The 288358-nt window shown below is 40.9% G+C and overlaps 3 protein-coding genes, 3 long non-coding RNA genes and 2 pseudogenes across 19 annotated transcripts; 3 read left to right on the forward strand and 5 right to left on the reverse strand.

Moving 5' to 3' along the window:
* Positions 1 to 4547: 4547 nt before the first annotated feature.
* Positions 4548 to 28369, reverse strand: ZNF681 (zinc finger protein 681). Of its 4 annotated transcripts, none has more exons than XM_063720017.1 (4): positions 28184 to 28369; positions 20863 to 20989; positions 20261 to 20356; positions 4548 to 10656 (listed from the first exon to the last, which is right to left on the reverse strand). In XM_063720017.1, exons 2-4 carry the CDS (start codon positions 20894 to 20896, stop codon positions 8945 to 8947), a joined length of 1842 nt encoding a protein of 613 aa, XP_063576087.1. In that variant the 5' UTR covers positions 20897 to 20989; positions 28184 to 28369; the 3' UTR covers positions 4548 to 8944. The 4 variants fall into 4 exon arrangements, with proteins under 4 accessions (XP_063576087.1, XP_024093062.2, XP_063576088.1 ...); XM_024237294.3 differs by lacking the exon at positions 28184 to 28369 and adding an exon at positions 24151 to 24309; XM_063720018.1 differs by lacking the exon at positions 28184 to 28369 and adding an exon at positions 24202 to 24300.
* On the reverse strand, positions 4949 to 5288 carry PONPYGV1R-PS1908 (vomeronasal 1 receptor ponPygV1R-ps1908 pseudogene; annotated as a pseudogene).
* Positions 28337 to 171425, forward strand: LOC100455373 (zinc finger protein 254-like). 7 transcript variants are annotated; one of them, XM_063720036.1, is made up of 6 exons: positions 28337 to 28489; positions 71647 to 71742; positions 97552 to 99484; positions 132592 to 132731; positions 168632 to 168732; positions 170906 to 171425. In XM_063720036.1, the coding sequence occupies exon 3, from the start codon at positions 97868 to 97870 to the stop codon at positions 99173 to 99175; it is 1308 nt and encodes a 435-aa protein (XP_063576106.1). In that variant the 5' UTR covers positions 28337 to 28489; positions 71647 to 71742; positions 97552 to 97867; the 3' UTR covers positions 99176 to 99484; positions 132592 to 132731; positions 168632 to 168732; positions 170906 to 171425. The 7 variants fall into 7 exon arrangements, with proteins under 7 accessions (XP_063576106.1, XP_063576107.1, XP_054396044.2 ...); XM_063720038.1 differs by lacking the exons at positions 168632 to 168732; positions 170906 to 171425 and adding exons at positions 40153 to 40259; positions 136768 to 137913 and having other exon boundaries at positions 28340 to 28489; positions 97552 to 99076; XM_063720037.1 differs by lacking the exons at positions 168632 to 168732; positions 170906 to 171425 and adding an exon at positions 136850 to 137913.
* On the reverse strand, positions 58049 to 60571 carry LOC100454647 (RNA-binding protein 7-like; annotated as a pseudogene).
* Positions 171426 to 179103: 7678 nt separating the features above from the next.
* On the reverse strand, positions 179104 to 188535 carry LOC134760706 (uncharacterized). Its single transcript, XR_010138598.1, has 2 exons — positions 188321 to 188535; positions 179104 to 179531 (listed from the first exon to the last, which is right to left on the reverse strand). It is a non-coding gene; the product is annotated as an uncharacterized LOC134760706 (long non-coding RNA).
* LOC100455737 (zinc finger protein 726) lies at positions 184586 to 213190 on the forward strand. Its single transcript, XM_009253096.4, is given in 10 exon segments — positions 184586 to 184830; positions 189739 to 189865; positions 190353 to 190448; positions 202673 to 204306; positions 204308 to 204503; positions 204506 to 204601; positions 204604 to 204666; positions 204669 to 204771; positions 204773 to 204825; positions 204828 to 213190. Coding segments are annotated over 10 exon segments (2682 nt in total). The 5' UTR covers positions 184586 to 184827; the 3' UTR covers positions 205139 to 213190.
* Positions 213191 to 219264: 6074 nt separating this feature from the next.
* Positions 219265 to 229358, reverse strand: LOC103893094 (uncharacterized). The gene is made up of 3 exons (XR_008516493.2): positions 228907 to 229358; positions 227352 to 227583; positions 219265 to 219822 (listed from the first exon to the last, which is right to left on the reverse strand). It is a non-coding gene; the product is annotated as an uncharacterized LOC103893094 (long non-coding RNA).
* Positions 229359 to 253746: 24388 nt separating this feature from the next.
* On the forward strand, positions 253747 to 269273 carry LOC129051923 (uncharacterized). Of its 5 annotated transcripts, XR_008516483.2 has the most exons (5): positions 253747 to 254838; positions 254958 to 255100; positions 256307 to 256355; positions 258018 to 258104; positions 265119 to 269273. It is a non-coding gene; the product is annotated as an uncharacterized LOC129051923 (long non-coding RNA). The 5 variants fall into 5 exon arrangements; XR_008516484.2 differs by lacking the exon at positions 254958 to 255100 and having other exon boundaries at positions 253765 to 254838; positions 265119 to 269272; XR_008516482.2 differs by lacking the exons at positions 253747 to 254838; positions 254958 to 255100; positions 256307 to 256355 and adding an exon at positions 257476 to 257659 and having other exon boundaries at positions 265119 to 266096; positions 266397 to 269269.
* The last annotated feature ends 19085 nt before the right edge of the window (positions 269274 to 288358 follow it).

Below are 288358 nucleotides of genomic sequence, written 5' to 3' on the forward strand. Positions count from 1 at the left end.
TAATGTTCATCAGGAATATTGACCTATTTTTTTGTTGTTGTTGTTCTGTCTTCACTAAATCATGGTAACAAGATGACAATGGTGGTTTTTTTTGTTTTTGTTTGTTTGTTTTTGAGACAGAGTTTCACTCTTGTTGCCCAGGCTGGAGTGCAACGGTGTGATTTCAGCTCACTGCAACCTCTGCCTCCGAGGTTCAAGTGATTCTCCTGCCTCAGCCTCCCGAGTAGCTGGGATTACAAGCATGTGCCCTCACGCCCAGATAATTTTGTATTTTTAGTAGAGATGGGGTTTCTTCATGTTGGTCAGGCTGGTCTCAAACTCCCGACCTCAGGTGATCTGCCTGCCTCAGCCTCCCAAAGTGCTGGAATTACAAGCGAGCCACCAGGCCTGGCTGACAATGGTTTTATATAAGTTAGGGAGGAATCACACCTTGATTTTTTAAAATATATTCAGTAGGATTAGTACCAGCTCATCTTTTTGTAATATATGTGGTAAAACTCAGCTGAGAATTCATCTGATTTAGGGCTATTTCGGTTGATAAGTTTTTTATTACTAATTCAATTCAATTTTATTACACACTTCAGACATTTCTGTTTTGTTCAAGATTTTTGTTTCTTTCTGGTTAAATCTTGGGAGGTCGTGTGAATCCAGTAGTTTATTTATTTTTTCTGAAGTTTCTATTTTGCAAGCGTAGAGGTGTTCATAGACATATCTGAGGATGTTTGTATTTGTGTGGTATTAACTGTGGTTTTACAACTGTAACGTTTAAATTGATGCTGGATAAAAGTTCTAGAAAAGTCACATTCCCTCACAATAAATCTCTGAAAAGCATAAGTATAAAAAAATGCACTGCAAGCCAATAAATGCCACATATAACTTAAAAAAATTCACAGCTAACAACATACTATATGAGGTAATGTTGTAAGCTTTTACTCTAAGAGCTAGAATAATACAAAAATGCCCACTTTCTCCAGTCTTACTAAACATAGTACTAAATGTTCAAGACAAACAAATTAGAAAATAAATCAAAGTGTATTATTCTGTTCTCTTACAGCTAATAAAAACATACCCCAAACTGGAAAATTTATAAAGGAAAGAGGTTTAAAGAACTCACAATTCAACATGGCTGGGGATGGCCTCCCAATCATTATGGAAGGTGAAGGAGGAGAAAAGTCACGTCTTACATGGTGATAATGTAGAGCATGTGCAAGTAAATTGCCCTTTATAAGACCATCAGATCTCATGAGGCTTATTCACTATCATGAGAACAGCATGGGAAAACCCACTGCCATGATTCAATTACCTTCCACTGGGTCTTTTCTATGACCTGTGGGGAGTATGGGAGCTACAATTCAAGATGAGATTTGGGTGGAGACACAGCCAAATATCATAAAAGCATCCAGATGGAAAAGAAAAAGTGAAATTATTCCTGTTTGCAGATGACATAATTTTAGGTATAGAAAAGCCTAAGAATTTACTAAGAACTACTAGAACTAATAAACAAATTTGTTAAACTTGCAGAATAAAAAATCAATGTACAAAAGTCAACAGCAGTTTTATACACTAACAATTAACTATCTCAAATTGAAATGAAAAAAGAAATTCCATCTACAATAGCTGTAGTAACTATACTTCGAAATAAATTTAGCCAAAAAGTTTCAACACCTTACAATCTAAAAAACATTTAAGTAAAAACTAAATAATACACAAATAAAAATACATTACTCACTCATGAATTGGCATATATATATATACATATATATGTATGTGTATATATGCATATATATATTTTATATATATATACATATATATGTATGTGTATATATGCATATATATATTTTATATATATATATGTATTTGAGACGGTGTAGCACTCTGTCACCCAGGCTGGAGTGCAATGGCCTGATCTCGGCTCACTGCAACCACTGCCTCCTGGGTTCAAGAGATTCTCCTGCATCAGCCTCCTGAATAGCTGGGATTACAAGTGTGTGCCACCACACCTGGCTAACTTTTGTATTTTTAGTAGCGACAGGGTTTCACCATATTGGCCAGGCTGGTCTCAAACTCCTGACCTTGTGATCTGCTCCCCTCAGCCTCCCAAAGTGCTCAGATGACAGGCGTGAGCCACTGTGCCTGGCCAGCATTAATATTCTTAAACAGCTGTATTATACAAAATGATCTACAGATATAATGCAACCTCCATCAAAATGCCAGTTGTTGGGAGCAAGCCCCCCAAAGTCTGGCCATAAACTGGCCCCAAAGCTGGCCATAAATAAAATCTCTGCAGCAATGTAACATGTCCATAATTGCCGTAACGCCCAAGCTGGAAGGTTATGGGTTTATGGGAATGAGGGCAAGGAACACCTAGCCTGCCCGGGGTGGAAAACCACTTAAAGGTATTCTTAAGCCACAAACAGAAGCCTGAGCCATCTGTCTTTAGGGAGTGTTCCTGCTGCAGTTAACTAGCCCAATCTATTCAATTAATTCAGCCTATCCCTTCGTTTCCCATAAGTGATACTTTTAGTTAATTTAATATCTATAGAAACAATGCTAATGACTGGTTTGCTGTTAATAAATATGTGGGTAAATCTCTGTTTATGGCTCTCAGTTCTGAAGGCTGTGAGACCCGATTCCTCACTTCACACCTCTGTATTCTGTGTGTGTGTCTTTAATTCCTCTAGCGCCGCTGGGTTAGGGTCTCCCCAACTGAGCTGGTCTCAGTAGCCAGTGACATACTTAATATAAATTTTGTAAAATATATGTAAAATTCATATAGTACCACAAAAGACCCAGAATAGCCAAAGCAATAAAAAAGTAAAAAAGGCTGAAAGTATCACCCTACCAGACTTTGCAACATACTGAAAAACTATAGTAACCTAAACAGTGTGGTACTTCAATAAAACTGGATACATACGGCAATGTAGCTGAGGAGTGTGGAAATATATCCATGTATTTACAGCGAATTGATTTTAGATATAGGTGACATTTTCTTAGAGAAAAGACAGTATCTTCAATAAATGGTATTGAGAAAACTTCTTTTTTTCCTTTCCTTTTTTTTTTTTGAGGGGGAGTTTTGCTCTTGTTGCCCAGGCTGGAATCAATGGCATGCTCTCAGTTCACTGCAACCTCCGCCTCCACATTGTTCAAGCTTGCCTCAGCCTCCCGAGTAGCTGGGATTACAGGCATGCACCACCACCCCCGGCTAATTTTTGTATTATTAGTAGAGATGGGATTTCTCCATATTGATCAGGCTGGTCTCAAACTTCCAACCTCAGGTGATTTGCCTGCCTCGGCCTCCCAGTGTTGGGATTACAGACGTGAGGCAACACGCCCACTGAGAAAACTTTCTAGCCACATGCAGAGCAATAAAATGAGACCCTCATCTGATACCATATATAAAAATTAACTCAAAATAAATTAGATATTACAATGTAAGGTTTGAAACTCTGAAACCACTACAAAAAAAAAATAACAGTGAAAGACCCGTAACATTAGTTTGGGCAGTGACTTTTTTGATATAACCTCAAAATCCCAGGGAACCAAAAGAAAAATAGATTAATCAGATTACTTCAAATCAAAAAATTGCTGCAAAGAATCTGAGACAATCAACAGGATCAGACAACTAAAAAATGGAAAAAATGTGCAAATCATACATGTGACGTGTTAATATCAAAAAATATAAGAATCTCAAATGACAATACAACAAAAAAAGTACTATTAAAAATGAGCAAAAGGCTTATTTTCAAGAATAGACATACATAGTCAAAAGATATATTTAAAAATGCTCAATATCAATTATTATCAGGGAAAGGAAAGCAAAAAAAAAAAACGATATCAACTCACTCCTGTTAGAATGACTCCTATTAAAAAGAAAAAGAAAATGAGTATTAGTAAAGGTGTGAAGAAAACAGAATGCTTGCACACTGTTGGTTTGAATGTAAATGAAGGCAGCCATCATGAAAAACAAAATAAAGATTTCTTTAAAAATTTAAAATCAGGCTGGGTGTGGTGGCTCATGCCTGTAATCCCAGGACTTTGGGAGGCCGAGGCGGGTGGATCACGAGGTCAGGAGATGGAGACTATCCTGGCTAACACAGTGAAACCCTGTCTCTACTAAAAATACAAAAAATTAGCTGGGTGTGGTGGTGGGCGCCTGTAGTCCCAGCTGCTCAGGAGGCTGAGGCAGGAGAATGGCATGAATCTGGGAGGCGGAGGTTGCAGTGAGCCAAGATTGTGCCACTGCACTCCAGCCTGGGTGACAGAGCAGGACTCCGTCTCAAAAAAAAAAAAAAAAAAAAAAAAATTTAAAATCAAACTATCATATAATATAGCAATTTCAATAATGGATACATATCTCAAAATAATTAAATCAGAATGAAGAAATATCTGCAGAAATATCTGCAGAAATAATCTGCAAGAAATATTTGCAGAATGAAGAAATATTTGTAACATTCTTCACAATTGCCAAAATACAGAATTAACACTTCAACATCTAATGAGTACATAAAGACAATGTGGTATATATACACAATGGAATACTATTCATCTTTAAAATAAAAAAATTTATTATTTTCAATTACATAGATTAACCAAATTATTTCACTTACATGATTCCAGAAAAATTAATCTAACTGAAGTAGAGAATAAAATGGTGACCACCAGATGCCAACGTATTTGGAAAAAAGAGGGGTTTAGAAAGATGTCTGTCAAATACATAATTACAGTTGAATGGGAGAAATAAGTTCAAAAAAGCTTTTGTACTGCATGGTGCCTATAGTTCATAACAATGTATTTGTATTTCTGAAAAATGCTAAAACATTGTCATGTGCTGTTACCACAAAAATGTTAACTATGTGAGGTAAAGCATTAATTCCCTAGAATGAAGCATTTGACAATGTGTATATACTTCAAAATGTCATGCTTCAGAGAATAAATGCACAACTTATATATTACAGATGGTAATGGTATGAAAGACACTAAAAGGGCAGCTGTTTCTTATGGTCTCATGACTGGCCACTCTGTGAACACAGTACACAAGTTTGCAAGCAAAATAATAGAAAATGTTTTTATCCAAAAGCTGCCATGATCTTCGAATGTTTTCCAGAGAATATGACCAACAAGTTGGCTAGAGTTAGGTGACTAAATGTAAAAACTGTAGACTGAACTTCACCCACTAAAAAAATCATACGAGACTGAGAAAATTTCTTCAAATTGTAATATGAATATGGAAAAGAAATATTACTCCAGGTTTCAAATTCACAGAGGTCATTTTTACTATTTTGCAATGTTTAATGTTCACACTTATAAACAGAAGATTTTGCATGGAAATGTACATTATGGTGTAAGTATACTGTAGAAAATTAAATTAAAAGTTTAATTTCTAGGATATATTTTCAAGCAAATGTTATATTTGCCACACTTTGTGTAAGAATTTAATAAGATTATTCTTTAACAGAGAAAAACAATGCTAAATGATTTAATCCTTTCATCTGTGGACACTGTATGCTTTTTGTCTGATCAGCAAGTTTTTTAACTGATCAGAAAGTTATATTGATAAGCAAAATCTCCAGTTAAAACCAATCTTGCAGTGCATTAAAAATACCGGTTTCTCATCAAAACCTACAATATACCATGTGAAATGACATGGTGTGAAGAGAACAGTGAGAAAACTGTAGCCACAGCACAGCAAAAAGGAGGGCTGTGATGCATACACAGCTGAAATACACATAATAAGACAAACAAAACTAAGACAGTTAGGAAATAAAAGAAGCGCAATTTTTAATTCAGCAAAATTGAGCTTTGCAGCCTGAAAATAAATGTCCTCTCCACATAAAAAAATCAATGTTATTTCTCACCATTGATATGTTCCACCTCTGTCTTGAAGTTACAAACTAACTCCAACAGGAATATTTATGGCTTATTATAAAGCATCTGTGACACAGAAAGCACTGTCATGTTTGTTTGCTACATTTATATATAAAAACATCCTCATGATTTAGGAAGCCCCCCTAGTACTTACCTAAACAAATGGGCTCAATCAATATTTACTTATTTTCATTATAAAAAGTGAAAGGAACAAAAACTAAAAAAAAGTAGGCTTATATAGGGTTCTCCAATTAAAAGAACAAAATAAAATATTCTAACAACATAAAATATAATACACTAATTTTGAAATTAAATCTAAATTTTTTTGCACTAATTTTATAAAAATTATTTTTATAATCTCTGACCAGCTCACACAGCATCTTATATAAGAGAAAAAAATGTAAGACACAAGAAAATTATGGGTCTAGCCTAAGAATCAGGCAAGTAAAAACAAAAATTTGCATAGGGAGATTCTGAATTATAAGCCATACAATTTTACAGTAATCAATTCAATACAAAGCAGAGTATGGATTTGTTTTCAGCATTTTTAAGTTTTTTTAGTTTTGTAGTCATTATCTAATTAAAATAATTTGATTTGTTTCAATATTGCTCTTCTGAAACTAGGTAGAAACTCATACTCACAAAGAAGGCATTTATTTACTCCATAATTTTTTTCAAACCCAAGCTTTATCTTTAAAGTAATATATGTATGTATTTAACTCTGTGTAAATCAAAACTAATAGTCTGTATGTGCTTGCAGGCAGAGAGGCAACATGTTTGAAGAAAAATATATAACAATTTTTTAATGTTAATTCAGGTCTCAGAAATGTATGCATTTTGTTTATATTGTTTTCTTATGACCATAAAAGAGACCCTGTAGCCAACAACAATTTAATGTACATTTAAAAACAACTAAAAGTGGCTGGGCGTGGTGACTCACACCTGTAATCCCAGCACTTTGGGAGGCCGAGGGGGCTAATCATGGGGTCAGGAGTTTAAGACAAACCTGGCCAACGTAGTGAAACTCTGTCTCTACTAAAAACACAAAAATTAGCTGAGTGTGGCGGCATGCGCCTGTAGTCCCAATTACTCAGGAGGCTGAGGCAGGAGAATCACTTGAACCTGGTAGGCGGAGGTTGCAGTGAGCCGAGACCACGCCAATGCACTCCAGCCTGGGTGACATAGTGAGACTCGTCTCAAAAAAAAAAAAAAAAAACCGAAAAGTGCAGAATTAGTTTATAATACAAACAATAAATGCTGCAGGTAATGAATATTTCATTTACCCATATGTAATTATTACATATTATATACCTGTATCAAAATTTGCCATATATGCCATATTTACACATACTATGTAACCACAAAAATTAAGAAAAATAAGTTTAAGAAAAAAAGAGTAATAATTCAACCTACAGGAATAATATTCTCTGACTTATTTGCAATTTAAAGCCACTGGCAAAATAGATTACTAGAAATGTTAGTCCATTATCTTATTAAATAGTGTATTGTTACCATCATTTACCTATACCCTTGAGTAAGATGGGATAAGTTAAATTTAATGGCATAAGAATGCTTCATTGAATGAACAACGGTCTTAACATGTTTTTTAAAAAGCCTGATTAATAAGTTCACACATTATCTAAAAATTTTAAAATGTATTACATTTTATTACATAAAAGTACAATTGGCCAGGCATGGTGACTCGCGCCTGTAATCCCAGCACTTTGGGAGGCCGAGATGGGTGGATCACCCGAGGTCGGGAGTTCGAGAGCAGCCTGACCAACATAGAGAAACCCCATCTCTACTAAAAATACAAAATTAGCCGGGTATGGTGGCACATGCCTGTAATCCCAGCTACTCGGGAGGCTGAGGCAGGAGAATCCCTTGAACCTGGGAGGTGGAGGTTTCGGTGAGCCAAGATCACACCATTTCACTCCAGCCCGGGCAACAAGAGCAAAACTCTGTCTCAAAAAGAAAAAAGTACAATTAGTAAAATGATATACCAAAAAATTTTTTTTCTCAATATAACACAGGATATTTATCTGAACTCCTACCTCATGTATCAGTTAATATTATAAATTAACCAGAAAGAGCCTCTCCACTTACATTTTCATCTTGTATTTTAATGTCCTTACTCTTTCACTAAAAAAGGTCGTAAATAATGCACACCTAATAACAAAGAATCTCTCATCTTTGATGCAGCAACAATTAGTCACATGCTTTCACATGTGAATACAATAGGAATGAAGAGCATAATTTGAGTTAAATGACATCATTATTCATTTTATAAAACAATTTTTTTCAAAGAAAAAAGTATACTTTGAATGTAATTACAACTCTGCAAAAATTTTCTACTTCTTATAATGTTATATACAAATAATTCATTTACCAACTTTAGTTTTAGATTCCTTTCTATACTCAGCAATCTGATTTAGTGTAATGCCTGAAGTGTCAGTGCCTTAAATATTTCTACTGTGAATTATCTGATATTTACATAGAATTTTGGATTAAATATTTTTTCATATTTATCGCACCTGCAAAAATATTTTAGTATGAACCCTCTAGTGTTTTCTAAAGCTGTCGTTTTTGAAAAAAAAGTTTTCCCAAATTTATTACATTTGCAGGATTTTTCTCCAATATAAATTTCCTTATGTTGCACAAAGTTTAAGCAACTGCTCCAGGGTTTTCCTCTAGTACAAAATGTGTACAATGAGATCTGTGATACAAGTAAAGGTATTACAACCTTCCTTATGTTCATAATGTGTGTCTTCAAAATGAATACTCTTCACTTTAGAGGCTTATATTTTCTGAAAGATTTTTGACAGTAATTGCATGTATAATGCTTTTATTAAGTATGAAATCTCTGATGTTGAGTAAGATGTGAACAGATATTAATGGCTTTTTCACATTCTGTATATTTGAAACTTTTTTTCTAGTACAAATGCTTTCCTGTGCAATAAGGTGTAAGCATTGGTTAAAACTTTTGCCACATTCTTCACACTTGTAGGTTTAGTATGAATTATCTTATGCACAATCAAGTGTGACAACTTTTAAAGGTTTTGTTACATTCTTCACATTTCTAAGATTTTTCACCAACATAATTTCTTTTATGTTTAGAAAACTTTGAAGTGTTTTCAAAATCACTGTTACATCTTTTAGGTTTGTAGAGTTTCTCACCAGTATGAATTTTCTTATGTCCAGTAAGGTTTGAGGACTGGTTAAAAGCTTTGCCACATTTTTCACATTGGTAGGGTTTCTCTCCAGTATGAATTCTCTTATGTCTAGTAAGGTGTGAGGACTGGTTAAAGGCTTTACCACATTGTTCACATTGGTAGGGTTTCTCTCCAGTATGAATTATCTTATGTGTAGTAAGGTGTGAGGAATGGTTAAAGGCTTTGCCACATTCTTCACATGTGTAGGGTTTCTCTCCAGTATGAACTTTCTTATGTTCAGCAAGTTTTGAGGATCGATAGAAAGCTTTGCCACATTCTTCACATTTGTAGGATTTCTCTCCAGTATGAATTCTCTTATGTGTAGTAAGGATTGAGGACTGGTTAAAAGCTTTGCCACATTCTTCACATTTGTAGGGTTTCTCTCCAGTATGAATTCTTTTATGTGTAGTAAGGTTTGAGAACTGGTTAAAGGCTTTGCCACATTCTTCACATTTGTATGGTTTCTCTTCAGTATGAATATTCTTATGTTCAGTAAGGTTTGAGGATTGGTTAGAAGCTTTGCCACATTTTTCACACTGGTAGGGTTTTTCTCCAGTATGAATGCTCTTATGTCTAGTAAGGTGTGAGGACTTGTTAAAAGCTTTGCCACATTCTTCACATTTGTAGGGTTTCTCTCCAGTATGAATTATCTTATGTGTAGTAAGGTGTGAGGACTGCCTAAAGGCTTTGCCACATTCTTCACATTTGTAGGGCTTCTCTCCAGTATGAATTATCTTATGTCTGGTAAGGTGTGAGGACTGGTTAAAGGCTTTGCCACATTCTTCACATTTGTAGGGTTTCTCTCCAGTATGAATTATCTTATGTCTGGTAAGGTGTGAGGACTGGTTGAAAGCTTTGCCACATTCCTTATATTCATTGAGTTTCTCTCTGGTATGAATTATCTTATGTGTAGTAAGGGTTGAGGACTGATTAAAGGCTTTGCCACATTCTTCACGTTTGTAGGGATTCTCTCCAGTATGAATTATTGTATGTGTTGTAATGTGTGACGACAGGTTAAAGGCTTTGCTACATTCTTCACGTTTGTAGAGTTTCTCTCTAGTATAAATTATCTTATGTGTAGTAAGGTTTGTGAACTGGTTACAGGCTTTGCCACATTCTTCACATATGTACAGTTTCTCTCCAATATGAATTCTTTTATGTTTAGTAAAGATTAAGGATCCATTAAAGGCTTTTCCACAGTCTTTACATTTGTAGAAATTTACTCTAGTACAAATTATTTTATGTTGAGTTAGGTTTGAAAACATGCACAATGATTTGCCAAATTCTTTACATTTAAAAGGTTTTTTTTCGGTGTGTCTTACCTTATGTCCATTTAAATTTGAAAATTTATGAAAGACTTTCATATATTTATCACATTGAAATATTTTACTCTGGGTAGTTGGCAAACATTGGTTAAGTCCATTATAACCTCCTTTTTGCACCTTGCACTCATCCACACTTTTACTTAACTGTAAATTCTCATGTTCACATTTTCCATATCTTCTTAGTGTCACTTTTTGGAAAGAATCTTTTATGTTCTGCTCTGGTGAAAAGTCTTGGGCAAAATGAGAACAAATAACTGAAAGAAATAAAAATAACAAATGACTCCACTTGATAGACTCTAAATATACTTTACAAATCCAACCTACACAATTATACAAATTACATAAGCAAGATGGTATAGCAAAATACCAAAGGCCCTAATTTCTTTTTTTTTTTTTTTTTTCCTGAGACGGAGTTTCAGTCTGTCACCTGGGCTGGACTGAAGTAGTGTGATCTCAGCTCACTGCAACCGCTACCTCCCAGGTTAAAGCAACTCTTCTGCCTCAGCCTCCTGAGTAGCTAGGATTACAGGCATGTGCCATCATGCCCAGCTAATACTTGTATTTTTAGTAGAAACGGGGTTTCACCATGTTGGCCAGGCTGGTCTCAAATTCCTGACCTCGTGATCTGCCCACCTCAGCCTCCCAAAATGCTGGGATTACAGGCATGAGCCACCGTGCTCGGCCCAAAGGCCCTAATTTCTTAATAGAAATATAAATGTAACAAAAACATATTGACCAAAATACATTTGTGGAAAATTTATAAATTAGTTAAGTGTGTGCAATGACCCAGGTGAGCAGAATGCAAAGAGCCACACAGAAAGAAAATAAAAGTCTGCTATATTTACCCAACATAGATCTTTCTGCTCCCCAATATAACATAATACCTTTAAAAGTAAATTGCCAACTTCAATTACTTTGCATATAGAGGCATACCTGAGAGTGGATAATTTATAAAGAAAAAAGGCTGGCAGGGTGCGGTGGCTCATGCCTGTAATCACAGCACTTTGGGAGGCCAAGGCAGGCAAATCAACTGAGGTCAGGAGTTTGAGACCAGCCTGACCAACATGGTGAAACCCTGTCTCTACTTAAAATACAAAATTAGCCAGGCATGGTGGTGCATGCCTGTAATCCCAGGTACTCGGGAGGCTGAGGCAGGAGAATCACTTGAACCTGGGAGGCGGAGGTTGCAGTGAGCCAAGATTGTGCCACTGCAGTCCAGCCTAGGTGACAGAGTGAGACTATGTCTCAAAAACAAACAAAAACAAAACAAAAAAAAGTTTATTTGGCACACGGTTTGGCAGACTGTACAAGAAGTGCGTGCCAGCATCGACTTCTGGTGAGCGTCTCACAAAACTTACAATCATGGTGAAACACAAAGAGTAACTGAACATATCACATGGTAAGGGACAGAGCAAGTGTGAAATAAAGAAGCCAGGTAATTTTAATGAACCAGCTCTCATTTAAATTAACAGAGGGTAAAGTTTTTGATTACCAAGAGGGTGATGCCAAGCCATTCATGAGAATTTGCCCCCATGACTCGAACACCTCCCACCAGGTTCTGCATCCAACACTGAGGACTGCATTGCAGCATAATGTTTGGTGAACGTGAACATTCGGTTATACCATAGATAAACTAGGCTTAACAGACATGTAAACAACTTTCCAGTTAAAAGCAAGAAAACACACATTATTCTTATTTGCACCTGGTGTATTCTGTTAGGATACACAACAAGTCTTATTAAATTTAGGAATACCAGGTGGGTGCTGTGGCTCATGCCTATAATTTCAACACTTTGGGAGACCAAGATGGGAGGATCTCTTGGGGCCAGAAGTTTGAGACGAGCCTAGGCAACACAGTAAGACTCCGTCCCTACAAATAATCAAAAAATTAGCCAGACATGGTAGTGCATCTCTGTAGTTCCAGCTACTCAGGAGGCTGAGGTGAAAGGAGCACTTGAGCCCCAAAGGTTGAAGCTACAGTCACTGCACTCCAGCCTGGGTAACAGAAAAAGATCCTGTTTCAAAACAACAACAACAAATAAATGTAAGAAAATAAAAATTGTACACTGAATGTTTTCTGACTAAGACTGAATGCAACTGGAAATTGAGAGCACTAGTGAAACTGGCACATCCAAATATATATGAAAATAACACATACTCTTCAACATAGTTTTACTCAAGGGTCAAAAAATTTAATTTTTCAAAGATGTCTATACAACTTACAGTGATGAATACATTCAATATAATTTCTATAAAAATCCCCAAAGCATAAGTTTTACAAGAATATTGTTTAAAATTTTTAAATTTGATTATAAACTATAGCCAAACACTCATGAAAAAGAACAGAGGTGTTATACTTCTGGATTTTAAAAAATATTAATAGCTACAAAAACAAGGTGGTACTGACACAAAGACAGATAAACAGATTAAAAAACAGAATAGAGAGCCCAGAAATAAACTTTTCAGTATATGATTAAATAATCTTTTACAACGTTGCCATGAGCACACAATAGAGAAAAGACAATCTCTTCAAAAAATCATGTTGAAAACTGGGCACCAACACTGATAAAGCAGGATTCTTTGAATCATATACAAAAAATATTTTAAATAAAATACTTAAACATATAAAAATAACTAACAAATCTCTTAGAAAAAAAGAGAAATGAGATGACGTTGGTCTTGGCACCATTTTTTTTTTATATTAAATGCATGATATTTAATTCATGATATTAAATGCATGAGCATCAAAGAAAAAAGTAACTACACTACACTTCAAAATTTCCACACATCCAAAAAACATTAGAGTGACAATGCCTTGTAGAAAATAAGTAAAAATATTTGCAAATTATATGTGATAAGAGTTAACTGTAGGGAGCTACAGGCCCGAGGGTCGTGACCAACTCAGCATTCCACTGAAGGCTATATGATCAAACAGCAAACTGTTTATCATGAATGCAGGATGTGGGCAAACTCACATCTGTGCCTCCCACCAGAAGGTTTGCTGAGGGCAGTCACTCCCTGGTGCCATGCTCCTTGAGGTTATCTACTGGAACATCTGGAGACTACTGTTCAAAGAATGCAGTTGTGCAAGCCTGCACTAAGTAAAGCAGCTGACTGACAACCACCCCCTTCTCCCTATCTCCTTTACTCAATAAATACAAAGGGCTATAGAAGTTCAGGGCCCTTGTTCACTAGAAGCAAGGAGCCCCCTGACCTCTTCTTCCAAATATACTCTTTTGTCTTTGTCTTTATTCCCACGTTCATCCTCCTTTGTTCAGTCCAGCAAGGTCCATGGCAGTTAATATTGAGAATACATAAACAAGTCTTAAATGGACTAATAATTGAAATAAATTTTCATCAAAAAAAATACAAAAATCGGAAAAAGCATTTGAAAAGACACAGGAAATTACATTTGTAGAGAAATGCATAAAAATCACATAAAAAAATCAACTCAAACCAATTAGAATGGCCACTATCAATTTTTTTAAAACATTAAATCTGTTGATGATGAACTGAAAACCCGTTATTTGTTGGTGTAAAACAAGGATGCAGCCACTGTTTTAAAATGTTATGTTACCCAAATAATTAAAAATGGAATCATTAAATACAATAATTCAATTTGTAAATCTGTGTGCAAACTCTGCAATGCAGGAGCTAGAAAGGCATATTTGAACATTGATGTTTACTGTACCAGTATTCACAAAAACCAAAAGACTGAAGCAACCCTTTCTTGACTTATAAATACATCAAAAAATGTAATATATAAATACAATGGAATATTATACAGCCTTAAAAAACATTGTCAAGCTTTAAGACAAACTTCAAGAATTATTATGTCACCTGAAATAAGCCATTAACAAAATGATGGATACTATATGATCCCATTTACAGGAGATATCTTAAGTAGTCACGCTCATAAAAACAGAAAGTAGAAGGATATTTGTCAAGGGCTGGAGAGAGGGTAAATGTTCAGCTGTTACTTAATGGATATTGAGTTTTAATTTTATTAGATGTAAAATTTTTAAAAGTCTTTTGCATAACAATGTGAATATACTTAACATGTCTGAAAAGTACAGCTTTTTTTTTGAGACAGGGTCTCATTCTATCACGCAAGGTGGAGTGCAGTGGCACAATTATGGCTAAGTGTAGCCTCAAATTCCCAGATTCAAGTAATCCTCCTCCCTCAATCTTTCAAAGAGCTGGGACCACAGGTGCACACAACCAGCCTGGGTTAAAAAAAAAAAAAAAAAAAAAAAAAAAAATTGTAGAGTGGGAATCTCCATATGTTGCCCAGGCTGGTCTCAAACTTTTGGGATCAAGCAATCCTCCTGCCTTAAGATCCCCAAATTCTGGGATTACACATGTAAGCCACAACCATGCCTGGCCCTGAAATGTACACTTCAATAGATTTAAGATGGTAAATTTTATGTTATGTGTTTTTACAATTAATTTTTCTCAAAAAAAAAATCTGAAAAAATTCAGAATCATAAATCTTTTCATAAATTACCTTCAAATCACAAAAGTGTTTCTCTCACACAGAGCAAATACATATTCATCATTAAACACATGGTGAAAATAAAACTATTTCCATGACTACTCAATTAGACAAGATAAAACAATCACTGAAAATCAACTAAGAAAAAAAAAAAAAGGGCCTGGGCACGGTGGCTCACGCCTGTAATCTCAGCACTTTGGGAGGCCGAGGTGAGCGGATCACCTGAGGTCGGAAGTTCGAGACCAGCCTGGCCAACATTGTGAAACCCCATCTCTACTAAAAATACAAAAATTATCTGGGTGTGGTGACATGAGCTTGTAATCCCAGCTACTCGGTGGCTGAGGCTGGAGAACTGCTTGAACCCGGGAGGCAGGTTGCAGTTAGCCAAGATCACGCCATTGCACTCCAGCCTGGGTGACAGAGTGAGACTCCAATTAAAAAAAAAAAAAAAATCAACTAAGAAAGAATATATACAAGATAAGTCATAACCAAAGTTGTGGTTATATTTCTAGATAAACACACAAACATATATACTCTCATTGCTATAGACATATGGCTCATGTATCTCTTAAGTAAACCCCACATTGACTTAAAGTGTACAAACAGAATTGCAAATTGTCTAAAATTATAATACATATCTAAAACTAAAAAGCACAAGAAACTAATATTAAGAAACCTACACTAAAAAAAGCACACTAGTAGGCCAGGCGCGGTGGCTCATGCCTGTAATCCCAGCACTTTGGGAGGCCAAGGTGGGCAGATCACAAGGTCAGAAGATTGAGACCATCCTGGCTAAAACGGTGAAACCCCGTCTCTACTAAAAATAAAAAAAATTAGCTGGGTGTGGTGGTGGATGCTTGTAGTCCCAGCTACTCGGGTGGCTGAGGCAGGAGAATGGTGTGAACCCGGAAGGCGGAGCTTGCAGTGAGCCGAGATCGTGCCACTGCACTCCAGCCTGGGCAACAGAGCGAGACTCCATCTCAAAAAAAAAAACAAAACAAAAAACCACACTAGTATGAACTAGAAAACAATAATGAGAGAAATGTTTACTCAAAATATGGTTTGCAGCCAGGTGTGGTGGCTCACACCTATAATCCCAGCACTTAGGGAGACTAAGGTGGACAAACCACCTAAGGTCAGAAGTACGAGACCAGCCTGGCCAACATGGGGAAACCCTGTCTCTACTAAAAATACAAAAATTAGCCAGGCCTGGTGGCATGTGCCTGTAGTCCCAGCTACTCGGGAGGCTGAAGTGGTAGGATCCCTTGAACATGGGAGCCGAAATTAGCCCACTGCACTTCAGCCTAGGCAACAGAGTGAGACTGCATCTCTAAAAAAAAAACCCAGGCGCAGTGGCTCACACCTGTAATCCCAGCACAGCACTTTGGGAGGCTGAGGTAGGTGGATCATCTGAGGTTGGGGGGGGTTCGAGACCAGCCTGACCAAAATGGAGAAACCCTATCTCTTCTAAAAACAAAAGTACAAAATTAGCCAGGCATGGTGGCACATGCCTGTAATCTCTGCTACTCGGGAGGCTGAGGCAGGAGAATTGCTTGAACCTGGGAGGTGGAGGTTGCAGTGAGCCGAGACTGTGCCATTGCACTCCAGCCTGTGCAGTAAGAGCAAAACTCCATGTCAAAAAAAAAAAAAAAAAAAAGACCTGGTTTGCAAAACGATGTACCATTAAGAATTTATCTAAATATGCCGGGTGCGGTGGCTCACACATGTAATCCCAGTACTTTGGGTGGCTGAGGCAGGCAGATCACCTGAAGTTGGGAGTTCAAGGCCAGCCTGACCAACATGGTGAAACCCTGTCTCTACTAAAAATACAAAATTAGCCGGGCGTTTTGGCACATGGCTGTAATCCCAGCTACTCGGGAGGCTGAGGCAGCAGAATTGCTTGAACTCAGGAGGTGAAGATTGCAGTGAGCCGAGATTGCACCATTATACTTTAGCCTGGCGACAGAGTGAGACTCCATCCCAAAAAAAAAAAAAAAAAAAAAGAGAAAAAAAAATTCTATTCTCTAAATAACTATAATATGTGACTGTGTACTCACAGAAGGCAAGTATTTTGAATAATTGGCATGTGCTCCATGGCAGTAAAATTTCAAAGAAAATGGAGTGTAATCATAAACAGAAGATTCTAATGAGAAACTTTTAATAAATAAGGATTTAAAAGAAACTAGAGACAATTTTATTTATTTATTTATTTTTTTGAGATGGAATCTTGCTCTGTCACCTAGGCTGAAGTGCAGTGGCACAATCTCGGCTCACTGCAACCTCTGCCTCCCAGGTTTACACCATTCTCTTGCCTCAGTCTCCTGAATAGCTGGGACTACAGGCACCCGCCAACATGCCCGGCTAATTTTTTTTTGTATTTTTAGTAGAGACGGGGTTCCACCATGTTAGCCAGGATGGTCTTGATCTCCTGACCTTGTGATCCGCCCACCTCAGCCTCCCAAAGTGCTGGGATTACAGGCGTGAGCCACCGCGCCCGGCCTGAGGTTGGAAAATCGCTTCAGGCCAGGATTTCAAAACCAGCCTGGGTTATGTAGCAAGACCCAATCTCCAAATTAAGTGCCTTTAGGAGAGCTTTGAGATCCAGGGAGGGAGTTGTGAAACTACTAATGCCCAATTCTGAGGAGTGCTATTTTTCAGAAGGCAGGTGGCAAACTACAGAACTCCTATTTTTCAGTATAGACCAGTAAATGGCCTACCCAACTTGGTCTTACTGAGAATTCTGAAGTTACTCTGTAATCATCTCAGACTTTTCCCAGACACAGTCTGTAAGAGGTCACATACCCTTTCAGAGGCCTTCAGAAAGACACCCACTTATAGCCATGCAGCAGGCCTGCAGACCTTGGCCTTTACTGTGGTCCCTAAAGCAGTTCAATGACTCAGTTTCACATCCCTGAGCCACACACAGTTCACAGCCAGTTCTGCCTATGTTAAAGCCCACTCAGTGACCTGGAAAAATCCTCTCTGATACACAGTGAATGCCATACTCATCCACATTCTTAAATAAGACTTACCATATACAGACCAGACTACAGAAACCTGCCCTAGTGTCTGCCCTACAGGTCAAAGTCTTGAGAGAAATTCAGTCTGTCCAAAAAAATAAAATGTGAATTACAACTACCCAAGCCCCTTGTAACAAGCCAACTGAAGGTGGACCCTAGTGCAGACCCAGCAGCCTTGTGACCAAGCTGCATGCCCTCTCCACTACAAACCCAGAGGGCATCTCATTACCCTGGGGGCCCAACAAAAGACCTTTACCTTCTGAAAACAGGTTATAAAAACTTGAAGAGGCTTCTGCTTTTTCAAGTTTAAAGACACTGATACAAAACTATATTTTGCCTATTGTCAATGCTTCTCTTTTAACAAAGAACTGTAAGTATGTGGCAAAAGAATTAGTCAAAAAAATGAAAAAGAGCCATTGAAATTGCAGACAAGTAAGTAAAAAGTTGCTGGCTGTAGATCATATGATCATATATATATATATATAGTACATTAAATCCTGTCTAAACTAATAAATACACTCAGTAAATTAACAAAATGTTAAATTAACATAAAAGTTATGGTTCCATACACTTAAGCTATTGGATAAAAATATTTTAAAAATCTTATTTACAGCCAGGCATGGTGGCTCACGCCTGTAATCCCAGCACTTTGGAAGGCTGAGGCAGATGGATCATCTGAGGTCAAAAGTTCAAGACCAGCCTGGCCAACATACTGAAACCCCATCTAAACTAAAAATACAAAAATTAGCCAGGCATGGTGGTGTGTGCCTATAGTCCCAGCTACTTGGGAGGCTGAGGCAGGATAATCGCTTGAACCCGGGAGGCAGAGGTTGCAGTGAGCCAAGACTGCACCACTGCACTCCAGCCTAGGCAACAGAGCAAGCCTCTGTCTCAAAAAAAAATCTTATTTATGATACCATTAAAATAAATTTCTGAGAAGAAATTTAATTAAAGAAGTAGAAAATCTTTACAATGAAAGATATATTAATGAGAGAAATTAGAAAAGACACAAATAAATTTAAAAATATTTCATGTCTATAGATTGAAAGAATAAATACTGTTAAAGTGCCATGTTGGCCAGGCATGGTGGCTCACACCTGTAATCCCAGCACTTTGGGAGGCTGAGGCAGGCAGATCACGAGGTCAAGAGATGGAGACCATCCTGGCCAACATGGTGAAACTCTGTCTCTACTAAAAATACAAAAATTAGCTGGGCCTGGTGGTGAGCACCTGTAGTTCCAGCTACTCAGGGAGTGGGGGGCGGCAGGGCTGAGGCAGGATAATAGCTTGAACCTGGAAGGGAGAGGTTGCAGTGAGCCGAGATTGTGCCACTGCACTCCAGCCTGGAGAAAGAGCGAGACTTTGTCTCAAAAAAAAAAAAAAAAAAAAAGTGCCATGTTATTCAAAATGACCTACAGATTCAATAAACTCCCTATCAAAATTCCAGGGGCGTTTTACAGTAATGAAAAATACAAGTCTAAAATTTATATATGAAACTACAATAAACTTTGAAAAGTGAAAGCAATCTTAAGAAAAAAAAGCTGAATGACATCATACTTTATAATTTCAAACTATATTTGAAGACTATAGTAATACAAACAGGATGGAATGTGCAGAAAAATGAACAGAAACCTACTACTCTCACACATTTCAGAGATGATGCAAAAAAAGAACTTAAAAAATAGTTTAACAGAGTTTCTCAAAATTATGCAGATATTTGTGTGTCCCTTAAAACAATGGAAAAGCAGTCAGATTGTGCAGTCTCTTACATGCCATTAAGGAGACTTTGGCTCTCACTCTAAACTAGAAGGCAGATCATTGAAGGGAAAGCAGAGTCCTGAGAGAACTTAAAAGCGTAAGACAGAAGACTCCCTTATGTGAGAGCAAAATAGAAAAACTCGGCAGGGTGGTGTGGCTCATGCCTGTAATCCCAGCACTTTCAGAGGCCAAGGTGGGCAGATCACCTGAGGTTAGGAGGTCGAGACCAGCCTGGCCAACACATAGTGAAACTCTGTCTCTACTAAAAAAATACAAAAATTAGCTGGGCGTGGTGGCACACACCTGTAGTCCCAGCTACTTGGGAAGCTGAGACAGGAGAATCGCTTGAACCTGGAGGTGGAGGTTGCAGTGAGCCCAAACTGTGCCACTGCACTCCAGCTTGGCTGACAGAGCGAAACTCCATCTCTCAAAAGAAAAAGAAAAGAAAAGAAAAACTCTGGCTTTCCAGAAACTATTTCCTTTGGAATACAGCTTCCCAAATCACATTATAAGCACTAGCTTTTTCTTTGACCTTTGAACTGCTCATCTATGTTATCTGTTGTATTCACTTTCACTCTCACCTACCTGGGGGTTCGGCCACCATCCTATGTCTCTTTCTAGTCCAAGGCTCTTTTTCTTGTTCCAGACAGGTGATTAGGTCTGGCTTAGAGACAGCAATACCTGTTTTATTGAAAATAAATAACATAAATCTCGCTTATATTCTCTAATCACCAACATGGCAATGTAGTCAGGAAAGAGGGTGAAATAGAATATTCTTGTAAATCAATCCCAAAATAATGATTTATAAAAGAAATTTCTAAATATTTAGAAAGTATTTTAAATTTGTTAGTTCTTAATTTCACTGTCCAGTACAACAAATCAAAAATTAGTGTTGGCAATTAGATTTTAAAGTGTGAGCAATAATATTTTATGCCACTAAACTTCTGGAATTACCACTCTAATCTAGAGTGAAGAATACAGATTAGCTCAGGAATGCAGAAAGTTCAGGTCAAGACAAAATATCTTCAAGAAATTCTTCTCTACAGAGATGAATCCCTAAGATTTTTATAAAAACAGGGATCTGAAACTCACTTATGCAAAGCATAAATTACCTAAAAACATTATACAAAAAAGAAAAATGAAACCTTTAGGGTATAATAGGAATTGTATATTGAAGTTATCCTCACCCAAGAAGACCAGGTTTCTGTAGTTCTCTAACATCACATTCCTATATAAATTCTGCTGTATAGTGTCCAGGCATTGCCACTCCTCCAGAGAGAATTCTATGGCCACATCCCTAAATTTCAATGGTTCCTGAAAAACACACACACACACACACACACACACATTTACAAAGTGGCCATGGAAAGAATTTATAATTTGATTCAAGGTAAAATAAGAAAGTGAAGAGAACTGGTTCTGACTTATAGAAATGACTGAAATTATCCAATAAAATAATTTTTTTACACAGGAACATTCTCTAATCTGTTCTCCAACCATGAGAAAAGAAAGTGGCATTAGATCTATAACACCAGACCTAAATAAATCGCCAGTCAGAATGGCGATTATCAAAAATTCAAGAAACAATATATGCTGGTGAGGCTGTGGAGAAATATGAATGCTTTTACACTGTTGGTGGGAATGTAAATTAGTTCAACCATTGTGGAAGACAGTGTGGTGATTCCCAAGGATCTAGGACCAGAAATACCATTTGACCCAGTGATACCATTTCTGAGTATATACTCACAAGAATATAAATCATTCTACTATAAAGACACATATGCGGCCGGGCGCGGTGGCTCAGCCTGTAATCCCAGCACTTTGGGAGGCTGAGGCGGGTGGATCATGAGGTCAGGAGATCGAGATCATCCTGGCTGAACTGGTGAAACCCCGTATCTACTAAAAATACAAAAAATTAGCTGGGCATAGTGGTGGGCGCCTGTAGTCCCAGCTACTCGGGAGGCTGAGGCAGGAGAATGGCGTGAACCCAGGGGGCGGAGCTTGCAGTGAGCTGAGATGCCACTGCACTCCAGCCTGGGCGACAGAGCAAGACTCTGTCCCCCCCCCCCCAAAAAAACACACATATGTTATTGAATCACTATTTACAATAACAAAGATATGGAACCAACCTAAATGCCCATCAATGACAGAATGGATAAAGAAAATGTGGTACATATACAACCATGGAATACTATGCAGCCATAAAAAGGAATGAGATCATGTATTTTGCAGGGACCATGGATGCAGCTGAAAGCTATTATCCTCAGAAAACTAACACAGGAACAGAAAACCAAACACTGCGTGTTGTCACTCATTAGTAAGAGTTGAACAACGAGCACACATAAACACAAGGAGACAAACCATACAAACCAGGGCCAGTCGGGGGGTGGGGGGACGAGGAGAGAAAGAGCATTAGGATAAATAGCTAATGCATGCCAGGTTTAAAATCTAGTGATGGGTTGATAGGTGCAGCAAACCACCATGACACATGTATACCTATGTAACAAACCTACACGTTCTGCACTTGTATCCCGAAACTTAAAAATAGAAAAAAAAAAAATTATAAAAGACTATACTTAGAAATAAATGATAATAAAAATTATACAAAAATTTTTCTTTTTTTTGAGTTGGAGTCTCGCTCTGTCACCCAAGCTGGAGTGCCATGGCGTGATCTCAGGTCACTGCAACCTCTGTCTCGTGGGTTCAAGCAATTCTCCGACCTCAGCCTCCATAGTAGCTGGGATTACAGATGTCCACCACCACGCCTGGCTAATGTTTGTATTTTTAGTAGAGATGGGCTTTCACCATGTTGGCCAGGCTGGTCTCTTTGCCAGGCTGGTCTCAAACTCCTCACCTCGTGATCCACTTACCTCGGTCTCCCAAAATGCTGGGATTACAGGTGTGAGCCACCTCACCCAGCTTATAAAAGTTATACAAGCTAAAAGTGCTGAGATACAACAAAAATAAAAAGAAAAAAGATTATGTTACAGGCCACTGTGCCTGGGATAACACATTATGTTATTTAATTTTTATAACACCCTGGGAGCTGGTACTGTTTAATAATTCCCAGGATTTAGATTAAAAGCCCGGCATTTTTATTTCTTCTGTTTCTCTGTCATTGATTTTTTTTAAAAAAAAATACAATAAATGCTAAATATAGACAGGAATGCAGAAAGAATTTAATGAATTTTAGAGAAATTTATATTGTGTCTATGTTTACTTTTTTGTGACTTGTGGAGCAACTACTAGATCTGTACGAATAGAAAATAAGTTGCTAGATAGAATGCAAGCACTAGTTTTAATAAAAAATTATAACCATAAAATATATACTTTATTTTTTAAATTTATCTGCTTTTGTGTTTCAGGAATTCTAAGCACCAGCTCTAGCAGCAGAATTCACCAGCCAAAACTCCGATCTCCACTAATCAGTTCTATGAGGCAACACTTCAGGGTAGGGCCAGACCTAAATAAGGCCTCCAAAAAGGTGAACCTGAGCAAAACTGGGCAGGGAGTGGATTCCATGTAGAATTCTGTTCTCTATGCCACTGGGGTATTTCCAGTTCTGTTTTTCCTAAACTTACCTTAAAAAAAACCCTTAAATCTCAGAATTTGTATAATTTTAATCTTTCTTAGACCCTGCCCTATCAATTACATAACATATACTAATAAGCAATTTGAACAAATTTATAAAGGTTTTCTAGGGTAATTTTATTAAAAGATAAATATGTATTAACAAGGTAAAAGAAATAGAAATAGAAATAATAATTCTTCTGTCTATAAATATCCCTTCAGGTGATGACATTACAAGTCACAATTATATAAAGTGGCACAAATAGAGCCCAAGTTTTCTGCACACATCTATTTATTGTACCAATTATATGATGCTTAATTTAACCATTTATCCAGTTGCTAGACTAAAAGCTCCTGGATTGTAGGGACCATGACTGCTTCATCTGTTTTTCTAACGGCCATATGAAAAGAAAACAATTTAGCCGGGCGTGGTGGCAAATGTCTGTAATTACACCTACTCGGGAGGCTGTCTCGGCCTCCCAAAGTGCTGGAATTACACGCGCGAGCCACTGCGCCAGGTCTTTTGACTCTCATAAATTTTTAACGAAAGGAAAGAGAAACTGGGAACGCCACGGACCATTCCCATTCATGAACCCGGCACCCGTCAGGTTTCTCCTCTGACGAACCTCCCGTGGTCCCTGCACAATCTGGGAGAGACCCGGCGCTGCGGGTGCAGAGCCACCCAGAGAGGGCTGCAGGCCAGGACACAAGTCATTGAGCAGGGAACAGAAAGGACGCCCGGGGGGATGGCTGTCAGCGCAGCCGCCATCTTATGGTCGAAGTGGACTGAGGCCGACCTGGGAGAGGAGAACTCAGGGCGCAAATTATGGAGCTGACTGCGGCGAGGTCTGAGTCCCGCCACAGCCCCTTCCCCTCTCTCGGGATGTCGGACCCGGCATTCTCACCATTTCTAGGTTTCCGTGGGACCTGGCGTCTTAGCTATGTATCGCCAATACCTGCAGGTCACAGGGCCACAGAGACTGGGCCTCTAGAAGCAGAGGACACAGAGCAGTGAAGACGAGACCTGGAGCTCGGGCTGGAGGGAGAGACAAAGGCCCCGCCAATCCCGGAAGCCGCCCTGTCTGCTCCAGCTGCATGCCTGATTGGACAGTTCCCAGCCCAGCGTCCCTGACTGGATAATGATTAAAACCCCACCCCTCAGGTCCTGAGTGACGGAAGATGTGATCAGATGCTCTACTGAATGAAGACTAACCTAAGTTGCAGCCTTTTCAGACATGAGCTAAGCCAGGCCCACCCAACAGGGTATTTGCCTTTAACCTTCTGTGTAAGGTAACGTGCATTTCAAATAATATACCAGATAGCTATTCAAAAGTAAAAAAATAATAAAAATTATTTTAATATTTCAGCTTTTATGACCGTCCTGGTTTCTGGCAGCCATAGTCCCTACCCCGACAGCCCCCAGCCCAGATGACATTCAAATCTTCCTGGATGGGCTTGATGCCCGTCACTCACCGGCTCTTTAGCACTGCCTTGTGCTGGTTACTTAGGCCTGGGAGAGGTGGTGGGGATTGTAGATCCAGGGTAGGAACCACCTCACACCCAGAGTTCACCTGGCCACATGCCAGCAAGGAACCCCATGAAGCACAGCCCTAGACACTGAGCCTCGGCACCTCAGGTTGCACTTTCTATTTATATATCAGGTGTTTTTTTTTTTTTTTTGAGACGGAGTCTCGCTCTGTTTCCCAGGCTGGAGTGCAGTGGCGCAATCTCAGATCACCACAACCTCTGCCTCCTGGGTTCAAGTGATTCTCCTGCCTCAGCGTCCTGAGGAGCTGGGACTACAGGTGCGTGCCACCATGCCCGGCTAATTTTTGTATTTTTAGTAGAGACGGGGTTTCACTATGTTGGCTAGGCTGCTCTTGAACTCATGACCTCGTGATCGGCCCCCAAAGTGTTGGGGTTACAGGTGTGAGCCACCACGCCCGACCTATATATCAGGTTTTTAAAACCATAAATAAACAGACACAAAAGCAGCCACTTTGATTGAGGAGAAAGTGGGAGCCTAAAGCAGCTGGCCCTCAAACAGCTTCGCCAAGCCCCAGGCCAGGCCAGGCCATCTGAACACTCCAAGGCCACATGATAGTTACAGAGGATGACAGTTCCCACAGGTATTTGTCAAGCACTGTGCTAGCTTCTCAGTCACAGAGTCTCAGAATTCTCCTTGCCAATACCCTGTGAGGGGAGGCCCTGACTCACTAGAGCACACGAAATTCCTAAGCTCTTCCCAGGAAATGGTTAACAAAGTGTGGAGCTGGGGGAAAGCCCAGTCAGAACAAGTGACTTCCCAGGGTCTCCCTAGACTCCATCCCCACCTCCACATAGGGCCAGGAGGTGAAGCATGCAGCCTCCTAACCCCCTCCATTCCATTCTCTCCTCAAAGTGGCTGTTTTTGTGTTTGCTTATTTATGGGATTTCAAAAGCCTGATTTTTTTATTTTGAGTAGTTTCAGGCTTGTATGTGTGTATTTGTATAGGCTTTATTAGAAGGAAGAGGGCTTAAGACAATAACATTTTTAAAATGTCTCAGTGGGGAACAGACTTCCATGTCATGAACGATGATGTTCACCTCCTTCTGTTGTCTTTGTGCAAAGTATAAATAGTGTGAGAATTGGCATGTGCTGGGTTGTGGTTTCAGTGTGGGAGGGCAGTTCCTTAAGATGGAAACCAAATCTCACCGAGCTGTAGGAGCCACACTCACCTTTTATCACATTCCCCACCATAGTCTTTCACTTTTCTTCTGTGCTTAAATTTCTTTCAACATACTTTTTTTTTTTTTTAAGACAGAGTTGTGCTGTGCTGCCCAGGCTGGAGTGCAATGGTGCAATCTTGGCTCACTGCAACCTCCACGTCCCGGGTTCAAGCAATCTCCTGCCTCAGCCTCCCGAATAGCTGGGATTACAGAGGCGTGCCACCACGCCGGGCTAATTTTTGTATGTTTAGTAGAGTTGGGGTTTTACCATGTTGGGCAGGCTGGTCTCGAACTCGTGATCTCAGGTGATGTGCCCACCTCGGCCTCCCAAAATGCAGGGATTACAGGTGTAAGCCACCACGCCCGGCAAACATACATATTATTTTGATTATATATATAGGGTGTATAAATATATATATACATATAGAGTATATATATGTGTATATATATGTTTGTGTGTGTGTATATATATGTGTGTGTGTGTTTTTTGTGTGTGTGTACACATAGAGGTCTCATTCTGTCACCCAGGCTGAAGTGTAGTGGCTGAATGATAGGTCACTGCAGCCTCAACCTCCAGTGACCCTTCTACCTCAGCCTCTTGAGTAGGTGAGACTATAGGCATGCAACACCACACAAGGCCAATTTTCTAAATTTTTGTAGAGACTGAGTCTCACTACATTGCCCAGACTGGTCTTGAACCCCTGGGCTTAAGCAATTATTTCACCATGGCTTTCCAAAGTGTTTGAGTTACAGGTGTTAGCCATCAAACCCAGCCAACAATATTTTTTAAAGAACTGTTAAAACCAAATTATGAGCTATGGTTGTGCCACTGCATTCCAGCCAGAGCACCAGAGTGAGACCTTGTCTCCAAAAACAAAACAAAACAAAAACACTTATGACCAAATTAAAATTCTAAGGTTGTGTCCTCTGTGTCCCCTTCTTGCCCTGTAAGCTATCACTGTTAAATATAATGGGTATTGAGAAAACTGTTAGATATTATTAAGAAACTCCTATATATCTTCTAAGTGAGATAAGGTATTCTGATGTGGCCCAATATTTCCTCACCCCTACCTCCAGGGTCTAAACTAGCAAATCAAGTCAGGACATCCACAAAGGACAGCTGGCCATGTTCAATTAGAAAATTAAATATCCCCGTTAGTGAGAGTAATCCAGTGATTTTAAAAAAGAGAAGTCAAACTGAAATGCAGCGTAGTCAGGGCACAATTACCCTGGAATAGCCACTTCACACGGAATGACTGAGGAGCCTTTCTAAGATGAACAAATTTGGGTAACATAATTATTTCTTTCTTTTTTTTTTTTTTTTGAGACGTAGTCTCACTCTATCGCCGAGGCTGGAGTGCAGTGGCATAATTTGGGCTCACTGCAACCTCCGCCTCCTGGGTGCAAGCATTTCTCCTGCTTCAGCCTCCCGAGTAGCTGGGATTACAGGTGTGTGCCACCATGCCTGGTTAATTTTTGTATTTTTAGTAGAGATGGGGTTTCACCATGTTGGTCAGGCTGGTCTCGAACTCCTGACCTCGTGATCAGCCCGCCTCAGCCTCCCAAAGTGCTGGGATTACAGGCGTGAGCCACCGTGCCCGGCCCGGTAACATAATTCTTTCTAAACCATTCTCAGCCTGGGCTGCCCCCCCACCCCCGCCTTATTTCTAATGGCCATCCCACGATGTGGTCAGCAGTGTGTGTGGTACCGCATGGTGAGAGAGGGGCTCAGGGATGGGAGTGAGGGTCTTTCCCGCATTATGAAAATGATTAAACAATGATTTAAAAATGTCCAAATGGGCAGGGCACGGTGGCTCATGCCTGTAATCCCAGCACTTTGGGAGGCTGAGGCGGACGGAACACCCAGGATCTGGAGTTCGAGAGCAGCCTGGCCAACATGGTGAAACCTCATCTCTACTAAAAATACAAAAAGTACCCGGGCCTGGTGGCATGCGCCTGTAATTCCAGCTACTCGGAAGGCTGAGGCAAGAAAATCATTTGAACCTGGGAGAAGGAGATTGCAGTGAGCCAAGATCGCACCACTGCACTTGAGCCGGGGCAGCGAGACGGAAACTCGGCCTCAAAAAAAAAAAGTCCAAATGTTCTTTCTTACCCTTAAGTAGCAAATAAGATGCATTATACAAGACCCAGGTAAGGAAAAGAGCAAGTGCATTTCATGTCTCAGCTTACTTCTTAATTAGCTGTAATTCCCTGTGCATGTTACCTTACCTTTCCTGTCCGTAAAACACCCTAATGCCGAGCGGGGCGGGTGGTGGTATGGGGAGAATGCTGTTGCTTTATCCAATCAGTGGCGCTGGTGCGGGAACCACCCAATCAGGGGCGCAGCCGGAGAGGAGGGCGTGGCTTCCGACTTTCGGCGGGGTCTTTACCTCTTGCTCCCGCCAGAGTTTGGGATCCGTCTCTAGTGTTCCGCGTCCTCCACCTCGGGAGCCCCTGGTGACTCTGTCACAGCCTCTGTTGACCTATGATCTGCAGGGAGACGCACAGCCAGGACATCCTGGAACCTGGGAAAGGGTGAGTGTGCGGGGTTGGGCAACCCGAGAGGGGAGACCAGGCTGTGAAACCAGCAGGACCGGCCTTTCCACAGTCGCTCCCGGGTCGCCGACTTGAGTCCCCGCTGGCGCAGCTCTGTCCCAGGCCCCTCTGGCCGCAAGATGGCGGCTGGGCCCACAGCCGGGACCCCAGCGTCCAGCCCCGTCCGTGTGGGGCCATGTCTGGAGCTCCCTGAGCAGCTCTTCACGCAGCCCCGAGTATTTCCCAGATTGTTCAGGGATGCCAGGCGGGTCATCAGAGCAGAATCCCGACCCAGTGTTTGCGTGGGAAGAACTGCAGCCTGTGGGGCTCCCAGTGTCTTTTGTTAAACATTTTGTTTGAGACGGAGTCTTGCTCTGTCGCCCAGGCTGAAGTGCAGTGCGTGATCACGGCAACCTCCGCCTCTCAGGCTCAGGTAATTCTCGTGCCTCAGAGAAGCTGGGATTACAGACCTGCGCCACCACGCCTGGCTAATTTTTGTATTTCTAGTAGAGAAGTGGTTTCGCCATGGCGGAAGGTGGTCTGGAACTCCTGGCCTCAAGTGATCCGCCAGCCTTGGCCTCCCAAAGTGCTAATATTAGGAGCATGAGGCACTGCGCCAAGCCTCTTCTGTTAAAAATTAAAGGGAGTCAATGTTAAAACGTTAAAGAGGTTATTTGAGTAGTGATTGGTGAAATAGAAAGAAAGCACCTCAGCCACAGTATGTGGCCCACCTGAGAGACATAAAGGAAAGGGTTTTATAAAGAGCATGTGAGAAGGCAAACCAAATTCAAGAATTGGTTACAGTTATGTAGTCACCTTATTTGTACGATTCAGATGGAAATTTCCTGGTTATGTAATCAGAGGTTAATTGCAAATTTATGATTGGTTAAGCCTGAATTTTGTTTCTGCCTAAAATAGTAATTTATAAGATATAAACTCCAGTTAGGTTTTACATTTTTTACCTATGAACACAGGGCACTAGAGCCACGTCAGTCTAATTTCTTGCTTTTTAATTACTTTAACACTCCACAGGAGGACTGGTTTTCCTCTGTGACTTCCTAATGTATGGCAAGCAGGACTTCTAATCCACTACCCTCTTCCCCTAGCTTAACTAAGGCTTGCAGTAAAATTATAAATTTCCACTTTCTTTCCTACATTCTCAAATGCAGGAAATGAGGACAAACAACTGCCTGTCTCCAATTTACAACACTATCAACTATTTGTCCTTTATTGTGCATTTCAGACACAGTGTTTTAATTGTTAATCATGTTTTTACACTGCAGTCGTTGGCAGGTTTTTAAAGATTTGTTTTCTGTTTGTAAACACTTTTTTTTTGGAGACAGAGTTTCATTCTTGTTGCCCATGCTGGAGTGCAATGGCATGATCTCAGCTCACTGCAGCCTCTGCCTCCCAGGTTCAAGTGATTCTCCTGCCTCAGCCTCCCAAGTAGCTGGGATTATAGGCTCCCACCACCGTGCCCTGCTAATTTTTATATTTTTAGTAGAGAGCGGGTTTTGTCTTGTTGGCCAGGCTGGTCTCGAACTCCTGACCTCAGATGATTCATCCGCCTCAGCCTCCCAAGTCTGTAAACATTTTACGTGAGAAAAAAAGTAGAAAATAATCCTCTGGAACTCCACTGTAAAAAAAAAAAAAGTCTGCGCCTCTCCTTCTTTTATCTTCCCTAGGCACACACACCCTACTAGTACGTCTTTGGGTTGAAGTTTTGCTTTGGAGAAATTACAGGGCCCTTTACAGCAGCCCTTTAGTCTATTCTTGGTAATGAGTTTCAGAACTGTCTGGGATAACCCAACATACCCACAGTGGCCGTGTATCTTGGAGTGTCTAATGAATATCATCCCCTGAGTCGTCTCTTAGAGGACAGGCTGAGGAGTAAGAGTGTAGCCTCTCAGTAGAGCAGCTGGATGGCCTAGGCCTGAGGAAAATTTCCTTGTATGCTATTTGTCTAAAAAGCTAACCTCTTAGATAATTAAAATTATTTTTTCACAAAGGAGTGCTTATACACTGTTGGTGGGAGTGTAAATTAGTTCAACCGTTATGGAAGACATGGTGGGAACTCCCTGAAGACCTAAAGACAGGAATACCATTTGACCCAGCAATCCATTATTGGGTATTTACCCAAAGCAATATGAATTATTCTATTATAAAGACACATGCATGTGTGTGTGCATTGCAGCACAATTCACAATAGCAGACATGGAATCAACCTAAATGCCTATCAGTGATAGACTGGATAAAGAAAATGTACATATAAAACATGGAACACTGTGCATCCATAAAAAAAAAAAAATGAGATTATGTCCATTGCAGGAATGTGGATGGAACTGTGAGCCATTATTCTTAGCAAACTAACACAGGAATAGAAAACTAAATACCACATGTTCTCATTGTAAGTGGTAGTTAAATAATGGGAACACATAGATCTGTAGAGGGAACAACACGTACTAGAGCCTATTGGAGGAGGGAGAGGATCCGGAAAAATAACTTAATGGGTAGTAGGCTTAATACTTGGGCGATGAAATAATCTGCACAACAAACCCCCATGACACACATTTACTTATGTAAAAAATTTGCAATGTACCCTTGAACTTAAAAGTTAAAAAAAAATTTGTTAGCTTTTCCAATAATTCCCTGATAGCGTTTTGATTTTATGTGTGTATGACACCTATTATGTATCAACATGGTTTCGCCATGTTGCCCAGGCTGTTCTCGAACTCCTGACCTCAGATTATCCACCTGCCTCGCCCTCCCAAAAATTCGGGATTACAGGGGTAAGCCATGGCGCCAGGCCTAATTTTTTGTATTTTTAGTACATACGGGGTTTCATTATGTTTGCCAGGCTGGTCTCTAACTCATGACCTCAGGTGGTCCATCCTCTTGGGGCTCCCAAAGTGCAGGGATTACAGGTGTGAGCCACCATGCCCGGCCTCTGAACCTGATTTTTATTTTTAGTAGACACATTGGTAATGAGAAAATCAGATGTTCACACTGATAAGAAAAGGCAGAAATGATTTTTGTTCTCTGGATTCTTGAAATAAAATTTTTTCCAAAGGACAAGAAGATCCCATCCCAGTAAGGCAAGAACCTGCAAGCAAAATGTACCTGAGACTCACAGTGGGGTACAGTACAGTGTCTCCTGGGAAGGTGGTCACTGAGTAATTTAATGGGCAGGATGGGGATGACAGAATATTTTGAGTGATATTATGGTCTGACTTGACAGTGGAGTCAGACATGTTTGTGTCGCAGTCAGCACTGCCACTTCCTGAGTTTGTCACCTTGGAAAGATTTTTTCACTTATTTCAATTTCAGTTTTTTTTTTTTTTTTTTTGAGACGGAGTCTAGCTGTGTCACCCAGGCTGGAGTGCAGTGGCATAATCTTGGCTCACCACAACCTCCGCCTCCCGGGTTCAAGCTATTTTCCTGCCTCAGCCTCCCGAGTAGCTGGGATTACAGGCGCCCACCACCATGCCGGGCTAATTTTTCTATTTTTAGTAGAGACGGGGTTTCACTGTGTTGGCCAGGCTGGTCTGGAACTCCTGACCTTATGATCTGCCCACCTCAGCCTCCCAAAGTGCTGGGATTACAAGTGTGAGCCACCATTCCCGGCCCAATTTCAGTTTTTTAATAACTGTAAATTACATTTCATCAGAAGAGCTTAAAAGATGTTTAAAAAGTCAAAGACTATGAAAGGTATATTTCAGAAAAATCTAGTCATATGTTTTATTTGTTAAATTTATGTTTTTTTCTGGTTGTGTAATTTTAAATAGAACCCCAGGGGTTTGCTTTGGGAATGCTACCAGAGAAGAGAAATAGGAAAAATCTTTTTTCCATTATGGCTATACAAAGTGAATACATTTCCACAAGCAAATATGATAGATTAATTGGTGCATTGTATATATTTGTCAAACCATCAGCTCCTCTTTTTTTCAGGGTCTAGAATTTGTAATGGTGGATATCTCTGTTCTGTATTCTGTTGTCTAGATGTCCAAGTTTAATGCAAAATTTTATGACATGGAACTTGACACTTTCTAGAAATGTTCACATATGGTTTATTAAATTATCTCTCATGGAAATATTTAAATGACATGTTTATTGTCTGAAAAGGACAGATATTTAAGCTTTTTTTTTTTTTTTGAGAAAGAGTCTCGTTCTTTTGCCCAGGCTGGAGTGCAGTGGTACAATCTCGGCTCACTACAACCTTCACCTCGCAGGTTCAAGCGATTCTCCTGCCTCAGCCTCTCTAGTAGCTGGGATTACAGGTGCACACCACCAGGCCCATCTAATTTTTCTATTTTTAGTAGAGACAGCGTTTCACCATGTTGGCCAGGCTGGTCTCAAACTCCTGACCTTAGCCAATCCACCTGCCTCAACCTCTTAAAGTGATGGGATTATAGGTGTGAGCCATTGTGCTTGGCCCCCATTAACTATTTTATATGACTCTTCTCTCTTACCTGAACGTTGCCCAAAAAGAGATTGTGACATATATTTGGGCCCAGCACCAAGGTGATGTGACTCTCCTCTTCGGCCGGGCCTTGCCGACAGAAGAGAGAGTGACTTATTGCTGAGTTTAGCATACAGGTGATTTGATTCTTCTGCTGACTCCCAGAAGTCACTGTAACATATATCTGGGTCCATCGCTGAGACTCTGTGACTCTCTTCTCCCTGGGACCTGTCCACAGTGGGTATTGTGACATATTGCTTGGCCAAGCACCTATGTGATATGACTCTTTTCTTAGGCCTGGGCCCTGCCTACTGGAGTGATTTTGACACATTGCTGGACCTAGCTCAAAGGTTATATGTGACTTCACACTTCTTCCTGAGTCCTACCCATGAGGGGCACTGTGTCTTAACTCTGAGACACTTAATTAGGTGATGTGACTCTCTTTTTTCGAGATGGAGTCTGGCTCTGTCACCCACGCTGGAGTGCAGTGGCACAATCTTGGCTCACTGCAACCTCCACCTCCTGGGTTCAAGTGATTCACCTGCCTCAGCCTCATGAGTAGCTGGGATTATAGGCATGCACCACCACAGTCGGCTACTTTTTGTATTTTTAGTAGAGATGAAGTTTCACCATGTTGGCCAGGCTGGTCTCAAATTCCTGACCTCAAGTGATCCACCTGCCTTGACCTCCCAAAGTGCTGGGATTACAGGCATGAGCCACCATGCCCGGCCGATGTGTCTCTTTTGTTTGGACCCTCTTCTTGGGATATTGCGACATATTGCTGGGCCCAAAATCTAGGTAATGTGACTCTACTCTTTGGTCTCTGCCCAAAAAGGGATTGTAGCATATCACTGGGTCAAGAACCTAGATGAGGTGACTCTCCTCTCCAGCCTGGGACCTGCACACATTGTGTGTTGAGACATATCACTGGGTCTAACACCTAGGTAATGCCAAGGGCCCCGCCCACAGAAGTATTATGAAATATCTTTCTTTTAATCACCTAGGTGATGTGACACTCCTCTTCTGCCTGGAGACTGCAAAAAGAGTATTATTACACATCACTGGGCCCAGCATCTAGGTGATGTGATTCTTTGCTCATGCATGCGCTCAGTGAACTGGGGTGTTTGTTACATATAGTTGGGCCTAAACCCTAGGTCATGTGATTCTTTCATTTTCCTGAGCCGTACTCATAGCATTTTGACATATTTTTGGGCCTATAATTTAGATGATGTGACTCTCTTGCATGGGCCCTTCCCATAAAGGGTAGTGTGACATATTGTTGAGCCCAGTACATAGGTGATGTGACTCATAGTTCTCTATGGATTGGGCTTTGCCCAAGCAGGGATTGTGATGTGTTGCTGGACTTACCACCTATGTGTTATGACTCTCCTCTTCTGCCTAAGCCCTGCATGCATTGTGTGTTGTGACATATGCCTGGATTCAGCACTTAGGTGATACAACTTTATGACATGGGAACTGCCCACAGAAGTATTATGACATATCTCCTTTCCATCACCTAGGTGATGTGACCCTTTTATTTTTCTTGTTTCTGGCATATTTTGGGTATAGTGACGTATCATTGAGTTCAACACCCATGAAATGGGAGGCTTCAGCCTGAGCCCAGCACATAAGTGGCCTTGTGACATATCTTTGCATTCATTATCTAGGAGATTTAACCCCCCTTTTCTGCCTGCACCCTCACCACTGGGAAGATTGTGACGAATCACTGGTCTCAGCAATCAGGTGATCTGTTTTTCCTGCCTGGTCCTTGCCCACAGATCATTGTAACATATCACTGGGCCTAGCATCTGGGTGATGTGACTCTGCTGACTGTATTCTGCTTTCAGGAGGAGATTTTAACATAACCCTAATCAAGCACCCATGTGTGGGTGTGGCACTTCTGCCTTATCCCTGCCCTCAGAGAAGATTGTGACATATCACTGCCCCAAAATGCGGTGATGTGAGTCTACTCGTCAATACCTGTTTACTGGTGGGATTGTGATGCATATCTTATCCAAACTTACAGGTGCAATAATGACTCTCATACCTCTAAACAACCAGTAGCAGATGTAGTTTTTGTCATAGCCAGGGTCAGGAAAATGAGTAATATCCTGGGCCTCCTGTTTGTATGAAGGCCATAAAGAATTAACACTCTCTCACATACCGTGTAAAGTTGTCAGGAGGTACAGAGAATGTCCTCACAGAACTCAGCACACAGGGCAGGTTGTGACACTCATATGCATAGCCTGCCAACAGTAAAGACTGTCATCCTTCCACATAAACACAGCTCAATGTTGAGGTTCTGAATCTCATAACCAGCTGCAGTCAAAAGTTGGAAAATTGAATGTCATATGTTAATTCAGTCCATAGAGAGGTTAGTGTCTCTGAGACCCAGATTCAGCACACCTGTGAGTTGTTGACTTCAATAAATGACACAATTTGCAGGAGGGATTGAGGTTTTCATACACAAATCTAGACCGTCATTGAGACTCATTCATGTACTTATACCCAACATACAGAGGGTGTTATGTCTCATACCTAGAACTAAAAAATGTGTGAAATTCTTAATCTCATACCTCCACCTTCATCCAGATGTGATTGTGACATATAATTCTGCCCAGCAACTGAGTGATTTGACTCTCCTGCCTGGGCCCAGTGTACAGATGGGATTGTGCTATATTGCTGGACCCAGCATTTAGGTGATGTGAATCTATTCTTTGGCCTTTGTGCGTTTCACAGAGGGCATTGACATATCACTGTGAGTAATGTCCAGGTGATGTGACTTTTCTCTACTTCCTGGGCTTTTCCCAAGAAGGGATTGTAATATATTTCTGGGTCCAGAACCTAGATGATGTGACTCTCCTCTCCTGCCTGGTTTCTCTTGTACATTGTGTATTGACATGTGGCTGGTTCTAATACCTTGGTGATGTAAATCTCCTGTATGGGCCCTGCCCACAGAGGTGTTATATCTTTTCATTCATCACCTAAGTGATGTAATTCTCTTTTTCTGCCTGGGCCCTGCCGGAAGGGAGGATTGTGGCATATCACTAGGCCCAGCACCTAGGTGATGTGATTTACCCGTTTTTTTCTGCACCTCACAGATTTTTGAGCACTGTAAAATATTACTAGACCTACCACCTATGGGATTGCATGCTCCTGCCTGGGCTCTGCCCACAGGGACCTGGTGACGTATATCTGCATCCATGACGTAAAAGATGTGACATTTCTTGTCTGCACCCTGCCCTGCACAGGAAAGATTGTGACATATCCCTGGAACCAGACACTAGGTGATTTGGCTCTTCTGCCTCTGTCTTGCCCCCAGGGAGCATTGTGACGAGAGAATTGTAACATATCCCTGGCTGAGCACCTAGGTGATGTGACACTCCTGCTTGGTTCCTTCCCTCAGGGAAGATATCCTTGGCTGAAATCCCAGGTGATGTGACTTTCCTGCTAACTCCCTACCTACAGGTTAAATGGTGACATATACTATAGTCAGCTTATAAGTGCGATGATTACTCTCATAACTCAAGTCAGCTATTAGAAGAAATAGTGTCTCTCATAGCTTGCCTTAGATGAGTCACTTCCTTGGTCTTCTCTTTTTATGAAGGTCATAAAGAATTGCCACACTCCCACATATCATATAATGCCCTTGAGTGTTACAAAGAGTGTTATCCCAGGGCACAGCACAAAAGTGAGCTTGTTTCTAATATGCACACCTCACCAACCATTAGGATTATCACCTTCACACATGGAAACAGCCCATTGCTGAGGTCTTGAATCTCAAATGCAAACACTGTCCAGAGTTGGAATTGTGACTGTCATATATGAGCCTCCAGCCACAGTTGAGATGGTGACACATTTCTAAACTCAGAACATAGCAGATGAGGACTCTACTATCCAAACTCAACCAACTGGAGAGATGTTTACCCCAATACCTGGACTTATGGCCAGAAGTATGGTCATGGGTGCTTATAAACATGATTTTAGGGTAAATTGTGACTCTTATTTATACTGGATAAAGCCTTTGAGTAGTACAGAGAGTGTACTAGCCGGGTTGCATTGAGTTGAGATTGTGCCACTGCACCCCAGCCCAGGTGACAGTTTGAGACTCCATCTCAAAAAAAGAGTGTACTAATAAGACCCAGATATATATATATATATATATATATTTTTTTTTTTTTTTGGACGGAATATCTCTCTGTCACCCAGGCTGGAGTGCAGTGGCACGATCTCAGCTCACTGCAAGCTCTGCCTCCCAGGCTCATGCCATTCTTCTGCCTCAGCCTCTCCAGTAGCTGGGACTACAGGTGCCCGCCACCACGCCTAGCTAATTTGATATATATATATATATGATATATATGATATATATATGATATATATGATATATATGATGTATATATGATTATGATTATATATGATATATATGATATATATGATATATATGATATATATGATATATATGATATATATGATATATATGATATATATATGATATATATATGATATATATGATATATATGATATATATATGATATATATGATATATATATGATATATATATGATATATATATGATATATATGATATATATATCATATATATGATATATATATATGATATATATATATGATATATATATCAACCTCCACCTCCTGGGTTCAAGTGATTCTCCTGCCTCAGCCTCCTGAGTAGCTGGGATTACAGGCACACACCACCATGCCCAGATAACTTTTGTATTTTTAGTAGAGACGGAGTTTCACCACGTTAACCAGGATGGTCTCGATCTCCTGACCTCCTGATCTGACCACCTGAGTCTCCCAAAGTGCTGGGATTACAGGCGTGAGCCACCGCAGCCGCCCTGGAGATTTTTACTGTTGTATGAACACACATCAAATAGCATACATCATCATTTTCTCACATAAACATAGCCTACTCTTGAAGTTCTGAATCTCACACATAGAGGTAGTCAGAGGTGGAAAAATTGACTCATATGTGGATCCAGTTTGCAGGTGAGTTGATGACACTCAGAGCAAGATTCAGCACACCTATGAGTCTGTGACTTCACTAATTAGATAAAGTCCACAGGAGGAGTATAGGCTGTCAGGTACAAATTTAGTTCATCGTTGAAATTGTAACTCCTGTTCTTAGACACAACATATAGGAAGGGTTAACTTCCTATTCCTAAAACCAGAATGTGTGGGATTGTTAATTTCATCCCTGCACCTTCCTGCAGGTTTAATTGTAATGTTTTCAGCACCTGAGTGATCTGACTGTCTTGCCTAAGACCAGCCCACAGATGGAATAGTGACATATTGCTGAACTCTGAACTGAAAGGATGTGACTCTATTTTTCTGTATTGGTGCTGCTCACAGGGGACATTGTGACATATTGCTGGGCCTTGCACTTAGGTGATGTGAGTCTCCTCCTTTGCCTTGGCACTGTCCACAGAATGCATTGTCACATATCTCTGGGCCCCACACCCAGGTTATGTGACTCTCCTGACTGTCCCCTGACCACATAAGCAATTATGACATATTGCTGGGTCCGACTCTCTGGTATAACTCTACTGCCAACAAGGAGCATTGTGACATATATTTCCATTCATCATCAAAGTGATGTGACTCTCTTCTCCTGCCTGGTCCCTGCTCACAGGGGGAGTTGTGACATATCACTTGACTCTGTACCAAACAAGTGTGATTCTTCTTCCATCATAAGTTCTGCTGGCAAGGGAGATTGAGACATATTATGGAGCTCTACACCAATGTGACATTACTGTTTTGCCTTGGCCTGGACCTCAAAAGGCATTGTGACATATTACTGGGCCCAACAACAAGGTAACATGAGTCTCCTGTATGGACCCTGACAACAGAGCATTGTGACATATCTTTAAGAGCATCAACTATTTGATGTGACTCTCCTTTTATATGAGGCTTCCCTCATATGAGAGATTGTGACATACCTTCTGGCCCAGAAATCAGGTGACGTGTTTCTTCTGCCTGAGCTTTGCTTACAGGGAGCATTGTGACATATCACTGGTCTCAGCACCCATGTGATGTGACTCTACTGTCTGTGCCCTGATTTCAGGAGGAAATTTAACATATCCCTGACTGAGCACCCAGGTTTTAACTCTTCTGCCTGGTGTCTGCTCTCAGAGAAGATTGTGACATATCCCTGGCCTGTTACCCAGGTGATGTAACTCTCCTGCTCACTCCCTATCCACAGGAGAGATTGTGACATATATCTTTGTTCAGATCATAGGTGTGATGTTTACTCTCATATCTAAAATCAGCCAATGAGACACATACTATCTCTCATATGTGGGCTTGGGAAAATGGGTAAGATTCTGGCCCTCCCCTTTGTAGGAAGGTCAGAGAGAATTACACTCTCACATATTGTATAAAGCCCTCGGGTGGTACAGAGAGTGTCCTAACAGGGTCCACAAAACAGATGAGATTGTTTTTATGTATGCACAATTTGCCAGTTGTTAAGATTGTCACCTTCATCCATGGACAGAGCCTACTGGTGAGGTCTTAAATCTTACAGGTGGATGCAGTGCAGAGTTGAAATTGTGACTGTTGTAAGTGAACATCAGGCAACAGCTGAGGTAGTGACTTATTAATAAGCCTAGCTTATAGGTAGGTGACAACTCTCATATCTGGACCCAGCCATTACGGAGGTGTTAACTCTCATATCTGGGCATAGAGCCACAGGTACGATCATGGGTCCATAGCAGCACAGATGTCTCCCAGTCACAAAAGATTGCGACTCTCATGCGTACCTTATAAATTCCTCAGGTGGTACAGAGAGCGTTCTAACTAGGCTCAGCGTACAGTTGAGGTTTTCACACTCATGAACACCCAGCCAACAGTAAAGATTTTCATCTTTTCACATGAACACAGTCCACTGGAGGTTCTGAATCTCATATGCAGAGATAGTCGCAAGTTGGAAAATTTGCTCTCATAAGTGAATTCAGTCCAAAGGTAAGTTGGTGACTTTCAGACCAAGATTGAACACACCTGTTAGTCTGTGATTCCACTAAGGTGACACAGCCAGTAAGAGGGATTGAGTCTCTCATTCAGTGATTCAATTCATTTTAAAAATTGTGACTTGTGTACTTAGATCCAACATACAGGAAGTGTTGACTTTCATACCACGAATTGGGGTATATACAGGATTGTTAATGTCATCCCTGGTCTTTCCTGCAGGTGTGATTTTGGCATACACTTCTGCCCAGCACCTTAGTAATGTGATTCTTCAGAATTGACCCAGCCTACAAATAGGATTGTGCGACACTGCTGGACCCAGCACCTAGGTGATGTAACTCTGTTCTGCCTTGGTGCTACTTGAAAAAGACATTGTAACACATCTCAGAGCCTTGCACCCAAGTAATGTGAGTCTCCTCTCATGACTTGGTGCTGCACACAGAAGCAGGATATGTACAGGATTATTAATCTCATCTTGGACCTTCCTGCACGTGTGACTGTGACACATGCCTCTGTGTAGAACCTGAGTGAGTTTACTCTCCTGTCTGGATTTAGCCCACAGTTGAATCGTGACATATCGCTGGATCAGAAACTAGGTGATGTGACTCCATTGTCTTGCCTCTGTGCTTTCCACATGGGGCATTTGGACATATCACTGTGCCTTGCCCCCAGGGGATGGGAGTTTTCTCTCCTGCTTTGGTGCCGTCCACAGTGAACATTGTGAAATATTACTGCCCTCCCCCCTAGGTTATGTTACTCTCCTGCCTCTGCTTTGCCCCCACGGGTCGTTGTGACAGTGTGACATACTGCTGGGTCTAAAACTCAGGTAGTGTAACTCTCTTGTTTGGGCTCTGCCTGCAGGAGCCATTGTCACATATCTCTGTGCTCATCACCCAGGTGATGTGACTCCCTTTTACTGCCTAGTTCCTTCTCACAAAACATCTTGTGACATATTGCTAGGCCCCATACCTAGCTGGTGTGACTCTTCTTTTAAGTTCCAACTGCTGCAGAGATTGTAACAAACTGCTGGGCCCAGCAGCATAATGATGTTACTCTTTTGCCTTGGGCCTGCCCTCAGAAGGCACTGTCACATTCATGGGCCCAATGCCAAGGTGATGTGTGTCTTCAGCCTGGACCCTGCCCACAGGGGGCATTGTGACATACCACTTGGCTCATCAGATGTTTGATGTTATCCCCTCCCCTCTCCTACCCTGTGTTTGCCTATAAGAGACAGAGTCACAAGTTTCTGGGCCCAGCACCTACGTGATATCTTCCTGGGACCTGCCATATGGGGATTGTGATATATCGCATGGCCCAGTACTTATTTGATGTGACTCTCCTCTCATGCCTAGGCCCTGCTCACAGGTGTGATTGTGACACATAGCTTGGCCTAGCCCCTAGGTTATGTTACTCTCCTCTTATCCTTCAGTTATTTTCACAAGAGGCATTGTGACATATTGCTGGACTGGGAACCCAGGTGATGTGACTCTCCTCTACTGCCTGAAGTATACCCAAAAAGAGAGTTTGATATATTGCTTGGCCAGGATCCTAGGTGACGTTATTCTTTTCTCCTGCCTAAACCCTGCATACATTATGTATTTTGACACATCGTTGGGCCCAACGCCTAGGTGATGTAACTCTCCTGGATGGTCTTGCCTACAGGGGTATGATGATGTATCTTTTCATTCATCACCCAGGTGGTATGACTCTCCACTTATGCCTGGGCCTTGATGAAAGAGAAATTGTGACATATCCCTGGACTTAGCACTTAGGTGATGTAACTCACCTTTATTGCCAGGGCATGGCATATTATAAGTATTGTGACAAATCTCTTGGCCTGACACCTAGGGGATGAGAGGCTCCTGCCTGGGCCCTGCCCACAGGACACTTTGTGGCCTGTCTTCTGGTTTTATTACCTAGAAAGATGTGACTCTCCTCTTCTGCCTGCATTCTTCCCACAGAGAAGATTGTGACATCACTGGATCCAGCAATTAGAAAATGTTTCTCTCCTGCCTGAGCCTTGCCCACAGGAACATTGTGACATATCCTTGGGCTCAGCACCCAGGTGATGGAACTCTGCCACCTGTGCCCTGTCTACTTAGGCTATTGTGAAGTATAGCTGGTTTCAATACCCAGGTGATGTAACTCTCCTGCCAGGCCACTGCCTTCCAGGGATATTGTGACATGTCTTTGTGCCAATCACCCAGGTGATGTGAATCTTTTCATCTGCCTGGTCCTTGTTCACTAGGGGATAATGATACATATTGCTGGTTTCAGCACCGAGCTGATGTGACTTGTCTCTTCTTCGTAGATTCTACCCCCCAAAAAACTGACATATCACTAGGCCCATCAGCAAAGTTATTTTGCCTGGTCCTGCCCTTAAAAGATATTGTGATGTATTGCAGTGACAAGAACCAATGTAATTTGTCTCTTGTCTAAACCCTGCCTACTGGGGGAATTGTGATAGATCTCTTGGCCAATCAACTATTTGATGTGACTTTCCTTTGTGGGTTTTTTATTTTGTTTTTGATGGAGTTTCACTCTTGTTTCCCAGGCTGGAATGCAATGGCGCAATCTCAGCTAACTGCAACCTCCGCCTCCCAGGTTCAAGCGATTCTCCTGCCTCAGCCTCCCAAGTAGCTGAGATTACAGGCATGCACCACCACGCCCGGCTAATTTTTTTGTATTTTTAGTAGAGACAGGGTTTCTCCATGTTGGTCAGGCTGGTCTCGAATTCCTGACCTCAGGTGATCTGCCCACTTCGGCCCCCCCAGAGTACTGGGATTACAGGTGTGAGCCACTGTGCCTGGTGACTCCTTTTTCACCTGGGCTTTGCCAATAGTAGAGATCGTGACCTATCTCTGGGCCCAGCATCTAGATGTTATGACTTTCCTCTCCTGCCTGGTCCATGCCCATAGAAAAGAGAGTGACTTATTGCTAGGCTCAACACACAAGTGATTCGATTCTTCTGCATGATCCCAGCCCACACTGCTTATTGTGACATCTCTAGGCCCATCACCTAGATGATGTGACTCTTCTTTTAGGGAACTGTCCATAATGAGGATTGTGACACATCACTTGGCCCAGCACTTAAGTGATAAGACTCACTTTGTTTGCCTGGGTCTATCAATTTGGGCAACTGTGTCATATAGCTTTACTCAGCCCCTAGGTTATGTGACTCTCCTGTTTTTCCTGAGTCCTGTGCACAGAGGTCATTGCAACATATTTCTGAGCCCCTAATTTAGGTAATTTGACTGACTCTCCTGCCTAGGCCTTCTGCTCGTTGATTTTTGTGACACATTTTTTGACTCAGCACCTAGGTAGTAAGACTCTTCTCCATTGCTTGGACTCTGTCACAGAAGGTATTGTGATGTATCACTGGGCCTAACACCTAGGTGAAGATACTGTCTTCTCCTGCCTGGACACTGCATAAATTGTATATTTTGATATGTTGCTGGGGTTAACACATGGGTGATTCAGCTCTCTCACATGGATCATGAGCATGGGGTTATTAGGACATTTATTTTGTTAATCACCTAAGTGATATGACTCCTCTCCTCCCTGAACCCTGTCAAAGGGAAAGATTGTGGCATATCACCAGAACTTAGGTGATGCAACTCTTCTGTCTAGCAACCACATATTTTGGGTATTGGGACATTTCACATGGCCAAACACTTAGAAGAATGGGAGACTTTGGCCTTGTCCTGTCCACAGGGTTTCTTGTGACATATATCTGTATCCATTATATAAAAGATGTGATGCCTTTTCTATCTGCACCCTGCCCACAGGAAAGATTGTGACATACGTCAGGCCCCAGCCACCAAGTGATGTGTCTCTCCTGAATGTGCATAACTTCCAGGAGAAAATTGTAACACGTCACTGGTTGAGAACCCAGATGATGTGACTCTCCTGCCTTGTCACAGTCCTCAGGGAAAAAAAATTACATATCAGTGGCCAAGCATCCAGGTGACGTTGCTCTCCTCAGTGATTCTGTCAGGAAGTTCATTGGAAACATACATCTCGGCCCAGCTCACAGGTTGATGATAACTAATACCTCTTACCAGTCAATAGAAGAGATACTGTCTCTCACAGCTAGGCTTACAAAAAGGAGTAAAATCCCGGGTCTCCTCTCTGTATGAAGGTTATAGAGAATTACCACTCTCTTGTATATTGTATAAAGCACTCGGATGGTACAGAACATGTCATCATAGGACCCAGCAAACAGATCATGTTTCATGTAAACACACCTTGCCAATTTTTAGAATTGTCATCCTCACACATGGAAAAGCCCACTGATGAGATCATAATTCTCATGCACAGATGCAGGCCACAGTTAAAACTGTGACTATCGGCCGGGCGCAGTGGCTCACGCCTGTAATCCCAGCACTTTGGGAGGCCGAGGTGGGCGGATCACGAGGTCAGGAGATCGAGACCATCCTGGCTAATGTGGTGAAACCCCGTCTCTACTAAAAATACAAAAAATTAGCTGGGCGAGGTGGCGGGCACCTGTAGTCCCAGCTACTTAGGAGGCTGAGGCAGGAGAATGGCATGAACCTGGGGGTGGAGCCTGCAGTGAGCCGAGATTGTGCCACTGTACTCCAGCCTGGGCAACAGCGAGACTCCATCTCAAAAAACAAAACAAAACAAAACTGACTATCATTTGTGAACATGTGGCCACATTTGAGATGGTAACTCATTTCTAAACCCAGCTTAGAGGTGGGTGAGGATGCTTCTCTCTGGACCCATCCAGTTGGAGAGATGTTGACCATATAAGATCATGGGTCCAGAGTAGCACAGCGTTCTCAGAGCAGATTGCAACTCTCATGCACACCATATACAGTCCTCAAGAGAGTGCCCTTACAGGGCCAAGCACACAGGTGAGATTGTGAAACTTATATTCACACCCAGTCAATAGCAAAGATTGTCATCCACTTAAATACAGCCTACTTTTGAGGTTCTGAACCTCACTTTTGGGGGTAGTTGATTTGGAAAATTGACTCTCATTTGTGCATTTTGTCCACAGTTGGGTTAGTGACTTTTTTCTTTGAGACGGAGTCTTGCTCTGTCACCCAGGCTGGAGTGCAGTGGCACGATCTTGGCTCACTGCAACCTCCACCTACCAGGTTCAAGCGATTCTTTCACCTCAGCCTTTAGAGTAGCTGGGACTAGAGGTGCATGCCACAATGCCTGGCTAATTTTTGTATTTTTATTAGAGTCAGGGTTTCACCATGTTGGCCAGACTGGTCTCGAACTCCTGACCTTGTGAACTGCCCACCTCGGCCTCCCAAAGTGTTGGGATTACAGGTGTGACCACCACGCCTGGCCTTGGGTTAGTGACTCTGTAACCAAAATTCAACACACCTTTGTGACTGTGACCTCACTAAGGAGAATAATTTATTTATTTATTTTGAAATGGAGTTTCTCTCTTCTTACCCAGGCTAGAGTGCAGTGGCGTGATCTTGGCTCACTGCAACTTCTGCCTCCTGGGTTTAGGTGATTCTCCTGCCTCAGCCTCCCGAGTAGCTGGGATTACAGATGCCCACCACCACGCAGGCTAATTTTTTGTATTTTTAGTAGAGATGGGGTTTCACCATGTTGGTCAGGCTGGTCTGGAACTCCTGACCTCAAGTGATCTGCTCACCTCGGCCTCCCAAGGTGGTGGGATTACAGGTGTGAGCCACCTTGCCCAGCCTAAGGCACATAATTTGCAAAGGAAATTGAGGCTGTCATGCACAAATCCAGTCCACCATTGAGATTGTAACCCCTGTACTTAGACCCAGCATACAGGAGGTGTTGATTCTCATCCCTTGACTCAGGACATGTGTGTAATTGTTAATGTCATCACAAGACCTTTCTACAAATGTCTTGTGACATACGCCTTCGCCCAGCATCTGAGTTATTTGTCTCTTTTTCCTGGGCCCAGTTCACAGTGCTGTATCAGTGGACCTAGACCCTTGGTAATGTGATTCTATTCTGCCTTGATACAGCCTACAAGGGTCATTGTGACATATCGCAGAGTGTTGCACCCAGGTGATTTGAGTCTCCTCTTCTGCCTTGGTGCTACCCACAGGTGTATTGTGACATATTGCTGGGTCTGTGTTATGTGAATCTTTTGCTTTTGCCCTAAACACATAGGCCATTGTAACATTGCTGAGTCCAACACCCAGGTGATGTAACGCTTCATCCTGGACCTGTCTACAGAGGGGATTGTACTGTATGTCTTCACCAATCACCCTGGAAATGTGATTTACTTTTCCTGCCTGTGCCCTAATCACAGGGGGTATTGGGACATACTATTGGGTCCAGCACCTAGCTGATGTGACACTTTTCTTTTTTTAAGGTTCTGCTTAGAAAAGAGATTATGACATGACTGTCCCTAACACTAAGGTGATGTAACTTCTTTTGTTTTGGCTCTGCCCTTAGAAGGCATTAAGACATACTGCTGGGCCTAGCACTAAGATGATGTGAGTCCTCTGCCTGAATCCTGACTACAGGGAGCATTGTGACATATTTCTTGACCCATTACAATCTCTGCTATAGACCAAGCTCAGGTAAATGCCCTTTATACCTATGTGATGTGACATTCCTCTTCTGCCTGGGCCATGCCCACAGAATAGAGAGTGACTTATTGCTGGGGCAAGCAAAACAGTGATATAATTATTTTGCCTGGTCCCTGCACACAGGAGTCACTGTGATATATGTTTGGGCCTCCCACCAAGATGATGTGACTCTTTTCTTCTGGGGTTTGTCCACAGTGGGAGTTGTGATATGCCACGTGACATAGTTCCTATGTGATATGACTCCTCTTCATTCTTGGCTTCTTCCAACTGGGGTGATTGGAACATAAAGCTGAGCCCAGCACCTAGGCTATGTCTCTCCTCTTGTCTATGAGCCCTACCCACAAGAGACATTGTGACATGTCTCTAGGCTTCTCACCTAGGTAATGTGACTTGTTTGCCTAAGCCATCCCCTCAGGGGTATTGTGAAATACTGCTGGACCAAGAACCTAGGTGATGTGACTCTCGTACTGCTTGGGGTGTGCTTAAGGAGAAATTGTGATGTGCATTTAGGTGCATTCATCACCTACATGGTGTTACTCTCCTCTCCTGCCTGAGACCTGCATGCATCACGTATTTCTTTTAATTAATTAATTAATTAATTGTTTTGAGATAGAGTTTTGCTCTTGTTGCCTAGGCTGGAGTGCAATGGCACCATCTCAGCTCACCACAACCTTCACCTCTCGGGTTCAAGCAATTCTCTTGGCTCAGCCCCCCGAGTAGCTGGAATTACAGGCATGCACCACCACTCTCACCTAATTTTGTATTTTGATAGAGACAGGGCTTCTCCATGTTGGTCAGGCTGTTCTCGAACTCCTGACTTCAGGCGATTTGACTGTCTTAGCCTCTCACAGTGCTGAGATTATAGGCAGGTGCCACCACACCTGGCTGGAATCATTTATTTCAAATTATCTCTGGGTCCAACAACATGGTGATGTGACTTTCCTGCATGGGCCCTCCCACAGAAATATTCTAATATATCTTTTTGTTCATTATTTTGGTGATGTGACTTTTCTATTCTGCTTGAGCACTACCAAAAAAAAAAAGAAAAGATTGTGACAGATTTCTGGACCAAGCACCTAGATGATGTGACTTTCCTCACTTGCCTGAAACCTGCATATTTTGGTTATTGTGACATATCACTGAAACAAACACCTAGGGGTTGGAAAGTTTCTGCCTGAGCCCTTCCCACAGAGAGCCTTGGGATGTATATTTTTTTTAATCCATCACCTGGGAGATGAAACCCTCTACTTCTGCCTGCATTCTGCCCATAGAGAAGATTGTGACATATTGCTGGGTCAAGCAACCAGGTGTTTTGTCTGTCCTTCTGGACTTTGCCTACAGTGAGTCTTGTGACATATATCTGAGCCCAGCATGCAGGTGATCTTACTCTTCTTCCTGTGCCCTGCTTTCAGGAGAGGATTGTAACATCTCTGGTTGAGAACCCTGTGATGTGACTCTTCTGCCTCGTGCATGCTCTCAGGGAAGATTGTGACATAACCCTGGCCCAGCACACAGTTGATGTGACTCTCGTGCTTGTTCTCTACCCACAGGTGGAATTGTGACATATAACTTGACGAAGCACACAGATGTAATGATGACTCTCATACCTCAAAGAAGCCAGTAGGAGAGATAATGTTGCTCATAGCTATGCTTAGGAAAACAAAGAAGATCCTGGCTCTTCTTTCTGTACAAACATCATAGAGAATTACCACTCTCTCACATCTGTAAAGCCCTAGTGTGTTACAGAGAATGTCATAACAGGATCCACCATGCAGATGAGATTGCATTTGTCCTATGCACAGCCCACCAACCTTTAGAATTGTCACCCTCACACATGGACAGAGCTCACTGGGTGAGGTCCTGAATCTCACATGAATGCACTCCACAGCTGGAACTTTGACTGTCATATGTGAACATCTGGCCTCAGTTGAGATGGTGACTCATTTCTAAACCTAGCTCATAGGAAGGTGAGGACTCTATTATCTGGACTCAGCCAATTAGATGTTGACTCTGGGCTTAGAACCACAGAAAAGGTTCTGGATTTCCTTCTTGTATGAAGGTCACAGAGGATCACCACTGTTGCCTATTGTATGAAGCCCTCAGGTGACACAAAGAATATCATAGGAGTACACAGCACACAGGTGGATAGTGTCTCTTGCATGCACACTCAGACAACAGTAAAGACTGTCATTCTCCCACACAAACATATCCCACTGTTGAGGTTCTGAATCTCAAATATGGAGTCTTGATAGTTGCAGAATTGTGTCTCATATATGGGCCTGGTCAACAGGTGGACTGGTGACTCAGACCAAATTTCAGCACACATATGAGGCTGTGACTGCACTGACAGAACACAGTCTGCAGAAGATATTGTGGCTCTCTTGCAAAAATTCTGTCAGCTATTGAGATTGTTACTCATGTACTTAGACCCAACATACAGGAGATGTTGACTCCCATGTCTAGAACGTGGACACGTATGGAATTTCTAATCTCATTCCTGGACTTTCTTTCAGGTGTGATTGAATGTGTCTGCTAAGCGTTTTAGTGATTTGACTTTTCTGCCTTAGCCCAGCCCATAGGTGAGATTGCGACATATCTCTTGACTCTGCACCTCAAAGAAGTGACTCTTTTTCCAGCCTTGGTGTTGCCCTCAGGTGGCATTGTGACATATGGCTGGGCCTTCCACTTAGGTGATAGGAGTCTTTTTTTCTTGCCTTGGTGCTGTGTACAAGTTGCATTGTGACATATTGCTAAGATCTGCACTCAGGTTATGTGAATTTGTGTTTTTTTCCTAAGCCCTGAATATTTTGCAAGTTAGGACATATTACTAGTCCCAACACCTATAAAAGGGGAGGATTCTGCTTGGGCCCTTTCTACAGAGGGCCTTGTGACATATCTGCATCAATCACCTAGGAGATGTGACTCTCCATTTTTGCCTACACTCTGCCCACAGAAAAATTATCACTACGCCCAGGTACCAGACAATGTGTCTTTCCTGCATGGCCCTTTACCATAGAAAGCATTGTTACCTATTGCTGGGCTCAGCACCTAGATGATGTCACTGCTGCCTGTCCTGCTTTCAGGAGAAGGTTGTAACATATCCCTGGCTGAGTATTAAAGTGATGTGACACTCCTGTCTGGTCCCTGCCCTCAGTAAAAATTGTGATGTGTTCTTGGCCAAAAACCCAGGTGATGTGACTCTCCTCCTCTCTGCCTGTTCACAGGTGGGATTGTAAAATATATTTTGGTCTAGCACACAGGTGCAATGGTGACTCTCATACCTCAAACCATCTAATAGGAGAGGTGCTGTCTTTTATAGCTAGGCCTAGGGTAATGATTAAGATCCTTGGTCTCCTTTTTTGTACAAAGTCATAGGAAATTACCACTTTCATCTATATACATCTTCAAGAGATGTATATAGATGTATACTATATACATCTTCAAGAGATGTATATAGATGTATACTATATACATCTTCAAGAGATGTATATAGATGTATACTATATACATCTTCAAGAGATGTATATAGATGTATACTATATACATCTCTTGTGGTACAGTGAGTGTCATTCCAGGGTTCAGCACACAGGTGAGATTGTGGTTCTCATATGCACACCCCACCAATTGTTAGAATTGTCACCATAATACAATCCACAGTTAAAATTGTGACTGTCATATGTGAACATCCAGCCAGAGTTGGAATGATGACTTATTTCTAAATCCAGTTCTTTAGCAGGTGAAAATTCTATCTGGACCCATGAAAAATTTACCTGGGCTTAGGGCCAGAGTAAACACAGTTTACAGGAGGAATGAAGGCTCTCATGCACCAATCCAGTTCATTGGTGAGATTGTCAGTACTGTACTTAGACCCAACATAGAAAATGTGGTGATTCTCATACCTAGAACTGGGACCTGTGCAGGATTGTTAATTTATTACTGGACCTTCCTGCGGGAGTGATTGTTACATATGCCTATGTTCAGCACCTGAGTGATTTGATTTTGCTGCCTGGTCCCAGTCTGAAGGTAAGATTGTGATTTATCACTGGATCCAGCACCTCGGTGATTTGACTCTCTTCTTTTTTCTGGGACCCCAAAAATTTTAAGTATTGTCAGTTTTGGCTGAATCCTGCACCCATGTTATGTGACTCTCCCAAATGTGTCTTACATGTTGTGCCATGTTGGGGCTCAGTATATTACATTAGACATTGTTACATATTGCTGGGTTCAACACCCAGGTGATGTAACTTTTTTTTTTCTGGGACTGCCTGCAGGGGACCTTGTGACATAACTCAATGTCCATCACCATACTGAAGTTACTCTCTTCTCCTGCCTGGTCTCTGCTCACAGAGAAATTGTGACAGATCACTGGCCCAGCATCTAGGTGATGTGACTCTCCTCTTTTTTTCAGGCTCTGCATATTTGGGTATTGTGACATATTGCTGAACTCAACACCTAAGGGATGAGAGTCTCCTACCTGTGCCCTTCCTACAGGGGGCATTGTGACATGTCTCTGCATTCCTCACCTAGGAGATGTGACTCATCTTCTGCTTGCACCCTGCCTACATGGAAAGCTGTGGCATATTGCTGTGGTCAGCAACCAGATGATGTGTTTCTCCTGCCTGGGTCTTTATTACAGGAAAGATGGTTGACATAATACTGGGCCCAGCATCCAGGTGATGTGAGTCTCATCTTCTGCCTGGTCCCTGCTTACAGAGAAATTGTAGCATATTGCTACACCCAGCACCTAGCTTATGTGACTCTTCTCTTCTTTTAGGTTTTGGCTTCAGGGGACATTGTGACATCGCTGGGCCCTGCATTGATGATTTGTGACTCTTCTGCCTGTGATTTGCACACTTGGGCCATTGTGACATATTACTGGGTTCGACACTCAGGGGATGTAATTTTTATGCCTGGGCCTTGCCTATAGGCGGCATTTTGAAATGTCTTTGTGGTGGGGTGTGGTGACTCATGCCTGTAATCCCAGCACTTTGGGAGGCTGAGGGAAGCGGATCACAAGGTCAGGAGTACAAGACCAGCCTGCTTAATATTGTGAAACCCTGTCTCTACTAAAAAAACAAAGTACAAAAAGCAGCCATCCATGGTGACCGGTGCCTGTAGTCCCAGCTACTTGAGAGGCTGAGGCAGGAGAATTGGTTGAATTCAGGAGGTGGAGGTTGCAATGAGCCAAAATCGTGCCACTGCATTCCAGCCTGGGTGATAGAGTGAGATTCCATCTCAAAAAAAAAAAAAAAAAAAAAAAGAATGAATGGATGAATGTCTTTGCACCAATCCCAAAGGTGATGTGACTCTCTTGTGTTACCTGGTCTCTGCTCACAGGAAGAATCGTGACCTTTCACAGCATATGGTTGATTTTTTTCTTTTATTTCTTACTTTTTCCTGCAGGAAAGGTGGTGAAATATTAATGAACTAAGTACCAAAGTGATATTACTTTTTTTCTTGGACCTGCCTACATAATACATTGTGACATATTGCTACGCCCTGCCCCTAGATGTTACGAGTTTTCTGCCCATCAACTATTTTATGTGACTCTCCTCTTTTATCTTTGCTTTGTCCGTAGGTTAGATTGCAATATATCTTTGGGCCTCGGTCAGGCTAACAGAAGCAACAGTGACTTATTACTGGGCACAGCCCACAGGGTTGTGATACTCCTGCTTGATTCCTGCCCAAGTGGTCATTTTGACATATCTCTTGGCCAGTCGCCTAAATGATAGGTCTCTCCTTATCTTTCTGGACCTGTCTTCAGTAGGAAATGGGACATATCTCTGGGCCCAGCACCTATGGGATGTGACTCTCCTCTCATGCCAAGGCCTTGCTTACTGTAGTGATTGTGCCATATAGCTGGGCCCAGCTCCTACGTTATCTGACTCTCGTTTTCTTCCTGAGCCCTATAAAAAGATAGCATTGTAACATCTTTCTCAGCGTTTTACCAAGGTGATGTGACTTTTCTTCCTGGGTTGTCCTCTGAGGGCATTGTGACATGTTGCTGGATGCAGCATTTAGGTGATGTGACTTCCTCTACTGCTTGGACTCTGACCAAAAAGGGATTGTGATGTATCACTTGGCCCAGCACCTATGTGATGGGACTCTTTTCTCTTGTCTCGGCCCTACAAACATTTTGCATTGTGACATATAGCTGGGTCTGCCACCCAAGTGATGTGAGTCTTCTACATAAGCCCTGACCACAAGAGTATTATGAAATATCTTTTCATTCATCACCTAGGTAGTGATGTGACTCTTCGTCAGCCTCTACCCTGCCATAAGGGAATTGTGATGTATCACTGGACCCAGCACCTAGATGATGTAACTCATATTTTGACTGGACCTTGCATATTTTGCATATTGTTACATATCATTGGGTCTGACATTACGGGATGGGAAGCTCCTCCCTGGGCCCTGCCCAGAGGTGGCCTTGTGAAATATTTTGGATCCATATCCTATGAAATGTGACTGTCCTCGCCTACATGCTTCATGCACAAAGAAAAGATTGTAACATATCACTGGGATCAGCCACCAGATGTGTGTCTCACCTCTCAGGGTGTTGCTCACTGAGAGCTTTGTAACATATCATTGGGCCCAGCACCCTGATGTGACTTGTGGCCTGTGCTCATCTTTTCTTTTCTTTCTTTTTTTTTTTTTTTTTGACAGCCAGGTTGGAGTGCAGTGATGTGATCTTGGCTCACTGCAACCTCCGCCTCCTGGGTTCTAGTGGTTCTCCTGCCTTAGCCTCCCAAGTAGCTGGGATTACAGGCATGCATCACCACACTGGGCTTATTTTTGTATTTTTAGTAGAGGTGGGGCTTCACCATGCTGGCCAGTGTGGTCTTGAACTCCTGACCTCAGTTGATCCACTTGCCTTGGTCTCCCAAAGTGCTAGGATTACTGGCATGAGCCACTGCACCCAGTCTGCCTGCCACCTGCAGCCATCTTACAGAAATAGATTTTAATGCATCCCTGACCACCAAGTACCTAGGTGATGTGATATGACTCTCCTGTCTGGTTCTTTCTTCCAAAAAGACTGTAACATCTTTAGACAAGCCCCAGGTGATGTGACTCTTCTGTTCACTCTCTACTCACTGACGTAATTGTGACATATATCTTGCCCCAGCTTGTAGTTGCTATGATGATTCTCACACCTTGAACCAGGCAATAAAAGAGTTACTCTCTCTCCTAGCTAGGCTTAGGAAAACAAACACGATCCTTAGTCTCCTCTTTTTGCCAAGGTCATAGAGAATTACCACTCTCTCGCATATTGTATAAAGCCCTCGGGTGGCACAGACAGTGTCATCAAGGAACAAAATCACAGATGATATTGTGTTACTTTTTTTTTTTTTTTTGAGACAGAGTCTCGCTCTGTCACCCAGGCTGGACTGCAGTGGCACACTCTCGGCTAACTGCAGTCTCAGTCTCCTGAGTTGCTGGGACTCCAGGCATGTACCAGGAAGCCCAACTATTTTTTGTATTTTTAGTACAGATGGGGTTTAACTATGTTGGCCAGGCTGGTCTAGAACTCCTGACCTCAGGTGATCTGCTGGCCTTAGGCTCGGAAAGTGCTGGTATTACAGGCATGAGCCACTGCGCCTGGCCCCCAGCTTTTTTTTGGTATGTATATATTTATTTATTTTTTGAGATGAAGTATTGCTGTGTTGCCCAGGCTGGAGTGCAGTGGCATGATCTGGGCCCACTGCAACCTCTACCTCCCGGGTTGAAGCAATTCTCTGTCTCAATCTCCTGAGTAGCTGGGATTACAGGCGCCCGCCACTGTGCCCGGCTACTTTTTGTATTTTTAGTGCAGACGGTGTTTCACCACCTTTGTCAGGCTGGCTTGGAACTTCTGACCTCGTGTCTGCCCGCCTAGGCCTCCCAAAGTGGTGGGATTACAGACGTGAGCCACCGGACCCGGCCTGATTTTCTCTTGAACAATAATTTTATGTATTGTTAATATACATAAAATATTTTGGTTCACATTTTGAATACATTGAAAAAAAGAGAAAGAAAAAAGAATTTTCCCATGTTCTGGGGTGGGCCTGGCTCAGTTCAGGGAGGAAATCCTCCCTGAAAAGGCTGCAACTTAGGCTGTCTCTTGTTTTAGGCTGATCACATCTTGTGTCACTTAGGGCCTGAGAAGGTGGGGTCTTGAACGATATCCAGTCAGCGACGTTGGACTGGAAACTGTCCAATCACACACAACTGGAGCAGACAGGGCGACTTCCGGGATGTAGGGGGGGACTGTGTCTCTAGCTGCAGATGGAGCTCCAGGTCTCGTCTGCACTGCTCTGTGTCCTCTGACTTAGAGCCCCAGCCTGTGTGACCCTGTGACCTGCAGGTACTGGAGATCCACAGCAAAGACGCCAGGACCCGCTGAAAGCCTAGAAATGGTGAGATTGCCGGGTCCGACATCCGGAGAGGGGCAAGGGCTGGTTGGAACCGGTGGGAAGCGGCTATGGCGGGACTCAGGCCTCCCCGCAGTCAGCTCCATAATCTGCGCCCTGAGTTCTCCTTGCCCAGGTCGGCGTCCATCCCCTGCAGCCATAAGATGGCAGCTAGGCTGACAGCCGGGCCCCCGGGCGTCCTGTCTTCCCAGTGCAGTGGCTGTGCCATGTCCTGGAGCCCTCTCTGGGCAGCTCTGCACCAGGAGCGCCACATCTCTCCCAGATTGTGCAGGGACCACGGGAGAATCGTCAGGGCAGAATCCTGACTCAGGGTTATTAAAAATATATGGGTGTCACAGTGAAAGTATTAAGTAATTTAATCAAAGGGTGATTCAAAAATTGTAGAGCACCCAGCTATGGTTTTAATTTGTGGTCTATGGAAGGGGCTTCTCGAACTCCTGACCTCAGGTGATCCACCCATCTCGGCCCCGCAAGTGCTGGTATTACAGGCGTGAGCCACCGCACCTGCCCTAGTTTCTTAATTTTTACAATCAAAGTGGAAATATGTTGGTTATGTAATCAGAATTTAATTGGCAGTTTATAGTTGGTTAAGCCTGAAGCTTGTTTCTGGCAATGTAGTAATTTACCAAAAAATGCTCTTGAGTTTAGATTATTTTTTAGAAGTAGAAATCCGGGGACTAGAGCCACCTCAGTCTAATTGCCTGCCACTTAATTATTTTCACACTCCAATGGTGACTGATTTTTCCCTGAATTTTTCACATGTGTCCCAAGCAGGACCTCAAGTCCACCCCTCATCGCCTATTCCTCCTGCCTAACTCTGGCTTGCAGGAAAATACTAAATTTCCAGTTTCGTCTGATATTCCCAAATGCCAATTTCCCCTCCCTAATTCACTTTATCAACTATTTGTCTTTGAGTGTACATTTTTATATTATTTTAATCTTTTCTTTTTTTTTTTTTTCTTATTGAGTTGGAGGGAGCCTTGCTCTATCTCTGAGACTGGAATGCAGTGGCGTGATCTTGGCTCACTGCAACCTCCGCCTCCTGGGTTCAAGCAATTATCCTGCCTCAGTCTCCTGAGTAGCTGAGATTATAGGTGCCCGCCACCACACCTGGCTAATTTTTGTATTTTTATTTGAGACGGGGTTTCACCATGTTTGTCAGGCTGGTCTCGAACTCCTGACCTCAGATGATCCACCCACCTTGGCCTTCCAAAATGCTGGGATTACAGGCATGAGCCACCGCGCCCTGCCAACTAATTGTTTACTACATGATTTTTGATACAGATAATAAAATAATACATTTATTGTCTGAAAGGAATAAATGATTTTGCTTTTCTTACTGAGATATAAAATGTAAGCACCTTGAAAGTTTCTTCCCTTATGTGAACACTGTGTTTGAGTAATATTGCTGAATTTTTCTAACACTTAGTTTTAGTTTCACAAACCAAGTTAATAACTCTGACATGGAAATTAAAGCTTAAGCCCAGTGACTCCAAGCTGAGGCTAATATTGAGCCTGCAAAAGGAGGTTATTAAGGCCCAGTTTGTTCCTTTTGGGGAACCTCCCCTGCAAATTTCCCAGCCTGATTATCCAAGCCATGGAAGAAGCCTCTATACTGAGAGAAGCTACAGAGCCTTGGAATGCTGGGGATCCACAGGCAGATGCAGATAAGGTTAATATAAAGGAGATTGGGAGGGTCTTACTGAAGATGGAGTTGTTATTGTTTTGAGGCAGTTTCTAGACTTTAAAAAATAAAACAGATATATGTAAAAAATTGAATTTCAAAGGAGTATTGCAACAGGAGAAAGTAGCAACTATAAGTTTTTTTGTTTTTGTTTTTGTTTTTTTGTGACAGAGTCTAGCTCTGTCGCCCAGGCAGCCTCCTGAGTAGCTGGAATTACAGGCGCGCACCACCAAACCTGCCTAATTTTTGTATTTTTAGTAGAGACGGGCTTTCACCATGTTGATCAGGCTGGTCTCAAACTCCTGACCTCGTGATCTGCCTGCCTCAGCCTCCCAAAGTGCTGGAATTACAGGCGTGAGCCACCGCGCCAGGCCAAGAGTTTTAAAGATTGCAAAGATTAGGCAGAAAAGGGCTTTGCTTTCCAGAGAAAAGCAAACAAGATTAGAAAGGAGGTTGGAGGGGAATGTTTAAATGGAGTGTAATAAAATCAGATTTTAGATGAGAGAACGTTTTACCCAGACGTCAGTATGTTCTTAGGAGGGACATAAAATGGGGTTGTATGGTGGCTCAGACTGAGGGTGAGCTCAAAGTTCATGATCCTGTGGGAAGAAAATAAACCTAAGTTTGATTAAGAAGTATTTTATGTTGACCACTGAAGACAAAGCTTGTTTTTCAGTGAGTAAAAAGAAAATGTACAAAGCGTTTTTCTGGCTGTGTAATAGGTAAGAAAAGAGAGCACCATTTCAGTCATAATGGAAAGAGGTTTTTTTTTTGTTTGTTTGTTTTTTTTTTCCTTAAAGTCTTCCTGGAGAACACAAAGGATGAGAATTTTATTGATCACAGCTGTTTTATCATTGTGCTTCATCTTTTCCCACCTTTTTTCTTGGTTCTATACATTTATTTCACTTTTTTGGGGGTTGTATCTTTTTTTTTTTTGAGACTGAGTTTTGTTCTTGTTTTATTTGTATTTTATTGTATTTGTATTTTATTCTCTTTGTATTTTATATTATGTTATGTTATGTATTTTTTTTTGGAGACAGGGTCTCAGTCTGTTGCCTAGGCTGAAGTGCAGTGGCATGATCTTGGCTCACTGCAGCCTCAACCTTCCGGGCTCAAGCAATCTTTTTTTTTTTTCTTTTGAGACAGTCTCGCTTTTGTTGCCCAGACTGGAGTGCAATGGCGTGATCTTGGTTCAGTGCAATTTCCACCTCCAGAGCTCAGGTGATTCTTCTGTCTCAGCTTCCTGAATAGCTGGGATTACAGGTGCCCACCACCACCATGCCCAGCTAATTTTTGTATTTTTAGTAGGGTTGGGATTTCACCATGTTGGCCAGGATGGTCTTGAACTCCTGACCTGGTGATCTGCCTGCCTTGGCCTCCCAAATTGCTGGGGTTACAGGTGTGAGCCATCCCGCCAGGCAAGCAATCCTCTTGTACCTCAGACTTCCAAGTAGCTGGGACTACAGGCATGCACCACTACACCTAGCCAATTTTTCTTTTTGTATTTTTTTGGAGATAGGATTTTTCCATATTGCTCAGGGTAGTCTTAAACTCCTGAGCTCAGGCAATCCACCTGCCTTGGCCTCTCAAAGTGCTGGGATTACAGGCATGAGCCATTGTGCCCGATCATACCATATTTTCTTTATCCAGTCTACCATTCATAGACATTAAAGTTGATTCCATGTCTTTGTTATTGTGACTAGTGCTGCAGTGAACGCGCTTGTGCATGCGTCTTTATGATAGAATAATTTATATTTCTTTGGGTATATACCCAATTATGAGGTTGCTTGGTGAAATGGTAATTCTGTTTTTAGTTCTGTGAGGAATTGCCACACTGCTTTTTACAATGGTTGAATTAATGTACACTCTTAACAGCAGTGTATAAGTATTCCCTTTTCTCTGCAACCTTGACAGCGTCTATTTTTTGACTTTTTAATAGCCCTTCTCACTGGTGTGAGATGGCATCTCGTGGTTTTTCTTTGCATTTCTCTAATGATTATTGATGAGCATTTTATTACATGCTTGTTAGCCACATGTTTGTCTTCTTTTGAAAAGCATCTTTTTCATGTTTTTTTGTCTACTTTTTAGTGAGGTCTTTTTTTTCTTGTAAACTTGTTTAAGTTTGTTATAGATTCTGGATTTTTTTTTTGGTATTAAAAAGGATCCTTATTTTTCAACAAATGAACTTTTATAAACAATTCTGTAATGAAATGAAAACAGTATCTTAATACAAGTTTTTGTTAAACAAGATTTTAAAATTTTAAAATTAGAAAACATTAAGATTAAATTCTTTCAAAGGTTCAAACAAAAAAAAACCTGTACAATCTCCATTACATGTGTCTTTGTACACATTCTGGGCACTTTGAAAATGTTAAAGTTTTTAACGTTTGACTGACAGAAGCAGCACTTAAAGGCTTCATGAATCTTTTTTCCAAAAAAGTATGCTTTCAGTAAAACATTTTACCATTTTATCTAACTATGCACTGACATTTTTGTTCTTCCTGAAAAGGGGATTTATGCTAACACTGTATTTTTAATGTAAAAATATACGTGTAGAGATATTTTAACTTCCTGAGTGACTTATACCTCAAATGTGATTTAATGAACCATTTCTAAATTTTAGAATGAAACAGTATGTGTAGATCTACACATGTATGTTCAATTAGGGTAAAGCTCAAGAGCATGCCACAGAATTTATACCTAAATTATATAAGAAGTTAAGCAATGCCTTTATCCCCAAACTTTACCAATAAGCCTTCTCAAATAGAATGTTAGTAAAGTGAATCACTGAAAAGTTTCATTTTTGAATTAACTAAAATACCAGTAGCCAATTTAGACTGTCAACCTGGATGTTTTCCTGCACTAGCAAGAAATTTCTTGCAATACAAAAAGATAACAAATAATTAAAATATCTGCTTTATCATACAACTTCACCCCCTCCTAAAGCGTCTAAAATGATTAGGAATTGTAGCATTTTCTTTTGCATAAAACCCTTTCCTCTTCATAAAACCCTGAGGTGAAAGGTTATTAATGTAATAAAACCACAATTCATTTTGTATTAAACTGTAGCTTTAAAAAAATGTATAAAGAAATGTGACAACTTGTAAAGCTGCTCTGTACAGTTTTTCAACAAAATATTTCCATATCAACTTAGTCAAAGGGCCTAAAATGACCCTATAAAAACAATGTCCTTTTAACATGTTAGTGTCGAGATGAGCGCCATTTTCCATCTCTACTACTGTCTGTTCTGTTATCATAGTCATGGCTCCAGCCATCGCGATTCCTATCTTCATAGAAGAAATCATCTCTCTTTCCTCTGTACTGATGGTCAGACCCATGATCAGTGTAACGCTGTTCCTGGCTATAATGTCTATCTGCTAGGTAGGGAAGAATTCATTCTGACTTTACGCTGTGATGATGGTGTACCTTGGTGCCACTGGGAGCTTGAAGACTGGTTAAAACTATGACTGTGTGATTGAACTGATGGTGAAAATCCTAATTGATCCAGAGGTGAAGAACCAAATTTTCCACCATATGACATTTGTCTCAAAGCACTGTTCATCACTGCTTGTCTCTGAAAATTTTCTGGAGAAGAGAAAGATCTCTGAATTATATGTGCTGATGAAGTCATGTTATCCATAGTCCTTTCATACCTGCTGCTAGGAAATGTAGAGGTAGGGCTTGAATTTCCAACATGATGCTGGGGATATGACAAACTGACATCTTGTGAGGCATGACTACTTCCTGATCTAAATGGAATTTTGATAGGCCTTCCATAAAGTTTGATTCCATTAAGTAGATTCATTGCATAAGGAACAGATACTTCATGTTTGAAATTCACAAACGCAAACTGCTTTGGTTTACCATCCTTATCTTTTGGAATTTTCACCTTTATTACTGGCCCAGCCTGGTGGAAAAGCTCGAAAAAGAGCTCCTCGGTCACTTTCGTTTCAAGGTTGCCCACAAAGAGAGTTCAATCCGCTTCCGCCGCCCCCATCTCCAGATTCTGGATAATACACGTTTGTCAGAAGCATCGTTTGCAAATATTTCCTATTATTCTGTTGGTTGTCTGTTTACTGTGTTGATAGTTTCCTTTGCTGTGAAGAAGCTCTTTAGTTTAATTAGGTCCAGTTTGTCAATTTTTGCTTTTGTTGCAATGGCTTTTGGTATCTTCATCATGAAATCTCTGCCAGTTTCTATGTCTAGAATGGTATTTCCTAAGATATCTTCCAGGGTTTTTTATAATTTTCAAATAAATATTTCAGCCTTTAATTAATGTTGAGTTGATTTTTGTATATGGTGTAATAAAATTTCAGTCTTCTACATACTGCTAGCTAGTTATTCCACCACCATTTATTAAATAGGGAATTCTTTCCACATTTCTGTTGTCACCTTTGTTGAAGATCAGATGGTAGTAGGTATGTGGCATTATTTCTGGGCTCCCTATTCTGTTGCATTGGTCTATGAGTTTGTTTCTGAACCAGTTCCATGTTGCTTTGTTTACTGTAGCTCTGTAGTATAATTTGAAGTTAGGTAATCTGATGCCTTCAGCTTTGTTGTTTTTGCTTATGATTACCTTGGCTATTTGGACTCTTTTGGTTTTATATGAATTTTACAATAGTTTTTTTTTTAGTTCTGTTAAAGATATTTTGGTCGTTTGATTAGAATAGCATTAAATCTGTAAATTTTGGGGTTAGTATGACCATTTTTAGGATATTGATATTTTCTACTTATGAGTGTAAAGTTGTTTTCCATTTGTTTGTGCCATTTCTTCTTTAAGCGTTGTTTTGTAATTCTTATCATAGAGATCTTTCACCTTCCTGGTTAGCTGTATTCCTAGATATTTTGTTCTTTTTGCAGCAATTGTTAATGGCATTGTGTTTATAATTTGTATTTGGCATGGATGTAGCTGATTTACAGGGATGATACTAATTTTTGTACATTTATTTTGTATCCTGTAATGATACTGAAGTTGTTTGTAAGTTTAAAGAGTTTTTCCACCAAGACTATACAGTTTTCCAGACATAGAGTTATGTTATCTGCAAAAAGGGATAGCTTGACTTCCTCTCTGTTTAAGTTCCTTTTATTGTCATCTTTTGCCTGATTGCTCTGACCAGGAATTCCAATTTTATGTTGAATGGAAGTGTTGAGAGAAGGCATCTTTGCCTTGTGCCAATTTTTGAGGAGGAATGCTTCAAGCTTTTTTTTTCCTTTATTTTTGAGATAGAGTCTCCCTTTGTCTCCCAGGCTGGATTGCAGTGGCACAATCTTGGCTCACTGCAGCCTCTGCCTTCTGGTTTATGCAATTCTCTTTCCACAGCCTGTCAATTAATTGGGATTACAGGCACCCCTGGCTAATTTTTGTATTTTTAGTAGAGATTGGGTTTTGCCATGTCAGCCAGGTTGATCTCAAACTCCTGACCTTGGGTGATCCACCTGCCTTGGCCTCCCAAAATGCTGGAATTACAGGTGTGAGCCACTGCACCCATCTGCTTCCAGGTTTTGTCCATTCAGTATGTTGGCTGAGAGTTTGTCATAAATAACTTATTATTATAAAGTATGTACTTTTAATGCCTTAGTTTTTGAGTTTTTAACATAAAAGATACTTTATCAAAAGCCTTTTCAGCATCTATTGAGGTAATCTTGCAGTTTCTGTCTTTAGTTCTGTTTATGTGATGAATCACATTTATTGATTTGATTTGTGTATGTTGAACCAACCTTGCATTCCCAAAATAAATTCTACTTGATCGTAGTGGGTTAGCTTTTTTGATATGCTGCTAAATTTGGTTTGTCAGTATTTTGTTGAGGATTTTTGCATGAATGTTGAAAGATATTGGCCTGAATTTTTTTTTTTTTTTAATCTCAGCCAGGTTTTGGTATCAGAATAATGCTGTTCTTCTATAATAAGTTAGAGAAAAGTTACTTTTTCTTAATTTCTTAAAACAGTTTCAGTAGAAATAATACCAGCATTTTTTTGTACACAGCCGTGAATCCTTCTGGTCCTTGGCTTTATTTGGTTGGTTGGCTCTTTATTACTAATTCAATTTTTGAGCTTCTTACTCATCTATTTAGGGCTTTGATTTCTTTTTTGTTCATTCTTGGAAGGATGTATTTGTTCAATAATATTTTCATTTTTTCTAGATTTTCTTGTTTGTGTGCACACAGGTATTCATAGTAGACAAATATATTTTTGGGGGTCAATAGTAATGTCTCTTGTTATTTCTAATTGTGTTTATTTGGATCATCCCTTCTTCCTTCATTAATCTAGCTAGTGGTTTATCTTATTGTTTTTTTTCATAGACTTAATTCCTGGATTTTTTGATACTGATTTTGGTTATTTGTGTCTGCTGCTAGCTTAGGGATTGATTTGCTCTTGCTTCTTTCATTCTTTTATTTATGATGTCAGGTTGTCAAATGAAGATCTTTCAAACTTTTTGAGCATTAAATGCTATAAATTTCCCTTTTAACACCACTTTAGCAGTATTGCAGATATTCTGATGTGTTGGTTTTTTATTTTTATTTTTATTTGTTTATTTTTTTTTTGAGATGGATTTTCACTCTTGCTGCCCAGGCCAAGTGCAATGGCACGATCTCAGCTCACTGCAACCACCGCCTTCCGGGTTCAAGCGACTCTCTGGCCTCAGCCTCCCAAGTAGCTAGGATTATAGGCGTGTGCCACCATGACGGGCTAATTTTTGTATTTTTAGTAGAGATGGGGTTTCACCATCTTGGCCAGGCTGGTCTCAAACTCTTGACCTCATGATCCGCCTGCCTCGGCCTCCCAAAGTGCTGGGATTACAGGAATGAGCCACCATGCCCAGCCCTGGCCTGTTTTTTTTGTTCTTATTCGTTTAAAAGAACTTCTTGGTTTTTGCCTTAATTTCATTATTTATCAAGAAGTTATTCAAGTGCAGGTTGTTTAATTTTTATATAATTGTATGGTTTCAAGTTGTTTTCTTTTTGTTGAATTATGTTTTTGTCAAGCTGAAGAGTTCTGCAGATGTCTATTAAGACTATTTGGTCACGTGTTGAGTTTAGGTCCTAATGTTTTGTTAATTTTCTTTTTCAGTTAACTGTCTATTAGTGCCTGTGGGATGTTATAGTCTCCCACTATTATTGTGTCAGAATCTAAATCTCTTCATAGGTCTCTAAGAACTTGCTTTATTCATATGAACCCATGAATTTTATATAACACCTTTCTCTTTTCTGCTTTTTCTTCCGTAAACATTCTTTCCTGTGTCCACAATGTGCAAAATTTAGATGTCCACGAGTTCAAGAACATGTTTAGAGACCTGGCTGTTGTAAAAGAAAATATAAATTAGAAATAAGAGGCTTAATTAGTTCACATAAAAATAAGAGAAAATATCTTACTAAAATCTCTTTTCTTAAAACAGATTATGTGTAGATTTTTATCTCCTTTTTTTGCAATATATGTAAATCATATTAACAGCTAAATAAATCTTTGTTATATATTTATTTTTTTTTTACTCATGATTGTCTTTATCTGGGACCTGAGATTAATTGCTTTGTTTTTGCTTTTGGCAAAAGGTTATTCTTATTATTTTTAGTCTTTTAAGGTTGACACAGATTTGTTCACAGTAAAACTCATTTCAAGAGCACACAAAAGTTTAGCATAAAAATAGGATTAAATTTAGCAAAACAGAATTATAAGGACTAAAAGATATTGAGTAATTTGATTGACAGAAACCTGTTTCTCCAATGTGATTATTTACAGGCTGAAGTACTTACACTACAAAAGCAAAGATAGTTCAGTTTATAGACTGAACAGTGGAGTATGTTGTCATACCTTGGTTTCTATTTATTACTTCAGTACAATTAGCATAGTTATGTGTGGTGTTGTTAGACTACCTGCATTCATATACATTTAATAGTATTTTTTACAATAGTGTGAATATAAAGCCACAATGTCTACTTTGAATGAATTCCTTAATTATTTTAATATTGTGATTCATACTTTTGAAATGTAAAGTTTTTCAATTGAAATATAGTTAAAGAAATTTTTAAAAAAATCCTACATACATTATGACTAGTATGTTAAAATTATTCCTACTTACATATTTATATCTAATATCCAAAGAAATTTTACTACCAAATTGTTACAGTAGATATTAGTCTGCTATGCTTATTAATTTAACCAATAGAAATATTTATAAGTAAGCATAATTTCAGTGTCTTTCATTTCACAAATTGGAATGCTGCTATTACAGGACAAATAAAGGCAGATAATGTGGCCACCCAAAAACTGTAGTAGCTCTCCAGTTAGCTACCTTGCAGGTTCACATATATTCCACTATATTAACACAGTCAGATTTTAATTTTTTATCAAAAAGTGCTGGTGGAAGTTGTCAGATATATTTGAATATAGATTCTGCATTCAATGGCTAGAAAATTAGAGAGCAGCAGAGATAGAAAAAAATATTTTATGATTCTGCTGATAATATACCTCTTCATAATACTCATGTTTCTCATGCTGAGAGTAGCTATGCACTTTGGGTATTTAGAGAGAAATAGTTTTTGGAGGAATATTTTCTGGCTGACTTGATCAATCTTATATCTAATTTCAGTTTTTTCTTAAGATGCTTTTAACTTCTTTTTTTTCTCTCAATATAATCTTTCTCAGAGTGAGAGCTGTTTTTCTGTAGAATGCTTTGTGTACCTGTTTTAGAAGCCCTATTAGTATCCCATAATGTCTGTGAAAGACCTGGCTGTCACAGTGAGAACTCTTGGAGCTGTCTCTCTGGATGCATGCTGGAAATCCAGCAGTATATTTTCCATGTCACCATTATAAATAGAAACTGTGGCTTCAATAATGCTCTCATTTCCATTATTGTGAAGGTGCAGTTCTACCCAGGGAGGCTCTCTGAAGCTCAGGCTTCACTCTTTGATGTGACACTAAAGTGCTGCTGTGGCAATTGGCGTTCACCTATGATGTGAGCTGCCAGCTGTGAGCCCTGTGCTGTGGGCTGTACCGCAGTGGCAGATGGTAGGAAACAAAAGAGGACACTGGCCACTAGAAGAAGGGAAGCTGGAGTACTGTAACCCCATCCTCAGGGAGGAGAGAGGTACTGCTTTAAAATGCAAGTAGCCAAAAAGATAGCACCCTATTCAACCACTTTTGTAGAAGAGTGAAAGTCTACCTTCAGCAGGCAGCTGGCTTCAAGTTGCAGAACTATCTTCTGTCATGAAGATGTGAAAAACTTATTTTGTCATTGAATATAACCAATTAGCATACATGGATGACCTCCCAAATGACCAGGTGAATTTAGGATGAACTATGTATGACATGGTGCTGTGAATTCTTCTACTTGTGAACTATTTATGGTAACCATCTTTATGTCTTTTCAATCTCTTAAGCAGACTGACTGTAATACATGTGATATTCAGATTTAATTGTGTAATGAGTTTTTTTTCTTTTTTTTTTTTTTTTTTGAGACAGAGTCTTGCTGTGTTGCCCAGGCTGGAGTGCAGTGGTGTGATCTCAGCTCTTTGCAACCTCTGCCTGTCAGGTTCAAGTGATTCTCCTGCCTCAACCTCCCAAGTAGCTGGGATTACAGGCATGCCACTACGCCTGGCTTTTTTCTTTTTTTATCTTTTTTTTATTTTAGTAGAGGCAGAGTTTCACCGTGTTAGCCAGGATGGTCTCTATCTCCTGATTTCATGATCGACCTGCCTTGGCCTCCCAAAGCTGCGATTACTGGTGTAAGCCACCATGCCCAACCTCTGTCTTTTCTATTATTGTGGTTTCTCTGGGGCTGAAGAGAATTTTTTTTAAATTGTATTTCCTAGAATTACCAGACATAATATAAACAAATAAGGTGCCAACCAAGCTTTACTCTAGAGGGGACTTTCCCTCTCAGGCTTCCAGCCAACTCACAATTATGCTGTAAAGTGCATGCTCTTATCTAAATATGCAGGCAGAATTGTGTCTCTGCCTATTTGGTATCTATAGTCCTCCACAGTCACTTCTAGAGAGGCTAGAGCAGATTTCTACAAACTTTTTTTTTTTCTTAGATGGAATTTCGCTCTTGTTACCCAGGCTGAAGTGCAGTGGCACAATCTCAGCTCACTGCAGCCTCCACCTCCTGGGTTTAAGTAATTCTCCTGCCTCAGCCTCCCGAGTAGCTGGGATTACAGGCATGCATCACCAAGCCTGGCTAATTTTGTATTTTTAGTAGAGACAGGGTTTTTCCATATTGGTCAGGCTGGTCTTGAACTCCTGACCTCAGGTGATCCGCCCACCTTAGCCCCCCAAAGTGCTGGGATTACAGGTGTGAGGCACCTCGCCTGGCCTAGATTTCTACAAACTTTATAGGGCAGATATTAACCATTTTACTTCTTTCAATGACTTGTATCTTCAGACCTGAAACTAATTCAGAGACCATGGAGCCCAGAAACCCAATCAGTGTAACAAATGTGCATTGAGTAGACATGGAGACATGAGAATCTCCACTTCTCTTTCTCTCCTCTTGGTAAAATGCTCACAATTGCAGGTAACACCTGCTGCTACTCCACCCATCCAGGACCTAAATCTGCAGTTCCAAATTCTAAATCTAGGTCTATAAATTAAAAAACAAAACAAAAGTTTCGTTTGAGAAATGCAAGTCTTTTTTTTTTTAGGGGGGGTTGGGGGGGATGGAGTCTTGCTCTGTCACCAGGCTGGAGTGCAGTGGCATGATCTCGGCTCACTGCAACCTCCTCCTCCCAGGTTCAAGCTATTCTCCTGCCTCAGCCACCCGAGTAGCTGGGATTACAGGCATGTGCCATCACACCTGGCTAATTTTGTATTACTTTTTTCAGTAGACACGGGGCTTCACCATGTTGGCCAGTATGGTCTCGATCTCTTGACTTCGTGATCCACTTGCGTTGGCCTCCCAAAATGTTGGGATTACAGGCGTGAGCCACTGTGCCTGTCTGCCAGTCTTTTTACTTATAAAACTCAGACATTAAAATAAGAGCACAATTGTGTCTTTCTCCCTACTTTCAACTATATATTAATCTCTCGAAGCTGTTCACTATTGCCAAAAGTAGGTATAAGTTAAACCAATAATAAGTTATTTATTTAAACAAATAAGAATTTCTCACAAACTAGTTTGTATCACTCCACTCTCTGTCTGTCTTCTTTTTTTCCCTTCACAAATCCACTTGTAATTGCTGCTAATCAGTGTAGATTCCAGGCATCTTGAATATTTCTTCTCAAGTTACAGTGCTTAAGCTCGGCCCCATTAAACTGTCTACTTATATTCATGTTGTGTCAGCTTTTTTTTAGGTAAAATATTATTTAGAATTTTCTAGAGCAGCCTCTGTGAGTAGATTTCTCCTTTGATTGTACTCGCTGTAACAGCCAAAAATGCAAAGTGATGTTGATTTTATCTAGAATCTGCACATAAGTTCTGGTCTGTGCCTGGAATTTACAAAACAGGACCAGACTTTAGTTTGAGAATGTACAGAAAACCAACAGGAGGCATTTTCTGCATTGTGAGATGTCAACATAGACACTTCAGATCCCTCCTTTGAGAGTGTGGCTCTTTGACCTTTTCACATCGCTACCTTTATGTGAGAGGCTACAGGTTTAAATAGAATCTGATGGCAGAATCTCTAAGTGTAAACAAGCCTCTTAGGAGTGAGAGATCAAGGCCACAAAGTAGCCAGAGCCTTGAGCACAACTATAGCTACCTGGAAAATGTGATAATAGAGTGTTATTGTCCTTCTACATACCCAAAAGCTGGCTAATCAGGACAGGTGATCCAGGTTCTGGAGCTCCACCAGGATAGTTTCATTTTCTTTTTAGAATCAGCCTGAGTCTCTCCTGCTGGCTTATTATTGGTCCATCAGCCCAGGGTCACTGGAAATGCTCTCACAATCACCTAGGTAGGCATCTGAGACATTTGAGAATCTCCAGAACAGAATTGTGTCAGGCTGACAAGAGTGGTTAATTTTGCTTCTGTCTTAGTGTAAAAGAAATGAATCATCTGGTGTGTGTTCCTCCCATCGTACAAGAGATGTCTTTGGTTGGTACCCAGATGAGAGTTTCTCTGGTTCCCTGGTACTTGCGTGAAAAACAAGGAGGAGGTCTGGAGACTCAAACAGATAAACAAATTGATTCCATTTCATATAGTCATTAGAAAAATAGATGAAGCAGTCATGGTCCCTACCATGCAAGAACTTTTAGTCTTGACTATCAACTGCATAAGTGGTTTAATTATGCATCATATGGTGGGTACAATAAATAGACATGTGCAAAAATATGGGATATATTTGCACCATTTTCTTTATATTGTTGAGACTTCTGATGTCTACACCTGAACATGTATTTATAAACAAAAGAGTTATTATTTGTATTTTTTTAGCTTGCTAAGAATACTTATTTATCTTCTAAAAAACTACTTTAGAAAACCTTAAGAGATTTGTTTAAATTGCTTATTAGTATGTGATATAACCTTGAGAGAGCAGTGGGGTTTAAAAAGATTAAAAATTATACAAACTCTGAGATTTAAGTTTTTGTTTATTTTTTTGGTACACTTAAAAAATGAAACAGAACTGAAAATACTCCCCAGTGGCATAAAAAACAGAATTTTACATTAGCTCTACACCCAGCCCCAGCCCTGATCAGATTCACCCTTTTTGAAGACCTTATTTAGGTGTTGCCATACTCTGAAGTCTTGTCTCACAGAACTAACTAGAAGAGATCAGAGTTTTGGGTGATGAATCCTGTTGCTTTTTTAGGGTTGGTGCTCATGATTTTCTGAAACCCAAAAGCAGATAAATGGAAAATATAAATATGATTTATAGGGTCTTAATTTTTAAATTTTTTATTAAAACCATTGTTTGCAGAGACATTACATTTAGCAACTTGTTTTCTGTCCTTGCAGATATAGTAGTTGATTCACAAATCACAAAATAGTAAATATAAACACAACAAAAATTCATCTAAATTGTATGAAACTCTATCTGTATCCCTCTCATCTGTCTATATTCTATACATTTTTAAAAAAAATCAGTGACAGATAAACGGAAGAAGAAATAAAAATGCTGAGTTCTTATTCTAAATCCTTGGAATTATTGAACACTTAGTATAAACTCACAGGGTTTTATCAGAATTAAATAATGGATCATCACAGTGCTCTGTAACATCTTGTTGAGCACACAGTACCTGCTTAATAAACATTGCATTAGTACATGTGTACATGTTGTTTTCTAAATGCAGACTTACTCAGAAATTGCTGCTTTCTGTTTTCTCTGTAAATTTTAAAGAGCCAGCAAATAATATGATACTTAAAGAATGGTTGTCTTCATTTGTATCAAAAGTATTTGTGTTGTGACAAGACTGCTGAATATAAGGGACTCTGTGCTGTGCCTCATTTTTCTTTTCTTTTTTTTCTTTTTGGAGACGGAGTCTTGCTCTGTGCCCAGGCTGGAGTGCAGTGGCGCCATTTCGGCTCACTGCAAGCTCCGCCTCCTGGGTTCACGCCGTTCTCCTGCCTCAGCCTCCTGAGTAGCTGGGACTACAGGCGCCCGCCACCACACCCAGCTAACTTTTTGTATTTTTAGTAGAGATGGGGTTTCACTGTCTTAGCCAGGATGGTCTCGATCTCTTGACCTTGTGATCCGCCCGTCTGGGATCACAAGCGGACCTTGTGATCCGCTGGTGTCTGCAGCAGAGGAGAGAACCTGAGGACCAAAAAAATAAAAAACATACACACATACACACACACACACACATACATTTTTTCTTTTTTTTTTTTTTTTAAAAGATGGAGTTTCATTCTTATTGCCCAGGCTGGAGTGCAATGGTGCAATCTCAGCTCACTGCAACCTCCACCTCCCACGTACCAGCGATTCTCTTCTCCCAGCCTCCTGAGTAGCTGGGATTACAGGCATGCGCCACGTGCCACCACATCCTGCTAATTTTCTATTTTTAATAGAGATGGGGTTTCTTCATGTTGGTCAGGCTGGTCTCGAACTCCTGACCTCAAGTGATCCACCTACCTCGGCCTCCCAAAGTGCGGGATTACAGGCATGAGCCACCTTGCCCAGCTGCAGAGAAACTTATAGTTCCTAAATCCTTTCTGTTATAAAGGACAGAAATGGGTAGAGTTTTTTGTCTTGGGCTTTCTGCCTTTGGGTGTGGTGGTAAGAGATGAACATGTGGTGCTCAAATTTTTAAAGGCATATTCTAAAGATGCAGATATAATTAGTCCAGAAAATGTCATCTGAGAAATAATTCTAGAGGAGGAGGAGGAGAGAGAGAAAAAAATGACCTTTTTTCAGCTAAACATTTCTGACATCAAGAGCTGTGTCCACTGTGCCTCCTGGATTGCCATGTGCTTGTACTTGCAAATCTTTACTTCTATACTTGTGTTTTTTCTCCCTAATGAGTTTTTTTAACTACTTTTATAAACGCTTATGATAGTCAAGGGTCTCTGAAAAATATTTCGTTTCTATATATCACAGCCTTCTCTACATCACGGCTTCTTATATGCCATGCAGAATTCTCACCATGAATTCGTGATCTGCAATATTAAAAATGTTATCTTTGGCTGTTGAACATGGATAGGTGTGGATACTCAGTCAATCTATCTATCTATGTGTCTATTTTTTTTTTTTTTGAGACGGAACCTCACTCTGTCATCCCGGCTGGAGCGCAGTGGCATGATCTCAGCTCACTGCAGCCTCCACATCCCGGGTTCAAGCAATTCTCCTGCCTCAGCTTCCTGAGTAGCTGGGATTACAAGCACGCATCATCACATTCAGCTAATTTTTGTATTTTTAGTAGAGACGGGTTTTCACCATCTTGGGCAGGCTGGTCTCGAACTCCTGACCTCGTGATCCCGGCCTCCCAAATTGCTGGGTTTACGGGCGTGAGCCACCGCGCCCAACCAATAAAAGTATTTTCTAAATATTTAAACATTTCTGTTATAAATTAGTATATTGGGATAAATTTATTAGAATATTCTATTATATCCTCTTTACTGAGCACATTACTAAGTTGGTAATTGGAGAATATGAGCAAGATTCATATTAGTTATTTTTAATAAAACAGGTATTGCTGTCTCTAAGCCAGACCTGATCACCTATCTGGAGCAAGAAAAAGAGCCCTGGAATATGAAGTGACATGAGATGGTAGATGAACCCCCAGGTAGGTGAGAGTGAATACAGCAGATGACATGGTTGAGAGGTCCAAATCAAGAAGAAAGCAAGTCTTTAAAGTGATATGGGAAGCTGTGTTCAAAAGGAAATAGTTTCTGGAAAGCCTGAAATTTTTTAAAAATTATACTCTCACATAGGGGCATCTTCTGTCTTATGTTTATAAAATTTCTAAGAATTCTAATTTCCCTTCAGTGTTCTTCCTTCAAATTTACAGTGACAGCTAAAGTACTATTCATGACATACAAAAAGAGTGCACAATCTGACTTCTTTTTTCTTGTTTTTGTGGACAGAGAGATATCTCCATAATTTTGAGATACTCTATGTTAAACTATTTTTTAAGTTCTCTTTTTACATCACGTCTGAAATGCACAAGAGTGGTGGTTTCTGTTTCATTGGTTTTCTTGTTCATTTTTTCTGCACATTTCATCCTGTTTTCATTACCATAGTTTTGAAATATAGTTTGAAGTTATAAAGTATGATGTCCTTCTACTTTCTTCTTTTTTCTTAAGATTGCTTTGGCTATTCAAAGTTTATTGTAGTTTCATGTATATTTTAGGGTTGTGTTTTTCATTACTGTGGAAAAAAAACACTGGAATTTTGACAGGGAGTTTATTGAATCTAGAGATCACTTTGGATATATGGCAGTTTCACAATACTTATTCTTTCAGTAGAAATAAAATATTTTTAAATTTATTTGTGTCTTCTAATTTTTTTCATTGATATATCTTTCACTTAAAAGATTTACAAGCTCCTTGTTTAAATTTTGTTCTAAAATTAATTATTTCATTGCTATTGTAAATAAGATTTTTTTTCTCTTTTATCAGACCGTTTGTTTTAAGTATATGGAACCATAACTTATACTTGTATGTTAATTTTATATTTTTAGTTTAAACAAGTTTTAATGTACTGTTTATGTTTTTTTAATATATATAAGATTACATGATCTACCAACAGCAACGTTTTACTTTTGGTCTTCAATTTCAATGACTAAATTTTTCTTTTGACTATTTCTTCATCCACATACTTTCAGTGCTATGTTAAAATAGAAGCATTGACAATAAGAAAAAATTGTTTTGCAGTGGGGTCTGTAAATTTAAAGCAGCAAACATCTCTTCAAGATTTTATAAACTGGTTTCAGAAAGTAAAAATAAATTTTTGTTTGGCCCCCAATGTGATAGAATGCCCTCTGGGTTTGTGGTGAAGAGGGGTTGTAGCTTGGTCTTAAGGCTGCTGGGTTTGCACAAGGGTCCACCTTTAGTTGTCTTGTTAAAAGGGGCTTGGATAGGCCGGGTGCGGTGGCTCACGCCTGTAATCCCAGCACTTTGGGAGGCCGAGGCGGGTGGATCACGAGGTCAGGAGATCGAGACCATCCTGGCTAACATGGTGAAACCCCGTCTCTACTAAAAATACAAAAAAATTAGCTGGTCGTGGTGGTGGGCGCCTGTAGTCCCAGCTACTCGGGAGGCTGAGGCAAGAGAATGGCGTGAACCCGGGAGGCGGAGCTTGCAGTGAACCGAGATCGTGCCACTGCACTCCAGCCTGGGCCACAGAGCGAGACTCCCTCTCCAAAAAAAAAAAAAAAAAAAAAAAGGGCTTGGATAGTTGTAGTTCTCATTTAATTTTTGGACAGAGTGAATATCTTTCATGACTTTGGTGTGCATTGCAGACCCAGGGGCAGGTTTCTGTAGTCGGGTCTGCATATGGTGTTCTTTATATCAGGATGTGATGAGCATGGCTTTCACTGAGTACAAGAGAGAATTTTCCCAGGTCACTTTGGGTTTCTACGTAGGCAGAACCGGCCATGAACTGTGGCTCAGGGAGCTGGAAATGAGTCATGGAACTGCCTCAGCAACCACAGTAAAGGCCAAGGTCTGCAGGCCTCTCAGCATAGCTATAAATGGGGGTCTTCCTCTAGGCCTCTGGAAGGACAGGACCTCCCCCAGACTGTGACTGGGAAGAGTTTGGGATGGTTACAGAGTAAGTTCAAAATTCTCACTGGAACCAAGTTAGGTGGAACATTTTCTTGTCTGTAGCCAACAACAGTAGTCCTGTAGTTGCCACCTGAATGAGGGCCTGCCTTCTAAACAGAATTACCTTCAATCTTGGGCTTTAGCAGAGTTTCACAACTCCCTTCCTGGATCTCAGAACTCTCTTAAAGGCACTTTTTTTTTTTTTTTTTTTTGAGACGGAGTCTTGCTCTGTCACACAGACCGGAGTGCAGTGATGAATGCAGTGGCGCGATCTTGACTCACTGCAACCTCCGGCTCCCGAGTTCAAGCGATTCTCCTGCCTCGGCCTCTGGAGTAGCTGGGATTACAGGTGCCCACCACCACCCAGCTAAATTTTGTGTTTTTAGTAGTGACTGGGTTTCACCAGGTTGGCCAGGCTGGTCTTGAACTTTTGACCTCAGGTGATCCACCCACCTCAGCCTCCTAAAGTGTTGGGATTACAGGTGTAAGCCAATGTGCCTGGCCAAAGGCACTTATTTTTGAGATGGGGTCTTGTTACATAACCCAGGCAAGTCTTAATATTTTGACTGCAAGCAATTCTTTAATGTATCATGTAGCCGTCATTACCGGTGTAAACCATGATGTGTGATTCTCTTAAAAAGGCATTTTCGTCAGGAATGGCTGACAAATTTTCTTGCTGTCAGGGGATAAGCAAATAGGGTGCCTTTTTTTTTTTTTTTGTCTTGTTAATGTCACTCTCCATGTAAACTTTTACTATTTTCTACTTTAAATTTGTCTGCAATTTTAGATTCAGACATTTAGGGCAATATTCTAGAATTTACATGTTGTACCTGAATTAAATTAGGCAATTAGTATGCAGGCAGGCAAAAAGGAATTATAAAATTTTCAACCACTTTTGTCAGCCTATATCTAAATAGTAACAGTTTATTTGTTTTATATATGAGACTCTAACCATATTCTGCTAAATATATGTATAATTTAGCAATGTAAGGTATTATTTGCTTCTAAATTTGGATTACAGTAGTTTTATTTTGTGTAAAAATAGCAAACATTTAAAACAAAAATTGACACTAGTTTCTTTTAAATGCTTATCTATTAAAAATTTCTCATTAGCATCTCCTGTTTATGATTGTATTTCCTTTTCTCTGAAATTTTATTGCCATACCATAGATACCAGTAATTTAAAATGCCTGCCTTCTGGGAATGCACAGTTACAGTCAAACATTGCAGTTATCTAGACAAATTATTTGTTAATGTACATTGATGTTGCCAACTAGATTTTATGAGTAAACATTTATTATTGTCTTGTAGTTCTATATTGTGGTTTTTTACTGTAAATTTCTTAATATCAATTTATTATGTTTTTGGTTTTACTTATGTATTATAATTTTAGATAATTGGCAATTCTGTTTCTATACTTTAAGTTAATGTGGGGTTTAATTAAAAGATAAATGGGCCATATGTCTATCACAATCAGATATGTGTGTGTTTATATCTGCAAATGTGATCCCAATTTTTGTTGTAGCTTATCTTGTATATATTCTTTCTTAGCTCATTCTCTTTTTCTCTTCTTTTTTTTTTTTTTCTGTTTTTGAGACGAGGTTTTGCTCTTGTTGCTGAGGCTGGAGTGCAATGTACTATCTCAGCTCACTGCAACCTCCGCCTCCAGGGTTCAAGCAATTCTCCTGCCTCAGCCTCCCAAGTAGCTGGGATTACAGGCATGTGCCACCACGCCTGGCAAATTTTGTATTTTCCTTTATTAGATACGGGGTTTCTCCATGTTGGTCAGGCTGGTCTCGGATTCCTGACCTCAGGTGATCTGCCCACCTCAGCCTCTCAAAGTGCTGGGATTGCAGGCATTAGCCACTGTGCCCTACCTCTTAGCTCATTTTCTATGTTGGTTTTATCTTGTCTAAGTGAGTAGCCTTGGAAATAGTCTCATTTTCGTCATGTGTTTAATGATGAATATGTATTTCCTTTGTGTGAGACAAACACTTTGTGATTTGGAGGTAATTTTTAAAAAGATTTATAATTTGGTATTTTTTTCAGTTTTTTTAAAAAGTAATTGTTGTAAAAACACATAACATATAATTTACTTTCTTAAATCTATTTAAATGTACATGTCACGGCCAGGCATGGTGGTGGCTCACATCTGTAAAACCAGGATTTTGAGAGGCCAGGACAGGAGGATTGCTTGAGCCCAAAAGATTCAGACCAGCCTGGGCAAAATGTGGAGACACCCTCTCTACAAACATTTTTTTTTCTAAGAAATAGCCAGGCAGGGTTGTGTACCTGTGGTCCCAGCTACTTGAGAGAATGAGGGGCAGGGTTACTTGAGCCTGGGACTGTGAGGCTGCAGTGAGCCATAATTGTGCCATGCACTCAAGCTTAGGTGACAGATTGAGACCCTGTCTCAAAAAAAAAAAAAAAAGAAGTTGTGTATTTCAGGTATGTTAACTATATTCACATTGTTATGCAAAAGACTTCTAGAAATTTTATATCTTGTAAAACTAAGACTCAATATCCATCAAGTAACATCTACTCATTTTATGCTCTCTCCATCCCTTAACAAACACCCTCCCACTTCCTGTTTTTATGAGTGTGACTATTTTATATATCTTACATAATTGAAATAATAATATCTATGATTTCATTACTGGCTGATTTCAGTTGACATAATATTTTCAAAGTGTATCTTTAAATGTGACAAGATTTTTAAGATTTTTTTTAAGGCTGAATAATATTCCATTGTATCAAATATGTCTTGAAGGTCCTATGTTGCATATTTTAGATATAGATTCATAAATGGAATTGCTGTATTTGATAATAATTTTATTTTTAGTTATAAGAAGTACATTTATAACATAAAATAATGGATGCCTGCTTGTTTTCTACCGACAATCAACATGGGTTTCTCTTTTTTTTTTGAGACAGAGTCTCACTCTGTTGCCCAGGCTGGAGTGCAGTGGCATGATCTCAGCTCACTGCAACCTCTGCCTCCCAGGTTCAAGCGATTCTCCTGCCTCAGCCTCCTGAGTAGCTGGGATTACAGGCACATGCCACCACACCCGGCTAATTTTTGTATTTTTAGTAGAGATGGGGTTTCACCATGTTAGTTGGTCTGGTCTGGAACTCCTGACCTTGTGATCTGCTCACCTCGGCCTCCCAACGTGCTGGGCTTACAGGCGTGAGCCACTGCGCCAGCCTGTCCAACATGATGAAACCCCATCTCTACTAAAAATATAAAAACTGGCCAGGCATGGTGGCGGGCGCCTGTAATCCCAGCTTCTTGGGAAGATGAGGCAGGAGAATTGGTTGAACCTGGAAGGCGGAGGTTGCAGCAAGCTGAGACCGTGCCACTGCATTCCAGCCTGGGCAACAGAGCAAGACTCCATTTCAAAATAAAAACGAAAAAAAAAAAGAAGTTATCTTCTATGTCTAATTAAAAGATTTTTCACTTATGGTTTCAGGAAATAATCGAACTTAATTTTATCAGCATTGATATTCAGTATGGATAATTCAGTATGGATATTCAGTATGGATAATTCAGTATGGATATTCAGTTTTAAAATTATCTTTTTTCTATTGTGTGCTCATGTCAATTTTGTGGGAGATTATTTGGCCATATTCAGGAGGGTTATTTCTGGGCTCTCTGTTCTTTCATCTGTTTATCTGTCTTTTTGTCAGTACCACATTGTGTTTGTTATTGCTGCTTTTAATATGTTTCAAAATCAGAAATTATAATGCACCTTTGTTCTTTTTCATGGGTGTTTGGCTAGAGGTCATAATAAAATTTTAACATTTTAAACAATATTTCTTTAAAAAACTGCTATTGGGATTTTTATGAAGATTATATTGAATTTGTCTAGCACTGTAAGTTGTATTGACATCTTTGAAAAATTATTATTTTTTGATTCCTGAGCAAACATATGTTGAAGAGTGTGTTTTATTTTCATATATTTTTGGTTTTTTTTTAGTTTTACTTTTAATTTCTAGCTTAATTCAGTTTTGGTCAGAAAACACAAAGTATATAATTTTGGTCCTCTTAAATTTATTTGTTGTTGTTGTTGTGTTTGTTGTTTTTGTTTGGAGACAGGATCTTACTCTGTCAACCAGGCTGGAGTGTACTGCCATGATTTTGGCTCACTGCAGCCTCAACCTACCAGGTTCAAGTGATCTTTCCTCCTCAGTGTCTCATGTAGTTGGGACTACAAACATAAAGTACCATGTCTGAATAATTCTTTGATTATTTGTAGGGATAGAGTCTCACTGTGTTGCCCAGGCTGGCCTCAAACTTTTAACTCCAAGTGATCCTCCCACCTTGATCTCTAAGTGTTGGGATTATAGGCATGAGCTACACCACCCAGCTGGCATTCTTAAATTTGATAAAACTTAGTATGTGTCCTAACAGAATATACCAGATGCAAATAAGAATATTGTGTATTCTCTTGCTTTTGACTGGAAAGTTTTGTGCTCATCTGTTAAACCTAGTTGGTCTGTAACATAGTTTTGATGTTCATGTTCTCCAAACCTTATTCTGCAGTGTAATCCTTAATGTTAGATGTGGGACCTGGTGGGAGGTGTTTGGGTCATGGGAGCAAAGTCTTCATAAATAGCTTGGCACCATCCTCTTGGTAATCAAAATGTTTACACTCCATTAATTCAAATGAAAGCAGGTTTATTAGAAGAACCTGGCTCCTTCACCTCATACTTGCTCTGTCTGTTATTATGTGACATGTACAGTTACTCTTCGCCTTCAACCATGATTGTAAGCTTGCTGAGACACTCACCAGAAGCAGATGCTGGCACACACTTTTTGTACAGTCTGCTGGATTGTGAACCATACAATCTTTATTTCTTTATAAATTATCCACTCAGGTATTCCTCTATATGCAAAATGATTAATATGTTCTACAATGTCGTCTAGGTTTTGTTTTCTTGTTGATTTTTTAATCTGAATTTTCTATTATTAAAAATGGGGTCTTGATGTCTACAATTATATTCTATGTATTTCTTGCTTTACTTTTGTCAATATTTTCTTTGTATATTTTGGAGACCTTATGTTATATATACATATACATACAGATAGGTAGATATAATCATTATAGATTTGTGGTAAATCAACCTATTTTATGAGTATGTAATATCAGTGTTTGTCTCATGTTAGCACTTAAAACATATCTAATACACAATTGTAGTTACTATTTTCATAAAATATAGTTTTTTTTTTTTTTTTTTTCACTCTGTGGTTTTCAGCCTATTTGACTTAGTGCTGAGATGATTCCCTTGTAGGCAACATACTGTTTGCTTTCTTCTTAAGCCAGTAAAGCATTTTATTTTTTCTTTTTATAATTTCATTTATTTACTTGTTTATTCATTTATTTTTGAGATAGGGTCTCACTCTGTCAACAGGCTAGTTTGCAGTGTCGTGATCATGGCTCACTGCAGCCTCAACTTACAAACTCAGAAGATTCTCTCATTTCAGCCTCTTAGGTAGCTGGGTTACAAGTGTGTAGCATCACGCCTAGCCAGTTTTTTGTGTATTTTTGGTTGAGACAGAGTTTTGCCACATTGTCAAGGCTGTTTCTCAATCTTCTGAGATCCAGTGATCAGCCTGCCTTAACCTCCCAAAGTCCTGAGATTACATTTCTTTTTATTAAGTAATTTAATTAATTTATATTTAAAACTGCTTCTTAAAAATGAAGTTACTGGTTTTATTGTTACTGTTTTATGTGTTCCTGTGTGGTATGTTTTTTCTTATTTACTGTTTTATTGCCTTAAATTTTATTTTAATTGTGTAGTGATGTGCTTCAATTATTTTTCTAATTTTGTTTTGCATAGTTTCTTTAATTATTATCTTTATAATCATGTTGTCTATTCATGTGTTTTCATGCTGCTGATAAAGACGTACCTTACCCTGGGCAAATTACAAAAGAAAGAAGTTTATTGGACTTACAGTTTCATGTGATTGAAGAGACCTCACAATCATGGTGGAAGGTGAAAGGCATGTCTCACATTGTGGCAGATAGAGAGCCTGTGCAGAAAAACTCTGCCTTATAAAGCCATCAGATTTCATGAGACTTATTCACTATCATGAGACCAGTACAGAAAAGACCTGCCCCCATGATTCAATTACCTTCCACCACATCCCTCCCACAACATGTGGGAATTAAAGATGAGACTTCGGTTGGGACACAGCCAAACCATATTATCTTAAAAAATGGAGTTTACATTAAATATCTTAAAATTCAAACAATATACTTTAATTTCATGACAACTTCAATTGAATATAAAATTATACCTCTATATTTTTCAGTTTGTTATTAACATTAAAAATTTTTAGGCTGGGTGCAGTGGCTCACGCCTGTAATCCCAACACTTTGGGAGGCTGAGGTGGGCGGATAACCTGAGGTCAGGAGTTTGAAACCAGCCTGACCAACATGGAGAAACCCTGTCTCTACTAAAGAATACAAAATTAGCCAGGCATGGTGGTGCATGCCTGTAATCCCAGCTACTTGGGAGGCTGAGGCAGGAGAATTGCCTGAACTCAGGGGGGAGAGGTTGCAGTGAGCCAAGATTGTGCCATTGCACTCCAGCCTGGGCAACAAGTGCAATACTCCATCTCAAAATAAAATAAATAAATAAAAATTATTTTGTGTATTTATTAACATATTTATGCAGATTGTATTCTGTTTTAAATATTCTACAGAGGAGCTTTAAGGGTTTTATGCATCATTATTATGATAGTAAAGATTTCTATATTTGTATATTTACATTTAATATAGACTTTTATTTTATATGTGGTTTTGTTACAGAAAATAGGAGGCAGGAGACACCCAGTAGGTGAAACTGGAGGATTTTATTAAGGTGCACCCTGGCACAATGGATTCACATCCAAAAAGCTGAGCCCTGGACTAAGACAGGGCTTGTCTTTTATACATGCATGGGCCATCTAGTGGCGCAAAGCTCGTGGTGCAAGCAAGCAGGCTCACAGAAGCAGAACAGAGGCAGTTAATCAAACAGTGACAGGTTATGCTGACCTTGCAGCTTCATTGGAAGGGAAACATGAATTTATCAAACTAAAGCAGGCCTTGCAGCTGGTACATGTCTTACTCAAGCTCGTCTTGTGACCTTGTCATGTTATCCAGAACAGAGAAACTGGAGTTGTTGTGAAGTAACCTCGAGTTTCACTAAGGAAGGATTACTAAGGGGAGGAGGAAACTAGGAGAGGAGGAAAAATTGTTTTTCTCATCATTGCTCTATGGGAGGAGAGGGGATAAGGACTAGTTTTCTTTACATCCTCTACTTCATTTCCCCCTTTGACACTTTTTATAAATGACTTTTAATAGAAAGCATCACTAAGACTTAATTTTTCATGAAAAGGCAAGATTTCTTCATTTGGCAAAGGCTGATATTTAGTTAGAGCCATTAGTTGTGTAGTAGTTTGCCTGGTTACAAGAGCCTCTGTGGCCGTTTAGATGTTTTTGACAAGGAGAGGTAAGAGACAAGGGAGTATGAGGCAGACTCCTAATATGGCTAGAACTATGCTTACTAAGGTTTTAAATTCTCCAAGGGATGAGAACTAACCTCTGAAGAGGGAATCTGGAGACCATCCTTTCCAAGTCTGGACTGAAACGTGGGCTAATTTTTGAATTCTTGTAGCTTTTTGTTTGACCACCTTTCCATTGTCATCGATTTTTAGACAGCAATTAGTTAGGTTGAACTTTCTACATACTCCTCCGTCTTGGGCTAGGAGGTAGTCTAAAGCCAGTCTATTTTGATAAACGGCATTTCTCATTTCTGTAGATTTCCAAGCCAGCAAATTTAAGGCTCTTGCAGTATCATTTGTAATGATCTGCAGTACTGCCTGCAACCATATGATGTGATTTAGCATGTAAATAGGGTTGCGGTATCTCCATGATCCATCTGCCCATGTGGCTGGGCAATAGTATTGCATTATTCTTTCAGGGGGCCATTCATTATCTTTAATTCTTTATGGTTATTCCCCTTTTATTTCTTTTGACCTGACATGAACCTCAAACTAGGCTCTAGGTAAGGACTTTGGGTCATAACATATATAAGGCTGGCCACTTCCTGGGTTGCAGATTGAGTAGGTTATCTGGTCGTGTGTGCAAGTTCCTCAATGGGTCCCTGCATACCTATAATAAGTGTGGTACAACAGGGTTCTAGTCATGGTGTTTCCTGTCTACGTATTGTCAGTGCAGTGGGGGTATCCTTCTAAGGATTCTCCCTTCAACATGGTTAAGGGGAATAGCAAAAGTAATGAATAACATATTTATACCTAGCATGGAGAGAAGAGGTCCTTTCCTAGAGGAGGAGGTTGAGCAAAGCAACAGGACAATAGTAAAACAATTAATATTACAAGGGAAGTTTCCAGACCTGAGATTTCTAACCACTTTTACTTTCCTGATGATGCCTCGAGCTTTGGCCGTACATAGACGAGTCAGCTTCTGGAGTGACTAGAGCAGGGCTGTTGTTTCCTCAAGCTTCCGCCGTGTGTAGACTGGTCAGCTTCCGAAGTGACCAGAGCAGGGCTGTTGTGGTCTTCACTGGCACCTTGGTCCCATCATAGGATCAGCTGGGTTGGATGGTCTGGGTCCTGCTGGCTGGTCCACTTGTCTTGGGCTACCAGTTTCAGCCAACTGTGGTGAATCCAAGGCATGATTCCTGCAACTTTAGCATCAGTGAGAGTAGACAAGATTACAATATGGGGCCCATCCCATATGGGTCCCAGTGTTGTTGGATTCCATTTTTTAAACTAAACAGAGTCCCCGAGTCTAAAGGGATAAATTGGGTCTGCGAGGCTTATGGGCATTCTTTCCCATACCCAGCCATGATTTTTTTGCATGGCTATTCTTAAAGCCTGCATCTGTCTCCTTAAGGCTAATTCGTCTAGTTCACAGATATCACCTTTAAATTGACCGAACAAGATCTCATAGGGCGAATACCCAGTTTGTTTGGTGGGGGTGTACCTCACTCGGAGGAGGACCATGGACAGGACCTGATCCCACATTAGATGAGTTTCTTGGCAAAATTTTTTTAGCAGCTGTTTGAGTGTCTGGTTCATGTGTTCCACTTTTTCTGAGCTCTGTGGCCAGTAGGCTGTGTGTAACTTCCACTTTATTTTCAATAGCTGTGTTAGTTCTTGAACTATCTTGGCTATGAATGCTGGTCCATTGTCTGACGCTAGAGTCAGGGGCAGTCCAAATCCGGGGATAATGTCTCCTAACAGTACTTTAGTTACTTCTCGTGCTTTCTCAGTCCAGATGGGGAAAGCCTTGACCCATCCTGAAAAGGTGCAGACAAGTACTAACATGTTTCAATATCCTCCTGCTTGGGGCAACTCCATAAGCAGATTTTCACAAGGTGCAGCCCCTATTTCCTGCATTTCCAGGGGCCTGGTGGGCCCCTGTAATGGGTTGTTCTGGGCACAAGTTAGGCATTGTTCACAAATGGCTCATGTGATGGCAGTGAGCCATGGCACATAGAAGTGGTGTCCTAATAGCGTCTCTAGTGCCGTTTTTCCCATGTGAGTTCCTTGGTGGAATTGCCTCACAAATTTGGAGGCTACCATTTCAGGGATGGCTAGTCTCACATTAGATAATTTCCACCATCCTCCTTCAATATATTCTCCAGATTCTTGGGCAAACCAGGCCCTGTCACTTGGAGAGTAACTTCGGGTCTCCTGGAGGGGAGATTCCAGGAGGAGAGGCATGGTCAGGGCTTCTTTTCTAGAGTGTGGAGCAGTCATTGCTGTCCATCTTGCTTCTCTGTCTGCTTTTCCATTTCCCTTGGCTTCTGGTGTCCCTGACTTCTGGTGTCCTTTATAGTGCATAACAGCTACCTTCTCTGGGGCTCATACAGCATCTAAGAGCTGTAGAATTTCTTCTTTGTATTTTATTTCTTTGCCCCTGGCAGTTAAAACTCCTATCTCATTATATATAGCTCCATGGACATGCAATGTGGCAAAAGCATATTTGGAATCAGTATAAATATTGATCTTTTTGTCCTTTGCTAGCAAAAGGGCTCTTGTTAGAGCTATCAGCTCTGCTTTTTGGGCTGAAGTTTCTGTGGGCAGAGACTGAGCTTCCACCACTGAGTGCAATATTACCACTGCATACCCAGCCCACTGGACTCCTTCCAGTACAAAACTGCTTCCATCTGTAAAGTACTCAATATCTGGGTCCCTGAGGGGTTGGTCTGTAAGATCTCTCCAGCTTGAGAATACCTCATCGACTGTGTCTGTACAGCAATGAAGAGGGCCTCCTGGTTCTGATTCAATTGGGAGCAAAGTAGCTGGGTTTAGAGTGTTCACAGTCTCTAGAGTTATGTGAGGATTTTTGCATAGAAGCCTTTGATACCAAGTCATTATCGGATTTGATAACCAATGGTGCCCTCTCTGATCGATTAATGTTATAACTCAGTGCGATACTCAGATGGTTAGTTGCTGTCCTAGAGTTAGTTTGTCAGCTTCCCATGCCAGTAGGGCTAATGCTTTGAAGCTTGGGGGCCATCCCAGTGCCATGGAGTCCAACTGCCTGGATAAGTATGCCACCGGGCGATGCCGTGATCCCATGACCTGAGTTAGGACTCCTATAGCCATTCCCTTCCACTCATGGGCCTATAGAAAGAAAGGCTTAGTTAGACCTGGCAGTCCTAAGGCTGGAGCCCTAGTTAAGGCTTCTTTGATTTTTTTAAATGCCTTCTCCTGGCCTGCCTCCCAGAGGAGGGCCTCCTTCCCCACCTCCCCCACTTAGAAGTGACCATGGGATCCTGGGGAACTAGGGAGAAGGAGCCTGGTTGGTCCTAGTCCTCATATTCTTAATTCTCTGCCAGCCCGATCAGGTCAGCATCTGGCTCCCTCAGGGTGTGGCAGCCCTTGGCTGGGGGCCTCTGTTTCATAGCCTTTGCCATTCTCTTCATTGCCCTCTGGACATTCATTTTTCTAGTGTCCCTTCTTTTTGCACTGCACACATTGACCTCCCTTTAGCCTCAGCCATCTCTTGACTCCCTGTTCAACTTGGCCTCTTCCACGCCCACAGCCATGTGAACATTCGCGTACCTTTACAATGTTAATTTTTCTTTTTGTGAAGGCTGCTGCTAACAGGTTGGCCTTTTTCCTAAGCCTCTGCTCTGTTTCCTTTTTTGCCTCTTGGTCACAGTTAATGTACACCTTGGTGGCCACTTCTATAAGCTGGGTGGCATTCATTCCTGCAAAACCCTCTAGCTTTTGCAGCTTCTGTCTGATGTCACCCTGGGCTTGTCTTACTAATGCTGCATTCACCATGCACTGATTTTCAGCAGCCTCAGGGTCAAATGGAGTGTAAAACTGGAATGCCTCACAGAGTCTCTCATAAAACTGGCTACGGCTCCCATCAATTCACTGGAGTACTTCAGAGACCTTCCTTATATTGATTGCCTTTTTTCCACCTTCCGTCAATCCTTGCAGCTGTGCTTCTTAGTACCTTTGCAGGCGCTGAAGCTGGGTTGCATCATTTGGGTCCCAGTTGGGATCTGTTTCTGGGAATTGGCCCTGAGCATATGCCTGGACATTAAGGGTGCCTTCAGGCACACTGGCGTCTAGCCAGCAGAGAGCTGCCTGGGCTATCCTTTGACACTCCTTGGTGTTAAACAGCGTTAGGAGGAGATTCCTGCAATCTGGCCAGGTTGCATTGTGCATTAGGAAGATAGACTGCATCAGATCTATGAGGTCCTGGGGGTTCTCCATGTAGGAGGGGGTATGATGTTTCCAGTTTGGAAGATCAGTGGTAGAAAAAGGCTGGTAAATAAAAGTCTGTTGCCCCCCTTGGACCTGGCCCTGTTCATCATAATAAATAGGTCTCTGTGTTTTCTGGAGGGGCATCTGCAAAGCTCTGGTGTGGGCAAATCGAAGGTGGCCTGCTTGATCATCTTGACTTCCTTCTTGGCCTCCTGGGACAGGGGCTCAGATTTGCCCCTTTAGGATGTAGCCTGGGGCATGATACCATCTGAGTTGGGCTGCTCAGCGGCCGGCCTTGGTAAAGGTGAGTAGATTGGTGCATAGGGAGGAGGGGTTTCTATCTCCTCCGGTGGTTCCTCCAAAACTGTTTTTCCTATCTTTCCTGTGGCTTTCGCTTTGTCTCTGTAGCTTCTAGCAAAGCTGATTTTTTTTTGGTGGCTTAGGCTCAGCTTGAGCAAAAAGCTTCCAGGCAAGGCTGCAACCATGCAGGTCAAGTCTGTACTATATTTAACCATGAGTCAATATAAAGGAACTGGTCTGGGTGCCCTGGCTGTCCTCTGACCCCAGTTACCACCTTAAATACACAGCCAATTGTTTCCTTATCTACATTTCCTTCATCTGGCCATCCAACATCAAAAGAGGGCCATTGTATTGCACAGAGAGTTCTCAGCCTCTGGGGGTCAACTTAATTCCATAGTCCGCCGAATAACCTTTCTTAAAGTTCCTTAACATACATTCTAATGGGGTGGGTTTTGTTGACTTCCCTCCCATTTCCTCCCCATTACAGCACAACACATTCATTCTTCCTTTCGATTCAGACCAATTAAACCATCCCCCCTGCAGGCATTTTCAGATGCTGCTTAGCTTTGGAGTTTGTTAATCCCCTCACAATTACTAAATTGTGGGGCACCTCCATAAGCCATATGTGGATCGCCACTAGTCCCGGTTGGTCCCACAATTCGCTCAGAGCGCAGTCTATACTAAGAGACCTGCAGCCCCCACATGTCACTGTCTGCATTGGTTCCTCCCAAAACCATCTTTTTCACACACAGTCACACACCGTCCCACTCCCCGTTTTCTTTCCTAACTGACTTCGTGAGCCACTCTTATGCCCTAGTCACTTGGGGTGTAAGTTTCCCTGACTTTGCAAACCACTCTTGCATCCTGTGTCAGTCTACTAATTACACCTTGGAAGGTGATCGGGCTCCCCTTCCATCCTTATGGGATAGTTCCTGCCTTGGGCCCCAAAACCTTACCATGGTCCTGTAGCGCACTGTTCCTGGAATCGTCCTGTAGCCCCTTAGATTCTGTTGTGCTGTCTGGGAGGGGCACTGGGTTGTGGGAGAGCTGATCCCTTCTTCAGGTTTAAGTTCTCCTGATGGCACCTGAAGTCATGGGTCTCTCCTGGCTTGGGGCCTCACACCTAAAGGCAACGTAGACAGCAAACCTGTTGTCTCCATCTCCTGGCTGGCTCACCAAAGTGTTGTGGAAAACAGGAGGCAGGAGAGGCCAGTGGGTGAAACTGGAGGATTTTATTAAGGTGCGCACTGGCTCAGTGGATTCTCACCCAAAAAGCTGAGCCCTGGACAAGGATGGGGCTTGTGTTTTATATGTGCATGGTGGCCATCTAGTGGCACAAGGCTCCTGGTGCAAGCAAGCAGGCTCACAGAAGCAGAACAAAGGCAGTTAATTAAACAGTGACAGGTTATGCTGACCTTGCAGCTGCATTGGGAGGAAAACAGGAACTTAACAAACTAAAGCAGGCCTTGCAGCTGGTACACGTCTTACTCAAGCTCGTCTTGTGACCTTGTCATGTTGCCCAGAACAGAGAAACTGGAGTTGTTGTGAAGTAACCTTGAGTTTCACTAAGAAAAAATTACTAAAGGGACGGGGAAGCTGGGAGAGGAGGAAAACTTGTTTTTCCCATCATTGCTCTATGGGAGGAGAGGGGCTAAGGACTAGTTTTCTCTACATCCTCTACTTCAGTTTTATGATGGTGTTCATTATTACTTTATTTTTAAGCAAAATTGACTCATTTTAGCTTTTTTTTTTTTTTTCCAGAGTCTCAGTGTGATCTTAAGCTCTTAATCTCTAGTGATCTGACAGCCTTGACCTCCTAAAACTAAGATTACAGGCATGAGCCATGGTGCCTGGCCACCATGTACCATTTTTTTGTAGAACTGTGCTAGTGGTGATGAACATCTTCACCTTTTATTTTGGAAATTCTTTATTTTCATCTTTTTAAAGTGAAGTAAATTTAAGTATTATTGGTTAGAAAATTTTTTTTTATTACATCAAAATTTGGGAAGTTTTCACCCTTTTTTATCTTCAAATAACCTCTATTTTTTTCTTCATTTTCTTCTTCTAAGATTTCCTAAATCTAGTTGATGATTAATAAGTTGTTTGTTTTGTTTTGTTTCTGTTTTTGTTTTTTTTGAGATGGAGTCTCGCTCTGTTGCCCAGGCTGGAGTGCAGTGGCGCAATCTCAGCTCATGGCAAACTCTGCCTCCCGGGTTCATGCCATTTTCCTGCCTCAGCATCCTGAGTAGCTGGGAGTACAGGCGCCCGCCACCACGCCCAGCTATTTTTTTGTATTTTTAGTAGAGACTGGGTTTCACCATGTTAGCCAGGATGGTCTTGATCTCCTGACCTCATGATCTGCCTGCCTTGGCCTCCCAAGTTATCTAATAAGTTTTACATTCTATGTTTTAACTTTGTTTTGCAATTATAGATTTTTGTGTTATATGTTTTAGGGTATGCCACCACACATCCATTAATTGTGTTTTGATTTTTTAGTATTATAATTATGCATGCTAATTTTTAACATCGTACAATTTAAGACAGTGTGGAACAAAGTCAAATATGAATGAGCTATATGTCTTTTTCCAATAGAATTATCTCTATGTTTGTTTTCCTGTATACAAAAATAAATGTTATCCTTGTATTTTTTTTCTAACTTGTATATTTGTTGTGTAGGTTTGTTGTGAATGGTTTTCTAATTCTGTGTAGATGAGTCGTCATAAAATTCTCTCTTTTTTTTTTTTTTTTTTTTTTTGAGATGGAGTCTTGCTCTTCTTGCCCAGGCTGGAGTGCAATGGCGCGATCTCGGCTCACCGCAACTTCTGCCTCCTGGGTTGAAATGATTCTAGTGCCTCAGCCTCCTATGTAGCTGGGATTACAGGCATGTGCCAACATGCCTGGCTAATATTTTTGTATTTTTAGTAGAGACAGGGTTTCTTCATGTTGGTCAGGCTGGTCTTGAACTCCCGACCTCAGGTGATCTGCCCGCCTCAGCCTCCCAATGTACTGAGATTACAGGTGTGAGGCACCGTGCTCAGCCCATAAAATTTTTATAATTTCAACAGCTTGTTTATTTGTAAATCTATATGATTTCTGTGTGGGAGAAACACTTTTGGATTTGAATATAATTTAAAACTATCATAACTCTGTATCTCTTTTAGTTATTATTGTTTATGTTTTCTTGTTCAAAAAAAATTTACCACAAAATATTTTTAAATATTTAGTCATATCAATTATCTTGACATCGTCATGCAACATATTGCTAAAATGTTTTCATCTTGCAAAGCTAAATCTTAACATATTAAACAACAAGTACTAATTTTTAATTTTTTCCTTCTTTTTTTTTTTTTTTTTTTTTTTTTTTTTTTTTTTTTGAGCTGGGGTCTTGCTCTGCTACTCAGGCTGGAGTGCTGTGGCATGATTTCAGCTCACTGCAACTTCCACCTCCCAGGGTCAGGCAATTCTCATGCCTTAGCCTCCTGAATAGCTGGAATTACAGGTGCCCACCACCATGACTGGCTAATTTTTGCATTTTTAGTAAAGATGGAGTTTCACCATGTTGGCCAGCCTGGTTTCAAACTCCTGACCTTAGGTGATCGATCTGCCTCAGCCTTTCAAAGTGCTGGGCTTACAAGTATGGGCCACCATGCCTGGCCACAATTTTTTCTGTTTTATAGCATTTTGCAAACACCACTCTGTTTTTTGTTTTTAACAATATAACCGCTTCATGTATGTCATAAAATCTCTGTCTTTTTGTGATTGGCTCATTTCATTTTGCATAATGCCATCAAGATTTATATTTATAGTTGGTAGAATATTTCCTGCTTTTGAATATTGAGTATATTACAGAATTTTTTTTTTTTAGACAAAGTCTTGCGCTGTCACCTAGGCTGGAGTGCAGTGGCGCAATCTTGTCTCACTGCAACCTCCGCCTCCTGGGTTCAAGCAATTCTTTTGGCTTAGCCTCCCGAGTAGCTGGGATTACAGGCACATGCCAGCATGTCTGGCTAATTTTTGTGTTTTTTTTTTTTTAGTAAAGACGGGGTTCACCATGTTGGCCTGGCTGGTCTTGAACTCCTTACCTTGTGATCTGCCTGCCTTGGCCTCCCAAAGTGTTGGGATTACAGGTGTGGACCACCGTGCCTGGGAAGAATTTTTATATTTCAAATTATATCTACTGAATGACTTATTGAAAGATATTTGCATCGCTTTTATCTATTGGCTTATAGTAACAATGCTGCAATAATTATGAGTCTATAAATGACTACTTATATGACCATATCTGTGAAAGTTTATATATGTGCTGCATTCTATTTTATTAGTCTACTTTTTCACCTTTATACTCATATCAAATTGTTTAATTTGGTAGCTTTGTAATGTGTTTTGAATCAGGCACTTTAATGCCTGCAGCATTCTTTCTTTTTTTTTTTTTTTAATATTGTTGGGTAGTTTGTTTTTCTTTTGAGACTGTATACTTTTGAGGTTGCTGTTTCTATTTCTTCAAAAATGCAATGAGAAATTTGAAAAATATTGCATTAAATCTGTAGATTGCATTGAGCAGGATGGACTCTGCAATATTAAGTATTTCAACCTTTCTATAAGAGCACACTCAAGAGTGTGTTGTTTAATTTCTATATATTTGCAAATTTTTCAGTTTTTTTTCTCATCGTTGTATACTCATTCCATTTTGGTCATAGAATGTAGTTCATAGAATTTTACTTTTAAAAAATTTGATAAGACTTCCTTTTTGTCCTAAGATGTGGTCTATCAAGGGAAATGTTGTATGAGCTATTGAGAAGCATGTGTATTCTGATGTTGTTGGGGAGTGTTCTCCATAACTGTTTGGAATAATTGTTTTATACTGCCTTTAAGTAGTCTGTTCTCTTATTAACATTCTTTCTTGTTTTATTTTTATTAGAAAAAGTATGGCATTAAAATATCTTATTCTAACTATATTGCTTTCTGTGTGTTTCTTCCATTCTGTCAATATTGGCTTTATATACTTGGAACCCTAATGTGAGACACACACACACACCCACACACACAAATTTGTCATAGATTCCCAGTGAATGAATCTATTATTTTTTGACGTCCTTCTTTGTTTCTTTGGAGTTTCAATTTCTTTTTTTCTTCTTTCCTTTTTTTTTAAATTAGTATTATACTTTAAGTTTTAGGGTACATGTGCACAATGTGCACAATTTGCAGGTTAGTTACATGTATACATGTGTCATGCTGGTGTGCTGCACCCATTAACTCGTCATTTAGCATTAGGTATATCTCCTAATGCTATCCGTCCCCCCCTCCCCCCATCCCACAACAGTCCCCAGAGTGTGATGTTCCCCTTCCTGTGTCCATGTGTTCTCATCGTTCAATTCCCATCTATGAGTGAGAACATGTGGTGTTTGGTTTTTTGTCCTTGCCATAGTTTACTGAGAATGATGATTTCCAATTTCATCTATGTCCCTACAAAGGAATGAACTCATCATTTTTTATGGCTGCATAGTATTCCATGGTGTATATATGCCACATTTTCTTAATCCAGTCTATCACTGTTGGACATTTGGGTTGGTTCCAAGTCTTTGCTATTGTGAATAGTGCCGCAATAAACATATGTGTGCATGTGTCTTTATAGCAGCATGATTTATAGTCCTTTGGGTATATACCCAGTAATGGGATGGCTGGGTCAAATGGTATTTCTAGTTCTAGATCCCTGAGGAATTGCCACACTGACTTCCACAAGGGTTGAACTAGTTTACAGTCCCACCAACAGTGTAAAAGTGTTCCTATTTCTCCACATCCTCTCCAGCACCTGTTGTTTCCTGACTTTTTAATGATTGCCATTCTAACTGGTGTGAGATGGTATCTCATTGTGGTTTTGATTTGCATTTCTCTAATGGCCAGTGATGATGAGCAGTTTTTCATGTGTCTTTTGGCTGCATAAATGTCTTCTTTTGAGAAGTGTCTGTTCATGTCCTTCGCCCACTTTTTGATGGGGTTGTTTGTTTTTTTCTTGTAAATTAGTTTGAGTTCATTGTAGATTCTGGATATTATCCCTTTGTCAGATGAGTAGGTTGTGAAAATTTTCTCCCATTGTGTAGGTTGCCTGTTCACTCTGATGGTAGTTTCTTTTGCTGTGCAGAAGCTCTTGAGTTTAATTAGATCCCATTTGTCAATTTTGGCTTTTGTTGCCATTGCTTTTGGTGTTTTAGACATGAAGTCCTTGGACATGCCTATGTCCTGAATGGTAATGCCTAGGTTTTCTTCTAGGGTTTTTATGGTTTTAGGTCTAACGTTTAAGTCTTTAATCCATCTTGAATTAATTTTTGTATAAGGTGTAAGGAAGGGATCCAGTTTCAGCTTTCTACATATGGCTAGCCAGTTTTCCCAGCACCATTTATTAAATAGGGAATCCTTTCCCCATTTCTTGTTTTTCTCAGGTTTGTCAAAGATCATATAGTTGTAGATATGCGGTGTTATTTCTGAGGGCTCAGTTCTGTTCCATTGATCTATATCTCTGTTTTGGTACCAGTACCATGCTGTTTTGGTTACTGTAGCCTTGTAGTATAGTTTGAAGTCAGGTAGCGTGATGCCTCCAGCTTTGTTCTTTTGGCTTAGGATTGACTTGGCAATGAGGGCTCTTTTTTGGTTCCATATGAACTTTAAAGTAGTTTTTTCCAATTCTGTGAAGAAAGTCATTGGTAGCTTGATGGGGATGGCATTGAATCTATAAATTACCTTGGGCAGTATGGCCATTTTCACAATATTGATTCTTCCTACCCATGAGCATGGAATGTTCTTCCATTTGTTTGTATCCTCTTTTATTTCCTTGAGCAGTGGTTTATAGTTCTCCTTGAAGAGGTCCTTCACGTCCCTTGTAAGTTGGATTCCTAAGTATTTTATTCTCTTTGAAGCAATTGTGAATGGGAGTTCACTGATGATTTGGCTCTCTGTTTGTCTGTTTTTGGTGTATAAGAATGCTTGTGATTTTTGTACATTGATTTTGTATCCTGAGACTTTGCTGAAGTTGCTTATCAGTTTAAGGAGATTTTGGGCTGAGACATTGGGGCTTTCTAGATATACAATCATGTCATCTGCAAACAGGGACAATTTGACTTCCTCTTTTCCTACTTGAATACCCTTGATTTCCTTCTCCTGCCTAATTGCCCTGGCCAGAACTTCCAACACTATGTTGAATAGGAGTAGTGAGAGAGGGCATCCCTGTCTTGTGCCAGTTTTCAAAGGGAATGCTTCCAGTTTTTGCCCATTCAGTATGATATTGGCTGTGGGTTTGTTATAAATAGCTCTTATTATTTTGAGATACGTCCCATCAATACCTAACTTATTGAGAGTTTTTAGCATGAAGCGTTGTTGAATTTTGTCAAAGGCCTTTTCTGCATCTATTGAGATAATCATGTGGTTTTTGTCTTTGGTTCTGTTTATATGCTGAATTACATTTATTGATTTGTGTATATTGAACCAGCCTTGCATCTCAGGGATGAAGCCCACTTGATCATGGTGGATAAGCTTTTTGATGTGCTGCTGGATTTGGTTTGCCGTATTTTATTGAGGATTTTTGCATCAATGTTCATCAAGGATATTGGCCTAAAATTCTCCTTTTTTGTTGTGTCTCTGCCAGACTTTGGTATCAGGATGAGGCTGGCCTCATAAAATGAGTTAGGGAGGATTCCCTCTTTTTCTATTGATTGGAATAGTTGCAGGAGGAATGGCTTTGTTCGTTTCTTTTTATTCTTTTTTCTCTAAACTTCCCTTCTCGCTTCATTTCATTCATTTCATCTTCCATCACTGATACCCTTTCTTCCAGTTGCTCACATTGACTCCTGAGGCTTCTGCATTCTTCACGTAGTTCTCGAGCCTTGGCTTTCAGCTCCATCAGCTCCTTTAAGCACTTCTCTGTATTGGTTATTCTAATTATACATTCGTCTAAAGTTTTTTCAAAGTTTTCAATTTATTTGCCTTTGGTTTGAATTTCCTCCTGTAGCTCAGAGTAGTTTGATCATCTGAAGCCTTCTTCTCTCAACTCGTCAAAGTCATTCTCCATCCAGCTTTGTTCCATTGCTGGTGAGGAACTGCATTCCTTTGGTGGAGGAGAGGCGCTCTGCTTTTTAGAGTTTCCAGTTTTTCTGCTCTGTTTTTGCCCCATCTTTGTGGTTTTATCTACTTTTGGTCTTTGATGACGGTGATGTACAGATGGGTTTTTGGTGTGGATATCCTTTCTGTTTGTTAGTTTTCCTTCTAACAGACAGGACCCTCAGCTGCAGGTCTGTTGGAGTTTGCTAGAGGTCCACTCCAGACCCTGTTTGCCTGGGTATCAGCAGCAGTGTCTGCAGAACCGCGGATTTTCGTGATCTGCAAATGCTGCTGTCTGATCGTTCCTCTGGAAGTTTTGTCTCAGAGGAGTACCCGGCCGTGTGAGGTGTCAGTCTGCCCCTACTGGGGGGTGCCTCCCAGTTAGGCTGCTCGGGGTCAGGGGTCAAGGACCCACTTGAGGAGGCAGTCTGCCCATTCTCAGATCTCCAGCTGCGTGCTGGGAGAACCACTGCTCTCCTCAAAGCTGTCAGACAGGGACATTTGAGTCTGCAGAGGTTACTGCTGTCTTTTTGTTTGTCTGTGCCCTGCCCCCAGAGGTGGAGCCTACAGAGGCAGGCAGGCCTCCTTGAGCTGTGGTGGGCTCCACCCAGTTCGAGCTTCCCAGCTCCTTTGTTTACCTAAGCAAGCCTGGGCAATGGCGCGTGCCCCTCCCCCAGCCTCGTTGCGGCCTTGCAGTTTGATTTCAGACTGCTGTGCTAGCAATCAGTGAGACTCTGTGGGCATAAGACCCTCTGAGCCAGGTGTGGGATATAATCTCCTGGTGCACGGTTTCGTAAGCCCGTCGGAAAAGCGCAGTATTCGGGTGGGAGTGGCCTGATTTTCCAGGTGCCGTCTGTCACCCCTTTCCTTGACCAGGAAAGGGAACTCCCTGACCCCTTGCACTTCCCGAGTGAGGCATTGCCTCGCCCTGCTTCGGCCTGCTGCGCCCACTGTCTGGCACTCCCTAGTGAGATGAAGCCAGTACCTCAGATGGAAATCCAGAAATCACCCTCCTTCTGCATCGCTCACGCTGGGAGCTGTAGACCGGAGCTGTTCCTATTCGGCCATCTTGGCTCCTCCTGGAGTTTCAATTTCAAGCACATTTTATAAAATATACTTTCTGACTTAAGATGTAGCCTGTGTGATATTATTTTGACTGTTTCTGCTCTCACTTGATTAATGTTTGCATGGAATGTCAACTTCCATCCTGCCACTTACAGTCTTTTTTAATTATTAGAAAGACTTTGTTATTTTATTATGTATTTTGATTATTGCATCTTTGTCTCTTATTCTCTTTCCATCTTTGTGTCCTTTTGATGTTTGTATTGATATGCTTTCACTTATTTATGTATTTATTTTTTTGAGACTGAGTTTTACTTTTGTTGTCCATGCTGGAGTGCAATGGCATTGATCTTGGCTCACCACAATCTCCGCCACCTGGGTTCAAGCAATTCGCCTGCCTCAACCCCCTGAGTAGCTGAGATTACAGGCAGGTGCCACCATGCCTGGCTAATTTTGTATTTTTAGTACATATGAAGTTTCTCCATGTTGGTCAGGCTAGTCTTGAACTGCTAACTTCAGGTGATCCACCTGCCTCGTCCTCCCAAAGTGCTGGAATTACAGGCATAAGCCACCATGCCCAACCTCTTTTGTGTATTTATACAAATATTTTTGTGGTACCTTGGGGACTACATATAATGTCTAAAAGATACAACAATACATTTTAATCTGGTAGAAAAACAGGTTGCATACAAAAATTCTTCTTTATTACATCTTCCATCAAATTTGTCATTGATGTTGCTAATTATATCTTCTTATGTTGTGTATTCATTGACCGATATTTATAATGATTTCTATTCTTTTATTGTTCTAATTTCAAAGAATAATTAAAAATGTTTTCTGCATCACTAGGATAATGCTAAGAAATTCTACTTTTGTGTATTTGCATATTTTTTCCAGAAAATAATATATTTTATATAATTATGTGTAGCTTTTTGGATCATGTTATTTTCAGTAAAAGGAACTGTTGTTAGCACCTTTTATACGTAGGGCATATGCAGTTCCAATATACTTTCTTAGAATTTCATTACTTTGGAAGTTTTTTTTTTTTGTTTTGTTTTGTTTTTGTCAGGATAGATTCACTGATGGTATAATTCTCACTTAATAAGTTTTTTTTTTTTTAAACAACTTTTTCATGACTCCATAACATAGTTTTTTTTTTTTTTTTTTTTTTTTTTTTTTTTTTTTTTTTTTTTTTTTGAGACTAAACCTCTCTCTATCCCCCAGCCAGGCTGGAGCATAGTAGTGTGACTTAAACTCGCTGCATCCTCCACTTCCCAGGTTCAAGCAGTTCTCCAGCCTCACCCTCCTGAGTAGCTGGGATTACAGGCATGTGCCACCACACCTGGCTAATTTTTGTCATTTTGGTAGAGACAGGGTTTCACCATCTTGGCCAGGCTGGCCTTGAACTCCTGACCTCAGGTGGTCCGTCCACCTCTGCCTCCCAAAGTGCCTGGATTACAGGCAGGAGCCACCATGCCTGGCCTGGCACATCACTTTTATCTTGCAGCTTCAAAGATAGTCTTTTTGTCTTTGACTAGAAATTGTGGTTATATATATGTTTGTTATAAATATCTTTCTGTGATCCTAGTTTGTTGTACTTCTTTATTTTTACATCATGTTTTCTTATTTAGGATCTATTAGTGTTTTAAATTTTTTTTACCTCCACAATTTTTGTTTTTTTGAAATCTTAAATATTTTTGTTCTTGTCCTCATTTTTCTGAATTTCCATAGTTGTCTCTGTTCCTATTTTAATCAATGAGAACTATTCAATTTATTACCAATTATTAAAATTAATTTATACCTCTGATTTTTTTAATGGTTTCTTTCAGAAAATTTTGATATTTTTGGTGGGATCATATTGCCCTATTTTGTATATATTATAATCTTTGTGATTTGGACATTAAAAAAAGCTACCTGTCAAAATCTTTATAATGTAATTCTGTCCTGGCATAGTCTGAAAACAATTGTCTTGGCTGGTGATTATGGGAGTTTCTCACACATATTCTTAAGATATGTGCTGTCTGAAATTTTGTGTTTATTTTTTAATTAACAGAGTTTACTCTTGTTATTTTGTAGGAATCAGAAATCACTTGCTACACCTGTTCCTTTTCTGTGGCACTGCAGTCTCTCTGCTGCTCTAACACTTTTATTTTGGTCTCAGCTGACTCAGTCTCATTTCAAAATATGCCACCATTTGTTTCAGCACTTTATGTCATGAGAGACTGAAATAAGTGTCAGAAAAGGTCCCTAAAAGTCAGAAATAACAATGAATGTGCCAGTATTTTAGCTTTCTTTTAAAACAGAAACCAAGAGTTAGGAATTAAGACACTACATTATAGTGGAAAGCAGGAAAAGATGTGTTGAGTGAATTTAACACTTTCTTTTTTTCTTTGTGTGTTTTTTTTGTGCTCACCTGAAACACTGCACACACTTAACTCATTTATAAATTTTTTACAGGTATATTTGGGTCTGTATATTTTAGTTACATTTATACATCTATAAATGAATTAGAGCTTGTGATATTTTGCAAAGCCCTCTTGTTTATGTATTTGGTATAATTTTAAAGGTAAGATTTTCAAACTATATCCATGTGAGTCTAGTAGGTGGAGTAATTTATTATTTTTAATTTTTTTTTCAGTTATATGCCCTCATTTTGCTTAAGACCTCTGGCCAGAGCAGGGCATGGAAGATTCCTTTTAAAAAGTAATACTGAGAAGATATGAAAAATGTGGACATGGTAATTTACTGTTGAGAAATGGCTGTAAAAGTGTGCATGAGTGTCACGTGCACAAAGAAGGTTATAATGGACTTAACAAGTGTTTCACAACTACTCAGAGCAAAGTATTTCAATGTGGTAAATGTTTGAAAGTCTTTTATAAATTTTTAAATTCAAACAAAAAAGATATACTAGAAGAAAACCTTTCAAATGTAAAAACTGTGTCAAATCATTTTGCATGCTTTCACACAAAACCCAACATAAAAGCATTTATACTAGAGAGAAGTCCTACAAATATAAAAAATGTGGAAAAACCTTAAATTGGTCCTCAATCCTTACTAATAATAAGAAAATTCATACTGAACAGAAACCTTACAAATGTGAAGAATGTGGCAAAACTTTTAAGCAACACTCAACCCTTACTACAGATAAAATAATTTATGCTGAAGAAAAACTTTACAAATGTGAAGAATGTGGCAAAGCGTTTTGCCAGTCCTCAACACTAACTAGATATAAGAGGATGCACAGAAGAGAGAAACTCTACAAATGTGAAGAATGTGGCAAAGCGTTTACCCAGTTTTCAACCCTTACTAAACATAAGAGAATTCATACTAGAGGGAAGCATTACAAGTGTGAAGAAAGTGGCAAAGCATTTATCTGGTCCTCAGGAGTTACTGAACATAGGAGAGTTCATACTAGACAGAAACCCTGCAAATGTGAAGACTGTGGCAAAGCATTCATTCAATTCTCAATCCTAACTAGACATAAGAGGATACACACTGGAGAGAAACCCAACAAATGTGAAGTATGTGGCAATCATTTTAGCCAAAACTCAAACCTTACTATACATAAGATAATTCATACTGAAAAGAAACCCTACAAATGTCAAGAATGTGGCAATGTTTTTAGCCAGTCCCCACACCTTACATACGAATTACATAAGGTAATTCATACTGGAGAGAGACCCTACAAATGTGAAGAAGGTGGCAAAGCATTTCTATGGTTCACTACCTTAACTGGTCATAAGAGGATGCACACTGGAGAGAAACCCTACAAATGTGAGGAATATGACAAAGCTTTTAGCCAATCATCAATCCTTACTAGACATAAGAAAATTCGTACTGGAGAGAAACCCTACAAATGTGAAGAATGTGGCAAAGCTTTCAGCCAATCCTCAACCCTTACTACACATAAGAGAATTCATACTGGAGAGAAACCCTACAAATGTGAGGAAGGTGGCAAATCTTTTAACCTGTCTTCAAGCTTTACTAAATATAAAGTAATTCATAGTGGAGTAAAACCCTACAAGTTTGAAGAATGCGGCAAAGCCTTTAGGCAGTCTTCAATTTTTGCTAACCATAAGAGAATTCATACTGGAAGGAAACCCTACAAATGTGAAGAATGTGGCAAATCTTTTAACTTGTCTTCAAGCTTTACTAAACATAAGGTAATTCTTACCGGTTTAAAACCCTACAAATGTGAAGAATGTGCCAATGCCTTTTCCTGGTCCTCAGCCCTAACTAAACATAAGAAAATTTATACTTGAAAGCATCCCTACAAATGGGAAAAATTTGGCAAAGCCTTTAGTCCTTACAACTTAATACACATAAGATAACATATTGAAGAGAAATATTACAAGTGTGAATAATGTGTCAAAGCCTATAAAAAGTCCTCAATTCTTAACAGACATAAGGTTATTTATACTGGAGAGAAACTTTACAAACCTGAAAGATGTGCCAATGCTTTTGACAACAACTTAAGCTTTTCTAAACATAAAGAAAATCATGCTGCTGAGAATCCTAGAAGTGTGAAGAATGTGACAAAGCCTTTAAATGATTATCACACTTAATTGTAGGTAAGGCAATTCATACTGGAGATAACTATCAGTGTGTACAATGTGGCCAAGCTTCTAACTAATGCTCACACGTTATTGCACAGGAAAGCATTTATAAGCATTTATACTTGAGAACAAATGTGCAAATATAAAGTAAAAAAAGCCATTAATACCGGCTCACATCTTACTCAAAATCAGATAGTTCATATGAAATAAAAGCATAAAAGTGTAATTACTGTCAAAAGATCTATTAGAAAGTATGTCTTTAAAGTGCAGAAGAGTATTTACTTTAAAAAAGCATTACAAATATAAATAGGGTTGTAATACCTTTACTTGTATCAGAAATCTTATTGTACACATTTTGTGCTAGAGGAAAACCCTGAGGCAGTTGTTAAAATTTTGTCCAACATCAGCGAGTTTATATTGAAGAAAACCTTGCAAATATAATAAATTTGGAAAAACATTTTTTCAAAAACTACAAATTATAAAACAGAGTTTATACTAAAATATATTTTTGCAGGTGCAGTAAATATGAAAGATATTTAATCCAAAATTGTCTATGTAAATATCAGAATAATCCACAGTAGAAATATCTAGGGCCACTCAATGTTTAGACACTACAGTAAATCAGAGTGCTGTGTATAAAAAATAATACAAAACTAAAGATAGTGTAAACATTATTTGTATATAACTTTAAAAGAAGTAGAATATTTTTTGGAGAATTATAATTACATTTAAATTATACTTTTTATGAAAATACAGGGTTTTTTTTCAAAGTGAATACTAATGAAGTTAAACTCCTAATTAATTCATGCTGTTCCATCACTCCTGGTTTATTCAAATGTGAAAGCATGTGAATAATTGTTGCTGGACAAAATATATGAGAGATTCTTGTTTATTAGGTAAGCATTACTTATGACCTTTTCTATGGAAAAGTAAGGACATTAAAATGTAAGATGCATAATGAAAATTTAAGTAGAGAGGCTCTTTGTGGTTAACTTGTAATATTGTGTGATACATGAGGTAGGTGTTCAGAGTAATACTCTTCTGCATTATTATGAAAGAAAAATATTCTTAATTTTAGTTAAAATTAGGTTAGTAATGTTATTCTATTAATTGTACTTTTATGGAATACTATACAGTATATTTTTAAATTATAAATTAAGTGTGAAATTAACTTTTCAATTCCACATTTTTAACATGTTAAATACTATCATGAATCCATTGAAATGTTATTGTGCCACTAACTTTAACCTATTACATCTTACACAAGGGTGTAGGTAACAATACACTGTTTGGTAAGATAATGGACTGACATCGCTAGTAATTTTTTTTGCCAGTAATTTTAAATGGCCAATAAGTTAAAAAATATTCTTCCTATAAGTTATATTTTTATTCTTATTTTCACATTTAAATGTATTTTTCTTAATTTCTGTGGATATATGTGTATATGTTTATGCCATATATGACATTTTAATACAGGAATACAAAATATGATAATCACAATAGAGGAAATGAGGTGTCCATTACCTCTAGCATTTATTCTTTGTATTACAAGCAATTCAATTCTACAGTTTTCATTATTTTTAATGTACAATTAAATTGTTATTGACTACAGGGTAGTTTTTATCATCATAGTACAAATTATATACAAACATATGTAAAATCCATACATTTCTGAGTCCTGAATAAATATGTTTATAAATTTTAATATATTTTTCTTTGAACATGTGGCCTTTGCCTGTAAGTGCATATGGACTGTTAGTATTGATTTACATAGAGTTAAATATTCACATCTATTAGTCTAAAGATAAACCTTAGGTATAAATAAATTATGGAGTAAGTCTGTTTGTGTGAGTATAAATTTGAAACTATTTTTAGCAGAAAAAAATATTGGAACAAAATAAATCATTTTAATCAGGTGCCTAATTTACTAGAAAACAAAAATTCTAAAAAATGGTGAAAGCAAATCAATGCTCTCTGCTTTGTATTGAATTTATTACTGTGCAATGTTTTGGCTCAGGGTTGCAAATCTCCCCATGCAGATTCTCTGTTTTAATTTGACTGGTACTCATGCTAGTCCCGTAATATTCTTTTTTTGTTTGTCTGATAGTTTTCTTTTTTTTGTTGTTGTTCTTGTTTTTTTCTTTTGAGATAGAGTCTTGCTCTGTCTCCCAGGCTGGAGTGCGGTGGTGAGATCTTGGCTTACTGCAACCTCTGCCTTTCAGGTTCAAGCAGTTCTCCTGCCTCAGTCTGCCAAGTAGCTGGGATTACATGTGCCCACCACCATGCCCAGCTAATTTTTGTATTTTCAATACAGACAGTGTTTCACCATGTTGGTCATGCTGGTCTCAAACTCCTGACCTCAGGTGATCCATCCACCTCAGCCTCCCAAAGTGCTGGGATTACAGGTGTGAGCCACTGCACCCAGCCTGTGTAATAGTTTATGAAGTATTCATTATGTGAACTGGTCTGTAATTATAAGAATATATATTTTTTAAATTTTATTGTTCCATAAGTTATTGGGATATAGGTGGTATTTGGTTAGATGAGTAAGTTCTTTAGTGGTGATTTGTGAGATCCTGGTGCACCCATCACCCGAGCAGTATACACTGCATCATATATGTTGTCTTTTATTCCTCTCCCTTCCCAGTCTTCTCCCCATGTCCCCAAAGTCCATTGTATTATTCTTATGCCTTTCCATTCTCATAGCTTACCTCCCACATATCAGTGAGAACATATGATGGTTGGTTTTCCATTCCTGAATTACTTCACGTAGAATAATAGTCTCCAGTCTCATCCAGGTTATTGCAAATGCTTTTAATTAATTACTTGTTATGGCTGAGTAGCATTCCAACACACACACACACACACACACACACACACACACACACCACAGTTTCTTTATCCACTCGTTGATTGATGGGCATTTTGGTTGGTTCCACAATTTTGCAATTGTGAATTGTGCTGCTAGAGACATGCATGTGCAAGTATCTCTTTCAAATAATGACTTATTTTTCTCTGGGTAGATACCCAGTACTGGGATTGCTGGATCAAATGATAATTCTGCTTTTAGTTCTTTAAGGAATCTCCACAGTTTCCTTTAGTGACTGTACTAGTTCACATTCCCACCAGTGGTGTGGAAGTGTTCTTTGATCGCTGCATCCATGCCAACATCTACAGTTTTTTGATCTTTTGATTACGGCCATTCCTGCAGGAATAGAGTGGTATCGCATTGTGGTTTGATTTGCATTTCCCTGATCATTAGTGATGTTGAGCATTTTTTTTTATATGTTTGTTGGCCATTTACATATCTTTTGAGATTTGTCTATTTTTTGATATTTTTCTTACTGATTTGAGTTCATTACAGATTCTGTATATTAGTCCTTTGTCAGATGTATAGATTGTAAAGATTTTCTCCCACTCTGTGAGTTATCTGTTTATTCTGTTGACTGTTTCTTTTGCCATGCCAAAGCTTTTTAGTTTAATTAGGTCCCAGCTGTTTATCTTGTTTTTACTGCATTTGCTTTTAGGTTTTTGGTCATGAAATTTTGGCCAACCAATGCCTAGAAGAGTTTTTTCAATGTTAGCTTCCAGAGTTTTTATAGTTTCAGGTCTTAGGTTTCAGTCCTTAATCCATCTTGTGTTGATTTTTTTTAATAAGGTAGGAGATGAGGATCCAGTTTTATTCTCCTACATGTGGCTAGCCTATTATCCCAGTACCATTTGTTGAAAAGGGTGTCCTTTCCCCACTTTATGTTTTTGTTTGCTTCTTTGAAGATCAGTTGGCTGTAAGTATTTGGGTTTATTTCTGGGTTCTCTTCCATTGGTGTATGTGCCTATTTTTATACCAGGACTATGCTGTTTTGGTGACTAAAACCTTATAGTATACTTTGAAATCAGATAATGTGTTGCCTCCAGATTTGTTCTTTTTTTCTTCATCTTACTTTGGCTATGTGGGCTTCGTATGATTTTTTGAATTGTTTTTTTCTAACTCTGTGAGGAATGATGGTGGTATTTTGATGGGGATTGTGTAGAATTTGCTGATTGCTTTTGGCAGTATGGTCATTTTCACAATATTGATTCTACCCATCCATGAGCATGGTATGTGTTTCCATTTGTTTGTGTCATCTATGATTTCTTTCAGCAGTGTTTTGTAGTTTTCCTTCTTTTGACTCCTTCATTAGGTATATTTCCTAAGTGTTTTATTTTTTTCAGCTATTGTAAAAGGGGTTGAGTTCTTGATTTAATTCTCCATTTGGTTGCTGTTGGTGAATAGAAGAGCTACTGATTTGTGTATGTTAATCTTGTATCCAGAAACTTTTCTGAATTTTGTCAGTTCTAGGAGCTTTCTGGAGGAGTCCTTAGGGTTTTCAAGGTAAATGATCATGCCGTCAGCAAACAGGGACAGTTTGACTTCCTGTTTACTGATTTGGATGCCTTTATTTCTTGTCTTATTGCTCTGGCTGTGATTTCCAGGACTATGTTGAAGAGGAGTGGTGAGAGTGGGTACCCTTGTCTTGTTCTCATTTTCAGAGGGAACGCTCTTAATTTTTCCCCATTCACTATTATGTTGGTTGTGGGTTTGTCATAGATAGCTTTTATTACATTAAGCTGTGTCTTTTTTATGCCAACTTTGCTGAGAGTTTTAATTATAAAGCGATGTTGGATTTTGTTGAATGCTTTTTCTGCATCTATTGAGATGATCATGTGATTTTTTTTTTTTCAATTCTGTTTATGTGGTGTATCATTTGTTGACCTGTGTGTGTTAAACCATCCCTGCATCCCTGGTGTGAAACCACTTGATCATGGTGGATTATCTTTTTGACATGTTGGATTTGGTTATCTAATATTTTGTTAAGGATTTTAGCATTAATGTTTATCAAGGATATGGGTCTGTAGTTTTCTTTTTGGTTGTGTCTTTAGCTGGTTTTAGTATTAGGGTGATGCTGGCTTCATAGAATGAAGTAGGGAGAGTTCTTTCTCTAGTGTCAAAAGGATTGGTACCAATTCTTTGAATATCTGGTAGAATTCTGCTGTTAATCCATTGGATTTTTTTTGTTGGTGGTAATTTTTAAATTACCATTTTAATCTCACTGCTTGTTATTGATCTGTTCAGGGTATCTAATTCTTCCTGTTTTAAGCTAGTAGAGTTGTATTTTTCCAGGAATTTATCCATCTCTTCTACGTTTTCCAGGAATTTATCCATCTCTTCTACGTTTTCTAGCTTACGTGTGTAAAGGTGATCATAGTAGCCTTGAATGATTTTTTGTATTTCAGTGGTGTCAGTTATAATATTCTCTACTTTCATTTCTCGGTGAGGTTATTTGGATTTTCTCTCTTCTTGGTCAATTTTGCTAATGATGTATCAATTTTATTTATCTTTCCTGAGAAGCAGCTCTTTGTTTCATTTACCTTCTCTATTTTTTGTTTGTTTGTTTCAATTTCATTTAGTTCTGCTCTGATCTTGATTATTTCCTTTTTTTCTGCTGGGTTTGGGTTTCATTTGTTCTTGTTTCTCTAGTTCCTTGTCTGTTTGTGTTCTTTAAAACTTTTTGATGTAGGCATTTAGGGCTATGAAGTTTCCTGTTAGTACCACCTTAGCTGTATCCCAGAGGTTTTGTTAGGTTGTATCATTATTGTCATTAAGTTGAAGAATTTTTTAATTTCCATATTGATTTTGTTTTTAATGCAATGCTCATTAAGGGGCAGGTTATTTAATTTTCATGTATTTGCATGGTTTTGAAGGCTCCTTTGGGAGTTGATTTCCAGTTTTTTTCCACTGTGGTCTGAGAGAGTTCTTGATATAATGTCAATTTTCTTAAATTTATTGAGGCTCTTTGTGATTATCTCTGCTGATTCAGGCAGGGTGTCACGGACATGGGGGAAAGCTGGCAGTCGCAGGCCTCACTCAGCTCCCATGGAAACCAAAAGGCTGGTCTTACACCCTCTGCATCCCTCACAACAGCCCCAAGTCTGTTTCCATGTGGAGGGTGAGTTGGGCTTGAAAATTACCCCAGGCTTTCTGTTTCTCAGTGTGGTAAAATAAAAAGGCTTTAGTTCTTTCCCACCTGTGAAGTGTTCAAGCCAGATTCACGCCTTCCCCGGGTTCTTGCCAGGAGGCTTCTTGCCCTCTTCAAATTGTTATGAAGTTCAGCTAGGGAAGTCCTTCTCCCCTTGGAGTTTTACCCCTTGTTGCTCTGTCCTCCCCTGCCTCCCATGGATCCCTGTGGTGCTAGGCAGGAATGGGCTCCTTGGGGATTCAGCGAGCTCCCAGGGCCTCCCTGTTGCCTCCTGAACCCCTGTATTTCACTCAGCTTGGCTCTCTAACTTGGCTCAGCTCCAGGTAGTAAGGAGCTTCTCCCACAAACAGACTTTCAGTTTCTCCAGTGGGGTCATTGTGTTCAGGAGAAGAGGGTCTCCCTTTCCCACTTCTGCAGTGGTGGCACTCACTGTATTTGGGGTGTCTGTCAGGTCCTGCAGGAGCAGTCTGCTTCCTTCAAAGGGTTGTCCTGATGCCTTTAAAGACATGCTCTGAAGACGAAGGTGGTGATTTGTTCAGATACTCTTTCCTGAGAAGGAATCAGAGAAGAAAGAAAAAATGGTTTATTCTCAGATGAATGTGTCCCAGGTCAAAACTGTGTCCACATTTTCTTCTAGAATGTCATGTATTTACAGTTGCAATCATTTACATTTCTACTTCTGATGCTTTTGCCTAACAAGATTATTCGAAGTACCTTTTTTCTTCTCATGACAGTGAAATGACCTCATTAAAATAATTCTCCCCTATGTTTCAGAGCCTTATCTTTATTCTCTCCATCCAGGCTTCTTACATATCACAAATAATACTCACCTTGAATTTATACCATGAAATATTGAAAGTATTCCCTTTGTTGACAGATCAGCCTAGGCAGGTGAAGATATAAAACATTCTTATTGGGGATGGTGCTGGGTCCTCAGATATCAGTGAGGGAGAAAACTGCACCATTTAGGTTCCATCTGAATGCTCCATCAGTTCTATGAATAACATAATTTTTAAATGCACACTTAAAAAAGATGGAATTAATGGCCTGGAATAATTTAGAAAGATATGTAAAGAAATGAATTCAAAGAAATGTGCCTTCTAGAATGCTAAAGAGAGAGTATCTAGATACACTATTAGAAATTACAAAACATGGGCTGGGCACAATGGCTGACACCTGTAATCCCAGCAGTCTGGGAAGCCGAGGCAGGCAGGTCAGCTGAGGTCAGGAGTTCGAGACCAGCCTAACCAACATGGTGAAACCCCACCTCTACTAAAAATACGAAAAAATAATTAGCTGGGCATTGTGGCACATGCCTGTATTCCCAGCTACTCGGGAGGCTGAGGCAGGAGAATCTCTTGAACCCAGGAGGCAGAGGTTGCGGTGAGCCAAGATTGCACCATTGCACTCCATCCAGCCTGGGTGACAACAGCGAAACTCTGTCTCAAAAAAAAAAAAAAAAAAAAAACAAAACAAAACATGGACAACATACGTGACTTGAACTTTACATAAAACATGTTTTTTATGATTAGATTCAGATTATGATTTATGTTTTTTTGGCCAGTAATCTCACAGAAGTCATGTTGCATCCTCCTATATGTGATACCAATCTGTCTCATTAATTTTATTTACTTGGTTAACGTGTTTTCTTAAGGATTTCTTCCCTATGATGTTTCTTTTAAAAAACTGTATTATTTGGGAGGCCGAGGCAGGCAGATCACGAGGGCAGGAGATCGAGACCATCCTGGCTGACATGGTGAAACCCCGTCTCTACTAAAATTACAAAAAATTAGCTGGGCGTGGTGGCAGGCGCCTGTAGTCCCAGCTACTTGGGAGGCTAAGGAGAATGGCGTGAACCCAGGGGGCGGAGCTTGCAGTGAGCCGAGATCGCGCCACTGCACTCCAGCCTGGGCGACAGAGCCAGACTCCGTCTCAAAACAAAACAAAAAAACCCTGTATTATTAACAGGTACTTTGGAGAGACTTTCTGACTAATGCGCATAAACAATCACATTTAATCTGAAAGTTCCCCTGTCACGCCAAGTGTCAGGTTCCAGCCTAATCTGAGGTCTGACAGGAGTGGGTGGGTGATTGGTGGGTTACGGGAAAAACACTCATGGAATTGTGGGCAGTTTTGAGATGGCTTTATTCTCTAGGCACAATCCTGGGCATGAGCCCTGTGTACAGGGTGAGCAGCTTACTCTCCTCCTCCTGTCCACCTGTCTATGTACTCCTTACACTCAGTAGCAGCTGAGAGCTAAGTAAGAGCTTATACAACCAGGTTACATATTAGCAGAATTGAGCATTTGTACTCCAAACTCACTGAGTCAGGCTGAACCAGATGTTTACCACGGCCTATTCTTGACCACTGCACATCCATTTATCTTACACCCTTTTTCTGAATAGTTTCTCTTTGTTTATACTTTGCTTTGGAAAATGAAGGCTGCCATTTTTATTTACTGGTCATATACACTGGGGTAAAACCAAGGTTCTATCACTTACTAGATGTTTTACAAAGTATTTTCCTTAAGCTAGAATGATTGACATCATTGGTGAGTTTGTTTGCAATATAGTAACTCAGGTCTCATCCCACATCTCTTGAATTAGAATACGTATTTTAAAAAAATCTCCAGGTAATTGATGTATGCATTAAAATTTGAGAGGTACCTCCTAACTTACTGTGACTTCTCCGTAAGAGAACTGTACACAACTTACTCTGTATAATGTAAATATGGCATTCAGAACTGCATATACTTGTGTTTATGCCATAAGTTCTATGCCGTGTCATTCGGAAAACTATAGTAATTACACTGGTGTTTTGGATCTTATTTCATCCTCTTTGTTCAGAATGAAGGAATACATTAGAGAATCTTTCTCTGTTAAACAATATTTTATTGGATAATTCCAGTCTCTTATGTAAAACGGAGCCAACTCTCTTAACTCTCAAACACCTAGAGTAAAATTAACAATTCTGCCCGTGACCACTTGCTAAATATGTGTGAGTGTTTGTTTTTTTATTTTTTTATTTTTTTAGGAAATGTTAACTTTCAAGGCTGTGGCCATAGAATTTTCTCAGGAGGAGTAGGAATGTCTGAATCCTGCTCAGTGAAATTTGAATAGAGATGCAATGTTAGAGAAAACTGGTCTCTCCATGAGAAAAAATTTTCACCAGATTTCCTAATATACCCTAAGGCTTTTATTTTCTCCCTTTGTAGAATGATTTTGGGAGTTTTTGTTCCACATAAATTATTTTTAGATCAACCCTTTTAAGGAAAACTTGATGGTTTATTGAAATAGGAAAGAAAATCTTCAAGATGTTTTATCTTAACAGGAACTATCCCCTTTTTTTGAGGTAATCTGTATCCTTCACTCTAGATTAATGATAATTTTAGACATTCAGTGGCATTAAATATTGTTGCCCAAATAATAAAATCCAATATCCAGCACCAATTTTAAATTCAATAGTATTGGATAGTTAGAGCTAAGGACCCAGAAATGTAAAATATGTTCTAAGTATTCTAAAGGTTCTGTCAGAAAACAGTATTTTGGAATTAAATTTCTAGAATCTTTCATAATATTCTCTCCTCTGTACTAAACATGGTAGTAGGATGGTAACTGGAGAATCCCAACAAATCATGTTAACTTTTTTCTAACAAAACAGGCCTTGGTGTCTCTGTACCTGATCTGATCTCCTGTCTTGAGCAAATAAAAGAACCCTGGTATGTAAAGAGACATGAGACAGTGGTCAAATACTCTGGCACGTAAGCATGAATGAAGCAGATAACACAGACAAGAGGAACAAAGGTCAAAAAGAATTCCAGACCGTAAAATGTGGTATGGGATGCTCTGCTTCAATGGAAAGATTTCCTAAAAAGCCATTTTGTTTTTTTTCCCTAGCTCTTATATAGGAGCATCTTTTGTCCCATACCGTTAAATTCTTTATGGACTCTACTTCCTATTTAGTGATTTTCCTTTGAGGGTACCGTGAGAGCTAAAGTCCTCTTTATGGCTTATAAGGTACTGCATGATATGCCTGCTCTTCCATTGCTTTGGGGGAATATAAGAATATCTCTGACTATTTTTGAAAAACTGCATGTTAGATCATTTGTTAGGTTTTCTTTTCCCATCATGTCTGAAATGTGTGAGAACAGTGGTGATATTAAGATTTGTTTCAGAAATCTCAGGAACATCAATGACATGTTACTTGTTATTTCTCTGTCTTGTCTTGTCTTTTCTCTTTTGTTTTCTTTTTTTTTGAGATGAAGTTTCACTCTTGTTGCCCAGGCTGGAGTGCAATGGCATGGTCTCAGCTTACCGCAATCTTTGCCTCCTGGGTTCAAGCGATTCTCCTGCCGCAGCCTTCTGAGTAGCTGGGATTACAGGCATGCACCACCACGCCTGGCTAATTTTGTGTTTTTAGTAGAGATGGGGTTTCTTCATGTTGGCCAGCCTGGTCTCCAACTCCTGACTTCAGGTGATCTGCCTGCCTTGGCCTCCCAAAGTGCTGGAATTACAGGTGTGAGCCACCGCACCTGGCCTCTATTTATTCTTTTTGATATTAGGAATCTTAACAGATTTGAAGTGATAGCTCATCACTGTTTTCATTCGTAATTGCCTGTTTGTAGGGACTATTTAGCACTTTTTTATATATCTATTGGTCATTTGTATATAATTCATTGGCAAAATATTTCGTCAGTGTTTTGACTATTTTTCAGTTGGTTTATCATTGTTATTATACTTGTCTTTGCTTTGAATTTTCTATATATTTTGAATTTTCAACTTTTCTTGTATGTATGGTTTGCTATTGTGAGCATGCTGTGATAAACATGCAAGTATAGATGTCATTATCATATACTAAACTATTTTTTTGGGTAGATACCCAATGATGGAATTTCTGAATCAAATGGTAGTTCTATTTTTAGTTATCTGAGATTAAGCATACGCATGTTGGCTATTTGTATGTCTTTATTGAAAAGTGCTTAGTAATGTTATTGGTCCATTTTTTCAATGGGATTTCTTAACTATGCTTTTAGTTTTGAGTTATTTGTAAATTCCAAATATAAGTTTCATGTTGGCACATAGTTTGCAAATATGTTCTTTTATTCTGTGGGCTGCCTATTTACCCTGTTATTTTATTTGCTGTACAAAAACTTTTTAGTTTGAATCTAATTTGTCTATTTTTTATAATGATAATATAATAATAATATAATGACAATTTTCTTTGTTGTGTTCATGGCTAGTTGTGGTAGCAGGGTGGTACTGACCTGAGAGTGACTTAGGAAGAATTTTATTATCAATTTTTTGGAAGAGTTTCAGGAGGATTTGGTAGAATTTTTATACATTTGGTAGAATTTAGCTGTGCATTTATCTAGTTCTGAGCTTTTCTTTTTCAAGACTTTTTTTTATTACTGACTCAATCATGCTACTCATTATTGGTTTGTTCAGGTACTCAGTTTCTGCCTGGCTCTATCTTGGGAGGTTGTATGTTTACATGAATTTATTCATTCTTTGTAGGTTTTCAGGTTTATGAGTGTCTAGTTGTTTATAATCGTTGCTAGTAATTTTTTGTATTGCTGTTGTATCCATTGTAATGTCTACTCTTTCATTTCTGATTTTGTTTGTTTAGATTTCTATTCTGTTTGTGTTTAATCTAGGTAGCAATTTATAAATTTTGTCTTTTTGAAAAAGCAACTTTTTATTCTATTGGTCACTTTTATTGTTTTTGGTTTGTATTTCATTTGGTTCTGTTCTGATTTATTTATTTTTTTTCTTCTTCTAACTTGGAATTTGGTTTGTTATTAATTTTCTAGTTCCTTGAAGTATGATGTCAGGTCCTTAACATGTAAGATTTCTACTTTTTTGATGCAGACATTTAGGCTATAAACTGCCCTCTTAGTACTATATTTGATGTATCTCACAGGTTTGATTATATTGTGTTTCTATTTCCATCTTTTTTCCCCACACATTTTTAATTTTCTTCTTAATTTTCTTTTTGAGATGGGTTTTACTCGGTCACCCGGGCTGGAGTGCAGTGGAACAATCTTGGCTCACTACAACCTCTGCCTTCCAGGCTCAGGTGATCTTTTTATCTCAGCCTCCTGAGTAGCTAGGACCATAGGTGCGCAGCACCACACCTAGCTATTTTTTTATTTTTATTTTTTGTAGCGCTGGGGTTTTTGCATGTTGCTCAGGCTGTCTCAAACTGCTGATCTCAGGTGATCCACCTGCCTCAGCCTCCCAAAGTGCTGGGATTACAGGTGTGAGCCACCACCCCTGGCTGGTCATCCTAATTACTTCATTTACAGTGACTGTTTGGGATCATGTTGTTTTAATTCTTTGTAAATTTATAGTTTCTGAAATTTCTCTTGATATCGATGCATAGTTTTATTCTACTATGGTCTAAGTAGGTAGTTGATATAATTTTGATTTTTGGGAGTACTTTGTTGATTTGCCAACTTTCCTATCTCAAAGGTCTCTCTAATGCTGTGAGTAGAATGCTGAATTTCTCCACTATTTTTGTGTTACTGTCCATCTCTTTTTATAGGTTTAATAATATTTCTTTTTAAAGTCTGTTTTGTTTGATATAAGTATAGATACTGCTGTCTGTTTTTGGTTTCTGTTTGTGTTAATGTCTACCCCCTTTACTTTTAGTTTATATGTATCTTACAAGTAAGGTGAGATTCTTGTAGGCAACACAGAGTTGGATCATTTTTTCTTATTCATTTCATAAATCTATACATTTCAATGGAGGTTTTAATTGATTTATATTCAAGATTATATTAATATGTAAGACTTTGTTACTGTCATAATGTTAATTATTTTCTTTTTTTATTTTTTCTTTTTATCTATTTATATTTGTGGTTTAACAAAATTATGTCCTGTTGTGATTTATTTATTTTTCTCTTTTGTTTTATAAGGCCCATTTTATACTTTTATATGTTTTAATGATGGTGAATATCAATCTTTTGTTTTTATATTGGAAATCCCTGGAACATCTTTTGTAGGCCCAGTCTATTGGTAGTTAGTTTCCCCAGTCTTTATTTGTCAGGATAAGATTTTATTTCTTCTTCACTTGTGAAGGTTAATCTAGCTTGATGTAAAATTTTTGGCTGGCATTTTTCTTTCAACACTCTAAAAGTACCATTCTCTTCTGGCCAGTAGAGTTTCTGCTGAGAAGCCTGCTTTTAGTCTGATGTGATTCTATTTATAAATGACTAGATGCTTTTCTTTGGCTGATTTTAGAATTACTTCTTTCACTTTGAGTTTAGATATTCTGATTATTATGTGCCATATTGAGGTCTGTTTTGCATTGTATTCTGGTGGTGATTGCTGAGCTTCCTGTATGTGTATGTCTAATTCTATTGCTAGAGTTGGGAAGTTTTCATCAATTATTTTCTTAAATAGGTTTTCTAAACTTTTTGATGTTTTTCCTTCCTCAGAAACACTGATAATTTTTGTTTAGTCACTTTATGTAGTTGCAAATATCTCAAAATCTTTGTTCATTCTTTTTCATTTTTCTTATTTTTGTCTCAATAAATTATTTTAAAAGACCTGTTTAAAGGTCTGAAAATTCTTTTTATGCCTGTTTCAGTCTATTATTGAATTTTTGAATGTATTTTCTTTTTCCTTCATTAAATCTTTAAGTTCTACAATTTTTGTTTCTGTTTTTTTTTTTTTTTTTTTTTTTAAGATGTCTATCTCCTTGGCACATTTCTTACTCATACTCTAAATTTATTTATTTATTTTTATATCGGTTTTCAGATTTCTCTTGCATCTCTTTGTATTGGGGAAACCCACCCCCAATATTTCAACATAGGTTCTTTCTATTTTCCATAAGTGTCAGCCAGTCTGAGAAATAAAAAGAAAGAGTACAAAGAGAGGAATTTTACAGCTGGGCTTCTGGGGGTGACATCACATATTGGTAGGACCATGATGCCCACCTGAGCCACAAAACCAGCAGGTTTTTATTAAGGATTTCAAAAGGGGAGGGGATGTAAGAACAGGCAGTAGGTCACAAAGATCACATGCTTCAAAGGGCAATATCAGAAACTCCTGATAAGAGCCTATGTTCAGTGGTGCATGTATTGTACTGCAGGAGACCAGGGCGTATCTCAGTATTTATCTCAAACACATAGGACAGAAATTCCCAGAGCGGCCATTTATAGACCTCCTCCCAGGAATGCAATTCTTTTCGCAGAGTATTAATATCAATATTCCTTACTAGGAAAAGAATTTAGTGATATCTTCCCTACTTGCACATCCATTTATAGGCTCTCTGCAAGAAGGAAAATATGGCTCTTTTTGCCCAACCCTACAGGCAGTCACACCTTATGGTTGTCTTCCCTTGTTCCTAAAATCACTGCTATTCTGTTCTTTTTGAAGGTGCGCTGATTTCATATTGTTCAAACACTCATGTTTTACAATCAATCTGTACAGTTAACACAATTATCACAAGGTCCTGAGGTGATGTACATCCTCAGCTTACAAAGATAACAGGATTAAGAGATTAAAGTAAGATAGGCATAAGAAATTATGAGTATTATTTGGGAAGTGATAAATGTCCATGAAATCTTCATGATTTATGTTTTTCTGCCAGGGCACCAGCCGGTCCCTCCATTTGGGGTTCCTGACTTCCCACAACATCTCTTCCTTTCTTTTTATATAAATGTGCCATGGCGATGAAGACTTGTTTGTTCTCTCAATTTTTACGCACGATTCTTTGACCGGTCCAGCACACTAAAAACAAGCCGATTAAACATTGAATCATAATTCCAAACATTACCACAGTGGAGCCCCCAATAGACTTAATCCAAGTCATGGGGTTTAGTCCAGAAAGACTTTCTGCCACGTGATCTAATGCCTCAGCTCCAGGCACAACGTATAAATGAACTTGAGAGGCTTCAAAAATTTGTTTCTTTAATTTAGTTATGTCCAAGGATAAATTATCTTCCCTACCGAGGTGTCCTTTGACCATTTCCCATGAATGATCAGTCTTGTTGTAGGAATATGGTGTGATACAGAAATCAGAAGTATTCCAATTGCGCTGCATTTGCATGCGATGATCGAGACTCATTAGCTGATCCCCAAGCCAAATAACAAACTGTCTTAAATCATTCATTTGATTAGCTAATTTTTGGTCGATGCCTTGTTGAGAATTTCACATTTGGGTGGCATTGGCTTGCCAATCATTGACAAAATGAGCTGTTTGAATAGACTGGTGTAATGTCACTCCAGCAGTGGTGACCACTGCAGTGACTGTAATTACACCCATGTTCGCAGCAATTAAAGTGAAAACAAATCTCTTAGCTCTTTTGAGAATTCATTGTAACATTCATTAATTAAATGTACTGAAGGGGAAGATTCCCAAGGTCTGGGTAAAGTCACCAATATCCAGATTCCTTCTCGAGCTCGAACCAACATTACACTTTTCCTGGAGTCAAACTGGGAGGCTTAAATGGCAATTAATACATTGGGCAGTTTGATTGTCCAAATTTTGATATTTCCCACTAACAGCATATAAGGAGGCTTAACACAACTCTGTATAGGAATAGTCAGATTGGAGGTAAACAAAGCAGAATGCTTGAATCTACCTTGATACTGAGGGAGGGGAGCAGCGGTGGCAAAGCCCAATGTTCTCCACCATAATGAAGCAATCTGAGGTGCCCGGGGATGCAAAGAGATAGAGGGGCATACCTGGATTGAGATGAATTATCATAATGCCAATTAGAATCCCATAAAGAGGACTGGCATGAAAAAGAGGAAAAGGGTTCAAAGGGGATTTATCATGGGGTTCAGAATCACGGATGCGAGGGGTGGCAGTGGTGACAACAGACAGAAAAGTTTCCGCTTTCCATACTCACAACCTGGACATGGCAATAGACAATTTCCAAAGTTCTGGGTGTTCTGGGCACAGAATGGGGAATATCATACGAGGCCTCAGGTGGGTAATGCCCTTATCTTCCCATTTTAAGGGAAAGAACGAGCTGAACCTCCTATGCAAAGTAGAATGATGATCCTCTTCCTTCCAATAAGAAATAAAATAAGTAGCCTCCAGGCATTCCCTCCTGCCAGAGGAGCAATTATTTTTTTAAATAGCCCTTTGGTGCCCAGTCTATTACTAAACCATATGAGTCACTTTTTTTAATACTACTGCATGTGAGTTAACACAGTCTTCCCAAATTAAAGTTTTAGATGGGCCCTCAACATTTTTAGGACATAGTTTTCCTACAGGTTTATATTGAAAGTGTGGGGTATCTTCTATTGCTCCCCTTTTCATTTACCTTAAAGGAGAAAGGGAGAGGCCGGAGACCAAATGTTCCTGTTCTCTTGTAGCTAATCTCTCTGGAAGATAAGCAGCCCAGAATTGAGTTTGTAGATGGATACAACCAAGTGCATGTCTGAGGCACAGAGGAGGGTATTTATAACCCCTAGTAACATTAAATGCAGTGCCGCCTTCTCCTGGTTGAGCGGGGCAATGGTCATCTGTAGCTCCAGGCATCCACACACTATTGTTAGTATAGATTTCTGCAGGAGCATCCGTCCAGGTGAGAGGTCAAAGAAGTGGAGGAAAAGGCACATAAGCCCAATAAGAATAAGTTTGTGTAGCAGGTAAGTCAGTGTGAGGGGAAATTGGTGAGACAGAAAGTATAAATAAAAACTATTGTAAGCGAGATCCAATGCTGAAGGAGGAAGAGAACAGAGGGATGTTATTTTTAGGCTAATAGAAATGGTGAGATTTTTCGGTTTAGGAGAAGTGGGATTAGTTAGAGGGGTCTCCATTGCCATTCGGGAGGATTGAACCAGACCCATTTTGATTTGTGTGCCAGTTTCTGAGGAGTCGGCACAGATCTCACCAGGTGTGAGGGCGGTCTCTGACACAGACCTCTTTTCCCTGTGGTTTTCATTGTCAGTATTCACATGAAGTGGGCACCCAGACAGGGGATTGATGATCTCCTGGTGAAACACAAGCATACCCTCTTCCCCACATTATAATTGTTCCAGGTTCCCAGGTATTGGTCTGGGAATCTTTCCATAACACTGGCATGCCTTCATTTAGGGAGAACTTTTTTTGCCTGTATAATGGCTTTCAGCTGCAGTCAGAGTATTGTCTTTAGGAACATTTAGAAAGTTTAAAGTAAACAATGCTAAATGTAATTGGGAGTGGGGAGTGGTTAAATTATGCTTTTGTTGTTTAGACTGTTTGGACAATTGAGTTTTTAAGGCATGATTGGCCCGTTCCACAACAGCCTGTCCCTGAGGATTGTAAGGGATTCTGGTAATATGGGAAATTTCCCATTGTTGCATAAATAAATCAAAAGCCTTACTAACATATCCAGGGGCATTGTCTGTTTTTATCTGATATGGAAGCCCCATAACTGCAAAGCAAGAATACTTATGTCTTTTAACATGGGCCATGCCTTCTCTTGTTTGGCAAGTAGCCCAAATAAAGCCTGAAAAGGTGTCTACAGAAACATGTACATATGAAAGTCTGCCAAAGGAGCTAACATCAGTCACATCCATTTGCCATAAATCATTAGGAGTTAGGCCTCTGGGATTAATGCCAGGTTCCTGATTTGGAAGTACAAAAACTTGGCACTGAGAGCAGCAGTGGACAATAAGCTTAGCCTCTTTCCAGGTGAGAGCAAATTTATCTTTTAATCCAGCAGCATTGACATGAGTGAGATTATGGAACTTCTGAGCTTCTTGGGTTGCAAAAGAGACCAAACAATCTACCTTTTTTTCATGCATGTCCATGTGAAGAGACCACCAAACAGGCTTTGTGTGAGCAACATGGCTGTTTATTTCACCTGGGTGCAGGTGGGCTGAGTCCGAAAAGAGAGTCAGCGAAGGGATATGGGGTGGGGCCGTTTTATAGGATTTGGGAAGGTAATGGAAAATTACAGTCAAAGGGGGTTGTTCTCTGGTGGGCAGGGGTGGATCTCACAAAGTACATTCTCAAGGGTGGGGAGAATTACAAAGAACCTTCTTAAGGGTGGGGGAGACTACAAAGTACATTGATCAGTTAGGGTGGGGCAGGAACAAATCACAATGGTGGAATGTCATCAGTTAAGGCTATTTTTACTTCTTTTGTGGATCTTCAGTTACTTTAGGCCATCTGGATGTATATATGCAAGTCACAGGAGATGCGATGGCCTGGCCCGGGCTCAGAGGCCTGACACTTTTGTTTACCAGCAGACATGGGTCCTGGTAAAGTGGTATGAGATCTAATATGTGTAATATAGAAAGGGTGTCTACGTTGGTGAACCACCTGTTGTAAACTTGAAGATGAAGCCAATTCAGAATTATCAATATGTTTAATAGTAGTGGTTTCTATATTTTTAGTGGCATGTATAACATAGGCAGAATCAGAGACAATATTTAAAGGTTGGGGGAAATCCTGTAAGGCAGTAATTACAGCAATTAACTCTGCCTTTTGAGCAGATGTATAAGGGGTAGAAATAAGCTTCTCTGTAGGACCCACATAACCAGCATTTCCGTTACTAGAGCCATCAGTGAACGCCGTAACGGCTTCAGGAATGGGCTGATGTTTGGTCAGTCGAGGGACCACCCAATAAGTCATTTTTATAAATTCAAACAATTTGTTTTTTGGATAATGATTGTCAATAATGCCGATAAAATCAGCCAAGTGAATTTGCTACAGTATGGAATGTTGAAAAGCGGCCTGAACTTCGAGCCCATTTAAATGAACCACAATTAAATTTGGATCAAATCCAGAAATTTTAGCTATTCTACACCGAGCTTGTCCAATTAGGGTGGCTATTTGGTCCAGATAAACAGACAAAGGTTTTGACACAGAATGAGGGAGAAAACACCACTCTACTAAATCATTATGTTGAACTATTAGCTCAGTAGGGGAGTGCAATGAAACGAAAACTAGAAGCTGAAAAGGCTGAGACAGCTGTACCATAGACAACTGGGCAGTTTGGATTCTTCTATGAATTGCAGTTCCAATGAAGCCTCAGGGGTCAAAGTTCTGGGACTGTGGAGATTGGAATCTCCATGCAGCATAGAAAACAAGTTGGCTGGCACATATGTTGGAATGCCTAAAGTAGGTCTTAAATAATTAATGTTACCTGCCGAGACCAGTTCAGTCGGGGAGACCCTAACCCAGTGGCGCTAGAGGAATTAAAGACACACACAGAAATATAGAGCTGTGAAGTGGGAAATCAAGGGTCTTACAGCCTTCAGAGCTGAGAGCCCTGAACAGACATTTACTCACGTATTTATTAACAGCAAACCAGTCATTAACATTGTTTCTATAGATGTTAAATTAACTAAAAGTATCCCTTAAGGGAAACGAAGGGATGGGCCTAATTAATTGAATAGGTTGGGCTAGTTAACTGCAGCAGGAACACGCCTTTAAGAGACAGATTGCTCAGGCTTTTGTTTGTGGCTTAAGAATGCTTTAAGCAGTTTTCCACCCTGGGTGGGCCAGGTGATCCTTGCCCTCATTCCTGTAAATCGACAACATTGCAGCTTGGGCGTTAGGGCCATTATGGACATGTTACAGTGCTGCAGAGATTTTATTTATGGCCAGTCTTGGGGCCAGTTTATGGCCAGATTTTGGGAGGCTTGCTCCCCACATGTCTCCCTTTGATTAGCAAAGAGATAAAAGCAAGGGCAGTTTTGTCACGGTGAGCTACTTCTCGCAGGAGCCAGGATCCGCATCTGCAGACTATACAAAGACAACACAGATTAAAAGCACAATCATCATTGAAATCACAGAGCTTCCAAGTGTTTTTATCCATTTAAATGGGTTACTATCTGCTAATTTCTCTGCAGCTCCTTTAAGCACTTCAGTTCCTGGCATTAAGGTCAGGTGTGCCTGGGATGCTTTAAATATTTGTTTGTTTTTTTTTTTAATTTTGCTATATCTAAAAACAAGTTTGTAGAGTGTACTTCTAGATGCTTTTTTATTCTTTCCCAAATTTTGATCATATTAAGAGCATTTAATAGCTTCCACAAATCCTTATGTTTAGCTCCTAGAGTGGGCCATATCATTTGAGGTTGAGGTGCCACTATACTGACATGGTTCCAGATGACCATTTCTACCATCTGACCATTTTGTCCAGATCATCTGAACATAGTGTGACCGTGGCACATAGACTGAGAGGTGCAATTTAAGCTAAACATCCCCTTAGGGGACCAATTAATAATGATTCCATAGGAATCATTGTGCAGCACCTCTGCCTGTTCTGCAAAACAATCTTTCTAAACAAGTATGTTCACTTTTTTCTAACTGGATCCAATCCTGTTTACAAATAGGTTTTTGAGGGCAGTATGCCTCAATTATAGGAGCAGGTTATTTTGGTAAATACTGAGATCAGAAAGCATGTGTAACTGTGTCAGAGTGATTGCATCCAGGCATTATTACCAGCCCTCATTGAAGGAATACTCACTGCAGTGGTGATAACCGCTATCGTAGCTACCATTAAATTATTATTTGTGACTGGTTGTCCCGTTTTCCTCATCCCACTTTCCTCAGGTTTTCTTCTGCCATCTGTGACATCTTCTTGATCTGTCCCCAGGTGGATGGCTGTGTTTGACGGGTGTTGCTCATGACAGCTGGGGTCCTCCTCAGCGTCAGTCTCAACATGGCTGCAACAGAAGGGTCCTCGGGATCCTCCCAGAATCTCTTCCTTGGCATCTGGCTCATGATAAGGTTTCAGGTGTCTTGATGGTATCCAAATTGGCTGTTGATTTTTGCCTGGAGAAATACAAGCATAACCACCTCTATCCCAAGTTATTGTTTTACCTATTTCCCAACTTTTTGTAATCAGATCTCTTCACCAAATAATGCTAGATTCAATTTTTTGTGGGCTGTCCTGTAATCCCTATTTTGCCTCCTTTTTTGTTTTTGTCATCAGTTGTTCTTCTGTATGAAATTGTAACTGAGCATTTTCAATTAACTGTGTGGAATGAAGCACTTATGAAGAATCAGAAATCACATTAATAGGCATATCAAAAACAGTCAATACCTCAATTACAGCTACAAGCTCTGCCTTTTGAGCTGAAGTATACGGCATCTGGAAAACTTTACTTTTTGAGCCAGAATAAGAAGCTTTACCATTACTAGACCCATCTCTAAAACAATGAAAATGCTTAGCAGGCTGCAGGTTGTTTACTGCAGGAATTGTAAATGCAAACCATTCACAGTCTTGCTCAGCTAAAGGGATAGTAAAGAAACAGTCTTTTAAATCTATGACTATTAAAGGACAATTTTTTGGAATTATAGCAAGAGAAGGCAATCCTGGCTTTAATGCTCCCATAGGTTGTGTAACTGAATTGATGGCTCTTAAGTCAGTTAACATTCTCCACTTTCTTGATTTTTTCCTAGTTAGGAAAACTGGAGAATTCCAAGGAGAAAATGTTGGAGCTATGTGCCCATTTTCTAACTGTTCAGCAACTAATTTCTCTAAAGCCTCCAGTTTTTCTTTACTTAGCGGCCATTGTTCCATCCAAATTGGCTCATCTGTTAACCATTTTAAAGATATAGGTTCTGGAGGCCTAACAATGGCCGCCATCAAAAATTATTTCCTGATTTTTGGTGGGAACTTTGTTTTTCCACTTGAAGCGGTTCTTTCACACCTTGCAAATTTTTTTCTAGTCCCATACCAAGGACATACCTCATTTCATGCATTGTATGTTGATTTTGAGGGCTATATAATTGTTCTGGAATTAGAAATTGTGCTCCCCATTGTTGTAATAAATCTCTCCCCCATAAATTTATAGGTACAGAAGTTATAATTGGTTGAATAGTCCCAGGTTGTCCATCGGGCCCTTCACGATGCAAAATGTAAATACTTTGATATACTTCAGGGGCCTTACCAACTCCAACTATGTTAAATTGAGTGGGTTGAATTGGCCACATGGATGGCCAGTGCTATAGAGAAATGATTGAAATGTCCGCTCCTGTATCTACCAAACCTTTAAATTTCTTTCCTTGAATAGTTATTTCACAGGTAGGATGTTTATCAGTAATTTGATTTACCCATTAAGCTACTTTGCCTTGTTTATTTGTGCTTCCAAATCCTCCTGTTCATTTAATTTCACTTTTTCCCATTGCCACATATGGCACAATCAGAAGCTGTGCTATGAGCTCTTCTGGCTCTGCTTTCCAGGGAACAGAAGTAATTACAACAATTTGAATTTCCCCATTGTAATCTGAATCAATGACTCCTGTATGTATTTGTATTCCTTTTAAACTTAAACTAGACCTTCCTAAAAGTAATCCTATAGTCCCTGCTGTCAAGGGTCCACAAACTCCTGTTGGGACCTTTTGGGGGGGTTCCCCAGGCAGAAGGCTCACAGCTTTTGTGCAGCATAAATCTACTGCAGCACTACCGGCTGTGGAGGGGGACAGACATTGTACAGGGGTGAGGGAACGGCCTGAGCTGGAAATGCCCCAATTTAGAAGGGGGCCCGGGATGGGCCCCTCATGGCATTTCTCGAAATCAGTTTCCCTTCTTTATCAAACTTAGAGTGACACTGACTAGCCCAGTGTTTTCCTTTTTTACATTTTGGACACAGTTCAGGCTCAACAGTTTTCTTTTTCCCCTATCTGGTGACCTGACTCGCTGATTTTTTCTACATTCTTTTTTAGTATGACCATGCTTCCCATAGTTAAAACAAGCTCCAGAAAATGGAGTATTTCCTTTGTCCAGTCTCAGTCCTGCCATTGACTGTGCCAACAAGGTAGCTTTAGACAGATTACCTCCGATCTCATCACAAGCCTTGATATAATCAAATAAATGTGCTTTCCCTCTGATAGATTGCAGAGCAGCCTGGCAATTGGGATTAGCATTGTCAAAAGCTAATAACTGCAACACTATATCCTGAGCAGCTGAATCTGAAATCATCTTTTTAAGAGACTCATGTAACCGAGCTATAAAATCAACATGTTTTTCCCTTGGTCCCTGTTTTATAGCACTAAAGGAAGGGTAATGTTCCCCACCTGAAGTGATTTTTTCCCAAGCTCTAATGCACACTTCTCTAAGCTGTTCTATGGCATCATCCTGCATGATCAGTTGTGCATCTAAACCAGCCCAGCCGCCAACCCCGAAAAGTGGTCCTGCAGCTATATTAATTTGAGGTTGGGACTGGGCATTGCGAGCAGCCTGAATGGAATCTTCATCTGCCCACCAAGTTTTAAATTGTAAGAACCAAGCAGGAGTTAGACAAGCTCGAGTAAGAGCATCCTAGTCAGTAAGAATCTTTCTACTGGAAACAGTAACATAAAACAGTCCGATTACAAAAGGAGAACTTATTGCTTGTTTTAATTCTTTGAGTAATTTAGAAGGAAAAGGCTCAAATGTAGCTATCATATTTCCCTGTTGATCTGGGGGGGTGTATTCTAACAGGGAACTGCCAAGCCTCTAAGTCACCCTCTCTTCTAGCTTGCTGAATTCCTGCCTGAGTAGAACTAAGAGCTGTCGCTCAAGGCGCTGCTCGAACAGTCACTGGGGCAACTACTTTTTGCCCAGTGTCCTCTGGAAAATAAAGATCTGGGGGTCATTTTCTTCAAAATAATAAGGAGGGGGTGCAGAAGTGTAGGGATGAACCTCTCCTTTGCTACTTTAGCTTTAGCTGGCAAATAAACGTGCTCTGTAACCTCTTCTGTTACTTCGCTATACTCTTGTTCCTCCTTGTCATCAGTGTGAAAAAGTTCCAAGGTGGAATGAACCAGACCCCATACCTGTCCCATTGTTACCCTGATGCTTCTTAGCTCCCCTTCTTACTCACACCGTGGGGATTGCTTTAAGAGTACTTGGGTGTCCTCCAGCTAGTTTTCCATTCCAACCATTGCTCTGGCGACCCTTCGACCTGGATTGGAGCCCCCACGAATGGACGCCACTTGCTGAGACCAGCTCGGTCAGGGAGACCCTAACCCAGTGGCGCTAGAGGAATTAAAGACACACACACACAGAAATATAGAGGTGTGAAGTGGGAAATCAGGGGTCTCACAGCCTTCAGAGCTGAGAGCACTGGACAGAGATTTACCTATGTATTTATTAACAGCAAACCAGTCATTAACATTGTTTCTATAGACGTTAAATTAACTAAAGGTATCCCTTAAGGAAAACGAAGGGATGGGCCAAATTAATTGCAGCAGGAAGATGCCCTTAAGACACAGATCGCTCATGCTTTGGTTTGTGGCTTAAAAATGCCTTTAAGCGGTTTTCCGCCCTGGGTGGGCCAGGTGTTCCTTGCCCTCATTCCCGTAAACCCACAACTTTTCAGCTTGGGTGTTAGGGCCATTATGGACATGTTATATTGCTGCAGAGATTTTGTTTATGGCCAGTCTTGGGGCCAGTTTATGGCCAGATTTTGGGGGGCTTGCTCCCAACACTTACCCAAAAGTTTTTGGAAATCATTTAAGGTTTTCAAAGAATCTCTCCTAATCTGAACATTTTGAGGTTGAATACATTCTTTATCAACTGCCATTCCTAAATATCGAACAGGAGGTGTCTGTTGAATTTTATCCTGAGCAATGTGTAATCCAGCTTCTGTAACTCAGCGGCTCAAAAATTGATAACAGTCAATTAATTCTTTGTCAGTCGGGGCAGCAATTAATATCAATATAATGAAGAATATAGGCCTGGGGAAATTGAGCTCGAACTGGTGAAAGCATCTGTCCAACATAAAGCTTGCAGATGGTAGGGCTATTCAGCATTCCCTGAGGAAGTACTTTCCATTGATAATGAGCTGCAGGCTCCTGATTATTGATAGGTGGTACAGTAAAGGCAAATTTTTCACAGTACGATTTATGTAAAGCAGTAGGAAAGAAACAGTCTTTAAGATCAATAACTATGTGTGGCCAATTCTTAGGTATTAAAGCAGGGGCAGGTATGCCATGTTGGATGGCTCCCATAGGTTTAATTACAACATTAATGGCCCTTAAATCAGTTACCATCTGCCACTTGCCTGATTTCTTTTTTACTAGAAACACAGGAGAATTCCAGGGGGAAAGAGAAGGTTCCACATGTCCCAGTTGATTCTTGCTGATTGTAAAGCACTGGTGAATTTTAGAACTGGAATCATATTATATCCATCTTTGCAGTTCTAGGGCCTGGTACCAGGTGTAGGTGTCAAGAAATGGTTCCCAATGCAAGCTTGCTGATAGTGATCTTCAACAGATGAGACAAGAAAGGAGCCAGAATACTGGTCTAGTAATCCATATTGCTTTCCACTATTATTTTGCTGAAACTCTCCCAATGTCATAAGAAAAATAACAATGAAAATAGTAATAATAGTAGTAAATACAGAAGATAAGTCAGTTAAAATTGAGCTGGTAGCATGCGTGACTTCAATTCTCTATTTATTACTAGTTTCAAAATAGTCCTTATCCACAAATAGAAGAAAACAGACCCTTAAGTGTTTACCACAATGCGAGACCTGCCAATTTCATAACTTGCTCAGGCACACTTATAAAAGAAACTAGACACACTGGTGACCCTATCTCAAACACACTCAAAGGAGACAGAAGGTCTTCCTCTCACTGTCCTCCAGTACATGTGGCTCCTCCTGCTTAAAAAGCAAAACAACAAAGAAATAATACCTTCCAGAAGCTATCACATTTGATCTTGGACAAATTTTTAGGTTAGTAATCAAGTAAATTCAATTGTTGCCCTTACTTCACTCATATCACATGTTATGAACCACTTAGGATCACTTAGGATCACCCCAGTGCAAATTCTGAGGCAAAACCTTGATTTTCTATGATATGTAAAATAACAATAGACCTGTTCTCAAGGCACTAGCCCTACCCAAAGCAAAACTAAACTTCCTAAACACTTATGAGTTTACAGTTTCAAATCTCTTCAAAAGTAGGTTTCATATGAGTCCTTGAACAGGGTTCGGCACTTTCAGTGAGATTAAAGTAGGTGTCCACAAGAAAGGTTTCAAGAGATAAGAGACCCCCACTACCCACCACACAGAGGACCAACAGAATTGTAGAATCCATGCCCACCATTTTTCACTTCCAGCCTATCTCCCCCCATGTGGAAGACCACCTCCCTTCCACATGCTATCCCTTCCAATGAGAACATGTTAAAAATTTCATCCTTGGCAGGATTTTTTCAGGTTTCCACCGTACTTTTCCACTGGGCCTCAGTCTGCCAGCGTTCTGCTTTAGTGTCTTGTTGAACTCCCCCTTTTTAAGGGCAAACAAATCCTCGTCAGTCAGTTCACGTACTAACACGACCTCTGCAAGCCCCTTACTCCACAAAACACCAATCTCCATTCCTGACCATCACAGAAGGGAAGGTCTAACTTTTGTGGTCAAATATTAGCTAAAATGAGCTGTTGAATAGGTAAGCTGTAATTTATTTCTGGAAACCAGAAACCTGAACTGACACACTTATACTTTTCCCTTGGTTTGACCATCTTTTCCCTTGATGTGCCTAATAGGGAGAACTCTGCACACAGGAGGTTTTCAGTTAGTGTTTGTTTGGTGAGCGGATCACGTCTCTATGGTAGGGAGTCTGGCAGGGGTAAGAAACACAGTCCTGGAGACAAACCTAACAGTTTGAGTTCTAATAGCTGGCCGCCTCTCTGGGTCTCTATTCCCTCATCTTAATCTTCAGGATAATAATTACATCTACATCTCTTTTTCTTTCTTTCTTTTTTCATTTTTTGTTTTTTTGAGATGGAGTTTTGCTCCGTTGTCAGGCTGGAGTGCAATGGCACGAACTTGTTTCACTGCAACCTCCACCTCCCGATGAATAAAAAAGATAATGTGTAAAAAAAATTAGGATCCTGGTAGCTAGTGCTCAATAACTGTCAGATCTTAAGGCTTCTGCTCCTACTGCTATCATGATGAGTGTGTTTGGATTAATAGGTCTAGCGCAGGTAGAAGAGAAATAGAAACACTTAACCCCTGGTTTATCTGATTCAGTGCAAATACAAGCAAACCTGGCTAAGAAATGCTTTTCACCAAAGTTTGTCTGCAATTTGAATGCTTTAGATTAAACTTAAAAGATTATTTAAAAGTATTCTAGACAGGCCAACAGCAGTGGCACACACCTGTAATCTCAGCACACTGGGAGGCTAAGGTGGGTGGATCACCTAAGGTCAAGAGTTCAAGACCAGCCTGGCCAACATGGTGAAACCGCATCTCTCCTACAAATACAACAATTAGCCAGGCATGGTGATGGGCACCTGTAATTCCAGCTAGTGGGGAGGCTGAGGCAAGACAATTGCTCGAACTCAGGAGGTGGATGTTGCAGTGAGCCGAGATCACACCACTGTACTCCAGTCTGGGTGACAAGAGTGAGATTCCAACTCAAAAAAAAAAAAAAAGTACTCTAGACAGATTCATTTGTAATATAAGCGTGTCATAGTTTCTGGTGTTTAGGACTTGATTTCTGTTTATTTAGTTTTCTGAAGAAACACAAGAGACAGCCCCTAGCTACTACCAAACTTCCTAGAGACAAGCTGGAGAAATGAGCTCTTATGAAATTCCATTTACTGTAAAGATAATAATGAAATAATCTCTAAACATAAGAATTTGACCAGTGTTAACCACTCCACTTCCCCAATACACTGACACTTATTTCCTTTTCTTATCTTAATACAAAACACATGACCACACACCATCTGCTTTCCAGTGCAGAACAGAATAACAGAGGCACAAAGCAAGCTTCAGAACACACAGACCACCGTGTTCACCACATCTACATCTAGGGCTGCTTAAAAAAAGGAGCAAAATCAATGAGAAACTGAGAAGATGAGTGACTACCCTGTTTTCAGCACTTATTGTCACAAGAAGACCGAACATGCACACACACTCTCTCATTCCAAGGCAGAGCATCCACTTTCCTGTCGAAAAAGTAATTTGACAGCATATATCCCTATCTCACATTCTGAACAAGATGACACTGGCTTTGGGAATGCAAAGAATGGGCATATTACAGACACCCTTAAGACACAACGCATGGCCTGCCTTACCTGATACAATTTTTAATTTCTCTGAAGTAAACTCAAATTACTTCTTAAGTAAACTCAAATTTCAAACATGTATTTCTTTATTAACATTTCATTAATTTCCTCATGGACTTCACAGGAAATATATTCAACTTTCCTTCACTTAATCTCACCACAATAGATGGTCTAAAATATCCAGAAGACAGCCATATGTAAGACATGCCCATAACCCAAAGCATAGAAAATGTAACACACCAAGGCCTTGAGGAAGCAACACTATAACAGTGCAAATACACAAATATTTAAGGAAGAATACATCACCCAACAGACAGCATACATGGTCACCACTATCCAGCACTCTCCAAAATCAGTAGCTATGAATTGCTTATTCAAAAGTTGGCTTATATATATTCATCACCACAAATTAGTTCTGAACATACTGATTTTAATTTTGGATATTCACAAGGTAATCATCTGGTAAGATATATTTATAACTAACTCGTAATTAGACTACTAAATGCACACATATGCTTAGGTCACAGTGAGGCAAAAAAGTCTGAGTTATTTGTAGAGTAATTTAAGATTTAAATTTTCAAAGAAAATACTTAACCATATAGTTTTAGAAGTATTCTTCCCAGCATCTCATCACCAAGCTATTTCAAGATTAAAAAGTGAGGAGTAGAGAGGGCTTTTTAAAGGTTTATTCCTTCTATTCAGTTTATATTATCCCATACAGAACTGGAATAAATTGTAGTGTCTGCCCTAGTGATATTTATGGTTCTGGTGGTGCAGAAATATCCATTCTCCTTAAAATGAAGAAACCAAGCTATCTGGGACCTAAAGAGATGTTCTGGTTACATCTGTCAGGATTGATACCATAAAAGCGAACCATCTCTGGAACACAGTGGGACTCACCTGAGATTTTGGTGAGTCATGTGGGTGACATCAGAGACAAGCATTACACAAAATGAGAGTCCCAATAAGACTTTCATGTGAGATGGTCTTATAAGATGGTGCCTCAACTCATACAGAAGAGGATGGTTGTGCAACCAAATTTTTTCTCAGGAGCAGAAATTTTAATGTAGGAGACGGCCACTCAGTGAGTATTCGAAGGGTGCCCTGATGGAACTCTCTGGGGGCCAGATTGCACACTGTCTCCCTGAGTTGCATAAATCACAGAACAGCATGCCTGCATTCCAGCTTCTAGTGTGTACCAACACAGCAGGAAACACATCACTGTCTATTTTGTTTCAAAAATACTTCATTTTCCATTTAAAAAAACATGAATTAATACAGTAGAAACCCAAGGACTGCTTAGGGATAGGTAGCAAGTCTGTCATCACCAGAAATATTTAAATGCTGGCTAGACAAACACTCTGTGGAAATTAGTTTTATTCTTCGTGAGAAAGGTAAAATAAGTGTTTTTCTTTGGCACTGACAGATCTAGTAAAGATTATAGCATATACTAAACAACAACTTTTGTTTACTAAATAAACTTTATTTTCACAGATTACTGGTGAAGCAAAATATTGATATAACTCTAAGACATTAAGGGTAATACAAGACCACTTTTGTTTTTATGGGGCTTCAATTAAGAAATAAGTTGAAAAATCAGGCCATAACTGCTCTGATGGGCTTCAGCCATCACAGAGTGCTCTCTTGGTTTCTACTCAAAGTCTCTTCTCATGAATTCTATGCTTACAAGTCAAATGAATAAAGCATTATTAAATCAACACAAACTCCAATACTCTTAACATTTAGGTGTACATCTCATCTGAACATCATTCAAAAGCTCAGGCCATCTGCAAGAAATCTTTCCATTGCATTTTAGTATCAATAAATTGGAAGAAGGAAAAGAATAGTAGAAAGCCATTTAATTATTTTCATAGGTAAGAACATAACATTGGTTTCTCAGTTAAATAAGTACTTTTTTTAAATTTTATTATTATTATACTTTAAGTTTTAGGGTACATGTGCACAATGTGCAGGCTTGTTACATATGTATACGTGTGCCATGTTGGTGTGCTGCACCTAGTAACTCACATAAGTACTTTTCATGCTTCATCCATGCTAGGTACATAATTTTTAACCAACTAAAACACAAGTAGAGAAATAGCTAAAATCATGGAATACATATACATAAATCTTGGTCAGGAACATGCCCTGTTCATATACATTGCTTAATCCAGCATTCCAATCTCAGGCACACCACCCACCCAGCTATAAAATCCAAGATCAGGAAGTCACCTATCTCTTCCCCGCACCATCTCATCAGCCAGCCTCTCCTGCCTCTTAATCCTCTATCAAATTCATCTGAGCTCCCATCTCTACTACCACTATGCTTCAGGCCACCACTGCTTTTCAGTTTTCATAAACTAGCTTCTAACTGATCTTCCAAACAGAAGGCCAATCATTATTGCCTTCTACCAGGTCTATTTACTACTATGGATAAAAATAGTGCTTAACAAGCAAATCTCATCACACTACTTTTTGGCCCAACTCTTTTCACCGCTTTCCAGAGTTCTTACAAGCCTGCTCTAGCCACTGCCTACTTTATCGCTCCTTCACCTCATTCATTGTCTTTTCTTCCAAACACACTGTACTTCTCCCACTTCCCTGGACATATCCACGTTTTCCACCTCAGGGCTTTTATACCAGCTGTTCTCTGAAGCATTCTTTTTCTTCCTGTCACCCGTCCTTCAGATATTAGCTAAAATGTCACTTCCACAGGATGCCTTCCTTGACCTGCATCCCGGCACCCTCCAATCCTCTCCCATACACAAAGCCAAACTTTACCTCATAGGTTCATGTTATCTTTCAATGTGATCTATCCTCTATGAGATTAGAGAGTGTCTGTCTTTGCGATACCAGTAGGCTTAGTGGTAAAGATAGAATCTTCACAAGCAGATATTTAAATATTTATGGAATAAATAAAAATCTGTAAATGTAAAAAAACAAAACAAAAAAGCATCACTGGAATGATAAATTTGGTAGTGAAAAACTCTCTTTTCTAAGAGGAGACTTAATCTGATATGGAATTGTGCTTAGGAAAATTAAGTTGTCATACCTTAATAAGCTTTTGAACACAAAATATTCTTAGAAAACATATTTTTATAATTTAAATACAAATCAAATTCAGAAAAGCAGAAGTTAAGCCTCCTTTAAGTTACTATTGGTTAAAACTTTTAAGTAGAATATTTTAACCAAATACATATAGATTTAACTAACCAAATTATAGAAAACCTGTTTGAGATATTAAACCGTTGTAAACAATCCACTGAATGAACAATTTAAAGCTCTAAAGTAAAAAATAAAATGGCTTGAAAAATCTATTTTTGTGTATCATAGAGGAAAGTATACAAGCCTCCTCAGAAATCAAATGAAGTTAGAATATTATATCTAAATGCATCTGCCAGGTAGGAGTCTGCATTCTAGATAGCATGTAAGCACTTATTAAAAGACATTTAAAGTTAGTAATACATCTGTAATCAATCAGGATTTCATCTTGTATAAAAGATACTCAGAATTTTTCACCCACAATGCAGACATTTTCTTTGTTAAAAATTTATTGTTTGAAAATAAAACCCATTCAAGTGGTTCACCTTGTGCTTCAGAACACCTACCTTATCTTCTGGGTGTCTCTCCTATTTCTGAAGATATATGTACCTCTTTTAAAAAAAGTTAAAATTTTGATTTTGTGTATTTAGAGAAGTGCTTTGTTGTTGTTTTTAATCATAAAGTATCAGCGTAAAGTAAGTTTCCATAAAGCAGTAAAAATAATTCTTTTATAAATATGATGTATAATCAATTATTATCAAGTATATACATTGCACATACACACATCAAGCAAGATTTGTATTCTGTAGGTTTCTGGTTTCACATTCAATTTTAAAACCAAAAAGTAATGGAATAAAGGGAAGTCAAATTATATTCAACCAATACTCCTACTAACTCATACCACTAATGAACAAAACTCTAAGTAGAGAAAATGGGTTCACACATTGAAGCTCTGAAATGACCTGTGTCTTTTATCTGTGCATTTATTTTTCCTATTGAATTTAATGTTCAAACTAGAATCCATTAAAAATGTTTATAATTATTAAAGGCCACAGTGTAACAGATTTTAGCGCAACAAGGCATTAACAAGCATTTTTTTCTCTTTAAGCTGAGCCAATTCTTCTTTTAGAATTTTTGTAATTCAACATTCTTTGCCACCAAAGCACCTAAATCTTTTCCACCTAGCAGCAAACTACTGCATGACAGATGTGCTGAAGTTCGTAGTTTATGTCCACTTCCTTTGCCTAATATGTAGTGATAGTTAGGCCTTAGCTTGCAATTTACATGTGTCTCTTCTCCAAAATCTTCAAAAATCTCATTTTTATATTAGAAATCAACATGCAAGTCTGAGCACAGTGGCTTATGCCTGTAATTCCACCACTTTGGGAGGCCAAGGCAGGTAGAGCACCTGAGATCAGGAGTTCAAGACCAGCCTGACCAACATGATGAAACTTCATCTCAAATAAAAATACAAAAATTAGCCAGGCCTGATGGTGGATGCCTGTAATCCCTGCTACTCAAGAGACTGAGGCAAGAGAATTGCTTGAACCCGGGAGGTGGAAGTTGCTGTGAGCTGAGATTGCACCACTGCACTCCACCCTGGGTGACAGAGGACGACTCCGTTTCACACACACACACACACACACAAAGAAAGAAAGAGAGAAAGGAAAGAAGGAAGGAAGGAAGGATGAAATGTTGGATGCTAAAAGCCTGAGGGTCATGACCAACCCAGCATTCCACTGGAGGCTATATGATCAAAGAGCAAACTGTTTTTCAAGAATGCAGAATGTGGGCAAACTCGCATCTGTGCCTGCCACCAGAAGGTACACTGAGGGCAGTTACTCCCTGGTGCTGTGCTCCTTGAAGTTATCTACTGGGACATCTGGAGCCTACCGTTCAAAGAATGCTGTCATGCAGGCCTGCATTAAGTCAAGCAGATGACTGACAACCATCCTTTTCTCCCTATCTCCTTTACTCAATAAATGTGAAGGTTTCTAGAAGCTCAGGCCCTTCTTCACTAGAAGCAAGGAGCCCCCTGACCTCTTCTTCCAAACATACTCTTTTGTCTTTGTCTTTATTCCCACATTCATTCTCCTTTGTTCAGTCCACCAGGGTCAGTGGCAAAGTGGTATCATGAACAGGGACTTCAAGGAAGTGAATGAAGAAGATCTGCTGGAACAGAGGAAGTGAAATAGACAAGATGAATGGGGACACCAGGACAAATCCGCTGGCAGTGAATATAAGGTCAGTGCTCTAAGAAAGTACTGGGAATGGGAAGTTTCTGAATCAAGGTACCATGGGGCAGCATTTGTCTGTTGAAGAAAAACATTATGTGCAGATGCCTAAAGTTCTGTTGAAACAGTCTGGATGTCAAGATAATTCACAGACATTAACTAAACTTGTACAGGAGGTTATTACACATAACCCATGGTTTTCACAGGCAGGCACTCTTGATGTGGAAAATCTGGACAGAGTAGGAGAGGGATTGAAATGGGCTCATCAAAGAGTCTCAAAGTAGACCCTTCTGTTTTTTCTGCTTGGGGTTTGGTTCGCATGGTCCTACTGCTGCTGTGTCTTTATTCTGCCAGACGACAGAAGTCAGTTTCTGAGTCTCAAGAGTTAAAAAAGTCATTTGTTCCCCTAACAGTGCATATTGAAAATAATGAGCAGGAGAAAGGGGAGGAGAATTGGCCATTTGCTAAGCAGGAAAAAAGAGAGGAGAATTGGTCTCTGCCACCCCCTCCAATAACAGAAGTAGAGACCCCATACAAGAAATTTTGCATGCTGCTGCTATGGCAGGGGAACTTTTGGGACCTTATGCTTTTCCTGTTACCATAAGGCCTGATCTGAATGATCCACCACATTTTTGACATGAACACACTCTTGTGGAGTTTAAATTACTAAAAGAACTAAAAACTGGTGTGGTTAAGAATGGAGTGCAAATCCCATTCACTATAGGGCTGTTAGAATCGGTATTCAGAGCCATGTGCCATCCACCTTTTGATAAAAAACCTTTGGCTTGCGCTTGCTTATCCACCAGTGCATATCTGACATGGAGTTTAAATTGGCAAGACATGTGTGCAGAACAGGCTAGGCAGAATCACACCACTCTTCAAGGAAACACTACAGAGGAAATGTTGATGAGCTGTGGCCCCTTTTCAGATCTGGTACAACAATTAACACTCCCATCATAGAGGCCACTTACCACCAGTCTGCCTTAGCCACCAAGAATGCTTGGAGCACAGTTCCTGAAGAGGGAGTTCCAGTGCAGTATTTTCTGTGATCCTGTATCACACAAAGATCACAGGAGCCTTATGCACAATTTATCGCATGGCTGAAAGATGCAGTGCAGCGTCAGATCGCTCATGCCTCTGCTGCAGAAACGCTTACCATAACTCTAGCCTATGAAAATGCAAATGCAGATTACAAGCATGCAATGGCTCCTATGAGATCCACAAAGAGCTTGGGAAATTACCTTGAAGCCTGTCAGGAAGTAAGAACTGAATTTTATCATTCTACGATGTTAGCTCAAGCAATGGCTAGTTTAGTAGTTGACAAATCGAAAAGGAGCCAAGGATCAAACCCTAAAGTGGGAAAATGTTATCATTATGGAAAAACTGGACATTTTAAAAAGGAATGCCACCAGACCTCAGGACAAAAAGGATCTTACAATGAGCTGCCCCCCCACCCCACCTCCAGTGGAAAAAATGCCAGGACTCTGTCCTCTCTGTAACAAAGGAAATCGTTGGGCTCATCGATGCCACTCAAAATTTCATCAGAATAGCACCCCCTGTCAGGAAATGAGAAGGTGGCCTGGACCGAGGTCCCTCAAACCATGAGGGCATTCCCAGTTCAGACCACAGCCCCACTTCAGGGGTGGATCTCAGGAGGAACATTGATTGATTCCCTCTCCCCAGGAACACCAGGAAGTTCAGGATTAGATATCCCCACCAGAGATAGAATTACATTAGTTGGTGAAGACAAACCTTCCAAAGTTCCCACTGGCATTTGGGGACATTTGCCAGCAGAATACATGGGACTAATTTTGGGCAAAAGTCGCCTTAACTTGCAAGGCATCACTGTAGTCCCCAGAGTAGTTGACTCTGATTAAGGAGAAATTCAAGTAGTTTCAATGTCACAAGATCTTTGTGTTTTTGAACCAGGGGAATATATAGCACAATTATTGCTTATCCCTTGCAAGTTACACCCTTCTGCACGAAAGGAGAAATGAGGAAATAAAGGCTTTGGGAGCACAACTACATGCAAAATCTATCTATTCCAACCCTGAGCCTCTAATAGACCCACCTCTGTGGTACAAATTAAAAGAAAAAACTTTATGGGCTTATGGACACAGGAGCTGATGTGTCAGTAATATCCAGTAAAGATTGGCCCCCATCCTGGCCCCTCAGACTAACCTCCACATCCCTAGTCGGAGTAGGAGCAGCTCAGAGTGTTCCACAGAGTGCTGAGATTTTACCTTGTCTTGGTCCGGATAACCCCTATAACCTGGGGGACACTCAAGAAAACCACGCAGGAAGCTGAGAAACTACTGGAGCATCAAGGCCAGACAAAAACCCCTGATTCCATGTTGTTGGCCATGTTAGCCATAATGCCCTGTGTGGTATGTTTTCCCTTTGCAGAGTCAAAAACATATTGGGCATAGGTTCCCAATCCCCCAGTAGTACAACCTGTACTTTGGAGTGACACTCCTCCTGAGATCTATCGTGATCAGGAATCATGGGCTCCAGGACCCCTAACTCCCCCTGACATAGAACAGTTAGACTCTCAGAACAATGTCATCAATTATACTACCCCACTGGAACGACTCCCCTTGTGTATCACTGCAAAGATGTGGCCCAACCATAGCTGTCTTACCATTGAAGCCCAAGCATGGTTGAGTCACCATGGAAAAGTTATGTACTTATTAGGTCTTGGTTCTATTTATGTAACTGGTGTGCTAACCAACCATTCCCGGCCCAATCGCCCCAATTGTGCTGACTATATGGAATGGATTCCCTGCAATAGTTCTGACCCCTCTCCATTGACCCAGTGTCTTGGCCCACTGAGTAGAAAACAATCTATGTTAACTGGAGACATTGTGGATTGGGGAACTAAAGGTCAGCTAGATGGAAAAGATGAAAATCAGAAATCATGGCACAAATTTCACTGCCATTGGTGGCAAGCTTTGAATACTCCTTCTTTATACCACACGGGGATCCAATCCCAGTCTGCCACCTGGATTGCTTGGCATGGAGCAGGCTTTAGCACACCTCTTCCTCAGTGGCATTATCTAGGGAGGAAAGGTCCAATTCAAGAAACAATATGGAAAGCAGCACTGCTGTTCACAAATGGTAGTATCTGGGTAGGAACACTCTCTAATACCAGTACTGCTACTCAACACAGTCTTAATGTTACATTTGTAAAGAATATCACCACTCAATTTATGGTTTGTGGTTTTAATCCTTATGTCTTTTTGGCAGCTAAGAGGGACCAGCTCCAGGTAAACAATACCCAATTGACCTTAAATCTTGCCGGTTATATCACTGCGTTAATCATAGCACATTGCAAACACGTAATATCTCTACTTTGATACTTGGGTCACATTCCTGGGCTATGGATTCTCATTAATCTGTCTGAGCCTTGGGATGCCACCCCTGTTTGGCACTTTGTGAAACTTCTTCTAACTAAACTTACTCATCGTGCCTGTAGAGCCTTAGGCATGATAATTTTTGCCATTGTTTCCTTGGTCACAATAATAACTTCTGCTGTAATGTCCTCTGTAGCTTTGCATAGTTCTGTTCAAATGGCTCAGTATGTAGAGGACTGGAAGCATACAGCCAACCAAGCATGGCTACTTCAGAGTAAAATTAACACTGAGTTACAAACTGAAGTGGTAATGTTAAAATCCATGATTCAGTGGTTAGGGGAACAAGTACAAAGCTTACAGTTGCAACAGCAATTGCACTGTCATTTTAATCACACTAATATTTGTGTAACCAACTTAGAATATAACCAAAGTGAGTATCCATGGGACCTTGTAAAAGCCCATTTGCAGGGAGCTTTCACATCCAACATCACCTTTGACATTGGTGAATTACAAAAAAAAAAATTCTTAATTTAAATAAGCAAACTCAAGGGTTTCAGTCTTCTTTAGAAGCCTGGACTGAATTCCAGCAAGTCCTGGAGAGCCTCAATCCTTGGACCTATCTAAAGTACCACATTAACATCTCATATATAGTTCTGGGAATAATGTCGTTCTGTCTCTGTTTCCTGCTCATAGTCTGTAAAATCAGATGGACTGCCAATCAGAAAATAAAGCTGCCCAACCTAGCCTTACATTCATTCAATTAATGCTAAAACAGAAAGGGAGAGATGTTGGGAGCCAGAAGCCTGAGGATTGTGACCAACTCAGCATTCCACTGGAGGCTATATGATCAAACAGCAAACTGTTTATCATGAATGCAGAATGTGGGCAAGCTTGCATCTGCACCTGACACTGGAAGGAATGCTAAGGGGAGCTACTCCCTGGTGCTGTGCTCCTTGAGAATATCTACTGGGACACCTGGAGCCTACAGTTCAAAGAATGCTGTCATGCAGGCCTACACTAAGTCAAGCAGCTGACCGACAACCACCCCCTTCTCCCTATCTCCTTTACTCAATAAATATAAAGGGCTCTAGAACTCAGGGCCCTTGTTCACTAGAAGCAAGAAGCCCCCTGTCCCCTTCTTCCAAATAAATTCTTTTTGTCTTTGTCTTTATTCCCACATTCATCTTCCTTTATTCAGGCCACCAGCATATGTGGCAAACTAATCAAAATACAGTAGTCAGTGAGCATCAACCATGCAATTGTGCTAGGTAAGGAGATGGAAAAAATATTTTTGAGGTTAGAGAAACATGTTAACAGATAAATTACAACAGACAGACTTGACAGATGGGGGTAACAGTTATTAGGAACAAAAGACTAAATTCTCCCTAGAAAAGGTAGTATTTGAGATGGGTCTCACCAGAGGAGTAAATGTTCTTTGCTGGGGTAAGGGGATGGAAACACAACAAAAAGAACAAACCATGCAACAGCAGAGGGAGTAAAGAATTATTCAGTGTGGCAGTGATGTGGAAGTTAGAGACAAGAGCCAACACTAGAAATTTGGCTTGTCCCAGCACTTTGGGAGGCTGATATGGGCAGATCATGAGGTCAGGAGTCCAAGACCCTCCTGGCCAACATGGCAAAACCACATCTCTACTAAAAATACAAAAATTAGCTGGGCATGGTTGCATGTGTCTTTAATCCCAGCTACTCCAGAGGCTGAGACAGGAGAATCGCTTAAACCCAAAAAGTGGAGGTTGCAGTGAGATGAGATTGTGCCATTGCACTTCAGCCTGGGTGATAGAGAAAGACTCCATCTCAAAAAAAAAAAAAGAAAAGAAATTTGGTTGGAAGCAGATGAGCGTCTTTGTAAAACAAGTTAAGGAGTTTGGATTTTTCTTTTTGTAGACAACAGGGAACCAAGAAATATTATTAGGCAGGCAAACAATGAGAGAAGCTTTAGTTTTGAGGATGATGACTCTGACAGCAGGGTGGAAAATTAATGGCAGCAGGGAGAAACTAGTGGCAGAAAATTAACTTAAGAGGTGTCTATGACTCAATGAGGGCGTTAGGTCAGAAGTGATTAAACAACCAAAGTCAGTGACTGGAGCATGGTTTTGGGGGAGAGCCTGGTGACTGATTGGACATGAGGGTGAGAGAGACATGCATCAGGACAGCCATCAGTAATTTTCCTGTCCTAGTAGGTTGTGTGCATTGCAATCACCTTCCAGAAGGGATGGAGATTACTTTCATTATTACAAGTACCTACAGGATGAGGGACTTGTAGTGTGATCAGGATGACAAAAGATTACAGCTTCAGAGAAGTTGTAAATGAAAATACAGTGTTAGAGTTGCCAGTTGTAGGTTAGAAGAGAGGTAAGAAAAGCACCAGGTTAGAGGAGAGGTAAGAAAAGCACCAGAATACACAGGGCATTCTGCAAGAACAGAACTCACTCCCAGTTATGGGACTGCAAAGGTCATTGCAGAGAACAGGCATTGGGTAACTGGCAACTGACACCAATGGGATGCTTACAGTCTGTCCACTGATTTAAGATTTTTAAAACAACTATTCTCAAGTGTTGCATATGTCTCTAAGGTAAGTGGGGGCCCAGACCACTTTGGGGGCAACTGTCTGCTTACTGCAGGCAGCCCTTTCTTAGCTGGAATTCAGTCTCTTCATCTTCCTGCCTTCTCCCTTGCATATCTCCTGCTTGTGTAATAGGGTGGAAAGTGGGAGGGCAGGACAAAGATCAGACCAATGGCACTGGTTGGCTAAAAGATCACTCCTTTCATTCTACTAGACAGTTCTGGTCTGAGGCCTGGGGTCCCAGAACATAAAATTATTACTGTGTCCTTTATTGCATCCCTGTATTATCCCTATCACTCTCAGCCAGGGCAGCTGGCTGACATCCACCCTCTCAAGAGGACATGTATGGACAGAAGATGTGGCTCAGAAACACTGCTGTTTGAAAAGGGCAGATAGTTAAGTAAGAATTTTGCAAGAACTTGAGAAATTAAAATTAGGGAGACTATGAATGCAAAAATATTAACTGTCAAGCAAGTAAGAGATAATTCAAAGAATTTTTTTAAAAGATATACTCCACATAACTTAAAACATGGGGAAGACTGGCAGATGACAGTATCAGAGTGAATTTCCTAAATAACAGAGGAGGTGACTGGGAAAACTGAGCCACCTACCAAAACAGCTTTACAGAGCCAACGCATCTCATTTGTTGTGAAAGAAGATGAGTTCTAGAACTCATATTTACTATGAAGTTTTCAAATACATTGAACACCACTTGATGTTTTCCTCAATCCCAGGCTTCTTGTAAAACTTTGACCTCACCAACCATGGCACCTTAGAGGCAGATAAAATCTTATCTATGTTAAGGAATTTCAGATTTCTAAATATACCACATGTAATACAGGGAATGCACCCAGTGTGCTTGTGGGTGCAATAAAGGCCACTACTACACCTCTTAAGTGGTCTTCCTTGACTTCAGCTCTCCTGACATTTGGGGCTGTCCTATGCATTGTAATATGTGGAGCAGCATTTCTAGTGTCTGTACACTAAAGGCCAGTGGCACCCTTTCCCAAAGCAAGGCACTCAAAAAATCAAAATTCTGTAAAGGAAATCCACAGTGGATACCCACAAAGCTTCCTGATCTCAAAATATACCACTTTATTCCATATGTAGGTTTTGAGTTTCTGAAACATTTGCTTTATGCTTACAACAATCCCATGAGGTAGAAAAGCTACTGACAAGACGCCTATCATCATATTCGTCAATGGCAATGCCACCAAAAGTTAAAGTTTCATTTTAAATTCCCTTATACCTTCAAATTCAACTGAATTTCTTTTGAAAAAAAAATAATGGTCTTCTTTATTAAAAATAACAACACACATACACAGAGGTAAATAAGCAGTATACATTTAAAGCTACATTGTTTTGAGATCAAGCTGACTCTATAAAGCAGCTGTTCCATGGGGCTAAGTGGTAGTTAGGAATTGTGAATCCTGAGCTTAATTTATTGTCAGCCCTTGGGTAGATCATAAAGCATCTATAACAGGAGTCAATATACCCACCCAACCCTAATAGGTTTGCTCTGAGTAGAAATGTGAAATCTTTGCTGAGTGCTTTCAAAAAACAGGGTAAAAATAACTTAGTCCAAGAAGGTACAGGAAAATGAATAAGGAACATTTTCAAGTAATTAAACCACCAGAAATATCAGACATTTTATATAATCCTACCCCATTGTCTCTGAGAAAAGGGAAAAAAGAGAAAATACAAAGCAAGCTATCCAAAGACAAATACAGCTTTTAAAATCTCTATCTAATTAACCCCACTGAAATTTTTTTTGGCTACCTAGTATATTCAGGCACTGCACAATGTAGGACAGTGGTCCCCAACCTTTTTGGCACTGGGGTCTGATTTTGCAGAAGACAATCTTCCCACAGATGTGGTGGGATGGTTTTCATTTGGGATGATTCAAGCACATTACACTTACTGTGCACTTTGTTTCTGTTATGATTACATTGTAATATATAATGAAATAATTATATAACTCACCATATTGTAGAATCAGTGAGAGCACTGGGATTGATTTCCTGCAACTAAATGTTCCTATCTGGGGGTGATGAGGGGCAGTGACAGATCCTAAGGCATTAGATTCTCATAAATAGTGTACAACCTACATCCCTCACATGCACAGTTCACAATAGTGTTTGCACTCCTATGATAATCTAATGCTGCTGCTGATCTGTAATGCAAGTGATGGGGAGTGGCCGTGAATACTGATGAAGCTTTGCTAACCCACCATTCACTTCCTGCTGTGCAGCCTGGTTTGTAACAGAACACAGACTGGTATCAGTCTGTGCCTTGGTGTTGAGGACCCCTGATGTAGGGCAACTACATTTATTTATTTATTCAGTGCAATGGTACAATCTCAGCTCATTGAAAACTTCTCCTCCTGGTTTCAAGCAATTCTCCTGCCTCAACCTTCCAAAATAGCTGGAATTACAGGCACATGACACCACGTCATGTTAATTTTGTATTTTTAGTAGAGATGGAGTTTTACCATGTTGGTCAGGCTGGTTTCAAACTCATGATCTCAGGTTATTCACCCACCTCAGCCTCCCAAAGTGCTGGGATTACAGGCATGAGCCACTGTGTTCTGCTGACAACTACATTTATTACCAACCATTTTTTACCAGGCACCTATGTTGTACAGTGCCTGGCATACACCAGGTACTTAATAAACAGCTATTGATCTAATGAAGGACTAATAAGGTAAGGTGTATTTTTCCTCCTTCTACATGCTGTGCCTGTGTCAGATGCAAATAAGACCTCAGGAGTCTGCCTGAAGTGACTTAAAACAATACTCTTTCATCAAGCAGTCACTTGGATGGTGTAACAAGCTACATATGAATGTATCACCTGTAACAGCTTAGTGACATGCATGTTTACCATCACATAACAAACGCGTGTCTGCTATCCTAAGGGCTTAGAGTCTGAATTTCTAATGAGAAATAAAGTGGTACCTAGAAAACCCCAGAGAATGATACTCCATATATCCATAAGCATCAGTAGCATTTCCAAAAATTGTCCCACATCCAGCAAATCCTTTAAAAACAAGATATGCTAACATGCAACCAGTTTAGCAGTATTTTTAAAAATGATAAACATTGCAACTTCATTCACCTGAAATGGAGCACAAGACCCTCTTGAAGGAATTCATATCCATTCCTGCAAAAGTTCTGTGGATTCTTGAAGGTAGCACAGAACTAAGCATTTTTTGTGTGTTTCCAAAAGGTTTTAGTCAAGCCTTTGGCCTCTAACAGACTCCCTGATTAAAATATGGCTTAGAATCTTTACCTGCCTACTTGAAAAAGCATCAAATCTAGAGAATGTTTTTCCCGGGTGTGAAAAAATGAAAACAAAATCACATTCTTCTCTTTGCAATTCCCTTTCTCTCACCTTCCACTTATATTAAATATACTTCAGCATCATTGTGCATAGGTGCAGGGACCACTACATATCTAAAAAAGGAAAAAACCCTCAAATATATGGGGATGCAGTGGCAACTTTGCCTTTGCAGAAATAATTTTGTTTCCACCAGACAGAAGTGTCTATTTTCAGCATTCTCATCTAACAGGCAAATTTTGTTTTTATTGACTTTGAAAGGGGTAAGCTTAAATCTAAACTCTTAAATAAGAACCAGAGTTCAATTTTCTGTTAATGAAATTCCCAGACAGGTTTTTTGACCTACCAAATCGTTATAGTTTTTATTCACCCTTCTCTGTCTCTTCACGACCACTAACATCACCACCCACAAAAGAAGAAGACAATCCCCCCAATGTTCCCCAAATGTGTGCTGCTGCTAGCTCGGAAGCTGTGTAGAATTTTGTAATGGGGTGTGAACTCCTGGCCTGGATCTGGGCTTGTGGATCACATGCTCGATGCGCCCTCGGCCCAGAAAACGCCGCTGCTTCCCAGGGAAAGCGTCGGCAATGGGAAGGACCTCCACTGCTCCTTAGCAAACATTAGGGTCGCAGTTTCGTAAGAGACATGCATAGGAAATGGAGAAGTGTTGGGGACCAGCTTCAACACCACCCGTAGGGTACCTGAAGTCCGGTGGTGATGAAGGAATGAGAAGAGACAACAGTGCAAAAGGGTGGCGCCAGGCGCCAGTGCAATTCAGAGGCTGCAAAGGCGCTGATCTCTGACTTCCACACTATTTATTGAGTACAATCACTTAGATCTAAGAAGCAGATGTTCAGGGGTGAAACGGTGAAAGGGAGGCAGTGTTTCACACACCTAATCGATAGCAGTGGCGGTTTAGGTAAATTTTCTTTGTGCTGAAGCAGCATAAACGTAACTACTGATTTATTCTTTAACTTATCGGAGAGGAGCTGTGGGGAGTAGGCTTAACTAGGAGCTAGCAAGTATAGCCACACTCCAATGCTTCAAAGGAGTGTCTTTCTCCTTGAGCACAGTGTTTATAGATAAGAGAGCAGGTCACGCTGTTGTCATGAGAACACGATGGCAATAAGGAGGCTTTCCTCCTCAGAGGCCTCCTGTGGCTTTCCACAACTTATTGTCCCATATTTTTATGGCCAGTTTATACAGGCACCCCATAAGCCTTTTTCCCAGCAGGGGAAGGGGCCCAGGCAGAGGCTGGTGCTGGGGTTACAGAAAGCGACACTAGGTGTCTGGCCAGTGTGGGAGGAGGAAGGGAAGCCCCAGAACAAGCCACAAATTGTTCCAGCAGGAGTAGGCCCCCTGCCTTTTTCCTGGACTCACGACGGCACCTGGCACTGAGCCCCTCACTTCTGCAAGGAAGGTGCTCTCCACACCGACGGATCCTTGTGAAACACGCACCCTACCGATGGAAGGGCGAGGAATGATAGGCGCCCCATGGCCAGGCCTTGGCCCCCTTCTTTCCTGGGTGCCTTAGGTGGTAGTCGGCCACACCACAACTGCCAGCCAGGAAAGGGAAAGGGTGCAGGGCTGCCTGCTGCCCCCTCAATGCCAGTGTCCTCTGCCCAGAAAGGTCAAATCGGCAGAGCAGGGTGCGGAAAGCGCTTCCACCAAACACCCTGGCGAGAACACCCCAGGAGGCCACCTCCTGGCCGGCACCCACCATGCTTTCTGGCTGCACAGGAAAGCAGGATCCCTAGTTTCCAGGCTTCCCTGCCAGAGAGAGACTGGAAAGACCATAGAAGGAAAGTTTCTCCTCTCACGGGGGAAGGATGTGGGGAGACAGGGCAGAAGTTGGGGAGCAGCATCGGGAAGATGTTTCTGGCCTATGTGGCTTGCACCATCCAATTCCTGGTGGTGCTATAACAAATAAATTCATCCTAGTATTCCGGGAGGCCAAGGAGGGCAGAGCACATGTGCCCAGAAGTTTCAGACCAGCCTAGGCAGCATGGTTAGATCCCATCACTACAAAAATAGTCAGGTGTGGTGGTCCACACCTGTATTCCCAGCTACTCGGGAGGCTGAGGTGAGAGAATCTCTTGAGGCTACAGTTAGTCATAATCTTGTGCCACTGCACTCCAGCCTGGGTGACAGAGCAAGACACTTTCTCATAGAAAAAATAAATAAATAAACATATAAATAAACTTGGCCGCCTGGTTTGGGCCGGATTTTTAGCTTCCAAAAGCTAATATCCACGCACTTCAGGTCTTGCTAGCACAGCACTGCAGAGATTGCCACAACATGTACTGGGTGCTACTTGTCGTTGACAGTGGCTAGGTAAGAGGAGGAGTAAGAATGTTGGAGTGGAGAAAAAGGAGGAGAAAAAGAGAAGAGTAGAAGAGAAGGAGAAGTGGGAAAGGGGGAGAGATAAAGGGAGAAGGAAGTGAGAGAAGAAGAGAAGAAAAAATGCGAAGAAGATAGAAGAGAGAAAGTGGAGAAAAACAAGAGAACAACGGGATTAGGAGAGAAGAGGAGAAAAAACCTGGAAGAAGGAGAAGAGCAGGAGAAAAAGAGAAGGAGGAGGAGAGGAAAAGGAGAAAGGTGAGGAGAAGGAGGATGAGGAGAAGAGGAGAAGAAAATAGGAGGAGGAGAGGAAGAGAAAGAGGAGGAGAGGAGGAGAGGAGAAGGAGGAGGAAGCAAAGTAGAGTATAAGAGGAGGAGGAGCAGAGGGGGAGGAGAAGAGATGAAGGAGAAGAGAAGGAGGAGGAGGAGTAAAGGAAGAGTAGAGGAAAAAAGGAGAGGAGAGGAAAAGGAGTAAGAGAAGACAAGGAGAAAAAGAAGGGAGGAGGAAAATGAGGAAAAGAAAATGAGGAAGAGTAGAGGCAAAAAAGGAAAAGCAAAAGGAGGAGGAGAGGAGGAGAAGGAGGAAAGAAGGAAAAGGAGGAAAAAGAGAGGAGAAAAAAGGAGGAGACAGAGAAGAAGGAGGAGGAGAAAGAGAAGAGAAAAGAGAGGAGGAGAAGGAAGAAGAAGGGAGGAGGAATAGAGAAGAGAGGAGGAGGAGAGAAAAGGTGAAGGGGATGAAAGAAGAAAAAGGAAGAGGAGGAGAAATGAAGGAGAAGGTAGAGGATAAAAAGGAGTAGGAGTGGAGAAGAAGGGAGACAAAGAAGGTGGAAAAGAAGGATTAGAAGAGGAGAAGGAAAAAGAGGAAAGGAGGAAGGGGTGGAGAGAAAGAGAAAGTAGGGAGGAAGATGCAGTGGACTAGGAGGTGGAGGAGGAGAAGAGGAGGAGGAGAGAAAAAGAAGGAGTAGTAGGAGGAGAGAAAAAGGAAAAGAGAAGGAGAGAAGATGGAGGAGGAGGAGGATAAAGGAGGAGGAGATGAGGAGGAGAGGAAAAGAAGGAGAAGAGAAGAAGGAGAATAGAAGGAGAAGGAAAGGAGGTGGAGGAGGACAAAAAAAGCAAAAGGTGAGGAGAAGCAGAAGGAGAGAAAAAGGAGAAGAAGGAGAAAGAGAAGGAGGGCCAGAGAAAAAGGAGAGGGAGGTGGGGAAAAGGAGGAGAAAAGGAGGATAGAAGGAGAAGTAGAAGAAAAGGAAAGGAGAAGGAGGAGAAAAAGGAGAAAAAGAAAAAAAAAATTGGAGGAGGAGGAAAGAACAAGGAGGAGGAGAGGAAAAGGAGGAGAAAGTGGATAAGAGAAGGGGAGCAGGAAGAAAGAAAAGGAGGAGAGGAGGTGGGGGAGGAGAAAAAACGAGGAGGAAGGAGAATGAGGGGAAGGAAAATAGGTGGAGAAGGAGGAGGAAGAGAAGGAGAGCACGAGGAGAAGAGGAAGAGAAGGGGGAGGAGAGGAGAAGAAGGAGGAGGACTTGGAGAAGAGGAGGAGAAGAAGAAGGGAAGAAGGAGAGGAGGAAGAGAAGAAGGGAAAGAGGAGGAGGGCGAGGAGAAGGAAAGGAGTAGGTAAAAAAGAGAAGGAGAGAAGAAGAAAAAGGAGAAAGGAGAATAAGGAGGACAGGAGGAAAAGAGAAGAAGGAGGAGGGAAAGAAGAAGCAGAGGACAGAAGGAGGACTTGGAGAGGAGGAAAAGGTGGAGGAGGAGAGAAGGAAGAGAAAAAGAAGAGAAAGAAGAAGGAGGAGGACGGGTGGAGAAAAGAAATAATAGAGGAGGAGGAGAAGAGGAGGCAGAGGAGGAGGGGAGGAAAAGAAGGAGAAAAAAGAGCAGAGAAGGAGGAAAAGAGGAGGAGAAGGAGGAGTAGATGAGCAGGAGAAGAGAAAGAAGTGGAGGAGAGAAGGAGAGGAGGAGGAGAGGTGAAGGAGGAGGAAAGAAGAAGTAGAGAAGGAGGAGGAAAGGAGGAGAGAAGGGGGAGAGGAGAAGGAAAAGGGAAGGAGAAGGAGAGGAGGAGAAGGATGGGGGAGAGGAGGAGAAAATGGAGAGGAGGAGGACAGGAGGAGAAGGAGGACAGTAAAGGAGGAGGAAGAGGAGTGGAGGAGAGGATAAAAAGAAGGTGGAGGAAAAGAGGAGGAGGAAAAGGAGGTGAGGAGAAGGAGAAGGAGAGAAGGAAGAGGAGGAGTAGAGAAGGAGGACAAGGAAGAGCAGAAAAGAGAAAGGAAGAGGAGAAGGAGAGAAGGAAGAGAATTAGAAGGAGGAGGAGAGGAGAAAGACGATGAAAAGAGAAGGAAAAGGAGGAAGAGGAGAAAGGAGAAGGGGAGAAGAAAACAGGGGAGAAGAAAGAGGAAAAGAAGGAGAGGAGAAGTAGGAGAGGAGGAGTAGGATGAGAGGAAGAATGCAACAGGAAGAGTAGAGGAGGAGGAGAGTAGTAAAAGGAGAAGAGGAGGAGAGAATAAGGAAGAGGTGCAGAAGCAGAGGAGAGAGAAAAGTAAAAGGTGGAGAAGGTGAGGAGGACGAGGAGGAGGTGGAGGAGAAATAAAAGGAGTAGGAGAAAAGGAGAAAGAGTTGGAAAAGTAGAAGAGAAGAAGGAAGAGAAAAAAGAGAAGGAGGAGAGGAGAAGGAGAAGAAAAAGGAGGAAAGGAGGAGTAGGAGGAGAGGAGAAAGGGGAGGAGGAAGTGGATGAGAGGAGAAAGGAGAAAAGGAGAGGAGGAGAGGAAAAGTAAAGGAGGAGAAGGAGTAGGAGGAGGATAGAAGGAGGAGAAGGAGGAGAAAGGAGGAGACAAGAGGAGTGAGGGAGGAGTAGGAGAAGAGAAGTAAAAGGAGAGAAGGAAGAGAGAAGAAAAAAGGAGAGGAGTAGGAGAGGAAAATAGAATAGGAGGAGGAAGAATAGGAGGAGGAGAAGGAGGAGGAGGGAACAGGAAGAGAAGGAGAGAAGAAAAAGGAGATGGAGGAGAGGAGAAAAAAGGAGGCAGAGAGAAGAAGTAGAAGAGGAGAAGAATGGGAGGAGGATGAAGCGAGAAAGGAAGAGGAGAGAAGAAAAAGGATGAAGAGAAGGAGGAGGCAAAGAGGAGATGGAAGAAAAAAGAGGAAGAGAAGAAAAGGGGTAGAGGTGAGGAGGAGGAGAAAAGGAGAAGGAGAGGAGGAGAAAAAGGAAAGGAGGAAGAGAAGAGAAGGTTAGGAGGAGAAGAGAAAGAAAAGGTGAAGGAGAGGAGAAGGAGGAGAAAAAGGATAAGAGAAGGAGGAAGAGGAGGGGAGGAGAAGGAGGAGGAAGAGGGGGAAGAGGAGGAGAGAGAAAGAAGGAGGTGGAGGAGAGGAGAAAAAGGGAAAGGAGGAGGAGGGGAGGAAGAGGAGGAAGAAAGGAGAAAAGAAGGAGGAAAAGTAGGAAGAGGAGAGTATAAGGAAGAGAGGAGGAGGAGTGGAAGGGTAGGAGGAGAATAAGAGGAGGAAGAGAGAAGTAGGAGGAAGAGGAGGAGAGAAGGAGGAGAAGAGAAGATGGATGAGAAAAGGAGGAGGAGAGGAAGAGAAAAAGAAGAGAAAGAGGATAGGAGGAGGCGGAGAGGAGAAGGATGAGGAAGAGAGGAAGAGAAGTAGGAGGAAGAGAACAGGTGGAGTAGGAAAAGAAGGGAAGAAAAAAGTAATAGTACAGGAGGAAGAGGAGGAGAAGATAAGGAGGAGAAGAAAAGAAGGAGGAGGAGCAGAGGAGAATATGGAGGAGGAAAGAAGGAGAAGTAGAAGAGAAGGAGGAAAAGAGGAGAAAAAAGGAAGGAAAAGGAGGAAGAAGAGAGGAGAAGGAGGAAGAGAGTAGGAGGAGGAGCAGAGAAGGAAGAGGAGAGGAGGAGGAAAAAAGAGGGAGTGCCTGGTCTGTCCCACAGAACCTGGCTGAGCAACGGATGAAAGAAGTATTCAGACACAGGTATGCAGTGTTAGAGCAACTAGGGGTCTGCCTGGCTCTAGTGGCCAAAGTGCAGCCCCAAGAAGCTTGAGATGCTTGCTTTTGTTCAGTGCAGGCACAATGCCAAAAGCCTTGAGCAAACACAGTCTGTAGATAATTAACATTTATTGTTCCCATTTCAGGGAACTTCACACGTGTGGATGTTCAGAGGTCAGTTCAGGGACAACTTCAGACAAACAAGCCTGATCGAGATAACTTATTCCTCACTCTTTTAAACATACTTCTCACCCTATTCTTCAGGGTTAGAGAACAGCTGTCTTCAGCTATTCTCTCCCAAAGCTACTCAGAGCCTTCTGACCTTTCAGAAGGCCTGCCCCTTCTTCTACAGTTTCTCCCACCACTCTGACTGATTTCTCACGTCTCCCCATTTTCTGTTATTTCTTTTTTTATCATCAGGTTTTGTTGATTGAAGAGTACAGATGTGTGCAGCAACAGGTTTGACAGGTGCAGCAGTTACAGCTTGTGTTCTGGCTTTGCATGCTAGAATTAGTAAATAATATAAGATAAACATGAGTATCATCAGTAATATTCTTTCCCAATCAAAGAGTGACCCCCAGGAGTGGGGATCTATCCAGGAGAGGTGTTTTTGCACATTGTTATATAGGGCTGTTACTGAGAAACCCCACCATGGGTATGTTAATCTCTCCTAGCCAGGCAGTCACGTTGTTAAAAGCTGGGAAAGGGGTGTCCAACCAGGCAACAGGGTGGAAGAAAGATGGATCTAGAAGGTGGGCCTAATAGAGTGTAGCAGGTATGGATTGCAGGCAGAGTGAGAGAATAAGAAAAACTAGTACCCTACAAGAGTTGCAATGTACAACAGAGAGCATAGCAAGGAAGATTATCTGGAGTGAATGGTGTTTTTTTCTGGAGTAGAATTTACTCAGTCTCCTGAGTTGTCTTTTTCAGCGTAGTGTCCAGGGCCTGTATTATCTGAGGAAGCCACATCATCCAGGGCTGTGGGTCCATCAGGGTTATTTATTTGATTTTTGGTATCAGGTTTGGTTTCAGCCACACCATAGTATGACTTGATGCATCACGCTGGAATCCAGAGGACCTGAGGGAAAGTGAACACAAGTATATCATCTTCTCCATGTTAACAAATCATTTGGACCACACCATACACTACTATTTACATCTTTCCATAAAATTGAAGGTTTTATATCTTGAATAATTTTTGCAAAGTGCTTCATTATAGCTGATTGAAATTTATCATCTAAATTTAAGAAATTAAGGGTAAATAAGGCTTGTGCCAATAGTATTGCAGGGTTGTTACTCTTATTCCACCTTTTTTGTTTTCTGAGCATATTTTTAAGTGTGGAGTGGGCATGTTCTACTATGGCCTCTCCTTGGGAGATACACGAGACACCAATGGAATGTTGGATATTCCGTTTGTGACAAAATTCTTGGAATTGTGAGCTGGTGTAAGCTGGACCATTATCAGTTTTAATTTTTTGGGCCGCCCCATGAATGCAAAAGTTAAAAGAAGATGTTTCATGACATATCAGGCAGACTCTCCAGGAGGAGCATGAGTGCTAATTAGATGTGAATTGGTATCAACGGATACATGTACATATGTTAGTTTTTCAAATTCAGGGACGTGCATAACATCTGTTTGCCATATCTGATTAGGTTCCAGTCCTCTAGGGTTAACACCCTAGAGGTGTTAAAGGTGTTAAAGGTGTTGAAGGAGGGGATGTGCCTGTGAGGTGGCAATCTGGGCTTTGTAAAATAATTTGTATAGCTAGTTTTTGGGTAAGTTAAAATTGTCTAGTTAATTTTCTCCAATTTTGCTGAAAAAATTGATGTGATTGGGTGGCTTGGTCCAGCAGTGACCTACTGGTCTGCTTGATCATAGGTATGAACTAGTGACTGGACAGTGAGCTGTGGACCCAAATCTTTGTAATAAAAATAGGAAGGGTTTGTTGAATCAGCAATTGCTGAAGTCGAATAAAAAGGGACACACAGGGTGGCTTAACAGTGGACTTAATGAAGGCTGTTTCGAGGTTTTGCAATAAATAAACAAAGTAGTTTATCAGTGGGAAAGGCACATGTTCTCTCTCTTTTTCTTTTCTTTTATTATTATTATACTTTAAGTTTTAGGGTACATGTGTACAATGTGCAGGTTAGTTACATATGTATACATGTGCCATGCTGGTGTGATGCACCCATTAACTCATCATTTAGCATTAGGTATATCTCCTAATGCTATCCGTTCCCCCTCCCCCCACCCCACAACAGTCCCCAGAGTGTGATGTTCCCCTTCCTGTGTCCATGTGTTCTCATTGTTCAATTCCCACCTATGAGTGAGAATATGTGGTGTTTGGTTTTTTGTCCTTGCGATAGTTTACTGAGAATGATGATTTCCAATTTCATCCATGTCCCTAAAAAGGACATGAACTCATCATTTTTTATGGCTGCGTAGTATTCCATGGTGTATATACGCCACATTTTCTTAATCCAGTCTATCATTGTTGGACATTTGGGTTGGTTCCAAGTCTTTGCTATTGTGAATAGTGCCGCAATAAACATATGTGTGCATGTGTCTTTATAGCAGCATGATTTATATTCCTTTGGGTATATACCCAGTAATGGGATGGCTGGGTCAAATGGTATTTCTAGTTCTAGATCCCTGAGGAATCGCCACACTGACTTCCACAATGGTTGAACTAGTTTACAGTCCCACCAACAGTGTAAAAGTGTCCCTATTTCTCCACATCCTCTCCAGCACCTGTTGTTTCCTGACTTTTTAATGATTGCCATTCTAACTGGTGTGAGATGGTATCTCATTGTGGTTTTGATTTGCATTTCTCTGATGGCCAGTGATGATGAGCAGTTTTTCATGTGTCTTTTGGCTGCATAAATGTCTTCTTTTGAGAAGTGTCTGTTCATGTTCTTCACCCACTTTTTGATGGGGTTGTTTGTTTTTTTCTTGTAAATTAGTTTGAGTTCATTGTAGATTCTGGATATTAGCCCTTTGTCAGATGAGTAGGTTGTGAAAATATTCTCCCATTTTGTAGGTTGCCTGTTCACTCTGATGGTAGTTTCCTTTGCTGTGCAGAAGCTCTTTAGTTTAATTAGATCCCATTTGTTAATTTTGGCTTTTGTTGCCATTGCTTTTGGTGTTTTAGACACGAAGTCCTTGCCCATGCCTATGTCCTGAATGGTAATGCCTAGGTTTTCTTCTAGGGTTTTTATGGTTTTAGGTCTAACATGTAAGTCTTTAATCCATCTTGAATTAATTTTTGTATAAGGTGTAAGGAAGGATCCAGTTTCAGCTTTCTACATATGGCTAGCCAGTTTTCCCAGCACCATTTATTAAATAGGGGATCCTTTCCCCATTGCTTGTTTTTCTCAGGTTTGTCAAAGATCAGATAGTCGTAGATATGTGGTGTTATTTCTGAGGGCTCAGTTCTGTTCCATTGATCTATATCTCTGTTTTGGTACCAGTACCATGCTGTTTTGGTTACTGTAGCTTTGTAGTATACTTTGAAGTCAGGTAGCGTGATGCCTCCAGCTTTTTCTTTTGGCTTAGGGTTGACTTGGCGATGTGGGCTCTTTTTTGGTTCCATATAAACTTTAAAGTAGTTCTTTCCCATTCTGGAAAAAAGTCATTGGTAGCTTGATGGGGATGGTGTTGAATCTATAAATTACCTTGTGCAGTATCATTTTCACGATATTGATTCTTCCTACACATGAGGATGGAATGTTCTTCCATTTGTTTGTATCCTCTTTTGTTTCCTTGAGCAGTGGTTTGTAGTTCTCCTTGAAGAGGTCCTTCACGTCCCTTGTAAGTTGGATTCCTAGGTATTTTATTCTCTTTGAAGCAATTGTGAAAGGGAGTTCACTCATGATTTGGCTCTCTGTTTGTCTGTTATTGGTGTATAAGAATGCTTGTGATTTTTGTACATTGATTTTGTATCCTGAGACTTTGCTGAAGTTGCTTATCAGCTTAAGGAGATTTTGGGCTGAGACAATGGGGTTTTCTAGATATACAATCATGTCATCTGCAAACAGGGACAATTTGACTTCCTCTTTTCCTAATCGAATACCCTTTATTTCCTTCTCCTGCCTAATTGCCCTGGCCAGAACTTCCAACACTATGTTGAATAGGAGTGGTGAGAGAGGGCATCCCTGGCTTGTGCCAGTTTTCAAAGGGAATGCTTCCAGTTTTTGCCCATTCAGTATGATATTGGCTGTGGGTTTGTTATAAATAGCTCTTATTATTTTGAGATACGTCCCATCAATACCTAATTTATTGAGAGTTTTTAGCATGAAGCGTTGTTGAATTTTGTCAAAGGCCTTTTCTGCATCTATTGAGATAATCATGTGGTTTTTGTCTTTGGTTCTGTTTATATGCTGAATTACATTTATTGATTTCCCATATATTGAACCAGCCTTGCATCCCAGGGATGAAGCCCGCTTGATCATGGTGGATAAGCTTTTTAATGTGCTGCTGGATTTGGTTTGCCAGTATTTTATTGAGGATTTTTGCATCAATGTTCATCAAGGATATTGGTCTAAAATTCTCTTTTTTGGTTGTGTCTCTCCCCGGCTTTGGTATCAGGATGATGCTGGCCTCATAAAATGAGTTAGGGAGGATTCCCTCTTTTTCTATTGATTGGAATAGTTTCAGAAGGAATGTTACCATTTCCTCCTTGTACCTCTGGTAGAATTCGGCTGTGAATCCATCTGGTCCTGGACTGTTTTTGGTTGGTAAGCTATTGATTATTGCCACAATTTCAGAGCCTGTTATTGGTGTATTCAGAGATTCAACTTCTTCCTGGTTTAGTCTTGGGAGGATGTATGTGTCGAGGAATTTATCCATTTCTTCTAGATTTTCTAGTTTATTTGCATAGAGGTTTTTGTAGTATTCTCTGATGGTGGTTTGTATTTCTGTGGGATCGGGGATACAGGGGATCCCCTGTATCATTTTTTATTGCATCTATTTGATTCTTCTCTCTTTTCTTCTCTATTAGTCTTGCTGGCGGTCTATCAATTTTGTTGATCCTTTCAAAAAACCAGCTCCTGGATTCATTAATTTTTTGAAGGGTTTTTTTGTGTCTCTATTTCCTTCACTTCTGCTCTGATTTTAGTTATTTCTTGCCTTCTGCTAGCTTTTGAATGTGTTTGCTCTTGCTTCTCTAGTTCTTTTAATTGTGATGTTAGGGTGTCAATTTTGGATCTTTCCTGCTTTTTCTTGTGGGCATTTAGTGCTATAAATTTCCCTCTACACACTTCTTTGAATGTGTCCCAGAGATTCTGGTATGTTGTGTCTTTGTTCTCATGGGTTTCAAAGAACATCTTAATTTCTGCCTTCATTTCGTTATTTACCCAGTAGTCATTCAGGAGTAGGTTGTTCAGTTTCCATGTAGTTGAGTGGTTTTGAGTGAGTTTCTTAATCCTGAGTTCTAGTTTGATTGCACTGTGGTCTGTGAGACAGTTTGTTATAATTTCTGTTCTTTTACATTTGCTGAAGAGAGCTTTACTTCCAACTATGTGGTCAATTTTGGAATAGGTGTGCTGTGGTGCTGAAAAAAATGTATATTCTGTTGATTTGGGGTGGACAATTCTGTAGATGTCTATTAGGTCTGCTTGGTGCAGAGCTGAGTTCAATTCCTGAGTATCCTTGTTAACATTCTGTCTCATTGATCTGTCTAATGTTGACAGTGGGGTGTTAAAATCTCCCATTATTATTGTGTTGGAGTCTAAGTCTCTTTGTAGGTCACTCAGGACTTGCTTTATGAATCTGGGTGCTCCCGTATTGGGTGCATATATATTTAGGATAGTTAGCTCTTCTTGTTGAATTGATCCCTTTACCATTATGTAATGGCCTTCTTTGTCTCTTGATCTTTGTTGGTTTAAAGTCTGTTTTATCAGAGACTAGGATTGCAACCCCTGCCTCTTTTTGTTTTCCATTTTCTTGGTAGATCTTCTTCATTCCTTTTATTTTGAGGCTATGTGTGTCTCTGCACATGAGATGGGTTTCCTGAATACAGCACACTGATGGGTCTTGAGTCTTTATCCAATTTGCTAGTCTGTGTCTTTTAATTGGAGCATTTAGTCCATTTACATTTAAAGTTAATATTGTTATGTGTGAATTTGATCCTGTCATTATGATGTTAGCTTGTTATTTTGCTCATTAGTTGATGCAGTGTCTTTCTAGCCTCGATGGTCTAGAATTTGGCATGATTTTGCAGTGGCTGGTACTGGTTGTTCCTTTCCATGTTTAGTGCTTCATTCAGGAGCTTTTTTAGGGCAGGCTTGGTGGTGACAAATCTCTCAGCATTTGCTTGTCTGCAAAGTATTTTATTTCTCCTTCACTTATGAAGCTTAGTTTGGCTGGATATGAAATTCTGGGTTGAAAATTCTTTTCTTTAAGAATGTTGAATATTGGCTCCCACTCTCTTCTGTCTTGTAGAGTTTCTGCCAAGAGATCCACTGTTAGTCTCATGGGCTTCCCTTTGTGGGTAACCCGACCTTTCTCTCTGGCTGCTCTTAACATTTTTTCCTTCATTTCACCTTTGGTGAATCTGACAATTATTTGTCTTGGAGTTGCTCTTCTCGAGGAGTATCTTTGTGGTGTTCTCTGTATTTCCTGAATCTGAATGTTGGCCTGCCTTGCTAGATTGGGGAAGTGCTCCTGGCTAATATCCTGCAGAGTGTTTTCCAACTTGTTTCCATTCTCCTGTCACTTTCAGGTACACCAATCAGACATAGATTTGGTCTTTTCACATAGTCCCATATTTCTTGGAGGCTTTGTTCATTTCTTTTTATTCTTTTTTCTGCAAACTTCCCTTCTCACTTCATTTCATTCATTTCATCTTCCATCATTGATACCCTTTCTTCCAGTTGATTGCATCAGCTCCTGAGGCTTCTGCATTCTTCACGTAGTTCTCAAGCCTTGGCTTTCAGCTCCATCAGCTCCTTTAAGCACTTCTCTGTATTGGTTATTCTAGTTATACCTTCGTCTAATTTTTTTTTCAAAGTTTTTAACTTCTTTGCCTTTGGTTTGAATTTCTTCCTGTAGCTCAGAGTAGTTTCATTGTCTGAAACCTTCTTCTCTCAACTCGTCAAAGTCATTCTCCATCCAGCTTTGTTCATTGCTGGTGAGGAACTGCATTCCTTTGGAGGAGAAGAGGCACTCTGCTTTTTAGAGTTTCCAGTTTTTCTGCTCTGTTTTTTCCCCATCTTTGTGGTTTTATCTATTTTTGGCCTTTGATGATGGTGATGTACATATGGGTTTTTGGCGTGGATGTCCTTTCTGTTTGTTAGCTTTCCTTCTAACAGACAGGACCCTTAGCTGCAGGTCTGTTGGAGTTTGCTAGAGGTCCACTCCAGACCCTGTTTGCCTGGGTATCAGCAGTGGTGGCTGCAGAACAGTGGATTTTCGTGAACCGCGAATGCTGCTGTCTGATTGTTCCTCTGGAAGTTTTGTCTCAGAGGAGTACCCGGCCGTGTGAGGTGTCAGTCTGCCCCTACTGGGGGTGCCTCCCAGTTAGGCTGCTTGGGGGTCAGGGTCAGGGACCCACTTGAGGAGGCAGTCTGCCCATTCTCAGATCTCCAGCTGCATGCTGGGAGAACCACTGCTCTTTGCAAAGCTGTCAGATGGGGACATTTAGGTCTGCAGAGGTTACTGCTGCCTTTTTGTTTGTCTGTGCCCTGCCCCCAGAGGTGGAGCCTATAGAGGCAGGCAGGCTTCCTTGAGCTGTGGTGGGCTCCACCCAGTTCGAGCTTCCTGGCTGCTTTGTTTACTTAAGCAAGCCTGGGCCGTGGTGGGCGCCCCTCCCCCAGCCTCGCTGCCACCTTGCAGTTTGATCTTAGACTGCTGTGCTAGCAATCAGCGAGACTCCTGGGTGTAGGACCCTCTGAGCCAGGTGCGGGATATAATCTCCTGGTGTGCCGTTTTTTAATCCCATTGGAAAAGTGCAGTATTAGGGTGGGAGTGACCCAATTTTCCAGGTGCCATCTGTCACCCCTTTCTTTGACTAGGAAAGGGAACTCCCTGACCCCTTGTGCTTCCTGAGTGAGGCAATGCCTCTCCCTGCTTCAGCTCATGCATGGTGTGCTTCACCCTCTTTCCTGTGCCCACTGTCTGGCACTCCCTAGTGAGATGAACCTGGTACCTCAGATGGAAATGCAGAATTCACCCATCTTCTGCGTTGCTCACGCTGGGGGCTGTAGACCAGAGCTTTTCGTATTCGACCATCTTGGCTGTCAGCCTTTTTTTTTTTTTTTTGAGTTTGAATCTTGCTCTGTAGCCCAGGCTGGAGTGCAGTGGTGCATCTTGGCTCACTGGAACCTCCGCCTCCAGGGTTCAACCAATTCTCCTGCCTCAGCTGTCCGAGTAGCTGGGAATATAGGTGTGTGTTATGACACCTGGCTGTTTTTTGTATTTAATAGAAATGGGGTTTCACTGTGTTAGCCAGGATAGTCTCGATCTTCTGACCTCATGATACACCCACCTTAGACTCCCAAAGTGCTGGGATTACAGGTGTTAGTCACTGCACCCAGCTCAGAAGGGCATGTTCTATGTGGCCCACTTAATCAGAGAGTTCTATCTGGAGGTCTAGAGGTAGGGGGAGGACTGCTTTGAATTGTTTTTTACTTAAGGGTATTCTTATGAAATCCAGGTCATAACCTTGTAATTGATTGCATTGTTTGCAGCCTGTATATATGACTTTACTACTAGCTAGACACAGAGAGTTGGTGTTTTAGTCCTGGTATGTGAGCAAAGAACCCATTCTAGGAGCTGCAGCCTTGGGGCCATCTGTCCTGTTAATCCTGTTGGGGAATATTTAGTTGGAAATACAAATAATTGGACTTAATATCGTGGGTCTATGCAATATAGTAGCCTCTGAGTAATAGCTTGCTCTATTTCTTCAATTTTCCTTTTTGCAGTGGGGTGTCAAATACCTGGGTGAGTCCAGGGCTGCATTGCCCTTTAGGATAGAAAGTATGTTCTGTAACTTATCAGTAGTTATGCCCAAGGTAGGGCAAAGCCAGTTAATATCACCCAGTAATGTTTGATAATCATTTAAGGTGTGTAAGTTGTTAGTATTCCATTTAAATTTTTGCAGTCTTACTGACCAGAAAGTTAGTATGTATTCAAGATGTTTCCAAAGGGAGGACATCAGTACTTCTTCAGGTAGTATGATTAAACATCTAAACTGTGTATTCCTTTTGACAGAGGCATATAAATTCAAAAGTATTGGCTTCACTGGGGCTGCCAGTAAGATGTCATCCATATAATGGATGATCTTGCAATTGGGAAATTCTTTTCTACTGGGGAGAAAATCCTGATTTACATGATACTGATACATGGTAAGGCTGTTCAGCATTCCTTGAGGAAGTACTTTCCAATGATTCAGCAAGCTGGCCTTCCATTATTGATAGCTGGTATTGTAAATGCAAATTTTTCTTTGTCCTGTTCTGCAAGGGGAATAGTAGAAAAGGAGTCTTTTAAGTCATTAATGACTATAAATCAATCTCGAGGAATTGCTATGGGGTAAGGGAGCCCCTGTTGAAGGGGTCCCATAGGTTGCAAATTAGCATTGATAGCAAGTAAATCATGAAAAAGTCTCCATTTATTAGACTTCTTGTCAATGATGAAAACAGGTGAATTCCAATAGCTGTTTGATGGTTCTATATGGCTGGCTTTTAAATTGTTCCTCAACTAATTCATGGGCTCATTGTAATTTCCTCCCTTTAAAGGCCACTGTTCTACCCACATAGGATTTTGAGAAAGCCATGTCAGGGTAGGGGAAAAATCAAAACAGTGGCCATTACCAGAAAGGGGTCTGATATTGCCTCAATTAATCCTCTCATAAATGGGCTAGTAGCTCCATTTTCTCTAATACTTTTTCTTATTTCTTCATAAGTGTTGAAAGTAATGGGTTCATGTACCCAATTGCCTTATTGATCTCCCATCACCAAGCAGGCCCAGAGCTCCCCTTCTAATGCTGCTTGCCTAAGGCAGGGCCCCATAACTGTAGTGTTTCCCTTTCCTTCTACCCAATTTATTGGAGAAGGGGTCTCAGAGAAAATCTCTGTCTCATCTGTGGCACCTTTACCTGGTAACAGTGGGGCTGAGGGAGCAAGAGGAGATTGTAAGGGAGCAAGAGGAGAGGGCCCCACTCTACACAGAAGAGCCCTTCCCTTTTTAGGCTCTTCTGTGTAGAGTGGGGCCAGAGCAGCCCTATCTAAGACCCATAACATTAAAGATGCTATTGGGACCCGTTGCCCTTGTGAATGATGTCATTTAAGATTTCTTCTCACTTGTTCCCAGAACTCTAGGTCTAGTGTGCCTTCTTCTGGGAACCATGGGTTATGGAAAACAATAGTTTGCATTAGGTCCCTTAATTGGGGCTCCAAGACCAAGGCTTTGCTAGCTTTAAGAAGCTGTTTCAATATCTTTGTATACTGTTGCTGTTGAGTGAATAACTGTTGTTCATTTTTGAGGGTTTTGTTATGATCCATTGCTGTGTTCCTCACACAGGGCACCATCAATAGCATTTACAGTCTCAGCCAGCCATAGTCATCCTAGCCACTGCTAGTGTTGCTGTTGCATCTATAACTGAATCAGTACAAACAGCTACCTTTGTGGATAGCCTGGCCAGAAATGTGTCTAATGAATTTCTCCTACAGCAGGGAAGAGATAAAAAAATTGTTGCACATCAGCAAACCCTCAAGGCTGCCTTGGAGTGTGTAGGAAAATGACAAGATGCACTGGCATTCCAACAGCAATAACACTGGGAACATAAGCATATTTGTGTCACCTCTCTACCCTGATATCGATCAATACACAGTTGGGATGAGGTGAAACAACAACTCTGTGGAACCTTACATGATGATGTAACAGCAGACGTAAAGCAACTTAAAACAACAGTTCAAGAATCCCTAAACACCATAAATCTACATGCCCAACAAGCAGCCATATGGACGGATGTGCAAGAACATCTCTCCTAATATAACCCCTCTCCTGAGGGTCACTCCTTGATTGGAAAAGAATAAAACTGATTATATTCATATTTGTCTTATGTTATTTAGTAATTCTGGGATGCAAAGCCTGAACACAAGCTATAACCGCTGCACCTGTCAAACCTGTGTCTGCACATCTCTGTACTCTTCAATCAGGCAAAAAAGAGAAAAGGGGGAAATATGGGAGATCGATCATAGTGGTGTGAAAAACTATAGGGAAACAACAGGCCTTCTGAAAACTCAGAAGGCTCTGCATAGCTTTGGAGTATAATATCTAAAGGCAGTTGTTCTCTAATCCTGAGGCAGAGGGTGAGGAGTATGTGTAAGGGAGTGAAGGGGAAGTTACCTTGATCAGGCTTGTTTGAAGTTGTCCAGGAACTGACCTTTGATCATCCACACTTGTGATGTTCCCTGAAAGGGGAACAATAAAAGTTAATTACCTACAGATTGTGTTTGCTCCAGGCTTTTGGCATTGTGCCTGCACTGACTAAAAGCAAGCAGCTTGAGCTTCTCATGACTGAACTCTGGCCACTTGAGCCAGGTAGTTTCCTAGCTGCTCTTACAATGCATATCTGTGTCTGAGTACTCATTTTATCCATCGGCGAGGGTCTGTGGGACAGACCTGGTATTCGCCCTGTCACCCAGGCTCAAGTGCAATAACATGATCTTGGCTCACTGCAACCTCCACCTCCTGGGTTCAAGTGATTCTCCTGCCTTAGCCTCCTGAGTAGCTGGGATTGCAGGCATGCACCACCACACCCAGCTAATTGTTGGTATTTTAGTAGATATGGGGTTTCACCATGTTGACCAGGCTGGTCTTGAACTCCTGACATCATGATTCACCCACCTCGGCCTCCCAAAGTCCTGGGATTACAGGCATGAACCACCATGCTCAGTGGGTAATGTTGCCTTTTTTGCTTGGGCTGTGCCCTTAGAAGGCATTGAGACATACAGCTGAGCCCACCACTAACATGATGTGAGTCCTCTTCCTAAACCCTGACCACAGGAAGCGTTGTGAAATGTTTCTTGACCCATTACAATCTCTCCTATGAGCAAAGCTCAGGTAAATGCCCTTTTTACCTATGTGATGTGACATTTCTCTTCTGCCTGGGCCATGCAGAGTGACTTATTGCTGAAGCAAGCAAAACAGTGATGTAATTATTCTGCCTGGTCCCTGTACACAGGAGTCACTGTGGTATATGTTTAGGCCTCCCACCTAGATGAAGTGACTCTTTTCTTCTGGAGTTTGTCCACAGTGGGAATTGTGATACGACACGACATAGCTCCTATGTGATGTGACTCCTCCTCATTTTTGGCTTCTTCTCACTGGGGTGATAGGAACATAAAGCTAATCCAAGCACCTAGGCTATGTCTGTCCTCTTATTTAGGAGCCCTACCCACAAGGGACATTGCGACATATCTCTAGGCTTCTCACCTAGGTAATGTGACTTTGTGCCTAGGCCCTCCCCTCAGGGCTATTGTGAAATGCTGCTGGACCAAGAACCTAGGTGATGTGACTCTGTGTTACTGCTTGGAGTGTGCTTAAGAAGAAATTTTGGGCTGGGTGCGGTGGCTCACACCTGTAATCCCAGCACTTTGGGAGGTGAAGGCGGGTGGATCACGAGGTCAGGAGATTGAGACCATCCTGTCTAACATGGTGAAACCCCCTCTCTACTAAATATACAAAAAATTAGCCAGGCGTGGTGGCGTGCACCTGTAATCCCAGCTATTCAGGAGGCTGAGGCAGGAGAATGGTGTGAACTCGGGAGGCAGAGCTTGCAGTGAGCCGAGATTGTGCCAATGCACTCCAGCCTGGGCGACAGAGCGAGACTCCATCTCAAAAAAAAAGAAGAAATTGTGATGCACATTTAGGTGCATCCAGCCCCTGAGTGATATTACTCTCCTCACCTCCCTGAGACCTGCATGCATCATGTATTTCAACATATCTGTGGGTCTAACAACATGGTGATGTGACTTTCCTGCATGGGCCCTCACACAGAAATATTCTAACACATGTTTTTATTTATTTCCTTGGTGATGTGACTTTTCTTTTCTGCTTGAGCACTGCCAAAAGAAAAGATTGTGACAAATCGCTGGACCCAGCACCTAGGTGATGTGACTCTCTTCACTTGCCTGAAACGTGCATATTTTGGTTATTGTGACATATCACTGAAACAAACACCTAAGGGTTGGAAGGCTTCTGCCTGAGCCTCTCCCACAGAGGGCCTTGGAATATATTTTTTTATCCATCACCTGGGAGATGAAATCCTCTACTTCTACCTGCATTCTTCCCTTAGAGAAGATTGTGATATATTGCTGGGCCCAGCAATCAGGTGTTTTGTCTATCCTTTCTGGGCTTTGCCTACAGTGAGCCTTGTGACACATTTAGCTGAGCCCAGCACCCAGGTGATCCTACTCTTCTTCATGTGCCCTGCTTTCAGGAGAGGATTGTAACATCTCTGGTTGAGGACCCTGTGATGTGAATCTCCTTGCTGGTGCATGCTGTCAGGGAAGATTGTGACATAACCCTGGCCCGGCACACAGTTGGTGTGACCCTCGTGTTTGTTCTCTACTCACAGGTGGAATTGTGCCATATAACTTGGTCAAGCACACAGATGTAATGATGACTTTCATACCTCAAAGAGCCAGTAGGAGAGATAATGTTGCTCATTGCTACTTTTAGGAAAACAAAAAATCCTGGGTCTTCCTTCTGTAAAAAACTCATAGAGAATTACCACTCTCTCACATATATAAGGCCCCAGTGTGTTACAGAGAATGTCATAACAGAGTTCACCATACAGATGAGATTCTGTTTGTCCTATGCACAGCCAACAACCTTTAGAATTGTCACCATCACACATGGACAGAGCCCACTGGTGAGGTCTTGAATCTCACATGAATGCACTCCACAGTTGGAATTTTGTCATATGTGAACATCTGGCCACAGTTGAGATGGTGACTCAATTCTAAACCCACCTCATAGGAAGGTGAGGTCTCTCTCTTCTAGACTCAGCCAATTAGAGAGACGTTGACTCTGGGCTTAGAACCATAGAAAAGATTCTGGATTCCCTTCTTGTACGAAGGTCACAGAGGATCACCACTCTTGCATATTGTATAAAGCCCTCAGGTGACATGGTGAGTGTCATAGGAGTGCACAGCACACAGGTGAGATAGTGTCTCTTGAATGCATGCCCAGGTGACAATAAAGATTGTCATTCTCCCACATAAATATATCCCACTGTTGAGGTTCTGAATCTCAGACACGGAGGCTGTGAAGGTTGGAGAATTGACTCTCCTATATGGCCTGGGCCACAGGTGGACTGGTGACCCTCAGACCAAGAATTCAGCACACATATGAGGCTGTGACTGCACTAACAGAACACAGTCTACAGAAGAAACGGTAGCTCTTTTGCAAAAATTCTGTCAGCTATTGAGATTGTTACTCATGAACTTAGACCCAACATACAGGAGGTGGTGACTGTCATATCTAGAACATGGACATGTATGGAATATCTAGTCTCATTCCTGGACTTTCCTGCAGGTGTGATTGTGCCTGCTAAGCATTTTAGTGATTTGACTCTCCTGCTTTGGCTCAGCCCATAGATGAGACTGTGACATATCTCTGGACTCTGCACCTCAAAGAAGTGACTCTCTTTTCCAGGCTTGGTGTTGCCCACAGGTGTCATGGTGACATATGGCTGGGCCTTCCACCCAGGTAATGTGAGTCTCTTTTCTTGCTTTGGCACTGCCCACAGGGTGCACTGTGACATATTCCTAAATTCTGCACTTAGGTTACATGACTGCTTTTTTTTTTTTTTTTTTTTTTTTTGCCTAATCCCTGCATATTTTGCATAGTATAACATATTACCAGGCCCAACACCTATAAAATGGGAAGATTCTGCCTGGGCCTTTCAACAGAGGGCCTTGTGACATATCTCTGCATCAATCACCTAGGAGATGTGACTCCCCATTATTGCCTGCACTCTGCTCACAAGAAAAATTAGGAATTATCACTAGACCCAGGTACCAGGTGATTTGTCTCTCTTGCATGGGCCTTGACTATAGAAAGCATTATTAGCCATTGCTGGGCTCAACACCCAGATGATGTGACTCTGCTGCCTGTGTTTTGCTTTCAGGAGAAGGTTGTGACATATTCCTGGCTGAGTATTAAAGTGATGTGACACTCCTGTCTGATCCTTGCCCTCAATAAAGATTGTGATGTATTCCTGGCCAAAAACCCAGGTGACGTGACTCTCCTCCTCTCTGCCTATTCACAGGTGGGATTGTAAAATATAGTTTGGCCTAGCTCACAGGTGCAATGGTGACTCTCATACCTCTACCCATCTAACAGGAGAGAGATGCTGTCTTTTATAACTAGGCCCATGGTAATGATTTATGACCCTGGGTCTCCTTTTTGTACAAAGTCATAGGAAATTACCAATTTCTTGCATACTATATAAATCTCTTGTGGTACAGAGAGTGTCATTCCAGGGTTCAGCACACAGGTCAGATTGTGGTTCTTATGTACAATGTGCACAGCCCACCAACTGTTAGGATTGTCACCCTCACACTTGGATAGAGCCCACTGGTGAGGCCCTGAATTTCACACAGACACAGTCCACAGTAGAAATTGTGAACTCTCATGTGTGAACATCCAGGCCAGGGTTGAGGTGATGACTCATTTATAAACCCAGTACATTGGCAGGTGAGAATTCTATCTGAACCCATGAAAATTCTACCTGGGCTTAGGGCTAGAGTGAACACAGTTTACAGGAGGAATGAAGGGTCTCAAGCTCCAATCCAGTTCATTGGTGAGGTTATCACTACCTTACTCAGAACCAACATAGAAAATGTGGTGACTCTCATACCTAGAACTGGGACCTGTGTAGGATTGTTAATTCATTACTGAACCTTTCTGCGGGAGTGATTGTTACATATGTCTATGTTCAGCACCTGAGTGATTTGATTTTGCTGCCTGGTCCCAGTCCAAAGGTAAGATTGTGATTTATCACTGGATCCAGCACATCAGTGCTTTGATTCTCCTTTTTTGGAGAGGACCCCACACATTTTGTGTATTGTCAATTATTGCTGAATTCTACAGCCATGTTTTCTGACTCTTCCAAATGTGCCTTACATGTTGTGCCATATTCGGGCTCAATATATCACATTAGACATTGTTACATATTGCTGGGTTTAACACCCTGCCTACATGGGACCTTGTGATATAACTCAATGCCCATCACCATGGTAATGTACTCTCTTCTCCTGCCTGGTCTCTGATCACAGAGAAATTGTAACACTTACTGGCCTAGCATCTAGGTGATATGACTCTCCTCTTTTTCTCAGGCTCCACACATTTGGGTATTGTGACATATTGCTGAACACAACACCTAAGGGATGGGAGTCTTCTACTTGGGACCTTCCTACAGGGGGCATTGTGACATGTCTCTGCATTCCTCACCTAGCAGATGTGACTCTCCTCTTCTGCCTGCACCCTGCCTACATGGAAAGTTGTGGCACATTGCTGTTGTCAGCAACCAGATGATGCATTTCTCCTGCCTGGGTCTTTATTACAGGAAAGATGATTGACATATTACTGAGCCCAGCATCCAGGTGATGTGACTCTCTTCTTCTGCTGGTCCCTGCTTACAGGGAAATTGTAGCATATTGCTACACCCAGCTCCTAGCTTATGTGACTCTTTCATTCATTTAGGTTTTGCCTTCAGGCGACATTGTGTCATATTGCTGGCCCCTGCCCTGACAATTTTTGACTCTTCTGCCACTTGGGCCATTGTGACATGTTGCTGGGTTCAACACTCAGGTGATGTAACTTTTATGTCTGGGCGTTGCCTATAGGGTCATTTTGAAATGTCTCTGTGGCTAGGTGTTGTGGCTCAAACTTGTAATCCCAACACTTTGGGAGGATGAGGCAGTTGGATCAAAAAGTCAAGGTTCAAGACCAGCCTGATTAATATGGTGAAACCTTGTCTTTACTAAAAAAATTAATAATAATTACAAAAAGCAGCTGGGTGTGGTGATGGGCACCTGTAGTCCCAGCTACGTGGGAGGCCGAGGCAGGAGAATCACTTGAATTTAAGAGGCAGAGTTTGTAAAGATCACATCACTGCACCCCAGCCTGGGTAACAGAGTAAGGCTCCATCTCAAAAAAAAAAAAAAAAAAGAAAGAAAGAACAAAATGTCTTTGCACCAATCCCACAGATGATGTGACTCTTTTGTGTTACCATGTCTCTGCTCACAGGAAGAACTGAGACATTTCACAGCATGTAGCTGATTTTTTTGTTGTTGTTGTTCCTGCAGGAAAGATTGGGCAATGTTACTGAACTAGGCATCAGAAAGATATTACTTTTATTTTTCTTAGTCCTGCCCACGTAAGACATTGTGTCATGTTCCTGGGCCCTACACGAAGATGATGTGAGTTTTCTGTCCATCAACTATTTTATGTGACTCTCCTCTCTTACCTTCACATTGTCCATAGGTTAGATTGTAATATATCTTTGGGCCTAGGTCATGCTAACAGAAGCAAGAGTGACTTATTGCTGGGCCCAGCACACAGGGGATGTGATTCTTCCACTTGGTTCCTGCCCAATTGGTTATTGTGACATATCTCTGAGCCAATCACCTAAATGATAGGTCTCTTCTTATCTTTCTGGACCTGTCCATAGTAGGAAATGTGACATATCACTGGGCCAAGCACCTATGTGATATGACTCTCCTCTCAAGCCAAGCCCTTGCCTAATGTAATTGTGCCATATAGCTGGGCCCAGCTGCTATATTAGCTGACCCCATTTTATTTCTGAGCCATACAAAACAATGGCATTATAAGATATTTCTGGGCCTTTTACCTAGGTGATGTGACTTTTCTGTCTGGTATGTCCTCTGAGGGGTTATTGTGACATGTTGCTGGGTACAGCATTTAGGTGATGTGACTTCCTCTACTGCTTGGTCTGACCAAAAGGGGATTGTGATGTATCACTGGGCCCAGAACCTATGTGATGGGACTCTTTTCTCTTGTCTAGGCCCTACAAACCTTTTGCATTGTGACATATAGCTGGGTCTGCCACCCAGGTGATGTGAGTCTTCTACATAATCCCTGACCACAAGAGTATTATGAAATATCTTTTCATTCATCACCTAGGTAGTGATGTGACTCTTCTTCAGCCTCTACACTGCCACAAGGGAATTGTGATGTGTTACTGGACCCAGCACCTAGATGATGTAACACATCTTTTGACTGGACCTTGCATATTTTGCATATTGTTACTTTTACTGGGTCTGACATTATGGGATGAGAGGCTCCTGCCTGGGCCCTGACAACAGGTGGCCTTGTGACATATTTTGGCATCCATCACCCATGAAATAGGACTCTCCTCACCTACATGCACCATGCACAAAGAAAAGATGGTGACATATCACTGGGATCAGGCACCAGGTGTGTGTATAACCATTCAGGGTGTTTCTCAAAGAGAGCATTGTAACGTATCACTGGGCCCAGCACCTAGGTAATGTGACTTGTGGCCTGTGCCCATCTTTTCTTTCTTTCTTTTCTTTTCTTTTTTTTTTTTTCTTTTTGAGACAGAGTTTCACTCTGTCACCCAGGTTGGAGTGCAGTGATGTGATCTTGGCCCACTGCAACTTCTGCTTCCTGGGTTCAAGCCATTCTCCTGCCTTAGCCTCCCAAGTAGCTGGGATTACAGGCATGCATCACCACACTGGGCTAATTTTTGTATTTTTAGTAGAGGTGGGGTGTCATCATGTTGGCCAGGCTTGTCTCAAACTCCTGATGTCAGGTGACCCACTTGCCTTGATCTCCCAATGCAAGAGCCTTCCCTCTTGTCTGGGTATGAGCCAATGCACCCAGTCTGCCTGTGGCCATCTTATAGGAATAAATTCTAATGCATCCCTTGCCAAGCACCTAGGTGATGTGATATGACTCTCCTGTCTGATTCTTGCCCTCAGAAAAGATTGTGACATACCTTTAGACCAGCCCCAGATGATGTGACTCTTCTGCTCACTTCCTACTCAGCAGTGTAATTGTGACATATTATCTTGCCCCAGCTTGCAATTGCTATGTTGATTCTCACACCTTGAACAAGGCAATAAAAGAGTTGCACTCTCTCCTAGTTAGGCTTAGGAAAACAAAGACGATCCTTAGTCTTTTCTTTTTGCCAAGGTCATAGAGAAATACTGTATAAAGCCCTTGGGTGGCATAGAGAGTGTCATCAAGGGACAAAAACACAGATGATATTGTGTTTCTTTTCTTTTTTTTCTTTGGAGATGGAGTCTCACTCTGTCATTCAGGCTGGAGTGCAGTGACACAATCTTGGCTCACTGCAACCTCCGCCTCCTGAGTTCAAGTGATTCTTCTGCCTATCCTCCTGAGTAGCTGGAACTACAGGCATGTGCCTCCAAGCTGAGCTAATTTTTGTAGGGGTTTTACCATGTTGGCCAGGCTGGTTTCGAACTCCTCACCTTAGATGATCTGCCCGCCTCTGCCTCCCAAAGTGTTGGGATTACAGGTGTGAGACACTGCACCCAGCCAAATGCTGTGTTTCTTAGAAGAACTTCCTGCTGCCTGTTATAATTATAACCTCAACATGGACAGAGCCCACTGGTGAGCTCCTAAATCTCATATGCAGATGCAGTCCGCAGTTGGAATTGTGACTGTGATATGCAAACATCCAGCCAGGAATGGCTCATTTCTAAAGCTACAAATGATGACTCACTTCTAAATCTAGCTAATAGGCAGGTGAGGACTTTCCTAAATGGATCAGCCAATTGGAAAGATGTTGACTCTCATTCCTGGGCTTAAGAGTCACATGTAGTATCATAAGTCCATATCATCACAAATGTCTTAGAGTAGATTGCGACTCACATGCATATTGCATAAAGTGTGGGGGATCAGTCAGAGTGGTGGAAAAACTATAGGGAAAGGTTGCTAACCTTCTGAAAGGTCAAAAGTTTCTGCAGAGCCCTGGGGGAGAATACCTGAAGTTAGCTGTTCTATAACCCTGAGGCAGAGGGCAATGAGTAGGGACAAGGGAATTTAGGGGAATTTATCTTAAACAGGTTTGTTTACTTAAGTTGACCAGGAACTGACCTTTGACCAACTGCCTGTGATGTTCCCTGAAAAGGGAATTATAAATGTTAATTACCTACAGGTTGTGTTGGCTACAGGTATTTGACATTGTGCCTGCACTGAATAAAAGCAAGCAGCTCCAGCTTCTCGGTGCTGCAATCTGGCCACTAGAGCTGGGCAGTTCCCTAGCTGCTTTAACACTGCATACCTATGTCTGAGTACTCATTTCATCTGTCAGCCAGGATGTGTGGGACCGAACCAGCAGGTGGTGCCCCATGTGGGGAGCGACAAAACGGATCATGACAGAACCCTCAAAAATGAAAGGGAACTGACTGCACAGTAAGTAATTGGTGCCCACTGGGAATTTCCAAGTTCAAAGGGATTTTTTCAAGCCAGGGTTTTATTAATTATTATTATTATTATTTTGAGATGGAGTTTTGCTTTTGTTTCCCAGGCTGGAGTGCAATGGCTCAATCTTGGCTCATAGTAACTTACACCTCCCAGGTTTAAGTGATTCTCCTGCCTCAGTCTCTATAGGTAGCTGGCATTACAGACATGCGCCACCATACCCGGCTGATTTTGTATTTTTTAGTAGAGATGGGGTTTCTCTATGTTGGTCTGGCTGATCTTGAACTCCTGACCTCAGGTGATTCACTCAGCTCGTTCTCCCAAAGGGCTGGGATCACAGGCATGAGCCATTGTGCCCAGACTCAAGCTAGGGTTTTATCATGGGACAACAATTATCAGCTCAACAGCAACAGTATATAAAAATGTTGAAACGACTGCTAAAAGCTAGTGGAGCCTCAGTTTTGAAGGCTCAATTAAGAGACCTAATGCAAACTGTTGTTTTCCACAGCCCATGGTTCCCAGAAGAAGGCATACTAGACCTAGAGCTCTGGGAACAAGTGAGAAGAAATCTTAAACATTATGCTCATGGGCAATGAGTCCCAGTAACATCTTTAATGTTCTTTAATGTTATGGGCTTTAGTTAGGGCTGCTTTGGCCCTGCTCTATACAGAAGAGCCTAAAAAGGGAAGGGAGGAAGAACCATCATCTACCTTACTGCCTCCTCGTCTTCCTCCTCCTCCTCCCTCAGCCTGGTTGTTACCAGGTAAAGGTGCCACCGAGGAGGCAGAGATTTTCCCTGAGCCCCCTCTCCCAATAAATTGGGGAAAAGACAAGGGATACATTACAGTTATGGGACCCTGTCTTAGGTAAGCAGCATTAGAAGGGAAGCTCTTGGCCTGCCCAATGATGGAAAATCAACAAGGCAGTCAGGTACATGAACCCATTACTTTCAAGACTTATAAAGAAAAAGCATTAGATAAAATGGAGCCACTAGCCCATTTAGGAGAGGATTACTTGAGGCTATAGCAGAAAACTACCATATGACCCCATGGGACTGGTCAATGCTAGCTAAAACAACTTTAGAGGCCAGCCAATACCTCTTCTGGAGGGCAGAATATGATGAGTTATGTGAACAACAAGTTAACCAGAATCAGTTGGGCCAGGCAAAACTTAACAGCTGCTCTGCTCCAGGGGAGAGGTCCCTATGTTAATGTATAACAGCAATTAAATTTTTCCCTCAAGCCTATGTGCATGTGTCTTTGTGCACTCACAGGGCGTGGGAATGAATTCCCAAAGGTAGAGTTCAACATGGATCTTTTGTAAATGTATGACAAGGGCCCCAGGAGCCATTTGTTGAATTTATCAATTATTTAACCCAGATAACAGTGGAATGTACCCATTCCACCCTTAAGAGTATGCTTAAAAAGCCAAAAATGGGGAATATGAGTAGGAATACTACAACACTACTAGCACGAGCCTTATTTACCCTAAATTTCTTAAATTTAGATAATAAATTTCAGTCAGCTGTAGAAAAGCACTTTGCAAAAACCTCTCAAAATATAAAACCTCAAGTTCTATAGAAAGATGTAAATAGTTGTTGGGAACAAGCCCCCAAATCTGGCCATAAACTGGCCCCAAAACTGGCCATAAACAAAATCTTTGCAGCACTGTGACATGCTCGTGATGGCCATAATGCCAACGTAGAAAGTTATGGGTTTACCGGAATGAGGGCAAGGAACACCTGGCCCACCTAGGGTGGGAAAACCACTTAAAGGCATTCCTGAACCACAAACAATAGCATGAGCAATCTGGACCTTAAGGACCTGTTCCTGCTGCAGATAACTAGCCAGCGCGCATCTCTTTATTTCTCACAAGGAATATTTTTAGTTAATCTATAATCTATAGAAACAATGCTTATCACTGGCTTGCTGCCAATAAATATGTGGGTAAATCTCTGTTTGGGGCTTTCAGTTTTGAAGGCTGTGAGACCCCTGATTTCCCACTCCACATGCTATATTTCTGTGCATGTGTCTTTAATTCCTCTAGTGCCACTGGGTTAGGGTCTCCATGACTGAGCTGGTCTCGGCAGATAGTAATGTATAGTGTGGTCCAAATTATTTGTTAATTTGGGGAAGAGGATATACTTGTGTTCACACCCCCTCAGGTCCTCTTTGGATTCCAGTATGACACACCAAACCTTACCACAGCATGGCTAGGACCCAACCCAGTACCAAAAATGAAGGAAATGATCCTGCAGAGCCTGCCAACCCCAGACAATGCCACTTCCTTGGACATCACAGGCCCCAGACATTACCTGGGGGATGCTGAAGAAGACAACTCAGGAGGCTGAGTGAATTCTGCTGCAGAAAAAGAAACCATTCCCTCAGATAATGTGTTCCTTTCTATGCTTTCTGTTGTACATTGCAACTCTTGTAGGGTATTGATTCTTCTTATTATCTCACTTTGCCTGCAACCTGTACCTGTTACACTCTATTGGGCCCATCTTCTAGATCCACCTTTCTTCCACACTGTTACTTGGGCAGAGACCCTCTTCCTAGCCTCTAAAAATGTGACTGATTGGCTGGGAGGGATTGACACACCTCCAGTGGGGGTCCCTCAGTAATGGCATACATTGGACTGAGGTGGCAAGTACCACTATATATCACTCCTTGATTGTAAAAGAATAATATTGATTATACTCATGTTTGTTTTATATTATTTACTGGTTCTAAGATGCAAAGCTGGAACACAAGCTGTAACCACTATGCCAGTCACTGCTCACATCTGTATGCTTCAATCATCAAAACTTGATGCAAAAAAAAAGGAGGGGAAATGTTGGGCGGGGGGAGGGGGGCAGGTGGTGGTTGTCGGTCAGAGTGGTGAAAAATCTATAGGGAAAGAATGCAAATCTCCTGAAAGGTCGAAAGGTCCTGCAGAACCCCAGGGGATAATAGCTGAAGGCACCTGTTCTATAACGTTGAGTCGGGGGTAAGGAGTTAATATAAGGGAGTGTGGGGGAACTTTAGCTTAAAGAGGCTTGTTTACTTATGTTGACCAGGAACTGACCTTTGATCATTTGCACATGTGACATTTCTTGAAAGGGGAACAATAAATGTTAATTACCTGCAGGTTGTATTGGCTCCAGGTTTTCGGCATTGTGCCTGCACTGAATAAAAGAAAGCAGCCCAGCTTCTCGGGGCTGCAACTCTGTCCAATATAGCTGGGCAGTCACCTAGCTGCTCTTACACTGCATACCTGTGTCTGAGTACTCATTTCATCCATCAGCCAGGGTCTGTGGGACAGACCCAGCAATAAAGCCCTCAGGTAATATATTGAATGCCCTTATATGGTCCAGCACACAGATGACATTGTGATACTGGTATTCACAACCAGTCAACAGTAAATATGTCATCCTTTTAGATAAACACAATCTACTTCTGAAGTTCTGAATCTCATCCTTGGAGGAAGTGGAAAGTTGCAAAACTGACCCTCACATGTGGATCTGGTACACAGCTAGGCTGGTGACTCAGATCAAGATTCAGCACACCTGTGAGACTGTGGAGTTTACTGAGGAGACACAGTCTGAAGGGCAGAATGAGGCTCTTATTCATGAACCCGTCCACATTGAGATTGTGATTTGCGTACTTAAACCCAACCTCCAAATGGTCTTGACTCTCATACCTAGAATGGGAATATGTGAAAAGTTATTCATGCTATCCCTGAGCCTTTCTGCATGTGTGATTGTGACACACATCTCTGTTCATAACCTGAGTGATTTGACTCTCCTGCCTGGGTCCAGCACACAGATGGGACTGGGACATATTGTTGGAACCAGTATGTAGATGATGTGACCCTAAACTCATGGCTTGGTGCTGCCAAAGAGGGCACTGCAACATATCACTGGTCCCTGCACCCAGGTAATGTGCTTGTCCTTTCTGTGCCATACCCACATCAGCTACTGTAACATATTGCTGGGTCTAACACCCAGGAGATATGAATCCCTGCCCTAGACCCTGGCTACAGGAGGCATTTTGCCATATTCCTGGACCATCTATTTGATGTTACTTTCCACTTTTACATGGGCTTTTCCCTAGGAGACATACGTAATGTTTCTCTTTTCTCCTATCTGGGCCCAGACCACACAAGTGAGAGTGACTAATCCCTAGTGACATTTCACAGGTGATGTAATTTTTCTGCCTTATACCTGTCCACAGAGGACATAGTGAATGTCCCTGGCCCACTAAACTGGATTATATGACTTCTTATTTTTGTCTCAGACCTGTCAACAGTGGGGATTGTGACAGATCACCCTTCTCAGCACTTACATAATATTTTTCCCATGCTTGGGTGCTGCCCACTGGGGTGATTGTGACATATAACTAGGTGAAGGCCCTAGGTTATGACTTTTCTCATCTACATGAGCCTTGCCCACACAGGGTGTTTTGACATATCTCTGAAGCTCTAATTTAGGTAGACTGCTGCATGGGCTCTTCATTTTTCAGGAAGTATTGTCCCATTTTTTTTGACCTAGCAATAAGGTGATGTTACTCTCTTCTAGTGCTTGGGCTCTGCCCAAAAAGGGCATATTTCAAAAGTCACATCACCTAGGTGTTGGGTCCAGCCACATTTCAATATACAAATTGTATATTGTATATGTTAAAAACTGTGTATATTGAAATATGGCTGGGTCCAACACCTATGTGATCTAACTCTCCCACATGAGCCCTTCCAATAGGGGAATTATGACATATTTTATCACCTAAGTGATGTAACTCTCCTTTTCTACCTGAGCCCTGTATAAAGGGAGGATTGTGACATATCACTGGACCCAGCATCTGGTGATATCATCCTCTTTTTTCTTTTCTTTTTTTTTTTTGAGATGACGTCTCACTTTGTATCCCAAGCTGGAGTGCAGTGGTGTGATCATGGCTCACTGCAACCTCCATCTCCCAGGTTCAAGTGATTCTCCTGCCCTAACCTCCCGAGTAGCTGGGATTACAGGTGTGTGCTACCACAGCTGGCTAATTTTTGTATTTTTAGTAGAGATGGGGTTTTGCCATGTTTGCCAGTCTGGTCTCCAACTCCTGACCTCAAGCGATCTGCCAGCGTCAGCCTCCCAAAGTGCTGGGATTATAGGCATGAGCCACTGCACCAGCCCTTATCACTCTCCTCTTTCAAATTGGCCCCATGTATTTTAGGTATTAAAACATATTGCTGGGTCAAATCAAGTGCCTGGGCCCTGCCCACTAGAGGCCTTGTGACATATCTCTGCATCCATTACTTTGAGGTGTGACTTTCCTCTTGCATCTGCATCATGCCCATGCAGAAGATTGTGATATACCTCTGGGTTCAGCAACCAGGTGGTGGTTTTCTTGTACCCAGGTCTTACCTGCAGAAGAAATTGTGACATATAGCTGGCCCATTACCCAGGTAATGTGTCTTTGCTGTTTGTGCCCTGCTTTCTGGAGAAAATTGTAACATAACCCTGGCCAGGAAACCAGGTGATATTACTCTCTGCCTGGTCTCTGCCCTGGAAAAATTGTGACATATTTCTGACCCAGCACCCAGGTGATGTTAGTCTTTTGTTTTCTTTCTACTCACAGTTTGGGTTGTGACATATACGTTACCCAAGCTCACAGTTGTGATGATGACACTAATACCATGAATCAGCCAAAAGGAGAGATACTGGCACTTGTAACTAAACTTAGAGAAATGGGTATATTCCTGCGTCTTCTCTAGATAATAACATCATAAAGAATTACCATTCTTTCACATTTATATTAAGTCTTTGGATGGTACAGAAAGTGTCATCACAGGACCAAGCACACAGGTGAGACTGTGTTTCCCATATGCACAACCTACCAAATGTTAGCATTGTCACCCTGACACATGGACAGTGCCCACTGGAGAGATACTGATTTCACAGGTGAGTGCAGTCCACAGTAAAAATTCTGACTGTCATATGTGATCATGCCCCCAGAGTTAATACAGTGACTAATTTCTTTCTTTCTTTTTTTTTTTTTTGAGACAGAGTCTTGCACTGTTGCCGGGCTGGAGTGCAATGGCACAATCTCAGCCCACTGCAACCTACACCCCCTGGTTCAAACGATTCTCTTTCTTCACCTCCAGAGTAGCTGGGATTATAGGTGTGTGCCACTAGGCCTGGCTAATTTTTTTGTTTTTTTTGTAGTTTTAGAAGAGATGGGATTTCACCATGTTGGTCAGACTGGTCTTGAAATGTTGACCTCAGGTGATCCACCCACTTTGGCCTCCCAAAGTGCTGGGATTAGGGGCAATTGTTTAAAGACATTTTGTTTCTGACTAGCAGTCTCACCCATTATTTCTTTATTCTGAAATTTCTAAAACAAAAGAATATATGTAGCCAATCAATAGCTTATGCATTTAAATATGAATTCTTGGTAAACAACTTAGGGACTGGCTTCTGACTTTTTTGAAAAGACTCACTTTCTTTTTTTTTTTTTTTTTTTTTTTTTTTTTTTTTTTTTTTTTGTCTTTTATTATTATTATTATTATTATCATTATTATACTTTAGGTTTTATGGTACATGTGCGCAATGTGCAGGTAAGTTACATATGTATACATGTGCCATGCTGGTGCGCTGCACCCACCAACTTGTCATCTAGCATTAGGTATATCTCCCAATGCTATCCCTCCCCCCTCCCCCCACCCCACAACAGTCCCCAAAGTGTGATGTTCCCCTTCCTGTGTCCATGTGTTCTCATTGTTCAATTCCCACCTATGAGTGAGAATATGCGGTGTTTGGTTTTTTGTTCTTGCGATAGTTTACTGAGAATGATGATTTCCAGTTTCATCCATGTCCCTACAAAGGACGTGAACTCATCATTTTTTATGGCTGCATAGTATTCCATGGTGTATATGTGCCACATTTTCTTAATCCAGTCTATCATTGTTGGACATTTGGGTTGGTTCCAAGTCTTTGCTATTGTGAATAATGCAGCAATAAACATACGTGTGCATGTGTCTTTATAGCAGCATGATTTATAGTCCTTTGGGTATATACCCAGTAATGGGATGGCTGGGTCGAATGGAATTTCTAGTTCTAGATCCCTGAGGAATCGCCACACTGACTTCCACAAGGGTTGAACTAGTTTACAGTCCCACCAACAGTGTAAAAGTGTTCCTATTTCTCCACATCCTCTCCAGCACCTGTTGTTTCCTGACTTTTTAATGATTGCCATTCTAACTGGTGTGAGATGGTATCTCATTGTGGTTTTGATTTGCATTTCTCTGATGGCCAGTGATGATGAGCATTTTTTCATGTGTTTTTTGGCTGCATAAATGTCTTCTTTTGAGAAGTGTCTGTTCATGTCCTTTGCCCACTTTTTGATGGGGTTGTTTGTTTTTTTCTTGTAAATTTGTTGGAGTTCATTGTAGATTCTGGATATTAGCCCTTTGTCAGATGAGTAGGTTGCGAAAATTTTCTCCCATTTTGTAGGTTGCCTGTTCACTCTGATGGTAGTTTCCTTTGCTGTGCAGAAGCTCTTTAGTTTAATTAGATCCCATTTGTCAATTTTGGCTTTTGTTGCCATTGCTTTTGGTGTTTTAGACATGAAGTCCTTGCCCATGCCTATGTCCTGAATGGTAATGCCTAGGTTTTCTTCTAGGGTTTTTATGGTTTTAGGTCTAACATTTAAGTCTTTAATCCATCTTGAATTGATTTTTGTATAAGGTGTAAGGAAGGGATCCAGTTTCAGCTTTCTACATATGGCTAGCCAGCTTTCCCAGCACCATTTATTAAATAGGGAATCCTTTCCCCATTTCTTGTTTTTGTCAGGTTTGTCAAAGATCAGATACTTGTAGATATTTGGCATTATTTCTGACGGCTCTGTTCTGTTCCATTGATCTATATCTCTGTTTTGGTACCAGTACCATGCTGTTTTGGTTACTGTAGCCTTGTAGTATAGTTTGAAGTCAGGTAGTGTGATGCCTCCAGCTTTGTTCTTTTGGCTTAGGATTGACTTGGTGATGCGGGCTCTTTTTTGGTTCCATATGAACTTTAAAGTAGTTTTTTCCAATTCTGTGAAGAAAGTCATTGGTAGCTTGATGGGGATGGCATTGAATCTGTAAATTACCTTGGGAAGGATGGCCATTTTCATGATATTGATTCTTCCTACCCATGAGCATGGAATGTTCTTCCATTTGTTTGTATCCTCTTTTATTTCCTTGAGCAGTGGTTTGTAGTTCTCCTTGAAGAGGTCTTTCACATCCCTTGTAAGTTGGATTCCTAGGTATTTTATTCTCTTTGAAGCAATTGTGAATGGGAGTTCACTCATGATTTGGCTCTCTGTTTGTCTGTTATTGATGTATAAGAATGCTTGTGATTTTTGCACATTGATTTTGTATCCTGAGACTTTGCTGAAGTTGCTTATCAGCTTAAGGAGATTTTGGGCTGAGACAATGGGGTTTTCTAGATATACTATCATGTCATCTGCAAACAAGGACAATTTGACTTCCTCTTTTCCTAATTGAATACCCTTGATTTCCTTCTCCTGCCTAATTGCCCTGGCCAGAACTTCCAACACTATGTTGAATAGAAGTGGCGAGAGAGGGCATCCCTGTCTTGTGCCAGTTTTCAAAGGGAATGCTTCCAGTTTTTGCCCATTCAGTACGATATTGGCTGTGGGTTTGTCATAAATAGCTCTTATTATTTTGAGATACGTCCCATCAATTCCTAATTTATTGAGAGTTTTTAGCATGAAGGGTTGTTGAATTTTGTCAAAGGCCTTTTCTGCATCTATTGAGATAATCATGTGGTTTTTGTCTTTGGTTCTGTTTATATGCTGGATTACATTTATTGATTTGCGTATATTGAACCAGCCTTGCATCCCAGGGATGAAGCCCACTTGATCATGGTGGATAAGCTTTTTGATGTGCTGCTGGATTCTGTTTGCCAGTATCTTATTGAGGATTTTTGCATCAATGTTCATCAAGGATATTGGTCTAAAATTCTCTTTTTTTGTTGTGTCTCTGCCAGGCTTTGGTATCAGGATGATGCTGGCCTCATAAAATGAGTTAGGGAGGATTCCCTCTTTTTCTATTGATTGGAATAGTTTCAGAAGGAATGGTACCAGCTCCTCCTTGTACCTCTGGTAGAATTCGGCTGTGAACCCATCTGGTCCTGGACTTTTTTTGGTTGGTAAGCTATTGATTATTGCCACAATTTCAGCTCCTGTTATTGGTCTATTCAGAGATTCAACTTCTTCCTGGTTTAGTCTTGGGAGGGTGTATGTGTTGAGGAATTTATCCATTTCTTCTAGATTTTCTAGTTTATTTGCATAGAGGTGTTTGTAATATTCTCTGATGGTAGTTTGTATTTCTGTGGGATCGGTGGTGATATCCCCTTTATCATTTTTTATTGCATCTATTTGATTCTTCTCTCTTTTTTTCTTTATTAATCTTGCTAGCGGTCTATCAATTTTGTTGATCCTTTCAAAAAACCAGCTCCTGGATTCATTTATTTTTTGAAGGGTTTTTTGTGTCTCTATTTCCTTCAGTTCTGCTCTGATTTTAGTTATTTCTTGCCTTCTGCTAGCTTTTGAACGTGTTTGCTCTTGCTTTTCTAGTTCTTTTAATTGTGATGTTAGGGTGTCAATTTTGGATCTTTCCTGCTTTCTCTTGTGGGCATTTAGTGCTATAAATTTCCCTCTACACACTGCTTTGAATGCATCCCAGAGATTCTGGTATGTTGTGTCTTTGTTCTCGTTGGTTTCAAAGAACATCTTTATTTCTGCCTTCATTTCGTTATGTACCCAGTAGTCATTCAGGAGCAGGTTGTTCAGTTTCCACGTAGTTGAGCGGTTTTGAGTGAGATTCTTAATCCTGAGTTCTAGCTTGATTGCACTGTGATCTGAGAGACAGTTTGTTACAATTTCTGTTCTTTTACATTTATTGAGGAGATCTTTACTTCCAAGTATATGGTCAATTTTGGAATAGGTGTGGTGTGGTGCTGAAAAAAATGTATATTCTGTTGATTTGGGGTGGAGAGTTCTGTAGATGTCTATTAGGTCCGCTTGGTGCAGAGCTGAGTTCAATTCCTGGGTATCCTTGTTGACTTTCTGTCTCGTTGATCTGTCTAATGTTGACAGTGGGGTGTTAAAGTCTCCCATTATTAATGTGTGGGAGTCTAAGTCTCTTTGTAGGTCACTCAGGACTTGCTTTATGAATCTGGGTGCTCCTGTATTGGGTGCATATATATTTAGGATAGTTAGCTCTTCTTGTTGAATTAATCCCTTTACCATTATGTAATGGCCTTCTTTGTCTCTTTTGATCTTTGTTGGTTTAAAGTCTGTTTTATCAGAGACTAGGATTGCAACCCCTGCCGAAAAGACTCACTTTCAATGGTTGTTAATTGAAATATATATTCAGGGCAATTTAAATCTGTCCTCCTGGTGGCCATCCTCAATATCAGACCTTGAGTAAACATATTTCAGATTACATTTTAACTTTTTGATTATTTTAAGTTGACTCAGGGCTGGCCTGGAACATTCTCCTGGGTGTAAATACTCCGACTATAAGCTACCTGCTCAGTAGAGGAAACTAATCAACAGCATGGCCTAGCATAGTTCAAAGACACATGTGAGAAACTCATTGGCGCCTGGCTCCTAATTGCAAGGACTGTTGCACAGGTGTGTCTGAATGCTTGGCAAGCCTGGCCTTTCCTCACCCAATGTCTCTCACCAGCTGTTTCAACCACATCTTGGCCTTTTGTCATTCTGTTCTCTGGGGTGAAAACTCATCTTCAGGGCTGTCTACAACAAAAGAGAAACATCAGGTTACCAAAACCTCAGGAACAGGGATTACAGATTGGGTTAAGAGTGTGTGCTTTCTTAAGGATGATATGCATGGAAAATCAGCAAATAATTTTAGAATGATACAAGAAAAAATGCCTCTAATGGGTACTTATACTATAGTTCAACTCGATTTGTTGTGTACGTGGTAGGGAAAATGGGATAAAATATCGTAAGTTCAAGCATTTTTGCTGCTCAGTCAGAATAAAACCCTGCAGAAGGCATGGGCATGTTTCATGAGAGAAATAGAATAAAAAGAGTTAGACAATATAATCCTTTATTGCAATCTCCCTGCCACTTGATTCAGTGAGCATTTTTGGGTGAAGCGGAACCTCTTTCTGTCAGGTCTGAAGGTTCAGATGTGTCAGTCTTATCTGCCCTTAGTTCACCTGAAAGTTCTATTGAGAACCCTTTGTCCCTCCTCCTTACCCTTCTAGTTCCTCTCTACACCCACCACGCCCTGAAGAATGGAGCCCACCGGGTACTACTAGTAGTGGAGCTGCCTATCAACCTCCAAAAGGAAATCTCTGTCCACTTAGAGAGGTTGCAAATGGGGAAGAAGGCATTGTGAGAGGACATGTCCACTTTTCTCTGTCTGGTTTGGCTCTATAATAAGACAAGTTTGGTCATTTCTCTGAAGATCCAGACAAATTCGTAGATGAGTTTGAAAAGTTAATTCTGACCTATACTTTAACTTGGCAGGATCTGTATGTTTTTTTGTCTCTGTGTTGTACAGTGGAAGAGAAACAATGCATTTTGGGGACAGCTAAGACCCATGCAGATGAGGTATTGGCTTGCAGCCTGAACCATAATATATATCAGACAGGAGGTATAGCAGTTCCAGATCAAGATCTATGATGGAATATCAAAGGGGGCAGTGAGGACTTGGGAGAAGAGATCATATGGTCACTTGTTTGTTGGAAGAGATGAAGAAATGTAAGAAAAATCCTGTTAACAATGAAAAGGTTAAGGAAGTTTCTCAGGGCAAAGATGAGAATCCAGCTTTGTTTCAATAGCATTTAGTTGAGGCAATCAGGAAATATGCTAACATGGATCCTGCCTCAAGGTAAAGATAAACCCTCTGGGAGTCCATTTTCTAACCCAGTCTGCCCCTGATATCCACAGAAAACTAGTAAAAGCAGCTATGGGTCCCAAAACTTCTATGAACAGCTTTGGTTATGGCATTTTTAGTTTTTAATAACAGGGGCAAAGTGGAGGAAGGAGAAAGAGGTAGAAGGACCTCCACAAGGTGCAGCTCTTGGCTGCGACCTTAAGCTTACTTCCCGTGTGGGGTTGCCCTCCTAGGTCTTGGCTTAAACAAGGGAAGCTGAAAGGTGAAAAGCCCAAAGCTGGGCATCTGAGTCACTGTGCTTTGGGCATAAATTAGTGTGCACGCTGTAAGAAAACAGGCCATTGGAAGAGGGATAGTCCAGTGTTCTGAAGAGAGCCCTCAGCACCCAAACTAATGATGGGTTAACAGCCAGGCAAGTGCCCAAAAATGACAGGTCCTGAGACCTTCCACCACAGCTTCCATCAGACAACTAGCCATATATCTGGAGAAGCCTCAGTAACCTTTGCCATGGCAGGTAAGAATATTAACTTTTGCCAGGTGCGGTGGCTCACACCTGTAATCCTAGCACTTTGGGAGGCCAAGATGGGAGGATCACTTGAGGTCAGGAGTTTGCAAGTAGCCTGGCCAACATGGTGAAACCCCATCTCTACTAAAAATACAAAAAAAAAAAAAAAAAAAAAATCTGGAAATTGCTGGAATCCAAGAGGCAGAGGTTGCGGTGAGCTGAGATTGTGCCACTGCACTCCAGCCTGGGCAAGAGAGTGCGACTCTATCTCAAAAAAAAAAAAGAAAAAGAAAAAGAAAAGAAAAAAGAATATTAACTTTCTTCTGGATGGCTTACTCTGTTTTGACCCATTATAATGGGTCTCTGTTGCCCCAAAACTTCATGGTCACAGGGGTAGACTGACAAGCCCATAAATGCCATTTTACCTATTCTCTATGCTGTTTTTCAGAGACCTTAGTTTTCTTACACAACTTTCTTATCATGCCTGGATGCCTCAGGGCAGTTGCAGCAACTTCTCTTTTGGTAGATGAATCCAATAAACTGGCTGTAGAACAACACCTGGAAGTTAAAACCCACACCAAGTACAAGGAGTCCTAGAAGCTAAAGGACACCGGTGGATGACAGGGGGACACTTATTGAAATAGCAGGCATTTTGCTAGACACTCCTGATAAACTATTGATATGAGGTGCTAATCAATGAAAAATAGTTAAACATTTGCATGACTCTACCCATATGGGAAGAGATTCCCTGTTTCAAATAATGTCTTAGCTTGTTATAGAAAAAGGATTACTTAAAACAGTAAACCAGGTCACTTAAGCCTGTGAACTATGTGTTGGGAATAACCCAAATGACCAATGTTTACCTCCTCCTTTAGTAAGGCCTATTCAGCATAGACGAACATATCCTGGTGAAGACTGGCAAATAGACTATACTCAGATGACCCCATGTAAAGAGTTTAAATATTTATTAGTATTCATTGACACCTTTACCGTTTGGATCGAGGCTTTTCCTACCTGATCTGAAAAGGCAATTGAGATTCCCAAACTCCTACTAAAAGAAACAATTACACCCCTGGGTGAGGTGGCTCATGCCTGTAATCACTGCACTTTGGGAGGCTGAGGTGGGTGGATCACCTGAGGTCAGGAGTTCAAGACCAGCCTGGCTAACATGATGAAACCCTCGTCTCTACTAAAAATACACAAAATTGGCCAGGTGTGGTGGTGGGCACGTCTAATCCCAGCTACTTGGACGCTGAAGCAGGAGAATCACTTGAACCTGTGAGGCAGAGGTTGCAGTGAGCTCAGAGTGTGTCACTGCACTCCAGCCTGGGTGACAAGAGTGAAACTCTTGCAAAAAAAAAAAAAAAGAAAAGAAAAAATTCCTAGATTTGGGCTGCTGAAGAAATTACACAGAGATAATGGCCTATCTTTCACAGTGACAAATACACAAAACATATCTTGAGCCCTAGAAATTTAGTACTGCCTTCAGTCAGCGTGAAGGCCACAGTCTTCAGTGAAAGTAAAAAGAGCTAATCAAACTCAAAAGAGGACTCTTGCTATGCTATGCCAAGAAACATCAAAGACCTGGCTGTCTTTACTATCTGTAGCCTTTTTACAGATTCCAGTGGCCTCTAAGGGAAATCTGCAGCTCAGCTCTTTTGAAATAATGTATGGAAGGCCTTTTTTAGCTACATGCGTTCTAATAGACACGGATACTTTCAAGTTACAGAATTATGTGACAAGTGCAAAACACACTCTGAATATGGAAATCAAAGACTCCTTTCCCCAACTAAGGAAGATAATCTTGTTATAACCCAGCCAGGAAATTGGGTCCTATTAAAAACTTGGAAAGAAGGATCCCCAGCAGGTCAACTTTCCCCAAAGTGGAAGGGACCTTATCAAGTTCTCTATGGTACCCCAACTGCAGTTAAAATTCTGGGAATAAATAGCTGGGTCCACTTAACTCAAATTAAACCTGTCTCTTATGAAGTCCTACAGGCCGACAGAACACAAGAGACTGATCCTATTTATTCCCACGAGCCAGTGACCTCTGACTCCTGTTCAGAAGAAATGAAAGGGATGGGTAACATAAAGATATAGATTGGCTTTCTACTTTTGGGTATTAGTTGAAATCATGCAGAGAGTAACTTATTTACTGAGTGGGCACAGACTTCATCCTCTACATAATCGAACAAACTGTTGGGTATGTAGACATTTAAACAGAGACTCAAAAGGAAACCTATGCTTTGATCAAAACCAAATGTTTTGTGTGCTCCAGACTATTTGCATAACATTACCCAGGCCATAAAAGTTTTAAGCACTCACATCTCTGCCATTTATGTGCTATCAGTCAACCATACATCAGTTTGGTTCCAACAACTGCCCACTTCTTGAAAGGCTTTCCTGTTTAGTTTACTTGGAAGAATTTTACTAATTTTGTTTGCTGTTGTGGAATATATTGTGCTTGTACTCTTTGTGCAGGAATGCAAGATAAGCTCGCTAAATGCTTTCTTAAATTGGACGCTTATTAGTCTTCCAGATATCACCTTCTTTTGGAAGTCGAAGTTGTGAACGACCTTCACGATATCAACACTGTCTGACTGAATTTCTCTCTACCCTGAATGCAAGAGACCAATGGTTAGGCAGGAACATTATCGCCCCTAATCAGCCTGAAAAAGTTACAGAAGACGAATCTTTGTCTCTCTGCAACTCTTAGGGTTAAGGGTCCTCTTGTAAAAGAAGGCAAAAAATATGTCAGAATCATTTAAACCACAGCGACTCCATTTTGAGAGAGAGCTAGGAAAATGATGCTGAGACTCGCTGGGCTGCATTCTCAGTAAGTTAGGCATTCCTAGACTCTAGATATTTATGGTTAAGGAAATGAATTAATAAGCAGAACCAGACGGAAGAGTGTCCAGATATTCCAACATCTGGGGAATAAAGGTATTCCTAATTTTGCTTTAAAGATAATATCGAGTCAGCCAGGCGTGGTGGCTCACGACTGTAATCCAGCATTTTGGGAGGTCGAGGCGGGTGGATCCGCTGAGGTCAGAAGTTCGAAATCAGCCTGGCTAACGTGGCGAAACCCCATCTCTACTAAAAAAAACAAAAATTAGCCCGGTGTGGCGGTGTGCACCTGTAGTCCCAGCTACTCTGGAGGCTGAGGCAGGAGAATCGCTTGATCCCGGAAGGCGAAGGTTGCAGTGAGCCGAGATCGCACCATTGCACTTCAGCCTGGACAACGAGAGCAAAACTTTGTCTCAAAAAAAAAAAATTATTCATATATTTAATACATTGAAAAAAAGAGACAGCAAAGAGGAGATAGAATTTTTCCGTGTTCTGGGATGGGCCTCGTTCAGCTCAGGGAGGAAGCTCCGCCTCAAAAAGGCTGAGGCTTAGACTGTCAATCTTTCTTCATTCAGCCCAACATCTGATGACATCTTCTGTCACTCAGGGCCTTAGCAAGCGGGGTCTCAAACGTTATCCAATCAGAGACGCTGTCCTGGGAACTGTCCAATCAGGCACGCAGCTGGAGCGAACAGGGCGGCTTCCGGGATTTGGCGGGGCCTTTGTCTCTAGCTCCAGCCGGAGCTCCAGGTCTCGTCCTCACTGCTCTGTGTCTTCTGCTTTTAGGGGCGCAGCCTCTGTGGCCCTGTGACCTGCCCCCTGGAAGTCTAGAAATGGTGAGAGTGTCGGGTCCAACATCCCGAGAGAGGGAACGGGGCTGGCTGGAACCGGTGGGAAGCGGCTGTGGTGGGACTCAGGCCTCCCGGCAGTCAGCTTTACAATCTGCGCCCGAGTTCTTGCCCAGCTCGGCCTCAGTCCCTTCAGCCATAAGATGGCTGCTGCGCTGACAGCAGGGCTCCCGGGCGTTCTGTCTCTTCTCTGCGCAGTGACTGTGCCCTGGCCTGGAGCCCTCTTTGGGCAGCTCTACACCAGTAGCCCCGCGTCTCTCCCAGATTGTGCAGGGACCATGGGAGGAACGTCAGGGCAGAATCCTGACTCCGGGTGCGGGTTCATGAATGGGAAGAGCTTTGGTCCGTAGGGTTTTCAGGCCATTTTTTCCTATTAAAAATTTATGGGCCTCACTGCAAAAACATTAAGTAATTTAAAGTGTGATTCAAAAATTTTAGAGCACCTTGCTGTGGTTTGTAATTTGTATTCCATGGAAGGAAAGGTTTTTATAAGTTTCATGATAAAACCAAATTCCGTAATTGGCTAGGTACGGTTATGTAGATTTTGTTGTTGTTTTGTTGTTGTTGTTTCGTTTTCATTTTCTTTTTTTTTTTTTTTGAGACAGAATCTCTGTTGCCCAGGCTGAAGTGCAGTTTTGTGATCTTGGCTCACTGCAACCTCCACCTCCCGGGTTCAACCGATTTTTCTGCCTCAGCCTCCCTAGTAGTTGGGACTACAGGCGCCTGCCACTACATTTGGCAATTTTTTTTATTTTTAGCAGAGACAGGAGTTTCACCGTGTTGGTCAGGCTGGTCTCGAACTCCTGACCTCAGGTGATCTACTCACCTCGGCCTTCCAAAGTTCTGGGATTACAGGCGTGAGCCACTGCGCCTGTCCTGTTTCTTAATTTTTACAGTCAAGGTGGAAATATCCTGGTTATGTAATTAGAGCTTAATTGGCAGTTTATAGTTGGTTAAGCTTTAAGCCTGAATTTTGTTTCTGCCAATGTAGTAATTTACCAAAAAATGCTCTTGAGTTTAGACTTTTTTTTTAGAAGTAGAAATCCAGGGACTAGAGCCACCTCAATCTAATTTCCTGCCACTTAATGGTTTTCACACTCCACAGGGGACTGATTTTTCTCTGAATTTTTCACAAGTGTCCCAAGCAGGGCCTAAAGTCTGCCCCTCATCCCCTATTCCTCCAGCCTGACTGGCTTGCAGTAAAATACTAAATTTCCAGTTTTGTCTGACGTTGCCAAATGCCAGTTTCTCCTCCCTAATTGACTTTATCAACTATTTGTCCTTTAGTGTACATATTGATACCTATTTTAATGAATTTTTTTTTTTTTTTTTAAAGTATTTGAGACAGAGCCTTGCTCTGTTGCCCAGGCTGGAGTGCAGTGGCATGACTTAGGCTCACTGCAGCCTCCACCTCCTGGACTCAAACGGTTCTCATTTCTGTCTCCCAAGTAGCTGGAATTACAGATGCCTGGCACCACGCCTGGCTAATTTTTGTATTTTTAGTAGAGATGGGGTTTCACTATGTTGGCCAGGCTGGTCTTGAACTTCTGGTTTCAAGTCATCCTCCTGCCTTGGCCTCCCAAAGAGCTGGGATTACACATGGGAGCTACCGTGCCTGGTGAATTAATTATTTTTTGACAAAGCATTTGATGGCACATTTAAAAAGATTTTTTTTCTAAATATTTCCTATGAGAATAAAGCAAAGAATAATCTGACACTATTGTAAAATATCTGTGTGTTTTTTTCTTTTATTTTCCCTAGTCACAGATATCTTAGAATGTTTTTCGGTCAAGATTTTTTTTTTTTTGGAAACTTCATAGGGTGACGTATCTTCAGTCACCCTTCAGTTTTAGCTTGGACCTGGGTTTCAGTACTGTATGGGGATAAACCACGATACCCACTGTGGCTATGTCTGCTAGAGTGTCTAGTGAATATCAGCTCCTGGGTCATTTTCTCTCATAGGACAACCTGAGTTATTGAGTGTAGCTTCTCAAGTGTGCAGGTGGATGCCCTGAGGCTAAGAGGCATTTCCCGGTGCACTTTTGTTTTTTAAAAAAAACTTAATTCCTTGAGACATTAATATTGTCTTCACCCAACCCAGCTTTCATTTCTTGGAGACACATTGCTGATCAGCCAATTGCTACAAGCATTGAGGAGAAAAATAATTTCTGCATCCTGGATTCCTTCAGGGGGCAGAAAAATAGTAACAAAAATTCTAGAAAAAAAAATTAGTATTCCAAAAGACCAAAAAACCACCAAAAACCAAAAAGCTGACTCCACTGTGGTGGTGTAAGAACTTGCAGAGTAAAATGCGCCTGAGGCACTCACTGGGTCATAGTTCAGTCTCTTGAGAGGGGTTATTGAGCACTTAAGTGAGCAGGATGGGGCGGGACAATCAGCTAATTGAATGGCCTGACTTGATACATGAGTAAAACATATCTGTACCTTGAAAGGATTTGTTCATTTGTTTTGACCTAGGGTTTATTTATGTATCTTTTTAAGACAGAGTTTCCCTCTGTCACCCAGGCTGGAGTAAAGTGGTGCCATCTCTGCTCACTGCAACCTCCAAATCCCGACTCAGGTGATTGTCATGCTTCAGTCTCCCAAATAGCTGGGATTACAAGTGTGCACCATCACACCCACCTAGTTTTTGTATTCTTAGTAGAAATGGAGTTTCACCATGCTAGCCAGGCTGGTGTCAAACTTCTGGCCTCAAGTGACTCACCTTCCTTGGCCTCCCAAAGTGCTGTGATTACAGGCATGAGCCACTGTGCTCAGCTGACCTCAGTTTTTTAACTGTGTATTTCATTTTATTAGTAGAGCTTTTGAAAGGTAAGGAAATATTTACAAAGGGCATAAAAGGTGAGTTTCAAAAATTAATAATATATTTTATTTGTTGAAAACTTTTACTTTATCTTTCTCAGAGTGAGTTTAGAAATTTTCTCAGGCATGTGCTTTTATGGCTGAGTGATTTCATACAGAATTCCATCTAGCTTTTAGAATGGTAGCTACCAAAGAAAAGAAAAAAAAAAAAAACTCCCTTCAATTTCAGCTGTAGACAATGAATACATTTCCCCAAAAAATGTGGTAGATAATTGGTGAGTTACATAAATTACTGAAAACTTCAGTTCCTTTTTTTAGCAGGGTAAAATTTTGACAGTGAATATCTTTGTTCTGTATCCTTTTTTGTTTGTTTACTACATGATTTTTAATACAAATAATAAAATAATACATTTACTGTCTGAAAGGAATACATACTTTTGCTTTTCTTACTGAGGTATAAAATGTAAGCACCTTAAAATGTTCTTTCGTTATATGAACACCGAGTAATTTTGCTGAATTTTTCTAACAGTTTTAGTTTCAAAAATGAAATTAATAACTCTACCATGGAAATTAAAGCTTAAGCTGCAGGAGGGTGCCCCTCGTAGGTTGCCATGAGAGTACTCAGGAACAAAGGAAAGTAGGGGGTTTTTATTACCTCTAAGCAGCTTGTCCATCTTACTGTGTCCTGTCTTCATTGGCTGGAGTTGGATGGCACAATCCGGTTGGCTATACCCGGTTGGCTAACTTGAAAAGTGCAGGAATGCGGTTATACCGGTGGGAAGGCAGGAAGATCAGTTTCACTGGAAGCAGCCCCTGTGATGGGAGAGGTAATTCACGGAGTGGGTAGCAGGTGTGGGATGTGGCTCCATAGATAAGAACTGGCGAGAAGGTTTACCAGGGAAGGGGGAACAGAGAGAGTAAGGAAGTCTGGCCTTGAAAGCAAGGGAAAAAAGGGCAAAGAAACTTAAGCAAACTAAACTTTTGAAGAATAATTTCTTACAGTATTCAACATCTATGCATTACACGATTAAGAAAATGCTCATTTAAACAGGATGGCATTTATTACCCAGAAAGTTCTGAAAAAACTATCGGGAGATACCTGCTTATTAGGGTGCTAAAAAAAGACTACTTAAAATCACTATTAAAAATTGTAGAACATGGAAGATATCTGTATCTTGGACTTTCCATAAAAATGATATTTTCTTATGGCTAAATTCAGACTGTAATTTGCTTTAGTGGGGGTAATATCTCAGTAGTGATGCTGTGTCCTGCGTGCATCAGCACACTATAAAAACTTGTCCTAGTGCAGTTGATGTTAATTCCATAAGCTCTCTTACAGAATTTTTCGTATGGAGTTATTTTTCTCTTCATCATTAAGTATCTTTATGCAGCTGATGTGCGTAAACCATCACACTTAATTGGCAGCTGCCTGTTTTTTTAAGGTATTCTTTGCATTTATCTTTTGTAGGTAAATGAAAGCTCTCATCTTTGTTTACAGGCCAGAAAAACTGAAAAAAAACACAGACTCTTCCACTTACTGGATGTTTGACAAAATAGTCTTTTGGGGCCAAAACATTTGCATTACTAATGAGCTTGATAGAGACTCAGTAACTCAGACTTTATTTCAGATCTTCTGAAAAAATAATCTGCATTAACGAGATGTCCAGTTTATTGTACACATTTAAATTTGAGTGGTACCTTCTAACTCAACATGTTTATTTTGTCTGAAAATTATTAACAGCTGTCTTTTTCATCTGAAAAATATACACAACTCATTCAGTATTATGTAAATACTGCACTCAAAAATGTACATGTTAGTACATTTTTACACTTTATCATTCAGAAAAGTATCATATATACACTGATGTTCTGGATATTATGCCAGTCTCTTTTCTCAGAGTTCGAGAATACATTAGAAAACGTTTGTGTTTTGACAATTATTTTATTGGATAATTTCAGTCCCTCTTATAAGTTAGAATCAGTTCTATTCACTTTCTGATTTTACCTTGAGTCAGATGAAAAATTCTGCCCATAGACACTTTGTAAATATGTGTGTTTGTGTGTGTTTTCCAGGGACTGTTGACATTTAGGGATGTGGCCATAGAATTCTCTCTGGAGGAGTGGCAATGCCTGGACACTGCACAGAAGAATTTATATAGGAATGTGATGTTAGAGAACTACAGAAACCTGGCCTTCCTGGGTGAGGATAACTTTAATACAAAATTTTTAATATAAACTAAAGCTTTTATTTTTCTTTTGTAGTGTGTTTTCTGGTAATTTATGCTTTCCTATTTCTGTTTTCAAGAAAATCCTGGGGATTTGTCTGTTTAGAAAAAATTTCTTCAAGATGTTTCATCCTGACCTGAAATTTCCACATTCCTGAGCTGATTTGTGTCTTTCACTTTAGATTAGTGGTAATTTCAGAACCTTAATGGCATAAAATATTGTTATTCACACCTTAAAATTTAAGCGCCATTACCAATTTTTGCTTCAGTAGTACTAGGCAGTGAAATTAAGAACCTACAAAATTAAAATATTCTGTAAATATTTAAAAATTTCTGTTATAAATTAGTATATGGGATAAATTTATTAGAATATTCTATTATATCCCTTTTACTTTGCACATTACTAAGTTGGTAATTGGAGAATATGAGCAAGATTCATGTTAATTATTTTTAATAAAACAGGTATTGCTGTCTCTAAGCCAGACCTCATCATCTGTCTGGAGAAAGAAAAAGAGCTCTGGAATATGAAGCGACATGAGATGGTGGATGAACCCCCAGGTAGGTGAGAGTGAATACGAGAGACGACCTGGATGAGAGGTCCAACGTCAAGAAGAAAGCCAGTCTTTAAAGTGATTTGGAAATCTGCGTTCCAAAGGAAATAGTTTCTGGAAAGCCTGAAATTTTTTAAAAAATATACTCTCACACAGGGGCATCTTCTGCTTATGCTTATAAAATCTCTAAGAATTCAACTCTCCCTTCAGTGATCTTCCTTAACGTTTACAGTGACAGCCAAAGTACTGTTCATGGCATATAAAAGAGCATACAATCTGACTTTTTTTTTCTTGTTTTTGTGGACAGATAGATATCTGCATAATTTTGAGACATTCTATGTTAAATTTGTTGTTTGTTTGTTTTAGGAGTTTCGCTTTTGTGGCCCAAGCTGGAGTGCAATGGCGCGATCTCGGCTCACTGCAACCTCTGCCTCCCAGGTTGAAGTGATTCTTCTGCCTCAGGCTCCTGAGTAACTGGGGTTACAGGTGCACACCACCACAACTGGCTAATTTTTTGTATTTCTAGTAGAGATGGAGTTTCATCATGTTGGCCAGGCTGGTCTCCTGACCTCAGGTGATCCACCCACCTCAGCCTCCCAAAGTGCTGGGATTACAGGTGTGAGCCACCATGCCTGGCCTCTCTTTTTGCACGAGAGTAGTGGTTTCTGTTTCATTAGGGGTTTTTGTTTGTTTGTTTGTTTTTGTGCTCATTTCATCTTGTTTTTTTTCTTGCTTTCTTTTTTTTTTTTGTTTATTTAATATGGCCGTTTTTACTTCCTGCAGAAAGAGTACACTTGCCAGCAGTTTTGCCATGAGAGTACACTGAGCAAAGAAGACAGGGTCATTTATAACCTGATGTGTCCACTCTACTGCTGTGTCCAGTTTCCACTGGCTGGAACAGGCATCCTGTTTTCATTACTATAGCCCTGAAATATCGTTTGGGCCATGCGTGGTGTCTCATGCCTGTAATGCCAGCATTTTGGGAGGCCAAGGTGGGTGAATCACGAGGTCACGAATTTGAGACCAGCCTGGCCAACATGGTGAAACCCCATCTATACTAAAAATAAAAAAATTAGCTGGGCTCAGTGGTGGGCACCTGTAATCCCAGCTACTCGGGTGGCTGAGGCAGGAGAATTGCTTGAATCTGGGAGCCAGAGGTTGCAGTGAGCTGAGATCATGCCACTGTACTCTAGCCTGGGCGACAGAGCAAGACTCACTCTCTCTCTCTCTATATATATAGTTTGAAATGATAAAGTATAATGTCCTTCTGCTTTGTTCTTTTTCCTCAAGATTGCTTTGGCTATTCAAAATTTATTGTGGTTTCATGTACATTTTAGGATTGTAATTTTCATTACTGTGAAAAACTGGAATTTTGACGGGGAGTTTATTGAATCTAGAGATCACCTTAGATAATATGGCAGTTTCACAATACTTATTCTTTCAATAGAAATAAAATATTTTTAAATTTATTTGTGTCCTCTCTAATTTTTTTATTGATATATCTTTCACTTAAAAGATTTATGAGCTGCTTGGTTAAATTTGTTCTAAAATTGATTATTTTATTGCTATTGTAAATAAGAATGTTTTTTCCTCTATTTTATCAGAGAGATGGTTTTAAGTGTATGAAATGATAACTTATAATTGTATGTTAATTTCATATTTTGCTAATCAACTGAGTGTATTCATTAGTTTAAAGAGGTTTTAATATACTTTTTTATATATAAGATTACATAATCTACAAACAGTGACGTTTTACTTATTGGTCTTCAATTTCAGTGACTTTAAGACTTTAAATTTTTGTTTTGACTACTTCTTTCACATACTTTCAGTGCTATGTTAAAATAGAAGCATTGACAATAAGAAACAATAGTATTGCATTGGTGTCTGTAAATTTGAAGGAGCAAACACCTCTTCAGGATTTTATAAACTGGTTTCAGAAACTAAAAATCTATTTTTGTTGTACCCCCAGGGTGATAGAATATCCTCTGGGTTTGTAGTGAAGAGGGGTTGTAGCTTGGTTTTAAGTCTGCTGGGTTTGCACAAGGGTCCACTTTTAGTTGTCTTGTTAAACAGGGCTTGGATAGTTGTAATTGTCATTTAAGTTTTAGACAGAGTGAATATCCTTCAGGACTTTGCTCTGAAGGGCAGACCCAAGGGCAGGTTTCTGCAGTCAGGTCTGTATATGGTGTTCTTTATATCAGGATATGGATGAGCATGGCTTTCACCCAGTACAAGAGAGGATTTTCCCAGGTCACTTTGGATTTCTACATAGGCAGAACTGGCCATGAACTGTGGCTCAGGGAGCTGGAACTGAATCATGGAACTGCTTCAGGGACCACAGGAAAGGCCAAGGTCTGAGGCCTGCCATCATGGCTATAAATGGAGGTCTTCCTCTAGGCCTCTGGAAGGGCAGGACCCCCCCAGCCTGCCGGCTCCCAAGACTGTGGCTGTGAAGAGTTTGGGATGGTTACAGAGTAACTTCAAAATTCTCAGTGGAACCAAGTTAGGTGGAGCATTTTCTTGTCTGTAGCCAAAAACAGTAGTCATGTAGTTTGCAACCTGAATGGGGGCCTGCCTTCTAAACAGAATTACCTTGAATCTTGGGCTTTAGCAGAATTTCACAACTCCTTTCCTGGATCTCAGAGCTTTCTTAAAGGCATTTATTTTTGAGATGAGGTCTTGCTACATAATCCAGGCAAGTCTTAATATTTTGACCTCAAGCAATTCTTCAACTGTAATGTACCATGTAGTTTTCATTACAGGTGTGAACCATGATGCCTGGTTCTCAGGAATGGGTGACAAATTTTCTTGCTCTCAGGAGATAAGCAAATAGGTCACTTTTTTTTTTTTTATATATCTTATTAATGCCACTCTCCATATAAATTTTTACTTTCTATTTTCTACTTCAAATTTGTCTGTAATTTTAGATTCTGACATTTAGGGCAATATACTAGAATTTACATGTTGTTCCTGAATTAAATTAGATAATTAATATGCAGGCAGGCAAAAGGGAATTACAGAATTTTCAACCACTTTTGTTAGCCTGTAACAAAATAACATAATTTATTCCCCAAATATTTGTTTTATATATGAGGCTCTAACCATATTCTGCTAAATATATATATAATTTAGCAATGTAAGGCTATTCTTTGCTTCTAAACTTGGATTACAGTAGTTTTATTTTGTGTAAAAATAGCATATATTTAAAACATAAAAATTGACATGAATTTCTTTTAAATGCTTATCTATTAAAAGTTTCTCATTAGCATCTCCTATTTATGATTGTACTGCATTTTCTCTGAAATTTTATTGCCATGCAATAGATGCCAGTAATTTTTTTTTTTTTTTGAGACTGAGTCTCGCTCTGTCACCCAGGCTGGAGTGCAGTGGCGTGATCTCAGCTCACTGCAACCTCCGCCTCCCAGGTTCACACCATTCTCCTGCTTCAGCCTCCTGAGTAGGTGGGACTACAGGCGCCCGACACCACGCTTGGCTAATTTTTTGTATTTTTAGTATAAATGGGGTTTCACCGTGCTCTCGATCTCCCGATCTCGTGATCCGCCCGCCTCGGCCTCCCAAAGTGCTGGGATTACAGATGCCAGTAATTTAAAATGCCTGCTTTCCATGAATGCACAGTTCCAGTCAAACATTGCAGTTATCTAGACAAATTATTTGTTAATGTACATAAATGTTGCCAACTAGTTGTAATGAGTAAACATTTCTGTTATTGTGTTGCAGTTTTATATTAGTGTTTTTTGTAGTGTAAGTTTCCTAACATCAGTTTATTGTGCCTGTTGGTTTTACTTATATATTATGTTTTGTATACTTTAAGTTAATGTGGAGTTTAATTAAAAGATAAATGAGCCATGTCTATCACAATCAAATTATATACGTGTGTGTGTGTTTATATCTACAAATATGACCCCAATTTTGGTTATACCTTGTATATATTCTTTCTTAGCTCTTTTTTTTTTTCTTTGAGAGGAAGTTTTACTCTTGTTGCCGAGGCTGAAGTGTAATGCACGATCTTGACTCACTGCAACCTCTGTCTCCCAGGTTCAAGTGATTCTCCTGCCTCAGCCTCCTCAGTAGCTGGGATTACAGGCATGTGCCACCACACCTGGCTAATTTTTTTTTTTTTTTTTTTTTTTTTAGTAGAGATGGTATTTCTCCATGTTGGTCAGGCTGGTCTCAAACTCCTGACCTCAGTTGAAATGCCCACCTTGGCCTCTGAAAGTGCTGGGATTACAGGTGTGAGCCACCTTGCCTGGCCTCTTAGCTCATTTTCAATGTTGGTTTTATCTTGTCTAAGTTAGTAGCCTTGGAAATAGTCTTATTTTCACCATGTGTTTAATGATGAATATATACTTCCTTTGCGTGAGAATAATTCTTTTGTGATTTGAAGGTAATTTTTAAAAAAGATTCATAATCCTGTATTGTCTCCAGTTTTTTAAAAAATAATTGTTTTAAATACACATAACATATAATTTACCTCTTAAATCTATTTAAATGTATATGTCAGGGCAAGGCAATGTGGTGGGTCCCTTCTGTAAAACCAGGATTTTGAGAGGCCAGGACAGGAGGATTGCTTGAGCCCAAAAGATTGAGACCAACCTGTGTAAAATATGGAGACACCCTCTCTACAAATATTTTTTTCTAAGAAATAGCAAGGCATGGTGGTGTGCACCTGTGGTCCCAGCTAGTTGAGAGTTTGAGGGTCAGTATTACTTGATGCTGGGAGTGTGAGGCTGCAGTGAGCCATAATTGTCCCATTGTACTCAAACTTGGGTGACAGATTGAGACATTGTCTTAAAAAAAGTGTATGTTTCAGGCATATCATGTATATTCACATTGTTATGCAAAAGACTTCTTGAAATTTTACATCTTGTAAAACTAAAACTCAATATCCATTAAATAACATTTACCCATTTTATGCTCTCTTTAGCTCTCGAGAAGCACTTTTCCACTTTCTGTTTTTACAAGTGTGACTGTCTTACATATCTCATATAAGTGAAATCATAACATCCATCATTTTGTTACTGGTTTATTTCAGTTGGTATAATATTCTCAAAGTGTATCTTCAAATGTGATGATTTTTTTTTCAAGGCTGAATAATATTCCATTGTATCAAATATGTCTTCAAGGTCCTATGTTATATATTTTAGAGATAGATTCATAAATGGAATCACTGTATTTAATAATTTATATTATTTGAAGTACATTTATAACATTATAAAATAATTGGTGCATCTTTATTTTCCACTGACAATCAACCCAACTAACTTTTGTATTTTTAGTAGAGACAGGATTTCACCATGTTGGTCAGGCTGGTCTCAAACTCCTGACCTCGGGATTCGCCCACCTCTGCCTCCCAAAGTGCTGGGTTTACAGGCTTGAGCCACCATGCCCGGTCAAGGGTTTTATTTTTATTGCATCATCAACAGATGTGGTGTTTTCAAAAAATTTATAGTGGCCATTTAAATGAGTGTGAGGGGATTTTGTTTTTTATTATGACTTTTATGCATTTCTCTACAAATTAGTTTTGAGTGTCCTTTCAAATTTTTGATGAAAATTTATTTCAATTTGTCTATTTCTAAATAAAGTTATTCAATTTTATTGTTCAGTTTTTTTTGTTTTTGAGAGATGAAGTCTTGCTCTGTCACCCAGGCTGAAGTGCAATGGTGAGATCTCGGCTCCCTGCAACCTCCGCCTCCTGGGTTCAAGCGATTCTCCTGCCTCGGCCTCATGAGTAGCTGAAATAACAGGTGTGTGCCACCATGCCTGGCTCATTTTTGTATTTTTAGTAGAGACAGAGTTTCACTATGTTGATCAGGATGGTCTGGAACACCTGACCTCGTGATCCACCTGCCTCTGCCTTTCAGTGTGCTGCGATTACAGGTGTGAGCCACCATGCCCGGCTATTTTTGGTTTTAAAAGTTTATAGTTTTTGAATATTGACTCCTATCACATGTGATGTGTAAATATTTTCACCCATTTTCTAGGAGGCATTATCCGTCTTTTAAATATTTATATGTGCAGGAATGTTGAAGTATAGTGTAGTTAAATTTTTTGTTTTTTTCTTTGATGCTCATGCATTTAATTTTATATCTAAGAAAACGGCCCCAAGACTAATGTCATGTTTTCCCTATATATTTTAAAGAGATTAAGAAGTTATCTGGTCGGGCACGGTGGCTCATGCCTGTAATCCCAGTGCTTTGAGAGCCTGAGGTGGGCAGATCATAAGGACAGGAGTTCAAGACAAGCCTGGCCAACATGGTGAAACCCCGTCTCTACTAAAAAATACAAAAAAATTAGCCGAGTGTGATGGCGTGCATGTTAATCCCAGCAACTCAGGAGGTTGAGGTGGGAGAATCACTTGAACCCAGGAGGCAGAGGTTGCAGTGAGCCGAGACCACGCTGCTGTACTCCATCTGGGCTGCACTCCAGCCTGGGCAACAGAGCAAGACTCTGTCTCCAAAAAAAAAAAAAAAAAAGTTATCTTCCTATGTCTAATGAAAAGATATTTCACATATGGTATAGGGAAATAATCGAACTTCATTTTATCGGTATGGATATTCAGCTTTCAACATAATTTTTTGAAGAGATTATCTTTTTTCTACTGTGTGCTCATGTTAATTTTGTGGGAGATTATTTGGCCATATACAGAAGGGTTCATTTCTGGGCTCTCTGTTCTTTCATCTCTTTATCTGTCTTTGTGTCAGTACCAAATTGTTTTTGTTATTGTTGCTTTTAATGTGTTTCAAAATCAGAAAATATAAGGTCTCTGTTGTTTTTCATGAGTGTTTGTCTATAGTTCATAATAAAATTTTAACAGTTTAAACGTTTCCTTAAAAAAACCCTATTTGGATTTATATAAAAATTATTATTTTTTGAGATGGAGTCTTGCTGTGTCGCCCAGGCTGGAGTGCAGTGGCACGATCTCAGCTCACTGCAACCTCTGCCTCCCAGGTTCAAGCAATTCTTCTGTCTCAACATCCAGAGTAGCTGGGATTACATGCCCAGCTAAATATTTTTGTATTTTTAGTAGAGACGGGGTTTCACTGTGTTGCCGAGGCTGGTTTAGAATTCCTGAGTTCAGGCAATCCACCCGCCTCAGCCTCCCAAAGTGCTAGGATTGCAGGTGTGAGCCACCTCACCGGCCATAAAAATTATATTGAATATGTCTACCACTGTAGGTTGTATTGACATTTTGAAAAATTAATGTTTTTTTGATTCCTGAACAAAAATATGTTGAAAAGTGTGTTTTATTTTTATATTGTTCAGTTTTACTTTTAATTTCTAGTTTAATTCAGTTTTGGTCAGACAACACAAAGTATGTAATTTTGGTCTTCTTAAATTTGTCATTGTTGTGTTTGTTGTGGTTTTTGTTTAGATACAGGATCTTACTCTGTCACCCAGGCTGGAGTGTACTGTCATGATTTTGGCTCACTGCAGCCTCAACCTACTGGGCTCAAGTGATCTTTCCACCTCAGTGTCTTAAGTAGTTGGGACTACAAACATAAAGTACCATGTCTGAATAATTCTTTGATTATTTGTAGGGATAGAGTTGCCCAGGCTGGCCTCAAACTTTTAACTCCAAGTGATCCTCCCACCTTGGTCTCTCTAAATGTTGGGATTATAGACATGAGCTACACCACCCAGCTGGCATTCTTAAATTTGATAAAACTTAGTATGTGTCCTAACAGAATACACCATCTGCAAATAAGAATATTGTGTATTTTCTTGCTTTTGACTGGAAAGTTCTTTACTCATCTGTTAAACCTAGTTGGTCTATAATATGGTTTTGATGTTCATGTCCTCCAAACCTTATGATTAAATGTAATTTTTAATGTTGGATGTGAGACCTGGTGGGAGGTGTTTGGGTCGTGGGGGCAAAGTCCTCATAGATAGCTTGGCACCATCCTCTCGGTAATGAAAATGTTTACACTCCATTAATTCAAATGAAAGCAGGTTTATTGGAAGAACCTGGCTCCTTCACCTCATACTTGCTCTGTCTCTCATCATGTAATATGTGCAGTTACTCTTCACCTCCAACCGTGACTGTAAGCTTGGTGACACTCTCACCAGAAGCAGATGCTGGCACACTTTCTACAGTCTGCTAAATTGTGAGCCAAATAAATATTATTTCTTTATAAGTTATCCAATCTCCAGTATTCAACTATATGCAAAATAATTGATACAGTCTATAATATTGTCTAGGTTTTCTGTTTTCTTATTTTTTGTTTAATGTGAATTTTCTATTATGGAAAATGGGCTCTTGATGTCTACAATTATTATGTTGTTATGTATTTCTTGCTTTACTTTTGTCAATATTTGCTTTATATATTTTGGAGCCCTGATGTTGTACATGTACATACAGATAGATAGATAGATAGATAGATAGATAGATAGATAGATAGATATAATAGTTATAAATTTGTGGTAAATCAACCCATTTTACCAATATATACTATCAATGTTTGTCTCACGTTAGCACTTGACTTAAAATATATTATGTCTAATACCCAAGTGTAGTTACTATTTTCATAAAATACAGGTTTTTGCACTATGTAATTTTCAGCCTATTTGACTCAATGCTAAAATGAGTCCCTTGTAGGTAGCATATTGTTTGCTTTTTCTTAAGCCACTAAAGCATTTTATTTTTTCTTTTTATAATTTCATTTATTTACTTGTTTATTCATTTATTTTTGAGATAGGTCTCGCTCTGTCAACCAGGCTGGTTTGCAGTGTTGTGATCATGGCTCACAGCAGCCTCAATCTCTCAAACTCAGAAGATTCTGTCATTTCAGCCTCTCAGGTAGCTGGGTTACAAGTGTGTAGCATCACACCTAGCTAGTTTTTTTTGTATTTATGGTTGAGACAGAGTTTTTCCGTGTTGCCGAGGCTGGTCTCAAACTTCTGAGATCCAGTGATCAGCCCATCTTAGCCTCCCAAAGTCCTGAGATTATATTTTTTTCTATTAAGTAGTTTAATTAATTTATATTTAAAATTATTTATTAAAAGTGAAGTTACTACTTTTATTGTGATTGTTTTATGTGTTCCTCAGTGGTATTTTTTATATGTTGGTTTATTGCCTTAAATTTCATTTTAATTTTGTAGTGATGTGCTTCAATTATTTTTTATATCTTGTTTTGCATAGTTTCTATAAATATTATCTTCATAATCATCTTGTGTATTAGTCTGTTTTTATGCCACTGATAAAGACATACCTGAGACTGGGCAATTTAGAAAAGAAAGAGGTTTATTGGACTTACAGATTTGTGTGACTGGGTAGACCTCACAATCATGGTGGAAGGTGAAAGGCATGTCTCACATGGTGGCAGACAAGAGAGAGATCTTGTGCAGGAAAGCTCTGCCTTATAAAGCCTTCAGATTTCATGAGACTTATTCACTATCATGAGACCAGCACAGAAAAGACCTACCCCCATGATTCAATTACCTTCCACCACGTCCTTCCCATAACGTGGGAATTAAAGATGAATCTTGGGTTGGGACATGGCCAAACCATATCATCTTAAAACATGGAGTTTACATGAAACATCTTAAAATTAAAACAATATATTTATATCTCATGACAACTTCAATTGAATATAAAGATTATATCTCTATATTTTTCAGTTTATTATTAAAATTATTTTATATTGTGTATTAACATGCAGGTTTTTATTCTGTTTTAAATATTCTACAGAATAGCTTTAAGAGTTATATGCATCATCATTATGATAGTAAAAATTTCTATATTTGTATACTTACATTTAATAGAGAGCTTTATTTTATATATGGTTTATGATGCTGTCCAGTAGTATTTTATTTTTAAACAAAATGGACTCATTATAGCAGTTCTTATTATATGTAGACTCTCACTGTATTACTCAGGCTGACCTGAAACTCCTGGCCTCTAGTGTTCTGACAGCCTTGGCCTCCTAAAACTAAAATTACAGGCATGAGGCACGGTGCCTGGCCACCATGTACCATTTTTTTTTGGTAGAACTGTGCTACTGGTGATTAACACCCTTACCTTTTATGTTGGATTTTTAAATTTTCATCTTTTTAAAGAGAAATACATTTAAATCAAATATTATTGGTTAGAAATATTTTTTCCTTTTATTACATCAAAATTTGGGAAGTTCTCACCCTTTTTTATCTTCAAGTAATCTCTGTGTTATTTTTTTCCCATATTCTTCTTCTGAGATTTGTTAATGAATATATTGATCTAGTTGATGGTATCCAATCACTTTTACATTCTATGTTTTAATTTTGTTTTGGAAGTTTATATTTTTATGTTATATATTTTAGGGTATGCTACCACACATCCATTAATTGTGTTTTTATTTTTTAGTATATATTATAATTCTGCGTGCTAATATTTTAACTTTATACAATTTAAGACATTGTGGAGCAAAATCATATATGAATTAGCCATACGTCTTTTTCTGATAGAATTATCTCTATGTTTGTTTGCCTGTATAAATGTTATCCTTGTATTTTTTTTAATAATGTGTATATTTGTTGTGTAAGTTTGTTGTGAATGGTTTTCTAATCCTGTGTAGATGAGAAGTCATAAAATTCTTGTAATTTCAACATCCTATTTATTTCTGAATCTATGTAATTGTTGTGTGGTAGAAACATTTTTGGATTTGAATATAATTTAAAACAATCATAATTCTTTATCTCTTTTAGGTATTATTGTTTATTTTTGCTTGTCCAAAAAACACCACAAAATTTACCACAAAATATTTTTAAATATTCAGTTTAGTCATATTAATTATCTTGACATTGTAATGCAACATATTGCTAAAATGTTTCTATCTTGCAAAGCTAAATCTTAATACATATTAAACAACTACCAATTTTTCCTTCTTTCTTTTTTGAGATGGAGTCTTGTTCTGTCACCCTTGCTGGAGTGCAGTGGTGCAATCTCAGCTCACTGCAACCTCCACCTTCCAGGTTCAAGCAATTTTAGTGCCTCAGCCTTCTGAGTAGCTGGGACTACAGGCACCTGCCACCACGCCCAGCTAATTTTTTGTATTGTTTTAGTAGAGATGGGGTTTCACCCTGTTAGCCAGGATGGTCTTGATCTCCTGACCTCATGATCCGCCTGCCTCAGCCTCCCAAAGTGCCAGGATTACAGGCATGCGCCACCGTCCCCCAGCCAAAACCGCAACTGAGCTTCTTTATTTTTACATCGTTTTTTCTAACTTTTAGGATCTGTTAGTTTCCTTTTGTATTTTTTACCTCCACAGTTTCTGTTTTTATGAAATGTTAAATATTTTTGTTCTTGTCCTCATTTTTCTGATTTTCCATACTTGTCTGTGTTCCTGTTTTAATCAGTATTATTCAATTTATTACCAATTCTTAAATGTATAAATCTTTTTTTATGTTTTCTTTCGGAAAATTTTATGATATTTTTGGTGATATGATACTGCCATATTTTGTATATATTATAAGCTTTCAGTTTTTTACATTAAAAAAATCTACCTGTCAAAATTTTTATAATGTAGCTTTGTGCTGGCATAGTCTGAAAACAATTTTCTTGGCTCGTCTTTATGGCAGTTTTTCAAACATATTCTTAGGACGTGTATTGTCTGAAATTTTGTGTTTAGTTTTTAATTAAGAGAATTTATTCATATTACTTTGTAGGAGTCGGTAATCACTTGCTACACCTGTTCCTTTTCTGTGGCACTGCAGTCTGGCTGCTGCTGGAACATTTTTCTTTTGTCTCAGCACACTCAAACTCTCATTCCAAAGTATACCACCATGTCTGTCAGCACTTTATGTCATGAGAGACAGAAAACAGTGTCAGAAAAAAGCCCCTAAAAGCCAGAAATGATAATGAATGTGCCAGTATTTTACCTTTCTTTTAAAACAGAAATCAAGAGTTTACAATTTACTTCTAAAGGCACTATGTTATAGTGGGAAGCAGGAAAAGCTGTGTTGGGTAAATTTAGACTTTTCTTTTTCTTCTATGTGGTTTTTTGCATTGTGCTCTTCTGGAACACTGCACATACTTAACTGATTTATAAATTTCCCACCGATGTATTTTGGTTTGTATGTTTTTGTTACATTTAAATGTCTATGAAAGAATTAGGGTTTGTGGTATTTTGCAAAACCATCTTGTTTATGTAGGTTGTATAATTTTATAGGTAAGATTTTTAAACTATATTTATGTCAGTATAGTAAGTGGAGTAAATTTTTTAAATTTTTTTTTAGGTATATGTCCTCATTTTCCTCAAGACATTTGGCCAGAGCAGGGCATGGAAGATTCTTTTCAAAAAGTAATACTAAGAAGATTTGAAAAATATGGACATGAGAATTTACAGTTAAGAAAAGGTTGTAAAAGTGTGGATGAGTGTAAGGTACACAAAGAAGGTTATAATGGACTTAACCAGTGTTTCACAACTACCCAGGGCAAAGCATCTCAATGTGGTAAATATTTGAAAGTCTTTTATAAATTTATAAATTTAAACAGACATAAGATAAGACGTACTAGAAAGAAACCTTTCAAATGTAAAAATTGTGTCAAATCATTTTGCATGCTTTCACACAAAACCCAGCATAAAAGCATATATACAACAGAGAAGTCCTACAAATGTAAAGAATGTGGAAAAACCTTTAATTGGTCCTCAACCCTTACTAATCATAAGAAAACTCATACTGAAGAAAAGCCCTACAAATGTGAAGAATATGGCAAAGCTTTTAATCAATCCTCAAATTATACTACACATAAGATAACTCATACTGGAGAGAAACCTTACAAGTGTGAAGAATGTGGCAAAGCATTTAGCCAATCCTCAACGCTAACCATACATAAGAGGCTACACACTGGAGAGAAACCCTGCAAATGTGAAGAATGTGGCAAAGCATTTAGTCAACCCTCAGCACTAACCATACATAAGAGGATGCACATTGGAGAGAAACCCTACAAATGTGAACAATGTGGCAAAGCATTTGTATGGTCCTCAACCCTAACTAGACATAAGAGGCTGCACACTGGAGAGAAACCCTACAAATGTGAAGAATGTGCCAAAGCTTTTAGCCAATTCGGACACCTTACTACACATAGGATAATTCATACTGGAGAGAAACCCTACAAATGTGAAGAATGTGGCAAAGCATTTATATGGCCCTCAACCCTAACTAAACATAAGAGGATTCACCCTGGAGAGAAACCCTACAAATGTGAAGAATGTGGCAAAGCTTTTCATCGATCCTCAAATCTTACTAAGCATAAGATAATTCATACTGGAGAGAAACCTTACAAGTGTGAAGAATGTGGCAAAGCATTTATATGGTCCTCAAACCTTACTGAACATAAGAAAATTCATACTAGAGAGAAACCCTACAAATGTGAAGAATGTGGTAAAGCATTTAGCCGATCCTCAGCCCTAATTACACATAAGAGGTTGCACACTGGAGAGAAACCTTACAAATGTGAAGAATGTGGCAAAGCTTTTAGCCAATCCTCAACCCTTACTGCACATAAGATAATTCATACTGGAGAGAAACCCTACAAATGTGAAGAATGTGGCAAAGCATTTATATTGTCCTCAACCCTATCTAAACATAAGAGGATTCACACTGGAGAGAAACCCTACAAATGTGAAGAATGTGGCAAAGCTTTTAATCAATCCTCAAATCTTAGTACACATAAGATAATTCATACTGGAGAGAAACCTTACAAGTGTGAAGAATGTGGCAAAGCTTTTAATCGATCCTCAAATCTTAGTACGCATAAGATAATTCATACTGGAGAGAAACCTTACAAGTGTGATCAATGTGGCAAATCATTTATCTGGTCCTCAACCCTTTTTAAGCATAAGAGGATTCATACTTGAGAGAAACCTTAAAAAGGGTGAAGAATGTGGCAAAGCATTTATATGTTTCTCAACCCTTACTGAACATGAGAGAATTCATACTAGAGAGAAACCCTACAAATGTGAAGAATGTGGCAAAGCATTTATATGGTCCTCAACCCTTACTGAACATGAGAGAATTCATACTAGAGAGAAACCCTACAAATGTGAAGAATGTGGCAAAGCATTTATATGGTCCTCAATGCTAAACATAAGAGGATGCACACTGGAGAGAAACTCTACAAATGTGAAGAATGTGGCAAAGCATTTATATGGTTCTCAATGCTAAACATAAGAGGATGCACACTGGAAAGAAACCCTACAAATGTGAAGAATGTGAAAAAGCTTTTAATCCTCAAATCTTATTAAACATTAGATAATTCACAGTGGAGAGAAACCTTACAAGTGTGAAGAATGTGGGAAAGCTTTTAATCGATTCTCAAATCTTACTACACATAATTCATACTGGAAATAAACCCTACAAATGTGAAGAATGTGGCAAAGCATATGGTTCACACCCCTAAGTAGACATAAGAGGATGCACACTGGAGAGAAACCTTACAAATGTGAGGAATGTGACAAAGCCTTTAAATGTTCCTCATCTCTTACTAAACATAAAATAATTCATACTGAAGAGAAACCCTACAAATGTGAAAAATGTGGCAAAGCCTTTAAGCAGTCTTCAATCCTGAGTAACCATAAGAGAATTCAAACTGGAAAGAAACCCTGCAAGTCTGAAGAATGTGGGAAATCTTTTTTTTTTCCATTGCACCTTTATTGTTTGTTCTGTTCACTGTTCAGAATTTTCATACAGTCTTTCTAGAATCAAGAAGGGTGTACAGTGGTATTCCTGTGGCTTTCTCTCCTCTCCACCTCCTGTCTTGTTCAGCAGCCTCTGGACCCCCAAGGGCTAAGGAATCAGACACACCGGGTTTGGATCCTGACTCCACTAGGAGCCATATGATCTCAGGGATATTTCTTGGATCTCTTTGAGCCCTGTTTCCTTCTTCTGCAATGTGAGGAAAAGACTCCCTCTCTCACAGGGTTACTGTGAGAATTCCATGACTCCAAGTATCCAAAGCATCTGGCACAGTGCCTGGGCACACAGTATGCCCTACCTGCACCTTAGCTTCCTTCCTTCTGGCAGGGAAGAGAAGATACCTGATAAATCAATGTCAGAGCCAGCTGCTCAGGGGCATTTGCTTTATAAAGAGCCTGGTCCCTTTAACAGAGCCCAAGAAATGACTCTCTAATGGTGGAATTTCAGACACCATAGCATGGGTGAGGGAGAGATCTGGAGGCATAGACTATAGAAGTCTCAATCATTTGAATCCAGCCAGGCAGACTGCTGCTGCTTTTGCCCAGGGGTAAGGCTGGTGATACAGTTTGGCTATAACCCCACCCAAATCTCATCTTGAATCCCCACGTGTTGTGGGAGAGACCCAGTGGGAGCTAACTGAATCACAGGGGCAGGTTTCCCATGGAATGTGGGAAATCTTTTAACCTGTCTTCAACCTTTATTAAACATAAGGTAATTCATACTGGAGTAAAACTCTACAAATGTGAAGAATGTGGCAAAGTGCTTTTCTGGTCCTCAGCCCTAACTAAACATAAGAAAATTCATGCTGGACAGCAACCCTACAAATGGGAAAAAAATTGGCAAAGCCTTTAACCAGTCCTCATATCTTACTACAGATAAGATAACTCATATTGGAGAGAAATCTTACAAGTGTGAATAATATGGAAGGCCTAAAAAAGTCCTCAATTCTTAACAGATATAAGATTATTCATACTGAAGAGAAACTCTACAAATCTGAAAGATGTGCCAATGCTTTTGACAGCATCTAAAACTTTTCTAAACAAAATCATGCTGCTGACAAATCCTAGAAAAGTGAAGAATGTGACAAAGCCTTTAAATGATTGTTATACTTCATTGTACGTAAGATTATTTGTACTGGAAAAAACTACCAATGTGAACGATGTGGCCAAGCTTCTAACCAATACTCACAGCTTATTGCACTGGTAAGCATTTATATTTGAGAACAAATGTACAAATATAGACAAAATCCATTAATACCTGCTCACATCTTACTCAAAATCAGAGTTCATACTGAATAAAAGCATTGAAAATCTAATTACCATCAAAAGATCAGGAAATATGTCTTTAAAGTGCACGAGTATTTATTTTGAAAAAGCATTACAAATATGAAGAGGGTTGTAATACATTTACTTGTCTCACAGATCGTATTGTACACATTTTGTACTAGAGGAAAACCCTGAGGCAGTTATTAAAATTTTGTTCAACATCAGGGAGTTTATATTGAAGAAAACCCTGCAAATGTAATGAATTTGGAAAAACATTTTTTCAAAAACTACAAATTATAAAACACCAAAGTGTTCATACTAAAATATATTTTTGCAGATGCATTAAATATGAAAGATGTTCAATCCAAAATTAAGTCTATGTAAATATCAGATAATAAGTCACAGTTGAAATATCTAGGGCACTCAAACTTTAGACATTACACTAAATCAGTGCTGAGTATAGGAAATAATACAAACTAAAGTTCGTGTAAACATTTGTATATAACTTTAAAAGAAGTAGAACATTTTTTGGAGATTTATAATTACAATCAAAGTATAACTTTTTTTGAAAATACAGAATTTAAAAAAAGCGAATAATGGAGTTAAACTCTTAAATTACTTCATGCTGTTTCATCTTTCCTGGTGTATTCACATGTGAAAACATGTGACTAATTGTAGCTGCATTAAAGATATGAGAGATTCTTTTTTATTAGGTAGGCATTTATGACTTTTTCTATAGAAAGGTAAGGACGTTAAAATGATGAAAATTTAAGTAGAGAGGCTCTTTGAGTTATAATGTTGAGTGATGCATGAGGTAGGTGTTCAGAGTAATATTTTTATGCATTATTATGAAAGAAAAGCATCCTTTAGTTAACATTAAGTTAGTAGTATGTTACTATACTTTTATGGAATAATATACAGTATATTTTTAAATTATGTGTGAACTTAACTTTTCAATTCAGCATTTTTAACATGTTGAATACTATTGTGAATTCATTGAAGCCTTATGCCACTAAACTTTAACCTGTTCCACCTTACTCAATGGTGTAGGTAAAAGATGGTAAAAATACACTGTTTGGTAAGATAATGGACTGACATCTCTAGTAATCTTTTTGCCAGTGGCTTTAAGTTGCCAATAAGTTAAAAATATTGTTCCTATAGGTTAAATTTTATTCTTATTTTTACATTTAAATTTATTTTTCTTAATTTTTGTGGATATGTAATATGTGTATATGCTTATGCCATATATGGCATATTTTGATACAGGCATGTGATATATAATAATCACATTAGAGGAAATGAGATATCCATTACCTCTAGCATTTATTCTTTATATTACAAGCAATTCACTTCTTCAGTTTTAGTTATTTTTAAATGTACAATTAAATTGTTATTGAGTACAGGATCATTTTTATGGTCATAATGAAAATTATATACAAACATAAGTAAAATCCATACATTTCTGAGTCCTGAATAAATATTTTTAAAAATTTTAATATATTTTTCTTTGAACATGTGGCCTCTGGCTGCAAGCACATATGGACTCTTAGTATTGATTTACATGGAATTAAATATACAGATCTATTAGTCTAAAGATAAATCTTAGGTGTAAATAAATTATGGACTATGTTTGTGTTAGTGTAAGTTTGAAACTATTTTTAGCCAAAAAAAGTAATATTTGAACAAAATAAATCATTTTAAGAAGGTGTCTAATTTACTAGAAAAAAACAAATTCTCAAAAATAAAGTAAATCTATGCTCTCTGTTTTGTATTAAATTTATTACTGTATAACCTTTTGACTTATGCTTCAGAATCTCCCCATGCAAATTCTCTGTTTTAACTTGACTGTTACTCATGTTAGAACCATAATTTTTTTTGTTTGTTTAATAGTTTTTTTTTTCCTTTTTTTCCTTTTTTTTTTTTTTTGAGCTGGAGTCTTGCTCTGTTGCCCAGACTGGAGTGCAATGGTGTGATGTTGGCTGATTGCAACCTCTGCCTTTCAGGTTCAAGCAGTTCCCCTGCCTCAGCCTCCCAAGTAGCTGGGATTACAGGTGCCTGCCACCACGCCCAGCTAATTTTTGTATTTTTAGTAGAGACAGGGTTTCACAATATTGGTCAGGCTGGTCTCAAACTTCTGACCTAAGGTGATCCACCCACATCAGCCTCCCAAAATGCTGGGATTACAGGTGTGAGCCATCGTGCCCGGCCTGTGTGTAATAGTTTATGAAATATTCATTATGTGAGCTGGTCTGTAAGTATAAGAATGATTTTTTTTTAAATTTCATTGTTCCATTTATTGGGGTACAGGTGGTATTTGGTTAGATGAGTAAATTCTTTAGTGGTGATTTGTGAGAACCTGATGGACCCATCACCTAAGCAGTATACACTGCACCATATATGTTGTCTTTTATCCCTCCCCCTTCCCACTCTTCCCCCCAAGTCTCTAAAGTCTATTTTATCATTCTTATGCCTTTGCATCCTCATAGCTTACCTCCCACATATCAGCAAGAACATACGATGTTTGGTTTTCCATTCCTCAGTTACTTCACTTAGAGTAATAATCTCCAATATCATCCAGGTCATTGCAAATGCTGTTAATTTCTTTTTGTGGCCGAGTAGTATTCCAACATATATGTATATGTCATAGTTTCTTTATCTACTTGTTGACTGATGGGCATTTTGGTTTTTTCCACGAGTTTGAAATTGTGAATTGTGCTGCTAGAAATATGGATGTTCAAGTATCTTTTTCAAATAATCAGTATTTGTGTTTATTTCTGGGTTCTCTGTTCCATTGGTCTGTATTTCAAATAATGACTTCTTTTCCTGTGGGTAGATACCCAGTGGTGAGATTGCTGGATCAAATGGTAGTTCTACTTTTAGTTCATTAAGGAATCTCCCCACTTTTTTCCATGGTGGCTGTACTAGTTTAGATTTCCGCTAGAAGTGTAGAAGTGTTCCCTGATCACTGTATCCACGCCAACATCTACAGTTTTTTGATATTTTGATTATGGCCATTCTTGCAGGAATAAGGTGGTATGGCATTGTGGTTTTGATTTGCATTTCCCTTATCATTAGTGATGTTGAACTTTTTAAATGTTAGCCATTTGTATATCTTCTTTTGAGAATTGTCTATTCATGTCTTTTGCCTACTTTTTGATGGGATTTTTTTTTTTTTTTTCTGACTGATTCGTTTGAGTTCACTGTAGATTCTTGATATTAGTCCTTTGGCAGATGTATAGATTGTGAATATTTTCTCCCACTCTGTGGGGTCTCTGTTTACTCCACTGACTGTTTCATTTGCCATGCAAAACCTCTTTAGTTTAATTAGGTCCCAGCTATTTATCTTTGTTTTTACTGCATTTGCTTTTTGGGTTTTTGGTCATGAAATTTTTGCCTAGCCAATGCCTAGAAGGGTTTTTCCAATGTTATCTTGCAAAGTTTTTATAGTTTCAGGTCTTAGGTTTAAGTCCTTAATTCATCTTGAGTTGATTTTTATATAAGTTGAGAAATGAGGATCCAGTTTCATTCTCCTACATGTGGCTAGCCAGTTATCCCAGCACCATTTGTTGAAAAGGGTGTCCTTTCCCCACATTATGTTTTTGTTTGCTTTGTTGAAGATCAGTTGGCTGTAAGTATTTGTGTTTATTTCTGGGTCCTCTCTTCTTTTGGTCTATGTGCCTATTTTTATACCAGTACCATGCTGTTTTGGTGACTACAGCCTTATAGTTTGAAATCAGGTAGTGTGGTGCCTCGAGATTTGTTCGTTTTGCTTAGTCTTGCTTTGGCTATGTGGGCTTTATATGAATTTTAGAATTGTTTTTTCTAACTCTGTAAAGAATGACGGTGGTATTTTGATGGGGATTCTGTTGAATTTGTAGATTGCTTTAGGCAGTGTGGTCATTTTCACAAATTTGATTCTACCCATCCATGAGCATGGGATGTGTTTCTATTTGTTTGTGTCATCTATGATATCTTTCAGCAGTGTTTTGTAGTTTTCCTTGTAGAGTTCTTTTGACTCCTTCATTAGATATGTTCCTAAGTATTTTATTTTTGTTCAGCTATTGTAAAAGGGGTTGAGTTCCTGATTATTTCTCCATTTGGTTGCTGTTGGTAAATGAAAGAACTACTGATTTGTGTACGTTAATCTTGTATCCAGAAACTGCTGAATTCTTCTATCAGTTCTAGGAGATTTCTGGAGGAGTCCTCAGGGTTTTCAAGGTAAATGATCATATCATCAGCAAACAGGTACAGTTTGACTTCCTGTTTACTGATTTGGATGCCCTTTATTTCTTGTCTTACTGCTCTAGGTAGGAATCCAGAACTATGTTGAAGTGGAGTGTTGAGAATGGTCATCCTTTCTTTTTTCTGTTCTCAGAGGGAATGCTTTCAACTTTTCCCCATTCACTATTATGTTGGCTGTGGGTTTGTCATAGATAGCTTTGAAGTTGTGACCCCTGTATGCCAACTTTGCTGAGAGTTTTAATCATAAAGGGATGCTGGATTTTGTCAATGGTTTTTCTGCATCTATTGAAATAATCATGTGATTTTTGTTTTGAATTCTATTTATGTGGTGTATCACATTTGTTGATGTGTGTGTGTTAAACCATCCCTGCATCCCTGGTATGCAACCCACTTGATTATGGTGGATTCTTTTTGACATGTTGTTGGATTTGGTTAGCTAGTATTTTTTAAGAATTTTAGCATCGATGTTTATCAAGGATATTAATCTGTAGTTTTCTTTTCTGGTTTTGTCTTTTCCTGGTTTTGGTAGATGGGTGATGCTGGCTTCACAGAATGAATTAGGGAGGGTTCCTTCTTTCCCTATCTTGTGGAACAGTGTCAAAAGGATTGGTACCAATTCTTTGAATATCTGGTAGAATTCTGTGAATCTATCTGGTCCTGGACTTTTTTTTCTTGGTGATTTTTAAATTACCATTTTAATTTCACTCTTTTTTATTGGTCTGTTCAGGGTATCTAATTCTTCCCGATTTAAGCTAGGAGGGTTGTATTTTTCCAGGAATTTATCCACCTCTTCTAAGTTTTCTAGTTTATGTGTGTAAAGGTGTTCATAGTAGCCTTGAATAATTTTTTGCGTTTCAGTGGTGTCAGTTATATCTCCTGTTTCATTTCTCAGTGAGGTTATTTGGATTTTCTCTCTTCTTTTCTTGGTTAATCTTGCTAATGGCCTATCAATTTTATTTATCTTTTCTAAGGAGCAGCTCTTTGTTTCATTTACCTTTTTTATTTTTTTCTTTTAATTTCAATTAGTTCTGTTCTGATCATTGTTATTTCCTTTTTTCTGCTGGGTTTGGATTTGGTTTGTTCTTGTTTCTCTAGTTCCTTGAGGTGGACCTTAGATTGTCTGTTTGTGCTCTTTCAGACTTTTTGATGTAGGCATTTAGGGATATGAACTTTCCTCTTACCACTTTAGCTGTATCCCAGAGGTTTTGATCAGTTGTGTCATTATTGTCATTCAGTTTGAAGAATTTTTATGTTCCATATTGGTTTTGTTTTTGACCCAATGCTCATTCAGGAGCAGGTTATTTATTTTCCATGTATTTGCATGGTTTTGAAAGTTCCTTTGGGAGTTGATTTCCAGTTTTATTCCACTGTGCTCTGAGAGAGTGCTTGATGTAATTTCAATTTTCTTAAATTTATTGAGGCTCATTTTATGGCCTACCATATGATCTATCTTGGAAAAAGTTCCATGCGCTGTTGAATAGAATGTGTGTTCTGCGGTTGTAGGATTAAATGTTTTGTATATATCTGTTAAGTTCATGTGTTCCAGGGTATAGTTTAATCCATTGTTTCTTTGTTTACTTTCTGTCTTAATGACCTGTCTAGTGCTGTCAGTGGAGTATTGAAGTCCCTCACTCTTACGGTATTGATGTCTATCTCATTTCTTAGGTCTATTAGTAATTGTTTTATAAATTTTGGAGCTCCAGTGTTAGGTGCATTTATGTTTAGGATTGTGATATTTCCCTGTTGGATCAGGCCACTTACGATTGTATAGTGTCCCTCTTTGTCTCTTTTAACCACTGTTGCTTTAAAATTTGTTTTGTCTGATATAAGAATAGCTACCCTTGCTTGCTTTTGGTGTTCATTTGCATGAAATGCCTTTTTCCATCTTTACACTTCATTTGAGTCCTTATTTTAAGTGAGTCTCCTGAAGACAGCAGATAGTTGGTGATTTCTTATCCATTTTGCAGTTCTGTGTCTTTTAAGTGGAGCACTTAGGCCATTTCCATTCAGTGTTAGTATTGAAATGTGATGTCCAATTACATTCATCATGCTCTTTGTTGCCTGTATACTTTGGTGTTTTTTGGGGGGGGAAGGTGAGGGGAATGGAGTCTTGCTCTGTCTCCCAGGGTGGAGTGCAGTGGCTTGATCTTGGCTCACTGCAACCTCCACCTCCCAGGTTCAAGCGATTATCCTGCCTCAGCCTTCTGAGTAGCTAGGACTACAAATGTGCACCACCACGCCCAGCAAATTTTTGTATATTTAGTAGAGATGGGGTTTCACCCCCATCTCTAGAAATTCAATGGCAATAAATGTTGTTGCCCAAATATTAAAATCCAATATCCAGGACCAATTTTAAATTCAATAGTATTGGATAGCAGAGCTATGGACGCAGAAATGTAAAATATGTTCTAAATATTCTAAAGGTTCTATCAGAAAACAGTATTTTGAAATTAAATATGTAGAAGCTTTCATAATATTTTCTCTACTGAACATGGTACTAGGTTGCTAGCTGGAGAATCCCAGCAAGTCATATTACTTTTTTCTAACAAAACAGGCCTTGCTGTCTCTAACCCTGATCTGATCTCCTGCCTTGAGCAAATAAGAGAGCCCTGGAATGTGAAGAGTCATGAGACAGTAGTCAAATACTCAGGTAGGTAAGCATGAATGAAGCAGATAACACAGACGAGACGTTCAAAGTTCAAAAAGAATGCCAGACCTTAAAATGTGGTATGGGATGCTCTGCTTCAGTGGAAAGATTTCCTAAAAAGCCATTTTTTTTCTCTAGCTCTCAAGTAGGAGCATTTTTGTCCCATACCCTTAAATTATTTCTAAAGACTCTACTTCCTATTTAGTGATTTTCCTTTGAGAGTACTGTGAGAACTAAACTCATCTTTATGGCTTATAATGTACTGCATGATATACCTGCTCTTCCATTGCTTCGGGGGAATATAAAAATATCTCTGAGTATTTTTGAGGAACTGCATGTTAGATTATTTCTTAAGTTTTCCCATCATGTCTGAAATGTGTGAGAGCAGTGGTGATATTAAGATTTGTTTCAGAAATCTCAGGAACATCATTGACAGAGGTTACTTATTTCTCTATTTTCTGTTCTTAATATTAGCAATCCTAACTAAGTGATAGCTCATTATTGTTTTCATTTGTGGTTAACTGTTAGTAGGTGATATTGACCACTTTTTTTATATACCTATTGGTCATGTGCATGTATTTGCTGGCAAAATATTTTTTGAATCTTTTGACCATTTTTCTGTTGGGTTTTTATTGTTATACTTGCCTTTGCTTTGAATTTCCTGTATATTTTGAATATTAAGCTTTTCTTATATATGTGGTTTGCTATTGTGAGCATGCAATAAACATTCAAGTATAGGTATCATTTTCTTATAATAAACTATTTTTCTTTGAGTAGATACCCAATGAAGAGACTTTTAAATCAAATGGTAGTTCTATTTATAGTTGAGATTGAGCATTTTTGTCATATGTGTGTTGGCTATTTGCATGTCTTTATTGAAAAATGCTTACTAATGTTATTTGCCCATTTTTCAATGGGATTCTTTATTATTATGATATTTTTGAGTTGTTTGAGTTACTTGTAAATTCTGAATATTAGTTTAATTTTGGCACATAGTTTGCAAATATGTTCATTTATTCTTTAGGTTGCCTATTTACCCTGTTGATTATTATTATTATTATTTTTTGCTGTGCCAAAGCTTTTTAGTCCCATTTGTCTGTTTTTAATAATAATATAATAAATAATAATACAATAATAGTTTTCTTTGTTGTGTCCTTGCCTAATGCTGGTATCAGGGTGAATCTGACTTCAGAGTGACTTAGGAAGAATTTCATTTTTGGGAAGAGTTTCAAGAGGATTATTATTCGAATACATTTGGTAGAATTTGGCTGTGCATTTTTCTAGTCCTAAGCTTTTCTTTGTCAAGACATTTTTAACTACTGACTCAATCATGCTACCCATTATTGGTTTGTTCAGGTACTCTATTTCTTTCTGGCTCTATCTTGGGAGGTTGTATGTTTCCATAAATTTATTTACTCTAAGTTTTCAGGTGTGTGAGTGTCTAGTTGTTTATAATCATTTCTAGTGATCTTTTTTATTACTGTTGTATCCATTGTAATGTCTATTCTTTCATTTCTGATTTTGTTTATTTAGATCTCTCTTCTGTTTGTGATGAATCTAGCTAGTAATTTATCAATTTTGTCTTTTTGAAAAACCAACTCTTTATTCTGTTGATCATTTTTATTGTTTTGGTCTTTATTTCATTTGATTCTGTTCTGATTTTTGTTATGTTTTTCTTCTAACTTGGAATTTGTTTTGTTATTAATATTCTAGTTCCTTGAAGTGTGATGCCAGTTCCTTAATATGTAAGCTTTCTACTTTTTTGATGCAGGCATTTAGGCTATAAACTGCCCTCTTATTACTATATTTACTGTAACTCACAGATTTTATTATATTGTGTTTCTATTTCCATCTTTTTTCCCACAAATTTTTAATTTTCATCTTAATTTTCTTTTTGAGATGGGTTTTACTCTGTCACCCAGGCTGGAATGTAGTGGCGCAGTCTTGGCTCACTGCAGCTTCCACCTTCCAGGCTCAAGCGATCTTTTTATCTCAGCCTCCTGAGTAGCTAGGAACATAGGTGTGCACCACCACATCTAGCTATTTTTTTGTATTTTTGGTAGAGATAGGGTTTTGCCATGTTGCCCAAGCTAGTCTCAAACTCCTGACCTCAGGTGATCCACCTGCCTCAGCCTCCCAAAGTTCTGGGATTACAGGTGTGAGTTACCACCCCTGGCCATCCATGTTAATTATTTCATTTACACAGTGACTGTTTATGAGTATGTTGTTTAAATTCTTTGTAAATTTATAGTTTCTGAAATTTTTATTGCTATTGATTTGTAGTTTTATTCTGTGGTCTAATAATTTGTAGTTTTATTCTGTGGTTGTTTTGGGGGTACTTTTTTGATCTGCCAACTTTTCTATCTCAATGGTCTCTCTAATGCTGTGAGTAGAATGCTACATTTTTCCACTATTGTATTACTATCTGTCTCTTTCTATAGGTTTAATAATATTTCTTTTTAAAATCTGGGTGCTTTGATGTTGGGTGCATAGATATTTATAATTGTTATATGCTGAAATGATTTGTTTATTATTGGATGATGACCTTTATCCTTTTTGTTACTGCTTTTTACTTAATGTCTGATTTATTTGATGTAAGTATAGATATTCCAGTTTGCTTTTGGTTTCTGTTTGTGTTATTATCTTCCACCTTTTACTTTTAATCTACATGTGTCTTACAAGTAAGGTGAGATTCTTGTAGGCAACATACAGTTGGATCATTTTTTCTTATTCACTTCATAAATCTATACATTTCAATGAAGAATTTCATTGATTTATATTCAAGGTTAATATTAATATGTAAGGTTTTGTTACTGTCATAATGTTAATTTTTTTCTTTTTATCTATCTTTGTGGTTTAATAAAGTTCTGTCATGTTGTAATTTGATTTATTTCTTTTTCTCTTTTGTTTTATAAGACCTGTTTTATACTTTTATATGTTTTAATGATGGTGAATATCAAACTTTTTTTTTTATATTAGAAATCCCTTGAACATCTTTTGTAGGCCCAGTCTAGTGGTAATTAGTTTCCCCAGCATTTATCTTTCAGGGTAAGACTTTATATCTTTTTCATTTGTGAAGGTTAATCTAGCTTGATGTAAAATATTTGGCTGGCACTTTTCTTTCAACACTCTAAATGTGCCCTCCCATTCTCTTCTAACCAGTAAAGTTTCTGCTGAGAAGTGTGCTTTTAGTCTAATGTGGTTTTCTTTATTTTATAATTACTTCTTTCATTTTCACTTTAGATATTCATCATGTTCCATGATGAAGTCTGTTTTGCAATGTATTTTGCTGGTGATTGCTGAGCTTCCTGTATATGTATGTCTAATTCTATTGGTAAAGTTGGGAAGTTTTCATCAATTATTTTCTTACATAGTTGTTCTAAACTTTTTGATGTGTTTTATTTCTCAGAAACACTGATAATTTTTAAGTTTATTCACTTTATATAGTCGCAAACATCTCACAGTCTTTGTTTATTCTTTTCTCCTTATTTTTGTCTGAGTAGATTTTTTATAAAAACCTCTTTGGTGGCAGTCTTACACTGCCAGGGTCATCAGAAAGGAAAGGAAAGGGAAATAGAAGGGAACCGCCAAGTGGATATTGAAGCAAAAAGAGCTTCAAGGCAGGACCCTCCATTAGAAATGCTTATAGAAGGACCCCTAGTATGGGCTAATCCCCTCTGGGAAACCAAGCCCCAGTACTCAGGAGAAGAAATAGAATGGGGAACCTCATGAGGACACAGCTTCCTCCCTTCAGGATGGCTAGCCACTGAAGTAGGAAAAATACTTTTGCCTGCAGCTAACCAATGGAAATTACTTAAAACCCTTCACCAAACCTTTCACTTAGGCATTGATAGCACCCATCAGATGGCCAAATTATTATTTACTGGACCAGGCCTTTTCAAAACTATCAAGCCAATAGTCAGGGCCTGTGAAGTGTGCCAAAGAAATAATCCCCTGCACTGTAGGCCATACATTTCAATCCCTGTATCTTTAACATCCTTGTTAAGTTTGTCTCTTCCAGAATCAAAGCTGTAAAGCTACAAATGGTTCTTCAAATGGAGCCCCAGGTGCAGTCCATGACTAAGATCTACCACAGACCTCTGGACCGGCCTGCTAGCCCATGCTCTGATGTTAATGACATTGAAGGCACCCCTCCCGAGGAAATCTCAACTGCACAACCCCTACTATGCCCCAGTTCAGCAGGAAGAAGTTAGAACGGTCATTGGCCCACCTCCCCAACAGCACTTGGGTTTTCCTGTTGAGAAGGGGGACTGAGAGACAGGACTAGCTGGATTTCCTAGGCTGACTAAGAATCCCTAAGCCTAGCTGGGAAGGTGACCGCAGCCATCTTTAAACATGGGGCTTGCAACTTAGCTCACACCCGACCAATCAGGTAGTAAAGAGAGCTCACTAAAATGCTAATTAGGCAAAAACTGGAGGTAAAGAAATAGCCAATCATCTATTGCCTGAGAGCACAGTGGGAGGGACAGTGCTCGGGATATAAACCCGGGCATTCGAGCTGGCAATGGCAACTCCCTTTGGGTCCCCTCCCATTTTATGAGAGCTCTGTTTTATTGGGCCGTGCACGGTGGGTCACACCTGTAATCCCAGCACTTTGGGAGGCCAAGGAGGGTGGATCAGCTGAGGTCAGGAGTTCAAGACCTCTCTAGCCAACATGTTGAAACCCCATCACTACTAAAAATACAAAAATTAGCTGGGCATGGTGGCAGGTGCCTGTAATCCTGGCTACTCAGGAGGCTGAGGCAGGAGGATTGCTTGAACCCAGGAGGCAGAGGTAGCAGTGAGCAGAGATTACACCATTACACTCCAGCCTGGGCAACAGAGTGAGACTCCGTCTCAATAAAAAAGAAAAAGGACTGAAATTCCTTTTATGCCTGTTTCAGTCTATTGTATTTTTGAATCTTTGAATGTATTTTCTTTTTCCTTCAATTTTTCAGTTTCACAGTTTTTGTTTTGGTTTCTTTTAAAAGATATCCATCTCCTTGGCACATTTCCCACTTATACTCTAAATTTATTTATTTATTTTTGATTTGGTTTTTGGGTTTCTCTCACATCTCTGAGCTTCTTTTAAATATATATTTTGAAGCCTTTTTAAGGTCTTTTAAAGTAATTTCAATCAATTTTTTTTCTTAGAATACTGGAGGATTATTGTGTTTCTTTGAAAGTGTCATAAACCTTGCTTTTCTGTGTTTCCTGTGTCTTTGTGTGTCTTTATGTTGATTTCTGTACATCTAGATAAACAGTTCCTTCATTTTATTATTGAATTTGCATTCATTTGAGAAAGCTTTTTTTTTTTTTTAACGTTATTATCGTGATGTTTATTGCATAGAGCCATTTGGCTTTACTTTTGGGTTTGTGCATAGGAAAGACTATAAGTTTCTTGAGTATAAATATATATATATATATATATATATAAAACCAATGTTTTACTGGCTTAGGAGTCATCTTTTCTCTTAGGTTGATTTTTAATTCTAAGTCTCAGAAAACAATTTATCTATGTTGTGTTAGTTATTGAGGGCCAGCACTCCTGACGTAAAAGAGTGAGAAGGTAGGATGGGGGTGTATGAAGACAAATTACTTAATAGTTATAATGTACATTGAGTGATGGATACCCTAAAAGCCCTGACTTTACCACTATGCAATCTATGCATGAAACTAAATTACACTTGTACCCAACACATTTGTACAAATAAATTAAAAAGAGCCACTACTTAGAGTTTGCTATCTTGCTTATTCATACATAAAAATACATTATAAATGTTTCCTTTGACATTATTATTGTTACAGGAGTTGAAATTATTTAGGCAGATACAGCAAAAAAGTCATTGGTAAAGTTTTCTTTTTAATAAAAAGTCCACAAATTATGTTTTTGTTTTGTTTTGTTTTGTTTTTTAAACAAAGAACAGCCTGTAAAATTGAGCTGCAGACATAGATAAGCAAGCTGGAAGCTTGCATGAATAAATGCCGGCAGCTGTGCTGCAGCTTGCTCTGCAGTGAACGCCAAGAAATAAGTATTCAGACAATTACAGCTGAACAGGGAGGGGAGCAGCTCCTCCAAGAGAGTGCTGCTTTAAGATTCATCTGCCAAGTATTTATTGAGAAGGCTAGTTGAACTACAATTTAGACAAACAAGAAACATCTACCAGGTGGCTATTTGGGGTCGGGTCATGAAGCACATATGGCCTTGTTTATAACATCTAAAAGCACTCAAACCACATTCTTAGGAGGCTGTGTTCAGCACTCCTTATTACAAATTCTATTCCTTGTCCTGTTTTCAGGGTCAAGGAATTACGGTCTCATGCACAAACAACATACACACAGTGCCTCAGTATTTTTCTATGCCTCAACCTCAAATGCCTTGTACATAAGCTTGAATGTATTGTCATACATCCCCCACATTTCCCCCTTCTTTAATTCTTAGAATGTGCTGATTATCCAATGCAAAGTAATCTTCTATCATTCTTCCCTGGTTGTAGTTGGTTGAGTGGCAGCACAGAGCCATTTGCAGATGCCTAAAAGATACATAAAAGAATAAACAGCGGCCATCACCCAAATGTGTATGTTTAGCCCAGACAACCAAGTATTTGGGTTCAGCCACTGAAAGTCTTGTAATAACTGAAGGGTATTTGTTTGTAATTGCTGCAACCATCGCTTAAACTGTTTATTTAATTCGCATTAACGAGTAGAAACTTGAGAAGACAGGTGGTCACGGTAAGCCCCATGTAGGTGTGCCTTCACTCTCTCCCAGGTATATTGGGAGCTATTATATGGCAAAAGTGTGACATAGATGGAATTATATTGCTAATCACAGTATAAATTTTGACAAGTAACGAATGCCTGCTGTGGATCCCCTAGCCATTCAGTGGCAGCTTCAAGGGCCTCTAGGTGAGATAAAATATTTTTATTAGTATTTACTTGTTCTTGAAATTCATGGGTTACATTGTATACCATGTGGTTCACCAGTGAGGCTGTATGAATAGATTCCGTCAAAGAGACAGCTGCAGTAGCAGCAGTTAGTATAATAGCTGAAACTAAAAAAGCAATTAGAGTGGCCAGAAATTTTTTTTTTTCGAGTATGAGACAATGCTTTTTGAAATAACTGTGAGATAGAATCCCCTTTCCAGTTCTGGGTTAGATATACAGGGAGCCACAATCCTGACCGCCATTTTAAAATAATGACATAGGGCCGGGTGTGGTGGCTCACACCTGTAATCCCAGCACTTTGGGAGGCTGAGGCAGGCAGATCACAAGGTAAGGAGTTTGAGACCAGAATGACCAACATGGTGAAACCCTGTCTCTACTAGAAATACAAAAACTAGTTGGGTGTGGTGGTGCATGCCTGTAATCCCAGCTACTTGGGAGGCTGAGGCAGGAGAATCACTTGAACCTGGGAGGCAGAGGTTGCAGTAAGCTGAGATCACACCACTGCACTCCAGCCCATGTGGCAGAGTGAGACTCTGTCTCAAAAAAAAAAAAAAAAAAAAAGTGACATAGTTTATAATTGTGTAATGTTTTGATGAGATAAGCATGTAGCATATCAACTACTGGAAGAGACAGTAATACTATAAAAGGATTGATTCTGTTCTATGTTAGGAATATCCTGCCCAAACAAAAGTATATAGGAGTGTGTAGCACAAATCAGGACTGTATCAGTAACATTGTTGTGCAAGGAGAGGGTGTAGTTGTCACCGCTATAAATGTAATCACTTTTATTACAAAAGAACCCATTCAAAAAAGGGAAGACTAGTTTCCAAATTTGGGTATGAGCAGGGCTTAAAACTTGTTCCCCTTTTGATTGTAATATTCATCCTGAAATCCCATACTCTGACCAGGTGATGGAACTATTGGATGGACTCCCAAATCCAATAGTCTGATTTGCAAACATGAGATATCCATGGGGTCCCCAATCAAGTAAGGTGCCATTATCAAACAGAGGTCCTTGACGTGGCACAGGTTGTCTGCACGGGGACCACTGGACAGCCTCAAACTTATGTCGCCAGTCTTTTCTCAGATGGCATATAGGAAGATCAGGCATTTGTATAATTTCATTAGAAACCTCAGTAAGATTACTGGTAATAGCAGAAATAAAAGTCAAATTTGCAGGCTTAGCATCCCTTTTGGGCTGATAGTAAAGATACTCCTGAGGAATGAGAGTAATACACTTATGTGCCAATGTAGAGAAATGGAGAAGGATTGCTAGACAATAAAATCAAGGAGTCATTAAGTTTAATCCATCCCAAATTTTCAGTTAGGGAGTAAGACAGGGGCATCCATCGACCTCCCATCCAAGAACTATTATTAGATGACAAAGGCGGGTCAGCATCCCACCATATAATATTGAAAATCGAGGGATTCAGAACATGACTCCAATAAACATGTTCTTGAGCTAAGCCCAGTCGGCAAAGAACAAGAATTACCAGCCACCCCAACATCCATGTCTGTCTTACTTTCTCAGAAGCTTCCCCAATTACCGTCAGATACTTAAGAAACTGGTTCTCTGCAGCTGCAGGGGCTCCCATAGACGCAAGCCAGATAGTTCCCTGTTGGTCCAGTTTCTTTAGCTGCCCCTAGGTAATGTCAGGTGCCTTCCAAGTCATCACTGTCAGTTTTGGCCGATTCTCCAACGTCAGGTCCTTCATCATCAGGAGGGGCTTTTTCAGTGGTCTCTAACTCATAATATGGCTTCACTCATTTTATGGGGATTCACTCTAGTCCTGTAGTTCATGAAATACAAACCGTACCTCGACTCCATTGCAGTGCCTCATAAAGTCCCTCCCAATTCCCTGTACAAATGTCTCAAATTAACACCTTTCATTTTGTGACCTCAAACAGCTTCATCCTATGACCAATAGCCATCTAGCCATCTTGTCCAATATTCAAAAAATTATGAGTAAATAAGATTTTTGCTCGTTCTCGAGGAGAGAGCTCCCATATTCCCCCCTTTTCATTTATTAAGATATACTTTAAGGGTTTGATGAGCTTGTTCAACAATGGCCTGACAGGTTGAGTTATGAGAACTATCAGTTTTGTGTTGTATGTGCCAAAGTTGCAATGCATATAAAAAGCTAGTGCTAAGATAACAAGGACCATTGTCAGTTTTAATAGTCTGTGGAGGACCTAAGGTCATAATAGATTCAAAAAGATAAGCAATTGCATCTTTAGTTTCTTCTCCAGTCCATGGAGTCACATATATGAGGCCCATATAAGTGTCCACAGTAACATGGAGAAATTTAAAGCATCCAAAAGGTGGATGCTGAGTAATACCAGTTTGCCAGGTAGCATTAGGTACCAGACCTCGTGGGTTGGCACCAAGTCCCAATGAAAAAAGGGAGAGAATGCTGTTGGCAATCAGGACGAGTTTTAATAATCATGCAAGCTTGATCAAGAGTTAAATGAAACTGTTGTTTAAGACTGTGAGCAGGCCAGGCACAGTGGCTCACACCTGTTATCCCAACACTTTGGGAAGCCGAAGTGGGTGGATCACCTGAGGTCAGGAGTTTGAGACCAGCCTGACCAATATAATGAAACCCTGTCTCTATTAAAAATACAAAAATTAGCTGGGCATGATGGCATGAGCCTGTAATTGCAGCTACTCAGGAGGCTGAGACAGGGGAATCACTTGAACCTGGAAGGCGGAGGTTGCAGTGAGCCGAGATCGCATCATTGCACTCCAGCCTGGGCAACAAGAGTGAAACTCCATCTCAAAACAAAAACAAAAACAAAAACAAAAAGACTGCGAGCATTCTGATGAAAAAAGGAATGATCAGCTTGAGCTCACAAAAATACAGGAGAGTCTGCAAACCTCATCTGTGTTTGTACCAGAGCATCAGCTCGAGTATTCCGCTGACAAGGAACCAGGTAGCCCAGAATGAGAGCGAATATGTGTGATATAAAAAGGGTGACAATGGGGACAAAGGAGCTCCTGTGTTGTGAGAAACAGCGTTAGTAGGGGTTTATTAGTAATGCCTTTTAGATGTGTGAGATCTAAATGAGTAATACTATACACCACATAAGTGGAATCACTAATTATATTCATGTCTTGGTGAGGAAAAGTTTGTAAGACCAATATTAGGGCACCTAACTCAGCCTGTTGAGTAGTTTTGAAATATTCCTGGATTTTGTGCTGCCAATTTTGCATGGCATCTTGCCACACTGTAGCTGACTTTCCTATTTTTCTTGAACCATCTGTAAAGACAGTAGTGGCGTGAAGCAAGGGCTCAGAGACAACAATACCTGCAAATTTAACAGGCACAGTTTGTAAAAAGTTCAGGAGCTTAGAGGCTGGTAAATGGAAACTAATGTTACCAATAAAGTTGATCATTGCAACTGGCCAATCAAGATCACAGGCTAAGAGAGTATGAAATTGTTCCTTGCTTAAAGGTAAGAAAAGAGCAGCAGGGTCATATCCTGACAATTGGATGCAATGTCGGCATCCCTTTATGAGAAGCTATTAAATCTGCGATCTTTTATATGTGTTTAGGGAGGGGGTTACAAGACAGGTAAAGCCACTCCAAAGGAGAAACATTTGTTCCAACTTGCCCAAGCATTCCTGTAGGGCTTTGAGGGGTATTAAAGATCAAAAGATCTATAGGTCTGTCAGGATCTAAACCCAATACGCACCTTTGGGTCAAGGCTTGCTCCACAGCATTAAGCTCAGCCTGTGCTAGCCAAGAGAGGTCTTGCAGTGAATTTAAAGCAGAGTCACCTTTCCGGGTGTCAAAAAGATTAAAGTAATTTGTAGGAATGCCTAAATAGGATCGTATCCAACTAATCTTTCCTAGGACTCAATATCATGTATTAAGGGTTAAGTGCTGTGGAAGAATTAATTTTGTAAGTTGTGGCCTTAGGGTAGTAGATAAGAGCCACACAGTATATAGAGCCACAGAGCCATCAGCTGGACTTTTTCTTGTGCAATAATGAGACCATATTGTGACATATGCTGTACTACCATTGCATGAAGTTGATGCAGTAATGACTGATGCTGAGCAGCTATCAAAATATCCATATAGTGGAAAAGTTTTGCCTAGGGGAAGGATTGATGCACAGGAAGTAAGGCTTCATGTACGTAAAGCTGACATATACTAGAGCTATTCATGATCCCTTGGGGTAGAACTGTCCTTTGGTAACATTAAACTGGTTGCAGAGTATTGTAAGTGGAAACAATAAAAGCAAAATTTTCTCGATCCTCGGGATGCAAGGGTATGGTAAAAAAAAAACAACAACAATCCTTTAGGTCAATTAAAATAAGAGGCCAGTCTTTGGGGATCATAACCGGAGAAGGTAATCCTGGTTGCAAAGGCCCCACAGGAAACATTACAGCATTAATAGCACAGAGGTCATGCAATAACCTCCACTTTCCTGACCTTTTTAGAATGGTAAAATAGGAGTGTTCCAGGGACTAGTAGCAGGCTCAATGTGGCCAGTGTCCAGTTGTTCTTGTATGAGACATTGGATGTGTTGCAATTTTTCCTTCTTAATGGGCCACTTCTCCACCCATAGCGGGCTAGTAGTTTTCCACTTGGTTTTGATAATTTTCAAAGGAGCAGTGGCCCCTACCAAAAAGGCAGCAGGACAGAGAGGTTTAAGCCCCACTGTTCTAGGCCATCTCATTCCCACAGAGAAAATGGAATCTCTTAAGATAAAGGGCTGAACATGGGTGACCTTGCCTTCTGGGCCCAAAAGTGGAAGAATATGCCTACTTTTTAATGGCTGTTGATACCCTCCAACACCCATGACAGAACGTCAGGCAGGAGAGGCCCAATCTGAAGGCCACTGTCTTTTAGCTACTATAGTTTGATCAGCCCCCATGTCAATAATTCTCATAAACATAACTCCATTAATTGTTACTTCTAAGTATGGTCTATGACATGACACGAGTACTCCAAAAAACCTTCATGCCTGAGTGGCCGAATCCTGAGGCCCCACAGGTCTGTTGAACATTACCTTGAAGGTAAGGAATAAGAATAATCTGAGCAAGGCAAGTCCCTTTAGAGATGGCGTGGACCCCTGACACCTGTGCCATAATAATTTCTGCTAAATAGTCTGAATCTTATGACTCTAGGGAAAATTTGAATTCCTTTAAGTGTACTTCTGACAATCAATCCAAATGTTCCTCTGGGTAATGGGCCATAGATTCCAGTAGAAATCAGCTGGACCCCATCTTGCTCTTTAAGCACCATATCTGTTATGACTGTGAGGTCTAGCCCTGCGCTGCCAGAGGTGGCTGAAGAGAGGTTATGGATGCTATTTCTGGTCCTGACTCGGAGGGGAAAGTCATTCCCCAAGTCTGGGAATTGGTGTTCCTCCATGGATTTTTCTGGGTGCTGGAGGTCTTGCCCCTCTTCCCGTTTCCCGATAATGTGTTTCATCCTTATCAAATTTTGATTTTCACTGATTAGCTCAGTGCTTACCTTTGCCGAATTGCGGGCATTCTTGAGAGGGTATTTTAGGGGCTTTTGATTTCTTTGGGACTCCCTTCTGTTGTCATTCTTTGGCCATATGCCCAGATTGGCCACAATTATAACATGTGGCCCCAGTCATCATTGCAGCAAAAGTCTGAGCCAGATAAGTTGTAGTGCCTACATTCTGGCACGTTTTGATAAACACACCGATTTCAGTGGCAGTGGCTCAGACTGGGGTTATTGCTGCCTGACAATCCTTATTGCATTTTCAAAAGCCAATTGCAACATAAGAAGTTTGGCAACTTCAGGATGAGGTACCTGTCTTTCAATTGCAGCCTGCAATTTGTTGATAAATTCAACATATGTTTCTGTGGCACCCTGTTTAACCATCACAAAGGAACCCTGTAATTGTCCCATGGGTATCCTCTTCCATGCCTGTATCGCTAGCTGTGAGCATTGAGGAAATAGATGGCCATCCACCTGAGCCTGAGCCTGAGCTGAAGCAAAAGGCCCTGTCTCCAATAGCATACATATCAAGCTGTATCAGGATATTATCCAAATTTTGCAAGGATTGCTGCATAGCTAGATCACTGTACTCTCTCCACCACACAGTATATTCAGCAGCTGAAGCCAAAACTTTTCCCAGAGTTTTCCAGTCATGCACAGCCATCTCATAACCATTTCCCAGAGCCTCAACCATCCCCTGTGTAAAGGGTGAATGTACACCATTTTCGCGGATACTTCTTTTTAACTCCTTAAAGACAATAAAAGGCAAGCACTCATGCCGTCTCCTATTATTTTGAACAATGACAGGGAATGCACTAAAAAGCACCTCAGGATCTTCCTTCCTCAGTCCCTCCTGGAGGCATCCTTCTAGTAGGGAAGTTTTTTGAGGGGACACGGCCATCCGGTCATATGGACACGGCCATCCGGTCAGTGGCCATCCGGTTCACTGCCTGGAGGTCTTATCCAAGAACAGTCCCTTGGACAGCCTCCAATCTACTCAAGGGGGATGGGAGGTGCTATTGCCTGAATGGGGCCAACAGATGCAGGTCGTGTGAAGGGTGGAGGAAAAGAGGGCAATGGCTCTTCTGTTGGGAGAGGAAAAGGCTCCAGTCCGTCCTCATCATCACTAGAAAAAATGTCTTCTTTATGCCCTACTGAAGGGAGTGAAGTGGGGGAGGAACCCCTCCCTGTTGTTTTGCTTTCCGTGTTCCCTTTTCCTTTAAATTTTCCGAATTCCCTTCAGGTGAAGAAAATGGGCAATCTGACTCACCACGATCTGGCATATAAAGAGGGTACAACACAGAGCATGCCAGACTCCAGGTGATCAAAACGGTAACATTAGTAAAATGGCCCTGCCCAAATCCTCTTTTCAGGCAGCAATCTGCCTGCTCCCATAACTCTTAAGTCTAATGTTCCTTGATCAGGGAAACAAAGGGCATTCCTGCCGAATTAAAAAAATAAGCTTATGTAAAGCTTCAGACTCTATGGTGCACTGAATAACCTTAAGTAATTGTTGCACCGTTTTAAAAAATACTTTCTGCTCTTTGGACAACTCCTGATCCATGGTAACCCGACCCCTGGTATTATAGGCATCGGTCCTGTCCTCCTGAAAATGGGTTGGGACTGTCCCTTACCGGTAGTCCCTGAAGATTGGTGAGCCATCCTACTCCATGCATAACTTCAAGGCAATCACGTTGGAGTCACCACTTGATCACGTCCGAGTCACCACTTGCAGCTTGCTGTGCAGTGAATGCCAAGAAATAAGTATTCAGACAATTACAGCTGCACGGGGAAGGGAGCAGCTCCTCCAATGGAGTGTTGCTTTAAGATTCATCCGCCAAGTATTTATTGAGAAGGCTTGTTGAACTACAATTTAGACAAACAAGAAACATCCACCAGGTGGCTATTTGGGTTCAGGTCATGAGGCACATATGGCCTTGTTTATAACATCTAAAAGCACTCTTTATCACACATTCTGTTCCTTGTCCTGTTTTCAGGGGCAAGGAATTACAGTCTCATGCACAAACAACATACACACAGTGTCTCAGTATTTTTCCATGCTTCAACCTCAAATGCCTTATACATAAGCTTGAATGTGTTGTCTTACAACCTCCACGCTATGCCAGTAGGAAAAGGGGCTGCCTGGAGACTATGCCTGTTCAAAATGGTGGCTCCATCTTCCCTTTTCTTTATAAACCACATGTACAGTAACAACCAAGAAATTGTTGACTTGTCAGACTGGATTTGTATGGATTAATAGGTCTAGCACAGGTAGAAGAGAGACAGAAATACTTCTGGTTTATCTGATTTAATGCAAATACAGGCAAATCTGGCTAAGAAATGCTTTTCACCAAGGTTTGTCTGCAACTTGAATGCTGTAGGTTAAACTTATTTAAAAGTACTCTGGACAGATTCACTTGTAATATAAGCATGTTGTAGTTTCTGGTGTTTAGGACCGGTTTCTGTTTATTTAGTTTTCTGAAGAGACACAAGAGACAGCCCTAGCTACTATCAGACTTCCTAGAGACAAATTGGGCAAATGAGCCCTTACAAAATTCCATTTACTTTAAATATAATAAATAATAATCTCTAAACATAGGAATTTGACCAGCGTTAACCACTTTACTTCCCCAATACACTGATACTACTCCTTTTTTCTTAGCATAACACAAAACAAACACATGACCACACACTATCCACTCTCCAGTGCAGATCAGAGTAACAAGGCACAAAGCAAGCTTCAGAACACACAGAGCACCATGTTCACCACATCTACATTTAGAGCTGATTAAGAAGAGTAGCAAAATCAATGAGAAACTGACACTAGTGACTACCCTGTTTTCAGCACTTATTGTCACAAGAAGACCAAACATGCACACACACTCTCATTTTAAGGCAGAGCATTCACTTTTTTGGAAAAAAAAAAAAAAAAAAAGTAACTTTACAGCATATATCCTGATCTCTTACTCTTTGCAAGATGACACTGGCTTTGGGCATATTACAGACACCCTTAAGACACATCGCCTGGCCTGGCTTACCTGACACAATTTTTAATTTATCTGAAGTAAACTCAAATTACTTCTCTGAAGTAAACTCAAATTTCAAACATGTATTTCTTTATTAACTTATTTCATTAATTTCCTCAGGGACTTAACAAAATATGTTCAACTTTCATTCACTTAATCTTACCACAATAGATGGTGTAACATATCCAGAAGACAGCCATATGTAAGACATGCCCATACTCCGAAGCATAGAAAACTTAACACACCAGGGCCTCGAGGAAGCAACACTATAACAGTGCAAATACAAAAATATTTAAGGAAAAATACATCACCCAACAGACAGCATCTGTGGTCACCACTATCCAGCATTCTCCAAAATAAGTAGCTGTTAATGGCTTATCCAAAAGTTGGCTTATATATACTTGTCACCACAAATTGGTTCTGAACATAATTTAGATTCCAATTTTTGATATTAACAACATGGTAATTATCTGGTAAGATATATTTATAGCTAACTTGTAATTAGACTTCTGAATGCATGCATATGCTTGGGTCAGTTATTTGTAGAGTACCTTAAGATTTACATTTTCAAAACACGTACTTAAGCTTAGTTTTAGAAGTATTCTTCCCAGCATCTCTTCACCAAACTGTATCAGTTTTATTTATTTATTTATTTATTTATTTATTTATTTATTTATTTATTTTTGAGATGGAGTTTCACTCTTGTAGCCCAGGCTGAAGTACAATGGCACAATCTTGAATCACTACAACCTCCGCCTCCTGGGTTCAAGCGATTCTCCTGCCTCAACCTCCTAAGTAGCTGGGATTACCGGCATGCACCACCATGCCCAGCTAATTTTTTGTATTTTTAGTAGAGACAGAGTTTCACCAAGTTGGCCAGGCTGATCAGGAACTCCTGACCGCAGGTGATCCACTTGCTTCTGCCTCCCAAAGTGCTGGGATTACAGGCGTGAGCCACCTCACCCAGCAACTATTTTAATTTTAATAAGTGAGGAGTGGGGAGGGCTTTTTAAAGTTTTATTCCTTTCTATTCAGTTTATCTTATCCTATACAGAAATGGAATAAAGTGTGGTGTCTGTCCTAATGATATTTATTTGTGGTGATGCAGAAATATCTATGCTCCCAAGCAAGAGATGAAAAAATCATGTTCTCCCCAAAATGGGGAAACCAGTGTTACCTGGGGCCCAAAGAGATGTTCAGGTTACATCTGTCAGGATTGATACCGTAAGAGAGAATCATCTCTCGAACACAGTGGGGCTCACCTGAGATTTTGGTGAGTCATGTGGATGACATCAGAGACAAGCATTACCCAAAATTGGAGTCCCTATAAGACTTTCACATAAGATTGTCTTAGAATATGGTGGCTCAACTCACACAGAAAAGGATGGCTGTGCATCCAAGTGAGACTGATATTTTTTTCTCAGGAGCAGAAATCTTAATGTAGGAGATGGCCACTCACTAAGTAGTCGAAGCATGCCCTGATGGAACTCTCTGGGGGTCAGATTGCATACTGTCTCCCTGAGTTGCATAAAGCACAGAACAACCTGCCTGCACTCCAGCTTCTAGCATGTACCAACTCAGCAGAAAACACATCCCTGTCTATTTTGTTTCAAAAATACTTTGTTTGCCATAAAAAAGTGAATTAATATAGTAGAAGCCCAAGGACTGCCTAGGGGTAGGTAGCAGGTCTGTCATCACCAGAAGTATTTAAATGCTGGCTAGACAAATACTCTGTGGAAATAAGTTTCACTGTTTGTGAAAGGGGTAAAATAAATCTGTCTTGGGCACTCTCAGATCTAGTGAAGATCTTAGCATACAATAGATAAAGAACAACTTCTGTTTACTAAATAAACTTTATTTTCACAGATTACAGGTGAAGCAAAATATTGATATAACTCTAAGACATTAAGGTATCACAAGACCACTTATATTCTTTATGGGGTTTCAATTAAGAAATTACATGAAAAATAAGTCCGTGAAAGGAGTTCTGATGCTCCTAATTAGCATCAGAACTGCTCTGATGGCCTTAAGCCATTGTGAAAGTCCTAGCTTGGTTCCTACCCAAAGTCTCTTCTCATGAATCCTATGCTTAAAAGTCAAACAGACAAAGCATCACTATATCAAACACAAACTTCAACACTCTTAACATTTACGTGTAAATCCCATCTGAAAATCACTGAAAAGCTCAGGTCATCTACAAGAAATCTGTTCTTTGCAGTTTAGTATCAGTAAATTAAAAGGAAAGCAGGAAAATAATAAGATAAAGCCATTTAATTATTTTTGTAGGTAAGAACATGACATTGGTTTATCAGTTACATAGTATTTTCATGCTTCATCCATGCCAGGTACTTAATTTTTAACCAACTATAACACATTACAAGTGGAGAAATAGCTAAAAACAGAAAACATATACATAACTCTTTAAAGGGTAGAGAACATGCCCAGTTCATATACATTGCCTAATCTAGCATTCCAATCTTACTTAGTAAGGCACCACTATCCACTCAGCTATAAAATCCAAGATCAGGAAGTCATCTATCCCTTCCCCACACCATCCCATCATCAAGCCTCTCCTACCTCTTAAACCTCTATCAAATCCATCTGAGCTCCCATCTCTACTGTCACTATGCTTCAGGCCACCAATGCTTTTCAAATTTTTCATAAACTAGCCTTCTAACTGATCTTCTTCCAAACAGAAGGCCACTAATTATTTCCTTCTACCAGGTCTATTTACTACTATGGGTAAAAATAGTCCGTAACATTCAAATCTCACCACACTACCTTTGGGCCCAACACTTTTTACAGCTTTCCAGAGCTCCTACAAGCCTACTCTAACCCCTGCCTACTTCGTCATTCCTGTCATTCCCCTCATTCAGTGTCTTTTCTTCTTCCAAACACACTGTACTTCTCCCACTTCCCTGGACACATCTACTTTTTCAACCTCAGCTTCTGCACCTGCTGTTCTCTGAAGCATTCTTTTTCTTCCTGTCACCCATTCTTCAGATATTAGCTCAAATGTCACTTCCACAGGATGCCTTCCTTGACCTGCATCCCGACATCCTCCATTCCTCTCCCATACACAAAGGCCAAACTTTACTTCATAAGTTTTTATCATACTTAACTTTGAGCAGTTAACACTGATATAAGTGAGCTTTTCCTGGCTGGATGAGTCTCTTTCACTGTGATATATCCTCTATGATATTAGCAACTGTCTGTCTTTGCAATGCAAGTAAGTTTGGCGGTAAAGACAGAACCTTCAGAAGCAGATAATTAGATATTTATGGAATAAATAAAATGTGTAAATGTAAAAAAAAAATCATGGGAATGGTAAATTTGATAGTGAAAAACCGTCTCTTTTAAAAAGAGGCTAGGCCGGGGGCGGTGGGTCACGCCTGTAATCCCAGCACTTTGGGAGGCCGAGGCGGGTGGGATCACAAGGTCAGGAGATCGAGACCATCCTGGCTAACGTGGTGAAACTCCGTCTCTACTGAAAATACAAAAAATTAGCTGGGCATGTTGACGGGCGCCTGTAGTCCCAACTACTCCGGAGGCTGAGGCAGGAGAATGGCATGAACCCAGGAGGCGGAGCTTGCAGTGAGCCGAGATCCTGCCACTGCACTCCACCCTGGGTGACAGAGCGAGACTCTGTCTCAAAAAAAAAAAGAGGCTAAATCTAATACAGAACTGTACTTAGAAAAATTAAATTGTAAAACTTTAATAAGCTTTTAAGATAAAATGGCTCTTGTAAAACTTATTTTTATAATTTAAATACAAATCAAATTCAGAGAAACACAAGTTAAGCCTCCTTTAAGTTACTTTTGGTTTAAAACTTTTGAGTGTTTTAACCAAATAGATATAGATTTAACTGACCAAATCACAGAAAACTGTTTGAGATGTTAAACCATTGTAAAACAATCCGCTGAACCAACAAAAGCTCTAAAGTAAAAGATAAAATGGCCTAAAAAAACTATTTTCTGTATCATAGAGGAAAATATAGAAGCCTTCTCAGAAATAAAACTAAGTTAGAATGTTACGTTTAAATGTATCTGTCAGGTATGAATCTAAATTCTAGTTAGCATGCAAGCACTTATTAATCGACATTTACAGTTAGTAATGTATCCTTAATCAATCAGGATTTCATCTTGTATAAAAGACACTAAGTCACCCACAATGCTAACTTTTTCTTTGTTAAAAATTTACTCTTTCAAAAGAAAACTCATTCAAATGGTTCACCTTGTGTTTCAGGACACCCACGTTATCTTCTGAGTATCTCTTTTATTTCTAAAAATATATGTACCTCTATTAAAAGAAAGTTAAAATTTTGATTGTGTGTAATTATAGAAGTGCTTTGTTGTTGTTTTTAACAATAAAGTACCAGGGTAAAATAACTTCCCCTAAAACAGTAAAAATGGTTCTTTTTATGAGTATGATATATAATCAATTATTATGAAGTAGGTACATTGCACATACACACATCAGGCAAGATTTATACCCTGCAGGTTTCTGGTTTTACATTCAATTTTAAAACCAAGAAATAATGGAATAAAGGAAAGTTGAATTATATATAAACCAACACTTCTATTAACTCATACTACTAGTGAAACAAAACTCTAAATAAGTAGAGAAAATGAATTCACATATTGGAGCTCTGAAATGTTCTGGGTCTTTTATCTGTGCGTTTATTTTTCCCATTGAATTTAAAGTTCAAACCAAAATCCATTAATAATGTTTAGAATTATTAAAGGCCACAGTGTGACAGCTTTTAGTGCAACCAGGCATTAAGAAGCATTTCTTTTCTCTTTAAGCTGAGCCAAATTTTATTTTAGAATTTCTGTAATTCAACGTTCTTTCCCACCAAAGCACCTAAATTTTTTTCATGTAGCTGCAAATGACTACATGACAGATGTGCCAAAGTTGTTAGTTTATGTCCACTTCCTTTACTGAATGTGGAGTGAAAGGCCTTAGTTTTCAATTTACATGTGGCTCTTCTCCAAAATCTTAAAAAATCTCATGTTTATATTAGAAATCAACAGGCAAGTTCAGGCACGGTGGCTTACACCTGTAATCCCAGTACTTTGGGAGGCCAAGGCAGGCCGAACACCTGAGGTCAGAAGTTCGAGACCAGCCTGACCAACATGGTGAAACCCTGTCTTTACTAAAAATACAAAAATTAGCCAGATGTGGTGGTGGGTGTCTGTAATCCCAGCTACTCGGGAGGCTGAGGCAGGAGAATTGCTTGAATCCGGGAAGCAGAGGTTGCAGTGTGCCGAGATTGCACCAATGCACTCCAGCCTGGGTGACAGAGCAAAACTCCATCAAGAAAGAAAGAAAGAAAAGAAAGAAAGAAGGAAGGAAGGAAAGAAAGAAAGAAGGAGAAAGAAGGAGAAAGAAAAAGAAAGAAAGAAAAGAAAGAAAGGAAAGAAAGAAAGAAATCAACATGTAGTAGTCAGTGAGCACCAACCATGCAATTGTGCTAGGTACAAGAGATGGAAAAAATATTTCTGAGGTGGGAGACACATGTTAACAGATAAATTACAGCAGACAGACTTGACACATGGGAGTAAAAGTCATTAGAAACAGAAGGCCTAATTCTTTCTAGAAAAGGTAGTATTTGAGATGGGTCTCAACAGAAAAGTAAATGTTCTTTGCTGTGGGAAGAAGATGGAGACACAACAAAGAGAAGAACCCATGCAACAGCAGAGGCAGTAAAGAATTATTCAGTGTGGCAGTGATGTGGAAGATAGAGACAAGCGCCAATACTAGCAGTTTGGTTTGGAAGCAGATGAGGGTCTTTGTAAAACAAGTGAAGGAGTTTGGATTTTCCTTTTTGTAGACAACATGGTGCCAAGAGATGTCATTAGGCAGGCAAACAACGAGAGCAGCTTTAGGTTTTGAGGATAATGCCTCTGACAGCAAGGTGGAAGATTAACATCAGTAGGGAGAAACTGGTGGCAGAAAATTAAGAGGTGTTTATGACTCAATGAGGTCCTCAGGTCAGGAGTGATTAAACAGCCCATGTCAGTGATTGAAGCATGGTTTTGAGGAGAGCCTGGTGACTGATGGACATGAGGGTGAGAGAGACATGCATCAGGACAGCCAGCAGTAATGTTCCTGGCCTAGTAGGTTGTGTGCATGACAATCACCTTCCAGAAAGGATGGAGATTACTTTCATTTTTACAAGTACTTGCAGGATGAGGGAATTGTACTGTGATCAGGATGACAGAAGATTACAGCTTCAGATAAGTCATAGGTGAAAATATAGAGCTGGAGTTGCCAGTTTATAGGTTAGAGGGGAGGTCAGAAAAGCACCAGAATGCACAGGGCATTCTGCAGGAACGGAACTCACTCCCATGTATGGGACTGCAAAGGTTGCTGCAGAGAACAGGCATTGGGTACCTGGCCACTGACACCAATGGGATGCTTACAGTCTGTCCACTGATTTAAGAATTTTAGGCCGGGCGCGGTGGCTCATGCCTGTAATCCCAGCACTTTGGGAGGCTGAGGCGGGTAGATCACGAGGTCAGGAGATTGAGACAATCCTGGCTAACATGGTGAAACCCCGTCTCTACTAAAAATACAAAAAATTAGCTGGGTGTGTGGCAGGCACCCGTAGTCCCAGCTCCTTGGTAGTCTGAGGCAGGAGAATGGCGTGAACCTGGGAGTTGGAGCTTGCAGTGAGCCGAGTTCGCACCACTGCACTCCAGCCTGGGCGACAGAGTGGGACTCTGTCTCAAAACAAAAAAAAAAAAAAAAAAAGAATTTTAAAACAACTATTCTCAAGTGTTGCCCATGTCTCTGAGGTAAGTGGGGGCCCACACCACTTTGGGGGCAACTGTCTCCTTACTGCAGGCAGCCCTTTCTTAGCTGGAATTCAGTCTCCTCATCTTCCTGCCTTCTCCCTTGCATATCTCCTGCTTGTGTAATAGGGTGGAAAGTGGAGGGCAGGACAAAGCTCAGACCAGTGGCACTGGTTAAGAAAAGATCACTCCTTTCATTCTACTAGACAGTTCTGGTCTGAGGCCTGGGTTCTCAGAACATAAAAATTATCACTGTCTCCTTTATTGCATCCCTGTATTGTCCCTATCCCTCTCAGCCAGGGCAGCTGGCTGACATCCACCCTCTCAGGGGGACATGTATGGACAGAAGACCTGGGTCAGAAACACTGCTCTATGAAAAGGGCAGATAGTTATGTAAGAATTTTGCAAAAACTTGAGAAATTAAAATAAGGGTGACTATGAATGTGAAAACATTAACTGTCAAGCAAGTAAGAGATAATTCAAAGAATTTTTTAAAAAGATATATTCCACATAACTTAAATCATGAGGAAGACTGGCAGATGACAGCATCAGAGTGGATTTCCTAAATAACTGAGGAGGTGACTGGGAAAACTGAGCCACCTACCAAAACAGCTTTACAGAGCCAATGCATCTCATTTGTTGTAGAAGAAGATGAGTTCTAGAACTCTTATTTACTATAAAGTTTTCAAATACATTGAACACCACTTAATGTTTTCCTCAGTCCCAAGCTTCTTGTAAAACTTTGACCCTGCCAACCATGGCAACTTAGAGGCAGATAAAAGTTTACCTACTCTATGGAACTTCAGATTTCTAAATATAGCATATGCAATACAGGGAATGCACCCAGTGTGCTTGTGGATGCAATAAAGACCACTACTACACCTCTCAAGCAGGCTTCGTTGACTTCAGCTCTCCTGACATTTGGGGCTGTCCTATGCATTGTAATATGTGGAGCAGCATTTCTAGTTCCTGTACACTAAATGCCAGTAGCACCCTTTCCCAAAGCAAGACACTAAAAATTTTATCATCATTCTGTAAAGGAAATCCACAGTGGACACCCACAAAGCTTCCTGATCTCAAAATATACCACTTTATTCCATACGTGGGTTTTGAGTTTCTGGAACAGTTATTTTATCCTTACAACAATCCCATGAGGTACAAAAGCTACTGACAAGATGCCTATCATCATATTCACCAATGGCAATGCCACCAAAGGCTAAAGTTTCATTTTAAATTCACTTATACTTTCAAAATTAATCGAATTTATTTTGAAAAAAAATATGGCCTGCTTTATTAAAAATAACAACACACATACACAGAGGTAAATAAGCAGTGTACATTTAAAGCTACATTGTTTTGAGATCAAGCTGACTCTATAAAGCAGCTGTTCCATGGGGCTAAGTGGTAGTTAGGAACTGTGAATCCTGAGCTTAATTTATTGCCAGCCCCTGGGTAGATCATAAAGCAGCTATAACAGGAGTCAATATACCCACCCAACCCTAATAGTTTTGCTCTGAGTAGAAATGTGAAATCTTTGCTGAATGCTTTCGAAAAAGCAGAGTGGAAATAACTTAGTCCAGGAAGGTACACCAAAATAAATAAGGAATATTTTAAAGTAATTAAACCACCAGAAATATCTGATATATAATCCTACCCCATTGTCTCTGAGAAAAGGGAAAAAGAGAAAAACACAAAGCAAGCTATCAAAAGACAAATACAGCTTTTAAAAGTTCTATCTAATTAACCCCACTAAGAATTTTTTTGGCTACCTGGTGTATGCCAGGCACTGTATAATGTAGGACAGTGGTTTCCAATCTTTTTGGCACCAGGGTCTGGTTTTGCGGAAGACAACTTTTCCGCACATGTGGCGGGATGGTTTCCTTTTGGGATGATTCAAGCACATTACACTTACTGTGCACTTTGTTGCTATTATGATTGCATTGTAATATATAATGAAATAATTAAACAACTCACCATCATGTAGAGTCAGTGAGACCCCTGGGATTATTTTCCTGCAACTAAATGTTCCCATCTGGGGGTGATGAGGGGCAGTGACAGATCCTAAGGCATCAGATTCTCATAAATAGTTTGCAACCTACATCTCTCACAAGCTCAGTTCACAATAGTGTTTGCACTCCTATGATAATCTAATGCTGCTGCTGATCTGCAATGCAAGTGATGGGGAGTGGCTGTGAATACTGATGAAGCTTCGCTCACCCACCATTCACCTCCTGCTGTGCAGCCTGGTTTGTAACAGGACACAGACTGGTATCAGTCTGTGCCCCGGTGTTGAGGACCCCTGATATGGGGCAACTACATTGATTGATTGACTGAGTGAGTGGGTGAGTGCAATGGCGCCATCTCAGCTCACTGCAACCTCCACCTCCTGGGTTCAAGTAATTCTTCTGCCTCAGTCTCCCAAAATAGGTGCTATTACAGGCATGTGACACTATGTTTGGTTAATTTTGTATTTTTAGTAGAGATGGGGTTTCACCATGTTGGTAAGGCTGGTCTCAAACTCATGATCTCAGTTTATTCGCCCGCCTCAGCCTCTCAAAGTGCCAGGATTACAGACCTGAGCCACTGTGTTCTGACAACTACATTTATTACCAGCCATTTATTACCAGGGCACCTATGTTGTACAGTGCCTGGCATACACCAGGTTGTTAATTAACAGCTATTGACTTAATGCAGGACTAATAAGGTAAGGTTTTTTTTTTTTTTTCCTTCAACATGCTGTGCCTGTTTCAGATGCAAATAAGACCTCAGGAGTCTGCCTGAAGAGACTTAAAATAAAAAATGTTCCCCCAGATGGGAACATTTAGTTGCAGGAAAATCAAGCAGTCACTTGGATGGTGTAACAAGTTAGGCATGAATGTATCACCTGTGCCAGCTTAGTGAGATGCATGTTTACATCACATAACAAACACGTGTCTGCCATGCTCAGGGCTTAGAGTCTAAATTTCTGATGAGAAATAAAGTGGTATCTAGACAACCCCAGAGAGTGATATTCCATACATCCATAAGCATTAGTAGCATTTCTAAAAATTATCAAACATCCAACAAGTCCTTTAAAAACAAGATATGCTAACATGCAAGCAGTTTAGCAGTATTTTAAAAAATGATAAACTGAACTTCATTCACCTGAAATGGAGCACAAGACCCTCTTGAAGGAATTCATATCCATTCCTGCAAAAGTTCTGTGGACCCTTGAAGGTAGCACAGAACTAAGTGTTTTTTGTGTGTGTGTGTTTCCAAAGAGGTTTTAGCCAAGACTTTGGCCTCTAATAGACTCTGTGATTAAAATATGGCTTAGAAACTCTACCTGTCTACTTGAAAAAGCATCAAAACTAGAGAATGCTTTTCACGGGTGTGAAAAAATGAAAACAAAATCACATTCTTCTCTTTGCAATTCCTTTTCCCCCACCTCCCACTTCTATTAAATATACTTCAGAATCATTGTGCACAGGTGCAGAGACCACTACATATCTAAAAAAGGAAAAAACCCTCAAATATATGGGGATGAAGTGGCAATCTTGCCTTTGCAGAAATCATTTTGTTTCCTCCAGACAGTAGTGTCTCACTGTTTTCAGCATTCTCATCTAACAGGCAAACAGTTTCCACTGACTTTGAAAGGGGTAAGCTTGAATCTAAACTCTTAAACAAGAAGGAGGGTTCAGTTTTCTAATAATGAAAATCCCAGACATGTTTTTCAACCTACCAAATCGTTATATTTTTTATTCACCCTTCTCTGTCTCTCCACAAACACTAACATCACCACCCACAAAAGAAGGTAATCCCTCCAATGTTCCCCAAATGTGTGCTGCTGCTAGCTGGGAAGCTGTGTAGAGTTTTGTAATGGAGTGTGAACTGCTGCCCGCGATCTGGGCTCGTGTTCTATCTCCTAACCAGTAGAAGACAAGGAGGACAAATCCACTGAGCAGAAAAGAAAACAAAAAAAGAAAGAAAATCTTTCCTCCTCATGTATAACCTCTCACGGATGCAGCGCTGACGAAGGCCGCCAGGTGCCCAGGGCGCCTGCCAAGCGGCCCACTGGCCAGCGCGTTTCTGCGCCGAGCCGGGTCCCCGAGCCCTGCAGGTCTCCGCCCTGCCTGGAAAGGAAGCGGCCCCGCCAGGTAGTGGGATCGGCCGCCGCGTCCTGTCCTCACTCTTGGCCAGGGAGTGGGTGACTTCCTTGATGTGCACTCGGCCCAGAAAACGCGCCGCTTCCCATGGACGGCGTCGGCGACGGGAAGGACCTCCCCTGCTCCTTAGCAAACATTAGGGTCGCAGTTTCCTAAGAGACGCGACTGGGATTGGGGGAGGGGGTCCAGGCAGAGGCTAGTGCTGGGGGCAGAGGAAGCGACACTAGGCTGCAGGCTGGTATGGGAGGAAAAAAGGAAGCCCCGGAAATAGCCACAGATTTTTCCAGCGGGAGTAGGCCCCCCGCCTTTTTCCTGGAATCACGATGGCACCCGGCACTGAGCCCCCCACACGCGCAAGGAAGGTGCACTCCACACTGACGGATTCCTGTAAAACACACACCCCGCCAACGGAAGGACGAGGAACGATAGGCGCCCCCATGGCAAGGCCCTGGCCCCCTTCTTTACCGGGTGCCCTAGGTGGTAGTCGGCCACACCAAAACCGCCAGCCAGGAAAGGGCCAGGGCGCAGGGCTGCCTGCTGCCTCCTCGACGCCAGTGTCCTCTGCCCCGGAATTTCAAATCCGCAGAGCAGGGCGCAGGAGGCGCTTCCACCAAACACCTTGGCGAGAGCACCCCAGGAGGCCACCTCCTGGCCGGCACCCCTGATGCTTTGCGGCTGCAGGGGAAAGCAGGAACCCTAGTTTCCAGGCTTCCCTGCCAGAGAGAGAGACTGGAAAGTCCATAGAAGGAAAGTTCCTCATCCCACAGGGGAAAGATGCCAGGAGAGAGAGGGCGGAAGGTGGGGAGCAGCGTCTGGAAGATGTTTCTGGCTTAGGAGGCTTGAACCATCCAAGTCCCGGCGGGGCTATAACAAATTCACCCCAGTATTCCTGGAGGCCAAAGCAAGAGAAGCACTTGTGTCCAGAAGTTTCAGACCAGCCTGGGCAACGTGGTGACACCCCCGTCACTACAAAAGACATTTAGTCAGGTGTGGTTGGCCACGTCTGCAATCCCAGCTACTCGGGAGGCTGAGGTGAGAGAGGATCTCTTGACACTAGAGTCAGTCATAAGCTTGTGCCACTGCACTCCAGCCTGGGTGACAGAGCAAGAGCCTTCCTCATAGAATAAATAAATATATAAATATATAAATAAACTCAGCCGCCTGGGTTGGGCCGGATTCCTACCCTCCGAAAGCTAATATAGATGCACATCAGGTCTTTCTGCTGCAGCACTGCAGAGACGGACACTGCATGTGCTGGGTGCTGCTTGACATGGCCAGTAGCTCAGTAAGAGGAGGAGTAGGAGTGAAGGAATGGAGAAAGAGGAGGAGGAGAAGAGAAGAAAGAGAGGAAAAAGTAGAAAAACGGAGGAGGAAACAAGAAGAGGAGAGGAGGAGAAAATGAGAAGATAGTAAGAATAGAGGAAGAGGAGAAAATAAACGGGAGGAGGACAATGGGACCAGGAGCAATGAGGAGAAAAAGAAAGCTGGGAGGAGGAGAGAAGGAGAAGGAGGAGAAGAGGAGGAGGAAAAGAAAAGAAGGATGAGGAGAGGAGAAGGAGAGGAGGAGAAAAAAAAGGGAGGAGGAGGAGAAAAAAGGGAGGGGGAAGAGAGAAGGAGAAGCAGGAGAGACAAACGAGGACAGGAGGAGGAGGAGAGGAGGATGAAGAGGAGAAGGAGAGGAAGATGAGGAGAAGAAGGATCAGAGGAAAAGAAAAGAAGGATGAGGACAGGAGAAGGAGAGGAGGAGAAAAAAGGAAGAAGAAGGAAAAAAGGGAGGAGGAGGAGAGAAGGAGGAGAAGCAGGAGAGACAAAGGAGGACAGGAGGAGGAGAGGAGGATGAGAAGAAGGAGGATCAGAGGGAAATGAGAAGGAGGAGAGGAGACAGAGGAGAAGGAAGAGGAGGAGAAAAGGAGGAGAAGAGGAGGGGGGGAAAAGGAGGAGGAGACAGGAGGGGAGGAGAAGGAGGAGGAGAGGAGAAAAAAGAGGAGGAGGAAAAGGGGAGAAGGAGCAGAGGAGGAGGAGGAGAAAAAGAAAAGGAAAAGGAGGAAGAGGAAGAAAAGAGAAGAAGGAGGAAGAGAAGAAGAAAAAGGAGGGGAGGAGGAGAGGAGAAGAAGGACAGAAGAAGGAGGAGAAGAAAAGAAGGATGAGGACAGCAGAAGAGAAAAAGGAGTAGAGGAGGAGGAGAGGAGGAGAACGAGGAGGAGGAGGAGGAGAGGAGAAGGAGAGGAAAAGAATGAGGAGGAACAGAGAAGGAGGAGGAGGAGCAGGAAGAGATGAGGAGGAGAAGGAAAATATGAGGAGGAGAAGGGGAGGAGGAGAGGAGGATGAGGAGAAGGAGGAGTAGAGGAGAAGGAACAGAGGAGGAAGAGAGGAGGAGAAAGAGAAGAGGGGGAAAGAAGGAGAGGAGGAGAAAAAAACAGAAGAAAAGGAGAGGAGGGGGAGGAGGAGAGGAGAAGGAGGAAGAGAAAGAGTAGGAGAGGAAGAGGAGGAGGAGAGGAGAAGGAGGAAGAGAAAAATAGGAGGAGAAGAGGCAGAGGAAAGGAGGAGGAGGAGAGAAGGAGGAGGGGAGGAAAGGAAATAGAAGGAGGAGGAGATGAGGAGAAAAAAGGAGGGGAGGAGGAGGAGATAAAGAGGAGAAGAAGAAGCAGAGAAGGAGGAGGAGAGGAAAAGAAGGGAGAGGAGGAAAGGAAAAAGGAGCAAGTGGAGAGGGGGAGGAGGAGAGGAGAAGAAGAAGGAGATGAGGAGGAAATGAGAAGGAAAAGGAGGAGAGGAGGAGAAGAAAAAAGGTGAAGAAAAAAATGAGGAAGAGTAGGAGAGGAGAAAAAGGAGATGGAGGAGGACAGGAGAGGAAGGAAGAGAAAAAGAGGAGGAGCAGTGGAGGAGGACAGTAGAAGGAAAGGAGGAAGGCAAAAGAAGGAGGTGAGGAGAAGGAGGAGCAGAAGGAGAGTAGAAGAAGAGAAGAAGGAGGAAGAGAAGAAAAAGAGGAGGTGCAGGAGGAGTAGGAGAGAAGGAGGAGGTGGAGGAGAAGAGGAGAAGCAGGAAGAGAAAAAGGAGGAGGAGAGGAGAAGGAGTGGAGAATAAGAAGAGAAGGAGGATGAGAGGAGAAGGAGGAGGAAGAAAGGAAAATAAAAAGGAGAAGAGGAGGAGGAGAGGAGGAAAATAATAGGAGAGGAGGAGGAGAGGAGAAGGAGGATGAAGAGGAAAGTAGAAGAAGAGTAAGAGGAGGAGAGAAAAAGGAGGAGAAAGGACGAGGAAAAGGAGAGGAGGAAGAGAGTAGAAGAAGGAGTAGGAGAAGCAGAAGGAAAAGAGGAGGAGAGGAGAAGAAGAGGAGAAGGAGGAGGAGTGGAGGAGGAAGAGGAGATGAGGAGAGAAGGAGAAGGAGGAGGAGGGGAGAAGGAGGAAGAGTGGAGGAAGAAGAGGAGATGAGAAAAGGAGAAGGAGGAAGAGAGAAGAATAAGAAGGAGGAAAAAAGAAGAGGAGATTAGAAGGTGGAGGAGTAAGAAAAGGAAAGGAGGAGAGGAGAAGAAGGAGGAGAATAGGAGGAGTAAAAGATGAGTAGGAGGGGGAGGAGAGGGGGAGGTGGAGAGGTTTAGGGGGAGGAGGAGGAGAAAAGAATGAGGAAGAGAGGAGGAAGACGAGAAGGAGGAAAAGGAGGAGGAGAGAAAAAGGAGAAGGAGAGAAGGAGAAGGAGAGAAGGAGGAGGAGGAAAGTAGAAGGAGGAGGGGAGGAGTAGGAAAAGGAGGGGAGGGGGTGAAAAATGAGGAGAAGAGGAAATGGAGAGGATGAGAGGGGGAAGAGAGGAGAAAAAGAGAAGGAGAAGATGAGAAGGGAGAAGGAGAGGAATAGACGAGGACAGGAGAAGGGGGAGGAGGAGAAGGAGTAGAGAAGAAGAATGAGAGGAGAGGAGGAGGAGAAGAGAAGGAGGAGAGGAGGAGGAGGAGAAGGGGAGGAGAGTAGGAGGAGATGAGGATGAGAGGAGGAGGGGAAGGAGAGGGGGAGGAGGAAAAAGGAGAGGAGGAGAGGAGAAAGTAGGTGAGGAGGTGGAGGAGAGGAAGAGAAGGAGGAGAGAAGGAGTAGAAGGAAAGGAGGAGGAGGAAAAAGAGGGGAGGAGAGAAGGAGGAGAGGAAAAGGAGGAGGAGAGGAGGAGGAGACGAAGGGAGGTGGAGTAGAGTAGGAGATGGAGGAGGAAGAGAAGAGGAGGAGAGAAAGAAGATGAGAGGAAGAAAAGGAGAGGACGAGGAAGAGAGGAGAAAAGGAGGAAGAGAGGAGGAAGTGCAGGGGAGAAGGAGGAGATAACGAGGAGAAGGAGAGGAGGAGGAGGAGGGAGAGGAAAGGAGGAGATGGAAAAGAGGAAGAGAAAAGGAGGAGGAGGAGAAAAAATTATAACTTTGTGGCATTCAGTAATTATGACTATTGTCATGGCATTTGGACTAAAGTTTAAACTCAGTAGGAGAGATGGGAACAAAGATCAAAGATCCAGATTATTTCAGAGCTCAATTTCAGAGCTAAAAAAAAAAAAAAGATACCTGGTGATACACCTGTGGATGTTGCCAATGCAAAAGTGTTGCATTATTTTGGTTTTGGATCCCGCCATATGTCACCATACACAATGTATGCAGTGCCTAGGAGACAGCAGAGAGCAGACAGCCACAACACTTAGGTGCTCGGCCCAGTGAAACATCACAATCTCTTTTTGGTCAGAGCCCAAACAGTAGAGGAGAGCCACATCACCTACGTTCTAGGTCCAGCAATACATCCCAATACTTTCTGAGAGGAAGACCAAAGCAGGAGTGCCACATCACCTAGGTGAGAGCCCCAGAGGTACGGCACAATGCCTTCAGTGGGTAGGGCTCAGGAAGAAGAGGAAAGTTACATAACCTAGGGGCTACAGCCAGCTATATGTCACAATCACCCCAAGGGGCAGGGACGATGCATGAGAGGAGAGTCACATCAAGTAGGTGCTGAGCAAAGCAATATTAACAATCAGAGGAGAGTGTCATCTCCTACATGCTGGGCCATATGTTACAACATCCCCTATGGGCAAAGCCCAGGTAAGAGAAGAGATAAACATCAAATAGTTGATGAGCTAAGAGATACTTTGCAATGCCCCCTGTAGAAAGAGATTAGGAGAAATAAATCAGATTGCCTGTGTGCTGGGCCCAGGGATAAGTCACTATTTCATCTATGGACATGGCCCAGGCGGGCGAGGAGAGTTACATCACTTAGATGCTGGAAACAGAGATATGTAACAATCTCTTCTATAAGCAAGACCCTGGTAAGAAAAGAAAGATGCATGAAATATTTATGGACCCACAGATGCCCCTTTTTGACAGAGTCAAGGCAAGAAAGTGACATCACCTTGGTCCTGGGCCCAGCAATAGGTCACAATACCTTCTGAAGACAGGGCCAAGGCAAATGAGTAACACCTTGGAGCTGGGCCCAGGATATATGTAACAGTCTCCCCTGCAGGCAGAACCGAGGAAGAAGATAAGTGTCACATTAGCTAGGTGCTGAGCCCAGGGATATGTCACCATCCCTCCAGGCAAGAGATGAGAGTACATTACCTGGGTGAGGAGTGCAGGGAGATGTCACAATCCCCTTTTTAGGCTGGGCCCAGGCAGAACAGTCACATCGCCTAAGTGTTAGAATGAGCAATGTGTCACAATGTCCCTTGTGCACAGCACCAAGGTAGGAGAGAAAACTTACATCACCTGAGTGCAAGTCCCAGCGATATGTTACAATGCCTCCTGTAAGAGGCACAAAGGCTTGAGAATAGAGTCATCTCACCTAGGTTCTGGGTCCAGCAATATATCACCATTCTATTAGTGAACAAAGCCCAGGCAGGAGAGTCAAATCAGGTGTTTGGCAGAGGCATATGTCACAATCACATCTTCAAAAAATCCACGGATGAGATTATCGATCCCTCACATGTCCTGGTTCTAGGTCTGAGAGTCAACATGTCTTGTATGTTGTGTGAAGTACGTGAGTCACAATCTCAACTGTGAACTGGATCTGTGCAACAGCTTCTCAATGTTTTCTGGGCATTTTGCCCCTTAGATAAGCCACAGCCTGACACGTGTGCTAAATTATGGTTTGAGGGTCAACAAATCCATGCATAACAAATCCATGTATGAGAGTCAACATTGCAACTTTTGACTGCCTCTAGATATAAGATTCAAAACCTCAACAGTGGGCCATGCTCACGTGAGAGGACAACAATCTTTACTCTTGACTGTGTCTGCTTACTAGTGTCACAGTCTCACCTTTGAGCTGGGCTCTGTTAGTACACTCTCTGTACCACCCAAAGAATTTATGAGATACATGGTTTGGCTCTATGTCCTCATCCAAATCTCATCTACAAATGTAATCTCCACGTGTCAAGGGAGGAAGGTAAATGGATCATGGGGCAGTTTCCCCCATACTGTTTTTGTGATAGTGAGTGAGTTCCCAGGAGATCTGATGGTTTTATAAGTGTTGGAAGTTCCTCCTTTATTCACTTTCTCCCTCCTGCGACCTTGTGAAGAAGGTCCCTGCTTCCCCTTCTGCCATGATTATAAATTTCCTGAGGCCTCCCCAGCCATGTGGAACTGTGAGTCAATTAAACCTCTTTTCTACCTAAATTTCCTGGTCTTGGGCAGTTCTTTATAGCAGTGTGAAAATGAACTAATACGATATGATATGCATGAGAATTGCAATCTGCATTAAGACCTTCATGCTGATATGAGCCCATGATTGTACGTGTCACTCTAAGCTTCGGTATGAGAGTCTGCACTTACCCAACTTGCTGTGTCTAAATAGAAGAGGACTCATCTGCCTATGATCTGGGTTTAGAAATGGGTTACTATCCCATATGTGTCCAGATGTTCACATATGACTGACACAATTCCATCTTTAGACTGTGTCTATGTATGAGATTCAGGATCTCACCAGTGGGTTGTGTCTATGTGTGAGGATGACTATTTTAAGGATTGGCAGGGTGTGCATACCAGAAACAGTATCTCTTGTGTCCTTGGACCTGTGATGACACTCTCTGTACCACTTGAGGGCTTTATACAATATGCAAGAGAGTGGTGAACCTCTGTGACCTTTGTACAAAGAGGACAGCCAGGATCTTACCTTTTTCCCTGAGCCTAGCTATAAGAGACAGTATCTTTCTCATTGGCTAGTTCAAGGTATGGGAGTCATCATCACTCCTGTGAGCTGGGCCAAGATATATGTCACAATCACTCGTCTGGATTGGGAGTAAGCAGGAGAGTAACATTACCTGGGTTTGGGGCCAAATGTATGTCACAATCTTCTCTGAGGGCTTAGCAATATGTCACAGTGATCTACGTTAGTTCTTGAATACAAGACTTGAATACAAGATCTTGAATACAAGACTCAGTCAAAAGAGCCTCACCACCTTGTTGCGGGGTCCAGTGATGTGTCATAATCTTTTGTGTTAGGAGGGTGCAGTCAGAAAAGAAGAGTCACATTTCCTAGGTAGTGTATGCAGATATATGTCACAAGGCCCCCTGTGGGCAGCACCCAGGCAGGAGCCTCTTATTTTCTAGGTGTTGGACCCAGTGTTATTTCACAATACACCAAATATTTGGGGCCTGGGAGAAAGGAAAGTCACATCACGTAGGCGCTGGGCCAAATGATATGTTATAATAACCCTCTTTAGCAGAGCCCAGGCAGAAATGTGTCACATCACCCAGGTGATAAACAAAAAGGTATGGCATAATACCCCTGTGAGCAGGGCTCATGCAGAAGAGTTGCATCACATAGTTGTTAAGATAGGCCACATGTCACAATACACAATTTATGCTGAGCTCAGGCAGGAGAAAAGAGTAACATTACCTATGTGCTGGGCTCAGCGATACATCACAATACCTCGTTGGTCAGACCCCAAGAAGTAGAAGAGAGTTTACCTCACCTAGGTGCTGAGTCCATCAATATGTCACAGTACTCACTGAGTGAAGGGCCCAAGAATGAGGATTACATCATTTTGGTGAGGGGCCCAGAGCTATGTACCCATGCTCCCTGTAGGTAGGGCTTAGGAAAAAAGAAGAGAGTCACATAACCTGTCACGTAACCTAGACAGATGAGCCCAGCCCTATGTCAAAATTACAACAGTGGTCAGAGTCCAGACATAAGAAGAGAATCACATCACATAAATGTTGGGTGAAGGAATATGTCACAATCCCAACTGGGGACAGAAGCAGAAAAATAAGGAGAATTACTCCATCTAGGTAATGTGCCCAGAGATACGTTGCAGTGACCCCTGTGGGCAATGACCAGGCAGTAGAATCACATCACCTGTGTGTTGGGCTTAGGGATAATTCACTCTACCTTCTGTGGGCATAGCACAGGCAAAAGAGGAGAGTCACAACACCTAGGTGCTGGAATCAGAGACATGTAACAATCTCTTCTAATGGCAAAGCCCAAGTAAGCGAGAAGAGTCACATCAAATAGTTCATGAACTTAGAGATATGTTGCAATGCCCCCTGTGGGCAGGGTCCAGGTAAGAGACTCACATCATCTTGGTGCTGAGCCCAGCAATATGTCACAAAGCTTTCTGAGGCCAGGACCAAGGCAAAAGTGTAACATCACCTTACCGTTGGGTCCAGAGACACATCACAACCTCTCCTGCAGGCAGAACCTAAAAAGAATAGAAGAGTCACATCAACTCAATGCTGGGCTCAGTGATAGGTCACAATACTCCCTGTTAGCAGAGATCAGGCAGAAGTGAGTCACATCACCTGGCTAATGGGTGCAGAGATGTCACAATGCCTCCTGTAGGAAGTGCCAAGTCAAGAGAGTTACATCACCTGGGTTCTGGATCCAGCAACATATCACAATGGGCCACGTGGGCAGGGTACAGGCAGGAGAATCACATAACTTGGGTATGGAGCCCAATGTCCCAATGCCTTCTGTACACAGTGACAAAACAGAAGGGTAGACTCACATTAACTGAATATAAGGCCTAGTGACAGTGATATTCACAATGCTGTCTGTGGGAAGTGCCAAGGCAGTGGACTAGAGTCCCATCATGAAGATGCTGGGTTTAGCAAGATGTCAAAATTCCATCTGTGGGTTGGGCCAAAGCAGAAGTGTTAAATCACTTAGTTGCTGGACAGAGGCATATGTTACACAATCTCACATGCAGAAAGATACAGGTACAAAGTTAAAATTCTTGCATATGATCTAATTCTAAGTATGGGAGTCAACATCTCCTTTATGTTGGGCCTAAGTCATGAGTCTTAATGGTGGACTAGGTCTGTGCATGGGAACCTCACTTTCTTCTGTGCATTATGCCTCCTTAGTAGAGTCACAGCCTCACAGGTGTGCTGAATCTTGGTCTGAGAGTCACCAGCCCACCTGTGGACTGGATCCACATATAAGAGTCACTTTTTCAAGTTTCGACTGCATCTAAATGTGACATTCAGAACCTCAAAATTTGGCCATGTTCATGTGGCAGTGTGACAGTCTTTATTGTCAACTGGATGTGCATACAAGTGTCAAAATATCACCTGTGCTGTGCCTTGTCAAGAAACACTTTGTAGCCCCTGAGGGCTTTATGCATGAGAGTCTCAATATGCTCTGAGACCTCCCTGCTGGTCTCAGAGGTCTGGTATGGACCCATGGTTATAATTTTTACTCTAATCTCTTGTCTCAGAGTCAGCTTCTCTTCAATTGGCTCAGTCCAAATAGAAGTGTCCTCACCTACCTATGAACTGGGTTTAGAAATGAGTCACCATCTCAACTGTAGCATATGAGAGAAACAATTCCAGCTGTGGACTGTATCAACCTCTGTGATTCAGGACCTCACCTGTGGGCTCTGTCCATGTGTAAGGGTGAAAATCCTAATGGATGTTAAGGTGAGAATATGAGAAACACAATCTCATTTGAATGCTGGGCTCTGTGGTGGCATTTTGTTCCACGCTAGGGCTTTATACTATGTGTAAGAAAGTAGTAATTTTCTATAACCTTCATATAAAGAGGAGACATGGGATCTTACCCGTTTCTCTAATCCCAGCTGAAACAGATAGTATCTTTTCTGTTGGCTGGTGTGTGGTAATAGAGTCATCATTGCAACTGTTAGCTGGACCAAGATATATGTCCCTACCTGTGAGTAGGGAGCAAACAGGAGAGTCACATCACCTATGTTTTGGGCCAGGAATATGTCACAATCTTCCCTGACAGAAGTGACCAGACAGAATAATAATATCACCTGGGTACTTAGCCAGGAATATGTTACAATCACAATCCCCTCCTGAAAGCTGGATGCACAATGCAGGCTGCAGAACCACATCACCTTGGTAATGGGCTCAGCGATGTGTCAAAATGCTTTCTGTGGGCAAGGCCCAATTAGGAGAGACTCACCATCTGTTTGCTGAGGCCAGCAATATGTCACAATTTTCCCTGTAGGCAGGGCAGGGTGCAGGCAGAAGAAGAGAGCCACATCGCTTAGGTGATGAATGCAGAAATACGTCACCAGGTCCTCTGTGGACAGGCCCCAGCCAGGAGCCTTCCATTTTCTAGGTATTGGGCCCAGCAATATGTCACAATACCCAAAACATGTGGGGACCAGGCCAAAAAAAAAAAAAAAAAGACATCACCTAGATGATGGATCAAGTGATATGTCACAATCTTCTTATTTGGCAGGTCCCAGGCAACAGAAATGTGTCATATCTCCTAGGTGATGAACAAACAGTATTATATAATACCCTTGTCTTCAGGGCTCATGGGGAAGAGTTGCATCACCTACTTGTTGGGTCCAGCCATATATTACAATATGCAATGTATGCCGGGCCCAGGCGGGAGAGGAGAGTAACATCCCCTAGGTCCTGTGCCCAGGGATACATCACAATGCCTCCTTGAGCAGAGCCCAAGAAGTAGAGAAGAGTCACATTACTTAGGTGCCAGGTACAACAATTTGCCACAATACTTCCTGAGAGAAAGGCCTAGGCAGAGGTGTCACATCACTTTGGTGAAGGAACAAGAAATATGTAACAATGTCCCTGGTAAGCAGAGCTAGAAGAAAAGATAAGCATCACATAACGTAGGGCCAGTGCCCACTTATCTGTCACAATCACACCAGTGGGCAGGGCTCAGGCAAGAGTAGAGAGTAATATAATGTAGGTGCTACAGCAAGCAATATGTCATGATTTTCACTGTGGGCAGGTCCCAGAAAGAAAGTGAGAATCACATCACCTAGGTCATGGGCCCAGAGATATGTTGCAGTGGCCCTTGTGGACAATAATCAGGCAGAAGAATGACATTGCATGTGTGCTGGGCCTAGTGATAATTCATTATTCCTTCTGGGGGCCTGGCACAGGCAAAAGAGGAGAGTCACAACACCTAGCTGTTTGGCCCAGAGATATGTCACTATCTCTTCTATGGGCAAAGTCCAGGTAAAATAGCAGAGTCACATCAAATAATTGACACAACCAGAGATTTGTTATAATGCCTTCTGTTGGCAGGGCCCGTGCAAGAGAGTCACATCATCTAGCTGTTGGACCCAGCCATATGTCACAATACACAATGTATTCAGGGCTCAGGCAAGAGATGATAGTCACATCATTTAGGTCTTGTATCCATTGAAACATTACAATTTTTTATTCAGCAAAGGCTAAGCAGTCTAGAAGAGTCACATAGCCTAGGCTTTAAGTCCAGCAATACCTTGCAATAACCCCTGAGAGGAGGGCCCAGGTAAAATGGTAACTTAATCTAGGTGAGAGGCCTAGAAATACGTCACAATTCTCTGTGTGGGTAAAGATCAGAATGAAGAGGGAAGTTACATAAAGTAATAGATGTGCTGATATATATGTCACAATCACTCTAGTGGGAAGAGCTCAAACATGAGAGGAGAGCACACCACAAAGGTACTGCATATTTTGCAATACAGAATGTATGCAGAGTTCAGAATGGAGAGGACAGTCACATCACCTACGTGCTGTGCCCAGCAATACATTACAATCTCTTCTTGGGCACGGCCCAAGCAGTAGAGGTAATCCTTGCTGCTGGACCCAAAAATATGGCACAATACACTCTGAAAAAAGGGCCCAGGCAGCAGTGTCACATCACCTGGGGAGGGTTTCAGAAATATGTCAAAATGCCTCCTGTGGGTAAGGCTCAGGAAGAAAAGAAGAGAAAAATAACCAAGGGGCTGGGGCCAGCCATATGTTACAACAACCTCAGTGAGCAGGGCCCAGGCATGAGAGGAGAGTCACATAACATAGATGCTGTGCCAAGTGATATGTCACAACTCACACTGTGGACAGATCTCTGCAATAAAGGAGAGTCACATAATCTGGCTGATGGTCACAGAGATACATCACAATGTATTTATCTCTTGTCCTCATGGGCAGGAACCAGGCAGAAGAATCACATCTCCTCTGGGCTGTGTCCTGGGATAATTTACTCTCCCTTCTGTGATCTGAGCTCAGGGAGAAAAGGAGACTCACATTACCTAGGTGTTGGGGCCAGAGGTATGTCACAATGTCACCTGTTGGCAAGTACCAAGTAAGAGAGGAGAATAACATCAAATAGATGATGGGTCCAGAAATATGTCACAATTCCCCTTGTAGGCAGAATCTGGGCAGGAGATTCACATCACGTGGGTTTTCATCCTAGAAATATGTAACTAGATGCAATGTGGGCAATGCCAAGACAGAATAAAAAACATATACCCTAGGTACTAGGTGCAGAAATATATCACAATTTCATGTGACATTCCTGGACCTAACACCTAGGGTATATGTCTTTATTGTGACATCCTCACTCAGGTGCTTGGAAGAAGTGTATGTCACAATCAGAGCTGCAGGTAAGTTCAAGGATAAGAATAAAACTCCCACACATATCCCTCTTCTGGGTATGAGAGCAAACACCCGCTGTATGTTGGGTCTGAGTACAAAATTCACAGTATCAACAGTGGACTGAATCTGTGCATGAGAACTTCAGTTCCTTCTGTGCACTGTGTCTTATTTGTGGAGTAATAGCTTTACAGGTGAGTTGAATCTTAGTCTGATATTCACCAACCCACCTGTGAATTACATCGAAGTATGAGACTCAATTATCTGACTTTTAACTTCCTCCTAATGTGAGATTCAGAACCTAAGCAGTAAGCTGAATTCATGTGCAATAATGAAAATCTTTACTATGAGCTTTGTGTGCATAAGAGTGTCACAATCTCACCTGGGCCAGAGATATGTTACAATCTCCTCCTGAAAGCAGGACACAGGCAGCAAAGTTGCCTCACCTGGATGCCGAGCCCCGCAGTAAATCACAGCGTTCTCTGGACTCAGCTTTTGGTTCAGGAACATGAAGGAGAGACACATCACCTGATTTCTGGGTGCAGTGATGTGTCACAATCTGTTGCCCTCAGAGAAGAACATGAAAAGAAAAGGAGTCACATCAGCTAGGTGCTGGGTTAGTCACAGGTCACAATCCCCCACTGTAAGCAGGAACCAGGCAGAAGTGAGTCCCAAAAATGTCCTCTGTGGGCAGCACCAAGGCAGGATAATAAAGCCACATCACCTAGGTGCTGGGTCCTGTATTTGGGCTGGGCTGGGCCCCGGCTACAAAGTCAAATCACTCAGGTGCTGGCCAGAGGGATATATCACATTTACACCTGTAGGAAGATCAGAGAATAATATCTACAATCCAGCACATATCCTGTTTCGTATGTGAGTTAACACCTCATGTATGTAGGGTCTTAGTACGTGAGTTCATCTCAACAATAAACTGGATCAGTGCATGAGAGGCACAATCCTTCCAGTGTGCTGTTTTATCTGAGTGAGTTACAGCCTCACAGGTGTGCTGAATATTGGTCTTAGCGTCATCAACCTACCTGTGGACCAGATTCACCTATGAGAATCAATTTTCCAACGTTTGACTGCTTTTGGTTGTGAAATCCAGAGCCTTAACAATGGGCTGTGTTCATGTGGGAAGACGACAATATTTTTCTGTTGACTTGGTGAGTGTCACAATCTTGCCTGTGTATTAACCCAGGGCTTTATACCTGGTGCATGAGATTCTCAATCTGCTCTGAGACATTTGTGCTGGTATGAATCATGATCATTCCTGTGCTCTTAAGCCCAAGTATGAGAATAAACGTCTCTCCAATTAGCTGAGTCCAGAATGAAGAATCTTCACCTTCCTGTGAGCTGAGCTTAAAATGAGACACCATCCCAACTGTGCTTACATGTTTACATATGATAGCCACAATCTCAAATGTAGACTGTGTCCACCTGTAAGATTCAGGACCTCAATAATGGGCTTTATTCAATTGAGAAAATAATGAGAAATACAACCTCACCTGTGTCTTGGGCTCTGTGTTGACACTCTCTGTACCACCCAAGGGCTTTCTATTAAATGTGAGACAGTGGTAATTCTCTATGACCTTCATACAAAAATGATACCTAGGATTTGACTCATTTTCCTAAGCCTAGCTAAGAGAGACAGTATCTTTCATATTGGCTGGCTCAAGTTATGAGAGTCATTATGACACCTGTAAACTGAATGAAGATATATGTGACAATCCCACAATTGGGTAAGGAGGGAATGAACAGGAGAATCACATCACCTGGGTGCTGTGCCAGAGATATTTACAACCTTCTCTGAGGGCAGTGGCCAGGCAAGAGAGTCACATCATGTTGTTACTGGGCTGGAATTATGTCATAATTTGTTCTGAGAGTAAGGACCAGGCAAGAGAGGCACAGTACCTGTGTTTTTAGCCAGCGATATGCTATAATCCCCTCCAGAAATCAGGACTAAGGCAGCAGAGTCCCTTCACCTGGTTGCTGGGCCTAATGATATGTTACAATGTCTTCTGTGTCTAGGTCCAATCAGCAAATGCACATTACCTAGTGCTGGCTCCAATGATGTGTCACAATTCTTTTTATTGGGATGGCCCAGGCAGAAGAGGAAATCTGAAACACCTAGGGGATGAACAAAAAGTCACATCCCAATAACTCTGTGGGCAGGACCTACGGAGGAGAGTCACATCACCTAGCTGCTGGGTTCAGTGATATGTTACAATCCCTTCTGTGGACTGGGCCCAAACAAAGAGAGTCAAATCACTTGGGTGCTGGGAAAAGGCACATTTCACACCTGCAGGAAGGTCCAAGAATGAGATTAAAAATTCCACACATGTCCAAATTCTAGGTATGAGAGTCAATGCCTCCTGTATGTTGCTTCTATATACATGAGCCACAATCTCTACAATGGACTGAATCCACTCATGAGAGCCTCAATTTTTTCTGTGTACTGTGTTCCTTTATTAGAATCACAGTCTCACAGGTGTGCTAGATTTTTGTCTGAGAGAAACCAATCAATCTGTGGACCAGATCCACTTATGAGAGTCAATTTTCCAACTTTTGACTGTCTCCAGGTATGAGATTCAGAACTTCAACAGTGGGCTGTGAAAGTAAGATAATCTTTACTGTTTGTTGTGAGTGTGTAAGAGTGTCACAATCTTACCTTTGTTCAGGGCCATGTTAAGACATGTTCTGTATCACCCAAGGGCTTTATATGGTATGCATGGGAGTCACAGTTCCCTCTAAATCCTTTGTGCTGGTATGGACCCATGATAGTGTCTGTAGATTTAAGCCTGGGTATGACAGTCAACATCTTTCTAATTGGTTGTGTCCAGATAGGAGAGTTTTCACCTGCCAGAGCTGGGTTTAGAAATGAGTCACCATCACAACTCTGAAGAGAAATTCACAAATAAATGTCACAATTTTAACTGCAGACTGCATCCATATGTGAGATTAAGTGCCTCACCAGTGGGCTTTGTCCATGTGTGACAACCATAATGGTTGTCAGGATGAGCACGCGAGAAACACAATCTCATCTGCATGCTGGGCCTTGTGATGGCACTCTCTCTACCACCCAAGGGCTTTATACAATATGTGAGAGAGTGGTAACATTTTATAACCTCTCTACAGAAAGGAAACCCAGGATCTTACCCATTTTTCTACACCTAGCTATGACAGACAGTATTTGTCCCCTTGGCTGGTTCAAAATATTAGAGTCATTATCGCACCTGTGCACTGGCCAATATATATGTCAAAATACTACCTGTGTGTAGGGAGCAAACAGAAGAGTCACATCACCTAAGTGCTGAGCCAGGGATATGTGCCAATCTTTTCTGAAAGAAGGGGCCAGGCAAAAGAGATAGATCACCTGGGTTCTCAGCCAGCGATATGTTACAATTCCCCACTGGAAGCAGGACACAGACAACAGCAACACATCACCCAGATTCAGGGCTTAGTGTTATGTCACACTGTGACCTTTGGGTAATACCCAGGCATGAAAGACACATAACTTGGTTTCTGGGTTCCACGATATGTAGCAATCTTTCCTACAAACAACATGAAAGCAGAGGAGGAGAGTCAAATCTCTTAGGTGGTGGGGGCAATGATATGTCACAAGGCCACTGGTGGGCATAGCTCAGGCAGGAGTCTCTCATCCAGTATAAGTTGGGATCAGTATTAGTCACAATATTCAACATATGCAGGGCCCAGGCAAAACAGAAGAGTTACATTACCTAGGTGCTCAGTCCAGTGATATGTTACAATAACGTTCTTTTTTTCTTTTCTTTCTTCTCCTTTTTTTTTTTTTTTTTTGGCAGGGCCCAGGCAGAAGAGAAGAGTCATATCATCTAGGTGATCAATAAACAGGTATGTCATTATTCCTCTGTGGGCAGTGCTTGTGCAGAAAATTTCACCTTGTAGGTATAGGGCTCAGGAATATATCACAATGTCTGCAGCACTTTGGAAGGAGAGGAGAGTCACATCACTTAGGTGCTAGGCCCAGCAATACATCTCAATCACTTCTTTGGCAAAGCCCAAGCAGTAAAAAAGAGTCACATCACATAAGTTCTGGGTATAGCAATATGTCAAAATACCCCCGAGAAGAGGGCCCAGGAAAGAGAGTCACTTTGGTGAGAATATCAGAGATATGGGACAATTCCATTTTTGGGTATTCACAAAAAAAGAAGAATGTCCCATAACCTAGAAGCTGGGCTCAGCTCTATGACACGATCACCCTAGTAGGCAGGTCCATTAAAGAGAAGACTGTCACATCACATAGGTACTGGGCAGTGATATATCATAATCCCCATGCTGATAGCCTCAGAGACATCTCACAATAACCTCTTTAGGCAAAGATCAGGCAGAAGAATTACATTATTTGTGTGCTGCACCTAGTGATAAGCCATCACTCTCATTTCTGTGGACATGGCCCAGGCAGAAGAGCAGAGTCACATTACCTAGCTGCTGGGCCAAGAGGTATGTCACAATCTTTTACATGAGCAAAACCAAGGTAAAAGGGAAGAGTAACATCAGATAGTAGGTGTTACCAGAGACATGTCACAATGACCCTTATATGAGAGAACCAAGCAGTCAAAACACATCACTAGGTTGCTTAATCTAGTGATATGTTAAAATCTTTCCTGTGGGCATGATGCAGGCAGAAGAGGAGAGTCGTATCTCCTATGTGATGGATGCAGAGATATGTCACAAGGTCTCCTGCAGACAGGGTCGAGACTGAAGCCTTCCATCCACTAGGGTTTGGGTCCAGTGATATGTCACAATACCCAAATTATGCAGGGCCTAGGCAAAAAAAGAGAGTCACATCACCTAGGTACTGGGTCCAATGATATATCACAATTTTCTATTTTGGCAGGGCCCAGGCAGAAAGAAAAGTTACATCACCAAGGTGATGAATAAAAATACATGTCATAATAGTTTTGTGGACATGATCCATGCAGGACAGTCACATCACCTAGGTGTTGGATCCAGAAATATGTCACAATATACAATGTATACAGGGCTGAGGCATGAGATGACAGTAACTTCACTTATTTGTTGAGCCCAATTATACAATTGTTTTTTGGGCAAAGCCCAAGTAGTAGAGGAGAGTCACATCACTTCAGTGCTGGGTCCAGCAAGGTGTCACAATACCTACTGAGGGGAGAGTACAGGTAAGAGAGCCATGTCACTTAGGTGAGGGGCCCAGAGATATCTCACAATACCCTCTGTGGGTAGAACTCAGGAAAAAGAAGAGAGTCACACAATCTAGAACCTGGGCCTCGCTGTATGTTGCAATCACCCAGTGGACAGGTCCCAGGCATGAGAGTAGAGTCACATCACATAGATGCTGGGCCAAGCAATTTGCCACAACATTCACTGTGGACAGGTCCCAGGAAAAAGAGGACAGTCACATCATTTAGGTAACAAAACCTGAGTTATGTCACAGTTACTTGTTTGGGCAGAGGTCAGAAAGAAGTATCACACAACCTGTGTGCTGGACTAAGCAATACGTCACTCTCTCTTTTTTAGGCATGGCCCAGGGAGGAGAGAAGATTCATATCACCTAAGATCTGGATTCACGGATATCTCCCAATTTCTTTTTTGGGCAGTGATCAGGTAAGAGAGCAGGGTCACATCAAGTGGTTGATGGGCCCAGAGATATATCACATTGCCCCCTGTGGACAGGGACCAGGCAGGAGACTCACATCACCTTGGTGGTAGGACGAGCAATATATCACAATACGTTTTGAGAGCAGAGCCAAAAGAGGAACACAATCTTGGTGTTGACTGCAGCAATATCTTACACTTTTTTTTTGTGGGCAGAACCTATAAAGAAGGGAAACGTTGGCCAGGCACCATGGCTCATGCCTATAATTCTAACAATTTGGGAGGCCGAGGTGGACAGATCACCTGAGATCAAGAGTTTAAGACCAGCCTGGCCAACATGGGGAAACCCTGTCTCTACTAAAAATACAAAAATTAGCTGGGCGTCCTGGTGGGCGCATGTAATCCCAGCTACTCGGGAGGCTGAGGAAGGAGAATCACCTGAACCTGTGAGGCGGAGGCTGCAGTAAGCTGAGATAGCACCACTGCACTCCAGCCTGGGTTACAGAGTGAGTCTCCATCTCAAAAGAAAAAAAAGAAAAAGAAAAAGAAAAATCACATAAGCTAGGTGCTGGGCCCAGTTATATGTTATAGTCACCCCTTTGAGAAGGGAACAGTCAAGAGAAAAGAGTCACATCACCACTGTGGTGGACACAGAGATACTTCACAATGCTCTCTGTAGGCAGGGCCAGAACACAAGAGTTACATAACTGGGGTATTAGACCAAGCAACATGTCACAATGGCCGATATGGGCCAGACACAGTCAGGAGAGTCACATAACCTGGGTGTGGGACTCGGTTATATGTCAAAATGCCCCCCGTGGGCAGTGTCAGAGCAGGAGAGGAGATTCACACCAGCTGGATGTAAGGCCCAGTGATGTTACAATTCCCCTTTTAGCAGTGATAAAGTATCACCTAAGGGCTGAGTCCAGTGATGTGTCACAATTCCATCTGGGCTGGGCCCAGGCACATGTGTCAAAAAGGTTCTGTGAAGGTGCATATGTCACAATCACACCTGCAGGAAGGTCCAGTAATGAAATTAACAATCTCACACAGGTCCCGGTTCTAGGTATGAGAGTCAACACCTGTGTGTTGGATCCAAATAGATGAGTCACAATCTCAACAGTTGACTTGAACCATGTGTGAGATCCTAGTTTCTAGTTGCATTACTATTAGTACCAGTACCTATTAATTCTTCCACATTCTACATCTTTGTTCTGTATGAATGTGCATACAAATATCGATACATATACAAGGTTACATGAGTATTTCTATGTAAATACGTACAGAAAAATTGTACCTCAAAAAACATTTTTCAATCTTTTGGCATATTCTAAGGGTGCATATATAGAATTATTTCCCTTCTCTAGCTCAGTAGCATGTCAGAATGGAACATAGCTATACAATGTTATTTGTATAGACAAACAAAGCTTCACTTTCGGGCAAGTTCTGAAAAATAAGCTGATAGTAAAGCCATGTAACACTTTCTGTCCAGGTTAGCATTTCTGGACCTTGCTTTTCTTCTCAGAGTATGCATGAGCTATTCTCATCCACTACTGGGGGCCCGTCTTGATTAAATCTACAGTTGCTTTTTAGAGAACTGGCTGATTGAATCCACCTGGGCTCATCTGATTGACTGAAATCACCTGGCCTGAAATTATTGGTCAATTAAAATCATCTGGGCTCAAATAGTTGCTGACTGGAGCTAAATTGAAATCACCTGGACTGAACTAATTGCCTGATTTTAATCTCCTGGGATCAGCTAATTGACTGTAATTACCTGGTTTGAGTTAATTGGCTGATTGAAATCACCTGGAATGAAGTAATTGACTAAATGAATTTACCTGATCTGAGCAAATTGGCTGATTAGAATTACCTAGACCAAGCTAATTGGCTAATTGGAATAAACTGGGCTAAGCTGATTGGCTGATAGAAATCATCAGAGCTGAGTAAATGGGCTGATTGTATTCACCTGCCCTGAGAATAAGTAGGGAAATGACCTCTGACTTTTAAGTTTTTTTACAAGACATACTCATAAATGGACATTACATAGACATATTTATATATCTGTATGTATTTGCATATGCTTATCTATCTACATATACCTGTTAATAAATATTCAAGTTAAAGTGTACGAAGAAATCTGAAATTTGCTTTCAATATTGCAGTCTGTCTTGAATTTACAGACCTTGACTTTTCTACCCATATTCAAGAAGTCACTTCTTCAGCCAACCAAACCAATTACAAAATTGTGTTCCAATGTCACAAGTTCAAAAACAAAGCGCTCCTAAAAAGATGTAAGCTTTAAATGGAATTAGCATTTTCAATTTTTGTTTGGGCCTTTAATTTAAAGCTAGTTTATCTCTGTTCCTGTGTTAATCAGAATGAAAAGAAATATTTTTGACTTGGCATTGAATAACACTTGTGGTTTTAGTAAATTCCTTGCTCACAGATTGGAGCAACAAAAAAATACTTTTTTTTTTTTTTTTTACAGAGTTTCACTCTGTTGCCCAGGCTGGAGTGCAGTGGCAGGATCTCGGCTCACTGCAACCTCCGACATCTGGGTTCAAGTGATTCTTTTGCCTCCGCCTACAGAGTAGCTGGGATTACAGGTGCCCACCACCATGCCCAGCTAATTTTTGTATTGTTAGTAGAGATGTGGTTTTACCATGTTGACCAGGCTGGTCTCAAACTCCTGACCTCAAGTGATTCACCTGTCTTGGCATCCCAAAATGCAGTGTGAGCCACAACACCCAGCCAAAAAATACTTTCTTTAAACCTGTTAAATGCAGCTAAATTCACGTCAGAGTATTCTTCCATTTGTGTACTCTTGTGGATATACTTTAGAGAACAAATAAGATTTTACATGTATGGAAATTTATTTTTATATTACTATCAGTAAAAATACCTATCAACACTTTGAAATTCTACATCTTTATTCTGTATAAATATTGAAATAATGATAGATAGACCTGGATAGAAATACACTGTCATGCTCAGGGTCAGGTTACATCCCCAGCTGAGAGCCAAGGGGAGTGGGTGGATGTGGGGCAGGGAGCTGGAGTAACACTTGAGAGACAGCAGGTAAATGAGACATGGCTTTATTCAGCAGCCCCTTCACAGGGTCAGTGTTACATTTATATACCACACAAACAACAGTGGCTGAGTGCCAGGTGGTGAGCTTCTCTATGTTATGTCTACATGACTGTGGTTATACAAAGCTGTGCACCTGTGCCACAAACCTGCTGAGTCATCCAGACTGTTTACCTCAGCCTATGCTTGCTGCCCTATGCCTGCTTGGTTGCAGCAAAGCCATTTTCTTTACATATACATGAGCAGATAAATAAACGTATACATACAAGATTATATAAGTTTATCTATGTAAATAATTGTATATGCAAAAAATGTTCATCAGGAGACATTGTCAATTCCCCAGCCTATCTTAGAAACACAGATGAAGACTTTACTTCTCACCTATATAGCTCCATACCATCTCAGACTGAAAGACAGCCATACATATATAAATCAACAAAGCTTCACACTTTAGGGCATGGCCTGGATATAAGTTTCCAGTACTGCCACATGAAGCTTTATGTGCATCTTAATATTTCAGGGCCCTACTTTCTTTCTGTTTGTATCTCTCTGTTATTCACATATGCCATCTTTGTTCTCCCTTGATGCCTCTGCTTCCTAATTTAACTAGTTGTCTGATTATATCCACCTGAGTTGTGCTAAGGGAACTAGTGAATGAAGATATGCTAGTGAATGAAGATGACTTCTGATCTAGATTTTTTTCTGAAGTGTTTTACTAGACATATGCACAAATGGACATTACATAGCCATACCCATAGGGTCCACACTGTGTTTATATATATACATTTTCCCCACCTACTTGATATGAAGGTATATGTGTGCAGAAAAATAATCACAAAGTAAGCATGGTCAGAGGTTATATTAATTTTTTTCAAGCCATTTGAATGCAATCAGCCAATTAGTTCAGTGATGATTTATTCAATTCAAGCTACACACCAGCTGATATTTTAAAAATAAATGTGAAAATGTTTTTTGTTATCTGGAACATGGAGGTTTTTCATTCTGGGTCTCGTTAAGTTAGCCTAAAGTGGCTCTGTACATTCAGGTAGAAACATCTAGAAATGCTCAACACCAGTCACCTAGCTTTCCTCACAAAGAAGCTTTTGCCTAGCCAGTAAGAATTACCTTTGTCATTTCAGTGAATGTTCACCCTATCCTGGTTAAAATGTGGCCAGGAACTATGTAGCATTATATTTGCTTTCAGTTTCACAATCTGTCTTCTAAAAAGTGACCTAAACTTTCTGTCTCTTACCACAAAAACCCTATTTCAGCCTCAGAGATGATAAGACAAGAGTGCACTTTTACATCGTGCATGCATTGGGAAAATAATAAAGAGCCCCTGCCTTGACTGAGGCCATAGATGAGAAATAATAAGTATACTCAAATTGAGGTGAGGACCTTTGGACTGGGGTTGGTTCATCTCTGTCCCTATGTACAAGATAAAGGAAAAGGTCAAACTGAAAATGGGAATGAATGACATTTTCATCTCTCAGAAGTGAGCAACAAAGACCAGTGTTTTCTTTGTAAATGATAAATGTAGCGGAATGTTTGCAAGGCTGTATCTTTATTTGTGTACTCTTGTAGATATACTTTATAGGGCAAAGAGTTTATACTTGTAAGTTTCTTCTTCTGCTACTGTTAGTATCAATATCTATCAATACTTTCACTTCTATAAATTTATTCTATATCAATATAGATACAAAGATTAATATATCTGTATACAGATATACATAGGCAGATATAAAAACACGGAATTATATAAGTACGTCTATGTAATTATTTATGTATACAAAAAATTGCTGGGCACGGTGGCCAACGCCTGTAATCCCAGCACTTTGGGGGGCAAATGTGGGCAGATCACGAGGTCAGGAATTCAAGACCAGCCTGGCCAACATAGTGAAACCCCGTCTCCTCTAAAAATACAAAAAGATTAGCTGGGCACAGTGATAGGCACCTGTAATCCCAGCTACTTGAGAGGCTGAGGCAGAAGAGTTGCTTGAACCTAGGATTCAGAGGTTGCAGTGAGCCGAGATCACACCACTGCACTCCAGCCTGGTTGACAGAGTAAGACTTCATCTCAGAAAGAAAAAAAAATGTACTCCAAAAGACATTCTCAATCTCATAGCATATTCTAAGAATGCATATGTAGAATTACTTCTCTTCTCTTTGGCTCAGTAGCATGCAAGAATGGAACATAGCTATACAATATTTTTGTATAAACATAAACAATGCTTCACCTTTAGGGAAAAGAACTGGGAAGTAAGTTGACAGGAAACCCATGTAATGCTTTCTGTCCACATTAGCATTTAAGAACACTTATTTTCTTCTTGTTTTATGCATGCACCATTCACATCTACCTTCCTGGGCTTGCCTGGATGAATACTTAGTCATCACTTACATAATTGGCTGATTGAATCCACATGAACTAAACAAATAGGCTAATTGAAATCTTGTGAGCTGAGCTAATTGGCTGGCTGGAATCACCTTGGCTGAGCTAGTTTACTAATTGGAAATACATGGGCTGAGCCAATTTGCTGATTGCATTCACCTATCCTGAGGGGCTGTGTAGGACCAATTTACTTATATTTTGGGACTGGTTTACTTATATATGATTCAGCTTTATTATATTTTGGGACTTTTTTTATAAGATGAACTCATAGATAGATATTGCATAGATATATTTATATAACCCAGCGTGTTTGAATATATTTTTCTACATATCTTATATCTGTATATAAATCTACAGAAAAAAGCATTAAAAGAAAGTTGTAATATGATTCCAGTATCACAGTCTATCTTTAAGTCACAGATCCTGGCTTTTCAACTCCTACCTAAAAGTCATGTCTCTAGCCAACAAAACCAAAAGACAAGATGGTATTCCCTTTTCGCTTAAAAAAAAATAGTGACCCTGAAATACTGGAAGCTTTAAAAAGAATTATTCAGCATTTTCAATTTGAGTGAGGATCTTTAAGCTGAGGCTAGATAATCTCTGGCTTTGTGCTCACCAGAATTAAAAGGGTTGTCTTTGACTTGGCAATAAATGACTCCCATATCATCTAAAGCCCCTGAGTGTTACAGATAGTGTTATAACAGGGAACAATATGCAGGTGAGATTGTGTTTCTCATATGCACACCCCACCAAACATTAGAATTGTCACCCTCACTCATGGAAAGAGCTCACTCCTGAGGTCCAGAATTTCACATGCAAATACAGTCCACAGTTGGAATTTTGACTGTAATATGTAAAGATCTAGCCACAGTTGGATTAGTGACATATTTCTAAGCCCACATAAGAGGGAGGTGAGGACTCCAGTATCTGGACCCAGCCAATTTGAGAGATGTTGACTCTCATACCTGGGCTTGGGGCAGCAGGTATGGTCATGGGTCCATACAAGCATGAAGGACTCAAGAGTTAATTGTGATTGCCATTCATACTGTATAAAGTCCTTTGGTGTTATAGACTGTGTAGAAATAGAAAAGAACAACAACAAATAAAACAATAGCAAGTCCCTCCAAGTATTGTGGGAACAAACTGAAATTCAGGTTAGAAAAAAAACAGAGGAAGAAGGTCTGAGTATTGCCAGGTACTCAGGAGGCCGAGATGGGAAGACCACCTGGGTGAGACCAGGGATATCAAAGCCACAGTGAATCATGATTGCATCCCTCTACTGGACCCGAACGGTACTGCTGCCAGTGAGATTTATCTGGTTGACCTTAGACATGGCAAGCTGGCAGCTAAGTCCAGTGCTTTCAGCCAACATCTCTCTCAAATTAAATTAAAAAGCCAACAGTAAATATATAACAATAACAAAGATATAATAATTAAAAACCAATACATAAATAAGTGGGAGTGAACAATAGTAAAAGGTAATTAATATCACAATTAAGGTCTCTCTCTCTCTCTCTCTTTCTCTCTCTGTTTGTCACATCCAGGCTTGAGTGTGAAAAAATATAAACCAAAATGTCAACTTCAGCATGCAGGAAGAAGCATAGGAGAATAGAGAGAAAAAAGAACAAAGAAGAAAAATAACAGCAAGTCATCCTAAGTATTGTAGAAACAAACTGAAATTGTGGTTAGAGAAAAAAAAAGAAAGAAAGAAATATAAGGTTCTATTTGTCACAGGGACTCGAGAGGCTGAGATGGGAAGACCACCCAGGCAAGACATGGGAGATTGATGCCAAAATGAATCATGATCGCATTTCTCTCCTGAGCCTGAACTGTACTGCTTCTGGTGAGAGCCATCTGGTCGACCTTAGACATGGAAAGGCGAGAGCCATCTGGTTGAATGTAGACATGACAAGCTGGCGGCTAAGTCCAATGCTTGTAGCCAACATCTGTCCCAAAATAAATAAATTTTTAAAATGAGCAAATATATAACAGTAACAAATAAATAATAACAAACAATATTAAAGACCAGTACATAAATAAGTGGGAGTGAACAATGGTAAAAGGTAATTAATATCACAGTTAAGATTTCCTTCCTCTCTCTGTTTGTCACACCCAGGCTGGAGAGTGACAAAAAAATAAACCGAAAAGTCAACTTCGGTGTGCAGGAAGGAGCATAGGAGAATACAGAAAGAAAAGAACAAAGAAGAAAATCAATGGCAAGTAACTCTAAGTATTGAGAAAACAACCTAAAATTAGGGTTAGGGAAAAAAAAAAAAAAAACAGAGGAAGAAGGACCCTGTCATCCCAGATACTCGGGAGGCTGAGATGGGAAGACAACCTGTGTGAGACCGAGGAGATAGAGGCCGAAGTGAATGATGATCACACCCTTCTGCTGGATCTGAATGGTACTGCCACTAGCTATAGCCATCTGGTAGACCTAAGATATGGGCAGGCGAGAGCCATCTGGACGACTTTAGACATGGCAAGGTGAGAGCCATCTGGTTGATCTTCAACATAGGAAGGTGAGAGCTATTTTGTTGATCTCAGAAATGGGAAGGTGAGAGCCATCTGGTAGACCTTAGACATGGCAAACTAGCAGATAAGCCCAACGCTTATGGCCAATATCTATCTTAAAATAAGTTTAAAAATCAACAGTAAATATATAATGATAACAAAGAATAAAAACAATATTAAAGACCAATACATAAAAAAGTGAAAGTGAACAATGGTAAAAGGTAATTAATGTCAAAATTAAGATCTCCTCACTGTCTCTCTTTCTCTCTCTCTCCTTCCTTGTTTCTCTCTCGGTTTGTCACACCAAGGCTGGATTGTGACAAAAATAAATCAAAAGGTCACTGTGCAGGAAGGAACATAAAGAAACAGAGAAAGAAAAGAACAAAGAAGAAAAGCAACAGCAAGTCACTCTAAATATTGTGGAAACAAACTGAAATTGAGGTTAGAAAAACAACACAGGAAGGTTCAAGTAGTCCCAGGTACTTGGAAAGCCGAGATGGGAAGACCACCTGAGGGATACTGGGGAGATTGAGGCTCCAGTGAATCACGATTACATCCCTCTCCTGGATATGAATGGTACTGCCGCTAGTGAGATCCGTCTGGTCAACCTTAGACATGGGAAGGCGAGAGCCATCTGATCGACCTTAGACCTGGCACGCTGGTGGCTAATTCCAATGCTTGCAGCCAACATGTGTCTCCAAATAAATTTGTAAAACCACCAGTAAATATAGAACAATAACAAATAATAACAATATTAAAGACCAATACATAAATAAGCGGGTGTGAACAATAGTGAAAGATAATATCACAATTAAGATCTCTCTCTCTCCTCCGTTTGTCACACTCAGGCTGGAGTGTGACCAAAAGTAAACGAAAACATCAACTTCAGCGTGCAAGATGGAGCATAGAAGAATAGAAAGAGAAAAGAACAGCGAAGAAAAACAACAGCAAATCACGGTAAGTATTGTGGAAACAAACTGAAATTGGGGTTAGAAAAACAACACAGGAAGAAGGTTCATGTATTCTCAGGTACTTGGGTGGCCCAATTGGAAAGATCAGCCAGGTGAGACCAGAGAGATTGAGGCTGCATTGAATCACAATCACATCTTTCTGCTGGACCTGAATGATACTGCCGCCAGCCAGAGCCATCTGGACGGCCTTAGACGTGGGAAGGCGAGAGCCATCCGTTCGACCTCAGACATAGCAAGGCGATAGCCATCTGGTCGACCTTAGACATGGGAAGGTGAGAGCCATCTGGTCGACATTAGGCATGGCAAGCTGTGGACTCATTCCAATGCTTCTGGCTGAGATGGGAAGATCACCTGGATGAGACTGGGAAGATCGAGGCTGCAGTGAATCACAATCCCATCTCTCTGTTGGACTTGAACAGCACTGCTGCCAGTGTGAGCCATCTGGTCGACCTTAGGCATGAAAAAGCAAGAGCCATTTGTCATGTCTCCACCTCACACATGACAAGGTGAGAGCCATCTTGTCAACCTTAGACATGGCAAGGCAAAAGCCCTCTGGTCGACCTCAGACATGGCAAGGGGAGAGCCATCTAGTCAACTTCAGACATGGCAAGGCGAGAGCCATCTGGTCAACCTCAGACATGAAAAGGCAAGAGCCATCTGGTCGACATGAGACACGGCAAGGTGAAAGCCATCTGGTCGATCTCAGACATGGAAAAGTGAGAGCCATCTGGTCGACCTTAGACATACCGAAGCAAATGCCCTGTGGTTGACTGTAGACATGGCAAAGCAAGAACTTTCTGGCTAATTTCAGACATGGCCAGGCTAGAGCCTTCTGGTGGACCACAGACATGGCAAGAGGAGAACTGTCTGGTCGACCTGAGACATGAAAAGGTGAGAGCCATCTGGTCGAGCTCAGACATGTCAGAGTGGCATCTGGTTGACCTCAGACATGGCAAAGCAAGAGCGATTTTGTTGACCTCAAACATGGCATGGTGAGAGCCATCTTGGCCACCTTAGACACGGCAAGGTGAGAGCCATCATGTCAACCTCAAACATGGGAACACAAAAGCCATTTGGCTGACCTTAGACATGGCAAGGCAAGAGCCATCTGGTCGACCTAAGATAGTGCAGGGCAAGGGCCATCTGGCCCACCTCAGAAATGGCAAGGTGAGAGCCATCTGGACAACCATCTCATTGACCTCAGACATGGCAAGGCAAGAGCCATCAGGAAGACTTCAAACATGGCAAGGTGAGAGCCATCTCATCGTCCTTAGGGATGGCATGGTGAGAGCTATCTTGTCCACTTACACATGGCAAGGTGAGAGCTATCTCATCGTCCTTAGGGATGGCATGGTGAGAGCTATCTTGTCCACTTACATATGGCAAGGTGAGAGCTATCTTGTTGACCTCACACGTGGCAAGGTGAGAGCCATCTGGTTGACCTTAGACATGGCAAGGTGAAAGTCATCTGGTCGACCTCAGACAGGGAAGGGTGAGAACCATCTTGTCCACCTAGATATGGCAATGCAAGAGCCATCTAGTGGACTTCAATCATGGCAGCTGAGGGCCGTCTGGTCAACCCCAAAAGTAGGAAGACAAGTGCCAGCTAGTCAATCTTAGACATTGCAAGGTGAGAGTTATCTAGTGGAACTTAGACATGGCAAGCAGGTGGCTATTTCAGTGCTTGAGGCTGACATCTGTATCAAAATAAATTTAAAAGCCAACTATATATATATAATATCAAACAATACTAAAATCCAAATAAAGTGGGAGTGAGCAATAATAAAAGGTAATTAATATCACAATTAAGGACTCCTCTCTCTGAGTGTGTGTATCTCTTTCTCTCTCTCTCTTTTTGTTTGTCACACCAAACAGAAGGGTGAAGTGTGACAAAAAATAAATCAAAACATGACATGGGAAAGTGAGCACCATCTGATCTACCTTACATATGGCAAGGTGAGAGCCATGTGGTGGACCTCAGATATGGCAAGGTGAGAGCCATCTGGCCGACCTCAGTCATGGCAAGCTGGTGGCTAAGTCCAAGGCTTGTGGCTGACAACTGTATCAAAATAAATAAACCAAAAGTAAGTATATCACAATATCAAATAACAACAATCTTAAAGATGAAATAATTAAGCCAAAGTTAACAATAATAAAAGGCATTTAATATCACAATTGAGAACTCCTATCTCTCTCTCTCTCTCACTGTGTGTGTGTGTGTGTCTGTCACAACCAGTGTGAACTGTGACAAAAAATAAACCAAAGGTCAACTTCAGTGTGTAGGAAGGAGATATAAGAATAGAGAGACAAAAGAACAATGAAAAATTACAGCAAGTTACTCTAAGTATTGTGGAAACAAACTGAAATTGTGGTTAGAAAAAATACAGAGGTATAAGGTCCCAGTAGTCCCAGGTACTCGTGAGGCCGAGGTGGGAAGACCTTGTTTAAAAGACTGTTGTGTACAACCAACCTGTCTCATGACGTTCTAAACCAAGCTCAGGTTCCCTGTTATTGGGTGAACCATCCAACGCTTGGTGAATTCTGTTTCACCATAGGAAGATCCAACACCAAAGGATGAAAAAGTGATGTCGCTATGAACTCTTGGCCACTACAAGGCAGTTATCCCTTGTCCACCTCAGACATGGCAAGGCAAGAGCCATCTGTTCAACTTCAATCATAGCAGCTGAGGGCCATCTGGTCAACCATCTGGTATCTTCTCTGATGGTCCTGCTTAAAACCCAAACAGAACGTCAAAAGGATCATGAGGCCCTGCTTTCCCAGTCTGCATTCATACTGAAAATCAAGATCAAGCAACTTCTGCCCTTCTGCTCCACGGGAGGTTTTGGTACTCCCTGCACTCACCTTCAGACACCTGCATTACTGTTCGACAGGTGTACTGCACCAGGCCAACTCTGCACTTGGCACTATTCCTGGAGCAGTTAACATCCAGCCAGCATGTGGCCAGGTGCTTGGTGCCAAAAGTTTGAGCCCCTTGTGGCTTTCCTCCCCAGCCCCAACTTCACCAGGTCAGTAAAAAATTATCAGGGTAGTGGAATTTCACTGGCAGCCCACAAGGCCAGTGGACCTCACCCCATCTCCTCAGAGAAACAGAGGGGTGCCGGGGCCTTTCACTTATTCTACACCTCTCATGTCTCTTCACCATGCCAGACTAGAGTCAGTCTCAACAGAGTCTTTGTTCCCTGCTGATTCTGTCAAGCCCATTCCTTTGGCTGTGGTTTTGCTGGATAGCAGGTAGTAACAGTGGGAATCTTGTCCATCCATTCATATGAGTCACTAATTAGATGACGAGGCATTTGGCTACACTTGAGAGAGACATAGTTACTCCTGCCGTTTACTCGTGCTTCATTGAATTTCTTCACTTTGACATTCAGAGCACTGGGTAGAATTCACGTTGTGTCAACATCCACCATGGGCCTTCACCATGCTTTGTTTTAAACAGTCAGATTCCCCTGGTCTGCATCAGTTCTAAGAGGGCTGCTAGGAAGTGGCAATAGCGAGGTGGGGAGGGATAGGGAAGAGGAAGGTATGGCAAGGTGGGGTGAGGGATGTCTGCAGAGGAGTGCCACTAGCATTGGGGGGTGGAGTACAGCACCTCATCCAGCCACTGCCTGCACCCAGCCCCACTTCAAGCCCCAGCCAGACTGGCAAAGCCCTTAGAGCAAATTCTTACCCTGAACTTACTGATCCAGCTTGCTGATTTCCCTTACCTACATTGTTCTAACATGCCAGAGGCTGTTTACCTTGGAGACCTGCTGTGGATATGGTTACAGCCTGGTGTGAGATTTACACCCTCTCCCCCAGATTTTCAAGGGCCTGTGAGAGCTCACCAGGTGCTGCCTGAACTATGATTCTTTCCAAGGCACAGACCTCTCTCTAAGGGTGAATCCACTACAGGGCACCCTGCTCTTCACAAAAAGAACTCTCCCCTGGGCTCCCACCAGCTTCTCCAGGATCACTTCCATTACCTCCATGAATGCCTCATGGTGCCCATCTCTGCCACTCCGGATTCAGAAATCTGAACTTGACTCCCTTTCCATTGGCTGAGGGCAATGGAAGTCATCATCCATCCCTTCGGAATGGCACTCGCCTATCTCTAGGGACCGAGTGACCCATCTTCCACTGGAACCCTTCTCCACTTCGGCCTTCAAAGTTCTCATTTGAATATTTGCTACTACCCCCAAGATCTGCACCTGGGGCAGCTCCACCCAGGCTCATGCCCAAGGCTTCGAGGCTCATCGCAGCGGTCCTCCCACTCATAGCAGCATAGCATCCTCAGGGCTCCAGCGGGAGCGACCACCCTCACCACTCCCATCCACTCTCAACTGCTGGCAATGGCCGGGTATGGGCCCAATGTTTCAGTACCATCCATTTTTCAGGGCGAGTTGATTCTTTATTGTTAAACACCCCTTACCGGATTCTGACTTCCATGGCCACCGTCGTGGAAGCATGATATAGACAGCTGTCTATATCAACCAACACATTTTCTGGGGTCTAATGGGCATCAGCATCAGGCACCCTAACATGGCATTTGGTTCATCCCACAGCAGCAGTTCTGCCTACCAAAGTTGCCCGCTAGGCACCCGCATTCTATACCTGGCTCCATGCCATCGAGCTGGGCTTCTAACCCATTTAAAGTTTGAGAATTGGTTGAGATCATTTCGACTCCAAGACCCCTAATCATTCGCTTTACCAAATAACTGCGTGGCATGGGGATTTGCGAGAGCGCCAGCTATCCTTAGGAAAACTTCAGAGGGAACCAGCTACTAGATGGTTGGATTAGTCTTTTGCCCCTATACCCAGATCAGATGACCGATTTGCACGTCAGGACCTCTATAGACCCCCACCAGAGTTTCCTCTCGCTTCGCCCTGCCCAGGCATAGTTTATCATCTTTTGGTGCCTAACACAAACGCTCTTTCTCCACCTGCCCAGCGCAGTGGGTGAGAGCGGATGGTGGTGCACCCTTGGCGAACTGGAGAGGCCTCAGGATCCCACCTCAGCCAGGCAGCGCATCAGCCTTCACCTTCATGGCGCCACGATGGCTTTCGTGCGAGCCCCTGACTCGCACACGTGTTAGACCCCTTGGACCGTGTTTCAAGATGGGTCATGTGAGTAGCCAACAGTTCCACCGGCCTCGTGCACTCCTTCCACTGTTCTTTTGAAATGAGTGCATGGCCGAAGAGTCCCCCCAGGCCCGACAGCACAACCAGCCTGGGGCACACCACAGTCAGCCCCAGCCCCTCCCATGCGGCCTACTCGCTGGGGGCAGGGAAGGGTGGTAGAGTAGTTACACCGTAGGAGGGGTGTCCCAGCCCCCTAGAGGGACGCTGTCACGCCCCCACGGGAGACCCCCTCATGGGGGGCTCCCACTGGGGTGGGCGCAGGGAAACGGAGAGCAGGGCAACAGGTCTCACTACCTCAGTCCCGGGATTCGGCGAGAGCTACTGCTGAGGGACTGTAACACTCGGGGGGTGGCCCACTCCACCCCCCTCCCGAGGGACGGGGAGGACATGACCCCCCCAAGCCACCTTCCCTGCCGGGCCTTCCCAGCCGTCCCATAGCCAGTCACGGCGCAGCACCACAGTGGAAATGCATCCGGTGGTGGCCAGTCCCTGTCTGGAGGACAGTCCCCAACAACTCCCCCGCCTGCCCAACCCACTCACTTCCATACCTGCTGGGGCCCACAACCTCCAAGGAGGAGGAGAGGTGGCCGGGGAGGGAGGGTGGTTGGAGGGGTCGGGAGAAACTGGAGGCAAGAAAGATCTGCCAGACCACTGGCACAGCCCGACCCGCCGCCTGTTTGAATCTTCCATCAGACTGCATGGATACCACCCATTTAAGTCTTAACGGTTTCACGCCCTCTTGAACTGCGTCTTCAAAGTTCTTTTCAACTTTCCCTTACAGTACTTGTTGACTATTGTGCTCTTGAGCCAGTATTTAACCTTAGATAGAGTTTGCCACCAGCTTGAGGTTGCATTCCCAAGCAACCCGACTCTGGAAAGACCCAGGCGTGGCAGTCAGGAGCTGCTAATGGCCTCACACCGTCCACAGGCTGGCTGGGCCTCAATCAGAAGGACTTGGGCCCCCACAAGTGGCGTTGGAGAGTGAGTCTTCCATAGGCCACATTTCCCACACCCCACCCACCAAGGGGCAGGGATTTGGCATTGGGATTCCTATTCATTTACCTTTACTACGGGCATCCTGGTTAGTTCCATTTTCTCCACTGACTAATATGCTTAAATTCAGCATCTTAGGTCGCGTCTTGGAATAACGGAAGGGACGGGCGGGCAAGGAGGATGCGAGCCTGGACACTCGGTTGGGAGACAGGCCCAGTGAGGGAGGGGGGCGGGGGTGACAGAGAAGAGCTGCAGCTGATGGTGTCCCTGCGGCACCAGAGCCGGATGACGGGAGGGAGAAGCAAGAACTAGGGGACTGCGACTGAGGATGTGGCTCCACCCGCCCCAATGCGGAAGCTCAAGGGGGCCACAGGGGCGGCACAGCCATGAACCAGGGGCAAGCACACAATGTCGGATGCCGCCATGGTGTCCCATGGGCCACCACCAGGGCACCGCCAAGCACGCAGCTTGGCTTCGACCCCGACCGGGGGTGTCACGCAGGGCAGACTTCTGGCCCCAAAAGCGCACAGCAGGCTGGGCAGGAGAGGAGGAGGGTGCAGGGAGGAGCAACAGTTGGCCGGACACCAGGCTGCCACCGGGGCGGGCGGTAAACTGTGGTGGGCGGTGAACTGTGGCAACCGGGATGAAATCTTGCTTTCCACCCCCTCAACTTTCCCCGCCCCCCACCCGCCAATGTAGGACAGCACAGGACATTTTACCCAGGCCCAGGCGAACCCTGGACCGCTTGCAGCACGAGAGAGTTCTCTAGGGGAACCCGGACTGTGGCAGCCATAGGAACTCGGCCCCTGCCGGCTCTTTTCCTTCCTCTCACAGGCAGTGGGATCCATCCTAACCAAGGCTCCTTCCCCCACCACGTGGTCCCTAACAGGGCTTGCATGGATGGATGGGAGGTGGGAGGAAGGTGCTAATGGAAGAGGAAGGGGGCACCACCAGGCCTGTACTTGGGAGGATAGAGGGTCCAACGAGCCCTGCAAGGGAACTGCCAGCCATGCATCCCTGGGAGGTCAGAAGCACCCCTTGGGATGATTGCTCAGCAAGTGATGACTCAGACAGGTGTAGCTCTGGGAGGAACACAGAGTCACAAGTGCATTTGAAATGATGATCAGTGTGTCCTGCAACTCACATTAATTCTCACAGCTGGCTGCATTCTTCATCAATGCAGGAGCGGAGTGATCCACCGTTAAGAGTTTTACAAGGTTCTTTGGTGAGGGACACCCAACAGGGGGAGGCCCTCCTGGCACAGCACATCCCCGAAGGGGTTGCCTCAGGTCAGCCGGTGAGACAGCAATGAGACAAAATTCTCAGATGGGTTGGAAGGTTTCACCACGGGGGCGTGCACACTCCCCCCCACAGGGGTGAGCACAGACACCCCACAGTTGCCAGGGGGTTCCCACCCCTGACAATGCAGAGCCCAACATGGGCGGCACACACAATGGCATGATGGCCGCCAGGTAAGACCCCACCCAGCAGCTGCAACCATGGCAATGACAGGAGAAAAACAAACAACTCCATTAAAAAGTGAGCAAAAAACATAGACACTTCTTAAAAGAAGGCATGCATGTGCTCAACAAGCATACGAATAAAAGCTCAACATCACTGATCATTAGAGAAATGAAAATCAAAACCACAATGAGATACCATCCCATACCAGTCAGAATGGAGATAATTCAAGGGTGAAAAAATAAATTCTGGTGAGGTTGTGGAGAAAAGGGAAGACTTATACCCTGTTGGTGGGAGTGTAAATTAGTTCAACGATTGTGAAAAGCAGTTAGGTGATTTTTCAAGGAGCTAAAAGCAGAACTACCATTTGATAGTTCTGCTAACTATCCCATTACTGCATATATATCCAGAGAAATGTAAACTATTTTACCATAAAGACCCATGCATTCAAATGTTCATTCCAGCACTATTTACAATAGCAAGATATGGTCAATCTAAATGCCATCAATGACAGATTGGATAAAGAAAATGTTGTATATATACACCATTTCCTCTCATAGTCGTGATTTGATCCAAATAAGGAGTCAAAGTCCATGAATGAGTATGTGGAAGGAAAAGCCACCCTACAAGATCTTGCTCTTGAATAATAACACCAGTAGGTGAATGCTGAGTTGGAAAAATTAGCAAATCTAGAGTCTTCTCTGGATCTATTCTATTAATTTGAGCCTTATGGACTTGCTTTTTGATTAGCTGTAACTTAACCTCAGCCTCCTTTGTTAATTGCTGAGGGCTAGTGAGACTAGGACCTCCTCTAAGGATGGAAAATAGATTACTCATGGCATAGGTAGGAATGTCTAGAGCAGGTCCTATCCAATTAATGTCCCTAGTAATTTTTGAAAGTCATTAAATGTTTTCAATTGATCTCTATGTATGGCTACTTTCTGTGGCACAATGGTAGTGTCATTTACTAAGGTCCCCAAGTAAGAGTAAGGATTAGTAGTTTGAATTTTGTCAGGAGCTATAATTAAACCAGCATGAGAAACTGAATTTTGCAAGTAATCATAACATTGGAATAATATTTATTGAGTGGGGGCAGCACAAAATATATCATCCATCTAATGAATAATGTAACACTGTGAAAGTTTTTTACCAATAAGTTCAATTGCTTGCCCTGCATAAGTCTGGCAAATTGTTGAACTCTTTAACATGCCTTGTGGCAACACTTTCCAGTGAAAATGCTTAGCATGCTGTAGGTTGTTTACCACAGGAATCATGAATGCAGACCATTCACAGTCTTGCTCAGCTAAGGGGATAGAAAGGAAAGTCTTTTAAACCTATGATTATTAAAGGCCATTTTTTCCAAATCATAGCAGAAGGCAATCCTGGCTGCAATTCCCCCATAGGTTGTATAACTGAATTAATGGCTCTTAAGTCAGTTAACATTCTCCATTTACCTGATTTTTTCTTAATTAATAAAACTGGAGAATTCCAAGGGGAAAATGTTGGAGCTATGTGTCCTTTTTCTAATTGTTCAGTAATTAAGTCTTCTAAAGTCTCCAGTTCCTCTTTACTCAGCAGACATTGTTCTATCCAAATTGGCTTATCTGTTAACCATTTTAAAGGCATAGGTTTTGGAGGCTTAACAACGGCCGCCATCAAAAGTGATATCCTAAACCTTGGAGGGAACTTTGTCTCCTGCTTGAAGCAGTTCCTTCAAACCTTGCAAATTTTTTTCTAGTCCCATACCAGGGACATACCCCATTTCATGCATCCTATGCTGACTTTGAGGGCTATATAATTGTTCTGGAATTAGAACTTGTGCTCCCCATTGTTTTAATAAATCTCTCCCCCATAAATTTATAGGTACAGAAGTTATAATTGGTTGAATAGTCCCAGGTTGTCCATCAGGCCCTTCACAATGCAATATATAGCTACTTTGATATACCTCAAGGGCTTTACCAAGTCCAACTATGTTAAATTTAGTGGGTTGAATTGGCCATGTGGACAGCCAGTGCTCTAGAAAAAATGATTGAAATGTCTGCTCCTGTATCTGCCAAACCTTTAAATTTCTTTCCCTGTGAAATAGTTATTTCACAGGTAGGACGTTTATCAGTAATTTGATTCACCCAGTAAGCTGCTTTGCCTTGTTTATTTGTGCTTCCAAATCCTCCTGTTCATTTAATTTCACTTTTCCCCATTTCCACATATGGCACAATCAGGAGCTGTGCTATGTGCTCTCCTGGCTCTGCTTTCCAGGGAACAGAAGTAGATATAACAATTTGAATTTCCCCATTGTAATCTGAATCAATTACTGCTGTATGTATTTGCACTCCTTTTAAATTGAAACTAGACCTACCTAGAAGCAATCCTATCCTCCCCACTGTCAAAGGTCCACAGACTCCTGTTGGGAACTTTTGCAGGGGTTCCCCAGGCAGAAGGCTCACAGCTTTTGTGCAGCATAAATCTACTGCAGCACTATTGGCTGTGGCAGGGGACAGACAAAAAGTAGCTAGGCACACACGTATAGTCCCAGCTACTCAGTAGGCTGAGGCAGGAGAATGGCGTGAATCCAGGAGGCAGAGCTTGCAGTGAGCGGAAATCGCGCCACTGCACTCCCACCTGGGTGACAGAGCGAGACTCTGTCTCAAAAAAAAAAAAAACCTAGGAACAAGAATAAGTAAAAATTCTTTCTGATGTGATCTTTATATGATAAACCTACACATGTACCCTTGAACCAAAGATAAGAGTTAATATGAAATAACTCCATGGCTGGAGGAGAATGAAATATAGGTGGAAAGACTGGTTTGTGCTAAAGATAGTGACCCAAATGGGACTGTACTCTGATTTACTTCTGTGTCCATGTAGGCAGATGAGATTATGAACAAGTTACCTAGAAACCTAATCTTGGTGGAGAAAATGGGTTGCTGCTGCAGATCCAGTGCCTGGAGGTGGGGATATGCCAGGACAATTGTAGACACTTTTGTGTAGTGTATAGTGTTTTCTGTTAAGAAGCACTAGAATTTAAAATGCTGTGGTGAAGTTTCTGAGGGTGGTGCCTAGTCCTGAGAGAGGTGTGGGCACATCAATGTGTAGTGGGTATGTTTGTGAGTGGGTGAGAATCCTGTGGTGGCAGCTGTGGGAAAAGGGGGTCTGTCATCAAAGCACATTTAAGTTTTTAGTCCTCTCTTACTCTGGGAGAAGACTTGAAATCACAGGACAATGGGCAGTGTAACCACCTGTGTACTAGAGAGTGGAGACTTTCATTCCCAGACACCCAGTTTTATTCCAGGCCAGGCCTCTGTGGTATCTTTTTTTCTGGCATCAAATTTGTAGTTTGCTGAATGCCAAGCACTTCTACACCAACTCATTTTCTAACATTTGAATTCTGACACCACCCAGAGTCAGCACACACCCTGATTCAGGACTCAGTCCCACAACATTGTCCTTAGTGCAGTTGCCAGTCACAAACCCCATGAGCCCAGCTATTCCTCTGAGCTACTGTTTAAAAATTCAGGACTCCCTAGCCAGGCTTGGTGGTGTGCACCTGTAATCCCAGCTACTAGGGAGGCTGAGGCAGGAGAATCACTTGAATTCGAGAGGTAGAGGTTTCAATGAGCCAAGATTGTGCCACTGCATTGCAGCCTGGGTGACAGAGCAAGACTGTCTCAAAAACAAAACAAAACAAAACAAAACAAAAAAACAAAAAAAAATCAGGACTCCTATAAACTATCTAAAGTTCAATAATTTGATAGAGCTACCCACAGAACTCAGCAAAACACTGTAGTTATGTTAACCAGTTTATTATAAAAGATACAATCCAGGAAAAGTCAAATGAAAAATATGTGCAGGGCAAAGAAAAGAGGTGGCAAAAGATGAAGCACATAGAAAATCCTGGTAAATAGCTGTGATTAATAAAATAAAATTTTCCATCTATTATGTGCTCCAGGAACCATTTATGAAAAGAAACATCCTTCCCATTATGACTTAGATGCTCTTTTTTTCACCTACCACATAGTCAGACATAGACTCTGCACATTTCCTTCTTGTTCTCATTTAAAAATCAGCTGAATTTTTCTTCAGTGGTAAAAATAAAATGCTTCTAAATAAAATTTCACTTAAGTCAGGCTGGGTGCAGTGGCTAACGCCTCTAATCCTGGCACTCTGGGAGGCTGATGCAGGTGGATCACCTGAGTTCAGGAGTTCAAGACCAGCCTGGCCAACATGGCGAACCCCGTCTCTACTAAAAATACAAAAATTAGCCAGTGTGGTGGCATGTGCCTGTAATCCCAGCTACCTGAGAGGCTGAGACAGCAGAATTGCTTGAGCCTGAGAGATGGAGGTTGCAGTGAGCCAAGATTGCATGACCGCACTCCTGCCTGGGTCACAGAGTGGGACTCCCTCCCAAAAAAAAACAACTTCACTTAAGTCTATCACCTTCCTACAGGCTCCTGAACTTTGAGCTACCCTCTGCCTAAGCCAACATACAACTCCATTTTAGGTCCCTCCTAAGAACGTATGACTTCAGGGTAAAACATTCTCTGATCCAGAATCTGACTTTTTCACTCTCCATTTGCCATTCACCTTCCACCTTCTTTCTAATCTTGTTGCTTCTCCCTATAAAGCACTTTTCTGCCTAAACTTTGCAATCTTTAAAGCTTTAAGGATTATAGTTGGTACTTCCTTCTGTTGTAATACACCTTTGGAACTTAATATTTTTTTTTACATAAATCTAACTTTGTTTTACTTTACAAAGTCTGGCAACTGTCTCAAAACAAGAACAAACTTATCTTCAGTAAGACCCTCCCAGTGTCCTTTTATCATAACCTTAACAGCATCTGCCTATGGGTCCCCAGATTTCCAGGGCTCTGTAGCTTCTCTCACTGTAAAGTTTTCTTCTACGGCTGGGGTGAGCAGGCTGGGACACCTGCAGGGGAGGCTCCCCAGAAAAAACTAACTGGGCCTATAATAAACTCATTTTGCAGGCTCAGTATTAGCCTTAACTTGGAATCACTGTGATCAAGCTTTAATTTCCACATCAGAGTTACTTTTCTTTTTTGTTTTGTTTTGTTTTTTTTTTGTTGTTGTTTGTTTGTTTTTTAAGAAAGAGTTTAGCTCTTGTTGCCCAGGCTGGAGTGCAATGACACAGTTTCAGCTCACTGCAACCTCCACCTCCTGGGTTCAAGTGATTCTCCTCCTGCAGCACCTCCCAAGTAGCTGGAATTTCAGGTGCCTGCCACCATGCCCAGCTAATTTTTGTATTATTAGTAGAGACAGGATTTCACCATGTCGGTCAGGCTGGTCTCAAACTCCCAAACTCAGGTGATCCACCTGCCTCGGCCTCTCAAAGTGCTGGGATTATTGGCATGAACCACTGCACCCAGCCACTCACTTGGATTTTGAAACTAAGTGTTTGAAAAATCCAGCAAAATTACTCAAACAAAATGTTGAAGTAAAAAAAGGAAATTTTAAGGTGCTTGTATTTCATACCTCAACAAGGAAAGCAAAATTATCCATTCCCTTCAGACAATAAATGTATTATTGTACTATTTTCATGAAAAATCATGTAGCAAACAATTAGTAATATAAGAACACTTCTAGGAGGTACCAAGTTTTTGTTTGTTTGTTTTTGGAGATGGAGTCTCGCTCTGTCACCCAGGCTGGACTGCAGTGGCACAAACCCAGCTCACTGCAACCTCCACCTCCTGAGTTCAAGCCAGTCTCCTGCCTCAGCCTCCCAAGTAGATGGCACTACAGACACATGCTGCCATGCCCGGCTAATTTTTTTGTATTTTAGTAGAGATGGGGTTTCACCATGTTGCCCAGGCTGGTCTTGAACTCCTGAGCTCGGGCAATCTGCACGTGTCAGCCTCCCCAAGTGCTAGGATTACAGTTGTGAGCCACCACGCCTGGCCTGAAGTTTTATCTCATAAAACTTAGCATAAAACTCAGAAATAAAAATCACGGATATAGAACAAAAATATTCACATCATGAATTTACCCTGTAAAAAGAGAAACTGATGTTTTAATGAATCGATGTGACTCACTAGTTATCTACCACATTTTCTTGTGGAAACCTATTTATTTCCTGAAGCCAAAATAAGGGAAGATTTCCCTTATTTTTATCCTTGGTAGCTAGTATTCTAATAGCTATGCCTTGGAATTCTGTTGGAAATCACTTAGCCATAAAAAATACACCTGAGGAAATTTCTAAACTCACCCTGGGAAAGAAAAAGGTAAATGAGAATTTTTAGGCTGGGCACCATGGCTCATACCTGTAACCCCAGAAATCTGGCAAGTTGAGGCAAATGGATCACCTGAGGTCAGGAGTTTGGGACCAGCCTGGCCCACATGGCAAAACCCCATCTCTACTAAAAATAAAAAAATTAGCCGGGTGAGGCCAGGTGCCATGGCTCACACCTGTAATCCCAGCACTTTAGGAGGTGGGAGTGGGCAGATCACCTGAGATCAAGAGTTCAAGGCCAGCCTGGCCAACATGGTGAAACCCCATCTCTACTACAAATACAAAAATTAGCTGGGCATGGTGATGGGTACCTGTAATCCCAGCTACTCAGGGGGCTGAAACAGGAGAATCGCTTGAACCTGGGAGGTGGAGATTAGAGTGAGCCGAGATCACCCCACTGCACTCCAGCTTGTGTGACACAGCAAGACTTCATCTCAAAAAAAAAAAAAAAAAAATTAGGCCGGGCGCGGTGGCTCACGCCTGTAATTCCAGCACTTTGGGAAGTTGATGGATGGATCACCTGAGGTCAGGAGACCAGCCTGGCCCACATGTCTAAACCCTGTCTCCACTAAAAAAATACAAAAATTAGCCGGTGTGGTGGCAGGTGCCTGTAATCCCAGCTACTCCAGAGGCCGAGGCAGGAGAATCGCTTGAACTCGGGAGGCGGAGTTTCCCGTGAGCCAGATCACGCCCCAGCACTCCAGCCTGGGAAACAGTGAGACTCCATCTCTAAAAAAGAAAAAAAAAAAAGAGGAAGAAAGAGAAAAAGAAATAGGTAAATGAGAATTTTTAACCAAAGAAATATACTATTAGATTCTTTTGAAACTCACCTGCTTTAGGCCCTTGTAAATACTTTACGTTTCAAGCTCTACTAATAATATGCAATTTACAGTTAAAAAACTGATGTTAATATAAGTGAACAAATCTTTTCAAGGTGACAAACCCAGGGAGTGGCAGTGTTGGTTAGAAAACAGGTGTGTCTCACTCATGTGTCAATTCTAGTCATCCAATCACTTTAGAGATTCTCCCACCCCAACTTGCTCGCTTAAGTGCTCAATGACCACCCTCTCAGGAGACACTGCACTATGCCCCAGTGAGTTCCCCAAGTATGTTTTACTTCGCAAGTTCTTGCACAGTCTCACTGGGGTCTGGTTTTTATTTTTTGTTCTTAGGAATACTATTTTTTTCACAAAACTTAAAGAATAAAGGGTGCAGAAATTATTTTTGTTTTCCCCTCAATACCAGCATCGGATTGGCTGACCAGCAATGAATCTTCAAGAAATGCAAGCTGAGTTGAGTGAAGAGGATCTTTTTTTTTTTTTTTTTTTTTTGAGATGGAGTTTTCGCTCTTGTCACCCGGGCTGGAGTGCAGTAACACAATCTCAGCTCGCTGCAACCTCCGCCTCCCAGGTTTAAGGAATTCTCTGGCCTCAGCCTCCCGAGTAGCTGGGATTACAAGCGTGCACCACCACACCCAGCTAATTTTTGTATTTTTAGTAGAGATGGGGTTTCACCACATTGACCAGGCTGGTCTCAAACTCCTGACCTCAGGTGATCCACCCACTTCAACCTCCCAAAGTGCTGGGATTACAGGCATGAGCAACCTCAACCGGCCCGAGTGAAGACAATCTTAAATGTCTCAGGGGGTTAGCTTTTCAAAGGAAGAGTACACCAGGAGATTCCTCTCAGCTCCAAGCATTCAACTGACTGCTCCCTTGAGAGTCCCTGTATCTCAGGTTGTCCTATGGGAGAAAATGACTCAGGAGCTGGTAATCACTAGACACTGTAGCAGACATAGTCATGGCAGGTATATTGGTTTATTCACAGACAATATTGAAACCTGGGGTGCCTGAGAACACATCATCCAATAAAGCTCCCCCCAAAAAAAGTTGACCTCAAAACATTCTTATAAGATCTGTAACACATTCTTATAAGATCCCTGTGCCTAGGGAAGATGAAAGAAAAAGAGGCACAGAGATTTTTCTTTTCTTTTTTATTTTATTTTATTTTTAATTTTATTATTATTATACTTTAAGTTTTAGGGTACATGTGCGCAACGTGCAGATTTGTTACATATGTATACACGTGCGATATTGGTGTGCTGCACCCATTAACTCACCATTTAGCATTAGGTATATCTCCTAATGCTATCCCTCCCCCCTCCCCCCACCCCACAACAGTCCCCAGATTGTGATGTTCCCCTTCCTGTGTCCATGTGTTCTCATTGTTCAATTCCCACCTATGAGTGAGAATATGCGGTGTTTGGTTTTTTGTCCTTGCGATAGTTTGCTGAGAATGATGGTTTCCAACTTCATCCATGTCCCTACAAAGGACATGAAATCATTTTTTATGGCTGCATAGTATTCCATGGTGTATATGTGCCACATTTTCTTAATCCAGTCTATCATTGCTGGACATTTGGGTTGGTTCTAAGTCTTTGCTATTGTGAATAGTGCCACAATAAACATATGTGTGCATTTGTCTTTATAGCAGCATGATTTATAATCCTTTGGGTATATACCCAGTAATGGGATGGCTGGGTCAAATGGTATTTCTAATTCTAGATCCCTGAGGAATCGCCACAGTGACTTCCACAAGGGTTGAACTAGTTTACAGTCCCACCAACAGTGTAAAAGTGTTCCTATTTCTCCACATCCTCTCCAGCACCTGTTGTTTCCTGACTTTTTAATGATCACCTTTCTAATTGGTGTGAGATGGTATCTCATTGTGGTTTTGATTTGCATTTCTCTGATGGCCAGTGATGATGAGCAGTTTTTAATGTGTGTTTTGGCTGGATAAATGTCTTCTTTTGAGAAGTGTCTGTTCATATGCTTTGCCCACTTTGTGATTGGGTTGTTTATTTTTTTCTTGTAAATTAGTTTGAGTTCATTGTAGATTCTGGATATTAGCCCTTTGTCAGATGAGTAGATTGCAAAAATTTTCTCCCATTTTTTAGGTTGCCTGTTCACTCTGATGGTAGTTTCTTTTGCTGTGCAGAAGCTCTTGAGTTTAATTAGATCCCATTTGTCCCTTTTGGCTTTTGTTGCCATTGCTTTTGGTGTTTTAGACATGAAGTCCTTGCCCATGCCTATGTCCTGAATGGTAATGCCTAGGTTTTCTTCTAGGGTTTTTATGGTTTTAGGTCTAACATGAAAGTCTTTAATCCATCTTGAATTAATTTTTGTATAAGGTGTAAGGAAGGGATCCAGTTTCAGCTTTCTACATATGGCTAGCCAGTTTTCCCAGCACCACTTATTAAATAGGGAATCCTTTCCCCATTGCTTGTTTTTGACAGGTTTGTCAAAGATCAGATAGTTGTAGATATGTGGCATTATTTCTGAGGGCTCTGTTCTCTTCCATCGGTCTATGTCCTGTTTTGGTACCAGTACCATGCTGTTTTGGTTACTGTAGCCTTGCAGTATAGTTTGAGGTCAGGTAGCGTGATGCCTCCAGCTTTGTTCTTTTGCCTTAGGATTGACTTGGCAATGAGGGCTCTTTTTTGGTTCCATGTGAACTTTAAAGTAGTTTTTTCCAATTCTGTGAAGAAAGTCATTGGTAGCTTGATGAGGATGGCATTGAATCTATAAATTACCTTGGGCAGTATGGCCATTTTCACAATATTGATTCTTCCTACCCATGAGCATGGAATGTTCTTCCATTTGTTTGTATCCTCTTTTATTTCATTGAGCAGTTTTTTGTAGTTCTTGAAGAGGTCCTTCACATCCCTTGGAAGTTGGATTCCTAGATATTTTATTCTCTTTGAAGCAATTGTGAATGGGAGTTCACTGATGATTTGGCTCTCTGTTTGTCTGTTATTGGTGTATAAGAATGCTTGTGACTTTTGTACATTGATTTTGTATCCTGGGACTTTGCTGAAGTTGCTTATCAGCTTAAGGAGATTTTGGGCTGAGATGATGGGATTTTCTAGATATACAATCATGTCATCTGCAAACAGGGACAATTGGACTTCCTCTTTTCCTAATTGAATACTCTTTATTTCCTTCTCCTGTCTGATTGCCCTGGCCAGAACTTCCAACACTATGTTGAATAGGTGTAGTGAGAGAGGGCATCCCTGTCTTGTGCCAGTTTTCAAAGGGAATGCTTCCAGTTTTTGTCCATTCAGTATGATATTGGCTGTGGGTTTGTCATAGATAGCTCTTATTATTTTGAGATACGTCCCATCAATACCTAATTTATTGAGAGTTTTTAGCATGAAGCGTTGTTGAATTTTGTCAAAGGCCTTTTCTGCATCTATTGAGATAATCATGTGGTTTTTGTCTTTCATTCTGTTTATATGCTGGATTACATTTATTGATTTTCATATGTTGAACCAGCCTTGCATCCCAAGGATGAAGCCCACTTGATCATGGTGGATAAGCTTTTTGATGTGCTGCTGAATTCGGTTTGCCAGTATTTTATTGAGGATTTTTGCATCAATGTTCATCAAGGATATTGGTCTAAAATTCTCTTTTTTTGTTGTGTCTCTGCCAGGATTTGGTATCAGGATGAGGCTGGCCTCATAAAATGAGTTAGGGAGGATTCCCTCTTTTTCTATTGATTGGAATAGTTGCAGGAGGAATGGTACCAGCTCCTCCTTGAACCTCTGGTAGAATTCGGCTGTGAATCCGTCTGGTCCTGGACTTTTTTTGGTTGGTAAGCTATTGATTATTACCTCAATTTCAGAGCCTGTTATTGGTCTATTCAGAGATTCAGCTTCTTCCTGGTTTAGTCTTGGGAGGATGTACGTGTCAAGGAATTTATCCATTTCTCTTAGATTTTCTAGTTTATTTGTGTAGAGGTGTTTATAGTATTCTCTGATGGTAGTTTGTATTTCTATGGGATTGGTGGATATCCCCTTTATCATTTTTTATTGAGTCTATTTGATTCTTCTCTCTTTTCTTCTTTATTAGTCTTGCTAGTTGTCTATCAATTTTGTTGATCTTTTCAAAAAACCAGCTCCTGGATTCACTGATTTTTTGAAGGGTTTTTTGTGTCTCTATTTCCTTCAGTTCTGCTCGGATCTTAGTTATTTCTTGTCTTCTGCTAGCTTTTGAATGTGTTTGCTCTTGCTTCTCTAGTTCTTTTAATTGTGATGTTAGGGTTTCAATTTTAGATCTTTCCTGCTTTCTCTTGTGGGCATTTAGTGCTATAAATTTCCCTCTACACACTGCTTTGAATGTGTCCCAGAGATTCTGGTATGTTGTGTCTTTGTTCTCATTGGTTTCAAAGAACATCTTTATTTCTGCCTTCATTTCGTTATTTACTCAGTAGTCACTCAGGATCAGATTGTTCAGTTTCCATGTAGTTGAGTGGTTTTGAGTGAGTTTCTTAATCCTGAGTTCTAGTTTGATTGCACTGTGGTCTGAGAGACAGTTTGTTATAATTTCTGTTCTTTTACATTTGCTGAGGAGTGCTTTACTTCCAACTCTGTGGTCAATTTTGGAATAAGTGCAGTGTGGTGCTGAGAAGAATGTATATTCTGTTGATTTGGGGTGGAGAGTTCTGTAGATGTCTATTATGTCCGCTTGGTGCAGAGCTGAGTTCAATTCCTGTATATCCTTGTTAACTTTCTGTCTCATTGATCTGTCTAATGTTGACAGTGGGGTGTTAAAATCTCCCGTTATTATTGTGTGGGACCCTAAGTCTCTTTGCAGGTCACTAAGGACTTGCTTTATGAATCTGGGTGCTCCTGTATTGGATGCACATATATTTAGGATAGTTAGCTCTTCTTGTTGAATTGACCCCTTTACCATTATGTAATGGCCTTCTTTGTCTCTTTTGATACTTGTTGCTGTAAAGTCTGTTTTATCAGAGACTAGGATTGCAACCCCTGCCTTTTTTTGTTTTCCATTTGCTTGGTAGATCTTCCTCCATCCCTTTATTTTGAGCCTATGTGTGTCTCTGCACATGAAATGGGTTTCCTGAATACAGCACACTGATGGGTCTTTACTCTTTATCCAATTTGCCAGCCTGTGTCTTTTAATTGGAGCATTTAGCCCATTTACATTAAAGTTAATATTGTTATGTGTGAATTTGATCCTGTCATTATGATGTTAGCTGGTTATTTTGCTCATTAGTTGATGCAGTTTCTTCCTAGCCTCGATGGTCTTTACAAATTGGCATGTTTTTGCAGTGGCTGGTACCGGTTGTTCCTTTCCATGTTTAGTGCTTCCTTCAGGAGCCCTTTTAGGGCAGGTCTGGTGGTGTCAAAATCTCTCAGCATTTGCTTGTCTGTAAAGTGTTTTATTTCTCCTTCACTTATGAAGCTTAGTTTGGCTGTATATGAAATTCTGGGTTGAAAATTCTTTTCTTTAAGATTGTTGAATATTGGCCACCACTCTCTTCTGGCTTTTAGAGTTTCTGCCAAAAGATCAGCTGTTAGTCTGATGGGCTTCCCTTTGTGGGTAACCCGACCTTTCTCTCTGGCTGCCCTTAACATTTTTTCCTTCATTTCAACTTTCTGGAGGAGTATCTTTGTAGCGTTCTCTGTATTTCCTGAATTTGAATGTTGGCCTGCCTTGCTAGATTGGGGAAGTTCTCCTGGATAATATCCTGCAGAGTGTTTTCCAACTTGGTTCCATTCTCCCCATCACTTTCAGGTACACCAGTCAGATGTAGATTTGGTCTTTTCACATAGTTGCATATTTTTTGGAGGCTTTGTTTGTTTCTTTTTATTCTTTTTTCTCTAAACTTTTCTTCTCGCTTCATTTCATTCATTTGATCTTCCATCACTGATACCCTTTCTTCCAGTTGATTGCATTGGCTACTGAGGCTTCTGCATTCATCAGTTCTCATGCCTTGGTTTTCAGCTCCATCAGGTCCTTTAAGGACCTCTCTGCATTGGTTATTCTAGTTAGCCATTCACCTAATTTTTTTTCAAGGTTTTTAACCTCTTTGCCATTTGTTCGGACTTCCTCCTTTAGCTCAGAGTAGTTTGATCATCTGAAGACTTCTCTCAACTCATCAAAGTCATTCTCTGTCCAGCTTTGTTGCATTGCTGGTGAGGAGCTTCATTCCTTTGGAGGAGGAGAGGTGCTCTGATATTTACAGTTTCCAGTTTTTCTGCTCTGTTTTTTCCCCATCTTTGTGGTTTTATCTACCTTTGGTCTTTGATGATGGTGACGTACAGATGGATTTTTGGTGTGCATGTCCTTTCTGTTTGTTAGTTTTCCTTCTAACAGTCAGAACCCTCAGCTGCAGGTCCATTGGAGTTTGCTGGAGGTCCACTCCAGACCCTATTTGCTTGGATATCAGCAGCAGTGGCTGCAGAACAGTGGATATTGGTGAACTGCAAATGCTGCTGCCTGATCGATCCTCTGGAAGTTTTGTCTCAGTGGAGTACCTGGCCATGTGAGGTGTCAGTCCACCCCTACTGGGGGGTGCCTCCCAGTAGGCTACTCGGGGGTCAGGGACCCACTTGAGGAGGCAGTCTGCCTGTTCTCAGATCTCAAGCTGCGTGCTG

This window comes from Pongo abelii, chromosome 20, assembly GCF_028885655.2.
Source record: "Pongo abelii isolate AG06213 chromosome 20, NHGRI_mPonAbe1-v2.0_pri, whole genome shotgun sequence".
In the NCBI taxonomy this organism is placed as follows: Eukaryota; Metazoa; Chordata; class Mammalia; order Primates; family Hominidae; genus Pongo; species Pongo abelii.

Excerpts from the sequence above, each read along its gene's own strand:
- ZNF681 (XM_024237294.3), bottom strand. Across the intron at positions 20,357-20,862 it reads CAGAAACCTGGTCTTCTTGG|GTATTGCTGTCTCTAAGCCA; the intron begins GTGAGGATAACT and ends TCAATAAAACAG. Across the intron at positions 10,657-20,260 it reads GATGGTGGCCGAACCCCCAG|TTATTTGTTCTCATTTTGCC; the intron begins GTAGGTGAGAGT and ends TATTTCTTTCAG.
- LOC100455373 (XM_063720036.1), top strand. The coding sequence starts at position 97,868 with ATGCTTTCACACAAAACCCAACATAAAAGCATTTATACTAGAGAGAAG.